This window comes from Salminus brasiliensis, chromosome 1, assembly GCF_030463535.1.
Source record: "Salminus brasiliensis chromosome 1, fSalBra1.hap2, whole genome shotgun sequence".
In the NCBI taxonomy this organism is placed as follows: Eukaryota; Metazoa; Chordata; class Actinopteri; order Characiformes; family Bryconidae; genus Salminus; species Salminus brasiliensis.
The window spans coordinates 77265054-77553411 of record NC_132878.1 but is presented as its reverse complement, the minus strand read 5'-3'; the positions used below and the strand labels follow the sequence as shown (position 1 = coordinate 77553411).

Genomic DNA, 288358 nt, shown 5'->3' with positions numbered 1-288358 from the left:
GATTCTAGCTAAGGGTATTTTCTGAGTCATTAGTGAAGCACTTCACTGCTCTGGATAAGAGCATCTGCTAAATGCCTTAAATGTACATGTTTGTAAATTTCCTTGCTACCTACATTGGCCTTGTAGCTCCGGTACAAAGCTAAAGAAGCTACTTTTAGTTACCAAACACGTCTTGGCCGACTGACACGTCTCTTTAGGTTGACAATAGGTAGGTTTTACAACCATTTTGGTCCACAGAAGTATAAAGATAAACCATAACATAACATAACATAACAACCTCCTTACTGCGCTCCTGCTAGCCTGCCTCTTCAGAGGAAAAGGGTTGGAAAAACGGTTGGCTTAGGACAAGATCCATATTTCTGTTGCTGATGTCACACAAAATGAGAACGAAGCAGTGTTAGTTTTTTTTTTCTTTTTCTGTAGCCCAAGGCTAAAACAGGGCTGAAAAAAGAAAATCTGCTCCACCCATCCCTTTGAACACGGCTAATGCTAGCATGCAGGGGACAGGCACAATGCTAACTGTGTTTTGTAAATGTCAAGGATTTCAAAGCTTGCCATAATGAAAGAAAATGAGCGTCATGATCTCTGCTGAATATTAAAATCAATTATCCTTTCTTTATAACACACATGCCTCTTGTTAGGCAATTAGCCATAGCTAGCTAATTAGCCTGAAAACTTTTGTGGGAGATGTAAGGGGATAAAAACGAACCGGGCGGGGGAGAACGAATGAGGGTGAGGATAGGAAAGGAAAGAAGAGGAAGGGAGACTAGAGCTGGTCTTGCTGGCTGTTGGGCTTCAGCGGTGCCCCGAGGCGGTGGAGACAATAACTGACACATTTTCTAACCTGGCGTAGTGATGCCCCGTCCCGCTCTGCAGCCCAGGCCAGGCTTCCTCCCCCAGCGCCCAACACACTCCTTTTATCCCCTATCCATCAGAGAAAGCTGACAGCCCGGCCCAGAGGGGCCCACGCCACACACACACACCCACCAACCAACCCACACATACACATACACACACACACACACACACATACAGAGATGCACATATCCCTGGGAACACAAGCCAAACACCTCTGTGACTCACACTGGGTGCCCCTGACATCTTTATGATAAACACAATATGCAGAAAAAAAACTGCATATTAAAGCATACAAATGATTATTATGTCCACAGGGCACTGGTACAACACTAACCAATATGATAGATGATTTGCGCTGCAAGGTTTTATGGGTGCCTGCCTGGGAAAAGGCGAAGAAACAAAAGGAGATGAAATTGCGAAGCCGAGGAAAGAAGGGGGGAAATCACTTTTGGGTTATGAAAATCATTTGGCGCTCGGCAGAGAGAGGAGAGGAGAAGGAAATAAGAATGGTAATAGCATTGCCTGCAATTATTTAATTGAAAAACGTGGGACGCGCACACATCACCCATATATCAAATAACAGTAATATGCTGAAAAGCTGCAGACGTTCCTGACTAAAAACGCAACACATGGTGACTTTTAGAGGTTTAGAGTGGCACATACATGCCCGGTTTTATCATGGTGTATGGCACTTTAGCAAGTTCATGCTGTCAGAATGAAAACCAGTCAAGTCTAGTTAGCGCTGGGTGACATAGTGTTTATAGCAGTATACCCGTAGTCGTCAACACTGATTTTAAGGTGTTGCAATACTGATGGATAACGAGCAGTATCTCTTTAGTAAGTCGTTGCATTCCTGGTGGCAAATGTTTAGTTTTAGTTTCATTTAGTTTTTGAATGATATATTTTACACATGGTGTTCAGGACCTGAAAGTCAACTACAGTGTATACCATTCCCTGACTCTGGCCTACAAAGCCAAGAATAGACCATTCCCTCCGTATTTGATGGCAATGGTCAAAAGCAGATCTGTACCAAGAGCCCTTGAGCTTCAAGTATGATTTGGCTTGACCCACCATCCTTTAAGATCCACAGAAGACAAGCGTCCAGGCAGACTGAAGACCCAGCTCTTCTAAGAGTACTTGGGTGAAGTGTAGTGTCTCCATACTAACTTTTGTATTTAGTAGTGTTTAGTACTGTTTGTATTTAGAGTGCTTAGAGTTTGGTGTCTTTTTAGAGGAATAACCTAAATCAGTTTTTAGATGTTGGTGTAAAATTCTCCATTCTAGAGAAACTTACAGAGACTGAGTTGAGATGGTGAATGAAACCAGATGTCTGAAGAGTTGAATGCCTCTAAAACCTCCCACACCGGTAGCTATTGCATGCAATGGTTATGAATATGTTGCCTGATGCTTGAGATATTGCTTTGTTTGTTTGAACCAATATTTTAGCCTAAAACCTTTTTCCCCCAATATCCAATCATGGTGGAGAGGTACATGCAGTGTGTGCTGAGAAACAATTCTCCAAGGAAAGCTAACTAACCACTATTTTATCATTATTAACATTACATATAGAACTCAAACCACACATGTAGGTTTACTGGTCATTCATTTGCAAATAGTACATAAAAATAGATATATGTATGCTGTAGCCATTGTGATTTCTAGTTCCTCTTACCACCACTGTAAATAAATCAGAGTCAGTAAGTGTATATTTTCACATTTAGAAGAATTTCCAGCACTCAGGAAGAATGGGTTTACTGTCAACTTTATTAATGCAGAATTTTTTATTATCATTATTATTGAATTATTATGAAAATGTGTAGTACTGTCATCAATGCAGAAAATATTATGATATTGTGGAAGACCTTCTGCCATTCCTCTAATTATAGGCCGGACAAATTATAGTCCCTACAGAACCAGTCCTAGAACGGGAATAGTTCAGTCAGACATGCTAATGCTGCTAACAGTGAATGAAAGCAAACAGCCACCAATAAGCACTGACACCTAATGACATCATTTTAATTGGTTGTTAGTAGCTTGTAATGATTTGAATTGGGGTCGACAGGCAGTAAATGAACTCAGACACTGATTACAGGTGCCCTCCACTATTTATTTTTTACTCTTCACTGTTCTGGGGTTGAGTTGTTGTTGTTTATTAGACTGTGTTCCTGCTAGTCTTGCTTTTGAGTCTTTTAAGTGTTTTTGGGACAGTTGCCTTTTTTGAAGCTAAACTGTGCCAAATTGAAACCGCTTTGATCTGAACTGATAACACTCAAGAACTCATTCTTCGGGACATGGAGTCTGGGTTCTGAGCTAATCTATGCTGCAAATCTTGAACATAAGTCTTGTGGCTCAGTTATAAAATCACTACTTTACTAACATTTAAATGCACCAAATTAATGTCTGATTACAAATGAATCATAGCACGCTTCCATTCATTGTTAGCCATGTAACTATGTTTGAGGGGCCTACTCCTTTCATACGGAACAGACAGAGATATAGGATAGGAGCAGCAGAGAATAAGGCACCGACAGTGACCATGAATAAACACAACACCACTGACACTGTATGCAAACATTAAGTACAGAACAATAGATGGACCATAGATGGAGCAATAGACCACAAACTGAGGCAGAGGCTGTCATCGGATCAAATGTCAGTCTCTGCAGGCCAGCGGTGTCACCTTTAACTGCATTAATATCTCTCCCCTGACAGGTACCTTTTCTTTAAAACCCCTTTATGGCCATCACCACTGTAGCCGGCAGGACGGCGAGAAAAAAGAGCCGGGGAGCATTAAGGGGGACAATTTACTAACAAAGCCATAAATTCTGTACATTCAGCTCTTGCTTATTGCCAGGCTTAACAATGTCAGCGGGGTCAGAGCCGGAGCACACAGAAGCATCCGAAACCCTTATTTACCGCCCTGTGTTCCGCTGCAGCATCGTTAGCTTGAATATTTAGACAGAAGCGCAGCTCCCGCTCTCTCCAACAGACCTCCCCCCCATTAATGATCTTAATGATCAGGAAGGTGAACCTCCTCACAAAGTCGGGCCTTCGAGGCCCGGGCCGCCACACTTTATGATGATGTTCCGTGCAATTAATCAAAGTGGCATTTATTGCTTATGCCAGACATATTAAATTGTTCCCTTGTCCTTTGGACTCGGGGGCTGCCGAGTGTCATTACGGCCCCACAATCGCTAAAACTCATTTCCTGTTTGTGCTACAGGTCACAAATAATCTAAAAAGGTGCTTGGGCCCCTCTCTCTGATTATAACATAAACATATATTGGGAAGCAGGAGGGAGTTATTGAAATCCGAGGACCAGCATGTGGGGTTTTTTTTGCACTTATAGTATATAAGATTCCCCCCTTCAAAACACACACACACACACACATGCTGATAGTAGATAGGCTCAGCTAGGATAATATAGACATGTGGGGAATATGAAAACGATAGCAGTGTATTATGTTTGTTTCACGCTGCCGGAGAAGTTGGCTTTTCTGCTTCTACATAAAAACAAGTTGTTGTTTTTTTCTGAAGCTCGTAAGCTGGCGACATGCCTGCCATGCCCGCAACGCGCAGCTCATTACAGGGAGGAAGTCTGCTCCAGTGTGGTGTGTGGTAAAACAAGCTGTTAGTGTATAAACACTAATGTGATCTAGTGCTTCTGCGAACGTGTGAACAAATGCAACGAGCAGTGTTAAAGCAGTGTTTTTTTGTGAAAAATCTAAATGAACACTTCAGTGTTGGACTGGATCAGCCAGTAGCGTTTGCAAACTGCTTAAACACTTGTCTCAAACCCTACCAAGTTGCTAAGTAACCTTGAATGGACTTGCTTAGTAAATTGTACTCTGGTTACCTCTATGAATGGAGAGATGTGCTATATTCACTATGTAACAGATCTGTTAATGTTACATTACTCTGATACATTCACCTGCCTAATGACTATGTTAAAATTGTACATGGACTTAAAATAGTTATGACCAGAGGAAGATGGATCCCCCTTTGTGAGTCTTGATGCCCCCCAAGGGTTCTTCCTCCAGTTCTCAGAGAGAAACTTAGGTTTTTATGTCTTGTTGATCTCTTGTCCTGTACTGATTACCAATTGTGTAAAGCTGCTTTGTGACAATGCCAGTTGTAAAGTAAAAAATGCCAGTTTTCTTTGTTACATTTAAGCAACAGTATCTCAGATGGAGTGCTATGATGTGAGATATTGGCAGTGTTAGTATCTCACGTCTCACGTTGTAGCACAATGATTATACCACAGTTCTGTTATTACTGTATATTGTTGGATTAAAAGATAAAGAGGAGCGATTTCTTAGTTTTTTAACATCCGTGAGATAAAATAGTCCCATCAGTTCTTACAGCCACCCTGCTGCTAAAACATCATCAGACTATGCCCTTCGGTCTGAGTAGTCGAGGAACAGCTCCTAACTTCCCAAATATCAGGGTTACAAGCAGCATCCAAAACATGTTATAGGCGATGTTATAGGTTGCCTCTGATCTAAATCTGTGTCTCAGTCCACACAGTGTACCCTACTTACCTACCTCCCTACCTAGCACTCTTCTGATGAGTATTGCTTCGTTTTAAACCTACGGTATCTGTGCTCACTGTACTTTTGTGCGGTTTGGGATGCTTTGCGAATAGTAGCGTGAACTCTCCATCATTTAGCTTTCGTTTGGTTTTGGTTTTCATTGGAAATATCAGACCGGTCATTAATAGCTTCATCTTTGAATTTCATTCAAAAAAGATGTTTTCAAAGTCAATAGATGTTTTGTCTTTTACTTGGATAAATATAATGTTGCTGCTTTGTTATGGCCTGAGTTAGAGTGCCATTGTCATGTAATATTGCCACTAATGTAATATTGCCATTGCCAACATCTCTGTAACTGTGGTATAATCGTCTATATTTTCTTTTTAAAAGTGTATTTCTTCCAAATACTTTTCATCCCATGTAGTGCCTTTGTTGCCTACTGTTTGTGAGGCCCAATTAAAAGAGAGGCTGCATTTTAAAGGTTAAAGGTTGATTCTGTTGCATAACAAAACAACCACAATGGCTGAAACCATCAGGAATTCTACAGTGGGAGACCCCTGGTTTCAAATTCAAGATGTTTTCCATACAAGCTCCCAAAACCAACAGTCAGTGTTTGAGTTATGGGAAGCCAAGAAGAGCTGAAATCTACCAAAAAGACTAGAGCTCCTTTAAAACCAATATCTAGAGTTTGAGGGCTCACAGACACTGAAAAACAACTGTTACAATATTATAACACTATATTCCTCCTCTGGCTCATCTACATACATTTTGCTTATTAGATGTAAAAATAAGGCACACCCTTAGCTCAAGCTCAAGCTCAGGTTCTCCCATGTAAGCTTGTTTGTTTCTGTCCTGTGGTCCATTTGATCTGGAATCCATCAGCTCTTCTCATGATTGTGGTAGTTGGTACTATAATAGTGGATGTTCTTGCTCAATGGTTAGCCATTGTGTTGTCTTTGAATTTCTGACATTTGTGTTTGTCAGTGCTACTTTGGTGTAGTTGGTTGGTCAGAATGGCCATGCCGGGTGACCAGAGGCCTCCATTACAGGTGACCTGCAATTCAGCATTCATAAGATTTTGTTGCGGTCAGAGCAAAACCTTCTCCTTTTTTGGAGAATTCATTATCAAATGCCTAATCTAAAAACACCAGCTTTCCTTACATTGTGTCAAATCTTGACTCAGACTTATAGCCATGCAGCTAAGGCTATACATGCGCAACAGCCATCTTGCAGCCAAAATGTTGTCTGCATTTTTGTCCATATGTACATATAACAGTGTGTCATTCAGTGACAGAAAGCATATTAGCAAGTCCAGTTGGCACTACTTAACTATGGTGATAAATGTAGGCCTGCTGTCAAGGCTAACTGGTGCTAATTGGTGCTAATTGGTGCTAATTGGTGCTAACTGGTGCTTCCATCCCTTGTTAGTTACATTGACCTTGGTGCGCCAGTGCAAAACTAAATAAGCCAACTTCAGAAAATGAACTGTCTGACTGGCTGCATTTGGAATATGAATAAAATTGTGTATATCTGGGGTTTTATTTTTAGATAAAAAAAAAAAAAAACATGAAGCACGGTGGCCTTTGCAACGCGTCAGTCGTGCCTCCCCTTCATTTCAGTCATTCCTTGTGCGACGGCTTAAACACACTGCGGTGTGTATGTGTTACAGCAGGAGCACACATCCTAGAATGTTCCTCTCCCGTGTACCAGAGATTGGGGTGACTCTGTGGGTGCAGCAGCGTGACACCCAGCTTCACTCTGAGCGGTCACTATGAGATAACTTGCAGCTGCAGGCTTTTAGGGGGTGGTAATGGTGGTGTGGGTGTGGGGCAAGACAATTATTTCAGTGGGACAGGCAGTTAGTTAGCCCAGCCATCAGGGTGGCATCTGCCGTCCTGCCGTGCTGCCGATTGTGTCTTATGATGGATGTCACAATCTGGACCATCAAAATGGGGACCCCCGCTGCTTTTAATTGCCAAAGCCGAGCACTGGCCCATTTGTTATTACGCCGGGGTTATTACCGCACACCAAGTGTATTAACAGGTGAAGATAATTGATGAGACGCAGGGCCCCCGGCCCCGCAGAGCCTTCAAAGGGGCCGGCGTAATTATGACATAATAAATGTTCTGTAAGGCAGCAGTGGGGGGCAGCATTAGACAAGCAAAAAAGCCCCAGCGTCAGTCCTCCATGATAAATGCACCACTGCCAGGAATAATACGCACTCATCAACGTCTGATCAGGGCCGTATAATTACAACTACAATGCGTGTAATTAAAAAACACATTCTTTTTTCATATATCAATATATATATATATATTTATTGATTGGGTGTTTTTTTGTCTTTCTTCTGGTGCTTTAATTAAGATAACTGTAACCTGTGTAGGCAGAGGGTGCAGAAAGCTGCAGGAGGTGCTGGAGGTTAGGGACATTCTATGGGGAGATCCCTCTGATATGCTTAAGCATCTACGAGGAGTGGAGAAACCGGGTGGTCTGGTAGCGTGTTAGTGCTAGGCTCAAACAAATGGGGCTTAAATCAATACCAAGCAATGTTACCGCAACATTTCTGCGCAGCCCAACAACGCCCAGGCCTCAAAAGAGACAGAAATACATTAACCCACAAAATTCCTCAAGTCAAGGCCGTCCAGCACTAACGACAAACGACGGGCAGATATAAAAAAGCTAAATATGTCTAAGGCAAACAGAAACGATTCCAAATTATTTAGTAAGCCTAGATAATAATTACTAGTGGTAAGAAGCGAGGGCCACGCGTGGGGGGCTGGATGGGGCCCAAGTACTACACAACTCCAGGAGGATGTGGCTGCAAGCCCGCCGCCGCCGCCGCCTCCACACAAAAGCCTATAATTACTAGCGCACATCTCTCTCTCTCGCTCTCCTTTGCTTTTCACCTTTCATTTTGCAGTCATTTGGGAGAGCCAAGGTAAACCAGAGAGCTAATTGGCTGTAGTACCGCTTCGCTCTGTGCCGTACCGAAGCGTAATAATGCATTAAAGATGTGCGGCCGCCGCTTGGAGCCAAGCGTGGCATGAGCAGTCACTCAGCGCAGTCAAATAAATACAGTCATTAGCCCTTAGCCGTGCGGCTAACCCGGAGTAGCCTCTCTGTGCGTCCTCCTTTCTTTCTCTCGTATCTGACAGGGCAGAAGTGAGTGACTTGCTGTGTGCGGCAGCATCTCCGGGATGAAGTCTGAGGCCTCATGTACCACAACCAGACGCCTAGCTGTCAAAACACTGAGGGGTATGTGTGTGTATCTGTGTGCTACACGCTAATGAAAGGACACCTTTTGAGAAAAAGCAGCAGAAGGCGGGAAAACCATGCTGGCCTGTATAGTTGTGCGCAATGGCCTTGAAATCATGCCGGTGATTTCTAGCCTACCGTCTGCCGTGTCCATTTTCAACACGCTTCACTAAAAAATGGGGTTCTCTTTCAGGTCCTTTAGTAAAGGCATTATATAATGTTGTATTATTTAAAGAACCATATAAATGCTTCATGGCTCTTTGTAGGATGGAAGTTTTAAGGAACCTTCTTAAAATGCCAGGTAAAAAATCTTGGTGGTCGCCTTAGAACCATGTTTGAAAAAGATTTAAAGAACCTTCATATTCTCTAAACCCTTAAAAAGGTTCTTCATACTTATCTCAATCTCATTTACAAAAAAACATTAAAGTTTTTAAAGAACCAAAGGTGGTTCTTCTTATGCATCTTGCCACTTTCTATTCTTTAGGAATGTAGCACCAAAGCAGGTTCTGCTATTGTTCTTTAACAAACTTCAATGTGTACTTTCTCCAAAAGATGCTAAAAAGCTGGTCCATGCATTTATTACATCCACACTGGACTACTGTTGTAACCACTGAGAGATTCACACATCTCTCTTTCTCATTAATCATAGTTCTTCATTATTTCACTTTTTTCTACCGTTATTCTACTTTTAATCCCATTTCCTTCTTTTAACTAGACCTGCTTTCTTGTATTTCTTGTACTTCTTGTCATGCTCCCTGGTGTCGACCAGAGGAGGATGGGTTCTCCTTGTGAGTCTTGGCTCCTCTCATGGTTTCCTCCGCTCGCTCTGAAAGAGTTTTTCCTTGCCACTGTTGCCTTTGGCTTGCTCAAAAGAGGCTCGGACTTTGCTGTAAAGCTGCTTAGTGACCCCACTGAATCCAACAGCCATTGTGAAAAAAGCTATACAAATAAACTTCAATTGAATTAAAAGGTTGTAAGTCATAGACATCATAAGTTCCACTACTGTTATTCTTATTTTTTTTGCTGTTGTGCATGATCCCCCTTACAGAGATCTTTAAAGAGCCTTTAAAATTGTTCAACATAGCACCAAAAAGGGGTTATGCCATTGGTATAAGTGGTAGAACCTTGATACTACATAGAATCATTTATCTAGAACGTAGAATCCTCTTAAAAATGAAGGATCCTAAATACTTATCGGCATGGCTTGGATGTGTGGTTCTAGGAAACACCTTAAAGAGTTATTGGACCGTATGCTGAGCTTCTTTAAACTATAGAAAGTCTTGTTTTAAAACATGATGCTTTAAGGAACTTTCTGTAAAAAGGTTAATTAGGAAAGCCTAAAGTGGTCACTCTATGATATCTTGCCAAAGAACCCTTTCTGGAGACTTCTTTTCTAAGAGTGTAGATTTCCAGTCTTCTGCAGGGATTATTTCTGTCCCAATACATTTCACTAAGGCAGCCATACTACTGTACATCCACGGGTAGAGTTGTCCAGCCATTTATGAAAAATGGGTTAGCGTGATGAGCTTATTCCAATGCTATTCTCCACCGCTTCACGATAGAGGAACTTTGCATTTAAATTCCACTTCCTGGGCACCTACAATGAACTTCATTGCCCTCAAGTGAGAGTGTGACACAGACAATGTCACAAGCCCCGCGGCACAGATAATCGTGATCTATCTGTCACGTGGATATTTAAATATTTCGGATATTTCTCAACAGGACGGAGCCTGCAGGAAGAACGGCTTTAATAAGAATCCCCGCATCCACAACTCATGATGAGTTCCACCGTTTACAAATTCATGATCCGGCTTTGTTTTGTGACAAGGCACATGTAATTATGAGCCATATGGGCATTTGCATATTCGCACAAATGACAGGTTACATCTTATTTCAAGTGAGCAGATGTGCCTTAGAGTGCTATCCGAGAGGAATCCATGAATATGTCCTGCTAATTATACCAATCTTGCAAATGATCTGCTTAAATATTAATCCACATCACTTTACATAGATTGCTGCGAGTCATTCTGTCATGGAGAACAATACATCTGCATTGGGACACCTTGCGTAAGCTATGGGAGAATTTTAAAGACCAGAATTTCCACAGGAACACGGACAACCTGTGACCTGTGTGGACCAAGTAGTCATGACTGCCTTGTTACTGTATCTTTAAAATAAAGGGTTTTCAAGGGTTCTTTAGAGAAGGCAATCATTCTATGTAAACCTGGATAACTTTGAATACATAAATGGTTCTTCTCCTGGTTTAATGGTCCTTTATAAAAAGGAAAACCTCTTTTATATGGTTATTATATATAGTACTAAACGGGTTACACTACTGTTAAAGTGTACTTTATAGGACCCTTTTTATTTGGAGTGTAGGGCTGGGCATTGTTTAAAAATCTGATCTACAAGTATGCACTTTTTATAAGGTTCTATAAAGAACCATGTACAAAAAGTTTTATATCATAGAGAATCGTTTAAAAGAAAACCTCTAACCAAGCAAATAACCATTTACCGATTAAAGAGTTTTGAAGAAGAAATTGGTTGGTTGTATATAGAACCACTGCCTCCTCTAAATAACCATCTTTTAAGGTTGTAGTATTGAAGCCCTATACTCTAAGGGCTTTCTCACTTGTAACAAATACTGGAACACTTTTTGGTTCTTTATAGAACCATCTACAAAATGTTGTGGTCTTTACAAATCTTCAAAGAACCTTTTAGTACCACTTTTGCTATTCATTAGAAACCCCCTTTTATTCATATAAAGGTTCCCGAACACTTCTATATGGTTCTTTGAGGAACCATCCATTGAAAGATTCTTTATGGAGCCCAGAGTAGTTGTAATATGGCATGTCTCCAAAGAACCCTTTTAGGCCCTCACTTAATAAGGACCCTTCAGGGGTTCTTTAGTAAACGCAGTGTCTCTATATGGAACCAGGACAGCTCAAAGAACCATCTGAATGCATAAATTGTTCTTTGCATTGTAAATAGCTTTATAAAAGAAAGAATATATAATATATGTATGGAAAAAAATATTGTTGGATTTTTAGAACCATTTTTAAAAAGGGTTCAATATACCACCAGAACAGGTTCCACAGTTGTAAGTGTCCAAAAAGCCCTATTTGCTTAGGATGCACATTCACATCAGAGTCCAGTCCACTTCAAGACCCAGCAGTGCTTATTTCTGTTCCAGTATAGTCCACTAAGGCAGCCCAGTGGATGACTGTTTAAAGAATGCTGTTGTAAATGAGGTGTGTGTAGTAATTAAAGAGGCTTCCAAAACTACATTTTGAAGCCAGTTACCATACAGGAAGTTCTATTGTAAGAGTTTCAGTTTTAAAGTCAAACTCAGGTCCATGGCAGTGAAAAAGCTGGTGTTATGGATACTGGGTTTTAAAAGGGGTATTTTTATGTATTCAAACATAGCAAGCGGCTGAAAGGAAATGGTTCTGCTTGTCATCCTGCTCATGACTGGCAAACTCTGCAGTGCGATGAAAAGAGACAATTCCAAAAGCTTTGTTTATGCTTCTGTGAATACAGAGTGGACATGTAATCAGCGTGGCCTTTACTACACTCCCTGAAAAGAGTGTATATGAAGGGTTTAAGGGTGAAACGCATTACAAGCCATTTTCACCAGTTTCAATTTCATCAGTGTTTTCCAGGCTAATCAGGTGTTAGAGTGGACTTTTCACACTCAGTGCAATATAATCAGTCAGTGCTCCATTGCTGGAGAAAGAACAATTTTTACAATTATGTGTAGTAATAACTAATAACCCAAATTGTTCAGATACAGCATTTTGAAGAGAAACGTATTTATGTCTGCATGTTAGTAAATCTATGTCCATTTCTTCTGAAGCCAAGGGTATTAACAGAGAGTTTGCCCCCCCCCTCCCTCCTCCTCTTTGCTGGTGTACTAACACCATGTACTCTTCTGGGGCAGCTGTGCAATAGATGCTGGAAGATTACTATGAAGATTTGATTGCGTTTAGCCACAAGAGCATTAGCGATGTTGGATCATTAGTCCTGGATCACAAACACCACTTCAACTCATCCCAAAGGTACTGGGTGGAGCTCCAGCACTGTACAGATTGCTCCACAGCTCAGTGCAGGCGCTCTTATATTGGCCATGGTGACCCAAAGCTCATGCACGGCTTCAAGTTTGTAAGCTTCTTCATTTCTTAAAACAGGAACTTGTAAATTTGTAAATCAGCCACAAGAACATTAACAAGGTCAGGTCCTGATGTTGGGTCATTAGTTCTGGATCACAAACAACACTCCACTCATCTCAGTGGTCCTGGATAAAGCTCCATCACTCATAAGAACACAGTTCGCCGCTCAATGCAGGGGGCTTTATAGTGGGCATGGTGATCTAAGGCTCCATAGCATCCCGTTCTATTGGCAGTGCTTTTTTTTATGGAGATTATATAAGCAATGAGTGCTCAGCTTATTGTTTTTATCAGCATTGGGTGCGCCTCAAAGTAGAAGAAAGCTAATTACAAGAGATGTCTGGATACTTTTGGACATTAGACATGGTGTCCTCCTCATCATATACCTATGCGCAAAACCACTGTGGTTCTTTGAGTTGTCATGGTTTTATATATAAATGTTGTCTTTGCTAAAGAACCCTGGAAAAGCCAAGTTTTAAGGGTGTAATATTGCACGTACTAACCAAAGCTTATTCGATTCCAGTGTACTGCTCAACAGCATTTTCTCTTGCATCTCAACAGAAAAACATAGACTGAATAATAGCTTCATTAAAATTAGCCCGAGTTCTGCATGCAAACAAGTCATTTCCAACACGGTGATGTGCACAAGTTGTAAGGAATCAGACCGTAAGTGTGTGTGCGGCGTGTGTGGTGTGTGGGTGGAGAGTATTGAGTGTTCATGGCAGATCATATTCGTGGTTAGTCCCTTTCACGCTTACAGGACAATGCGTCAGAAAAAGTAAAATATTCCACATCAAAAAAAAAAAAAAAAAAAAAAAAAAGAAATGCAACAAGTTCACGGCGTATGACTTTTCTCCATCTTAAGTGTCCAATATTTTCGATGTCAGGTAATTATAGCACCTTCAAAGTGATCTGGATTGATTTGTTTCATCAGCGGTGAAGTGCGCGCGCGTGACGAGCCAGAGAAAGACGGCGCACTGGTGTGCTTATTGAAACGAGGCCGTCTTAGTTGCCTTAGCTGCTTTTCAAAACTGAAGAGAAATGCAAATGCGGTCATACATGAGTGGCTGAGACATCAGCGGGTTAATGGAGGTCTGAATATGGCTGTCCAGAGCGATGTTATCCCTGAAAGACGAAATCAATCATAAACAACGAGCGACGGCAAAGCGCTGCCTTTAGAGCCAATTAAAAAGCAGGGTGACATAACACACAAAAAAGTACTTCTTTCCATAAATTAAGTGGCCCGCCATTATTGTTTTCTTGTTTACTACGTCGGCGAAGGCGGTGTTTGATGTATGCGCAGGGCACTGTGGGCGATGTTTTACGATCATTATTATTCAAATGAGCTATGGTGTTTTTGAAGGTCTCAAATCACTGCACATGAACGGCCAAGTCCAGAATTACAAATGGCTTTCCATGCAAATGAAGCACGCGGCTCACTTGACTGACTTCATTTGGCAATAGCAGCGTGAACACGGATTCAGCGTTCGAACTGTTTGGAATAACATTAACGAGACAAAGTTTTATGTTTACGCCCAAACTGCTTCGGAAAAGCAGAGTTTGCTCTGGTCCTGCGGTCTGTAGCGGGAGGGAAAGCCATGATGACTTGTTGCTAAACGCATTGCCGTAATGAGGCCTGGATCTGAACCCCTGCGATGCAACGGCGCAACACACCACAAACAAACAAGAGGTGGATGGAGCAGCCTAAACTCTTATACAAGTACATTTCAGCTTAATTGAAATAACGACTCACTTAGAAGTAAACATAGCCTAGATATAAAACAAGAACTCCCAAACACCCCTACACTACTACTGAGTTCTCTACAGAACTGGTACTGGTATGCTTAAGCACAGGTGTGTAAAATGACACTGGTGAATTTCTAACTTTTATAGACCTTAGTTTAGAAAATGGTTTAAAATGGGTTATTTGTAGAGCACATGGTACAGTGTATGTAGCCTTCTGTGTCATGTTAGTGTCCTACTGACAATCAGAACATTTGAAGTTGTTGTCATTTGGCAAACATAGCATTTTGTTTAGATGGCAATAGTAGGTCTAACATTCATTGTCACATCTGTCTGCCCAGAACTTTTCCTTATGGGCTGCCACTGATAGTGTAAATGCTGCAAGTTAATTCTACAGTGGGGTGGCTTGTTCAAGTCAAGTCAAGTCAAGTCAAATTTATTTGTATAGCGCTTTTTACAACTGTTGTCGTCACAAAGCAGCTTTACATAATTATTACTTAATAAAGAACAGAGACAGAGAAGAAAGAAGAAATAACATGAAGCGTCAAAGACCCCCGTGAGCAAGCCAACGGCGACAGTGGCAAGGAAAAACTCCCTCAGAGCTGGAGGAAGAAACCTTGGGAGGAACCAAGACTCACAAGGGGGACCCATCCTCCTCTGGCCAGACTGTTTTAAACATTAATGATAAAAATTACCAAACCAGGTACAACAGAAAGTTAATAGTTGTGATATTAATAGTGTCAGACAGGCACGAGTCCATCTAGGTTTCAGCACGGCCACCAAACAGGCAGCAGCGGCTGGCGGGTGAGCCATGGGTGGTGGCGGGTTGGGGGGGACCCGCTGGCTGGACTGGTAGGTGGCAGCTGGTTAGATGCAGGTAGAGGGGACCTCAGCGGGCAATCTTCCTGCAGATCGGGCTGGGTGGCCATTTACTCGGGGAAGGTAAAGAGAGAGAAGTTAGTTCTAAGAGGAATTTTATGGAGTGCAGAGAATGTTGATCATCAGCATCTGGGTATGTCTGATGACTCCGGCAGGTCTGATTATCACAGCATAATTAAAAGGAGAGAGCCAGAAGGTAACACGGACACGGGCGTACCCTGAGAACACCAGCATCTATCTGCTCCACCGTCAACAAACCTGAGTGATCGCGTGTAAGCAGCGAGACGACAGCTCCAGCATCTCAGAGTACTACAATTCCCTGGGTCCGCGAACCCCTGGACCTGCAGCCCTTATCTAAGAAACATTAATTACCAAAAGCTAAACTAAACATATAAGTTTTCAGTTTAGATTTAAAGATTGAGACTGTGTCTGAGTCCCGAACATTATCTGGAAGGTTATTCCAGAGCTGGGGGGCTTTATAGGAAAAGGCTCTTCCCCCTGCTGAGGTTTTCAGAATTTTGGGAACGCGTAAGAGGCCAGCACCCTGAGATCTAAGTAGTCTTGATGGTTCGTAATATACTATAAGATCCTGCAGGTACTCAGGAGCGAGGCCATGTAGGGCTTTATATGTTAATAAAAGAATTTTGTATTCAATACGGAATTTAACTGGGAGCCAATGAAGTGCTGATAGAACTGGACTGATATGGTCAAATTTTCTAGTTTTAGTAAGGACCCTGGCTGCAGCATTTTGCACCAGCTGAAGTTTATTGAGGTTCCTGCTGGAACAACCTGACAGTAACGCATTACAGTAATCTAGCCTTGAGGTAATAAAAGCATGTACTAGCTTTTCTGCGTCTTGTAGTGATAAGGAGTTTCTTAGTTTGGAGATGTTCCTAAGCTGCATAAAGGCTGTTCTACTAATATTAGCTATATGTTGCTCAAATGATAAATCTGAGTCGAATGTGACGCCAAGATTTTTAGCTGCTAAACCAGGAATGATGGGAGAATCTGCCAAGTCTAACATTAAGTCTGATAGTTTATTTCTAGAGTCTTTTGGACCTAAAAGGAGAACTTCGGTTTTGTCACTGTTAAGGAGAAGGAAGTTATGTGACATCCAGAGTTTTATATCCTTTACACAGTCCTCCATTTTCTGTAGTCTAAATTTATCGTCAGGTTTGGCTGATATATAGAGCTGTGTGTCATCTGCATAGAAGTGGAAATTAACGCCATGTCTGCTTATAACTGAGCCCAGTGGTAACATGTATAATGTAAATAATAGTGGTCCTAAAATTGAGCCTTGCGGAACTCCATATCTTACTTCTGTGTAGTTTGAAGATAAATCATTTATCTTTACAAATTGGAAGCGTCCCGTTAGATATGACTGGAACCATGATAGGGCTGTCCCTGTGATTCCAACCATTTTCTCTAATCTTTCTAGTAATATAGAATGATCTATTGTATCAAAGGCTGCACTAAGGTCTAGTAGGACTAATAAAGATACGTAGCCTTGATCAGAGGCAAGAAGGAGATCATTCGTAATCTTCACTAGGGCTGTCTCTGTGCTGTGATTGAGTCTAAATCCAGACTGGAATTTCTCATACATGTCATTTTTACTCAGGTATAAGCAGAGTTGTTGGGCCACAGCTTTTTCTAATATCTTAGATACGAATGTTAAGTTTGAGATGGGTCTATAATTAGATAATACGCTAGGATCAAGATTTGGTTTTTTGATTAAAGGTTTTATAACTGCTATTTTAAGGGTTTGGGGTACATGCCCAAGGCTAAGGGATGAATTTACAATTGTTAAAAGAGGTCCGATTATAATTGGGAGAATTTCTTTTAGCAATTTAGAGGGAATCGGGTCGAGTGTACATGTTGTACAATTAGCTTGTTCAACAATATGCACACAATGTCTGTTTTTTGACTGCCTGTGTTTTGTTTTATGTCATAGTGATCCAGTGTTATCGACCATTCCTCCTGATTTAGCTACCAGTTACAAAATGTGGAACACTGGCCCTTAGGAATTAGGAACTAAAAGTTGGCCCTGTAGGAAAAAGTACAAACAAGGGTGTTCGTGTTTTGCCATGTTTGTGCTATTGACCAACAAAAAACACAAAAAAAGTCTTAAAGCTCTTTAGTAAAGACAACTGTTTTATATTTGACCATGTCAACTCAAAGAACCCATGATGGCTCTTTGGCTAAACCTTTAAAAATGGTTCTATATAGCACCTAAAAGAGGAACCCTTTTCCTGGACCTTTTAGAAGCTTTTTTGCTTACAGTGTAGTTGAGGCTTGTTCTTAGTCTTGTTTTCATTTGGACTTGGACCTGTCTTAGACTGGACAAATGTGCTCTTAACTACAAAAGGAAAACGTAGATAAATTCCTCCAGAGATAAACAAATGTTTATGTTGTCTCTGTCATATCATAGCCTTGTAACTTTTTGTTGATGAACAGACCAATAAAATATATTACTAATAAACAGGCCAATAGAAATGGGCCAAAGAGACGTGGTGTAAGATCACTGACGAACAGTAATAATTACAAGTGTTTTTTTTCTGTCTCTCTGTGTTGCTCTTCGACAGTGACAATGTGTAAAACCATTATCATTAGAAAAGTACAAGCGGTTCACTGACTACTGATCTATAAGCGTTAATGCCTTACAAGGCACTGTGACACTACCTGTGCTACTGAGAGCCACTCTGCACATCACACTGGTTCAAAGGCACCGCACACACACTTCAGTATAAATAGCCCGTTGCAGTGGTGTTTCCCTGAGAGAGAGCTGGTCCCATCAACTCCTAAAGGGCTAAGCCCTCTGGAATCACTGCTGAGTGACAAAGACACTTCAGAGTACAGTACATGGTGTGATAAAAGAGCTCCACTTTAATTGAACAATAATCACTTAAAAATCAAGTGATGAAAAAATAGTGGGGGGAAAAACCTCTTGACATTAGCAGCGGTGAGAACGAGTGGATTAAACAGCTCAATTCATCTGGTGCTTCAGCCCAGGGAGAAGCTCCACGGCCTCCTCCAGCAGTGGGCCTGGTTTACTTTTCATTTGGAGTATGTTCCTGGTAGAGCAGCCACTACTGACTGTCTCTGTCATCAGTTCACCTTAGGACTAACACTGAGTTCACTAATCAAACCGATACTCCTTCTGCCATTTTCTCTCACTGCATTTACATTTCCATCTATAGAAGCCATATAGCAACCATTAGACAATGATGAAATATGGATGAAAATAAAATCAACATGTTCATATGCACATATATAAATATATATACGTGTTATTGAGTTTGCTAATTTATGTGTAGGTGAGCATGTTGTAATGTCTCTTCTGTCCAGGGAGGGCTTTCTATTTGATTTTGAAACATATTTGTGAGAATTTTATTGCATTTAGCAACATGAGCACTTCTCGACTCATCCCAAAAGTATTGGATGGAGTACCAACCATCCTTCCACTGCTCCACAGCTCAATGTTGAGTGGCTTCATACCCATCTAACCCACGCCTGGTATTAGGCATAGGGCCAATAGGTTCATGTTTATCTGCTCCGGAGGGTCTTATTCTATAGGCAGTATGTCTCTACAAGGACTAGACAAGCTGTGTGTGCATTTTCACATCTGTGTCAGCAATGTCCGCAGCCTAAAATAGCTGAATGCACTCATTAGAAGGGGTGTCCACAAACGGGTCAAAGAACCCGCTTCCTGGACCTTTTAGAAGCCCTTTTGCTTACAGTGTAGTTGAGGCTTGTTCTCAGTCTCGCTTTCATTTGGACTTGGCCTTGATTTGGTCTTGGCACTCTGTAGGCTCTTGGACCTGTCTTGGACTAGACAAAGGTGCCCTTAACTACAGCCCTAATAAACACCTTCTGCATTTCCCAGTCATTATCCACAACTTCACATCCCTGTTGAATCCACTAGGCTACTTTGTACAAGCTGATTAAGCTGTGTAAAGCTCTGCGGTCTGGCACACCTTTCCGAATTTTACTCCTTGCTTAAGCATCCTTTCCATTCATAGCTCATTTGCTAGATAAAGCTATTGAGATCATAAGAATGGGTGGGGTGGAAGGGGGGTGGGGGGCAATAGACTGGGACGGCCATGTGTTTGCATATGTAAAAACGAGGTAGAGTAGTAATTACTGGGCCACAAGGATTTCCACCGTCCAGGTAAACGGGGGATCACTCACACGCCGGGAGATTTACCCAGTGGACATCTCATTCCATCACACGTGTGCTCTTGTACGCAAAGGCATACACGGCCCAAACTAATTCAGGACATATCTTGATTGCTTTCTGCTTGTGTGTCCTGGAAATCCTTTTTGTACAGCAGCGGTTTAATTGAGTCGGACGGCCCAGGCTTCTGAATCCTATGGCTATGTTAAACGGCCAATTTACATCTTAATTTAAAATTCTACATGGATAAAAAGAAATTAATTACATTATGCGGGGGAATGAAATCCAAGTTGTTGTTTTTTAATTTTTAATTTTTTTTTTTTGCTTCTCTCATCCTTATTTTAATTTTATCTGGAGGGCATACAACAAAGGACGGTGTTTATCAGCGTACCGAGGAAGCGTCCAGCACATTAACCGCGCATTCTCAGCAGACCACACACACAAGCCTGTCTGCTCCTCTATTCATTAAAACTCTGAACTCGCAGATCATGCCGCATTTGCGCTGCTTAATGCTGAAAATCTGAAGGGAATGAGCAGAGGCATCCTTGTACGTCGGAAATCGAGTGAAATTATCCAGCTAGGAGCAGGCCGAGAAGAAAGAAAAAAAAAGGAATCAAAGAAGGAGTTAAAAATACATGCTAAAAAAGTGCACATTTCCATACTCGCCTTGTTGTTGTTTGCTCTTCTACCTCTTGGACTAAGCACTTTGTGAGAGGTGCATCATCGCAGCTTCAAAGCACGTTTTAGCTAGCTAGGAGCCCGCTCTCTGATGGCACACACAACAAAAGAGTATCATTCAACATGCATCCCAGTTTTGACACGTGAACAAACAAGGTGCTGTTTGTCATTGAGATTAAGGCGATCAAAGACAACAGTGACCATAAAAATGCATCACCGTATGAACTTTACAAAGTAAAAGCAGAGGGAGAAAAAAACCCTTCAAAATACAAAAAAAGCAAACGCTATCTTCGGAGATGGTGGAAAAAAAATACAATATCATGTGATAAAAAAGTAAGAGGGAACTACTGCGTCGTAGACTGCTCTTTCAATGAGAAATCTAAAAGGTAATTTCACGGATAAAAGGGACTCTAATGCATTGTAGTAATGTAGCGGGGGGATGGAACAAAGGCAAACTTTCATCTCTTTAAGCTTGGATGGAGAAAACCTTTGATGCTTTGAAAATGATAATAAAAATCTCAGCCTCCGCCGCCGAATACAATGCGGCCCCCCAGCACTTAATACAGCCGCACGGGCCATCTGAGGGGGAGAAAAAAGCCGACAAATTGTGACACTTAGGGTGCCCAAATTATACCCTGAACAAACACCAAAGTGCGGGGCATAAAGAATCTCATTATATCTGAGATTAGCTGAAATCTGAGGACGCTAAGAGACGGAATTTTATGTCCAAATGACATTGGGTGTTTCATATAGCGATATTAAAATATAACCGTAATGCACTGTATAGAAAAATGAGGAGAAAGTAAAGATTTAAAGATTGCTCTAAGTGCAATAAGAGGAAATGGATTGAGGTATGACTGATTTGATTGCAGAAAGAAGTGTGCCATTTCCTGCTCTGCGGCGGGCACAGTTCTCGCAGATTCAGGTGAATGACACTACACTGGCGGGCAGCCTTTTTTAAAAGGGTAAATTAGGCGTTTTTGTAGCAGCAATATATACTTTATATTAAAGGGCCCATAACCTACAGTTTTCTTGTATTGTATTTCTTTCCCTGAGGTCCACTTGTTGTTTTTGTGTGCGTTTATGTGCCCAAAACATCACCTAATGCGTTTTACTGGACCAATATCCAACCTCATTTCATCCCTTAGAAACACTCCTTATAACTTTAATATGTATTCATTGTAAAGCTCTAACTGCAGTAGACAAAATATGTGAAATATGTGATTTTTGTGCACCGTTTTTGCAGCTAGATTTTCACATATGGATTGGGAACTGAGAGTTTGACAATCTGTCTACTATATACACTTTACTACATCAAAAAAAAAAGAAAAATATGGGCCCTTTAAGCTATACTTTGCATGTTGAACATTACAGTTAAATGCAACATATGAATTGTATACTCTAGCAGTAATTGTGATATTGTAATTGTGTGATATATCTGGCAAATACCCTGATATTAAATTTTATTATTATGCCCATGCTCAGTTGCATGCTCAGGATACCCCTACCCCCCCCACACACACACACCATAAAGGACAGTTCAGGGCCTCCCATGCAGAGATGTGCTTGATTCTGACAGGACAGATGGTCTGGAAAGTCTAAGTGCATTCCCTATGAACCCTTGACCCTGGCATGCATCGAAATAACCCATTAGCTGCGTAATGTGTTTAGCCAGTGTGGCGGCCCAGTCCTTTTTTTCCCCCTTCATACTACACCTCCTCCTTCTCAGAAACACAATCTAACTTCCCATTTCCAATTATTCAAACCATTTCCTCCAACTGTCCATGTCCCTCTGGTGCTGAATCTTCATCATCGCATAGCAAAGCTATGGGGCTGAAGTTGTTAGTGCTCGTAGCTAACAAAAGAGACGCTAAAAAGACGACAACTTCCCAGGCAAAGACCAATCAGCACAAGTCTGATTTATTGTTCCTAGAATATTGCTAAGGGTTTGCCGAAAGGAATGAATTTGCACACTGGTATCAAACAGAACAAAAGTGCTGTGAAAATGTAAAAGACACTGGTAGCGTTATACCAGCTAGCACTGGCATTGAGGCTGAGACTAATTGTTAATGGTTGACTTTGGAATTTGAGTAAGACAGCATGTCCTTATCAAGAAGTCAAGAAGATAAATGAATTAATATTAAACATTTCAGCTGAAATTGCTGGAGGAGATTTCCAGTTACAGCAAAAGTCGAATAAAAAAAGAGCTTTTAAATGTTATCCAAACGTAGTGACCCATCTGCAAAGAAAAAGAAAGCAAGAATGAATTTCCTCCTGTTCCATTCAAGAACATTATCATGTCCTGCATTTATATATTCAATGCAATTTTGAGGTTGAGTGATACTTTGCATGGGTATTGTGGGCACACTTAGGAAAGACATTACAGTAAGTGCTACTGGAGTCAGATAGAGAGAGAATTGTCCAAGTGAGGCAGTGCAAAGGGTTTTCACTGGCACAGATATTTCAGAATGCCCTTTGCTCTGTTCCTGAAAAGCTGCAGAAGAGATATGATTTTGGTTGCAAAAACCCAAAACCTAAAGAATACAAGGATGATGTATTGTTGTGATAATGTTGAGAATGATATGATCTCATTGTGAAATGTATTTATTAGACCTGTACACCTACTCATGCACACAATTATGTAATCAGCCAATCATGTGGCAGCAGTGAAATGCATGGAATTATGCAGGTATGGGCCAGAAGTTCACATCAACCGTTAGAATGGGGAAAATTTTGATTTCACTCTTTTGGGTGTGGTATGATTGTTGGTGCCAGTTTGGCTGGTTTAAATATTTCTAAAAGTGCTGGTTTTCTAGGATTCTCAACACAGAACAGTCTCTACAGTTTACTAATCATGGTGCAATAAAACAAACATCCTAACAAACACAGGCTAAAACAAGAAAGAAAAAAAATAATGTCAGGTTTAAATTCTCTCAGCCAAGAACAGAAAGCTATGGCTGCAGTGAGCACAGGATCACTGGACGGATTGAGACTGGAGAAATGTAGCCTGATCTGATGAATCCTGATTTCTGCTGAGGCACACAGATGGTGGGGTCAGAATTTGGCACCAGCAGCTTGCATACATGGACTCAACCTGCCGCATGTCAACAGTCCAGGCTGGTGGAGGTGGTGTAATGGTGTGAGCAATGTTTTCTAAGCACACTTTGCCTTTTTGCGTATCATTTCTTACCATTCATGCTTCCTTTCATGCCACAATGTATCCATCTTTTAATGGCTACTTTCAAAAGGTAGATTTAAAGTATGAAGATTTAATTGAAAAATCTGACTCAAAAATACTATGGCATTCCTAATAAATTGATTGGTGAGTGAATTTACCAATAGTATTCACAATAAGCTGTGGTTAATCATGATATTAAACCGACACCTAAAGATCATATGATCATATGATTTAATCACAAACGTTAAAACACATACAGAAAAAAGAACTTCAACCTGTACAATAAAAATATGTAAAGCTTGTTTTGAAGCTTGTAACAGACATTAACATGCATTCTACTTGTCTGTAGCAGTGTAACTTCAGTGTCTTGTTGAGCAAAACTGAGTCCTGGCACAGAGTTGTCACTGCCATTACCCATTCCCAACAACAGAGACCTGGTTAGACCACTGCTTCTTTTCACTATTAGTGACGTGTATGACTTAAACTGTCTTAGATTGTATTCAATAAATAGTGCATCTTTTAGGGGTTCTGCCATTTTTAATGATGGAATACACAGTGCACTAAATAATCCCATAATGCATCACAAAAAAAGTAGTGTTCAAATGTTGTACTCTAATGCAGGATTTATTGAAATATATTTAATTTCCAAAGCCTTTTCTATAACTGCGCATGTGCAAGCTGTTATCCTATGTGTACCAGGCATGTTGTCAGACTGGGCGCTTAGAGCAGACTGACTGTGTGGCATGTAGTGCGTTTGTGCAACCCTCCTGAAGTCAGTTCCCTATAATAGACTACAGTGATTATACTGCCTGTTAACCTGACAAAATAGGACTATACCACTGTTTGTGAAGTCCCAACCAATGTGAGAGCTTATAAATGATCAAATTTGACAATTGTCTTTGTGCAAGAAGTGTTTGGGTTTTTTTTCAGTTGGATTTATTTTTATAAACTAACTTACCCCTACACAATGTCTTAAAAAAAAAACACCTACTCCAATCTCAAAGCATTCAAACTGTTGGTTTTTGTAGTTCGGATCACTTGTGCAGAGGGTTGTTTGAACATGTGTAAACATGTGAACATGTGGCTTTCAGCTAACCTTAGCAGGTAAACTTAGCTTGCAAGCTGGCCAGTCACTAGGTTGCTAGCTATGTTTACAATAGCCTAATAGTGCAGAGGTTTGAGACCATTGCATCACAATCAAAAAAGCTTTGACTGTTGTTGAGCAATTGTGTTTACATTTATGACATTTTGTCTGATGCTTTTATCCAGAGCAACTAACATTTCAACCACGGGTACATAGTATATATAGTGTTCTCCCATATAGTGTTCAGAGTCTTGCTCAAGAATGTACAGATGCTTCCCAAGGAAATTAAACCCTAGTCTGCCGTGGGAAAAGTAGTGATGTTGTCCACTATACTACATTAAACACATAATTCAGTCTTCATGGCATAACACCAATCTGAAACGTATGGGCTCAGATATTTAATGGGTCTAACACAAATGTACTGGATAAAATATATATTAATGAATATAGCATTTTATCACAGGAAAATACTGTACAGTTGTTGCTGATGTCCTAATGGGCCAGAGAATAGTCAATACTCCGACATGACTGAGAATTAAAATAGGGCATGTTCTCCCCATGAATACTGGAGTTTTTTAAAAGAAAGAAAAAGTAAGTAACTCAGCAGACTTTACCACGCTCAGAAAGGAAGGGAAATGTTATTGCTCATCTTTTGGTTTGGGTTGAGAATATGAAACTCTCCAGACATGTGAGCATCCCCCTTGATAACCAGGTATGAGGCCTCTACTTCACAGAGTAATTGCAGCTTTGAGGAGGGAAGTGTGTGAAAATGTGCTGCTAACACCACGGCAACTTCTTGTTTCTTTCCTCAGACTTTTTCCCGACGCTACAAGCTCTGTTGCTGTCTCTTTTGGGGGAAGAGCACTAAGCTTTAATTATTGAGGAGCTAAGCTTCAGGTTCTTACTCGTCTTTAGTCAACAGTGTTTTTACTGATACATGACTATGTGAGGACCAGACACATTTTATTTAGTTAAAAAGAAGCAGATTTTTCTTTTTGTCCTTTTGAAACTATGATCTGAGGCGCTGAGTGGGTTTGAAGCAGACAAAACACAAAGTTAAAGTGCATCATTAACTAAAATTGAATGGTGTTAAAACATGAGAAACAGATCTCTCTTCATTAGAATCTGTCATGTTATTAAAAGACAGCTTGTACAACTGCAGGACTTACCATGAATGGAACAAACATTCTTTATCTAAAACATTTAATAAAGTAGTGTGTAATTGCGTGTTTGCAGTGGTGAAGCTCTGTCTGAGAAAATGGGCATACTGTAATAAGCTGGTAGCAAGACTAGCCAAGCTTAAGCACAGTTATGAAAATTAATGAAATTTTATAGAATTTTTATAACATGTCAAAACAGCAATTCGGGTCCAAGCTAATTTGAGAAACCTGAAGGCAACAGTTGAATGGAAGAAACCTTGAGTGAAACCAAGACTTAAAAGGGGAACCCATCCTCCTCTGATCGACACAAATAACAGAACAATAAGCATAAGTGGACAGAAAGAGTGAGATGATGAAGAGCTAAGTCTAATGTGACGGCAAGCCATAAATTGACTGGGAGTGAGTGAAGACCACTCCCAGGACATAATCGCAGTGAGCAGCAGGCTAGTGAAGAGCCAGGCCAGGCAACACCAGGACAGAACAGTTGGAACAGGACATCTCAATACATGGGAAAGAGAAAGAAAACAGAAAGGAAGGACAAAGGGGGTAGGAGGATTCTGGCCTATATAGACAAGTTTATACAACATGAGAGTCTGGACCAGCGGGTAGGCAGGCAGCAGCACCTAACCACGAGTGGACTCGCCACAACATCGAGCTCTCTTTCTCTGTCTGCTCATTCCTTCTTTCTCTCTATCTCTCTCTTGGTCTTTCTCTAGTTCTCTCTGTCCTTCTTGTTTCTCTTTCCAACCATGAGCAGACTTGCAACAGCATCGAGCAGGAAGCAGGGGACAAAGGAGAGAGAAAAAAAAGGAGATATGACCTTTTATCGGGCCAGGTCATAAACCTCTCCAGAATTTTTGTCCTGAATATCAGACCATCCCATCCTAAGCTACACTGTCCTTCTAGAGTGGGAATGCTGGCTACTCAGTGCAGTATCTAAATGTACTGTGTGTTTGGAGTGTTCTGTGTAATTAGGTTGAAGGATCAGTCCACAGTACAGTGGCATAAAGAGCCTCTGTGTCATGGAGAAACGTTGGTGCAGATAATTTAATCAACAGTAACAGCAAGTTTACTCCAGAGTTGGGGAGCCTTGTGAGAGAAAGTTCTTCCCCTGCATTGTTTATTCTAAAACCAGGAAATGACGAGTGGCATGGGATTTCAACATGGGATTTAACTGGTAACCAGTGCAGGGACGAGAGAATATGATTAATGTGGTCAAATTATTTAGCTCTGGTGGTCACTCTAGCAGCTGCATTCTGAACTAATTGGAGCTGATTTAACGATTTGCATGAGCTTCCATCCAGAAAGGCATTAAAATAGTCCAGCCTTGAGGTTATAAATGCATGTTTCAGCTTATAAGCATAATTTAAAGAGGGTACATTTTGCTGTTTGGTAATGTTATGTAGATGAAAGAAGGCAGTTTTTACTATGTTGCATATGTCCACATCCAATGAGACAACAGATTAAAAAACAACTGGTTTTAGTAGTGCTGGGTAAAAACTCTTAGTTATCTAGATTTATGGCAATATTATTTTTTTCTAATCTATTTTGGGACCAAGCAGTAAGACCTGTAACTAAAATACAAAATGAAATGTCTTGTTTATTTTATATTTACATTACCTCCATGGCACTTGACTTTGGCCTTGCTGTATCTGAGCGAGTAAGATGGCCCTTTATTTCTCACCACCATTTAGCATAATACTAGCCAATGCTGGTTACTGTCAATTAGTGTTCTCCTCCAAGTGTGCTAAATCCAATGACAGTTTGAAAACACACGGTGGAACTTTACATGTCTTAGAGGAAGTATTTGCTAGAGACCTAGATAGCAAAGGGGTTGGAATGGGTTACAAGTAAAAGTTTATTGTTTTACTCCCAGCTAACTAAGCTGAATTTTTCCAGGACAAAAATGAATGAGATTTTTATTTAAAACTGCTGCTACCATGGTAAACAAAATTTTCAAAATGTTTTGTCCTGTGGAAATTGCCGCTGGATTCTCCTAATTATAAGGTGGTAAGGTTTCTTTTCCAGTACTACATACAGTAGTGCATTTAAGTAATTTGTGTTGTTCTATAACAGTGTTAAAGCTTAGCAGTCAACTACTTCCATGCATTGTAAATCAATGGATCTACAATGGATCTTTCTTCAGGAGAAAAATATAAACAGGACAATGTATCATGTTTGTTTACCACAGGGCGCAATAGCAGAGAAATGATAAATTCAGCTTTATTGCATTATTTCAATGGTTTGGAATTACATTTCAGTATAAAATTGCACATACAGTGGCTTAACATATGACATGCAAATTCTAGTGGCTTCCTACTGGTTGTACATAAACTTTACATTTGGATGTATGCCAGCTACAAGCATAACTAACAATAAGCCGCCAGAGGGTACTGAAAAAATAATGAATTAAAATGTACCTTAATCTGCGTTGATTAGTTGGCAATTACCTCAGTGTGTTTTTAAAATTTTCTCTTACAGTAAGAAACAGAGCCTGATGGACAAACCTCATTAATATGCATATTTGATTTGCCACATGATGTTTTTAAATGCATTTTAATGAGGTATTCTCTGAAAGGCTATGCATGGTTGGTTACTGTTTGGTCATTTTTTTAAGGTTTGGCCTTTTTTCATAAAATAAAAACTTTACTTAATAAATCGTCAAAATACTCAGTAGATTCCTCATTCACTTACATAATCAATAGTGACAACCCTAAATCAGCCACAAGCACTCTTTCCACCTCTCTCTTCTGCTTGTGCTTTACTCAGGGCACAAAGGCAGGCATTCCACATTACCATGCAGCTCCTCTCCGTGGCACTGGGGGCCTTCCGAGTGAGCTCCCACCAGGATAAACAAGTCTTTAGGCCAAGTCCGAGGCAGTCGGCATACGCCTCTGCTCCTGTTATTAATAAGGTCTTAGTGGAGTTAAGCATACCCACTATCACTCGCACGCATCCTCCTCGTGCCGTGGCCGCCCACCTGACACCTCCTAACCCCTTTTAATTGCCCCAGAGGTGCTCGAGCTACAGAGGGCCTAGCCCGGTGAAAATAATGCATTATTTATTCACAATCTGCCGGACCCTCTCCAAGTCTGCTGCCCGGCCTAATAGATTAATGAGGTCATATTAACATTCTCCTCACAGCCCGGAACAGGCCGACTGTTGATCAAAATTAGATTAGGCCTTCCTAGATTAAGCACATTTACTCCGATCCTTGCTCAGGTGCTTTTCTCCTAGCGCCAGCGTAAATGGCATGGCACGATGCATAATGCATCTCCCATTACAAGCTGCATTTAAAAAATCAAATAAAACCATGTAATTTTTGTACCAAAAAGTAAGAAACACTCACCAAATGCATCATTATGGCCCCAAACGTCCGCCGTTTAAGGCATTAAGGTAATTTAACAATGTCAAGCGGAAAGTGTAATGGCTTTGATGGATTTTTGTTGCGCTCACATGCCATGGCTGATAATATTTTTATAGTCTTTTCTTGTGTACTTAAGCCATTAAAGAGTTGAAATGTAAGAAAATTGTCTGTCAATTTGTCAGTTATTTGCTCACTAAATGTTGTAGCACTTACTGTCATTTGCGCTGATCAATACTTAATAAATTAGGATTTTCACCTCAGTTTAAAGCATGGATGTTCAGCACCTTCCCCAGTTCCCTAAGGAGCGAGGCCTGATGGAGGCACAGCTCTAATTCAGCTAAAGTGAGCAGCGAAAGCCGCCCTGCAAGCCCACCAGAGCCGGCTTTCCACAAATTGCTTTTTGTAAATTCACTTGGGTTGAAAGAGAACTCAGCGCCAACTTTCATTAAAAACCCAAAGCTTCGAGTCTAAGAGGTCAGGGGAGGCAGAAGGAATGGGGCGGGCCTCAGCCGGGCTGGGCCAGGCCGGACTCTGGGCATTGTTTACCCGCCCCCGCCGAGCATCGTAATGCAGTGATGACTGCGCTGTGTCTAAAACGATCCCATTTGCAATATTGAATTATCAGGCATAACGTCAATGCGCTCGCCATCTCCTCCTCACCGAGAAACACTGTCTCTCTGTGTCCAATCCAATTAAATACATTAGTTAAACAATTTAATGATTGCTTAAGCATACTTTCGCTCAGAATCCATTCATTACGAACACTAAAAATGCCATTGTACAGTACTTGGGGAAAAGGTTATGTAGATTGATGGAATTAATTGTCCTGCTGGAGAAAAATGTCACGAGAACAATTAGATTTTCATGATGACTTTTTCCCTCCCCGCTCTGTTAGTGCTATAGCATTTTAATTTGTAACCAGACATGATAATATGCTGGAAGTGGCCAAAGAGCAGCAAATACATTCCAGCTTGATTAAATGATCTGCACCAACTTTTCTCCATGACACAGAGGCTCTTTATGCCACTGTACTGTAGACTGATCCTTCAGTCTAATTACACAGAGCCCCCTGCCTGAGCTCCTAACACACACAGTACATTTAGATACTGTACTGAGTAGCCAGCATTTCCACTCTTGAAGGCCAGTGTAGCTTAGAATGGTGTGGTCTGATTTTCAGGACAAAGGGTCTGGAGAGATTTATGATCTGGTCTGATAAAAGATCAATATAAAATGCTTCGCAACCACCATCTTAAAAATCACAGCAGTGTTTTGGTATAAGCAGTAACAGCAGTTGCATGGGACACCAGGAGCCCTGCAAACATATCTATCTGATAATGTCTGCATTAGTTATGATACTGACAGAAAAATATAAATATTAAAAAAATATATGATTTATTAATTGATTCAAACATTAAAAAATAAATACCATATTCTGTCACTATCATTACCAGCATGCTGGCTTGAGTTAGCTTGTGGCTTAATTGTTACATTGGGACAGTATAAAGCTCAGCTTTTGTTTCATTGCAATGCTGAATGCGCAAAAAAACTGACCATAATATTACTTTACAATATTAACATAAGCACATTTTCTCATCATTTTTGCTATATCGAAAAATATGCTCATTGCCATATTGTACTGAATTATAAATTCTGTGAATTGTTACACCTCTAAATGTTATACAAATTATAAACTAGTCTTCATTATTACATACAATACATTATGATCAAGGTAGTTGGGGGACCTCCCTAAGCTGTATATTCAGAAAGCCCTGCTTAAAATACAATAGATTGCGATTTTGCTAAATTCGTTTATTTCCTGCTAAAGGTCCTAACAGGTATTAGGGCTCAGGGCTCAGTTAGCCTACTTTCCTGTAGATTCCAAAAAGGGAAAAATAAGAATTAAACAAGATTGCTGACCTCGTTTTTAAATGTCTTGTTAGCATTAATATAGCACCTGACAGCATGGCACGGCAGGTAAAGGTTAATTAACCAGAGGCCTATCTTTTACAGCACTAGATGTACATGTCAATGGCAAATTGACTTTCTCATCATTTTCTGCTGTGTTTTCTTTAACAGTCAACTCTTCTGTAACTCACTGTAGCTAGGTAAGTAGTAGCATACGCTTGGTCTCTCATCAATGTTTTTTTGCCATCAATCTGATTTGAGTCCCGAGCTCAGAGTCAGCCGACCCTTATTCGATCCAATCTTTATGTTTCTAAAGCCACCCAATTTAGCTATTGATAAGATATACTGCTCATTAATACTGAAGTGCAATCACTTTGTTTTTAGTGAACAGTTAATACATTTTGGAACAATGATTAACATGATGAAATGTGCTATGACTATTTAAAAATTAATTTATTTTGAGCGCTCCACTCTCCAATCTCTAAGATCTTGTAAAACTTGTACATATATGACAAAAGTGCACTGGATGAAACTGGACAGAAGCTCCTGCAAAACACTAAGAATTCTACTAAACTCACATTCTAGTACAATTATGTTTAGGGTTAAGGTTAGGGTTCAGGTTAGGTTAAGCTTAAGTTATGTGTTTGAACTATATTCAGTACACATTGTACAAATCCTGAAATAGTCTTTTAGTCACATATGTACGAATTCCTCTTGAGACCATGCTGGCCAGAACAGTCGAAATATGGTTAAAATAGCAATTTCTGATTTGTTAAAATATGCCTGAATTGAACCAGATCCCAATGTACTGGATCAGATTTAAAACTGCAGTTTATAGGGCTGGAAATTGACGGCACTTTGCAATTGCATTTGTTTAAAGTTAATATAACGGCTCAAGGATGCAAAGCCTCAAGACTCGTACATGTCAGAAATCTCCCCAGGCACTGGGTACCTACTCCCATGATCTAGATATGACACTTATTTCTTCCCTATCTGAGCTAACAGAGCTAAGTTAAGCTGAGTAAGCTGTACTCCTCCTCATTCACCACAATATCATGAGTCACAGCTAAAATGCTAAGTCTCTGAAATATTCCTTTTACTGGTATTTTTGAAAGCTTCAACACAGGATTTTGGGCCTGTGAAAAGTGAGCTTTTGGGAAAATGTGTGAATTTAAAAACATATTTACTTAATTTAGCTTTCGTAACACTTACAGATATTGTGTTATTGTGTTATTGTACTTTCTATGCATGAATGCGGCCTAAGATCAGTGGACAGCTGGTCTTCCCTGTGTACAGTGTAATTACACTGGTCTTTGGAATACTTCTGGAGTTCATTTAACACCGGTGACTTTACCCATGTGCAGGCAGATTGTCTTCTGAGGCTCTAGCCTCAACAAGTCCCGGCTATGATGAGTTCTACAATTACATCGGGACTCTGTACAGTATGACTGTGGAGGTGAGGAGAGCCTGTTTGATTGGTTGCCAGCACCATGACACTGTCGCCTGGAAACTGAAGCTACCACTTTACCTGCCTCTGAGCCATCAGCCAGTTCAGGGGGCAGGGGGTTTATATCTGGGGTTTTGAATGACAGAGGGCAGAGCGAGCACTGTCAATACATACACAGAGGACTGAATAACAGTCGGTTCAGGTACTTCCATCTCCTGCATAGTGACAGATGTGCAAAACGACTTCATGTCCGACCAGGCCCAAGCTTGGGCTGCAAAAATAAGAATAAAAGGAGCATGAAAACCTACAACGGCGGCTGTCACCCAACACATGCTACCCAGAGTTTTCATTCTGTAACTGAACTGTTATGAACATACTACAGCGTAGCTCTCCACTAGCAGCTTCTGCTGAACACAATACAAAAGAGACACTGTTAAAAAAGTAATCAACAGTGTAGCACCACAGCTTTTCCAATCATTTTCATTGTTAACACCTTCAGACGGCACAAAAACATAATGACAAGTGTATTCACACAGAAGAAATTGGCTGCCACATCAGAATAATTAGCCTAAAGTGTACGTGTTGTGTGGCCATATGTCAGAAAGTGTGAGTCCCAAGAGGTGTGATCTGTCAGTTGACAATTAAATCCCCATTAGTAAAATGTGTTTTAACACACAGCCAATCATCCGCTTGTTTCTTTCATGGCTGGGACTTTCACAGTGTGACTTCATTTGCATTCGGCTGCTGCATCCTAGCATTTGGACACTTTCTGGGTGCTTTTGTTAAAGAACGGAGAATCGTAAAGGTGTTGAATTGGAAATTAAATCAACTCTCTAATGAAAGCAGAGTGATGAGACGGGCCGAGTGATAAGAAGTGATGAAAAAAAAAAACTTGAACCCCACAGTCAATCATAACTTCTAGCACGAGTCAAGGTTCAAGATTTTCAGCGTAACACCATTTGGAAGTAATCAGAAAGCCGCGGCGCGGCAAGGCTGTGCAAATAACGCGTCTGTGAGCTCCTATCAAAAAGCCGTTGTTCGGCGAGGCTAAAAAAGCGCTCGGATTACAAAAGGAGGGAGGGAGAAATAACTGCAATTTACACTCATTTTCACCTTTTTGTTGCGAGTGTTGCTCTGTCCTGGGATTGGCACGGTCGGAGACAAGGGGGGGGGCTATTCTCTGAGGATGGGGCACGTGCTGCAGGACAATGGGTCGAAGGCTTGCGCCAGGCCCGGCGCATCACACCTGCTGGGAGAACAAATGACACACTTCATTCTGCTCTGCTGTCTGCCTGGCATTTCACACACGCCTCAAATTCATCACCTTTGTCTCCAAAACAAAGGCGCGAGGGGGGGAGAAATAGAAATTGCTCGCTCTGAGGTGAGCGAGAGGAAATATTTCCAGCACTGGAGAGGGACAATAACCTTTTGTGCACTCTGTGCCCACACACAGACAAAGCCTGCAACTCAAACTCACCTCTTCATTCTGTATGATGTAAAGAGAAAGAGAGAGAGAGAAAGAGAGAGAGAGAGACACACAGAGAGAGAGAGAGAGAGAGAGAGAGAGAGAGAGAGAGAGAGAGAGAGAGGAAAGAGAAGGAAAGGAAACGGGAAAGAGCCACAACAAGAGAAAGCATGAGAAAGAATAAGAGTGTAAGAGAGAGAATGAGAAAAAGAAAGAGCAAGAAGGACAGAGGGAGAGAACAAGATAGATAGATAGAGAGAGAGAAAGCCAGTGAGAGAGAGTGAAAGAAAGAGTGCGCAGACAGAGGAAGAGAGCGTAATGTTGGTGCGAGTAGTTCGTAGTTGGGGGCTGCTCCCTGCCTACCCACTGGTCCAGACTCTCCCCCTGTGTTAACAAATATTTGTCACAATCCTCATAACCTCCTTGATTTTTCATCCTTTCTGTTTTCTATCACTTTTCCATTTGAGAGGCCCTGTTCAGTAGGGCAACTGTTCTGACCTGGTGCTACCTGACCTGGTTCCCCACTACCCGGCTACCTGCTGCGGCACTGACGTGCTCTGGATCCTCACTTTGATTCATTTTCACCACTCTACGTAGATACTACATAGCTGTACATATGATTGTTTTGCCTGCTTGGACTTTCACATGAACACTGAACATATGTTCTACACTCACTCCCAGTCAACTCATGACCTGCTCTCACATTAGCCATTATCTATTTGTTGTGCTAATGGTGTTTATTAGAGGGGGATGGGTTCCCCTTTTGAGCTTTGATTCCTCTCAAGCTTTCTTTTTCTTGATATGAAGGAGTTTTTCCTTGCTACCATCACCCTCTGCTTGCTCAAAAGGGGTTCAGACCAGGATCTCATTGAGAAAAGTGTTTCTAAATACATTTTAAGAGTGAGAGAGAGAGAGCAGGGGAGGATGAGACAAAGACAAAAGAGAGGAGAGAGTATGCAGATGGGGAGAGAGAAATGAGAAACAGAAAGAGCAAGAAGGAGAGAATGAGACAGCCCAGCACTGAGGTCTGACCGATGTCAAATCAGAGTGAACCAACAGGGCAGAAAAGAAATCTAGAACACCTACAACCCAGTCTAAAGTACAGAGCTAGAGCAGAGACAGATCCTGACCCAGTGATCCACATCATCAACAACAATATTTAAACCAGCTGTGGCTGAAAAGTGATGACTGATCAGTATAAACAAGTCCAGTGTTCACCACACCACCAGTGTACACCACCTCCACCAGCCTGGACTGCTGACACAAAGTAGGTTGGGCCCATTTGTTCATGCTTTAGCATAAAAGGCGTTCATCAGACCAGGCTACATTTCTCCCATCTTCAACTCTCCAGTTTTGGTGAGCCTGTGCTGAGCCACTGCAGCCTCAGCTTTCTGTTCTTGGCTGACAGAAATGTAACCCGATGTGTTCCATTTATGCTGTTTAACTTGTTGTGCATTGTGCTCTCCACAATTGTACGCAGTCGTTATCTTGGTCACCGTAGTCTTCCTGCTCAGCTCACACCAGTTTGACCATTCTCTGTTGACCTCTCGCATCAACAAGCCATTTTCATCAGCAGCACTGTCATCCACTGGCAGTTTTTTTATTGTACCAGTCTGAGAAAACCTGAGAGACTGTTGTTCTTTTGAAAATAAAATTTCAGGAGATCAGCAGTTCTGCAAATACTCAAACTAGCCCATCTGACCCCAACTATCATGCCATGCTCAAAATGACTGAGATCACATTTCGCTGTTCTGATGGTTGATGTGAACATTACCTGAAGTTGCTGACCTGTAAATGCTTGATTTTATGCACTGCTGCCACGCGATGGTCTGATTAGATAATGGCATGCATCTGTAAGTGTATTTCTATCAATGTGCTTGGTTATTTTATTATTGGCTTATTACCTCTTATAATCTCCATATGACTCTTATTATTATTGTTATTACTGGCAGTAATTCTTTAATAGCTACTATTTCAAGTATGTTCAGCTTAAAGTTGATGTGCTTTGAAAACATTGTAGTTGAGACAGTCATGCCAATACAAAACTTGAGGACCTTGAAGACTTAAAGAAGAAAGAACCATAGTTACATATTTTGTTTTGTTTTGTTTGTATCTGAATGATGAAGAGAGCTAGAGAGGAATAGAAAGAGACAGAGAAAAAAGAACAATAAGAGCTCCCTCTGTGGTAAATGTGTTATGTAGTTGTATTAGGAGCATTTTTTCCTGAAAGTGTAGCGGCGGTGCCCTTCCTGCTGATATGTCCATAAATGTGCTTTAAAGTTGTGATTGAAAATTAAGTCGGAGCGGCGCTTCCCAGAGGTCTTGTAGGCTGATTGAAAGCGAAGATAGGATCTCATGAATTCATGTACGAATCCATCAGCTGCAATAATCAGAGAGTGGAGGAGTGGGGATTTTATGTGTGGGAGACAGTCAATTAAAACGTGAAGCCGGGCTAAAGAGGAGCGATTATGGCCTGACCTTTCGCAGTGCATAAAAAAAGTCCAGCACCTCAGAGATGCTGGTGATATGTCCTGGCAGTCCAATGAATTCCGAACGAGCGCGGGGCGATCACACGTTAATATCCAAATATGCACAGCCAGCTGGATTTCTGTACAAACAGGCTAAATGAGTGACCCCAGGCAAGAGAGCAGGGCAAATGTCAGCATAAAACATGGCAGTGCATTTACACGATGTAGTGAATCCTATAAGAACAGTCACACAGTCACAATGGTATTTATTACCATTTCCAGTGATTTGCTTTTCTACACTTCCAGAGATTTGGGAAGGGCGGAGACATGAGGGTGGCAAATCATACATTTAATCTTGACAATTAATGATGGAAACAATGTTAGCAAGTTAGAACTGTTCATTGCCTTTGGTGTAGGTCCCGTCTTCAGCCCAGGCCTTGCAACATCAGGACTCTCTCAGATCCTGCAGGGGGCATAGCCGTGGGGACCAAACTGGTGGCGGTGGGGAGGAAGGAGGGAGAGGCGTGGCAAAAAAGCAGCCAAAAAGTGTGTATTTAGAGGCAGAGGCTGGTGATTGGCTGAAGAAAGGTGACGCTGCATTAGTCTCCTGGTAGATCTTTCGCTAGAGCTTTGATTAAGCTCCACCTATCTGAATGCTGGTCATGCAGATTGGCTTGAATTTCCTATGCTAGGCTAAAGCAAGAGTTCCCATAATGCTCCCTGCCATTCTCCTGTCATCATTGGGCAGGTTAAACTTGCGCTAGGGTCACATGTAAAACCATGCTAGCTTATTAGCCCTCTAGCTCTTTAAGATTACCAAAAGGCTTATTTGGGCTTTAATGCAAAGGAACAAAGATAACGCTGGAGACCAACGGTCTTCAGTCCATTACAGTACTTAAGACATCCAAAGACAGCAAAGCTGACCTGTCGGTATCAAGGCCTATTTTGCATTAATCCCCTACAATAGAGTGCACATGAAGGGAGCCTGTATCGCTGTCTAGCTAATAATGCTATGCCAGTTCATTAATCAACCCTCATTACAATGGCTGTGTTTCCATGGATTATTATTCGTATTTGTTTTTGCAAGCTTTAAGTTTGATTAGCTTCAAAGTTTCTAAGCTAAGAGTTTATATGTGAACAGGCAAGCAGTTTCTTCATTGTTCATGGTCATGTGAACATGCTTCTGGACGATCCTTTCTAAAGTGATTGTTGAAAAGTCAAATTTGTGCCAGTGAAGTTAATTAGGTAACACATTTGGTGATTTTCTCAGCGAAGATGTGAAAAGGACAACTTTCTGTGACACCGGCAAGATAACTGGCCTCTACCTTCTGGTCAAAAAGGTAAATGCCATGCCAAAATAACTAAATGTCCTGCACTGGAGCTACAAGGCTAACATAGCTAATAGTTAAAGAAAGCTTTTTAGCATTATGTAGTTTCTGACACTGTTAGGCATACTAGCTATACACTGATCATCCATAACATTAGTACCACTGACAGGTGGCATAAAAAACATTGACTGTTCTCACCTACAGTGCCATTTGACAAGGGGTGCATATATTAGGTAGCAAGTTAGTGCTACTGCAAGTGAGTCAGTTTCTGAAGGTGATGTGTTAAAAGCAGGAAAAATGGGTAAGCATGAGAATCTGAGCCACTTTGACAAGGGTCAAACTGTGATGGCTAGACAACTGGGTCAGAACATCTCTAAAACATCAGGCAGGTTATCTTCTGGGTTATTCACGGTAATGCAGTGGTCAGTACTATCCATTAAATGCTCCAAGAAAGAAACCTATAGTCTATTTTTGGCCAAAAGTCTGACTCCCTTACCATGTCTGGAGCACCCTCACCCACCATCTACTCCGGTGTCCAGCTAAAGCCCAGCCCCTCTCCTATATTCCTCCAAAATGATGTTCTTACTGTATAATCTTCTTCTTAAATGGAAGAGCAATTTAGTCTTGCCCCATCCATGTTTAAGTTCTAAAAGAAATATTACAAAATTAAGATGAGGAATTAAATCTCCATAGGAATGTCTTTTTTTTAGGGAGGGGTGGGTGAAGTTGTAGAAAAAAAGACTATCAACCTCATGGGATATCTACTCTTCTCTCTAAAAGAGCTGATTAGCACAATATTGTTATGCAGATAACGGCTGACTCCCATCTTCACTCTGGTATTAAGATGGAGTGTGAGAACGCATGTCAGTGAGGCTCCCAAGTGTACGCAGCCGCTCAGGATTTCATCTAATCTGGGAGTGTTTCCCGTAACAGGCATAGATGTGGTTATCCAGGTTGTGGGAAGGCTGGTGACAGTAGTCTGTTTAGAGATGGGCATCATTACTTGAATGCATGGATATATGAACTCAACTTAGTATTTGTCTCCTACATATTTAAAAAAGTATAAATGGCAGGAAGTGACACTGGCAGGAAGTGATGAGCATTCGCATTTAAAGGTGCCCATAAATGGAAAAGTGTGTTTTTCTTGGCATAGTTGAATAATGAGAATTCTGAACTTGGAAGGGACAGACCTTCAACCTCAAACACTGTTGTCTAAGCCTTTAAAAGAAAATCCAGCATAACCAAAACAGAGCTGGAAAATGGGTCAATTCTGAAATCCCAGAAACTGTTACATAATAGTCTTGACTTGTCTCATTGATGTCCCCAAAATATTTCAAGTTTGTAATCTTGGGGAGATTATAGGACACCAAACTGCAGAACAACATACCACAAGAGAACGTTCTCTCTGCCTATTGGTCAGTCCTGTCTGGAACGGGAGCAAGAAAGTAAATACAGGAACAAGGTCCTGACTTATTTCTGTGGTCCTTCACATATTTCTGTGCAATTTAACATGGAACAACGGCAGAGCTGGCATTTGTTCATAGCTATAGTGAGTATCTGGGAAATATACCAGGTTAACTCCTGGCTATGGGAGCTGTTTAGCTCAAAGCTGTGGTGTACACCTGACAGCTGGGTTGGATCATGGTCAGATCATGTTCTCACCACAAACTAAACGCTCCAGAGTTCGTTTGGGACCAGACTGAGAGCACCTCTCCTCAAGGGTCTTGGTGCGGTTCCTTTAGTCTGCATCCAAGTGAGATTACTGTATTCCCATCTACCCACCAAAAAGTGCTCGAAGGGTGATAACGAACTAGAGTCAGATTTAGCCAGAGTGAAAAGTGCATGGATGAAAACACCAGTAGGGTAGATAGGAGTGTGTCCAATAACAAACACTTACAACAAACAAAAACACAACGTGGAAAATCTGACGTGGATTATGCTAGCTAGCTTCTGCGAGGTGTTGTTAAACCCATGTTTTTGCTTTTTTATGCATAACAATATTCTTTTTGTTGGGTATTCCAATGCTATTCATAGAGAAATGTAGATATTCAACGAGCAAAAATGGTGCTCTTTCTGCCCAAGAGCTAGAAATAGCAGCGCTAAAACAGAGCACTGGGTCAAACTCTGGATGCTCATTTTCACTGTCGGCTGGGCAATCAAGAACATGAAGACAAGATGGCACTGATGAGGAGGCAAGATGGAGGCGCTAGATGTTAGTATGAGGCCTTTGCTCATTGTGTGCTAGCCGGGGGAAGAAGGGGAAAAAAATAGAAGCCCTGACCATTTTGACAAATTCCTCCCCACTTCACTGTCATTTTCAATGACAGGTAATTCATTACACAGCTCTTCACGGCCGGCATGGGCGGGCCCCTGTCCTCTAGGCCTCCTTGTCTTGGGTGGAGCTGCCTGGCTAACGTGTTTTGGAGCCGTCCGTCTCTGTGTAGAGGTATAGAGGATGTAATCAGCAGCGTAGTCGGTGGGCTTATTACCGGCTGAGCACATAATGGGCCTAAACGTCTATATTAACACATCATATCGCTCCCCCCATCACGCCAGTAAATGATATATAAAAACCATGCATAATTATCCTCCCTGCAATGAACTGTCATCAGTACGTTTCAGACGGAGAAGAAATCTCATTTTCCCCCTCAAATCACATTCATAGGCTGGGACCGGCGGGTACCTGAAGAGCGGCCTTTGCAGCCAGGGGAGAGGGCTGAGGTCCAGGAGACCCGGCTACAGGAAGATAGCGAAAAAAATATTATGCTAATGCTACCGTCCTTCCACTGTGGGCTAATCAGCACGACCCTGAATTAAAGCGAGCAGATAATTAATTCCAGAGTACTAGGTTATCGACTTTGGCTATTGTCTCCACCAGAGAAAAGAGAGAAAAGGATTCGTCCCTTTGTCGGTGTTTAACAAGACAGATAAGGCAGGCCTCAGCTTGCCTGCCAAGGGCAGCTGGAAATTAGAGCACTGATGTGCAAAAAAGAACTCGCAAAGGTGAAAAAAGGCTAGCGTGCTAGAAAGTGTGTCCTTACAACGTCCTTCCATTTCCTGAGAAGGAGCTGTGGCTGACTTGTTTGGGCAAGCGAAGCTGGAGAAGATGCTTTTGGCGAACTTGAGAAATTGCATCATGTTTCTTTATGCTGTGGAGGAAATGAAACTGGACAGAAACATCACAGACTATAACGGCAGGAGATTTTTTTCTGTGAAATTGCCAGTGTCCTGGATTTTGCTGGACATTTGTCCAATGAGAAATTGACAAAGTTTACTATCAAGCTGTCTTTTACTGTGTTTCATGATCAAACCCTTAACTGACCTATCCATGTCCACCTACAAATAGCTTCCGCCTTAGCAACAGTTGATAAAGCTTTATAGAACACTGATGAAAAATCCACTCAATAGGTTTTGTTCCACTTCATTTAGAGAATTTAGTGACAATCTTCCTCATTTTGCATGTTGGAAAAGACTCAAGTCTTTCATTGGTTATCCTCGGTTTAATCATCTCTTTTGGAGGTTAAATACTAGCTAACTTCGTTATCCCAAAGACTAATTAATACCTTCAAGGTTTTTGTATTTTGTATAATGCTATTATGGTTGCCATTCATTCTATTCTAGGTATAATCACCTCTCCTGCAGGATAATGCTAGAAATATTATTCCATATGTTAATTAAACGGGAATTTCATGTATTTGGCAGAATGTATGTATAAGTTATTCACAGTTAATTGAGTAAATTGCTCTGTTCGTGTGCTGGAAAACTGACCCTGATACATTTACAATGGTGATATATATATATACACACACAGTTTTATATGTAATGTTGATGCTGGTAAAACGGTGGTAAAACGCCAGAGAAAGAGTATTATTTTGTACCTTTTTTTTTTTTTCAAAATCAGTGTAAAACAGTGTTTTTAAGCATCATGCACTGCATTCATAAGCATTTCATGTAATAGGTTTCTGGGAGGGAGCTTTTAGAGGCATTAAACCTTTTAGACCAATCACCTCCACTGTGTACAACTCTGACCTGGTTTCTCTCAGGAGCACTTCATATGATCCTCTATGCCTAGAATTTACATATTCAGAAATTCTGGTTGAATTCCCCTTTAATACATTTCAAGTAATGATCTTCCTCACTTAAAATGCTTTACATTTCCTTTAAAAATGCATAAAATTTCAAGAATATTATCGTATTTATCATTTTGATATTTTGCTTTAACTAAATATTTAAGCTCTCTGGACAAATAAAGGAATCACCTTATGTGTTTAAGGTGATAGTAACTTCAGGTTCCTGCAGGTGGCATTGTGTGAAGATGATCAGGCTATAAATACTTGGAGGTGGCACAGAGCAGTGAATGTTTAATTGTATGGAAATTGGTCACATTGCATATGTTATTGATTGGCATAAAGGGGGGGGGTGCATTTAGGCATGCCAAAGACCATAGTATGAAAGAAGTCGCTGAATTTGCAGATGTATTAAAGAGTACGCTCATATGGGTCTACCAGTAGTGGCAAAAACCCCCAGTCTACAGGAAATTCTCATCAGAAATTGCTTGTGAAGGACTTCTGGGCTAGACTTGTGCATTGATTTCTAAAAGCAACTCATGCCTGCAAGTGAGACCAATTTCATTCACAAGCTGTAAAATACGCTGGCGTCCATCCGTCGGACACAATTCTGATGAGAGTTCCCTGTAGACTGGGACTTTTGTCACTGCTGGTAGACCTGTATGACTGAATGTGAGCCAAAATACTGTGAAAATACTGAAATTCATTTTACATTTTAGAGTCCCCCCCCATTGGGATAGATCTTTTTTTTTGGGGGGGGGGGGGGGGGGGTGTTATTGGGCTGTCTTCTGCATTTCCACTGCATTTGCCATATGAACATTTTGCACAGGACAGAAAATTTGACAACTGTTCCATAATCTCTAATTGGCTTCTGTTAAACTTGTCCAACCTTAGCAACAATAGCTATAGAAACTGACTTTTGTGGGCAGGTCTTGGATACGCCAATTGCAGAGCAACACTATGGACTTACATCAACATCACTCTGCATTTCTGGATCATTCTGAAGATTTCTTTGTACACCCGTCTGGCTGAAATGACCTTAGCCGAACACGTACTTCCGCATGAAAAGAGTCTGATGTTGTAAAATGTGGGCAGGCGCGCTACGTTCGGTGCACTTTCTTTGATTGCACGCCTGTTTGCCAGGCGGATGTGAAGAGACGGTGCAGGCAGAAGCCACAGGACCTGGAGCATTGTGTGTGTCTGCCATGAAGCTTCAAAAGGCCTGTCACAGTTTTGATGCTTTCTCTCTCTCTCTCTCTCTCTCTCTCCTGCTCTCTCTGCACTGAGGTGGGAGGAGAGCACCTCCACGCAATCCCATAATCCACTGTCCACGCTCTGTCAAATGCAAAAAACCTGCCGCTCGCCCTTCCCCAGCTGTGCGGCCGGCGCGCCACGCCTGAATTATTCATCTGTGCCACGGGGTGAGAAGTCAAATAAGCCCGTTTTGTCAGCAGTGGGCAGCAGGGGCTGCTGGGAAATGGGGCAGCCGTTGCTGCCCGAGCTGTCGCTAGTTGGACATGGACCGAGAGAGAAAGAGAGAATGAGGTGAGAAAGAAGGAGGAGAGAGAGTGGAGAGAGAGAGAGAAAGAAAGGTAGATACAGAGAAAGACAGAGCACAGCAAGAGGAGAGAGTGGGGGAGAGTAACAGAAAAAAAGAAAGAAAGAAACAGACAGGAGAGAAAGAAACAGACAGAGAGAGAGACAGAGAGAGAGAGAGAGAGAGAGAGAGAGAGAGAGTTAAGAAAGAAGAAAAGGGAGTACAAGAGTACGATGAAAGAGAGACAGAAAAAAGGAGAAAAAGGTACATAGACAGACAGACAGATGGGGGGGTAAATAGATGGATAGAGAGAAAGAGAATGAAAAAAGAAAGAGAGGAAGAGAGATAAATGACAGACAGGAAAAGAAAGAGAAGGACAGAAGAGAGAGAGAGAGAGAGAGAGAGAGAGAGAGAGAGAGAGAGAGAGAGAGAGAGAGAAAGAGACAGATAGAAAATGATAGAGTAGAGAAAAAAGAAAACGTGAGAGAAAGAATGAGAGGTTAGGGAAAGAAAAAGACAGAGATAGAGTAGGAGAAGGGGAGAGAGAGAGAGAGAGAGAGAGAGAGAGAGAGAGAGAGAGAGAGAGAGAGAGAGAGAGAAATGTAATGAGAGGGCTCTCATGCATTATTCAGGCGGGGGAGGACATCTCACAAAGAAATCTAGAAACACTGGGCAGATTTTTGACAAGCCAGGCCCACAATCATGCACACCGTTCTCCCTGAGGAGTGCTGAAGAATTCCAGTAGAGAGAAAAAAAAAAAAAAATATATATATATATATATATATATATATATATATATATATATATAAAAATGGAGACAGGGATACGTATGCTGGCCCCGAACTAAAGCTGATGGCTTCTCAAGCGAAATGGCATTTACCTAAGCAAGCACGCCCAGCTTAGCCACAGCAAACTCTCTGTTTACACCTGTTAATGTTGCTTAGCGAGGTATTTACTTTGAAGTATCAGGGCAGCTTTCTGGCAGCTGGGAGAATATCTGGAGCTCAGAGTGTTTTTAACAGCTATGGAGACGCATTACGCTGAAGAAGATGTGTATTACCTGAGAAATTTACATATGTTAAGTGCGGCGAACGCAGGCCGTTTACATCTGACCAAACTAAAGAGGATTAGAGGCTGATGCGCTTGGCACCATAAACGCTCGCCTAAACGCACATCCGCACAAAAACATAATGTGCTCATTGTAAAGGTTGATTGACTAAGAGAGGCAAACCAAGAAACCATAAGGGGGATAAAAATGACACATTAAGGAAAAAAAAGAAGGCCGGAAATAACAGAGCGACTAAAAGCAGAGGAGGGATGAAAGGAACAAGTTTCAGGCTTTTGATATTGTATAAATAGAACAGAGTTTTTAGAACATAAAGCAAACTGGGCTCAGGCACATCAAGCAGCCATGTTCACAATCCTATCACCTGTAATTCACAATGTCTGTTCAGTGTAGAATTTAGACTTAAACAATGAAGAATCCGGTAATGCAAACAGGGGAAGTTCATTTCTTCTCTGCTGTGGACAAACAATAGAAACACTGCGCCTCATTTACAAACCTTCTTAAAACCCACTTGCACAGTGTTTCCTTATTTGAAATCATCAATTTATGAGGACAATGGGATTATCATTGTAATAGCAAAAAGAAAAAACACACACCCACCATGAATCTGATGTAGACTTTTTGTGAGGTGAATGAGGCCCATTCCTCTAACGGAAAAATCAGAACCCAACTGGAATGCACCAAAATTCCATTAGGATGTTCAGTTCAGTTTGCCTTGGTTATTTAATGCAGGCTGTGGTGCGTACAGTACTCACCTCTACTACAGGAGAAAATCTACCTATTGTGTGACAGACCGGCAGCTTGTATAATGGGCTTACACACCTGCTCTGCTGAAATCGCTCTCTGGAGCTTCCTCTAGAATAACATACATACAGGTTGAATTTAAGACGTGTCATACATACATACATACATACAAACGTATGTATTTACTGTATATAAGACACATCGCCGCGGTCACGCAAAAGCCATTTTGAATTTTTCAAGTCAAGTCTGCCATTAAAACTCTTATATTGGAGTCATCATCCAATAGAAGCTTTCCCATTGTAACTGACCTGACAGAAGAGTTATTGTGGCAGACATCACAGATCTTTGTCAACGATGGTTACTGGAGGAATGTGTCTTAACACGGTGCATCACCCCCTGCTGTGTGTGGGGCCGTGCAGCTGCAAACTTGTCAGAGTGCCCATGCTAACCCTGTCCACTGTTAAAACAGTTACAGTGGGCATGCGAATGTCGGAACTGGACCATGGGACAATAACCTATTGACGGCACACCTTCACTTCACAATTTACAGGAGTTTAATGATCTACTGTAATGTCTTGATGTCACATAACACAGGGCACCTTCAGAGATCTTGTAGAGTCCACTTCTCTGCAGGTCAGAGCTGTTTTGGTGGCATATGGAGGACTAAAAGCATATTTGGCAGGTGATTTTAAAACATTTGTGGAACAGGGGTGTATATTTCTGTGTATGTTAATACATATATCCTGAATGTTGACCTTAATTAATGTTCAGTAACCAAAAACAAAGGCATTTGTAAAACTGGTACTGAAAGCGAGGTTTCCCCGCCCTCTCTCACACAGAAAATATGAGAGCACACACACATGCACACGCGCATACCTGTAGGCGAGGACTGAGATGAGCGAGGGAAAGTAAACACCAATGCAATTATTGCTAGCAAGTGTCCTATAGATATATAGGCTGCTCTAATCGTCTCGGTATTAAATTCCCTTTTAATGTCAGGAGATTAGAATGCTAATGTAATGAAATGTATGAAACTACACAGGCTCTTCTGGCTCTTCACTTGCATCCTCTTGTCCTTCACCTAAAGGTTGTGAAGACGCATCTTTAAGTCATTAGAAGCAAAATGCACCGTGCACTTGTAAACATTGCAGAGGAAAACTATTTTTGTATATATATTATATTTGCATGACATTTAAAGAACATTTTTGATTCATCTGTTCATAAAGCAATAAACACTAGCTGGTGTGAATGTACGCCAGGGTATATGAACTTCTCCAACTCTTTACGTTGGAGGTATAATTGCAACACAGCATCATAACTAACCCTGTGGTGTGGAGGCTGCACTTTATCTTGGCCAGCTTTCACTGTGAGTTGTTAACATGCTTCAAAACAGTTCATTATTACAAACACCAAAAGAGTGATTACAATAACATACACTATATGTTTAACAAATGTTTATGGACACCCCTTCTAATGAGTGCATTCAGCTACTTGCAGCTGATGTGTAAAGGAGCGCACACGCACACAAACACAGCTTGTCTAGTCCCTGTAGAGAAGGACTGCCAGTAGAATAGGACTCTAGAATAGGACATGAGCCTACTGGCACCATGCCTTATGCCAGGCATGGGTTAGAGGGTTATAAAGTGATCTACATTTACATTTATGGCATTTAGCAGACGCTCTTATCCAGAGCGACTTACAAAGTGCTTTGCTATTTACCCAAGAAAAACCTTAGCTAGTTAGAATAGACTAATAATTCAAAGGATACCTCTAAGCATTGAGATCTAGCATTGAGCTGTGGAGCAGTGGAACGGTGGATCAGTGGATTCTCTGGAATGATGGTGCTCCATCCAATACTTGGGGAGTTAGGGAGTTAGGGGTGAAGTGGGGTGGTGATCATCCAACATCCTGACCTCACTAATGCTCTTGTTGCTGAATGCACTCACATTATAATAACAGTGCACGCTTTCCATGGAGAGTAGAGACAGTTACTCCAACAAAAGCAGGATAAACTCTTTTTATTAAACTTGATTTCAGAAAAAACAACAAATGGGCAAGTGTCCCAATACTTGTCATGTAGATGTTGTAGATGAGAATTCTATGTAGATGAGACTGAGAAACACTCAGTAATTAAAATACTGAATTACTTTTTTGGTATATAAACAGTACTGAGAGTAACATTTACGTGTTTAACTACAATAAAAATATCCACTGTTAGATTGTGCCCTGTTTTTGCTGAAACAGCTACAAATGATCAAGCTTTCTTGTTATTTTGAAGACATTAGGTTCTCACAAAATGCTAAAACCCTTTTCACAGCAAGAGAGGAGAAGGGTTATGTATAGAGAAAGAGATAGTGAGTAAGAGCTTTTGTCATAGATAGCAGAGGCGATACGGCTAACATGAAACAGATTTCTGCTGGATCTCATTTAGCGGATACAAAAATGAGACTGAGGAATGTCTACATTTCACAAATATTATCGATGTGCTGGAAAACTGGGGCAGGACAAAAGCCAAAAGTAGAGGGCCCAGCTCGAAGAACCCTTTCAGTTCATAATTAGCAATCATAACATTGTGCTTTGAGCCCGCAGGGTCAGTGGATCTCAGAATTTCAGTTCCAAGACGCTACTTAGCAGCGAGAGTAAGAAGCTAAGAAGCTAATTAGCTCAGATTGAATAAATGATGAGTTAAAAGTGGGTCAAGTAAACCCTTGACAAACAAAACTTTATTGAAGATTGAAGTTCTGCACAAAAGTGCTTGGCCTCCTATATATCCATCTATCCATCTCTGCACGTTCGCATGAGAACAAGGCCCCCGAGGAGATGAAATCAGAGGCAGGTCAGACCTGCATGTTATGTGTACATGTTTATCCACGAGATGACAGAAGACGCATGCACAACACAAGGCTGCTTTCAAAGAGGCCTAGCTCTGCCTGGTGAGAACGACAACTCTGTGAGTAAGAGAAACAATTAAATATTAAAAAAAAGTTCACCACTTAAAACTTTCTTCTTCCTCTTTTTCGACTTCTCTCTCTCTTCTTCTCGCGCTTTTGAGTGAAGGCAGTGTAGTCTTAATGAAATGACCCTTTAAAGTGAAAGCGTGCCCTCACCTGATAAGTTATTCTTGACTCACTTTAAGGCTGCTGTCAAACAATTTCCCTTGAAACTGCGCTTTGTTTTCTGGGGGGGTTTGAGTTGAGGGGGGTTGAGGGGGATTTTTTGAGTGAACTCCCACCGGGGGAGGAGAGGAGCATGCCTGCGAAAGAACAGGAGGTGCAGGAGACGTCAGAAAAGCTGACAGTGCTCTAATTGAAATGACAGATTATTTTAATGTGCGGGAAAGTCATTAAAACTCAGTGCGCCACCACAGCATCTATTATCCATGCTGAAAATAGCTCGGCATCTCAAAAACGAATATGCTAAAAGACAGCGTTCCCTCACTCGCACGCTCCTTCCCTTAGTCTCAGGTATCTTTGGGAATAGAGAGAGAGGGGGTGGTCAGAGATGTCCAAGCACACCAAAGCCTGCGGAGCAGAAAAGAGCAGGCCAGACCCCGGAGTGATTAATGACTCATGAACGAATCATCCTCTTTAAGTGGATTTTTTTCAATAAATCGATTGAAGCAATTCACAAGTCCAGCTGAATCCAACTTTTCTGTAGTAGCTTTGCAAAGGTCTGTGTTGAAGCATTATATTAAAATTATATTTAAAAATTGTACATTTTCATAATTTAACCTCAGAATGCCATGCTGTGATAGATTTCATGTGATAGACATTTTTATATCAAACCTTAATATTTGTATGTGTTTTTTTTTTTTCTTTTTGAACCAACTGAACAGTCAGTGGACCATTACATTGTCTGAAATGATCATATATCAATAGACCAAACTATCCACAGCTGCATCTACAGTGGAAGGGAGCACAGTTTCTCTAGCTGTATCTACAAGCTGCTATCAATGTTAGCCCACCTTTGTCAATTGTTAGCCGACCTTTTGTTTAATTGTTAACCAACAACTGACAAACCTCTTGAAGCTGAGTTGTCCACTTATGAAAAGATGCAGTAATTCATAATACCACTTGAAATGTAATGTGCCTTTATTGTCATTTATACTTGTGCAGTATCATGGAATTCCTGTCTTCACATATCTCAGCTTAGAAAGCTGGGGTCAGAACACAGGGTCAGCCAGGTTACAGCTACCCCTGAAGCAAAGACAGTTAAAGGCCTTGCTCTTAGGCCCATCAGTGGCATCTTAGAGCACTCAGGTATTGAACTCACAACCTTGTGATCAATAACCCAGCACTATAACCACAAAGCCACCACTGCCCATTTTATCCTCCCAGATTTAAGACTTTTTGTTGTGTTGAATGTCTTTAAATGCAAAAACATATTTTTTGACCCTCACAAAACACTGGACAGACTACTGTCCATTTTGAAAAAATAAAAAAACAGAGCAGATGAGTCACCACATAATTTAGTCTGAACCTTTATGAGTATAGTTTAGTTTAAGCTGATTTGGGAGATGTTTGTACCACAAAATGTCCTCATGTTACAAAGCAGAAAACAAACTATTTCTTTTGAAATTTGTCCAAAGGGTAGTTGATGGAACACAGCTGACCCATCATCTTGGTTGTAGCCATGCAAAGACCAGAGGCTGGTTGAAAATATTGTGTGAAAAGAGGCCGTCAGTTCTACATTCAAATTAATTGCATGAGTACATTGTGCTCATTGTGTGTAAAGGCCTTGACATCATACTCATTCATTGTTAACATATAGAGGACAAGAGGACAAGAGAGGACAAGCTGGACTGTGGTTCAAAAAATGCAAATGCCGCAGTACTAAACTCCACTACGTTGTTGTAGCTAACTGAATCTAGGCAGGCTGTGAACAACAATGACAAATTTGCCAGCAATCTCTATAGCTTCTCCAATGTACCAACAGTTGCTATGAAAGAACACATTTGTGGGTGGAGCAGTGACATGTCTGTTCTGATAAACACACTGGAACTGGGTTGCATATCTGAAAAGTGAGAGTCGCAAGCCCGAACAGAGCAGAGTCAGAGGGCTGTTAAACACCATATGGTCTTGTGCAACTGGGAAGAAACAATGGAAAGCAGACCTCTGCTGGCCATGGAATCATATTTGTCTGTGGGCCATGTGAAAAGCGCTCCTGAAAGATGTCCAAATAATGCATTTAGAGATCTTTCAAATGCGAACTGACTGCTACTGATTGCTTTAATATGGCGCTAATCGTGGCGACCGTGCTCAAATCAAACTTTCGAAGTGCAATTGGGGGCCATTAGACAAGCAGTGGATAACACGGCGCGTGTTTACCACCCAACTCGATGATGAATAAAAGGTACATTAGAATTCACCGGCGGCATCCAAAGCCTTGGTGCATTTGAAATGACCTACTGGGACACATTAAGCGTGATGATTGGGACAACAATAGATCTAACGAGCAAGGAAATGTGTTCGATTCATTTCAGTCATTAGTCTATTATTGGCGCTGGGAGTCTAATTTTTGTTTATTTGTTCCACATGCGCCTCGCGGAGAGCTGTGCTGTTTTTGAAGAGTTGTTGATTTGTCTTTCATTATCTGACCTCTGCAACACGAAATCTCACGGCATGACAATTGACCCACCATGACCAGCTGTGTTTTTGTGATGGACATTCGGGCTTGATTTTTGACGGCAGAATTGCTTTTCTGACCATCTCGGTCTCTTAATTTGAAATCCCTTAAACAATCCCGCCGTGTGGCTCAGAGAATTATAGACACCGCCGCGTCGCATTTTGATCAGCTGATAGGAAATTCCATTTTCAGGCCACGTTGATGCTAAGCTGGCCACGCTCAGCCATTCATAACTGTAAGCACCGGTGAGGGACTCGCCATTTGGACTTATTTTCCACAGCTTCTATTGTCATTCAGCAGAGGTAAATATTTAAAGATGGTATTGAGCGGCACACTGCTGCTCTCCGGGACATGGCAGAAATGTATATTGAGGAGGGCATTTTATTAAGAGCAGCGGCAGCCATATTAAAGCAAAGTAGCCCCCGCGTCTGACATGGCCAGGAAATTGCAAGTATATGACACAATCCCTCAATATATATGGCCGTCAAGCGTACTGTAATTTTCCAGGACGGATGACAGTGGGAGAAAGATCTATCTAAAACACGACTGATTATAGCTTGCTAGCACATTCGGCTTCGTAATTATGCCTGGCTCAGGGGGCTCCGCTGGGGATCGGAATGTACATTTGGATTCCCAAATTGGTGAAGATTTGGAGAAAACGTAAGCGTAAACTGTGGGGGAAAAAGTATATAATTTGAAGCTGCCACTGCAAAAGACATTGCCACAGAGGCGTTGCTCTTCTTAAAGAGGGCCCTAGAATGTCAAACTGCATTTTCCTTGGCATAGTTGAATAATGAGAGTTGGGTACATGTAACTGACATGTGACTGTGAACCTCAAATGCTGTTGTGTTCTCCTTCAAAAGAAACAGTAACAGTATGGTTAAACATGCCAATCCCAAAACCCCCAAACTGTTACGTAACAGTATTGACTTGTTATATATACACACATCCAGCCCACTGGTGAAAGCATCAATCAAATTGTTGATGGTAGAAAATGTCGTTGTTGATACTGAATAAGAGCTCATCACCCTCAGACTCGATATGAGAATACGAGTTGCAAGGTGAACCAAACCTTGTGACTGTGGCTTTTCCAGTGCTAGTGTCCACAGTAGGGAAGGTCAAACTCGACATGCAATGAAGTGAAGGGCAAGTGGAGCAAAAACCGGGATCAGCTAACATTAGCTGAAGCTAGCTTCTATAATGTCTTCTCTCCAACGTCTCTTAAATAAGCCAAACTACCTCAGCTGACTAAGCTACAGTACTGAATAAGCCAAACCTGGGGAAGCGAATGGGTGCAAGGCTAAAAGCTAACCGACTACAGTATCTTCAGCTTGCTAACAGCACACAATGAAGACACAATAAGAGGACAGCAACACTATCCAGTAAGAGTGTTTTTGTAACCATGTTAAAACCATGTTATGATATATACATACAATGGGTAAGCTTTGGTCAGTGCCACAAACCAACCAATGAAAGCAGAGTGTATGATTGTTGGTTTTCATAAGAAAAGTACTTCATTCAAAGTCAAAATAACAGATTTGTAAATATGCCTGTTAAATGACATCTGAGTTTATGTCACATTACTATTTTATATATTTATACATTAAAGATCAACCTAATATACATAATAATGTATTGTTTGGCACCTTTAACTCAGACATGCTGGTGATAAGAAAAATAATGGCGTAATCTGTTTGTCACATGTAGCTCATTACAGTAAGGTGAAATTTGGCTTCACTTGAAAGGCATTGCTTTTAGAAAAATCAAAATGAACAGAAACAAGCAGATTTACACTTAAATCTTAAATACGAATGCAAATAGAAATCTTTACATACTTAATTACTTACTTTTAAGTAACATTTAAATACATTAAATAAACTCACATTTAAATAGAATGGCCAATCAACAAGTCTAGACCATTAAAGCTGAATGATAAATCCATGAGAGTATATGCATAGACTTGTGTCAGCATTAGCTCTACTAGCCATATTTGTGAACTGTATTCAAAGCAGCCGTCCAATCAACACGTCACTTTTTTGTCTTCCGCAGTGGAGGCAGAGCTATCAGTGGTATGAGTCACATCTTCGCGTGATAGATCATTACTGCTAAGCTCTTATTCTCTTCCTCCGCTCCTTCCCTCGTTCTCTTCCTCTCACTCATCCCCTGCTGCTCTTTGACTTCTCTGACAGTGCCCCTGACAGTGCTACCATTAATACCTCGTCCCAAACTACACTGTTATTGCTAATGAACACACTGTAACTTTTCACCCACTGCTTATTATCAACTCTGCACACTCTGAGCACTTACTGTGTTGGGCAACTATGGGAGAGTAAGATTCTGGCAACAATAAGTGTGTAAGTTTGCTTCTTTATTTCACTGCTGTCGCTAACAAACACTACATGTAAATAGTCTCTCAAAATCTAGAAACACGTCCCTCACACTCCTCTAAACCTACTCGAATCTGTTATAATGATATAATACATAACATGGTGTAACCCACAGTATGACTTACCTATAAAACCTTAACTATAAATATGAGCAAAACGTTGCTGTGTAACTGAATACTGCGGTAAGCCATCTTAAAAAATAGGTGTTCTGACTCCCCTTCAGGGAAATGGGTACCATGCAGATGGATGGACCATTGATTATTTGCACAATTTCTATTTCTATGTTTTCTTTTTATATAAATAACTCTTGAAATTCTGAACTGAAGATATGCTGTATGGACAAAGGTTTTGGGACACCTGTGCATTCAAAGTCTATTCTGAAATCAATAGTATTTAAAAAAAAAAAAAAAAAGAGCTTATCCTGCTTTTCTTGGAGTAACTGTCTTTTGGAACATTGCAGTGAGAATTTGACTGCTGTCAGAAACAAGAGCGTTCGTGAGTTCAGGATGTTGGATGATCACCCGCCCCACCTCACCCTCAACTCCCTCAATATTGTGCTGTGAACTACATCAACACTTCTGCACAGCCTTAATAAAGACCAGGACATAAAGATTTGGGTGGCTACTGACTTAAAGTGTTTGTTGGGTAGGCTAGTCTCGTAACCCCATATTAAAACTATAGAAGATTTGGGTGGCTCCACAGCTTCAGCAAGCCTTCCTAGACCGTGTGCGATGCACCACTGAAATGCAACCGGCCAAAGTGAGACCGCACCTGGCTCTTAACAGGAATGGCTAGTGGTTTATTGTATGTTACGCCCAAAACACAACCATGATTAATTAAGAGATATAGTACATGCCTTTTGCACACTTCAAGCCACACTAGGCGTACTTGCCCACGTTGTTATGATCTAAAAGACACACAGACCCCTAAATCTTGGCGGTTCGCCTAAAGATCGCTAAGGTTGGGTGTTGGTGTTGGTGTTTGTTTGGTAAGTTAGTCTCGTAGCCCCAATTTAAAAGTAAAAAAGTACAATTACACTGGCTGGATGACTTGAGAAATGATGTATATTTGATCTTTCACCAAACCATTCCTTTAAGAACATTGAATGTTACCTTTAAGATTACAGCTCAACTCTGTTCATCCAACAATTTCCATGCGCACAGTAGTAGTTTTATTGAGTACTTTTGAGTACATTTAACACATTTTCACACTTGGAACCCAATTCGGTGAAATTAAACCCTGATAAAAATGTGTAATTGGAGAATAAGAGTTATTTTCCCGTCTAAATTAATTAAGTGATGAGGCCCAGCGTGCGCACCAGTAGACTCGCAGTGTGTCGTTCTACGCCATTAATGATAAAAAGTAGCAGAATGCAAAGTCTTTAATTAACGTAAGTGCCTAGATAAACACATGGCTGTGAAGTCTAAATGACCATAACCATAATGTTCTCTGAAACAGAGATACAATTACAAGCACTTATGACGCAGTCGGCTTTACTCAGGACTCAAGGCTTCCGAATGAGGCCTGGAAAGTCGACACCGCGCATATTCCAGCTTCACATGGATGTCGTTATTGCGTATGATTTATGGCGGAACGCTAAATACCGGCACGTATTAGGTTTCATGAATAAACCATGTCAATCTGAAAGAGAACGCCAAACTGAGTGAACACTGGTTAAAAGGTGTGTACTTCTGAAAGAGGGGAAGAGGGGGGGGGGGGGAGCTCAACAGTGACTCTTATTATCCTCCATTATCCACCTCTAATATGATGGCTGTCAAACCTTTCATCAAGATCTGCTGTATAAACGACGTCTCTCAGCACATAATCCATTTACAGTAATGCGCTTTTTATCTGCATGTTTAATGTTTACCATTTCTTCAGCGCCACTCGATCTAGAAGGTAATAAAGAAAACAAAGCATTCAATCTGAGAGACGAGATGTGTTTAATTCAGACGCTAAGATGGCTGCGCCGAAGCTCACGGGTTCACCGGAGCGAAGGCCATCGGGTTTAAGTGAATGGATGCCCTCTTTAGTGACCAATAGAGGGCAGCAGATGAGTGAGAGTGAAGGAAGGAGGGATGGGGGGGGTGAGGGAGAGGGGAAGGAGGAGATGGGTAGGGGGGGAGAAAGAGAGAGAGACAGAGATGATGCACAGTGACAGCTGACAGAGAAATGTGTTCTTCACATTTGGGGCTTGACACGAAACGAGCCATTGTTAGAATGAGATTATACACCCCAACATGCAAATCCTTTATATTAAACAGCAATAAAAAACATCCGATTGGGATATTTTTGCAGCAAATCTGCAGCGCCGCGTCTGCTCTTCAGGTCTTTACCTCGGCAAACCTGTCACCATGTTTATCTTCAGTGGAGCCAGTAGCCCAAGACACATCATCGTTCTGTTGAGTGGAGTGAGTCAGAAGGAAGGGCGGGCTAAATATTCTACACTCTTATAAATAACTGTGCCAAAACGAGTTCCTGGGTGCAATTCTATAGAAGAGCCACTTCAATCCACGGTTCTGTAAAGAGTTGCTGTTGTAAATGTGTGTGGCTATGAAGAACCTTTTGAAAGGTTATTATTCTAGCATTATTATTTGTTTGAGGTCCACTCATGATGTTCGTGTGCTTTTGAGTGCCATTTAATTTTGACATGAATGCTACCTTTGCCCCCCCCCCTTTTTTTTTTAGGTTACTATGCTTTTAAGACATATAAAATGATCTCTGATTGGTTGCCCTGTATTGTGCTGGCTTACAATCTGAAACACTTCTTATAACATAGGTGTGAAATCGAAAGGGTGGATATATGTAATTTTTTAATGATTTTAAAATATATGGGCCCTCTAAAGAACCTCCACAAGTGTAAAAATCACATATAACATCAGACAGATGTTATAACGCCCCTTATGTTTTGAAGGGTTAATAGTATATATTAAATTTTATTTTATATACATCTCATCTGTATTTACATTCATCCTCATGTTTGTGTTTTGTGCTTTAATGTTTAAAGAACCTTCACATGTGTAAAAGGTTTATATGAATAAAGGCTTTACCTAGAATCACACAACTGACCCCACTGAGGAACATTTCACCGGTAAGCTGGTAGGCTTGGTCAACGCTCAAAATGGTCACCTTCCCACATATTTCCATTTACCAACATCCAGCATGTTTCTGCTGCCATTTTTTAAAGGGAAGTGTCATGTCCATGCTAGATTGATGGGAAGCCCACAGGATCCTCCGTGGTCGTCTCTGAAGCATTAGAGATTCAAACCAAATCTCTGATCTGCTGCTTGGAAAGAAATGATAAAACAAACTAACAGGAAATTACATGCTGTGACTGTTTTGGCTGAAGTACAGAATCAGAGATTGATAGTCATCAACACTCGACCACAACACAACTGTCTCTCTTACTAAAAGCACAAACATCTACATTCCTACAAATGAAGGTCTTGGGCATGTGCTCTAAAAATGAACGATATGGTGCAACAGAAGCACCACTCGTGGTTTCCAAAGAACCCTGAGATGTGAGCACGAAAAAAACCTTTAAAGCTTTAAAGAAGCAGCAGACAATGAAACGGCTCCTGGAAGAACCCTTAAATTGGTATCGACCCTTCACGTAGGTCTACCTTTACATAACGTTTACAAGTTTCTCTTTATCAAGCATGCTTGTATATAGGTTCTACAAAAAACCTTTATAGTAACACACTACACATAATATCAAAGAAGAACCACTCTTGGCTCCCACTGTAATTAAGGACCACCAGACTTGCTGATGAAGAAGTAGTTTACAGTTAACAGTAGTTACATTAACATGATGTGAACAAAAAGTGAGGTATTGAGCCTTTTCAAACATAGTTTCGTAGGGACACAAAAGTGGTTTCTCTATGTTATGGCTCAAATGAATCAATTGTGGTACCTTTTATGTTATACATTATACAGACAAAAGTATTTGGACAGCTTTTCATTTACTGTTTTAAATCAAGGGTATTAAAAAGACTTTATCCTGCTTTTGTTGGAGTAACTGTCTCTACTTTCCAGGGAAGGCTTTCTACCAGATTTTGGAGCATTGCTGTGAGACTCTGATTGCATTCAGCAATGTTAGCAAGTGTTAGTGAGGTCAGGATGTTGGATGATCTCCACCCCCAACTACCCAACTCACCCAAAAAGTACTGAATGAAGCACCATCCAACATTCCAGAGAACAAAGTTCCAATGATCCACAGCTCAGTGCTGGAGCGCTTTATACACCTTTAGCCCACGCCTGGCATTGGACATGGTGTCAATGGGCTAATGTTGATCTGCTATAGAGAGTCCTATTCTATTGCAGTACTTTTCTACAGGGACTAGACAAGGTATGTGTGCGTGTATTTACACATCTTTGACACAAATAGGTGCAACTTAAAGTAGCTAAGTGCATTCATAAGAAGGGGTGTCCAAAAACATTTGGACATATGGTGTAAATTAATGTAAAGTTTTTTTTAAACTCGTAAAATGTTCTTAGCTCCCACACTGCTCATTTACAAAAAGAACCATCCATGTAAAGGTTCCACCAAAAGTGGTTCCTCTTTGGCATCGTTTCAAAGAACGCTTAGCACCTTTATTTTTAAGTGCAGATTCTAAACATATGAGCGGCTTCTATTTGAAAACTGGCAATCCTTCAGAAAACCAGCAGACAAGTATGGCTGGAAGTCTTTTTCCACCACATTTGCATAATTTCATGCATATTTTATACTCGTGCATTACATCTTTTAGTAGTGGTCACATTTAATTTGAGGACTTAGTAAAAATGTAGCATTTGTTTTAATAAATTATTCTGTTGCTACACAACTGCAGAGAGGATCCGAGTGCATATTAAGCCAGGGCTACATCCAAGAATTATTAAAAAAAAAAAGTGTGCACATCATGTTCTTGATTAAAAATTCAATATTACATGCATGTGTTGCCATTATCATAATTACTATTTCATAAAGCGCAGTAATTAAAGAGAGTCTATCAGGCAGAGGCCTTGTGGAGATATGGCTGCTACTGCTGCTGCTGCTACACGGTGAGCTCTACCTGCAGCTCCTCAGGCGCAAAGCTCTGTACCTGCACTCAGGATCTATAAAACACACACCGCGTCGAAGCAGGCACCACGCGAGCACGCGCTGGAGCTCGCACCAGAAAACAGCCCGCACTAATCCCCAACGGAAAATGAAAACGACTCCTGCCGAGCCAATCAAAATTAGCAAAACCCAGGGTGCGTCTCGGAAATTAGCCGCATCTGCAGGCGCACTTTCTGCAAGTTTTGGGGGAAAAAACAAAAAGGAGAGAGAAAGAAAAATACTCGGAAATGATATGAAAGAAAGTAGAAGCAGTGGCCTGGGGCCAGCAAACTTTTTGTTAGCCCCACTACTATCAGCGCTCAAGTGTTCTACTTTGGTTGAAAGAGCACAGCCATCATTTCCAGGCAATTTTAAAGGAATATTCCAGCTGTTTAAAAGCTTTATCTGTATAGCACGCGGTCGAGCAGCACAGATGATCATTTCGATGCTTTTTCCTGTAAAACAGCAGAAAACCCATTAACTCATAACACACTTACAATAGAGGGCAGTGGGCAGATACTGAGGAGTACTCTTAAAGCAATATTGCACAATTTATATCTATATCTGTCACATTCATAGCACATAGTTGACCTCCACAGATGATCATTTCGTTGGATATTTCTGTACTTAGTAGGAGTACAGATACATGTTGAGTAGGTAGATGCTAGTAGATGCTGAAGAACTGTAAAAATCTCATTAAAGCACTGAGGTATTCATTCAAAGGCTGTTATGTATAAGAAATAGTCAACCAGTTTAAACCAGGTCACTTCATCCATCTTGAGCATCAGGATTAGCCTGGATCAGGCTAAGCCACATTAAAAACGCAAGTGTAAACGCATCAAACCATTTAAACCAGATACAAATCCGATCTCTCAAACCACTTCAGGAGGTGGTCTAAGACACCCTTGTGCCACGTGTTATAGCAGTGTAAACATCCGTCTCTTTAAGATGCATTCAACAACCAAAACTCCTATTAGTGCAACCAAAACACCAGAAGTAATTGATGGGTAACAAGCAAATTTGCATTTTCAGTCCCATACAGTGATCAGTGCTCAGTCTGACTAACCCGAGACACGTTTGACTATGGAGTTTTAATGCATGTGGATCAAATCAGAATCAGGATACAATCCACATACCAGTCATATGACGTGACCATGTGTAAATGGGGTCTTCAACTTGTAACACAGCAGTAGAAGCTAATGGGCAGATGCTGGTGATCTTCACTGCACCTCTTTTAAAAGGAGTAGTCCATTTTTTCTGTACTCAGTAAGAGAACAGAATTTACTGGTTTGAAGCCAATGGGTAGATGCAGAGGAGCAGACAGTGGAGTACTCCTTTAAAGTACCTTGTGCCTTATGCTGCTTTGGCTGTAGTCAGTTAAAGAGCAAAAACCTTGGGAAGATTCTGAGGAGCTGAAAAATGGGGGAAAGAACACGTGATCATTTACAATACTTTTGAGGCATTTTCCAGTACCCGAAAAACAACAGAACACATTGGCTTGTGACACCCTTGTAGTAGAAGCCAATGGAAAGAGGCTGAAGACCTTTAAATGGAGCATTTTTAACACACCTCATTTAAAAGTAGCAGTCAACAATCCACAGTTCTTCTGATGCACTGCAGTGTACTTCCTAAAAGAACAGAAAACCCGTAGACTGGAAACACTCTTAGGGGCCAATAGGCAGATGCTGTAAGTACAAAGCAATAGTCATGCTGGAAGGGAAAACAGGACATGGGGTAGGGAAGTGTGTGTGTGTGTATGTCAGCGGGGTAGGGCTGGGGAGGGCGGTTTGCTGGTGGAGAGGGGCAGACAATCGCAGCGTCTGTGGTCAGGGCGTCCTGCCAGCGCTGACCGCGATCCCCCCCCGCTCTCCTGGCGGTGCAAGTGCACCTTATTCATAACCTACATATCCCTAGCTATTAAGGCCTGGGCCCCTGCCAAGCCAAACTCCTCAAGCGTGCCAGAATCTAATGCCCTTTTTGATATGTGGTGGAGAAACCACCGAGGGCTTTGCAGGGTCCACTAAACTCCTATCATTCACCCCGGCTATCTGCAGCCCAGTGCCCCTCCTGCCCTCATTCATATGGAGATGTCTACAGCAGTGTGCTCGGCACTATACCTCCACCGCCTTTAAACATGCAGAGAGATAAAAGGCAGGCCAAAAGAGCGTGCGGGGAGAAGCCAGGCCAGAGTGGCCCGTAGTGAAAATTGGGAATGGATGAGGGCCCTGATTGGGACGCTGATAACTTTCTCTGGGCCGCTGATGGAGTTCTCAGTTAGGGTCTGTCATTTCTCCAGGCCCGAGAGCAAATGGGCAAATGCTCGGGCGCTGTTTTGATGGAGCTGTCCAAATGAACTTGCGATCATTTATTTTTTCTGCTCGACGCCGCCGAGGAGCCTTCAGAGAGGTCATAGTCAATTTCGCCCGCAGACCGCTCTAATAGCCCGTACCGTTGAAGTTAACCATCTTTAAAGGTGGGCCCTTCTGCGCATGTAAGCACACTGGGGGAAAAGTCCATTTGCTATTCGCTTAGGCTCCGACCGAAAAGGGCTCAAAGAGCCGGCTATCATCGCTTGAGAGCGCCAGATACAGAGATGGTCGAGATGAGATGCTTATCGCTGCCCCTAGCCCACCCCCCCCACCCCCTTTTCCTTTTGGAGCCAAACAGTGCTGGTTCACAAGCCAATTCTGGACAAGATTAGCTGAGACAGAATGCAGTAAAACTGCTTCAACAGCATCAGCAGCAAACAGTGAATTCATTTGTTTAACACTAAAGTACATTTGCTAAACGCATGCATAATTAATGAGATTATTTATAAATTATTTTTTTTAACTAACGCACCGGGATCACGAACGCAGCACTTTTTCAAGGGCCCACCAACAAGCATGAATTAATATACATATTTTTTTATAGACGATATAAAAGTGGCAGTGAAATGAAAAGAGGTAGAGTCTCAGTGAAAGGATTTGTGGACATGGTTAGTTTCTTTTCATAATCTGCCTATTAGCACTAAACTATTTGCAATTCACAAACCCATGACAGGGACACTATTAGTGGCAAACTCACAGAGCTGTGGCTTACTTCCCTGGAGACTTCTCTTCTTTCCTCTCCCTCCCTCCTTCTCTCCCTCTCTTTCACTCTCTCACCATAAATCCATTTGAACACCCCCAGGCACATCACAAAGACAGAGAGACTGTAAGCACAGATACTGCGTTAATAGGTGTGAAATTCTCATCGCCAGCGGAGGGAAGGCTTTATTGGTGCAAACTTTTAAAGATACACATTTCATTTTAATTCTGCACACTGTCACCCTGGATTGCTTTGATTGTCACTTAATGAAGTGGAGAAGTGAAGGCCCGTAATTGCATTTGTAAATACAAGACACCTTTTCGGCGGCGGCTTTCGCGACTCTACCGTTCTAATTTGGACGAGGCTTTATTTTTAGACCTTCATCTCGCCTAATCATCTGGAGAGAGGGGGCTAGGTTAAAGACAATCAAACACATGTTGAGATAGCTGAGATGTTGGATTACGGAACAAGACTGGAGCTCTATTCAGTTCCAGTTCTGGAGGGGCCGTGTCTAGCAGAGCATGATTCCCTTGCTCCAACACACCTCGCCTGCTAATTGCTGGGTTTACTGGGTGTGTTTAATTGAAAGAAGTCACCAGGTTGTGCTGGGCACTGGTCCTCCACAACTGCAATCAAATACCCCCGCTCTACACAGAGACTCCACATTCTGCTATCAACTTGATCTGTACACTCAGGGTTCAAAACATGGTTCTTGGCTTGGACATACAGTTCTAAGAAAAACAGATTGTGGACAGTTTTTACATTAAGTGGAGGATGTTTAAACTCCAAATAGGTTCTTCATGCTTGCACATCTCATTTACAAGTTTACTGAAAGGTCTTTCCGAAACGAGATTCCTTCTATGCCCTATTTTTTTAAAAAGAGAACACTTTGAGTCTCTTTAAAGAACCAACCAAGTTCTATAGAACTCTAAGTGGTTTCACTACTGATATATCATAAAGTAATAAAAAAAAATGTAATACTTTATAGAAACCCTTTTTGGCTTAAAGTACGGAACAGTTTATGGAAAAGTCATCTATGGAACTGCACCAAAGGCCCAGATCCCACAGTACTAATTATATTTATTTTCCCTGAGATCCATTTATGATGTTTGCTTAGCTCTATTATTCCACCAATGATTCATAGTCATTCATTCATTTTTAAAAGAGCATTGTGAATTCTTTAGAAATGAACAGGCTGTTTTTGTTACTGTTCTTAAAAGATTGATATACAGTCGCTTCGCCATCAGCAGCCGGAACCTGAGAGAGCACAATTGGTCATGCTCCGCCCCTCATCACTCCCACTGTGCCAATGGAACTGGATCAGTGGTGCTTATTCATAATGTTGCAACTGATAGAGGCAGTAATATGCATTCTAATGTGCATAGAGCTATACCTTCTGCTCATATTTAGTCAAATGCTGCAAAACTGATAGGACAGTGCTTCACAGTACAGATGGATAATGACCCAAAACATACTGCAAAATCAGTAACAGAAAAAATGGGCAGAAAGTGTGAGTGTGTGTTAATGAGTTAACACAGAGGGAGAATCTGGACCAGTGGGTAGGCAGGGAGCAGCCCCCAACTACAAACTGCTTGCATCAGCATCAAGCTCTCTTCCTCAGTCTGTGCACTCTTTCACTCTCTCTCTCACTGTTTTTTTTCTCTAGTTCTTCCTTTCTTTCTTGCTCTCTCTCGCTCTCTCTCTATCTCTCTTGTTCTCTCCCTGTGTCCTTCTTGCTCTTTCTATTTCTCATTCTCTCTCTCACACTCTCATTCTTTCTTGTTACACTAACTGTGGAAATGTTGCTGTTCAACTTAAAAAATGACATTCATTTAGTGAGTGTAACTCAATCACCGAATTTAAACCTTTCAACAAAGCTGACCGAGCCAAATAGCAGGAGAGTTTAATCTATTGAGCATGCAGACAAGAAAGAACAGCTACACTTCCCGGCATTCCTTGGGGTCCTGTTTGTTTAACTTTTCTTATTATATTTCAGTTCCTTACTAATCTTGTGTTTTTGTCATAATGTAGTATTTTCATGACTTCTGAATGCATTTAGTTGGTTTTAAGTTATGATACTGCAGCCATAATGCTGTTTTGTGTTTCAGTAAAGCAGTTTATTATGTACTGCTATAGTAATGTCTTGTACTATAGAGCTGACTCTGCTACAATGCCATATTGTATAAAGCATAAAGCTACAATATGCTAGAACATCATTACGTGCTCTAGAACCTCAATGTAAAGTGAATGTATATATTACAAGTCTACAAATTAGGTAGGTAGGTACTTATTGTTAGCACATACAGCACAAAATGTATACTAGTATGCATTCATATAGATATAGAAAGATATGTGCCTTTATTGTCAGCCACTGTTAGGTCCTTGAGCAAGGCCTGTAAACCTCTCTGCACTCTTAATAACCCAGCGCTCTTACCAATGAGCCAGCATTTGGCAAATTTTTCTTTTTGATTCAACATCACAGAGCTGTCACAAGAACTTAAAATAAACCCTTTCACAGGACTTAAATAAACTGGGCCAACTAAAAAAATAAAGCACAATAGGTCACAAAAAATCTTTAAGTTGGCAAGGCTTGATTTCTTTTGTTTACCTTCCTATTCAGTCACAGTTTGGATCTCATGAGCTGAAAGATCATGAATTATATTGCCGCTAGGCCAAAGAATAGCCAATTCTACAGTAATCAAAATATAATATTATAGCAGACAAACAACCTATACATTTAGGATCTGTGCAGTCTCAAACGAGTTGCGACACCTGCCAAGCTCTTTTTACTTTTGAGCGTGTGGTTGTTATTGTGAAACTGTCAGACGGCGTTTTGGTGTTTTGCTTGGATGTGTCATCCCCGATTACAAATACTCCTATATGCCAAAGCTCCTCTCAGCGTCATCAAATCCTGACATCAGAGGCATCAGCCCGCCATCAGCAGCTTCTGACCTCGCGTGACACCTTTATTTTGTCATTCGCCGCTTGGAGATTACACTGCCGGCGATTTTGCACACTATGTATGCTAATGAAGGCGGTGGTCTCACAGGGAGAATGGCTGAAACAATGGCTCTCAATAGCTACATGTGCAGCGGTGGCTGCCATATCAAAAGTGAGGAATGGAAAAGAGAGAGGTGATGGGAAGCCCATTTTAAAGGGGACCCGCAATATTTTACATTTCAAATCAGGGCCAGATATACTAAGCCTTTTGCACAGGTTTCAGGTGCAAATAGCATGGATTCTCCATGAAAAAGCATGCACATTATGTTCAGGTTTATGCACCATGCACATGGGAAAAACACAAAACCACTTGCACATGGAGGCCGTACAGGACCTGAAGACTCATCAGTGTTTGTGTCGTTTCATTTCAATGGGATTTTCTCAGTGTACACATCCTGGACTCCATCGTGTACGCTTCAAGGGAATTTTCTTTAGGCAGAGAAAATGGACTCAATGCATGACTCATACATTTAATTTCAGTAAAATGACGTGTTAGCAACTGACTTGCTGATGGCACCATGTTCAACTCTGTGGTCATGACAACAGCCAAGACTGGGCACGATAACTGTATGAGCAATGATGAAGAAGCCAAGTGACAAGGCAGCAATAAACAGCCTTTTGGTATTTTAAGTGCCACAACACAATCACTGAGAGAAAATAAACGACAGTAGCAAGAAATATAAGAAATACTGAACAAAAAAAACAAACAAAAAAAAGAACAAAAGAAGGACATTTGAAATGATCATCAATAGAGAAATCTGCTTTTTGGCACAAAACAGTATTGAGCCATTTGGCTATTTAATAAGAATGTACTTAGAAGCTCATAATTGAATCAAGTTTATATTTCCAATGGACAGGACCAATTTCTTTAAATCTAGTCAATTTTTGTACAAAACAATTTTTGTTTTGTACAAAAGAAATAGTGAAAAAAAGAAGAAAAAAAAGGTCTAAGACCTTAATTCCATTATACAAAAGTATTGAGACACCTGCTAATTTGTTGTTTCTTCTGAAGTCAAGGGTATTAAAAAGAGTTTATCGTGCTTTTGTTGGAGTAACTGTCTCTACTGTCCAGGGAAGGCTACATTTTTGAGCATCGCTGTGAAGATTTGATTTGCAACTTGCAACAACAAGAGTGTTATTGAGGTTAGGATGTTGGATCATTACCACCGCACCTCATCTCCAACTCATCTTAAAAGTACTGGATGGAGCACCATCAATCCAAAGAACACAGTTCTACTGCTCCACAGCTGGGGGGCTTTATTCTCCTCTAGCTCATGTCTCTATTCTATTGGCAGTTCTTCTCTACAGGAACTAGATAAACTGTGTGAATAGTGGCACATCTGTACCAGCAATGGTCCAGCAACTTAAAGTAGCTGAATGCTTTCATTAAAAGAAGTGTCCACATGCTTTTGAACATATAGTGCATATTGTTTGCAATCATCCTTAAAAAAGGCAGGATGATGTAAATTTCAAGTCCTCAAACAATCAGCAGCCATGGTCTCTCTAAGCACCAGATGTCCACGAAGCAGAATATGCTATAAGGCTGTTTCCTTAGTTTATAAGGACGTAGGAATTGGCAGTTAACAGGAATTTAGGAGAAAACAGAGACCTGCTTAGAAAGGTGGGCCCTGCTCCAAGGATTGCTAAAGGCAATTCAAAACCCTAATTTTACTGCAAAAGATGATTCTGCAGACTCGTAAAGTGGTGGTGCACTGTTCTACTGTGCAGCAACACCTGCACAAATATGGCCTTCATGGAAGAGTCATCAGAAGTAAATCTTTCCTGCATCCTTACCATAAAAGTCAGCATCAGAAGTGCTAAAAGAACATCTAAAGAAGCCCTGATGCATTTTGAAAACAAGTCATGTGGTCGACTGATAACAATTAAAATACAACTTTTTGGTTACAGTGAGAGAAGGTATGTTTACAGAAATTAGCATTACTATGGGATGTAACATCTGCATGAAGCAGAATGGGCTTCTTGATGTAGTATCAAGGTGTCTAGAATGGTTGTTTACCCAACTTTAGTGTGCCCACATCACACTTTGCACTGCGCTCATCCGACCCCCAGCATCCTCTCACTCGGTAACCACAATTAGGAAAATAGGCCACAGTGAGCAAGCAGACAAGGCCTAGATACATTTCTCCACATCGATAACCAACCAATCCTGTTCTAAGACGTCATTAGCGCAAAAATTGAATTTCATGGTTTTTCTCTAATGCTAAGAACAGACCTCTCTGCCTGGTCCCGTCCGCACTGAATGGGCTCGCGGGAGATTTCCTTATTCAGAGCGAATCTTTCAAGGTTGAATAAAAGAAATGGCGGTGTGGTCCCCAAGCGGAGGGAAGTGATCATCGCGTTCACCTTCAACTCCTCTTTGATGTGGCAGAGTCAATTTTTAATCAGCCGCCATCAGGCCGGGGCTTCATTTCTCCTTACAAAGTCCTATTACTCGGCCACTTTCTGCAAGGAGGTGATAAGGACAATGCGCTCCTTTCCCTGTTCATAGAGCCCCACGTATGATGAGTCCCTTTGGAGTGCCTTGATAAAAAAAAACTAAAAAAAAAGAGGTGGGAGTGAGCAGGGAAGAAGAAAGGTCACCTCTCCTTCAGGATTAACCCTTTCTGTCCAGTCCAGATACTAGCTACTCTTCTGGGAGTCCAAGCGGAAGGCTAGGCCTGGAAAGGGTTAACTTTGACTTAACAGACAGCACCTGCTTGTGTTTCTCCATGTCTTGATCAAACATGCTGATTTCCAGCCGCGCTCTTAAAATGAACTTGATCTTGGCACGTGATCCTGTTAAAGGCTCAAGTTCAACAGCAAGCGGGGAGGTGGAGGAGCCCATCCTCCACTTCAGAAAGGGCAGCATTGACCTGGGCTGGCCTTTGCTGGGGCTTCTCACCCCCCCATCTTCCACTAATCAACCCTAGCCAGTCTCTCCACGCATGAGCCTTAGACTTAACCCTTTAATAGTTATAGAAAAGAAAATAAAGCATTAAGTGATTTACAACAACAATAAGCACTTATGAGCATCTCCCAAATGTATGAATATCGGAATAATACATATTCAACATTTTTTTTGTAGGTTTAAACAGAGATCTTCAAATCCAGACCAGTTTACAGTGCTGGAATTAGCAGGCAAATGCATTTTCTGTTATGCAACTCTTTTCATGCACATATCCAAACCTGATAAAAATTAAAATGTACAAAAAAATATAGCACCAGACAGAACAAATAATAAACAGTTAATACATAATATTAGATGTTTCAGTATTTAGCGAGTCCATTCTTTTCAGGAGACTCACTTTCAGTGTTTCTGTACAAATCTACAGGAAGAATTTGTCAATACCTCCAAAGTTCAGTCTGAGGTCTGAATTTTCTCACCATCCAAGTCAACCAAAACACATGCAATAATGCTGAGGTCTGGGCTTTGGAGAGGTCAATCCATTGTTTTAAGAACAGTATTTTCTTCTTTGTTATATTTTTTCTTTTGTGTCTGTCTGCTTTTCTCACTACTGTTAAAAGTCAACTTCTTGAGGGACTTTTATGGGTTCTTCAATTTAAAACTGTGGGGGAACCTCTTAAGGTGCTTTGATGAACCTTCAATGAACCTTCTTCTTCTGAAAACCTTTTCTTGAGGGTTCCTCCACAGTTTCAAACTGAAGAACTTCTAACTACACTACTTTTGTTGATCAACTCCACATCCTTTCCCATCCACAGTGTTGAGTCATCTTCGCACAGTGGAAGGATGGACAGAAACACACATAGGTTTTTCAGATCTGTTTCGAAAGCGAAGCTTGAAATTCTCTCTCTCAAAGACGAAGGCTTTAATTTATGTATTGGGGCAGTGTCAATGGTCCTCTAGGTCTTGCACAGTTGTTAGGAGCCCAATTTTGTCTTTTGTTTAAGTTCTTTATTAGCTATAGTTTTGGAAACTTAATTCTATTTCAATTTGACATTTTCCTTATTCAAGTGGATTATCCTTTATCTCCTCAGAAATATCACCTCATACTTAATGACATACATTTCACTGGAAATTACATAAATTAAGGGTATCTGCCTTTTGCACAGTACTGTCTATAAATGTTTTAGAAGAACACTGTGTGTGTAGTGTTTTAATGTTAAGACAGTAAAGATTAAATGTAATAAAAATAATAGTATTAAAATATTAATATCAAATTGTAATTGTATTGTATTATCACAATGACTCTCCTCTGTCTAAAAGCAATGACAAAAACTAGACATCTAGTTTTGCATCCTATCAGAATGAAGTGGGTCTGGATGTGGAAGGGTATATGCTACCTCACAGCTGTGCTATGAGTGCTTGGTTTTCTGAAGTTCTTAAAAGTTCATGCTATAGGGTGTGTCAGGTGCTGAAAACCAGCTCTCAGTTGTATTCATCTGAGCCAAACCAACTTATATAATTACAACTCTGCAGAGTCACATAAATTTTAAGACATCAAAAGTAGCCCTAAACTGCGTGCCTTTTCAGTGTCAACTGACACGTCTCGTCTTTGAGCATCTGGAGGTCAAGAGTTTACCGTGAGCTCATGCTTTAGACACAACCTTTTAAGATCCCTAAACAGTTCTTGGTTTGGAATTATTGGAACCGTGGTTAGTTTTTTTTTTAATCGTATGCAGAAAGGCATTATTTAGGTTAGCATATATTGGAGTCCCATATTGGGGTTCTATTTTAAGGTCTATGAAATTATTGTTAATTATGACAGTAATGTATTTACTAAAGTGAAGAACTGAGGTGTGGTTCTACACACAGTGTTTAAATGGTAAACACAAAGATTCTTCACATGAATTTTGAGTTGTCATGGTTATAGATAGAACCACTGTCTGTACTAAAGAACTTTTTAATGTTTCTGGCATCAAGAGTGCACCCAGCATGAGTACAACACAGTTGTCAACAAGATGTCATATCTGAAAATGTGGTTGAGCAGATCATGAAAGAGTTAAAAATGATTTGTGTTCATGACCGTGCCCACAGAGGTGACCTCAAAAAGCGGGCAGTAATCATAGTGGGGGGCAGGCCAGCATGGATACCCCTTCCTCATTTACAGTCCAATCAGGTGCATATGCTTCCCATCTCTCTGCGCCCCTCTGCCCAACCCCCCCTCCCCATCTTAAAAAGCCAATTTAAGAAGTGTACTGATGGATTACCAGAAATGCATTGCAGCGCTGGCTCGCCAGTGGCTAATGCTCATAATGTTCCTTTAAAAAAGGACAGGACTTTTATTAACATTCATTTTCGTTTCCCCGACAATTTAACACAAGATATTATGTATTCAAATAACGAGGAATATCTGCAATGAGGCTTATTGCCTCCAGTTCTTCCACTATAATATTTAAATGCACGCCATGAAGCGAAATTTACATTTCCTTTCTCCAGAAGAGCCTCGGAATTTTTTAAAGCGCTGCGAGGTTTCCCCGCCATGGAAATAATCCCAAAGTACCGTTTTTTATAACAATATCCATTAACAAGGACCAATTACAGTTTTGATTAAAGTTTACAACATTATAGAACTGCATGTCATTACGAGAGAGAAAGAGAGAGAGAGAGGGAAAGGAAGGGAGACAGAGGGAGGGATGTAAAAATGAAAGAGAAGTCAAACTGCACGCTGTCAAACACAGTGAAGGATCCTGGTTTGCTGAATGGAAAATATCTAAATGCAAGATAAACATGGTTTAATAACTGGCCACAATATCAAATGTTTGTGGACGCCCCTTCTAATGAGTTCATTCAGCTACTTTATGTTGCACTCATTGCTGACACAGATGTACAGTGCACACACACACACACAGCCTATCTAGTCCCTGTAGAGAAGAACTGCCAACAGAATAGGACTCTCTGGAGCAGATAATCATAAACCTATTGGCTTACTGGCACCATGCCTAATGCCAGGCGTGAGCAAGAGGGGTCTAAAGCCCCCCAGCATTGAACTGTAGAGCAGTGGAACTGTGTTCTCTGGAATGATGGTTGGTGCTCCATCCAATACCTTTGTGATGAGTTGGGGAGTTGGGGATGTGGTGGGGTGGTGATCATCTAACATCCTGACCTCACTAATGCTTTTGTCACTGAATGCAATCAAATCCTCACAGCAATGCTCCAAAATCTATTTTATAGATTTTATATCTTTATAAGCTTTTCCTGGACTGTAGAGACTCTTTGTAGTTACTTCAACAAAAGCAGATTCAACTCTTTTTTTAATGCTTGATTTCAGAAGAAACAAGAATGAGCAGATGGACTAAAGTATTGGGACATCTGCTCATTCTTGTTTCTTCTGAAATCAAGCATTAAAAAAAGAGTTGAATCTGCTTGAATCTGCTTATAAAACACTCTTATACTTTTAAAAATGAAGGTGCTTCTACGGTTCTTTTACAGTAGGGTTCTTCAGTTCTAGTCCTGGGATGGCAGTGTTCTGCATGGTTAGGAGATTGATAGCAAGATGCTATAGTCGTGGAGCACTTTGTGAACTTGTACATGTGAACTATGTGTAGAGCAGTATATGGTTAGCGTTTGGTTCTTTTGCAGTTACAGCTTGTTTTACAGGTGGCTGTCTTGGAATAATGTGTGGGGGAAATATGCAAATATATTATGGAAATATTCCCCGCCAGTCACCAAGCTCACTAATAAGAAACTATAAAGAAAGATGTAAATTTCAAAAATGCATGAGAGTCTTTATTAGCTCTCAGTGGAGCAGTTTTGACAGCCTTAACTGTCAAGTACATGGCTGTAGCTCTAAACAGTTCAGAGCACCAGGTGGATTGAGCAGTGGCCCATTTAAAGAGGGCTGGCTGCATCCCAATTGTTGAAAAAGCTTCTTTTCCTCCTCTGCTTTCCTTGATTTTGCCTGATCTGTAGCTGACAGCCTCAATATATATACTGGCAGATTTAACTAGCATGTGGATCTACGTGACTACCAGATCAGGCCCCAACTCAGGGCTCCATCATTCACAAAACCCCTAGGAAAGTCATCACAGCTCAAAGCACGGAGTACCAAACCCATGACCATCTTACTTCCCACTTATCACTTATTCTGATTGTTTTGGAAATATATCAAAGTTTTTGATACTGTGCATTTTTTTAAAAAAATCACAAAAAGTGGAAAACCCATAACTGAGACCACGGACAGTGTCACCACTGTCCCTGTCTTAATCTCATTTGAAACAAGCCCACTCAAGGTGAGAAAAACAACCCTGGTAATGCATTCTGTTCCAGAGTAAGTGCCCTGGAGTTATTTTCATTTCTCAACATGGAAATAAAGTAATGCAGCATAATCACTGGGGTAATTGTCAAGCCTGGCTGGTGAAGGGCCACCATGCTTCGTATACAGCCCGAGCTCATTTGGGAAGAAGTGTGTTGGGGGGGTTTGGTTGGGGGTGGGTTCGCAATATTTTCAGGGTACCATCATTTTCTGGGAGAAGACCACACACACGCCCCAAAACCACATGTTCATTAACTCAAATTATGGCAGGAAGTCGGGCAGGAGAAGAGTCGCAGTCTGGGTTTCTTTTGTATGAAAAGTGCTCACCGCGTTGAAAATTAGAATTTGTGCTCGTGAAAGAGCTTGGGTTGGAGGAAGGGGGAGGGTGGGGAGTCTCAAATTAATCCCTGTACCGAGCTAAAACGAGTTAAAAACACATCAAAAGCCAGCTTAACCTCTGAAAACCTCCACCGGGTTTTCAACAACAACAAATGATGATGATTCCTCATCATTGTTTCCAGGGGAGCCTTTCTTCACATTGCTTCTGGCTTTGGGCTCGGAGTCTTAAAAGCCTGTGGTTTTATTTTTAATGACTACGCCATGGATGTGAGGGCTAAGATGTGTGTGCATGTATGTGTGCGTGTGTGTGTGTGTGTGTGTGTGTGTATTAAAAAGGGAGTATTTTTAACTGTGACAGTGCAAATGACTAATACCACTAACAAGCCCTGCCTTCCCTCATTAAAATGTATAATCCTGGGATAAAGAAAAAAACGTCAGTTGCTTCATGTTGCTGGGCGTATTGCGGATGAGAGAGAACGCTGCGCTTTTTGACTCGCCGCATCTACTAACAGTCTCTCATTAACACACCGAAACAGAGCCTCTTTCTCCAGAGAAGAGCCATTTCAAAGAGCAGGCTTAGAGGTCCCCTTGTTTAGCCAACACAGTCTGGTCTCTCTGTTTTCAACTTAAAGAAACTCACGGCCCCCCTCGCCGACACCATCTCTCTCACACACGTCGCCACTATGTAAGAGATCTGGGGATGTGCGTGTGTGTGGGGCGGGGGGGAGACGAAGTTCATTGTGAGATCAAATGGCAAGCAAGAGCAATCACTTGTTTTCATGAGGCAGAAAAAGCTCATTATGTCAGAGGCACGCCATGTCTGATTATTCCTGCCTGCTGTATATCCAGCACTTTCCTAAATAACAACTGCACTGTTTATTTAGCTCCAACCACCCCCCCACCCCACCCCCCTTCCCAAACTAAAGGTGCAGGAGAGGAGACACCTACAAATATGGACACACAAGGACACGCCAAAAAAACTCAAACATGGGTGGGCGGGGTAGACACAGAGAACGAGTGAGAGAGAGAGAGAGAGATAGGGAAAGGAAAGTGAAATGGAATAAGGGAAAGAGTAGAAGGAGAATAACTCAGTGAAGGGAGTTGGAACTGCTATGATGGCTGGTTGTAAAACGTTAATATCATTGTTATAAAGCTTTATTATAGTAGTTATTACAAGACTAAGCAAATGATTTGTTATAAAACTATCATAAAGCTTTGTTATAGTAGTTAACAAGATGCTAAAATGCTATCTTATAATATTTCTGTTACAATGCTGTATTAAGGCATTGTTACAATGGTTATTACAAATATTTGAAATACGGTCATAACTGTTGTAATAACGTGGCAATTATACTGCTACAATGCTTTGTGACAAAACTGTTATCAAGCTGTTATTATAGTCATTACAACACTATTAAAATGTTATAATACTGTTACAACACTTGGTTAGAACACTTATAATAGTCATAATACTGCTATAATGATTTACCAATAAACTTAATAGAATTAAATATAACAATTAAAAATAATTGTTATAATAGCTGTTAGAAGAATATAACCAAGCTTTGTTAAAACACAGTTTTATATGTTCTAAAACTGTTATACAACTGTCATCATGCTGTCTATGCTTTGGCAATATTTTACTAGACAAGTCTTTAAAAAGAATCATTTTTAGAATGTTTTAATATAATGCAGTTATTTTGATGTTAAAGTGCGGTATTTTACTGCTCTGCGTAATGCTTCATTATAGCTGTTATAATGCTTATAATAGTTATTATAATACTTTTAAATGAGCTATTATAATACTGTAATTACAGACTATTAAACTGCACAACAATGAGAGAATGAGAGAAAGAGAGCGAGAAAGAGAGCGCGAGAGAGAGAGAGAGAACCTGGACCAGTCCAATTCTATAAAGAGAGGAAGAGAGGAAGAGAGAGAGAGAGAGAGAGAGAGAGAGAGAGAGAGAGAGAGAGAGAGAGAGAGAGAGAAGCTGAGCTGTCTGAGCTGTATGACAGACTGGGTTCTCTTTATAAACAGGACAGAGGTGACTAAAAATACAGCGTGTGGATTTTAAAGACAGAAGGAAAAATGGTCACATCCGCAAACATCAACAACTCCCATCAGAGGATTCATTAGAGAGCAGAGAGAGCTTTAAGTGAAGGCTGAGGGATGGAGTGCCGTGGCAGCTCCCGTACAAATGGACCCAAAATAACAATGTATTATCAACATGTACAGCACAGACAGCAGGTGATTCATCCCCTCACTTATTTATGAGCACAATCACGGGGCACAGATGAGAGCTCATTTTCTGTGTAAAATATATGGCCTCAGGCCCCTCATTGCGCTCTCTCCCTCTCACACACACAAATAAACACACTAACACAGCTGGAAAACACACTTACTGACCACTAACATCTAATAAATTCAAATGGTCTTCGTGCCTCTGCTGAGGTTTTTAGCGTATGGAATGCTACATGGCACATGTCTGCCCGAACACTAAGACCTGATAAAGCAATGACACAACTGATCACAGTAAGTGTTTAGGAGCATTCTGTCATTTGTACATATTCACCATTAACCTACTGCTACGTTTCCTGCACTGCTTCACGCTGAATTGAAGATCAGCTGCCGATGATGCAAAGATTAAAGAAATGGTTCAGTGAAAAATCTGACCTACCAATATAACACATATCCTTAATGCAGTCAATTAGCAGAGAAATGCTCAGTGTACAAACCTTGCTTCTTTTAAATGCATTTATTTTCAATGGCCAATTATGCAGCTGAAACAGGCAGCCAAGTATATCCCAACATTTACAACATTTTAATAGAACATTATAGTCAGTATTGCTTTTAGACAAATGTTTTTTGGGGAGGTGGGGTAGTGCACAATAGGTCCCTGTGGTGCAGCCTAAGCATTTGGCATTTGTTTTCCTTACATTGCTTTTACTTTTATATTTTAAGTAGTTTTACACTTTTACTTGGGGAAAAAAGGTTAAGTTGATACTACAACTTGTATAGAAGTCAATAGCCTAGTATCTACACTTCTACCTGAGTAACGAATGTAATTAATACTTTTGACACTTTGATCAAAGACAACTTAGGTACCGTAATCACTTACAGGATTTTTTGTTAAGTTATTTGCTTGGAGCCGTGACTGGGATTTAAAGCATTACGGCTATTAAATTAATAATTTTACAATCAACTATAGCTCTTCTCATACAAATGTATTCCCTCCCCCCTTTATTTATGTGTTTTTTATTTTAAAAAGTATAACTTTCTTATGAGGAACAGTGCTTACTTTTATGATATAAAAAAGTGAAACCTGAGTGTGTATGGGGTCAGTTATGTTCTCTAACTAAAGGTACTCTTGATATACACTGATCAGCCATAACATTAGCACCAATGACCGGTGAAGTGAAAAACATTGATGATCTTCATCTACAGTGGCATCTGTCAATGGGTGGGACGTATTAGGCAGCAAGTGAACAGTCAGTTCTTGATGGCGATGTGTCAAAAGCAGAAAAAATAGGCCAGATGAGGGCCAGATGTCTGGGTCAGAGCATCTCCGAAACATCAGGCATGACTTGTGGGGTACTTCCAGGTATGCAGTAAGCAGTATACCAAAAGTGCTCCAAGAAACAACAACTGACGATCTGGCGTCACGGGTACCTAAGGACCAATGATGCTCATGGAGGCCACACCTCACAAGGATTTGCTGCTAACGTCTTAGTGAACGGTCAGCTCTGTTATGGTGGCAAAAGGGGGACCGGACTTTATTTCAGGCAGGTGGTACTCTAAGTTATGGCTGATCGGTGTATAATGTAGTGTGAAAATGTCCATATATGACAATGCTGTATCTCACACCCTTTGTCCGAGAGTCACAGCAGGTGAGGGCAGAGGGGGGTCCTTGGTGGCGCTCGGTCCCAGGAGGAGCTTTAGGCTTTTCCACAATTTCCGCTTATTCTCCTACAGCTTCCCATTCCTTTTACTCTCTTCAGTTGTGCTGCTCAGCTAGAGGAACACACACACATACACAAACACACACAAAAACACCGACCCCTCATTAATAACACCCTGCGCACAATTAAGCCACATTTGGCCTAATTAAGCGGCCCGTGTTTGTGCGTGTTGAGCCAGCCTGAGTCCTCCGAGGGGAAACAAGGCAATATTTACACACGCCTGGGTCCGCTCGGAGTACAGTAACTCCGCCTGTGGACATTTGGGGCATGTGTGGATCATGTTACACTGAATTGCGTGGGGCGCTTAATGAAGATTGCAACAGTGTTGCTGCGCCTCATCGGTTTGTTGATCAACTTCTGACAACATTCGCCAGCCACAAAGACAGGCTTTTGCACTGTGGGGTTTGTGGAAGAGAGGCGGGGGACCTGCTCTACACATGTCTAAGTAAACACACATGACATTTAAGAAGCATGTCCTGTGCTACAGAAGTCAGGGAACCACATGGGGAAATGCAAATTCACTAAAAGATCTCATTCATGCACTGGACATATGGTTCTAGGAAAAAAGTACACTCTATAGAACCTTTACATCATGTGGTGTTTATTTATAACTTTAGAAAGGCTCTTCACACTCAAACATATCATTTAAGCAAATGGTTATTTATTTATTTATTTATTTACCCTGATGGAGCTCAAAGAGGTTCTTCTATGGTATCTCTGTAAATAACCCTTTTGAAACCTTTATTTGAACGAATGTAGGGGCATTTTCTGCAAAGCTGCATGATCTACACAAAAGAAACGATGATGAAACTGCAACTGACACAAGTAAAAAGCCAATTTGATGGATTAGAGCAGTTCATTTAGCATCAATGCCCACAGTAAACCATGAAAGAAAACAAAAGAACAGCTTTAAAATGTGATTAGAAACTGATGACAATCACTTCAGAGGCACTCTGACACACTACTTTATGTATTAATGAGTATTATTACCGTTCCAATAGTACAAAAGTAACAATTTCCAAAAACTAGGCAGTTTGTCAGGGCCTGTAGCTGCTACAGTGAATGCTAATTCACTACCGTGGTGTGTCTAAAAGCTTCGGATCTGGGGTCAGTGATGCAAGTTTGCTACGACCACAGTCTTAATAATAAAGTTGCTACAAAGGTTTCTTTGAAGAATTTTGGTCCCAAAGAAAACTGTTTGTAGTAGAGATGTGTAGGTGTAAAGAACCACTTAAAGGTCTAAAGAACCTCCAACTGATGGAAAAGTTTTTTTTTACCAGTGTAAAGGTTCTTGTCACTCACATATCTCTACTACAAACATGATTCTTTATGGAACCAAAAACAATTCTTGCATGGCATCATTCAAAGAACAATTGTAGCACCTTTTTTTTTTAAGAGTGCAACAGACACAATACGCCTGCAGTAGGCATTTGTACCAACCATACGTCTTTCAGAACACAGCTGCATTTTCTTCAACAGCAGTGGCATGCAAACGTTTGGGCACCCTGGTCAAAATATCTGTTCCTGTGAATAGTAAAGTGTGGAGAAGATGATCTGATTCCTAAGTTTTCATATCATTCAGATTTTCTGAACGAATATTTTTTATTTCCTGTGGATTTAGAGGTATGTTTAGGATCATTATCCTCCTGTAGAAGTCTGATCTTTTCATTTTCAGCACTTTTTTGGTACAAACGACATGCTGTTTGATTGCAGAATTTGCTGTTATTTAATGCAATCCAGCCACTGGCTGCTAATGGGCACTTAACAGTTTAGATGTGTGTATATATCAACATCATCAAACCTCCTTGTTTCCTAATTGATAGTGACCCTTTTAACCTGACATCTCATAAGCTACACATTTTATATAGAAATTAGGTAACAATGATGTTTGATGATGTTGATGATGATGAAGAACTTGAGTCATTTTAAAAGGGGTATATAAAACTGAAAAGGCTGGGAGGGGGGTTGGTTAATGGATGATACACTTGGGGGAATCCCCGACCGCCATGACCGTCTGCTAACAGTGTGTTTCGTGAGAACCGCTCAGACTGGGGCCAGCCAAAAGTCTCTTAAGAAAAACCTCACCCAACACATCTGCCTCTGTGCAGCATAGAGGAAACCTCCTCAAACATGTGCTTAGCATCTTTCTGGAAGCCACACTTCATAAAAAGACACATCAGGGCGAGGAAGATGAGGTTAGAGTAGCATACAGTGCAGAGACATGTGAAACACAAGGTAGGAGGAGTCAGGGGAAGCACAGTGTTCACCCAAACCCAGGTCATAGCAAGTTCACTAAGAGCAAAACAGCTTCAGGCTACTGTTCTACTGTAGCTGAACAACTGCAGTGCTTTGATTTGCATCAACCCATAGAAGTGTAGAGTTACTACTGCTGATGTATCAAATGTATATGTAGCAAAGGAGAGTAGTATTGTCTAGATCCAGAAAATATATAGATCATACTGACCACATTACTTCAATACTATAATAAAAGTCCTCTTCAGTTCTCCACTTGAGTTCTCACATCGCGCAATGTCTTTACTGGCCCTCGAAAATGATCAAATAATCTTTATGAAGACAACAGCTATTAACAACAGTACAGCTATTAACTGTCTAAACAAGGTCATGCATGCCAACTTGCCCTGGCTGTTGCAGACCGACCATTTTGAGCGGCGTTTAACCCACACTACCTGTGTTGTACATTTGTACGACATGAGGAGATTTTGTGTCTCTGTGGGCAGAACTGGATTAGAAACTGACCTGAACTCTGTTAAAAGACAGTGCTGCCAGAGTGTTCCAGACATAAGGGAGATGGAGGGTCTCTTTCTCATACTCCAAAGTGCAAGGATAGAATTTTATTCATTTAAAACTTTACGTTGAGAACAATGTGCACAGCAAACCTAAACTGTCCAGTATCCTAAGCTAAAGTACACCGACACAACAAGCATGAAAACTAATATCTTCTAGTTTTATATCTTGCTTCTGATGAATTCATTCACGGTTTAGCTATAGTTAGCTTCAAACTCAAATTATGTTGGGAGCAGTGTTAATGTACATTTACAAAAGACAAAGAACCCTCACAGAAAACAAGAAGAAAATCTATATTAGCAACTGTGGTTAAATATTTGTACATTTAAATGACAAAAGCTCTGACAGACTTGTGTGTTTGTAGGGTCTTTTCAGTTTCTAGCCCACCCACGCCCCTCCTTGATGCTGTGCCTGACTCAATGTGGTCAGTAAATACACCAACTTTCCGCACCCACTTTTGGATTGTGATTTTAAAGAAAATAGTATTGAAGGTCAAGGTATTGGAAGCTAACTAACACTTTTTTTGAATAGCAAAACCAATGTGGCTGCAAATAAATGTACAAATAAATGAAATGTGTCCAGAGTGATGAGTACAGATGTAGAAATAAACAACATTAAGATAAAATTAATACCTCTAAAAAGGAAATCTTGAAGTGGGTAAACTAATATAAAAGATAATTTCAGTATAAGAACAGATGATTTCAGTATCTTATTAATCAATACATCAATCCTTTTTTTCTGAATTCCTGAAATATTAAAAAAACTAAAATACCTTAGATAATACAGCTAATAAAGGATGTACACTGTAAATGTTATTGTACATAAAATAAACAAGGGAAGGCTTCCAGTCATCTGAACGCTAGTATATGTCTGCTTGGACATGTACACTGAACAATTAACCGTGAGTTCATTTTGATGAGTTTCTTGGGCTAAATGGTTTTTCGTTTTGAAGAAATAAAATAAGCTTCTTTACACTTTTCTCAATCTTACTGACCAAGGCATTACTGCAAATATTTGCAGTTTGCTTTAGCCAAGCCCGTCTGAGATCTGTGCTGTTTTTACAAGAACTCCAGCCTCATGAAATTTCTAATTAACTTTGCATTCTGGAGGACACTTTAATGTTCCTCAGCTTAAGAGGGATCATGGCCATCATTTAATTATGAAGAGGCTAATGACATTCTCAAATATTAACCCAGCTCTTTAAAAAGCCTCTGACTAACTAACCTCTTCCCGAGTCTGCGTGAGGAAAGATGGATGGGCGTAGGGTGGTGTGGCTTAGTCTGAAATAATAAGAAAAATCGTAAAAATTCAGATTAGTATGAGAACAGGATTTCATAGTGCAAACAATCTCTCACCCACAAGACATTCACCTGCCAAACACTAGCAGTATTCAAGACCTCTGAGCACCTGAAACCTTCAGCCTTCAATTAGAATGTCGAGATTTAATGAGGTTTAAATATTTAAATATCTCCTTTAAAACATCCAAAAAAACCGTCGGCACTGTAAGTGTCATACATTCCTGCTATGACTCAACCATGCTTTCAAATTGAATTCCAGCCTTAATCGAGGCAGAATCAACATATAATAACAAAAAATCCCGATCAATGGGTCGAGGCAAAGCAACAGTGGGACATTGTTAGTGCTAAGTGCATTCAATCTAGCTCACTTCATTCATAAAAGGACGTGAATTATAGCCTTTTATGAATAGTGAGTGTAGAAATTAGAAATCAAATCCTGTCTGACTTTATTCTAGCCCAGCAATCTATGCAGATTAGACAGGGGCAATTTAGCCTTGGCTGCCATGCTCATTTTCTCACCATTACGCTGAAATGAAGTAAGACGTTCCATTATTATTTAGACCGGGAATGGTGGTGGGGGGTGGGGGAGTTGCTGGAAATTACCTTCAACTCCCCCCTATCCCCCATCTGCCCGACTCGGTGCAGTCATTATTTCAAACATCTTAGTTCGAATCAATACCAGTAATGATTCATTCGTTTGATTAAGAGGGGACTCCATCTGTAGGTGTCAGGTAATTATCGTCATGACCCATAATGAGAATATTTCACAAGTCTCTCGCTGCTACTTTCTCTCCTCGCGCTGTAATCATCTCTGGCCGCCTCCATCAGTCACGTATGAGGGGCACTGCACTCGTTTGCCACTGCGGGTCGAGTCCACTCCGTCCCACATGACCCCGCACCACCTGATTCACCCCATCAGCTCGCCTGAGGCTAGACCTCATTTGATACATCAAACTGATGGTCAGAGGCTGATTAAAGATGCCTCACACAGGTTTTCAACCTTTCGGACAGTTCTGCAATGGCCTGATGACATACATATTCAGTGGTGTGAAACAGGACTGCATAATGTGGACAAAATAGCATATTGCATATATATTGCTACATACTGCAATTGTGATATGCCTTATGATATGGCGAACCATTAATATGACATAGTTAATCCTATCAAGCCTTATGCTTTTTTCAGAGATAAAGTTAGAGACTATAGCTTTGCAATTCTACTGATTTTCTAAAGGTATTTCTTATTTAATCACTGAAATGTAAACATGTGAAATATTTATAGATAAACTTACCCACGTTTTACAATGGTGGTCCAGTCATTTTATTAACTAGGGGTGGCACAATACCACTTTCATGACTGATATGGACATAGCAACAATGAGTACATGCAGATTTCGATAGCAATTTCGATAGATTTTTTGATAGTCTTACGTAACTTTATTTGCCTCTTATAAGATAATGAAGTCATTTTCAGGAGATTCTGGGTTTAAATATGTCAGAATTTAGATATTTGTACAAATCTGACTATGTTTTGATTATGAATTTACTTCACTTCTGCAACTGGAGTTGGTTAGGTAGGGTATTGCTGCTTGTTATAGTATGTGCATTTGTCTGTAAGTTACACTGATCCTGATTCTTGGTTTCCAGGATAGTTTAAGATAACTGGATTGGATTATACTACTTTTCTTTGTTTTGTTTTTTTTGTTGTTGTTGTTTTTTTTCATCCAGCATCGAATGCCGAGTATCAGTGTTGGCACCCCACAATTATTTACCATCAAAAACCACCAGAGAGCCTACACATCCTCTAAATGTTATATACATGTTGTTGATGGTAGTAATCTAAAATATCCTTCTGTGAATTAGCCTTAGGCATTCAACTAAATGTTAAACTGAATTATGCAAAAACAATGGTGGGATCCTCTTTAACTCTAAACATGAAAAAAAAACAGTGTTTGGTCATTCAAACACTGATCAGCATGTGGAACTGAAACCTTTTATCACGACTGTGTTACTATATAAAAGAAGCTCCATGCTGCCTTTATTGTTAGATGCACTGTGAAAACATCCAAGAAATTCCTACTCTGAAGTGTGAAGTATATTCCTATTCATGTTTGCTTGATTAAAAGTGTTTGTTATCACATCCTATGAATTGTTTCAGCACTGTTTTTGCACCAAAACTCTGGAGAAGCAAAGATTAAAATCAAATGGGTTTTATGTTTGTTGGATCACATGACTGCACACTCACAGAAACTCATTAGGAAAGCTCAAAGTTGGTTAGGATACTCACATTTGTGAGCTGTTCATTGGGAGAGTTCATTTGCAGCCTTTCAGCATTGCAGAAAAATATTAATGATTGACGATTAAGAAACAATATATTTTACAGCTCCTGCCTCAAAGAATTACAATAATAATGGAGTAAATCACAGAGCAAAGTATTTGAGTTAATTAAAATGATATTAAAGGGTCAAATAAATATATTGTCTTAATGCATGTTCAATCATACAAAAAAAATTAGATAGCCTGTTATCCTTTGTAATATAACTAAACACATATAATGGAGGAAACATCTATACAATTATATATATATATATAATATAATGTGTATATATATATATATATACACCACAGCAGCTGCAGAAGATTGGAATATGGTTAGAGGGGATTTTGCAGGAGCCTGTCTTACTTAAACCTCAGACATTTAGTTTGGTTTGCTCTTGATTGGTAAAGTGAGTGTTATTACCACAGATAGCTCTCTGAGGCCTTCAGAAAGAAGGTTGTAGATGTCTGGCCGTAGATGTAAAAAGATCCCAAAACCGTTCTACTGTCTAGAACATAATTTCAAAGTGACCCTGCTGCCAACATGGTCAGGTTAGGCTGTCCCAGCAAGCTCAAGCTCAAGAGCAGACCACAAAATGTGCAAAGTCATCTCCAACAATCCTAAATCACAGGACTTACAGGTAGCTCTTGTAATAGCTGATGTTAAGATACAAGCATGTACTACCATAAAGAGGCTGATTTTCATGGAAAGTGCGCAAGTGTGCAGATCTTTTGTGTTAAGGTGGCAGAGAGGAGGATACTGCACAAACTGCTCTCCATCATGGACGATGATGGTCACACTGCACACCATCATTATGGACCAAAGGAGCAAGTTCAGTGGCAGGTTGCTGTCACAGAGCTGCTCCACAGAGAGACTCAGGAGATCCTTTGTTTCCGAGAACCATCGGGCTCTTCAGCTCTTCCCAGTGGAGCCGGAAGAGAGAGGAGGATGGATGAGGACTGTATCTCTTATGTTCAATAATAGGTTTATTTATCTGCACTATTAACACTTTACTGTACATCCTGGACACTACTGACACTTTAATACCAATATATGCACACGTTAATTCAGTACTGCCTTTCATCTCCGGTTGGTTTCAAATGCATATTTTTCATGTATCTGTCTGTCTGTCTGTCTATCTATCTATCTATCTATCTATCTATCTATCTATCTATCTTTTCATGGGGTGTCTAGAAGTGCTGTACTTCAAATTAATACCACAAAAGACACTACAGTCACAGACTATAGACAGGTCCAGTTATGAGGCAAAGCCCTTTGTTTACAAACATTTGGAGTTATTCTATAGAATTAAAACAGATGGACCACAAATACCAGAACTTAACCTGTGTCACACTTCCAAAATGTTGAATTGTGACAATTGTTGAAATGCTGTTCAATACTGCACACACCATGCAGTCAGATACTGCACAAATAATTGCCTATATACACTAAACATGTGCCCACACAAAAGACTGCTGCATGTGTTCAACTGAGATATCTTCTCTGTACTTGCACAGCATTCATTTCTCCTAGTGTGTGTGACAATACCATCACACTGTACAGCTCTGTGCTGATAAAATAGTTATAACAAAAGTAATATTAAAAAACACCTGTCAATATAGTGTACTAGTGTGGCAATGGGCAACTGTTTACTGCCCTTGTTCAAAGATGATTTGGATTTTCTTTTATTATAGTTTAGATTTTTCATTTCATCATTATTTAGAGTGCCATTTCTCTTTGCTGTCACACGCACACACACTCCACATAGCACTGATATGCTTATCAATTTGGCAAGAGGAAAAAAATGCAATGGAAAAATGTCACTTTTTGCCTCTTTTGATAAGATTTGTTTTCATTTTTGGCTGTTATCTGGGGACGTGAACCCCCCCTTTTTTGTGACCTGTTTGAAGTTTGAAGACTTTAAGCCTTCCGCATGTTTTCAAATCAGACAGCAGCCGGAGCATCAGAGAGCCGTGCTCTTGCAGGCTGGACAGGGAGATGGCCTCATGGAGAGCCAGGTGGGTTTACCTGCTGCTTGAGACAGATGCCTCGTGTGAGCGCTGTCAGAAACACAAGAGGAAGCTTCTTTATAAGAAGGACAGAGTCTTTATGCTTTTGCTTTTGAAGCGGCCCAAGCACTGTCCTCACTGTCACTGCTAGATTAAAGAGGCCATATCAAGGAAAAACAAATTTCCATCACTTTTCTTTTAATGAAAGAGTTTGATGTCGTGCACTGTTCACTCCTCACTCCACACAGTCCATATATGGGAACTAAGCTGGAAAAAAAACAGACCCTTCTGTTGTGATGCCATAGTAATCAACACATTTACATAAACTGCTGTTCTGAAGTTTAGGAACAGTGTTTTCAATGCAATTAGTGCTATTTAATAGCAGATAAACAGAAATTATTCTATTATCAGTCCAGTGCACCTATACAGGTTTCCAATGATTACACATGCTGTATATACATATACCAAGCGTAAGAATCTGAGCCACTTTGACAAGAACCAAACTGTGTTCAAAACATCAGAAGGGTCTTGTGGGTTTTTTGGGGTATGCAGTGATCAGTACCTACTAAAGGTGGTACTGAACAAAAAATGAACAACTAGTGAACTGGCGACAGAATAAATGGCACCTGAGGCTCACTGATGTGATCCTTTTAGGGCTTACCTCACATCTTACAGGACTTAAATGTTCTGCTGCTTGGTGCCAGATACCACAGGATGCCTTCAAAGGTTAAGTGTACTAATGTTGTGGCTGATCTTTTTTTTTTTTCCCCAAAATATTTTTAATAAAACGCAAACATGGTGAACAATTATCAAGACAGACAATGAAACAGAACATGTAAATGTAAATCTAAATGGAAAATATTTAAAAAAGAGTAATATTTTAACATCATTAACATATGAAAATAGAAAAAAATGCCTTGTATTTTGTTTTTCATAACATTTTTATATATCTGGTTTAAGAAGTACTTAGAATTTTGTAAAGCATCTCTGCCTAATTTAGCTGCACCCATTCACACTGAAGTTACAAAAATTATTTCAGCCTAAACTGCCCCCCCCCCACACACACACAAAAAAGGGCAAAATACAGGGCAGCCAATGAGAACAGAGAATTTACATATAATTGAAGTGGTCAGTTTTATTGTACAAGGTTTCTCGACAAACATGATTTATTTGTATGTTAATAAATCAATCTGAACACATGTGTTTCTGATAATATTCTTCAAATCAATCTTTGTAAAGTAAAAATCTAACATTTTATTAGTTTGGATGGAGACATGAACTCACAATAAAAACTTGGCAACAAGCAACATGGTGAATCAACTGTGTGCCAGCAACTAGAATTTTTTAACAAACATTAAAAGGCAGAGTTTTTCTTCATCACATGTGGAGCTGCTTCTCCAAAACCAGCTAAAAAGCAACTCAAACAGAGTTACAGAGAACTGAGTTGACAAAGCTTACTTTCCCCTAATGAGGTGGTACAACTCTCTGTTCTCGGCTGTGTCCAAATACTTACAATGTCCTTTCTTATGTTCTACCTTTGTTTACTCTCTGTAGTTCATGATCTCAGCAGTGGTAGCTCATTGGTTTGGTTCTGTGATCTTGTTTGATCACAAGGTTGTGGATTTGATACCCAGATCTATTAAGCTGCCCCTGTTTCATCCTTGAGCAAGGCCCTTTACCCTTACTGCTCCAGGGCCACTGTAGTACGGCTAACCCTGCGCTCTGACCGTGGCTTTTTGAAGCTGGGATGTACCTTTCAGACATATTGTACTTAATGAGTGTTTAAGTATTGTAACAATAAAGGCTTCTAAGTCTTAAATATTCGCAGAGCTGATAAGCAATTGGGGCTACTACCAGTGGAATGCTACCAATATGTGACTAAATGAATGTGAGCAGATAAGAAAGAAAGGTTTATTTAACTGTTGGGAGGAAGCCCTTCTGTCACTTTTCCAAAATGAAAACAGCCTACCTTTTGTCACTGTTTGCACCTTTTTGTCAGGAGCAGAGGAACAGTGGTTCTGTGCTGTTTAAACAAGGTCATGCCGTAATGCAACATGCCATCCCTTTCAGAAGACACCACAAAAGTGGACCTCATGGAGAAATATCAAATACGAGAAGAATGTGGGATAAAGACCCTTTAAGAAAGGTCTTACTATGAGGACAACAAACTCCAGCAGAACTTACTGTCCTGCCCTCTTTAAATGTTAAAGTGAGGTGGTGCTTTAGATCCATGCACCTTGCCTTGCCTTGCGTTTTACCTGTTGATTTAGCAACTCGATGGACACTCGTCGGATCTTAACCTTGACTGCATCTCTTCCATTCTGCTCTGGTTCTTGGCCAGCGGGTTCTTGCACACATTCCTACACATGAAATACAGAGGATAAGAAAAGAGGAGAGAAACACAAGTCTCTTTGATGACTGCTTTTAAATAGCAGAGCGGAGAATCAGCGTCTTCTGAAAGGGATGGCATGTTGCATTACGGCATGACCTTGTTTATAGTGTGTATATATAAAGTTTTCGCCTGGCATGTTTTTAACAAACGTGGATGAGGCAAAAAATGCCAACAGCCCAAACAGCATGAGCACAGGAGCAGATGAGAATAAGAGCAAATATATTACGAGAAGAAGAGCGAGAATGCACTGTCTATTAAAAACGTTTGGCGAATGATGTCTCGCTCCCCAAAAGATCTCTTAAAAAGAGACGGCCATCTAATTAACGATCTATAGTGCACGCCGCGTAGCGCGGCCTTTTCTTCCGGTTCTCCAAACAGCCTATTTTATGCCCAGATGAACTCGGCCAGTTAAAAAGCTGCATTCCCGTGCAACTTTCTAAGTACTTTGCTGTTTTATGAGCGACATCATCAGCTCCAGACTTTATCGCTTATTAAACTATTTCTGATGCTAATTTGCCTGTAAAGAAAAACTCAAGTCTTTTATGAAATTTATATAAAAAGCAATGGATGGGAAAAGGTCCATCATGCTTGAGTTGCATATTCATCTTTAATGAATTCTAACCACCGCCCTCCCCCCAAACCCACCCTCCATATTCAAACTTTGTACCCTATTAGTGATGACGACTCACAAAAAGAAAAGAAAGGAGGAGAAAACCAAACGGGACCAAGATGCTAGTGGGCAATTATGAAGATTTACATATAAAAGATCCTGTTTGACAAGTCATAACAGTCCCTCTGGAATAATAATGCTTGTCCACTAATTTTGGCCCTGACTGCTTCTTATCAATCAATGTTAAAGAGCACAGTCTAGTGGAGCACGTGGCCTAAAACCAGATGCCGAGAACAAAATAAAAAATAATAAAATATTGAGGCAAGATCAACAAAAGCTTTTCTTAATAGAGAAAGCTAGACGGACCCAGGCCCATATAACCCAGTAATCCACAGCACAAAGTAATGAGGCCTCATTTCCCAGCATACAAATTGTATGTTCAGAGTACAAGAGCTCAGAATTAAAAGAAAAGAAAGGGGGAAGGGGGTGGGGGTCGTCTTTCGGTACTTGAGTTTCAGACGAGATTTAGAAGATCAGAAACAGCGTGCTCTGTTCCAAGTCCTCATCAGCCAAATATTTAATATCTGCAGTGTTTGTGCCAGACATAATTTTAAAATATGAACCTCCGCCGTACACTGTATACTAATTGCACCTTCTCTGCTTTCCGTCTGTCTGGATCTGGAGCTGAATGAAGCCTTTGCTGATTCGAACATGTAGTACAGCTGGATCCTTCATCCATCTATTAGGACAGCAAAACATTCTGCCAGCCAAGTTAGACAAGTGTTTTTCCCCTTTCTTTGCGTGCCAAGCATTAATAAACAAGGCCGAACACAATAGATCCCCTGTCACTGCGAGTAGCCTTTTAATTGAAACCATTTTCCTCATTGATGAGAGACAAGTGTAAAACTCTCTAAAGGGAACAAGAAACAGAAGTAAACATGGCATGTGAGTGTTAATGTCAATACCACATTCCTCTTAATCTATCACCATAGCATGGCTGCTAAGATGCACGTCTTAATGGAGGGGGCAATTTAGTTATTGTTCTGATACTGAAAATGCTCATCAAAGACAGATTTGAAATAAAATGTAAGCAGAAGATTGCTATCTTTCATAAAGTAAGCACTAGATACATGTTTTCTTCTTAACGTTTTCACCACGACTCCCTAAACACATTTCTTGAGGTTTCTTGAGATCTGTCTCAGGAAGGTGGTAGAAGTTTTAAAAAACTGTTTGCAAAACAAGTAACTACATGATGAAGAATAAGCAGAAGGAGGGACTCTGAGTAGTGTAGCCTAAGACTAAGGATTAAGTCACTGCCACTATTACCAGAGGATCACTGGTTTGAATTATCAGCACCCAGAGCCTGAGAGAGCACAATAGGCCTTGCTCTCTTCGGGTTGGTAGATGGCTCGCTACAATAAAATGATAAAAACCTTAACAAATTCTAATGTTGAAGTAGCAGTATTTATTTGTAACACCAAAACACAGCACGAGGGATATTTAAATAGTAAATATCTAAGTTCTATAGTTTTTTAATAATAAAAATGAGATCATTGCACACTTCATGGTATTTCGTTGACTCAGCAAACTGCACTGGATGTTGTTTGACATAGTGAAATACAGTCGTCATGCTCTTTTCCTTTATTGCGATGTTTCTACAGCATAACCTGCACATAACTGTACTCTATTGAGTGTCATCACACCAGACCTTTTCCACAAAAACCACCCATGCATGTTCGATTGTGGAATTACAAGCACACAGCTACTACTTACGAAGTTACACATTTGCGATATTATGAATATGGTAATTTTTTTGTGATTATGGTCAAGTCTTGTATAAAATAGTTCAGAATATATAGATATTTATGAAATGTTGTCAAGCCCTAATGTGACTGTGGCTTAAGCCTGATTAGTCCCAGAAACACTGTTTTATATAGCAGATTCATGAAGGATTCTAAAGCTACCAGTTCGTAAGTGAAGTAATTTTGCAGCCCCTTTAAGCGCACACAGAAACTCTCCATACACACAGTACTAAATGGAGAAGCTTCCGATGCTAGAAAATGCTCAAAACCTTAAACAACTCTCTAGAGTTAGAGAAGCAATGAGCTGAGGCAGCTAATGTTTATTCAGGATGTGATTGAGTGAAAATATACAGCGCAGCAGAGATCACTTACAAGGCCACTGGAATGCGGCTGCAAGCCTCTCGGTCTCAGAATTCCAATCAGCAGCCCTGTAATTTCACTAATTAGCCAGGGATTTGATGACAACTTGACTGGATTATGGGGCGGCTGATGCCTTCTGGTGTCTGAGCGTCTCTTGCCTCGTGTTTACAGTAATCCGCAGTTGTAATCGCTTGCCGTTTGCTAATTAAGAGCAGATAATTGTGGCTTGATTTAACGACCTTATGGTGAGTGCTGACAAATTGTTGCAGGCGAAGCAGCTGTTGAGACGAGCGAGAGAGAGAGAGTGGGAGAGAGTAGCAGGGGAGTATTGCTCTGAAGTATGGGGATGAGCAGAAGACGGTTAGCTTGCACATGCTTTTTTCTTGATTTGCTCCAGCCCCATGCTATTGATGCTTGCTAATACAAGAAAAGTCATCTGGACAAGTACTGGTATCACACTAATATATTGTTGCTGTCAGGCCAAAAACTTCTATTTCCATAATATATATATATTTTTTTTATTTGGTCCGTTCACTATGAAATTTGAACTCAATGTAAAGAACATCTGCCAGCAACTAATATAAGGTTTTTGCATGACAGAGATGACACAAGGCAGACACTGGTGTTAAAAGCATGCAAGAGTACAAGAGATAGACAGCATAAGAACTTATATAAGTTTATTAGGCACTAATCGTCTCTATATGAGATCTTTTTGGTAGTGCTGTAGAACTCAAGTCTGGCCTCAAGATGTTTTCACCGCTTTCTCAGACTTGCCTTGGACCTCATACTATTAAACTATTATTGTTATTATTAGTCTGGTTTTGTATGTTTATTTGTTTTTACATGTCCTGTGTATGACTCAAGCAACCTAAAATCAGATCATTGTGTCTGTAAGGTCCGTAAGTAGAAGAGGACATACAGTGAACATATGGACAAAAGTATTGGGACACCTGCTCATTCACTGTTTCTTCCAAAATCAAAGATTTTAAAATAGTTTATCCTGTTTTTTTATCCTTTCTCTAGGGCTCCGCACTAGATTTTGCATTCAGCGAGGTCATAGCGAGGTCAGGATTTTGGATGATCACCACTCCACCTCATCCCCAATGCATCCCGACAGTATTGCCTGGAGCACCATCATACCAGAGAACACAGTTCCACTGCTCCACAGCTCAATGCTGGGGGGGGGGCTTTATACCCTTCTAGCCCACACCTGCCATTAGACATGGTGCCAATATGTTTGTCTTTACCTGCTCCAGAGAGTCCTATTCTACTGGCAGTGCTTCACTACAGGGACTAGACAAGCTGTGTATGTGTGTGTATCTGTGTCAGCAATGGGTGCAGCTTAACGTAGCTGAATGCATTCATTAGAAGGGGTGTCCACAAACATTTGGACATGTAGTGTATTTGATTATAATTACATGTCTGTAGTTCACTCTTAAACGCCTCCGCTAAATAATTGGAAAATTGGCAGTGAAATCTAGACAGTTAAAGAGGGTGTCAGTCTTGACTCAGTCTTACTCTTGTTTGGACTCGAGCTTTGACCTTGATCTTCATTTATTCTCCATAAAGAACCATGCTTGAAAGAGAGAGAGAGAGTGTGAAGAACTCACATTACACAATTCAAAGGTTCTACACCAATTTAAGAGTTATTCATTCAAGCTTACCTTACATGAAGGTAAAATGGTTCTCTAAAGAACCAACCATTAAAAGTGCTTTTTCTAAAAGGGCCCCTGATATAGTGGCAGTGAAAGCACTCTTTTTTATGTGCCTTTACTTTTGAGAGTGTGGTCTTTTATTTGTATTTGCTTGATGAAGATGGTCTTTGCTACATCCCTACTGTGTAGTTTAAAATAAAAAACGCTAAAGCTTCAAAGTCAGAGGTGTGAACAGGTGCTGAACCAATGGAGTAAAATAAAACTAAACCCAAAAGGAGATTCAGCCACTCCGTGTCTTTCTTTACAACATATTACTTCCCTGTTATCACTATTAAAATCTATCTGCTAACCACCTCTGCTTTCATTCTGAGCTGGCAAAAAAAAAAAAAAAGTAGGCCGGAGATTTGGTTGACCACATAAAGAGCTGGATGCCCCTAAGTCTTTCATTCATTATTCATTCATTTCCAATAGCGTGCCGATTAGAGGCTAATTTTAGCTGCTAATTCAGGTTATACTCAAATATAGCAACTCTCATTTGCATAGATATATAAAATATGAATGAATATCTGGATGTATAGTCTGACAACAGACCCCTTATAGAAGTAGCTCATGAGGACACCTAATAACACTTTCTCATCGTGCTGATTGCCATCACATCACTCTCCTGGAAGGGGCTGAATTGAGATTTTAAAATTGCATAATGATATTATGCTGATATATGAGCCACAAACTGTCAGCCATGCAAATAATATAACTTATCTGCCTATATACAAACCACAGGGCAAAAAAAAGCTCAAGCTACGAAAATGAGACATAATTATAATAAGCAAGAGGATCATAAATTTCAAAATGGAAGGTGCAGTGCGGAAATAATCGCAGGCGCTTTCCTCTACCTTCCTTATCATCTCAATTTAGATGATTATATTCACTTCTATCAAAATCTAATCGACAGATCTATATGAATAGCATTTTCTCAATTATTAAAATAGACAAAGAGAGCAATTCATCTTGCTGTCAGGCCTCTAATGCTATCATTAAAATGATTGACAGGCCGGGAACAGCATTTGAAACCAACAGAAGTCAAAACAAATGAGCAGGGTATGAACACAAACCCTGGTACGTCATTAAGAATGCACAGAGGCCAGCACGTAGTGCTTAATGAGGGCTAGGCAAGAGGAGGGTCAGCGATAAAGGAAGGTACTCTAGCCAGTCCCATCCGCTATTTAGTCTTTTTATTCTTCTAATGAAACCGGCAGAGAGCTCGCTGGTGATGATTATCATTTAGTACTAGCTGGGAAGTATTAGTTTGGAGGTTTATCGTTTTCTCAGAAATGGGGCACTCATTATTTATAGGACTTGACGTCACCTAAGACAGACACAGGGATGAATGGGTGGTCTGGCCTTTTTTTGATTGTTTTCATTAAAGCACATGATATCATTCAGCGCTCTGGAAGAGGAGGAGGAGAGAAATCATCATTAAAGTACACACACACACACATACACACACACACACACACACATACACACACACACACACACACACACACACACACACACACACACAGCCTACAGTCACTTTATGTGCTCGAATTCAGACTAACTGAATGAATACACTGTGCAGTGGAAAGAACAGTTTCTATATATCCCTAATTAACAGCTTGGTTTTCAATCATTTTTATCATTAGTTGTATGAACCGTTACTTTGTTATTTTGATATTATTACTGTTACACGCAGCTTTATGTCTTGCGATTAGGCATGTCCCAATACAGTTTTGGCACACCCTATTTGATCCAAGTAGCTTAATGCTGAGTACAGAATATCAATATCAGGAGTTGGACCCAACAGTGGCAGCTTGCCGAGCCCGGGTATCGAACCCACAACCCTGTCATCAATAGCCTGGAGCTCTAACAGCTGAGCCCCCACTGCCCATGTGCTACCCTGCTTATTAATACTGGAGTAAAAATACTGCATAATGTTACATTCTTGTAATATAGTTGTTTTTTTATAGTGTGTTTAATATTGAGTATGACTGAGTTTGAATTAAAGCACTTTATTTGAAATATGTTATATAGTTACACACCCTCTGAACTGATGGTACTTCCTGGTACTGATGGTTTGTTTAGTGGAATATCTATGTGAAATAGCATTTTTTAATGTTGTGTAAACACTATGGCTGAATTTCAAATGGTTCCCTACTCCCTATGTAGTGCATACCATAAATCATTGAACTATGACTTCAACCCCCAAATAGTGCACTAAACGTTCAACCTATGGCTGGACTGAAATTAATGGTTTTCTATTAGACAACCTATAATATAATGCACTATATGGGTGTAGTGTTGAAGCTCATATTATTCCTATTATGTTCCTATTATATTATTCCTATATAGGTTCATATTATGACCTAGTGCGCTACATAAGGATCAGCGACCTATTTGAGTTTCGGCATCTGATAGTGTGGTCTGGGAAATAATGTAATCAAATCTGATATTACTAAGCACAGAAACGGTCTGACAACTATGTGCGACTATAGAGCAGATCTACAGCTTTGCAAATACAGAAAAACGTTTTTTTTTTTATTATTATTATTATTCTCCATTCTGAAAAGCATCTTTTAAAGTCACACCTAAAATTTAGTTCCCATGTGAACAAGCTCTTACGGTGGTTTATTGCACGTATTGTCTTCATTCTTCAGTCATCTCATGGTTGCGAGAATAAACTTATAATGAATCATCAGTAGGGTCTCACGCTGTTAATCAAGTGGGGGATGCTACACTAGCTGTGCATGTTAAAGTGAAATGTGTCCATATTTTAGACTTTTTGGGCAGAACTCAGTCTGTGCTAGTCTGTATTTTTTCCTCTCTAAGTCATGTGATGTAAAAGAGACATGTAAACATCATCAACTCATCAAATAATCCATATTCTGCTTCATTGACAGCGATTTCTTTTAATTACAGCTATCAATTAATGTTGATTAGTTGATGCAGCTCTACAATATACTCTCTAGCAATTTGACAACAACTGAAACTTACATGACCAATTTCACCTATTTCTATTACTATTACCACACACACACACACACACACACACACACACTTTCTCTATTTTTGCTTGGCATACTTACTCCTCCACCTCTGAACGACCTCGCAGCTGATTAACAAGTGCTCGCTGATTAGCAGAGTAACTGTGGACAGCCTGAAAGACAGAGACAGAGACAGACCGAGAAAGAGAGAGAGAGAGTGAGAGAGAGAGAGAGAGAGAGAGAGAGGGGTTCATTAACTCTCAGTACATAAACAGTGATGAAGTGTAGTACAAGGCTCATGAATCCTCGCAGCCAATCAGAGCAGGAGATGAGCAGTCATGGTGGCATGAACGATGGCCTAGTAGAGGTGACGAGGTGCTCTTTAACATTAACACGCACACATGTGCACACACACACACTCACACAGTGAACCTTGAACCCTACAGCACTGCAGAACATAATCATACATTGTAGATTCTGCACTCTTGATCAAGTCCTGTGATTTGTCGTGATAACCTTTCCAGTTCATTCACTAGTTATTATGTTATATCACAACGCACTGACTGAGCACAATGAAGCCATAACAGGTTATATTAAAGAGCTTGCAGTACCAAATACAACTCTTTTCATCAGTTTCTCTGGTAAACTTTTATTTGGATAATCAATGCTTTGTAGATACTTAACTTACCTTATTAAATTCACATTCATTACCCCAAACCCTAAACCCGCCACTAACCTTAACCCTAAGGCTGGTCAGAGTTTACCCAGACAGTCTGTTAGCAATTTGAATATCAGTAGATCATCTATAGGTGGTTAAAGTGTACTGTCCACTGTGTTTTTTTCTAATGAAAATATATATATAAAATATATATATGTAAAAGCTGGTTGGTTGAGAAGTGTTCTAACCATGCTGTTATTTCGGCATTTCCACTGAACGGCAGAAAAAGAATTTAGACAAGAATTCACAATAGCAACAAAAAGCAACAATAGCAACTTGACAAGAAAAAAAAAAAAAGTAAATGGGAAACAGAGATTAATTTGCTGGTCGATGTAAGGTGGCAGAGAAGGAACTGCAGGCTGTGCAGTGGGTGAGAGACTTTGTTACCCTGCTGGTTTCCATATAATGAATTAATGTACATAGAATCAAGCACCAGTTAAAGCATATAGAACTGTAACGAGGTTCAAATTCTCCTATATAAAAGTTATTAATGGGAATAAATACAGTACTAGACAGGATCTTGTCTGACCGATTCACTGCTTTACCTTCAGCTGCTGGATCTCTTGCTCTCTCTCTTCCACCTGGATCCTCAACCTCCTGAGCTCCTCCTCTGAAAAATCTCTGCTCTCCTGCAGATGTCTGTTCACACACACACACACACACACACACACACACACACACACACACACACACATTGCTTTACTGAACTGCAGAATTCTAACGATGTCATTTAAATGGCAAGACACTCCATAATGGCTAATGAGAACCTAAAGAATGACCGCACTGCACCTCATTCCTAGCAAACATTATATGTTATAGAATATATGTACAAATGTTTGTCTGTGTAAATTAGGTCATTCTGGTTCCTCTAATTTACAATCAGCATGTACATGAATACTAATCGTCTAAACGAGCTAAAAGAATTCATTAGATTCACTGCTGTGTAAGAAAGAGGTTTTTTGCTGGATCGCCTAGCATGCCGGCGTAGAACAGGCAATTTCGCAGGCTGACAACCCTTGTTGATAAGCGCATGCGCAAGGACCGCCTCTTATTTGCCTAGAGGACCTTTTCTAGTACCAACGGTCTGAGGACGAAATTTTGCTACAAAGCTAACAAGTATATTTGCTGCCAAGAGGAGATGTAGTCCTAGATAAGCTGAGGTTGTTTTTCCTTGACTGAACTATTATATTGTAAAGGGAATTGATGACCCAAACTTTTGACGGCTTGTTTCAGTTCATTCGCGCCATCACTGGATTGAACTATTAATAATTGTTATGTCTACACTACACTATTACAAATGTAATAATGCATTAGTTACATTATTGTTTTTGAGGGTAGTTTATTGGGTTGCTTGTTTGGAAACACAACATTTGAAGCCTTTAAAAAGCTGTTGCCTTGATGTAATGCGCTACCACTATTGCTGGCATTGCGTGCATCAGAGGAAACGTCATAAGTCCTTACCCTTGTAGTCTTGGGAGCATTGCTAGTGCTAGGAGGAGTTACGAGTGGGTGGGTTAATTGGCACTACCAAATTGGATGAAAAGGGTGAAGAAGAAATCACAGTCGTTAAGTTTGAGAATGTGCCATTTAAATGAAATATCCTATTATTATTATTCTGCAGTTACATAGACCTGTATTATGTGGATTGGTATAAATGCTATATATATATATATATATAGAGCATTTATACCAATCCACATAATACAGGTCTATACAGCTTGTGTAAATTTTTTAATACATTAATACTCTTAATTTGGACGCTACTATACAACTGTCTTTCACAGAAAACAAGCGCCCTTAGTGTAGCGTTCAGTGAGCAAGGTTTTGTTCCAGTTGTTTTGGCTGATGATCTAAAGTGACAGCCTCATGTTTGCTAGAGTCGTTAATGGAAGGCGAGTCCTCTCCGCGGTCGAGCCGATTCCACCGCCCCCCAATCCCGTCTCCCACCAACATGGCTGCCTTGAAGCCCCCGACTGCCACACTCAATAAAACATCAATAGCAGGAAGCGTATTGCGTGACGGCCCGGTCGGAGGCCTCAGATGGAGTGTGCTGTAACAGGCTCCGAGGCCCTGCAGAGAGCACGGGACACCACGGACTGACACCAGCACTTTGATCACGGGGCGAGACGAGAGAGACGTGGCACAGCTGTGCAACGAGACGCCGCCGCTGAGAGTTACTGAAGTACAGATGCACCAGAGATATTTTAGCAAACTATTACACAAACTGCAAATGAAAAAGAGATGTGTGGCCTCTACACATGCATTAAACATACTTAATATTATTCCAAGTCACTACTGCACACAAGTGCGTCAATGGACATCATGGTGTTCAAGTGCTACAGAGCATAAAGGGCTTTTCACAAGCCTGAAATCCTTGTGTCATGACCACAACTTTGCCACACAGAAATGGGTGGGTATGTGCTTGTCTCATGGTCGGACCGGATGGTTTCCTGCAACACAGACCATTTTGCTTTACTTGTCCCTCCAGTATCTTATTAAAAAAGGAACAAGAGATGTGTCATCTGAAAAAGCCCAACTGGGTCTACGGGTACCTTCCCACTTATCTTCTCTGGTCCATGCCTTTGGACTTTTTTTATTTGGTCCTAACTAAAATAGCAGGTGTGGCTTATCCAAAAGACGGGGTCTCTATCTGGATCAAATTGAACCATGGTTTCATTTGTTTGCGACGTTTGTTTGGGTGCTTCAGACTTTCAGACCAATTACTGGAAAGCAAACTTCCATCACTTACTAAACAACCTGAAAAGAAATGAAAATGAGATGCAGTAGCTCATTCATAGTTTCTTCTGAAATCAAGGGTATTGATCTGAGGATCAAAAGAGGATATGATTGCATTCAATGACAAGAGCTTTACTGAGGTCGGGATGCTGGATGATCACCACCGCACCACACCTCATCCCCATCTCATCCCAAAAGTATTGGATAGATCGCTTTCATTCCAGAGAACACAGTTCCACTGCTCCATAGCTCCTGGCATTAGGCATGGTGCCAACAGCTTTGATGTTTATCTGCTCTGGAGTCTCTATTGGGAATTCTTCTATACAGGGACTAGACAAGCTAAATGTGTGTGTGTGTGTGTGTGTGTATTTGCAAATATAAAGTAAATAAATGCATGCATTAAAAAGAGTGTCCACAAACATTTGGACATATTATGAATCTTTTGGGATCATTAAACTTTTTTTTTAAACTAGTCTCGAGTACTGTGTTACTACAGTATTATTTACAGCATAGTATTTAATTGAATCTGTTCACTCCTTTGTTCCAGGAAAGGTTACCTCTCGAACTGACAACACGCCGACATCAGACGCATGTCCTTCTACAAACCAATCAATGTCAAGTAGAGGGAGACACAGCCCATGTAGGTGATGATGACAGGAAACAAAGTTCTTCAGTGCTTTCTAAACTGCAATGTGAAACCAAATCTAACCAGAACCCATTGTTACAATGTTACAACCTTTATGAAATTTTTGACAATTCCTTCAAAATTAAATGATTAAGGTGTAAACAAAGTCATTAAGAGCATTTCAAAAGTTTTTAGACACCTAGTTATGAATATGCTTGGAGCAATGCCATGAAAAATGGAACCTTTCAATAGATGCTTCTTCAAAGAACATGCCTTTGTAAATGAAACGTGCAAGTGTGAACCTCCAAATAATGTAAATGTGAAGAGCCACGAACCATTCAGGAACCGTAAGTAAACCTATTAGACAGATATACGCGACATAAAAACCAGGGCTCAGTGAGGAGCTTTGTTCACATGGCAGGAGACACGAGATATAGCACAGCTGTTGCCATGAGGTGCTACTGCCATTGCATGGTGCCATCAGTATCCACCCTATACACACCTGCCACAAGGAGGTGGGCTACTAATCTCCTTCAGTGGCGAGACGGAGATGAACGCATGCTTGCTGTGCTGAGAGAGGAAGGTGACCTAGATTGCAGGCGGTGGTATTAGCGTAGCTGCGTTTTAGCACAGAGCAGGAACAAAGTGCCACTTTTAATAAATAAGTAGGCCATTCAGGGCAGTGTCAGCACTCTAGTAGTGTTTGCATTTGAAGGCTCACATTTGCACCCTGAATCTTTCACTCTGCATCAGCAGTCACCAGCCCTGCTGCGGAAGATCTACTTTTCTCACAGGTAGCTCAAGCCCTTATCCACCACACCTCACCCAAAAGAGGACTGTCCTCAGATGTCCTCAATTAGCTTGAGACACGTGTGTGAGATTTGGGCTAAAGGGATCTTTGGAGCGATGCAATAAAAGAACCACCCAAGGTTCCCTAAAGCAATGGCTTTCACTTTAGGTGGTCCAGATTTTTTGCTTCAACCCAACACACAGGGACAGAGAGAGCATGTGGGCGGGGGACCTTGAGGCCTGGTTTGAGAACCACTGCCCTAAAGAACAGTTCATAGTTCTCCACCCTTATCTCGATTTGCTTTCCAACCTAATCTCTATTTGTAGAAAAGAGAACACTCACAACAAAATAAAGTGCAAAAAATCTGGATCATTTGAGGTGAAGTTTTTTTTTAATGGAAATGATTCAGAAAACTGATGATTCGATCCGTATTGCAATACAGTGGTGTGTTGATTCTCCTCCTGGTTCTAAAAGCTCTCTTCAGTTCTGGTTTAAAAAGAAAACGCTTCTCCCACCGATAAAACAGAATGTTTAAGCAATGTTATGGTCTGTTTTCATATTCCACTGTAAAATAGCTCCACACGGCAAACTCTTTTATTTACCTTCTGAGAATGATCTTAGTGCTGCCAGCTGGGCAATAATATCCATTACTGGCGCTTTGAGGACACCAGATGGTGCTATGAGTGCCATGGTTATAACCAGACTTAAAACTGGATTTGGAATAAAACAGCCAGTACCCGATACATTAAAACATGCTGGATCAGCCCTGATCCCAAACCACTGGATCAGATTGGGACAACCTTATTTGCGTTTGTATGTACTTTAATATACCTATTATTATTTCTATAGCTGTTATTTTTTTCAAACACAAATCAAGTAAAAAAAGTGGTCAGTATAGAAAGGTTCCTTAGGGAATCAAAGGCACTTCTTCTAAAGCAACCCTCCAATGACACATCTTAAATGTTCATGTTTTTCCAAGCTTTTTCGTTTTAGAACATTTATTAGGACAAAAAGATGAACAAATTCAACAAATTCTAAATGCTGATCCCAAACCCTTACAGCAAAACATGTTTATCATTAACCAGATGAACCACCCCTTTATGAAGGAAAATTATCTTCCAAGGTCTCCCAAGACAAAAATCCTTTCTAACCTTTCAGGATAACTAATAGCTCTTAGACAGAGTAGCCTTGGTAGCTGACTCCAGACATTAGGGGGTTCCACCCAGAAACCAGAAACGACTAAATTACTCTGAGTGCTACATCTGCCTGTAAGCAGTGTTTGAGACCCATCTGCGAGCAATTAATGGCATTTGATGATGAAGGGAGACAAAAAAAGTGCATCAAACACATCAGAGAGAAGATTGTCATTACTGCAGGCCAGAGAGCGTACTCCCTGAACCCTTTGAACTTCAATACGAACATTGTCTACCATGACAGCACACAAACTGCCATTTCTTCCAATGCTCTTAATGGAAAACAAGAGCTATTCATTTCCTTACAAACACATCCATTAGGGATGAGAGGGGTGGTTCGGCAGGCTGCGTGTGTTGGTGTGGTGCGCTTTTGAAAGCGGTAGGAAGGAGCGCAGAGCCACACACCGATTGACAGGCCGTGTACACTTGCACACACACACACATGCACACACACAGACACTACCTCCCTACCATCTCTGGGGTATAATTATCTTTTGGTGCTCTGCCAGAGATAGTTCTCTTTGCTGGAGTCGAGGAGAAAAGTGGACAAGTTCTTGTCTCAAATCAGCTCCAGATAAAGTGATTATGTTCTACATTGTGCTGCGCTGGGATTTCATCATCATGCAAAGTATGAGGGGATGACAGTGCGATAGAGGGAGGCAAGAAAGGGCTGATAAAATAGCTCTGAAAGAGAGTGACAGAGTGAATGTGAGTGAGAGAGAGAAAGACACCCAATACAGGTGGCCATTCCATATGCTTATGTCCAAATGTTTTGAACACCCCTTCTAATGAAAGCGTTCAGTCCCTGTCTCATCAGCCTATTGCCACCATGTCTAATGGGGTATAATATATATATAATATATATAAAATAGAATTGATTGTAATCCCAAAAGCCCAAAAGTGTTTGTAGTTTGTCCCACTAGGTCTTTCCACCTTCAACACACCTCCAAAGCTAGAAAGTCTTGCTCTAGTGCTGTGGTCTCCATCTCTGGTCCACTTCCAGCTCATTTTAGTGCTTTCTCTGCTCCCAGCACACTTGACCCAACTAAATTAACTCATTAACAAGTCCTTACTGAGTTCGAGTGAGGTGTATCAAAGCAGGGGAAACACAGAAATGTGCAGGGCAGCGGACCTCCAGTAGCAGGGTTGGAGACCACTGCTCTAATGACTACTGATGCAGCACTTTAGGGGGTTAGCAGGCATGTTTACTCCAGTTATAAGACTAATACTGTTTTATGTTAATTTAAGACATCCATGAATGCAGAACCCAATGAGATGATCAGAACATCCGGCCACTCACCAGTCGGCCGTCAGAACACTTTCTGTCCTAAACCTGCTTGATGTAGGAAAATATTGGTATCGTTTTTAATGATTCAACTGCACAACTTTCCTACATTAACCTTTTTTTAGTTATTTTTTCTTACAATGGGAGAAATAGGAACAGCCCAGGCTCCTTATAAACTAGAATTTCACTTAGGATGAAGTGATCATGTCTGTAAATGTCTGAAACTCCATTTAAATTCCATTGATTACATCAGCCTTACTGACACAGTGCTTCACTTGGAAATGGAGCTAATAAAACTTTTTCTAAGTAGCATTTCAGTGATGATGTAAGCTGAGGCCTGTTAATAGGTATGGCTCTCAGGCTGTGTTGGTATATAACAGATGGATGATTTCTAAAAGCTTTATTTCCTTTCAGGTCAGATACTTGTGTATCAAAGAAATATCCGCCCACTCAGATTTCCGATCTCTGCCAAAGAGTATGTATAAGAACTAGAGTCATCATGATGTGCCCCAATTTGCACCAAAACAGCAAGTCAGGTCACAGTCACAATATACACATCAATGCACAAGGACCATCCGTAGCAGAAAGAGCTGTGAGATGGTGTTCTCACGTTTTGCATTGCAGATAAGGACAGATCAAAAGCTAATTATGGTTCCACTTCAGGAACCAAACCCTTTCCAGCTGTCTGGGTCTGGGCAGTAAATGCTAACAGATCATGGTGGATTGGCTAACCACACTTGCTAGGGCCAACATGGGTCTGCTAGAATCACAGTCGCTCCATTTCGCTTTGAGAGTTCAGCAACAACAACATATACAGCCACACAAGAAGCAGAAGCACACTGCCAAAAGCAGACAAAATGCAGAACGTGTAAAGACATCAAGTACACACCCTGATAAGCTACACAAAGACGGAACCAAATGTGATCTCATAGCCAGACGAAGAACACAAAGTGCAGAAGAATAGGTTTAGGTCCAGCCTTAATGATTTTGGCATTGACACAGTCAAAGAGCCAGCAGAAGCCAAACACTTCAAGAGAGCTTTTGTAGCAAGCCATGCAAAGGCTAGAGCCTCAGCCTCCACCAGTACACCATTTGTTATATATTATATTGTATACATTGTATATTTAAGTGATCTGTAAGGGGTCACTGACATCTGAGTTCTGTCTTTTCAAATTAACGGTATATATATATATATATATATATATATATATATATATATATATATATATATATATATATATATATATATATGTATATATAATTTTTTTTTGTGGGTGACATTCGTATGTAGCCGTGGGACAGATAGCCGAGGCCCCCGATGTCAGAAATGATGGACATGAGAACAGAGCCAGAGAGCATGGACAGTGTGGACATGACCTCCAGTGGCTAAACCTCTTACAGTGCAGTTTAGGAGTTGTAATGTGAGCTCTGTGAAGGATTTTAACTGAAGTGTTGAAGTGTTATAGGTGTCATTAAATATAGTTTGGGATCACATGGTTGTTATATGTGCGGTTCAATTTTTCTAATCAGAAGAGGAAAGTTTTTAATCCTGTTAGCTTCCTTCATAACTTCATTGAGCTGTAAATACTGAAAGTGACTGCAATCTGGTGTCTTGTATTTTTCCTTAATTCTGTTCAAGGTCAAGAACTAGCCATTAGTGCATGACTGCACCAGGCTGGCAACAATTTAGCGAGTCAAGGATTATCAAGCGTCAATCCGAATACTGACATCTTGTCATAGGCTCAAAATGAGAAAACAGGTTAAAGGTAATGCTTAATGCTGTGAAGCAAAACTGATGAAGGTCTGTAGGCAGTCATATTTGAAAAAACACCAAATGAAACGTGTGTATGTTTTTGAATGGAACTTGAAAAAAGGGACTGGCCACTTTTTTTTAGAATAGTGAGAGTGAGATGTCTATCTGTAGTGCATACACAGGAAGCAACAAGCATTCATTTTTAATATCCTAATAAATTTACTGTTTAATTAAAATCACTGTACTTAAAGCTGCTTGCAAAGGTTTTGACACTCCTGTTCAAGTGACATGTTTTGTTAAAGTAAGCAAACAAAACCTAGGGACAGAGGTGCCTACCTGATGATCCCTGTGAAGAGCTTGAGCATGTTGAATGTTCAGTTACTTTCTTAGCAGTTACTTATTTAGCAAATCACATGTCTTACATTGGCCTACTGCTGTATGTCCAATAAGCTATTTTTAGAAGCTTTCCTGCATGCTTGGTGTGGCCAACCATCACTGGTGTGGGCATTTTTTTGGACATTGCTGCAACTAATGGAAAATATGAAGAGGAAGTTTTGATTTCTAGTACAAATATGAGATAAACACAGCACTGTAAAGTACAAATCTGATGTGACATGCTGTGTTTCCATGGACTGAATATCGGAACTGGGAATTCCATGAAAAAGTGGAGCTTTATTCGTGCCAACTTCACTGAGAAAGAGTCTTTCTCTCTCTCGGTCTCTCTCTCTCACTCTCTCATTCCCTTGCTCTTTACTGTTATAATGGGCATTCTGCATCTCTCCATTTCCCAGCCAACAGCTCAGATCACAGGAGGGCCCTCCATTCATTTAGGAGGAGAGCTGTGGGCGCTGGGCGCCTGACCGCTAAGCGTAAGCGCTAACACAGGCCCTGCGCAAAGCTTTGTGTCAAATTCCTTGACCATCTAAATGAGGAGCGCAGAGCAGTGCTATCGCTCCAAGATACGGCTAACAAACCACTCGCCTTTGCAGGGCTTTTGATTCCTTCTGAAAGCGGGAGACAATCCGGCGCTAAATTGACAAGGGGATGCGAAGCCCGGAGAGAGAGGCGTGTGAACAGCCTGCTGTACACGCCATTAGCCCGCAGAGAGAAACTCAGTAAGCTGTGCTGAAATCTTTACTCGCGGCTGTGCGGCTTGATTAGCGGGATGCTTTAGACTGAGCCGAGGAACACAATGGAGTTCGGCTTCAGAGCTGCTTCAGACAGAAGGTGATGAAGCATGTGAGATGAGAAGAGCCAAAACGTTGTAAAGAGGATGTAAAGCAGGAGACAGGTGATTAAACCTACTCTTTCTCTCTGCTGATGGTGGCCAAAAGCTTGTTCTGTTCTTTGATCCGTCCGGCCAGGCTCTCGCTAGCAGCCCTGATAAAAGAGAAGACACAGATGAATTCATCTGAGAGGTCAAGTCTGCAGTTAAATGCTGCATAATATGACTGATGTGTAAACAATTGCCAAGGACATGTGCAGGTTAAAGAGAGTGAAGAAATGGCAAACAAACTCCTGGAAGCAGTGTTTATCATTAGCATCATTTCATAAGAATTATTTAGCTTTCGAGACTTAGTGAAACAAGCTGGGATAATTTTTGCTGAACATGCAGATTTACACACAGAAAACCACATCCTTTGTTATAATTGAATAAAGTTTTTGTTTCATGTTTGTCTTGTTTCACAGAAGTACACACTGCACATGTTCTACCATTTCCTGACTTTGAAACAAACGGTCAATGGAAAAGAATCCAACATTAAATAGCAAATTAAATACCTAAAATAAGTAGATTTAAAGATGTAAAAAAGAAAGCATGAAATGAATGAAAGGAAGGAAGAAGGTAGGTAGTTTAGTAAGTAGGGAAGTAGGAAGGAAAGGAAGGAAAGAAGAAAGTAGGGGATCAGAAAGGAGGGCATTTGGTAGGAAGGAAGAAAGGAGGGAGAGAGAATGGAAGGAGGGGGTGTGGGAAGGTAGGAAGGAAGAAGGGGTGGAAAGAGGACGGGAATGAAAGGATAAAAACAGGGAGGGAAGAAAAATAGGAAGAAAGAAAAAGAAAATAAGAAAGAATGGAGGGGATCAGGAAAGAAGGAAGAAGGGAGTGAAGGAAGGAAGGAAGTAACATGGAAGGAAGGAAGGAAGGAAGGAGGAAAGGAAAGAAGAAAGACAGACAGGAAGGAGGCAGGGAGTGAGGGAAGGAGGGAGTGAAGGAGGGAGGTTAGTAAGGCATGGGCAGGAAGCGAAAAAAAGAAAGGAGAAAAAAGAAAGAAGAAATGAAGGGCGAAGAGAAGGAAGGAAGGATTAGGGGGTGTGGGAAGGAAGGAAGAAGGGAAGGAAAAACGGAGGGAGGGAAGAAAAATAGAAAGAAAGAAAAAGGAGGGGAGAGGAAATAAGAAAGAATGGAGGGGATCAGGAAAGAAGACAGGATGGAGTGAAGGAAGGAAGGTAGAAACAGGAAGGAAGGAAGGAAGAAAGAAACAGGAGGGAGGTAAGGTGGTTAATAAGACATGGACAGGGAGGGAAGAAAGGAAGAAGGAAAAAAAGCAGGGATGGAAGGAAGTAAGAAAGGAAGGAAGACAGGAAGCGCATACAGTGAAACTCCTGTATAGTTGATACAGAACGCAAAGTGAATGTAGATACATTTAATTCAGTAGGTAAATCTATATTTATCTGTGTTATATTATATTTAAATACAATAAAAACAACACTAATAGTGTCCTATATTGAAGTTAAAGTTCAAAACAATTACACTTGATAAAAAACAAAGAAAGAAAAAAAGAAAGCAGGAAGGAAGGAAAGGAAAGAGTGGACTGAGATGAACCTTGGTCTGAAACATTACACAGCCACATCACACGCTGGACTGTAAGCACACCCTAAAGCCTGCTCTGCTCTCAGAGGAAACAGTAAAAAGCTTCTTGGAGCTGAACTGACTAAATGTTTGCTCTGCAGGTCGGGCTGCTGACGTGCCAGAGTGTCCTGAGCGAGGTGTGGGGAGATTTGTGACCAGAGCTATGAGAGTAAACTCTGACAGCGCTGAAACACAAGCTTGGGGCTTTGTCTTTAAATGAGAGACAGGTGTGAATGCTTGGCTCCTCCTCACTGTGGTGTCAGAAAGAGACTTGTAGAGCCTCCATGAGAGTCTCACCGTGCCTGAGCGCCATGCTTTCAATCACAACACTCTCAAGATAAATAGCTTGTCAATGGACAAGGCTTTATACTGGATGCTGGAACATTGATGTAAAGAATTGATTGCATCCAGCCATGCTCACAAATACCACTCCAACTCCTCCCAAAAGTGCTAAATAGAGCTTAATCACTCCAGAAAACTGAACAGCTGAAAACTGTGGAGGCTTTATACCCCTCTAGCTGACACTTAGCATTGGGCATGGTGATCTTAAACTTTAGCTCATGGGCACAGGCCTGCCCTAGACTGGACGTTGCTAAGAGGCTGCCGTCCAAGACGGACGCTTCAGTTTCAGGCATTCAAGTCCCCAACAGTACCAACTGTTGAGCAATGGTGGTGGTAGCAACCCCAGAGCCCCAGAGCAGGTGGAGGTATACCCCATAATTTTTAAGCATAACCTCAAACCATCAGCTAGACTGTTAAAACTCTGACACAACTGACAATGAACCCAAAATGGGTTGGAATGGCCTTCCCTTGAGAGGACTTGTAGGACGAGAACTGCTTTGACACCACAAGGAGGACCAACAGCATGTTCTGCAGGTTTTGGCTCGTGTAGATCATACAGGCCCTATTGAGGATCCCTGCCTTCTCAGGTAATGCAGAATGAATATATGTAGAGCAGCAGAGATTTTTCTCGCAGACTGAGGCTGTATTATTAGTCTCTGAACAACTCGGCACAAATAGGGCTTGATAAGTGCACGTAAATGTTGTCCAGGTCGGACTGGAGTCCCCGGGACAATAATCGGAGGCGATAAAGCATTACTAAAGAGCATGTAACAACAGTGATCAAAGGCTCAATGACTTTCATTAGAACTGATTGTGTCATGATTGGGCTTAAATTGCAAATCAAACGCTGCAGCTGTAATCAGGCCGAGAGAGAGAGAGAAGAGGAAAGCAAAGCAAATATGCAGCTCAGAGAGAAGACTTGAAGAATGAAAAGGGGGTGGAAAAAAAAGGCCAACCTCTAAAGATAGCTTGGCCTTTTAAGCAGCAGGGTGTACCAAGAGATTCATGGTGGCTTGGAATCATTCTTTTGACATTTCTTAATTAACCAAAATTAATGTAATCTTTTTATTATTCAACCGAACTGGAAGACGTGGGTGGCCTTGATCATTTATGGAGTTGGGTTGCAAATCGCTGGCCAATGTGCCTTCGTTAAATATTACCTCAGAGCTCGCCATGAAAAAAGGTTTTTCTGTTTTCAGAAGGAAATACAGGCAGTTTCCATGAAGCCCATTTGCTGTGGGGTTTTGATGATGTGCATGGTGGGCAGAAGTGTTTAATATTGATGGTAATAATATACAGAGGGGGGGAGAGAGAGAGAGAGAGAGAGAGAGAGAGAGAGAGAGAGAGAGACATGATAAAAACACAAGCCAGAGAAAGATACAGTAGCCTGTGTGTTAGCTATGGATCAGGAGAATGAAGGGAACTGAATAGTTAGTTGGGGCACCATTAAGACTGTCAGCTTTTTGTAACACTCAGTGGGAGTTTGTGTGACGTAAGGTGGTCTTGTCTGTATATTGGACTAAACTTTCCACCAAAACCCAAGATAAACTTGATACTTAGCCATATTAATATTACTACACTCTACGCAAAAAGGGTTCAATACAGTATTGATCAACTTCACTAAAAAGTTCTTCAACTTTTAACAATAGTGGAACCCTGTTTACTGTTATATAGAATCATCTACAAAAGTATTGGATGGGTCGCCATCATTCCAGAGAATACAGGTCCACTGCTCCACAGGTCAGTGCTGGGGGACTTTATGCCCATCAAGCTCATGTCTGGCATTAAGCATGGAGCCAATAGGATCATGTTTATCTGCTCAAGAAGTCCTATTCTATTGCCAATACATCTCTGTAGGGTCTAGACAAGCTGTGTGTGTGTGTGCATTTGCGGGGTCAGCAATGGGTGCAACTTAAAGTAGCTGAATGCATTCATTTGATGGGGCATCCACAAACATTTGGACAAACAGTGTGTGTTATTTATATATAAAATCACTGCTGATAGGAGACATACTGTGCATGTTATTACATATAGAAATTATATGTATGACTAATGTGTGTGTACATACTTGTGGTCTGTGATCCAGCGGCTGATGTTGGTCACTAGCTGAGATCTCTCTTCCTGGAGATGTGTGTTATCAGTGAGGGCTTCCTCCAGGGCCTGACTCACCTTCTGCAGCTGTGTGCAGAAGCAAGAAATCAAAACCAGACACACAGACATACACACACATGCTTAAATCCTTATGGGGGTTTATTATGAACTAACCACGTATCACCAGTCATGACCAGAACCTTAACCTTTATTTACAAATAAAAGCAGCAATTTGTCAAACTTAATATACAGCACTGTCTAACAGTCTGACCCATCAAACCAAATGATATGAGCAGCTGTTTTTAACTGGGTGCTGAGCCCTTCTTCGTTACATCAAACTAACATTTAGCTAACTAACGTGTTAGCTTAACCATTTTTAATGCTTTTCTTTAAGTAGACCAGTCTTTTCATGATCCAGCACCTACTTTTATCTAACAAATACATTCAGTGTGTGATGTTCACATAGAATCAGCAACTAAACCTGTGTTCTTCCAAATGTGTCCCTCTAAACCAACAGACAGACAGCACATTCTGATCACTGATTGTTTATCTACATTTATTCTAATGTTAGATGGTGAACACATTATTTATAAGGAAGAAGAGCAGTGTCTTTAAACACTATTAGTGGCTTGTGCACTGTACTGCAAATGCACATCTGTATAAATAAAAGCTGCATGCTATAATTATAGCTTTTCACTTTTGACAATAGAAATAGAAAAATTATATATATATATATATATATATATATATATATATATATATATATATATATATATATATACACACACAATGATGCAGGCATATTTTGATGGATCAGATATTGGCTATTTTAACCCCAACCCAGGTCCGGGTCTTTGTTTTTACCGCGGCGTTCAGAGCATCATTTAGTGTCCTTAAGGTGTCATTAATGGACATTCCTGCAAACCGTTTTTTACATCAGAAGTCAACAAACAACAACACCATTTGTGTACCATTACACACACACACAAAAACAGACTTGACTGCAGTGTTTTAAAGAAGCGATCAGGAATGAGGTGAGTCAGACTGGATTATAAGCTATTAAACACACTTTAAAACAGTCATTTAAGAAACGTCTGTACTAAACTAAATAAATCAGCCCAGAACCTCTCGTTATAGAAATGTTACTAAGAATAAATAATGTGATTTTACTTCAGTATTAATCAGCAGCACATTTTAGCTAAACTGTGTGGTTGTATTACTCATTCTGTGGACTTCTGACTTTATCCGTATAGAATGATGTTCATTTTTCCCGTATCCACAAAATCAGCAAATACATGCACGTATATCCACACACACACAAACACCCAACCCCCGCCCCCTCCGAACCCCACCACTAATAACAACCACCTCAGCCCTCAGCCAGGACTCCAGACTCGTCATTCTCTCCCCCTGCTCCCCCTCACATAATCAGGCTTTCCTTCTACATGCTATTAATTGATTCAGTATGCTGCAAGGAATGCCCGCAGCTTTCCCATGTCTTCCATTTAGAAGTTTATTATGCTAACCATACACTCCTGTGGGGGTGCACTCCTAATCAGGTGAATTCAATTAGAGCATTCTTCATTTTTTTTTTCTTGTTTGTCTGGATCCAAGAAATCAACACAGGAAGAATACACACCGATGTCAGTCTGAAACTTTCTCTCTCTCACTCACTCACTCACTCACTCTCCCTCTCGCTCACACCATAAAAGAAAGCATGTCCGGATTTGCTTTTTTTTTGACAAAATTTTGCTGCAAGTTGAGGACTGGACTGAATCAAAGGGAGGGAGACCCCACCTAAAACAAAAGCAGACCGGCTAGCCAGGCTAATGTGTAACAAATGCGTGTGCGCCGGCTCCAACTCCGTGGCTAGTGTTTATTAGTGGTCGAATAGCCGAAATAAATACAGGCATAAAAAGCAACATGAGAGCTGGATTTAGCATGCAGAGCAGGTGACGGATGGATGCAAACACCTCGGCCAGGGGGTAAATGGTTACGGCTCTGAAAGAGAGAGAAAGAGGGGGGGGGGGGGTGTGAAAGGAGGCAGAAAAAAAGCTAGGGTATGTGCTAAAGTCAGAGACCACCCTTCGCTTATTAAATTTCCAGTCAAAACAACCTTTTAGTACAATTTGTTCAGTTGTCAGGTGATCGTTCTGAGGAGATCAGATATGAGATAATCCACCTGCATAAGAAAGGAGAACGACAAAGGAGAAAAAGTGAGCTTTCAGAACCGAGATCAAAAAATCCCCTAACAACTGTGCAAAACCTGGTAGACCACCACAACTGACAGATAAACAGTGTTTAAAGCTTTCATCTTTGAGAGCGAGAATAAAAAATTTCACTCTCGCTTCAGATCTGAAAAAATCCACAGGTGTTTCTGTCCAACCTTCCACTGTGACAAGGCATATCAGTGCTGTGGGTCTAAAAGGATGTGGAGCAGATCAAGAAGCTCTTGGTGAGGAAAGCAAACAGATAAAACAGAGCACTTGCACATCAAACTGCAGAAGGTGCTGGTGTTCTTAGAACAATGGACTGACCACCCCAGTGTCCAGACCTCTACATCATTAAATGTGTCTGGGATTACTTGTATGGTGAGAATTTGTAAGACTGCACTTTGGAGGTGTAGAAACGTTTTCAGTATGTCAAATTTAATTCAATAGTTGTGTTAGAAAATTTGGAACAATGAAAAACATCATTACCTCAACTGGGGTGTTCAAACTTCTGCATATGACTGTAACTACATTTACATGCATGCCAGTTGTGCAAAATGAGTGTGATTAAGATGGATAGTCTGACTGAATTCTGAATTATAATCCTGTAAACACAGAAGTTCTGGCTAAGGCATCAAGCTTTTTCTCTCAGTTTGGTACTACTGCCGATTAAGTAGCACTAGTGATGCCTCCAACACTCCGATACATGCAAAGTCAGCCACCAAACTACCACCAATACGGCATCACCAGCCAGCCGACATGCCTAGAGGAAAGTGTCAGGTCCCCAGCTCTCCACAGTTTTAAGAGTGATGATGGAAGAGAGTGCCATCTACCCATCCAGAGAGAGCACGGCCAATTGTGCTCTTTCAGACTTTTGCAGCTGATGGCAAAGCAGCATAGCTCCGGACTTAAACTTGCGACTCCCAGGCCGTAGTGTCAGCACATTAAACCACTGAGCTTACCTGAGACATACAGTCGCTTACATCTCGGCCCAGAGCCTCATAGGCAAGCCTATTTACATAGTGGCCATCCTTGCAAAGCCGCCAGCTAATCACACAAGATAAGACTCTGACAAAATACTCGGAACTAAAGGTCTAATGACCTTTTCAAAATCCTATGTTAAAATCTGCCAAAAAAAAAAAAAACATGTTAAAAAGCGTGAAACGCACAAAACATTCCTCCCAGCACATCAACTCTCCTCTGCTGGAGACGTAACACACTAATTGGTTCTTTCTGTTATTTGTAAACAAAGGACTTACAAGAACTCCACTTAATATTACAACCAGTGGCCAGTCGTCTTATCTCTGGTATAGTATCATATCACACATGTAACAGTTTTGACAGACACCAAAACAAGTCTGTCACAAAGAGCAAAAGAGTTCACACTGGCAGAGATGTTGCTCTTTTTTTCAAGATTTTGGCACGTAAATGACATAAATGGACTATTTTACACTGCTCTTGTAAATATTTCGGTTTGGGAGATCTCTGGAAGGGTTTCTTAGAGGAATTAAGAACTAGTTTGGGCTATTGTATGCAGATAAACATAATTAACGCTGCATTCTGCTTGAATGTACCACATCAATGTGTCTGCGCCAAACAAATGAAGATCTGGATGTTTTTAGTGAGCTAAGAGACGTTTTTGGACATTTTTTTAAGCAGCACTACACCATCGTTAGCTGTTCTAAACTAAGGAAGCACACAACACATAACAAACATGTCTTGACTAATTAAGTGCATCTAGTGATTATGTATTTGCTGGGGTGAGATTGGTGACAGTGTTGTTTGTTAGGAACAACAGCCTAGCATTACCCGTTCTAACCTAAGAAAGAACAGAACAGTTATTGCTCCTGGGCTCCACCTACAGTTGGGAAGTGTAATTCACACCTTGAGGCATCACTAAAGAACGCACACAGATTTCACCTGCATTTTACAAGCTGAGAGTTACAGATCCAGCATCTGATCTTACATGAAAATGTAACACCATAGTACTGTCCTACCCACCTCACTAGAGTTACAGAGTGCAGTTTCCTGGCCTGCGGAGCACAGAGAAGCAACAACACAGGTGCTACTCTTCCTATTACAGGTCAGTGGAGTATCGGCATTACTCTGAAGCTGCTATTCTTAAGGTTAACATGCTAGATAATGTTGCTTTAAGGCTAGGCAAGGCAAGGGGAGGCTTAACCAAACCGTTAGAAAAGAAGTGATGCATGCAGCAAAGTTTCCGGCTGTGAGCTTATGTAGAAAAAGAAACAGACAGGGAGAAGATGAGTAAGGATACCAGGGTGAGCAAGGCATTAGTCTGTTGGGCAGCCTCTGTAGAAAGTGAGACCTCTGACACAGAGGGCAGCCAATGTGTCACTCATTAAACAACAGTCCAGTACAGGCCTGGACTAATTAAAATCCAGAGGCGAGCGAGACAGAGAGGGATAGAGCGACGGAAAAAGAGAGGAAAAGACAATCCGTGGTCTGCGAGCTGGCTTCACGGCAGACCATCTGCTCTGCATATTAGCCCTGCTGTGTGCCGAGGTGATTCATTACTCCAATAGGCCATCCTAATATTTCTCCAGCAGCCGCCAGAACAAAGGCCCGGCCCTCTACAGCTTGACTCACAGGCACTGAACACTCCGTCTAGACACCACTTGTCAGAATTACCCTGTTCCAACACTAAGAGAGAGAGAGAGAGAGAGAGAGAGAGAGAGAGAGAGAGAGAGAGAGAGTTCAGATGATGGCTCAATTCCACTGCCAATTCGTTCCTTTCCCTTGCTTTTTTTTTTTTTCCGGTCCTTCTTCCCCCGCCGTCATAATGCGGTCGTTCTTGAGCTCTGTCTCCAATGTTTTCACATGATCTTCAGTCTAACGGCCACAGGCTGTCTGAACATTCTGGCCCTTTCGCAAATGAAGCTAATGGGGATGGCTCTATGCATGGCTGCACTGGGGGAAGGTAGACTATTGCTGTAGCACTTGGTGGAGGGGGCGAGAGAGACTGAAAGAGTGTGGGGAGAGAAAGAGAGAGAGTGAGAGAGATGCTGGCTGGGACTGATCAAAATGGAGATTGAGTAATTTCAGCTATCGGTGTGTGCATACAGCGCAGTCAGTTATCTCCACTCCTGAAGACACATCTGCTCGGTCTCCACAGAAACCTGCTCCTGCTCTGACAGCACACACACACACACACACTTACAGTGCACACACTATTTCAGTGTCTGATCGCGTAATGAGCAGTGCAACCTGTTTGTTAACTCTTGGCCACTTTTCTTGAAGCTCATTTGAATGTAATATCAAAGTCTCATTTTAAAGAATATTAAAGGGCCCATATCAATAAAAGCTGAATTTCCCTCCCATTAGTTTCAAATACAATCGTTCAGTGAAGTTTGTAAACAGTTGTTATGGTTTCACGCTGACGAAGCTGCAACAACAGCCTGGTTTGAATTTAGTGCTTTTGTGATGTCATAAAAAACCCAACACATTTACATAAATACACAAAAAGACAGTTTAGCCCCACCCATTCGCTCCAAAGTTCTACGAAGTGTTTTTGCTTGGACTATGTTTTTGAATGTTGTGCATGAATACAGAACAGCCAGTCAGAACAGAGCTTATTTACATACTTCACTCTTAAAGGCATGCAAACAGCCTGTTTAGTTCTCAGTGGTAAAGGGAGGCGTGCACCTAGAGTGAGTGATTCTGCTAATGTTGTCTCGACACTAGAGCTGGGCGACATGGGAAAAATTTGGAATTTTTTACAATATACAATATTTTTTCGCAATATTTTGTCCTGTAGACAAAATGCACCAACAGTGTAGACATTTTAGAAAAACTGCTATCCAAATATTCTTCCATAGAGTACCATGATTTTTACTTAAAATATGCTGCACTCCATTGAATTAAATACGACTTAATTAAATACGATTACACTCTTTGTAATGAAACGTGCAGTTAATCAGTGCTCTTTAAGCGCTGACAAGATCCACAATACACTCATAAAAGCATATTGTGCTGTTATAGTCAGACCTGCCGGAGTCGTCAGACACATTCTGATACTGCTCAACATTCTCTGCCCTCCATAAAATCCTCTCAGTACTAACTCTCTCTCTCTTTTTACCTTCTCCGAGTAAAATGGCCACCCAGCCCGACTAGCTGGAAGATTGGCCGCTGAGGTCCACTCTACCTGCGTCAGACCAGCTGCCACCTACCAATCCGACCATCAGACCCCCCCACCCACCACCACCCATAACAGACCAGCGGCTCACCCGCCTACCACTGTTACCTGTTTAATGACCATGTTAAAACCTAAATGGAACTAAACGTAACTATCTGTCACTATTAATATCACCACTATTAATATCTGTTATACCTGGTTTGGTAATTTTTATCATTAATGTTTAAATAGTTCTGAGCAGAGGAGGATGGGTCCCCCTTGTGAGTCTTGGTTCCTCCCAAGGTTTCTTCCTCCAGCTCTGAGGGAGTTTTTCCTTGCCACTGTCGCCGTTGGCTTGCTCACTGGGGGTCTTTGATCCTTCATGTCTTATGTTATTATTTGTGTCTGTCTTATATTAATTACTAATTACTAATTATGTAAAGCTGCTTTGTCACGACAACAGTTGTAAAAAGCGCTATACAAATAAATATGATTTGACTTGACTTGACAATAACATCAAATATTGCACAAAGTGTCGAACAACAAAGAATGTGACTTACAATCTATTTGTTTGTATATCGATGGTAAAGACACGTCCACATGCCACACATGCCACATGCCTAGACATCATTGTGTTTGTGGGTATTAGTATGTGATCGTCTTACTAGCATTTTGACTTGCGTTCACACCTAAATGCTTCCCCAAAAGGGGAATCAACAACCAGGAAAATTGCTTCCATCACTTAGAATCAGAATCAACTCCAGAATCCCTGAAACCAAACAGCTCTAGTGATTCCTCTGCCCTAGAAAGCCTCAATTAGTAATTAATTGATGATATGGGCTACGTGTGTTATCAAACTGTGCTGAACACAGACCCTACAAGACCGGAACTGATCAGGAGAATGACTAAGGGACCAACAGAGTCTTTTTTTTGGTTGCTAAAGATAGGCTTATGGTTAGCATTCAGCTACAATATTACACAGGTACAGCTGGTTAATTTTCTATAAAGATTTGTGAATGTTTGAAGATCTTTCACTTAATGTAAAGTTCTTCACTCACAAATCTCTTTTACCAACATGGTTGTTCTATGGTATCGCTCAAAGAACCCTTTGTAGCACCTTTATTTTTTTAAAGTGTAAGGTCTGACCTCTTGTACACTGCGGGCATATTTGTCCTGCAGGGCAGTCTGCTCCCTCTTCAGCAGAAGAAGGTGCTCATCTGGGCTCTCCTGCCACTTCCTCTGGTCTTCAGGCATCTGCTGGCTTAGCTGTAAAACCCTCTCCTCATAAATCCTCACCTACAACAGAGAAGGACATCCCAGAATCCACTATATGGACAAAAGTATAGGGACACTTCCTCATTCACTGTTTCTTCTTCTGAAATCAAGCGTATAAAAAAAAAAAAAAAAAGTTTATCCTGCTTTTGTTGGAGTAAATGTCTCTACTTCCAGTGAATGGCTTTCTACTAGATTTTGGAGCACTGCTGTGATGATTTGACTGCATGCAACAAGAGCGTTAGTGGGGTCAGGATGTTGGATGATCACCAAACTCTCCAACGCATGCCACACATACTGGATGGAGCACCACCAATTATTCCAGAGAACACAGTTCCACTGCTCCAAAGCTCAATGCTGGGGGGCTTTATACTCTTCTACCCCGTCGTCACTACAGCTGTGTGTGGGCATTAGCACATCAGTGTCAACAATGGTTGCCCCTAAAAGCAGCAGATATGTTCATTAGCAGAGGTGTCCACAAACATTTGGGTATATGGTGGATCTCCAAGTAAAATAGCTCAAATGCAAAACGCTTGTTTTATCATAAACCTTCAGAGATGCTCAGAAAGGTCTGAATTCAGTCGAGCCGAGCAGCTGCACTCAGAACAGTGGAGGAAAAACAACTAGCACCTCTCACTGAGACACTATAACACACCACGGCACTTACAGCAGGACCTGCTGTTTGTCTTTGTGAGAAGACTGTGTGTATGCGTGTGTGTGTGTGTGTCTCAGGTGTAATGCAACAACCATGGAACCAGGCCACCTCTCAGAACTGTTAAGGACCTTTCTTTCTTCTACCAGTGCTGAAAGTAAGGCATTAATTCAGCATTAATTATAGAACACGTCAAACTGCATTTCAGTCAGCGCTCCCCTGGACTCTCTGGGGCGTTCTTAATGACAGTAATTACCAGTCATAAAAAGACTCATCTAAAATTAACATTTCTCCTTGGCCTTGATAGGGAAAATGTAAATAGGGGAGAAGTACAGATGTTATGATTAGGCCCAAATTGCACATCATTCCTTTGTTTCCATGTATGTCAGGCAGAACAATGGGAGCTTGACAAAAGCACCGCGGGCCTAATTTCTCCAAGCAGTGGCACGCGGCCCTCTTCAGGAGGCGGGAGACTGCTTAACATTTAGATTGTTTCTCTTAATGGGGGGTGGAGTAACCTCGGTGTGAGTGTGAGTCTGTGGTAGGACTGATATTAAGGTCAACAAAGTGGTTTCAGAATGGCCATGTCCGATAAACAGAATGCTAAAAAGCAAAATAAAAATGTGCTTCTACGCACAAGCAAAGACAGGCCGTTTGAGCTAAGTGAAGTTTCTGAAACTTCCTATGATGAGAAACTCCACTGAGATAGCAAGTGTATGTGTAGCGTGTCCATTGTCTGTTTGTGAAAGTAAGGTCAGAAGAGAACTCTCAGTTAAAGGAGGTTGAAGTTATCGTTGCCTATTGGTTTCTATTGTGAGTGCTCTAATGTGAGTCAATAGGATTTCTGCACAGCTCTAAAATTACTGTGAAATCTAAATGATGGTGCAGGACAGATACAGTAGATAGAGATTAGGCTGAATAACGCTGGAAATGGTTGGAAATCTGTAAATATTGGGCTTTCTTAAAAAAAGCTTTGGTTAAGCAAACACACTTACACACATACAGACATAATAAATTGTCCAATTGTTCACTTTCCACATAAACAGTTTGACAGATTACTTTGCCAGATTCCTAAGTAAATGTATGTCGACGATTTGGCCATCACAGCTATGAGAGCTTGTTGGGCATCTCATTACAAAATCATGGGTGGTAATACACTTGCCCTGACATGGTTTTACCTTGACTTGCATTGAGAGGTACAATGTTTGTTTGTTTTTTTCCCCTCCTCCTGTAAAGCTGACATTTTGTCACCAACTTTTTGCATGACGGCGACTGTGTACACCAATCAGCCATAACATGAATTCACCTGCATAATATTGTGTAGTTCCTAAGTATGCCACCAAAACAGCTCTGACAGGCCATGGTCTGGACTCCACAAGATCTCTGAAGGAGGAGATGTTAACAACAGATGCTTCAAGTCCTGCAAGAGCATCCAAGGCCTCCATGAGCATCAATGAGATTTGGGTGCTCATGACCCTGTTGCCAGTTTATCCATGGCAGGTACAGACTACTGCATACTGGGAATACTCCACAAGACCTGCCTGATGTTTTGAAGATGCTTTGACCCAGTTGACTTGGTCCTTGGCAAAGTGTGTCTCAGATCCTTATGCTTGTCCATTTGTCCTGCTTTGAACACCTCACCTTCAGGAGCTGACTGTTCACTTAATATGCCTACCATGTAGACCCACCCCCTAACAGTGTTATTCACTTCACACTATACTGTGTATAACTCACTCACAAGACTGCCAGCCAGAAAGTTTCAACAGCATCATCGATAAAGGACAGATTTAACAATTCCATCACTGCACCTCTTCATATACAGCTAATCCCAACAGTGGAACAGCTAGACAAGACTCACAGCCTGCATGTCTCTCCATGGTGAATTACATTAGCTGCTGGGTAAAGAGTCTCATGCATGGGGGTCTGTTTGTGTTCATTATCCATGTGCATCCCTTTATTTCTTTCTCTCTCTCTCTCTCTCTCTCTCTGCAGTCTTTCCTCCATACAGAGATATTTAATAAAGGCAGGGTTAGTAATCCGGCCCGACTGCCTGCGTCCCGCATCACACACTCACTTGCTCCGCTGTCTGGAAGCTTATTCTGCAAGCTCAAGCTGCTGCAACAAAATGGTCCCCCACTACAGCCCCCCTCTACCTCCCCAAAATCCATTCCTGGTTAATAACCAAACGCAATAACTGGATTCTCTATGTGCACAACTACAGACACTGAGACAGCGGGGAGGGGGGCACACCGAAACAAGTGCAAGATTAAAGAGAGTCGATTATGACGAGATATGTGTCAAGAAACACATGCACACAGTTGGCTCCAATGTTTCAATTATAAGCGCATGAAGAGTGTAACACACAGCGCTTTAGAGAAGGCTGTCTTAAGAGTGCCTGGAACGCAGGGGGAGGACGCTGAGCCGTTTTGTTTATACATGCCGTTTATTACAGCACTGTTCCATATCACACACTCACACAGAATCAGACTCAAGACTCACACACACCATGTGACACGAACACCCCCCGTGTGTTTCTGTGCCCCCCTGCAGAGATCTAGAAAGAAACACACGCTTCTGTGACCATATTCTAATGAGATTTCCCCTCATTTTTGTCACACACAGTAATCAATCGATCTGTACACCAGTGTTTCTCCTTTCTGTAGTCAGAGTGTATGAAGTCTCTGAGGCCCAATCAATCACACGTCTTCACATCAGCATTACTTCAAACTGCAATGCAGCTAATGCCTCTGAAACCATACCATCACATTCACACAGGCTTGGTTTTCCATAACTGTTACATATAGATTCACTGAGCAACGCTACCTTACTATTGGAGCGGCATGGATTCCTTAAGATGTTGGGCACACTTCTTTGACATTCGGGTTCGTTTTTACATGACTGCATCACACAGTTCCTGCAGGTTTATTTATGCTGTGAATCTCCTGTTCTTCCACATCCGAAGCTGTTCTACTAGATTCAGATCTGATGACTGGGAAGGCTAAGTTTAAGAGAGCTTCTCTTTGTTCACCAACATTTTAGAGAGTGGTTAACCCCTGTGACCGAAGGCCTTCCGTCAGCTCATAGAAGTCTGGTCATTTTCTGTCCTGACCTCACTGATCTGCAGATCTGCTGCTTGCTGGAAGAGTTTTCCTTATTGCCTCATTCTGAATAAACTCAATAGACTTTTGTGTTAAAATCTCAGAGGATCAGCAAGAAATACTCAAACTGTACTCAGAATTTTATGCATTGCACTGCTGCCACATGACCAAATAGCTGAAACATATGTAGGTGCTCACATTTAATAACATGTGTATACCTATTAGGGCTGCATGATATTGGGGAAAAAATTACATTGCAATATTTTGCTGTTCTGCAAAATATATATTGTAATATTAAAATATATAGAAAACATTGTGAAAAAAATAGATCAGTTTCACCAGAAGTTATTGATCCAACATGGTGTGACATTAATGACAAAAATTATATATATTTTTTTTATTTCAACTGTGACATAAGTGCTTGCGTGTTAGATTTATTAACAATTTCATGTCATTCAACAAAAATAAATCTTTCTCCATATTTACATTATTCCACGCCCGCTTATTGCTTTAACAACATGTAGCAATACAGCAAATGAATCACAATACTGATATTCTGCCCATATTGTGCAGCTGTAACACATGAAAACCTGTGCAGGGCTTGGAAAGATACGCTCTGTAGAAAGAAGGTAAAGTGGAGAGATGTCACTCCGTTAGCATATATCTTAGCCCTGGTGTGGCCTGTTTAAGAATCACTCAAGGGGGGGTTTATGCCAGCCCCACAAAGCAGGAGGCTCTTGAGGATGACACACTCCTTAACATGGCCTCTGCTAAGCACGCTGGTGGCAGTGGCTTTGAGCTGAATGCTGCTGGAAGGCTTTGTAAACTTAAGCACCTTCAGATGACTCTATACTCTCATCCTGCTCACTTTAATACACACACACACACACACACACACACACACACACACACACACACACACACCATCTGTGCCTATCAGTGACTTTCTGTATCTGTATGCTTCCAGTGCATTATGGGAACTTGGTATACAATAGAGTGCTAGCTTTAGTGTAATCTGAAGACCCCCTCTGCTGCAACAAGCAACACACACACACACGCACATACACACATTTCCCCAAGCGATTTGTGTCTACTCCCAAATCAGATTACAATAAGGGCTGATGCAAATGGTAGGAGGATGTATCGTAGACAAGCATGGAAATGCTAAAATAAAGCATGCCTCGTGTACGATGTGTCAGATTTCGGCACCCGGTGATCAAGGATTAGCCGGCAGGGATGGCAGGGTTATGTGGGAAAGAATAGGAGCTAACACACACACACTAGGTGCTGGCTGCTGCAGTTTTATAATCCGAGTACAGTAGACAGACAGAGACACTGTGGAGATCAGAGGAAAGAGACAGCACATGGGTAAGAGGTAGGGCTGCACAATGTATTGTTTGTAAAGGGACCATATCTTGCAAAACTCATTTTCCTTGCTTTTTTTTATACTGCAGTAAGTAAACACATGTTTTAAAAGGTGCCTTCTACCCCCCAGTCTATTTATGGATGTGAAATAAAAACAATAGCCAGTTTTTAATTCACTATTTTTGTGATGTCACAAAATCCAGATAATTTACATATATCGGTCTATTCTACCCATTCACATTAAGCTAGAAGGACTGTTTCAGCCCAAACTCACTGGTCATTTACTGTACATACATCAGTCTTAAAGGTTCAATAATAAGATAGTAATGCTAAGTAAAAAAACATTTGAATGCAGTTTTCTCTATGAATTTTGAATATTTAAGGAAGTTTTGTAATGTTTCTATGTAGCACTAAAAGGATTCTATCATTGTCACTGGACTAAGAATCCATTTTCAGTACTACACAGATCTTTTTATTATGAGTGTAGCATAGCATGAGATTGCACTGCATCTGTTGAGCTGCCCTGGCACTCACATTTCAGCTCTCGTACACTGAGCGAAACATGGTGAAAAACAAGGTACCAAACAATCTTGAATAGAAAAATATGTGGAATACCTTTTGCAGATGGTTAAAGCACCATTCCTTAGACTGTGGGGCTCCAGCGTCGTTTCAAGTCTAGTGTATACAATTCAGCTTATGCCTCATTCAGTTCACACTCAATGTGTTTGCTTTTAGAACCACTTGAGTGTGATCTGTCACAAAATCTTGTTAATATTATCAAGCAGCAGCAGTAAACAATTTACTACTACTGGTTACCTGAATAAGGGTATTCTGTTACTGGTACTGGCATTCTGGTTTAGAAGAATGAGCTACTAAATGTAAATATGACACTGTAGTTTGTCTAAACCTGCAGTTCTTCTACAGATTTTTCTAATCAAGGAAATAGATGACCTTTAGGTCAAATGTAAATGCATGCATCATCCACCAAGCTGCTTAAACTGCTGCAATTACAGAAATGCAAACATATATTGTTAAAGAAGCCATTAAACTTTCATTATTTGTGTTAATTAAAATGCCTGCTGGATGATGTATCTGATAAACATGTATATTCGTGTCTGAAAGGCTGAATTAAATACTGGAGGTTGACAAGCAGAAACTGATGGAAACATGGCCCATCCCAGTGTGTGGCTCATCAGTACAGAGGCCCATATTAAACTGCTGTCCAGGGCCCACACGTGATTCCTTATTAATAATACTAATGGATTCTTTAATTGCATCGGTAGCGGCAACAATTTGCAGAGCAGCCAAAATGAGCCTTCTAATGCTTTAATAACGGCACTCTTCTGATGAATGATGGCTCATGTGGAGACAGAGGACAGTGCTGCCTCGGACCCTTGCTGGGGGAAAGTAATTAAGTGGCCCCTACACAAAGTCCAGCTTGCCCTTCAGAACAGGCCGCTGCGGTGTGCTCTCCATGGCAGAGGCAATCAGTCCGGTGAGCAGGCCGCCCTGCCTCTTTGATATGTGTGGCCTTTTTCAATCAGAGGAGATGAGTGTTTTCAATCAAGGCTGCGCGGTAAACAGACTATAGTAAAAGCTGATTTGTGATTGCTGAAGGATGCATAGAGCACATAGGCGCTCCATCCTGGGTCCCGTCCTGCCTGTCCTGCAGGGTTGTACAATCATACACAAAATGCAGGTGCGTGAGGGGGAAAAGGCGAGAGCGTAGGCCTCCACGCATTAATATAGAAAAGGCCTGAAACTGTCTCTGGTCGATGACTATTGCCGTCCTCTTACTGTCAATAAATGCCTTAAAACAAGTGTGGGTGGAAGGGCAGATGGGAATAAACGGAGTTTGAAATTTGTAAACAAATGTAGTGCTTAATGACGGCAGAGCTTTCTTAACTGCAGATCAGTGGATTCTAAGACCTACATTCTGCTCAACACTGTATTAAATCTGCAAGCGCACACAAAGTGCAAATGAGAGCAGTCTTCTTCTTGACTTGCTTAGATGGTTGGTTCCACCAAAATCTGGATCCTGATTAGCGAATATGGTCTTAGGCTTTTCACCAACTGTAATTAGGAAGCTGAATCAAATTTCCATGCTTAATAAATTCTCTGAATCTGCATACCTTACTCATTAAACAGTGGCTGCTCTAAGCTATAGTCTAAAGGTCTGGAAACAAAAGTTGCAGAATGCTTTTAAGAATAAGAACTGTGGAGATCAAATCTGCAAGATCAAGAACTCTTAGGTTACTTACTAATCATATGCTAGTATAGACAGGCAAATAAAACCTAAGACTCTGCGTGATCGTTTCAAGAGTCAAGAGGGTGGTGCACCATTCCACTGTGCAGCGTTGCAGGCATAACTTTCATGGTCCTAAAAACAAAACCTTAACTATGAGCTCTTCTGAAGTTTGAAGTTTGCTTTAGAACATCTGTACAAGCCAGCTGCCAACTGTGAAGCATGGGGTGAATCTGTTGTGTTTGGGGTTGTGATACTGGCAGTGGCATTAACAGTGTTGCATAAGTGGAGAGAACAATGGATTCCACGAAATACCAGCAGATCCTGGATACAAATGGCAAACCATCTGTTTAAAGGTCGAAGTTTAAGGTGGCTTCTACAGCAGAATAATGATCCAAATTAAATCTGAAAACCTCCATGGATCACCTGAGGAGATACAAACTGAGGGTTTTGGAATGGCCCTCACAGTCCCCCACAGACACCCAAACACCACAGAAATTTTGTGGCTAGACCAAGAACAAGCTGTGCATGCCAGATGACCCAAGAATAATGCTGTGAGGTGCCCAAACATTTGCACAGGCCACTCCGATGATTTTTTTTTCGCAAGTGAGTTCTGGCTGTCTGTTGCAGTCTACACAGAGTGAGCGGAGTGGACGAATGTGACTGTATCTGTAGAGCGGTGTGTAGAATCAACAGGCAGCAACTGTGCAGACAAGATCAGGTCAGAAATCCTATGTTTTCTTTTTTATTATTATAATTATAGCCGTTTTTCGTCCGTGGGGACGCTTCATGACTTTGATTCATGTATTATACTGGATCTGACAGACATAAAAAGTTTGATATGATCATTTAAAAGATATAAACTAAGAGATGCTAGCCACATGCTTTTCTCGTAGCATGAAGCTGATATTCTATTTTAAAACAGCGCCACAGCTACATTCAGGCGTCGGTAGCTTCTGCACCACATGCATCACAGGAGTGTATTGTGAGCACAGAGCTTAAACGAGCAGCATGTGGCTGGTATGACTGGCATATTTACACTGATAAACTCTAGGTGTTGCTGTGTTTTAGCTGTTGTAGAGACTGTGAGGCTGTGTGCTGGGGGAAGCAGGTTAGATGAACTAGTGGAATTAAAGCTGATGGATGATTTACATTTATAGCTGACTGTTCTACCCAAACATTTCAATGCCGCAGGTGGGGCTGTACCAACTAGGGACCAGCCACGGCAAATCCCACAGGATGTGACCTCAGGGTAAAGAGACCTGCGTTAGGATTTGCTGAAAATAATGCCCTTTATGCTTGACATTCACCACTTTTTAATTACAAAAAAAAGACAAATGTGTTATTTGACCAAGCATGCATAAGTACCATATATTGTCTAGCTGTCCTCCCTGATGATTTGACAAACCGGTTCCTTTATTGTACAATTTTGTTTAAATCAGCAAACGATTTAGTGCTAGTGCAGGTCAAGAGAGCCTATGATACAGTTCGGACAGTGTCCAAAACATTTCTTTCCACCCATATTTCGCAAATTGACCGCTGCTACAGCCAAACTGGAACAGCTTGGACTAACATGAAACTCTGGCAGGAAATAACAAATGGAGGGCAGGATGGAAAAACTCAAACAAAGTGTGTGGGATGCAACAGAATCAGAATCAGAATCAGATTTAAAGGCCAAATATGTTCACACAAACGCAAGGGATTTGTTTCCAGCTGTTAGTGTCTCTCTAGTATTAACAATACACAGCTACTCTACATATATTTTACAGACAATAAACAAAGACGAGGCCATTTCGGGGAAATGTGGCAGCAAAGAAAATGCCTCCTTGATGTCTCTTTTTTAAGTTCAGTGCATGTGTTAGGTATCAAATGTTGTCTTATCGACTTGCATCTGTAGTTTGAATGACGACGCAAAAATATTATATGTTTCACATTTAAAAAACTGATAACAATGCAAGCAGAATACTGTGATTTTATCTTCAGAAAAAAAATACTGTGTAGTCTGACCAACAGCACACTTGAGATCGAACTGCCCTACAGTTAAATCACCTTGGCATGGACTGAATTGGCACAGACTAATTTCTATACATGTTTTACAGAACTCCTTTGTGGTGCAGGATCCTTAAGCAAAAAAACTGGTGAATAAGCTGGAGAATATTCTACTAAGGACTTCGGCCACAGTGCTGGGCAAAGAAAGCGTGAGATTCTGCTTCACTCACTTGAGACGTGACCTTCGCATTCAGACAAAGTGTGAGTCTTTAAATGAAGCTGAGGAAGTAAGACTGAATGCAATCGATTGTGTTTTTGAGTGTGTGGAGGTCAGGGATGAAGAGGAGGAGGCTGAGGTGGAGATAAAAGGTGCTTGTCTTACTGGACCTCTTTAACGGAATGACCAGCTCTCTCAGCTCAGCCTTTTGTCTCTTTTCAACATCCTCACACACGGTCTGGGCAATGAAACAATATTGCTAATAGGATGTGTCGTCGTTTCGTAGTCCGTGGCATGAACTATGAGGTGGTCAAGGAGTCAAAACATGAATGTTACAACCAAGTTAACCCACCTGCACAGTGCACTGACATAAAGCTGTAGCTATACTGCACGCTAATGAAATCTACCTGGTGAAAAAGCTGGCACTCTTTATTGGAAAACAAAGAAGGAGCATTAAAAAAAATTCTCCCAGAGTGATTAATGTCACTTTGTAGTAAATTCTTGATCCTTAACCTTAACTTGGAAGTACGATGAATCCATGACAAGCCTTATATATATATATTCTGGTCAAAATGCTACTGTGAATAGCTAAGTGACCTGATCTTATTCCCCTCATTGAATAAAGTGTGTAATATCAATTACATCCACTGGGTGGCAATGACAGGAAAGGTAACGATTGTTTGAAAGCTGAGAAAAAAAACAAAACATGACCCGGCTCTTTTGATAATTACCTCAAGCAAAAAAAAAAAAAAAAAAAAAAAAAAAACACTGAAAGTTCTACACTCTCTAATGACTAATAAAGACAATACAATCTTCATGTTACCCTGAAAGTGCATGTGACTGCTCGGTTAAGTTGACCTGTTAGGGTAAGCAAAATTGGGTGTGAACGCTAGCTCACCATAAACACTACTCAAGGTCATATCTCCAATTTTCTTTCTGAATGGGTCATCCGAAAAAGTAAAACTAAAAACAATTGCTAAATCAGGATCCAGGAACCTAATTGTACTACTAATACTGTATTTCTTAGTGTGACTAAGGGTTAAGCACGAGTACTTTTACAGTTCTTCTACAGTTTCAAAATAAAACAGCCCTATTCCCCATTCCTTGCAAAAGGTTTGTAGTTTTGTGCATTCTTGGGCAGTCTTTCTGCTCTGCACTTTTGAGGTCTATCCACAGACTTTCAATAATGTTGAGGTTGAGTGACTGTGAGGACCATGGCAAAGCCTTCAGCCTCCTGCCTCTTGAGGTAGTCCATTGTGGATTTTGAAGTGTGTTCAGGATCATTATCCTGCTGTAGAAGCCTTTCCTTTTAAGAAATATATTCCTTTATTTATGAAATGTTTGGACATAAAAATGAAATGATCAAAACATTAATTAGGCTAAATCTGCTTTTTTTCCCCTTCTGTGTTCTCTATGATTAGTAATCACTTGTAGATCGCTTGTAGAAGTGATTATTGTAGCAGCACAGCTCTCTGTGGATGACTGGCTAAAGTGTAAAAGTGATAGTTTGGTAAACCATCAAATTTATGAAAATATAACTTGCAAATAGTTTGGACATAAAAATGATCAAAACATTAATTAGGCTAAATCTTCTTTTTAGACAAGTTTTAGACAGAACAAAGCATTTACAAAAAAGCAGGTAATAGTAAATATTTATTTACTAAAATAAATAGAGAGAGGTCTATTCATTTCACTCACAGCATCACACAGCATTAAGAATAGTTAGCAAGCTACGTTTAGAGCTAAAATAATGGAAAGTAAAAAAAAGAATGCAAGACGCCGCAAAACATAAGAAGACAACCCCTGGTACTGATTCACAAACTGCCATAATAGTATAAAACATAACAACAACTCAATGATAAGGTGTTTAGTATAGTATAAAACATAGCACTGCTGCTCTCTGCATGACACATTAAGGTTGAGTCTCCACCTGAGAAAATACACTACGAAAATACACCAAAGTGACTTAAGAAAAGAGTGTCGGCCAAATGCTATAAATTGAAAGAAATGAAATCATAAAATCAATTACATTACCATACTTTCATATTTATATATACTTACCTGGAACAATGGAGAAAGGAGGGAAAGAGGCAGAAATGAGGTCATGTGTCACTACCAATTTAAGATATATATTTAAGGGTTATCCTAAATTCTTTAGATTTCAGGTCTAAATCGGAATATCACATGTCAGTGAGGGGAAGGAGACCATTTCACATGCTACATACCCTGGGAAACAACTGCACTCTTTGGCAAGTGCCGTGTAGCCGTGATAGGAAGAAAAGCACTACACAAGGTAGTAATAAAGGAAATCTCACTGACATCTGAATCCAATCATAGCAGTTACTCATTTCAGTGTTGTCATGTTGAAATACAGTCGAGGGAGCCAGAATGGCTGTAGCAGACACCGTCTGACTTTTAAGGCATTTTTGAAGAGGAAGGTCATCCTGCAAAGGAGTCTAGTCGCTGTCAGATGACTGTTTAAACCTGATGATTCAAATCATCTCAATTAGGCTGCTGCCACGAGTGGAAAGACGTCTCCACTTGTTGGCGATCAGAGGATGATTAGTAATCATGGAGAACACAGATAAATCGGGGTTTGTAGAAGTGATTATTGTAGAAGCACAGCTCTCTGTAGATGCTTGGCTGAAGTGTTAAAGTAATAGTTTGGTAAACAATCAAATTTACGGAAATCTAACTTGTTAGGTAATATCTGCCAGGATTCTTTTGTGTGGTGTCTGACACTGTATGACTTGTGCAATCTACAAACATGGACAAATAGATGCTGCATAGCTAAAACTGCCATAGCAATACCGAAACGTCAAAAAATTTGTAGTTCAGTAGATTTCCATGTTTATAGATAAGCAGTTTGAGCCAATGGGATTGCCTATAACGCTCAACATGGTGGCTGAATCACTGAATCACTGAATCACGGTGAGGAAAAGCTAGTTTTGACCGCTTTATCACCATACAGCCTCACAGCTGACCATTGTTACCTAAACACAAAATCACACAGCTGGATGCAAACAGTACATTATATCTGATGTCAACATAGGGAAATAAGACATGTGCAATAGTGCATTAGTGCTCTTAAAAGGGACAGGTCTTTATTTGGTGTTTAAAGACAGCAAGTGACTCATCTATTTGGACACCCAGGGTGAGTCTGTGCCACTACTTTGAGGCCAGGACAGAGAAGAGTCTGGATGCTTGTCTTCCATGTGCTTTGAGGAATAACATTAAGATAGAAAGCCTTCACATATGGATTGAGTTTTGACCACTGCAGGAGAGGATAGTCCATTTTTGGCTTTTTAAGGTCTGGTGGACCAGGCATTATCTGATTATATGATCAATTACAAGAATGTTAAGGGGAAAATGTGTATATTTAATATTTAATTTTCTTTTTTTAAAGCAGCAACTTTAAGGTGGGGCACTTTCAGCTGAGACATGGACCACCTCCTCCTCTGGCCTTCCTTTTCCTGCACCTCTATCTCAAGTGTTCACACCCCACTCTCTCCACACACACACACAGATAAGTCTCAGAACCCTTTTCCCTCAGTTTCTCCTGCCTGGCTACCTCATTCAGAGCCCCGGAGGGGGGATAATGAGCTCCGTGTGTGCGTGCATGAATGTGTGGCAGGTCTTCTCAGTGTTGCAGGGACAGCAGGAGGCCAGTACAGGACAAAAACAAGACAAAGATGAGGGAACTAGGACATATTCTGTCCTGCTTTAAAGCAGGTACACACAAAGCAATCTCGCATGCGACTGCGCCTCTTTTTCAGCTGCTATGTAATAGCAAGATCGAGAGCGAGACGTGAAAGCCAAGGTTCACTTCCTCGAATGGGCCGGAACATCGCTCTTATCTCAAACAGGATATTGCTATCGATTAGATGTCTACACTAACACCTTGACGTAATTAGCCGAATCGCTCTGTAGCAACTGAATATTAAGGGCCTCAATAACAAGGACAACAGCATGGATTAAAATCTGAGCTTTACTAAAGTATTAATCCTTTACCAAAAGCATTATCCATGTGTTATGCCTGTAACATGAGTATGTGACAAAGTCTTTTTTTGTTTGGTTGTGAATTTGCATTTGTTCCATAATTCATCAATTTCAAGGCTGAAAAGTTCTTGCTGTCAAACAGAACTCCTGTTTGCCTACAGATCGGTGTGTAGGGCAGTAGGACAATGTTTTATTATCTACATTTTAATATATAATAATAATAATAATAAAATATTTTACTATATAAAATGATATTATTTTATTTTTATTGTGATCTATTTTGCATGACACACAGTATGCCTTTCTAAGCATATTGAGGATAATTTCAATATACAAAGAGTTTAAATAGTCTGGTTTACCTGGATCAGGAGCAACAGATTTTAAATACAAATCACTATATGAAGTATGGGGCAGTACTTGAATAGTAATTTTTTTAAGAATCAGTCGCTACTGATGTTTTTGTCTGCGATTATGCCTATCAAGCAAAATATTGTGTACCGTGAAAATATTTTTTTTTTACCATATGACCCACCCCTAACGTAAAGAAAAAAAATAATGTTAAATGTTTTGAAACATCCAGTTATAACATATACATGGAAAGAAAACTACTACATTTGCTACAAAATCCAAAACACTACATACATTCTGCTTATCCAGCCTTTAAATGGTTTAGCCCCACCCCTTTACGCTGAAGTAGTGTTTCAGACTTTTACTGCTTTGTGAATGAGGCACGATACAAGGCAGCAGAACAGAGCTCAGTCTTTATGTGGTCAGTGTCACACTAGCTACCCACTCTCCTGACGCTGCTACTTGCGTAATATCTGTTACTATCTGCCACTATTATTATTATTATTATTACCACCAAATAACCATCATTGCTGATTACTTTTACCATCACTACTATGATTATGTTAGTTATACTATATTATGATATTGTGATTATTTTGCACACCTGATCAGTAGAACAGTCTTTTGTGGTGGTTCTGTGAGTTTTAACAATAATTTATAAATAGTTCAGACCAGAGGAGGATGGGTACCCCATTGTGAGTATTAGTTTCTCCAAAAGTTTCTTCATCCAGCTCTGAGGGAGTTTTTCCTTGATACTGTCGCCTTTGGCTTGATCACTGGGGGTCATGGGTTTTTAGGTCTTGGTGATCTCTTGTCCTCTTACTGATTACTGATTCTGTAGAGCTGCTGTGTGACTCCAGCAGTTTCAGTTGTAAAACGTGCTGTGCTGTACAAGGGTAATATCAAAGGTTTCATTTGATTTGACATTTAAATTCTTTACTCTGTATTCTTTAACTCTGTAACTTCCATATCATATTCATAATATAGTAGTTGCTGAATAATATGCCTTAACGTGATCTATTCAGTCCATCCTAAGGGATAAACCGAGGCCAGAAATCACATAAAAATACATGAATATATATATATATATATATATATATATATATATTTTTTTTTTTTTTCTTTTTTTTTTTTTTTTTACAGGCTTCAGAGTATAAAAATAGAATGGGCTATGGCCCCTTTAATCAAAGCAGACATACACATACACACTGTCCCAAACCACCACCAAATACTATACATGTTAAAGTATCCTCATAATTAAAATATCACTCCTACAATTACTGAAAAATGGGTTTCATTTCGATTCTGCCTCACAAAAGACAGGCCGCCGAATGTCTATCCAGCAGAGGTAATTCTAAAATAATTTAGCCACACTCAAAATCCACTTATAAGATATATCAAGTAATAGCTTTGACCTGAGCAGATGAGGCCATTTCAAAGCCAATTTCCTTTGGATTCATCAAGCTTGACCATTTCTGCAGCCATAATAATCCATCGGCAGGTCAGTACCATCTTCACAGACTGAGGTGGAGAGAGTGGTAGAGAAGCTAATGTCCCATATAAAAACAGACTGCTAAGAACAAAGAGCGCCGCCATTACTGTAGCAGCCGAGCTTCACACTCACTGCTTTTCACACCACAGGAGCAAAATGATACATACATATACAGATGGATGCATAATGTTCATTTTGTTAAGTTTGTAAATCAATGTGGCTAATGCTGGCCTTTGCAATACTGATCTCACACAAGCAAACAAACCATCTAACCAAACACAGTGTTTTGGACTGTATGGCATGACTGTACTGACCTGTGTTTCTGTGGGTGCTTTCAAGAATGGAATGATGGCTGCAGGCCACATTAAGAATCCCAGTGTGAGTTCATATAACAAGCACTGGTCCAATGGTGAACAAATTTTGGATATTAAAGGAGTAGTTCAGCATAAAAATCAAATGAAAGTCTTATTTGTTATTTGTGTGTGATAAATTTTGAGTGAGCTGAGAATGAATTTTTTGAGCATATATTTTCTCAGAAGAGATCCCCCGTTGTAAAATAAAGAAGCAAACTTCAGACCCCAAACAAGATGCCACTGACTGCAAATCATGTTAATCTGTTTAAAATTAATGGTAGTTTATAGTAAAAAATAACTGTGAATACATCATCAAAATGAATATAACTAGCGGAATCCTTTATTTAGGACAGTTAATTTTTGTGTGGGATTGGAGAAGCTTTAAGGTGATGAAAACTGGTTCAAAGCTGGGCTAAAGCTAACTTTAGAGCTATCCCAGTTGCTGTTATTTCATCCTAAACTTCGGGAATGAAAAAAGAAACTCCATCACTTCCCTGCATATGATCAGGACTGCATGCATCTGAACTGTAGGTTTGTCCTGAGCAGTTCTGCCTTTTCCTTCTTTAATGAAGAACTGTTTAGAGCAGTGACGGGCTGAAAGTTGTGCCAATTTACAAATGGTCAAATGTCTTAGCAGTCTTAAAAAAGGGAGGGTCTAAGGTATTCACTGTCCAGTCAAAGTTTTCAACTCCGAGTTCTAAAAGAAAAACGATACAAATAAGCATAGAGCTGGAGTGCTTAATGCAGTTGTGCTAATAAACAGGAGGGTCTACAGTTTAACCCATGTTACTATTTAAGCCTGTCAAATAAATACAATAAACATCATTTTATATTATTACATATTAATATATTGTTTTCATGTTATGTGTGATATTGCATACTTGCATACTGAGACATTGAAGTGGACAAGCTGTCTTTGCTTGCAAGACATGCTGCAAACAAATTATGTAACAATTTGCTGTAATTTACTCTATTGTAGACAATTTAACTGCAGTGTACTGTATGAGCGTTGTGGCTAGACTGTTAGCTTGTGGCTAAAGCGTTAGATTGGTACGGTATAAAGTACAGCCTTTGTTTTAAATAGTTTCCGCTTTAAATGTTAAAAGCTTTAATAAACTAATAATGGAAACATTACAATATTTATACAAGAACAATTTTCAGCCATTCTTTATTCTTTCTGTATTGAAAAACAAATCAAGGTGCTAGTTTGATGCATTTTATAAATCATTACACCCCTAGCAACAAAACAATCGGCCTCCAGTTATTATCTTTGCATTATGCAACAATACTGGAACAGACAAATAAAATAAAGATATATCAACTATGTCATGCTTTAGTACCTTAGTATTCAGTTGTGGTACTATAGTAGACAGAATTGTTCCATAACTTGGATTCCTGATTTCTGTGGGCTTACTCGCTTCTGTCTGGCAATGCTTAAAAAATCTCATCAATACAACACAAACATGTCCAGTAACAGGCAAAGCCCATCATTAAAACTGGCACCGGCCAGAAATCATGAAACCGTAATGTCGATCGGCCAAAAGCAAACAAACAAACGTTCATTGCTAGCCATGCGCCTGCTCTCAGCAGCGTGTGTAATCATTCTGTTTCTCATCTGCTGGAGGAGAGCGGCCCGGCCCAGCGTTTAGCAGAAGCCTGGAGTTTTGATTTGAGCGGCCCTCATGCGGCGCGCCGGGGGAGTCCGAGGGATCTCCCCACGCTTCTGCTCCAGCGCACATAAACAAACAAACCTCAAATCCTCCACAGCCAGGCAAAGCGCACAGATACCCTCACACATGCGCTGCAGAGTATGGACTGAATAAGTGATGAAGGCAAAGCCTTTTTTCCTTTTTGATTGGCTTGACCTTTGGTGACCTGGGTGGACTTCTGTGGGGGATCTGAGCAGTGTGACACATCACTGGCAGCGTTTTCGATGAATATTTGAGATGGATGCGGAAAAACAGGCTGTGAGGTGATGAGAAAACAGTGGTTTGCAGGTCACGGGGAGCCACGACTAATTATTATTTCTATGCTTGTTCTATATATTAATTACTGTTTAAATCAACTAATTGACCCATTATGTATTTGATGTTCCCATAATTTTAATTATTTTTTCAAAGTGCAGAGAAACAATAGAAGCAATGTCATTTGCTATACTTTCTGTGTTTCCTACCTCCAACGTGCTCTGCCAGCTAAGCATGTTCAGTGCCAAATTTAGTTTCTGTAGTTCTGCACTGGAACTGCGAGGCTAATGTAGCTAAGAGATAATGGCTTTCTTAGCTCGTTTGCACATGTAATGTAAACTTTACATATTTTTCTTTAAATCAGTTTTAATAAAAGCATGTTATTTAATATGAATTATTTGTACCTTACTGAAACAAGCAGTTTGTCTTGAAAAGGAATGGTGTTTTTTATCCAAACAAACAAAAGAAAGTAATTCATTAATGATATAATTATGTAATGACATTTAAATAGTACAGCAAAAGCACAGTAGTAACTCCTGTGATGTGTTTGTGTTCGCAACCTAAAGCAGCAGGTAGTCCCATGGTGATATGGCGTATAACTGGAATACCTGCCTGTATGCAGGAATATCACTGATACTCCTGCATGTATCCTAAAAGTGTTCTGAATGCACACCAATAACACTGATGTGTTTTGAGGGTTTTCTTGTACCTGAATCTGCATGTCTGGACTTCATACAAGAGTTCAGTGCCAGATATCAATATCCGGCATCGTTTCATCTGGTTGCAGACGATTGCAAAATTTGGAGAATTAAACACTTAATAAAATATTCCACTAACCTCCACCTCAAACTCTTTCAGTTTAGATGGTAAATAAGACCAATGAAAATTATGCATCTGCATTTTTGCCTGTTTTCTCCATGATTTGAACCCTGTAGCTGCTCTGTACACTGTATAAATAATTCTAGATGAATAGACCAATAGAAATGCTCTTAAATACTTGGATAAAACTCTTTCATAATAACTTCCTTTCTTAAAAAAGTTTAAAACATGTTTCCAACATTTCAGAGATGCATGTTTGTCATTGGACAGAAACTACGAGTGGTAACACTTCTACACAGTGCTTGCTTTATCATTTAGAGAAATAATAAGCCCAACATTGCAAAGGTTCCCTAAGTGAACAATACTACCTATAAAAACTCTTTCATAAAGCAACAACTTTACAATACTCACCAATACTGCGTCATTTCTGTTTTTGATTCTCAGGCCATCGAGCTCCACCTCCATGTCAGCCATGTGGACCTTCAGTTTGCTTAGCTGATGCTGCTGTTCTTCATAGTGGCCATGTTCCTTCTCCAGCTCCTCTGTCAGCTTACACACCAAGGCACCCTGCTGCCTCATCTGAAGATATATGGACACACAAACATGAGAGCCACAGGACCGCAGGAGGTCAGCCCAGCAAGAAGCAACAAATAAAGGTCTTTCATATCCTCACAGTTCTCTTCGGGGCCACCACAGCTTAACATAAGACCACAGGGGGAAAAGAGTCGCATGTATGTGATGTATCCGTGCCATCTAGAAGGATATGATGCTGAAGGGCAGTCGGCTTCGCCCTCAAAATAAAAGCTGAGCCACAAAGACCCTATAGATTACATCAATTGGGTAACATCTGTGAAATGGGAACACTTTAATTTCTGTGGATTTTTCTTTTCTCCAAATCACAGAAAGTACACTGTGTACCAGGAGTTAACATTCAGTCTCAGGGCCTGAGCGCAAATCCTACCTCAGAACAGTCCCAATACCAAAAGTTACATGCTGCTAGTTTAATTTAAGAGACTAAATAAAGTTTCTACACTTTATTTGTCATCTAATTGAAATGTGGAGTTAAGTAAAGGGTGGAAGGATGGAAAACTGGTACGATATAATGCAAAAAAGGGCCAAAGAACCCCTTTTCAGTTGTATGTAGAACCTTTTTCAGTGTAGTTGCTCTTTGATGCATGAATAGTAAGTGTGTAGTTTTCAGGACATTTTCCATAACTTCCATTCAGGACATCAGACATACATCAAACATATTAAAAGCCCATTGTTCTCGGTTGTTCTCAGACTAAAATGACTACACTATAATTGAGAGGTATTTAAACTGTGGGGCATGACGGAATTGCAGGTGGGCGCAGGTGAAAAGTAAAATTGAAAAGTGCAAAAAAATAAATATTTAAATATTTACTGATTAATATTTAAACTGTTTTTTTTTTCATATTATTTACAATCAAATTCAATATTGTTCTGTCTATTTTATTTTTAAAACAATAAATAGTCACAATTAGCATCACATCAATAATTTAGCATCATGTGTTGTCAACTGGTTTAAAATGGGCCGCTTAATTTCAGCAAAATCAACAGCAAAAGCAAATATGATAAGGATTATTTCAAATATGAAATATTTATTTATTAATTTAAATATTTATTAAAATATCGAAGTGTGTGGGGAAGTAAGGCTGCAGTGTGTTATCTGTCCATGAACAACTCTTAGCTTGAATACAAGTGTTCAAGTTCACAATCTAGTGAACTACCATGAGAGAGAAACTAAATTTTTTACCTAAAGGACTGGAGCGGGTTTTAGGGTACTGGGGCAGGATTGCGAATATGTGCTGAATAGAGGAGAGGCTCCCACATGCTGATTTGTATTTCATTTTGTTAGCCAGTGAAAGTAATTGTTCTGGACAAATGGGATGGTATACTTTTATACGCTGAAGTAGTTTACCTATTGGCACATTTGTTTTAGTTGTGGCCCAGATTCTCAACAAATTGCACACAGTACTAAAATAAGGTAATTTCACTGGTAATGATGCTGAAACTGTTTTGGTGTGACCAGGAAGTTTTCCAATGCAAGTAACTATTTAACAAAGAATCACTTAAGCTTGCAGATGTTTTGTTTTTGAGCTGTCATGGTTTTGTAATGAAACTTTGCCTTTTCCAAAGAGCCCACAAAGAAGGCTTAGTAAAATAAAATAGAATGCTTTTAATATCACTCAAGATGACTGCACCTTCTAAGGGTTAAGCAGAGCACACTGACAGTGAGGAAGATAACCAGCTTTCATAGTGATTTTCTTTTTCCATTATTGCTTTCTTTATTTCAACCCTATATCCAAAGCTAGCGCTTAAAAAGTACATTATATTTACCGGCTACATCTCCTGAATTTCACCAAAGGTGACATGCTAACAGCGCATTATAATTGCTAGCTGAGTAGTAAAGGCAGTGTAAGAGCCAGTGAGTGAGCGAGCGAGCGAGCAGCTAAGTGTCCTCCCCAGCAGCCAGAATAAGGCCTGTGGTGCTAATGAAAGCAATTAGATAAAGCTGTGGTTGGGGGAGAGGTAGTGTAATATTAACACCTAATAAAAGAGTGATATAAAATTTTATTACAGTGAAGTCAAGCTAAATTAAAACATCAGTCCCAGGGGTGAAGAAGGAGGAGGAGGGGGTGGTGGTTGGCCCTCCCCTCGTTCGGGGAGATTTGTGAAATTAATATAAATGAAGATGGAAACACACAGAACGGGAGGGAAAGAGATGTGTAAAAAAGCTAGAACGTGGGGGGAGAACACAGTGTAAGCATTGCTCCTCCCTGCTTGAGATTATGAACTAACCTCTTTTTTTTGGCCTAAAACTCATTTCCAATGGTGAGAAAAACGCAATCACCGAGCACAGCAGACAAGTCTTACCTTTAATATAAGTGGCTAATTAAAAGAGCCCAAAGAGAGAAAGGATAGAAAACACGCCTGGTTCACATTGCTGTTAGCTGATTATTAAGGAGCACATGTGGCTAATGTGCATTAAAAACATGTGGTGAATGTGTTACACTGGGTTGCAGCTAAGCATGCTTTAAAACCACAGGCATTTTTAATGATTATCTCAACTACAGCTTTACTGAATGCATATCAATACAAAGTAATGCAAATGCCGCGGCTTGAGGGGTACGCATGAGAAATGAAAAAGCATCCTAATAAAGGAGATGATAGGTGCCAAAAGGACCGTTATGTGTGGTGATCTATACATGCTCCGCCCACAAACACACATTCTTTCAGAGCAAGTGTTCCAATTCAAAAATCCCACTGCACCTAACTGCAAGTTTACACTGTGCATTTGTTCAGACTTGTTATTTAAAGATGAGTTTAACTGCACTAGTTCCTGTTGCTGTAGTTAATCCAAACTGAACATATTGACTAGGGGTCTAGCGATATATTTATTTAGGCTAATATTGGTTATTGCTTCGCAAGGAGGCCGATAACTGATATAAGGGGTCAAGATTTACAGATAGATTTACTGTGTGAAAATGATTTGGAACACAACTGTTGCAAACAATAAACTAATAGACTATAACGCTTAATTCTTTTTAGACTTTTTGTAATAGCTAAAAAAATAAAGGAGTTAATGAATAAGTAAATCTCAAGTAATAGCTCTGACAGAATAAACTCTCATATATACTGATCTCTGACATTTACTATATTAGTGCATTTTGTAGTCTGACGTTGTTATGATATTAATATTACTACGCAAAAAAGAGTTCTAAATGAAAAAAAGCAGCAGAAGTCATTCTGAGGGTTTACTGTAAATACGACCCCCATTTCAGCATGTCAGTTGTTAACTTTTCTAGTAATACGAAATCAATGCCTCTCTGGTGTTAAAGAAATACTAAAACTGAACAAATTTAAGTATTATAGGCTTTAATTCACACTAAACACTATGGACAAAAGTATTGGGACACCAGCTCATTTGATTGGTTCTTCTGAATCAATTAAAAAAATAGTTTACCTTGCTTTTGCTGGAGTAATTATCTCTACTGCCCAAGGAAGACTTGGAGCAATGCTGTGAGCATTAATTACATTTAGCAAGAGTGCTAGTTCAGAAAGCGTTAGTGAGGTCAGGACGTTGGATGATCACCACCCCACTTCATCTCCAATCCATCCCAAAAGTACAGGATGGAGTAGTGTCATTCCAGAGAACACAGGTCCACAGCTCAATGCTGGCGGGCTTTATATCTCTCTAGCCAATGCCTAGCATTAGGCATGTTGCCAATAGGTTCATGTTCATCTGCTAGAGAATCTTCTATTCTATTGGCAATACTTCTCTAAAGGAACCTGACAAGCTGTGTTAGTAGTGGGTGCCACTTAAAGTAGCTGAATGCACTCATTAGAAGGGGCGTCCACAAACATTTGGATCTAGTGTAAAACATAGTGGAATAAGAAAACATTTCATATGTAAAGCATGAGCAGTAGAATTACTTATGTCCTTACTTTAGTTAGATATGGCCATAACTGTGACCCAGCTACGGATCAGATCACATTTTATGAGCAGTCAGTGCATAAATGCAAGTCATTCCAATGGCTTCACTTACTTTTTCTAGCCTGCACTGTGGATGGTTACTCAATGTGATCAATCAGTCATAGACAGTACAACATAACTTAGTACAATGTAACTTAGACAATGATGATGATAATAATGATAGACATTTCAAAGGATTCTTCTACTTTTACTTGGAACCACACATTACAATTTAGTAAGGGGCTGTTATACTTCTTAAGAAAAATTGGACAGACAGCAAAGTGTTTCTTTTGGGTGATGATGTCATGCTGTAGCTAACGTTGGAAAGACTGAATTACATATTTAGGGACAGTTAGGGATCCCTTTACTGTAACTTGTAGACAGACCAAGACAGAAATGTATTTCAATCAGATAACATTTTGGAAAAGTTAGCAGTTGTGTAACCATTCAATCATACAGTGTGACTGACCACAAAACTGTAAGACTCTAACAACCTTATTCATGAGGGGAAAAGAACTCCTCACACATACAAATGATAAAATATAATTTAATATAATATTTAATATAATATAGTAAATAAAAGTTTACTCAACTTTACTGCCCAAGTCATTTTTATAGAAGCAACACTGCACTGCATATTCCTGTGCTTATATATGTATATGTGCATGTGTGGCTGGTAGTGGCCTTATCAATGGCCACTGCGCTGGTGGACAAAGGCTTTACGATGCCCCTCAGCCACTCAGTAATAGTGGACTGAAGGACAAGGCTCAGTTCAACGACCAGGAGCAGTCTAATAATGTATACATTTCGCCCATAGGCCCATCTCTCTCTCCCTCTCTCACAGTCTAGGTCTCACGCCCGCTGTGCGTTTCCAAAGGATTTTCCAAATGCTGCCATTCTGGTGAGTGGGACCAATCAGGGTAAATGAAGATCAATAATGAGCCAATGGGCACGGTTTATTTGGCAGATGAGGTGGATCATTAAAAACACAGCATGCTAATTTGATGGCTGATGTGCCGGTGTGCGCTACCCGGAGTAATGATGCCATCACAGAGCGGGAGAGCGAGAGATACAGAAGATGAATTCACACATTCTGCCCCCACTTCCTCACTTGCAGACGACTAACAGAGGCAGGACATAGGGGAAAAAATATATCTGTGAATGTTCCACACTAATCATTTAATGTACATCCAATCCAGCCATTAGGTGTAATGAGGCGAATGTACAGAACAGCTCATGTTGACGATTCTATATGAGACTGTACATAATGAGTCAATCTATACTATCACTTCAATCAGAAATGAGCAGCCAACAACAAAGGAATGGCCAGAGAGGCTAAACAGCTCCACCTGCCCCCTGCCCCTTATAGTGTATTCAAGGTCTTGCTGTGAATGTTCTCCTTACAGTGTATTCAAGGTCTTCCCATGAATATGTGTGTGTGTGTGTGTGTGTGTGTGTGTGTGTGTGTGTGTGTGTGTGTGTGTGTGTTTTGCCTTCATAGAGCTGTAGAGTGGCAGACAGAGAGAGGGAGCTCCACAGAGCCCAAGCCTGTATTGATCCTGTAGAGGATCAGTATCCTTTCCCCACTGTGGCCACTGAATGGGACGAAGGTTCAATACTAAAAAATCGGCTGCTCATCCAGATCTCACAGAAGCAATTTGTAATATGGATTTATCCTCACCGCCTACAAAGCCTGTCGCTGTTTTTACTATTTAAAAGCTTTGATCGGCTAGCCGGAGACGCTCCATCTTTTTTAAGGCCCCGGTAGCGCGATTCATTTGCAATGTAGGTGGCAATTTTGCTTAAAATAAGCCCAGTTATGGATAGTGCTCGGAAGAAATGAGGAGCAAATGGACGGAATATGTTTGATTGAGCCATATACTGTAGTCGTGTCTAGTGCTGTGCTGCAGAGAAATGCTTAAGTAATCCGTCTAGCAAAGGTTGGACGATACGTATGCCTTTGATTCTGTGCAAGCGAACAGCACAAGCCCTGGCTGGACGGAAGAAGAGTTCTTCCAGGTAGGCACAGAAAGGCAAGCCAGTAAATATATAACTATGTGATTTATCCAAACTAGAATAAGTGGCAGTGTGAGGTGAAGGTGTGAGGGAGTTGATTAGCCCGCTCACTCTCTCTTTAGGTGTCTCTCTCTCCCTCTTTTCCAAGGTGACGAGAGGTTGAGGTTGATCAGAGCGATGGGTGGTCGATATGACACCGGCTCTGCCTGCCGTAATTAGCCAGCGTTGGCGGGGTCCATCACAGAGCAAACGGCACATGAAAATGATCCCAATCTCTCCCATCAGTCGCGCTTAAGCTCCCCCCCAGCTTTACGTCTCTGAGGTGTGCGGTATATTTAACCACCTCACAGAGCAAAGAGAGAGAAAGACAAGTCTGAATTATTCAGGTTCCTAACCCGTGGAAGAAGAAGAAGAAGCGAGAGAGTGAAAGAGAGAGAGAGAGAAAAAAGAAGAAGAAGTTGAGAGGAATTTAAATGATTTCAAAGGAACTTGCAGAGACCTGGATTAATTAAGTCTCCAGGCTTTGTGAGGGCCCTACCTGACAACACTTATCCAATCTGATTCCCACATGTAAGACATTATGAAATATTACAAGTTGGAATTAGGACTCCAAAGTACCTTTCCACAGTTAGTCCTCCCATATTAGAACAAGATAATCCCCGCGCTGCCACATGACGTTCTCCGCTAATCAGACGCCTGGAACACTCCAAATCCGCCGCTGCGCTCAGAGCCTGCGAGATGACGGCTGTCGACAGCGGCTGGAGGTGCATGCATAAATAAACAAACACAGCCACAGCAGCCACGGGCCCACGCGTCACTGTTCCACGGATGTTGGGCCTCGGACACCGCTGACCTTTACAGCTGTGAGTGAAAAGCGTGAGGACGGACCCTCCTGGCCTTTTTACGAGTGTTCGGAGTGTGACGCGCCGTGTGAGAGGCCAGAGGGCTGTAGGAGTGTGAGTGTGTGTGTGTGTGCGTTGGGTACCTGCTCTCTGGCTTCTTCTCTTTCTGCGGTGCTCTTGCAGCTTTGCCTCTGCTGCTCCGTAGCATCGTCTAGAGCTTTCCGTAGAGACACCTGAGAAATGCTGGCCTTTGTCTGAATCTTCTGTAGAATATCTCTGGAAATACACACAAGGATTTCACACCAAGGTTTGATTATGTATGATCTAAAGTACAATAATTAGCTGTAGAATTGATTAATCAATTGATAATCATAAGACTAAGTGACTAAAAACACATTCTTCAACTCACACTCCCTTTCCTGCGTCCTAGACCTCAGAGAAGTTGGTGGTCCAAATAAGGATACAATACACTGTATGTCCAAATGTGTGTGGACACCACTTCTAATGAATACATTGAGCAACTTTAGGTTTCACTCCAGGTTTCACTTTAGGTTTCTAATTCCTGTTGGAATCCTTGTACTTCCAATAGAATCGGACTCTCTGGAGAAGATAATCATGAGGTCAAGTGTGGGCTAGAGAGGTATAAAGCCCCCCAGCATTGAGCTACGGAGCAGAGGAATGGTGTTCTCTGGAATGTGGGTGCTCCTTTTAATACTCTTGTGAGTTGAGGAGTTGGGGATGAGCTGATGCTCTTGCTGAATGCAACCAAATCCTCACAGCAATGCTCCAAAATCTAGCGGGGACTACAGACAGTTACTTCAGCAAAAGCAGATTAAACTCTAGATTTAATACTCTTAATTTCGGAAGAAACAATGAGCAGCTGTCCCAACAGTTTTGTCCATTTAGTATAGATACAACCTAATGAAAAGTAGTTCTCTTATTAACACTATTATATACCATCTCCAGCTACTCAAACTACCAGTTGGGGTGTAATTGACAAACAGAATTTGAAACAGTTTATGAAAAATGCAAATTTGTATCCCAGAAACTCTCCTCTATGTCTTCATAGGGCCTCACATGCATTATCTTGAATGGAAACCACAGCCAATGAAGCATCTGGGTGCATCTTATCAGAGTAGAGAGAGCAAGAAGGGGCTTCTGTCATGCATGCACTCATGCTCACACGACTGTGTCTTCTATAAATCAACCATCACATCTATAGATTGCGTCCTTTGGTTATTATTTTGTTATTGGGTGCCAAACCAAATGTGTAGTACATAATTAGAGCTCTGTAGCTTTATTTACATACAACATTAGCATCAACCATATATGATTATATAAGATTAACCTGCACTGCACTGATATGCTCCTAAGATACATGCATGTAAGCTATGCTCATGGTACAAACTCATATCATATTAACATTAAAACAAGGCACACTTTCATTTATTATGATTATTGCAGGAAAATTTATTGTATTAACAATACTGTACTGTAATAAATTAGTTAACTAATGACCTGACCAGTCTTGCTGGTTTGTTTGTGGTATTCCTGTGAGTGTGTCAGTTATAGGGTTCAAAGTGCTGCATTGTTGTCTGCATCCATCCATCCATTAAGCTATTCGTCTTCTTATCCACTTCATAATCAGGAATCTGAAGCCTACCCAGAATCACTGGGCACCAGTCCCTCACAAACTGTCTGCATGTAGTATTACTTTGACTCTTTCAAACCTAGTAATTCACTGGAAGGATGAATGCACATACAGCACAATGTAGTGGGTTTGGCATTCTTATTTCCCATAGAGAAAAACATCTCAGACCTTAAGATCCTAATGTGGGCATGATGTCGACTATAGAATGCACAATAACTTTCAGAGGCCTTGGTCAATATTTTTTCATAAAACATCAACACTGTGGACGGACGTATTAATGGCGTCCTAGTTTCATTCAAAGAAACGCAGCTCTACATTTCATCTAGTGTTCACACCAATATGTGACTCGCACCGGAAAAATAGGTCACGGACGTATTTTTTTCTTCACTTGGCATTTTTGTCAGTCATTGAGGTTCTGATCAATCAAAAATTATATCCAGTGTGGTGGCTGATTGTTAAACTCAATAATTCACATTTGGTGCGGAATTCAAGTGAAAAGTCCTACAGCAGCTCCAATCACTGGCATTCACCCGCCATCCGCTGCACTCGCACTGTAACTCAAGCACACTAAATCAAGCATAATGACCCTCCATACACCAGCCCGTCAGGAAACGGGCTCTAATCCGAAACCAGAAGGCGCTGTGACCAGGCCTGGTGTGGCTGCCTTTCGCGATTAAAGTCCCGCTTGGTTTCCCTTCTTTTTCTAAAAGAGTCTGCCGGTTTTTAGGGGGCTTTTTTTTTTATCTATCAGAGGTCATTGAAGTCTCCAGGCGTGGGAGACAATGGGCCCCGCAGCAGCAGGAAGCCCCATTCCCAGGCCTGGAAGTACGGCAGTAAAGAGGCAATCGATGAAGTGTCTATTTCTGCTCCGCCACAATGGGAACCGGCTGCCGTGGCGAAAGGATCAATACGACAAATTATTACAATTTCCACAACCTCCACTGGACATTCCGTGGGGTGCAAACACGCGCGCCTCTGCCTCTCGCCTGCATTAGTGCAGTCAAATGGAGCAAGGGGTGGAGTGGAGGGTGGGAGGAGAGGGAGGGGTGGGTGAGAGGAAAAAGAGAGTTAAATACACACGTCACAAATGCCTATTCAGACACAATCAGTCAGCTTATATGATGGGGCTCGAAAGGTTGAGGCCGCTTAAATGGTGGCGTATGAATAATTGCAGCCCATAGTGGGTGAGGAGCAGAAATGGCTCTAATAGAGGGTTTGGGCACTACGTCCGGTTAGAACACGCAAAGAGCACAGAGGGGTTGATAATATCAAGCTGTATGCCAGGATATTTCCGGTTAGAAAAATCTAGAGTTCAAGCACAAAGCTGCACACAAAAGCAGGGCAATGTGGCAAAAATATAACATGGCAGTACTCAAAGACTCTGCGTTACACAATATATATCAGGATATAGCATTTTTCTTAGATTTCTCAAAAGGAACAGTGGATTTCTACTACATTCAGAAGCATTGCTTTGAGGATTTGATTGCATTCAGCAAGAGAAAGAGCATTAGTGACGTCAGGATGTTGGATAATCAACAGCCCATCTCATCCCCAACTCCCAGATCCTAAAGGTATTGGATGAAGAACCATCATTCCAGTGAACATTCCACTGCACCACAGCTCAATGCTGCTTACTCCTTGCATTAGGCACGGTGCCAATAGGTTCATGTTTATCTGCCCTACTGAGTGCTATTATATTGGCAATACTACAGGGACTAGTAGTATTTTTTTATTTCCATCTTTTATAGTTTCAAAATAACAAAAACAAAGACAAGAAACAAAAATGTAAGCACCATGCATGGCCAGTACTTAGTAACACTCCCTTTGGCAAGAATCACAGATTGTAAACATGTATTGATTTGCATTTCTAGCATTTTCTACAAGCAGATCTCTTGAAAAATGTTTGTAGTCTTCCAGACCTCAACTTCACCTCCACCATTCCTGTTAACTGCTATTTCTAAATTACATTACAGTTTTACATTTTTTAGAGTGCTAGGCTAGGGGAGCCCATGACTGCTGTCGGCTAAGACAAAGTTTGAGGAGTCTTTGTAAAGATTTGAAATGTTCATCTCCCTGCCTTTCCTAACGATGAACAAACCATAGCCCTAACAAGCTAATTAAGGCTTGAGACCTTGGTAAAAGTTATCTGACAACTCAAATCTTTTGAAATGTTATAATCTTTCAATGGTGTTTCACTCTAAAACTGTACAAAACAACAACACACTTCACCATGGTATTTTATGCACAGTGTAAGCTTTCCTAATAGGTACTCCATATAGTGTACAAATGTCTACTAACAATTAGCTGGGTTATTTTATTTTTTATGCCATCAGACAAGTTCTAGCATGTTTCACACTGCACATGGTACAACAGGTTAGCATGTACATTCTGAGCTTTTTGTGCTTTTTTTCATTTTTGTTGGATGCACTGTGTTTTCCACAGTTTGAATTGGTAAACACTAGTGCTGGGCAAAGAACAAGGACAAGAACAAGAAGCAAACTAACCATTGTTAACCAATTGCTGAGTAACAATAAAATGTGATGTTTGACTGTTCACATGACTGTTTCTGACACAAAAAACACTATTAGATAATTTTACTTCTAATGCTTATTGCGTATGAAGTAAATGCAACAATATTAGTGAGGTTTTATATTATTAAGAAAAAAGTGTAGATTTAATGTAAATAGAAATGTGGAGAAATGGCTGCCACTTGTGGGTCTGCAGAAAGAGTTTAATAAAGAGGTTAGTTTGATTTCTGTTCATACTAGGGAACAATCAAAGACGCCCCTATTTTAAAGGCCATATATCATCCAAAACGAAAAGCTTGATGTAGTATGTAAACTTGAATGCAGGCTATCTACAGAAAAACATATGTCCATCTACTCATTCTAAGAAGCTGAACTCGGACCATTCATGTCACAGCACAGTTCACAATAAATTATCATAAGTAGTGGTTGGTGTGGTGCAACAGATAATACCACTTCCTGCTAGTGAGCTACCTCACCATGTGGGAGACTGGGGTTTGATTTCCAGTCTGGGTGACTATGCTGCGCTACACCAATAAGAGTCCTTGGGCCAGACTCCTAACACTGCATTGGTCCACCTCTGTAATACGAGTAACCTTGTAAGTCGCTCTGGATAAGAGCGTCAGCTAAATGCCATAAATGTAAATGTAAATGAGTGTCCCTGTCCCAGGCAATCATATCAGAGGTCATTTACATATATCAATCAATATAGGGCCCTTTACAGTCACAGTTAACGATTACAGTTTTTCCTGTAATTTAGAAAAATGCATTGTGACATAATTAATCACAATATCGGTAACACATCGTCATATTTCCCACCCCAGCATTCGCATAGGCCAGCGGGTCTGGTTTGCATTTCAGCGCAGTCTTTCATTAATGCTAACAGATTGGGCTACATAAGACTGCCTTTGCAGCCTTACACCGTGCCAAAAAAGCAAGGCCTTGTAATTGCAGTGTGGGGGAAATGGAAAGGCAGTTTGCATGAGATGAGAGAGAGGGAGAGAGAGAGGGAGAGAGAGAGGCAGAGAGAGAAAGGTGGGGGAAACAGGGGGTTCCCAGGCACAGCTGAAAGACATTTTGCACCATGCTTAGCCTAATAATCGACATTTGTACGCTGGGGAAAGAACGTGGGATCCAGTCGAGCCACCTGTGGGTGCGCATGTTAACAACTTCCAAAAAAGAAAAAGAAAAAAAAAAAAAGCAATGAAATCCCAAATAAGACTGATTAAGTCAGCCGGCGAGCAAAGATCAAACTAAATACTCCAAAGGGCAAAACACTAGTTACGTGAGCGCATGCTGGTTTGGAACTGACGCACACTGTACACAGATTACACACAGATGCTGTTTAAACACGCTGCCTCGACATACACGAGGCAACCAACAGCGAGGCATGAGTCGCACTTCTCCTGCCAGAATACAGCAAGCAATATAGGGGCAGAGCGAGAGAGTAAGGGGAGCTTACTGTAACTGAGAATTTGATCCTCTATCCTTAAGCATTGTTGGGACTCTGACAATAGGTTGGTGTGTTACAGTACATTACTGGAGCTGGGTGAGTTGGTGGTCAATGGTGTTACAGTATATAACTGGAGCTGGGTGAGTTAGTGGTCAATGGTGTTACAGTATATTACTGGAGCTGGGTGAGTTGGTGGTCAATGGTGTTATGAGTATATAACTGAAGCTGGGTGAGTTAGTGGTCAATGGTGTTACAGTATATTACTGGAGCTGGGTGAGTTAGTGGTCAATGGTGTTACAGTACATTACTGGAGCTGAGTGAGTTAGTGGTCAATGGTGTTACAGTATATAACTGGAGCTGGGTGAGTTAGCGGTCAATGGTGTTACAGTATACTTACCACTGTTACGCCGATGATACTCAACTCATCCTTTCTTTCCCACAGTCTGACACACAGGTTTCTGCCCGCATCTCAGCGTGTCTCACTGATGTCTCTTCTTGGATGGCGGCTCCCCACCTCAAACTTAACCCCAGCAAGACAGACATCTGCTGGACTTAAAAAAAGGATCTTCCCATCTCCTTTGAGAACTCACTGGTCACTCCTTCTACAGAAGCTCAAAGCCTTGGTGTATTCATGGATGATCAGTTATCATTCTCTAGTCATGTCGCAAACGTAACTCGGTCATGCAGATTTCTCCTGTACAACATCCGAAGAATTCGACCCTTCCTCTCTAGAGAGGCCACCCAGGTGCTTGTTCAGTCTCTCGTCACTTCAAGACTTGACTACTGCAACTCTCTTCTGGCTGGTCTCCCTCTGCGCACCATCAGGCCCCTGCAACTCATCCAGAATGCAGCGGCACGGGTCGTCTTCAACATTCCTAAATTCAGCCATGTCACTCCACTGCTGCGTTCTCTTTACTGGCTTCCTGTAGCTGCTGCCCGCATCAGATTCAAAACCCTGACTCTGGCCTACAAAGCCCAGAAAAGGACCAGCCCCTCCATACTTGATGGCAATGGTCAAAAGCCAATCCGCACCAAGAGCCCTTCGAGCTTCAAGTACGGCTCGGCTCAACCCGCCATGCCTCAAAATCCACGGAAGACAAGTGAGTAAGTGGTCAATGGTGTTACAGTATATAACTGGAGCTGGGTGAGTTACTGGTCAATGGTGTTACAGTATATAACTGGAGCTGGGTGAGTTACTGGTCAATGGTGTTACAGTATATAACTGAAGCTGGGTGAGTTAGTGGTCAATGGTGTTACAGTACATTACTGGAGCTGGGTGAGTTAGTGGTCAATGGTGTTACAGTATATAACTGGAGCTGGGTGAGTTAGTGGTCAATGGTGTCACAGTATATTGCTGGAGCTGGGTGAGTTTGTGGCCAATGGTGTTACAGTATATAACTGGAGTTGGGTGAGTTAGTGGTCAATGGTGTTACAGTATATTACTGGAGCTGGGTGAGTTTGTGATCAATGGTGTTACAGTACATTACTGGGTGAGTTAGTGGTCAATGGTGTCACTTACAATAGTGTATATCACTATAGTTCAAAGGTCAAATGAATGCATTCATTGGTGTGTTGTTTGACACTGTCTATATATATATATATATATATATATATATGAACTTGCACATTTCTCCACCAGCTTTTGTGTACATCTGCTGTCTGATACACCTCATACAGAAAAAAGAGCCTTGTTCTGGTCTTACTATAGTTAATGTATTGAGTGTGTATGCACTCAAAACACTTAAAGCCACTGTGTTGAGCCGGCATTGAGATATTAGGTCTCGTCTGCAGAGATGAACCCCTCTGAGAGAATACTGCCATCGAATGTGCAGATGAGTGCATTATTTTAGTGAATGGTGCTCCTGTAGTTCTTGTCTTGCTGAAAGTAGTGGATACATGTACTCCATGAACATGTAAATAACTCCCCCAGCGACATGTATGGAAATATGGCAAAATATGAGTGAATGGTTATTATTGTTACTGTGTTTTTTCTGTAGTCACACTAATAGTTATAACTTGTGTGCACAGTAAAAAAAATCGCAATACTATGATAAACATGTAATATTGTAGAATATAGTTTTACAGTGTTGTACGGTAGGTGTGTCTTACTGTAGATGGCTCAGCTGGTAACTGCCCAGTTTCTCTGCCTGCTCACTCAGCTGCTCTTCTGTGGTCCCCTGACTGGATGGTAACAACACTGCCCCCTCCTTCTGTCCTGCTGCAGAGTCAAAGAAAGAGAGGAGGGGGGGTTGGACAAAAAAATAATTGCGAGAGTGAGGGAAAAAAAAAGAAGCTGGTTGTCCTGCTCAATGTATGTATTTTTAAGATATCTGTTCTTTGAAATCTAACCAGAATATATTTACATATATGTATACATTTATATACCCCGTCACATTTCTGTATACACATAAATCATAGAAGTAAACAAATGCATTTTAGAAAAAATTGTTTCATATGAATATAAACTGCTAAATAGAAAACAACTATAAACTTGAAAATATGTTTCTTTAAGTAAATATATGCAATAAATGACTGTCTGTATCCTTCTCTGACACACACACACACACATACAAACACTATAGACAGATAACATTTGAAAAACACTCCATTGTGTCTCAAATGCAAGTGAAGTTCCAACAGAAATCCTAATAAATGATGTCAGTTTTAGGCTTCTGTTGTACAATCCAGCTCAGCACCATCGGTGACAAAGACATGCACTGTGTCACTGTAGAAAATAAATAAAGTATTTTCCTTGAGCAATGCTGCTGTTCCGCAATAAAACCTACATTTAAATGTTGGATTTGTCCATGCGTGTGCACTTCAGAGAATGAATCTTTTGTTGTGTTTACTATAAAGGGAAGGAATTATTCCAGTCTCCAACAATAGATGGCACTCTTTACTTTGAGCCCAAACACAAACATTGCAGAAATACAGCCAGTCTTGAGCTCTCTCTGGTAAACCTGACAGAGAGGGGGGGAGAAAGCCTTGTTCTGGTCTTACTACAGTTAATGTATTGAGTGTGCATGCAAAACACCTACTTAAAGCCACAGTGTGAGCTGGCATTGTGACTTTAGATCTGGACTGAAGTGAGGAGAGGAACACATTTTGTCAAACAGGAGAACTAAAATACGGACCCCTCTGAGAGAATACTGCCATTGAATGTGCAGATGAGTGTGTTATTTTAGTGAACGCTGCTCCTGTAGTTGGAGCCTCGCTGAAAGTAATGGATACACAGAGCGAGAAAGCTTGAAGGGCTTTCATGCTGGACCAGCCTGTTTTAAATGGCGTGTGATATGTGTCTGGTGGGAGGCTTGAAGGGGGCTAAAAGAGTGAATGCTAAAATCCACGGCCAAACATGATTAATTTATGGCGTTGCAGGGCCCAAACTGTTTGAGCCGCAGGAAATTGAAGAGCCAACTGAAATCACTAAATATTTAACAATGTACACACACACAAAGCTCGAATACAGCCCACCTCAGCTAGATTACAGAACCTCAAGGTAAAATGTTTTATAAATCTAAATAATCAATAAGGGAAGGTAGAGAGGAAAGTGCTTAAAAATTCAGCTCTAGATAAAAATAAATGAATACACATAAAAAAGTGTAAAAAAAATAAATAAATAAAAGGAAGCCCAAATAAATATATAAAAAATAAAGACAACATCCAAGGTACCGATTTAATATCGCCCCTTAACACTGCCCATCCTAAGAGGGTGAGCGGTGGAGAGCAATTAATTGTTGATAGGGCCCGTGCTACTGCTCCACGCAACAGAGCACGCAGGTAGAGGTTAGAGTGCTGGAAGTAATAGAATAATGTCTTTTCACTGCAGTCCAAGCCTGAAATCTAAAAGCCAGGGGCTTTCACAGCGAGGGGAGGGAGCATGTTTAATTCTGACGGGCTTTAGTGGAGAATAAAGCCAGCGTATGAGTATGTATGCTGCCGTCCGTTCCCATGTTTTAATACTCAACATCTGTGGGCTTTTTCGGGTGGGTGCTGGGCTTTCTAGAGGAGCAGCTCCTATAGGTGTCATCTTTGGGTCTTCCCAGGCTGTTCTGGCCATCTTTGTGGGGTTTAAATTCAAGCATGCCGCACGTCCAGACCTACGCAAGCAAATGGGGGTTAAAAAACTGCATCAAATGAAGTTTACCTTTGCCTTGGGTTCGAGTTGGAGTTGATTCGGAGCCAGAGGCGCTCACAGCTGCTGCCTTATTTACAATCCCTTTGGCAGACTTACAACTGCCCCAGGCTATAACACAGTGTACCTAATGTTCAAACTGGCAGGTAATCTTATGTCAAACATACGCCTTTGATATAAAGTGATCAATAGATTCTTGTAAAGAAGTAATTTCTCTGATGTTTCAACCCAAGATTTTCTTTTATTGCGATACATATATAATTCATATTTTTTGTTCATCGCTTTTTTAACAAAAAAAAAAAAAGAAGAAGAAGAGGTGTGTGAGGGTGGGGGTTGAAGAAGGCCATTGTAGGATAGGGGAGCAATAAAGAGAGCACAGAAATTGTGTGTTTAGATGTTTCCGGAGTACAACAATTTTTCGATCAATACTCCATGTAACACAATTATCTGCAGTAATCTAGTTGTATTGGAAAAGAGTTTGCTCCGGCCCACTCCCTGGGTTTCAGGCTCGAGAAAGCTCGCTGATAATTCCATCATCTTTAAAATTTATACCTCTGAGTGAAGCGGATAGAATATCACTACTTGCGCACAAACGGCATCATTTAGGAGCAACAGAAAATGGAAATTTATGGCCTACGGTAAAAGATGGCGTCATGACGAGAAACCATTTCTTAATCGGGAAAACTATTTTTAAATTTAGGATGCATGACGATTTAGAATCATTCCAGTAACAGATGATTATTTCTTTAAATATTACAGACATTCGATTTTACTAATATTAAAAAAAACATATTTACTTAGCTCCAGAACAGTAGAATGTTTAGCTGACGCTGGAATACTGCACGGAAATCTAAAATATACCTCTACTGGCTTTGTTATATTTCTTTACAATGTTAGAATGTATCAGCATCGGCAAATATGTACAAAGTAACCTAAAAGATACTACAAAATAATTCTATAAAAGTTTTTCATAAAAATATGTTTTAAAAAAAAAAAAAAGTTAGTTATTTGTAACAATTTAGTTATTAGTTAGTTATTTGTAACAATTATTTGTAAAGTTATTTGTTTGTAACTTTCTAGTAAAGTTATACTATTATTATTTAACCATTTATTCATTGTTTAAATTTCAGATATTGGCAGAAAATTCTAGTGGTGCAGCCCATTTTAAATTATAACTTTTTACGCTCTGAGGACAGAATCCTTACATTTTAAGTTGACTGTCAGTGTCCACAGTGCAGAGATTGGGCTCTGCATTTGTGTCCTGATTCTATTCTATAGCATGCATCACCCTCTCTGCTCCGAGGAGCTAGCCTTCATCGCTCACACGCAGTAAAGCTACAATTTTTCACCTTTCCCTGCATTAGCAGCATTTGCATTTAAACGTTTTTTACTGTAGGAAGGATGCAGCTAAGGATTCTTCAATTAGAAAGAGATGTATCATTTCCAGAAGGCTCTCGCCATGGCAACCCCCGCACCGCTGATGCGCACAACAGCCTCGTAAATCATGTCACTGCCAGCCAATCAGCGGCCGGCTTTTCTGCAGGGATAGGCACGGGCTACTGCATTAAGTTATATTCCAGCACATAATGCATTATTCCTCGTCTTATTCTAGCGGAGAGCCAGGCTTAATGGTACAAAATAAACACCTCCAGGAGCTGCAGCACGGGCCGCCGAGGCCAAGCTACATATGTAGACTAACAATGAGGAGCTAGAGAAAAACGGGGGGTCAGAAATACTGTAAATCATAATATTAGAGTCAGTTCGATGCTGAATTTGCAAGAAAACTTGCAATGCTAGATGTGTTTACCAAAACACAAGTCTTACCAAAAAAAATGAATCACAAAAAAGCAAACATAGCAAGATGAGCTTTATTTATAAAACCATCTGCAGAACCGAACAGGAATGTCCTTCATTGATTAGCTGTAGAACAATGGTGTCATGGAAGGGGAAGTAGGGGGGAACAACACCAAACATGGCAAGGGGCTCCATTCGCTTAAGCACTCCATTCATCCATGCCAAGGGCTCGTGGCATTCTTCTAGAGTGGCTGAAGGGCAAGTCAGTCTCTTAACCCCCTGTTGTTGAAGTCTGTGAGGGTTCCTTGTCAGTCCGCTCTCTTTTTTTTTTTTGCTTGATTCAGTCCGGCTGCCTTCATATAGTTCAATCACCCACTTGAACCTTTATGGTTCTTGGCACATCTTCCCTTTTTCTTCCTCGTTTTTTCCCCTCGTTTCAGAGAAGGGGAAAAAGATTTTTCAAATGCAATCCATCACTTATGGCTGGTCAACACCAATTCCAATCAAACCGCACCAATATCTTTACATTTTACATTTTAAATGCCCCTGGAAATCAATATGCCGCGCGCTGTCGAGCAGCCTTTAAAGTTCCGGGCGGAGGCGGAAAAAGAGGGGGGGGGGGTGGATCTGTGGGAATCTCATCAACTGAAACTGTTGCCTTGACACCCAGGAATGAAGACGCGGGTGAGCAGATAAAACAGTGGATAGATGTTGGGCACGGGTGAGACGGCACCGTCCCTAGCAACCTGAGGAGGCGAATCGAATATAGATTTAAGGGTTAGTCAGTGACGCTGACACTGTTTATGGCATGAAAGTTGCCCATGTTGCTCTGTAGTAAAGCCTGACTGATATACTGGGTGGCCAATAACATTGGGTGATAATGCCGACCAGTGATTTTATCTGTGTAACAAAAAATACTTTTGAAAACTACCAACACATTTTAGACACGTGTGCTAATATGAGCCCCACTGCTGAATACGTGTCAACAACACAGACTGAACTGGTGAATCTGAACAATTAACATCATAGTAAGTAAAAATAAGAGCAATATGGCTTGACTGATCTCTCAGCTGGCTGATAATACTGGCTGATACTGATGATCCCAGTGAGGCTCATAGCTCATATCTGCAAAAATATCATGCAAAAATATCTAGGACTAAAATCTGAAGAATGAAGTTAAGCGACTGGTGTTGGAAAGACAGAGCTGAAATGAAACGTTTTTCATGTGCTGGACCTAAGCTAGCCCACACAGCGCAGCTGCAATTATTATACGGAAATACTGCAGTAAACAGCACATGACTACCATTACACCATCCAAACCTAATTTTAAGAACTTTTCAAGTAAAGTAAAAAATAGATCCTGCATTAAAACATGATTTTCATGATTTTATTACATATTTTTTTTAAAGACATGAGCAGGTTAAGTAATTAGTTATCTCAGCTACCTAAGAGTCTCACAACACATGCACTATCCATGAGCTAGTGAATTAGCAACAAGCATACAAATATGCTTTTTCCTCCTGTATTCGATTTTAAGGTAAAGAGAAAGCTGCATTTTTTGAGAAGTGTGGTCTGGGCATGCTTTTATTACCTCAAATTATAAGCAATACTAATGGGATGCTTAATTTCTGTACTTCATTTGCTCACATTAAGAATCTTGTCTCAAGTTATACAATGAAATATGCTGCCTTTTGAGAAATCACATGTTACATGGGTTAAAGCAAGTGTCGGGATGTTTAGCAAAGTTTCTAAGTCACAAAGTTTTGATTATTTAATGAATCGAACTGAACAGCTGATGGTTTAATCAATCATAGAAATATTTTAGGAGCAGCCCTACAAGCTAACGGTGTCAGCTGATGCTAGCACCAACAAGTGGTTTAACAAACTGCAGAATGTAAAATGGTTTGATTAGTTGAATAATCAGATTATATTTGATACATGTCCAGAAGAAATAGTGCCTTTCAGCTCTAAAATCTTACAGTGCCTTACTGTAACCTCAGTAAATCTCAGCAGCAGTGTGAGCTGAGGCAAGCATCGAGATGTTTAGCAAACTGCAGGATGCATAATGGTTTGATTCATCAGATTAGTCGGATTATATCTGATTGATTCATTATTTATCTTTCACAAAAATAACAGTTCATATCAGCTCTGAAATCTAACAGTAACTGACAAATCTCAGCAGCTGTGTAAGCAGAGGCAAGTTAATGCTGAAGCTATAATGGGTTATTTAGTTGATTAATCAGATAACACTTGATAGATGAACTGTTGAGAGAAATAAAAGTTTCTTTACTAATTTAGAAAAGTCTCAGCACCAGTGTGAGGTGAAGTAAGCAAGGGTGTCGGACGAACTGCAAACAGCATAATGGTTTGATTAGTCAATTAGCTGAATAACAGTCAACAGATTAATCGATAATAGAAACAATCTGTGCAGCTCGAAAATCTAACATCTCTAAAAAATCAATGGTGTGAGTTGAAGCAAGCATCGGGGTGTTTAGCAGGAACGGAAAGCTGGAGGGTAATGAGGAGGTTAGGGTGCCAGGTGAGGCGGAGGAGCCGCCAGACAGCCGAGGCCTGCATGCTTCAGAATCAGATCATAACCAGCACGCTGCGGACAAAGGGGGGATAGATAGCTCCTGGTAATTAAAGCGCTCGGGCTGGAGGGCCGTTTGCCGGGGAGGTGGGGAGCGTGTGTATATGTGTGTGCAAGTGAGTGTGAGCCTGTATGTCGGAGGGTGATCTCTCCCTGTCGCCACTAAGGATGCCCACGTTAATTCTTAATGAGACATTCCAGGGTGCGTAACAACACGGCCTGCGCCAAACAACAAAGGCCTCCCAGACTGCAAATGAGGAGTTCTCAACAGACAGCCCAGCCAGCCAGCGCCGCACCGCATCATTACCCCTCATACACACACACACACACACACACACAAACCGCCATCACACAGCCATCATTAAGGTGGGATGCAGTTCCTGTGCGTGTGTATTGAACATGTACAGCCAAGCGGGGGCATGTCAGCTTCAGCTAAGCCACACACACAAGCAATAGCTCTGATACAGGCCGGAAACTGAGCGGTAGGCCAAAAGATGGGGGGGGGGGGGGGGTGCACATCCTAAAGCTGACATGTTCTTAAATAACCAGCACTGTCACTGCAACCATGCTAACCATAGACATATCCTCACTAAAGACTATGCATACATGAACCAGAAAGTTCTACTCAGTTCTACCCAGCTCTGTGCAGAAGGCTGCATCCGTAGGCCCTTACACAGCCAAGCTTGAATTAAGCAGTGTGAGCATCATAAGGATGCAGCTGTGTCAAGTGTTCACCTCTCAACAGGGCTCAACAGGAGTGTTCCACACTTAGATGCATCCACAGGACTGGCACAATAAACCCTTATACTGTGGTATATACACTACATGTCCAAATGTTTGTGGGCATTCTAACGAATGCATTCAGCTACTTTAGGTTGCACTCATTGCTGACACAGATGTGCAAATGCCTACACACAGCTTGTCTAGTCCCTATGGAGAAGTGTTGCCAATGGACTAGGACTAAGCATGAACGTATTGGCACCATGCCTAATGCCAGGCCTGGGTTAAAGGGCTATGAACCCCTCAGCATTGTGCTGTGGAGCCATGGAACTGTGTTTTCTGGAATGATGGTGCTTCGCCCAACACTTTTGGGATGAGTTGAGGAGTTGGGGAAGAGGGGGGTGGCTATCAACTAATATCCTGACCTCACTAACACTCTTCTCGCTGATCGCAATCACATCCTCACAGCAATACTCCAAAATCCAATGGAATTCTTCCATACCTCTAAAGTTCAGTCTTACAAGCCAGAGCATGTATTGCTTCTCACCATCCAAGTCAACCCAAATGCATTCAATAATGTTGAAGTCTGGAAGCTGGAGTGGTCAGTCAAATGTCTTGTTTGTGTTTGTTTGTGTTTCTCAGCAAGATCAACTCCACTTTTTTCCAGACCCATAGTGTTGAATTGTTTTCTCACAGTAAAAGGAAGGTCAGAAAAAGGACGGTCCAGTGGAGCTTTACGTTTTCCTGTCTCTCAAAGATAAAAGGAAGTGCTTGTGACAGTTCTGGTGGTCTATCAGGTATTGCACAGTGGTTAGCAGTCTCAATAGAAACACACTGCTAATCTCACACCACAAAGAATGAACATGCTTATGAGACTTTGTTTATTATTTTAAAAAAAAGAAAGAAACAAAGAAAACTATAGCATGAAATATTTATCCAGAAGCTCATTTATGCAGGTCTGATCTTAAGGCAGTAAGAACTGCACACTATTACCAACAGGGAGCAAGCCAGCCTGCGCCTGAATGAGCATATGTGTGTGTGTTTATGTGTTTTGCATGTGGTGTGCCATGGCCGGCAGCTCTCTTGTGGCTTGACTTCACACCAGGAGGCCATGGCGGCAGACGCAACAGCGTTACTTTATTAGCGGGCTGCTAATGAGGCATGGCTATCAGCCACATAAAGAGCCTGGGGTAGTGATCACACACCCCAGTGTCTTAATGCCAAGATAACTCACTCACTCACCCACCCATAAGCTGGCCAAAAAACACCCCCTAACACACACACACACACACACACACACTCTCTCTCTCTCTCTTAAACAACTACAGTACTGAGATTTTCAACATTTTCTACATGGTTAACATGTTATGAATTTAAAAGAAAAAGCTTTACAATCCAATCTCTGCTGATTGATTCAGCTTCATTTGTAGTATAAGATTGATTACCATAGAGAACGACGCTTCTGTACGAGCTTTGTTCAATTTGTAGATGTGCCTGGCCCCTAGCCTCCATTAGAAGTGTGTTATATTATGTGTGTTCTATTTTAAGTGTGTTTGTAAAAGAACAGAAAAGCCATTGACTCCAAACGCACTTACAAAAGAAGTCAGTGGGCAGGTGCTGAAACTCAATCCAATTGACTTCTATTATAAGTGTGTTTTGAGCCAATGGGCCTCCTGTTCCTTTGTAAGTGCAGGGAAAAGTGTTGAAATTATTGTCCATGATGATCGACCGTACGCTACAGATGAAGCAGACAGAGGTTAGGTTGAACATGTTCGAGTGTTCAGTGAAATATCATTCATCCTCTATATAAAATATGTTTGTGGAGTGCAGCCACATGTATGCTCTGTGGAACAGCATTAAACAAGGGAATACACATAAATATAGACATATCAAAGTAGCAGTATTCCACAACCTTTATAATTGTGGTGAGTGGGAGAATGGGGGTCTACTTAATCAAATGAGCAATATTTTACTACATAAGCACAAATACACAGCACACCCAATGCTCTGCAATGCTACAGTTTCTGTGGAGAGCTGTGAGTGCCAAACATCACGGACATTTTGGTGTACTTGTAATGTGAACCCTCCTACTGTAAAGCTAATGGCTGCAAATCATCCCCAGTCCTACACAAACACATCTAAAAGCTCCATTTGAGGTCCTGTAGAGCATTTAGAGGGAACCATTGTGAAATGGATATCTGAAATTAATACATATGGCACCTTCTTCATTGTGGGTCCAAAGATTGTGAGTGCAATGGCATACACTTTATGTCCAAATGTTTGTGGACACCCCTTCTAACGAATGCATTCAGCTACATTTAAGTTGCACTCACAGCTGACACAGATGTGCAAATGCACACACACACATACACCTACAGAATCTAGTAGAAAGCCTTCCATGGACAGTAGAGACTCCAACAAAAGCAGGATAAACTCATTTGGTTTTGGGGAAAAAAAAAACAATCAATGAGCCAGTGTCCCAATACTTATTCTTACCTGCGTCTGTGTATAGGGAAAGAAGTTGCTGAAGTTGTTCTTTGAACAGCTTTATGTGGTTTCTCGTAGCTTGGTTCTCCTCCTCCTTCTGTTTCTCGTCTTTCAGCATCTTCTGCACCTCCTCACGCAACTCCTGCACTTCTTCACTTGTGCTGCGCAGTGCCAGCTGCATGTTCTGCAGCTCAGTCTTCACTAGTGCCATCTCATCCTCGCTCTGCTGCAGGGCCTGATGGACACAAGGACATAACTGAGAAATTGTCAAATTTATGCAAAATAGTATAAACGATAGGTTTAGATGGTTCGTCGCCAGCCTTGCTCTTGGAGAGAATCATCATTGAGTCTGTTTGGTGTTTGGTTTTATTGTTTTATTATTATACAGTTTAGATTTCCAACACAAACAAACAAACAAACAAGCCAGTTTTGTGTCCTGACACCTTACCTGACCTATGAAGGTGGCTTGTGGTATCTAGGACATTAGCATCTGCTGCGAATCTCACACGACCCAGTGCATCCCACAGGTACATGCCACAAACATACCCAGCCATTCAAGTGATGTGAAAAAAGACAGGACTGATCAGACCAGGCGACCTTCTGGCACTGCACCAAGGTCCAGTTCAGATGCTTGTGTGCCCATTGTAGGCACTTTTGACAGTGGACAGGGGTTAGCATGGGCACTTTGACTGGTTCCCAGCTACACAGCAGGGGTGCTATTCCTCCCTAAACCATCATTCAAAATTGCGACTTGTGCCACAAAAGCCTTTCTGGCAGTTCTTTTCAGATGGGATAGCCTTCACTGCCCTTATGGTGTTTTGGAGATGCTCAGGCACAATTGTCAGGTCATAACAATTTGCCTCCTTGCCTTCACACCTGACCATTTCAACTGTATCTGATACATAACCTATGAGAAACAACTGCTTAGTTAATGTCTACCATTCAACCCACACCTTTACATGCACCATCTCTACAAGATAATCAATGTTATTTGTTTTATCTATAAGTGGTCTTAATGTTTTGGCTCAGAAGTGTATATATATCATATGTTGAGGCACATAGTTTCAAGGAACTCAGCAGGGTTGCATTTCAATTTTTTCTTTCTTGGAGCTGGTGACTAGCCGTTTGGACTGTCTAACGTTGTCAAGCATGCTGCAGTGATTGGCTATAGTGTTTACAACTAGTGCCATTTAATGAGAACTACAAGTGCTGCTACTATGTTTAGCAAGGGCATACTAAACAGGCCCTACAGTCTGTGCCCACCACTATCAATCTGGGATTTGCATTTGTGTCCATTATTATTTAATTACCCTAATTACGCTCATGTATGTAACCATCCGGCCCATTACAGAAACATGCCGACACCTGAACGCACTTAGCATGTATAATGCATGTTAATTTAAGCGTCTTAATGTGACCCCGTTATTCAAAACGCTGGGTGCGTGCCAACGGCCACTGGCGTGACCTGACAACAAAAAAAATACATGCCACTAGGGGCATGTTCTCATGCTGGAACACATGTCTGGCGCTTACAGCTACGCTGTCTGAATGAGAGGCTATTATTTCACGTCAGGTGCCCATGAATGGCTGGCGCTCGACACTGGGCACAGCTCCACACCTCCATTCTGTGTCAGTCTGCCAATCACCCGTGCTGCTCATTTGAATATTTTGTGTCCTTTTATTCTGTAATTGGAGTCAATTGCATTGACTCGGCACGTTTTTGCTGGAAATTAATCCCGGCCCTAATTTGTTTCTGTCAGGCAATCAAAGCCTGAGTGAATAATGGCAAATGTTATCACGGATCCTGCCGTCTTCAAATGCCCCGTCTATATATTTAACTAAAGCCTTTAATTATTTGTGCAGTGCAGCACAAGTCAAGCAAGCTTTAAACAGTGGCCATGAGTGCTAGTTAACAGTGCTAACAGAGTAAAATGCTCGAGTGCAGCGGCATCTCTGAGCGTCTGATATGAATGTTGAGCAAAACAGGGTGAGCATGACTGACTGATAGCAGACGAGCACTGAAAACTCTTCCCCATTCATTTCTTGTATCTTCAGGACTGAAACTAAACATGCACACTCTTCTTGTCTTATTAATTAATGCTTCACACCATAATGTGATCCGCTAAGACGTCTGATGCGTTAATCAGACTTTAGAGACCACTCTTTTATCCAGACAATTGCTTCTGCGGATATCTTGACACTAACTCTGCAGTGTAAAGGCTGTGGTTTAGCCTTAGCTAGCTTCCTCTGCGAGTTAAGTTCATACATAAAGATGGATTTGTTATTTAACACAGTTAAAAATAACTATGCTATGTCAACATTTGCTATAAAAAGCTGATCAAAATTAATTTCTTTATTTATTTTTAATCACATAACAAAGCTATGTCAACATTTAACCTGCATTAGGTTTGTACCACTCTCTTCCTGATGTTCCTTCCGAGAACTAAATTAAAAATGAACATATAGTTCTGCACAGGGAAATCGACAATTGGCAAAGGCAAGTGTAAACGTGACTGGAAGTGTAAACAGGGCAATAAAGGCAACATTCATGAAACTAGTCTAGTATTAGAAGTCTAAGATTACTAACCAATAGCTAAACATCTTCCATACACTTGCACTGACTTGCACTTAGATCCACTTGGAGCAGCATTCCACATTTACATGAGGGCTACGCAATTCCTTTATTGAAAATGTAAAAGCTTTAAAATGTTGTTACAATGAATCTGCTACCGAGAAACTGAGGAGAGCTAAAATTGGACAGTGAAAGACAAAAAGCATGACATACCTGCTGACAGAGACCAAACTGTTTATGCAGGACTTCAAATTCTTCATTGGAATGACTGTGAGCACCCTGATATGATGTGAAGTCTGTCTGCAGCCGAAGACATTTCCCATCATAATCAGATATCTGTTACAATAACGTGAACAATACATGATGAAAATGATTAATAATTAATATACACTACTGTTCAAAGGTTTGCAATCTATGTTTTCAATAATACAGAACCAGTTTAATTGCAAACAAGCACATAAAATGAGTGAGGAATGGAATATTCTAAAATCAGAGAACTGTAAATCAAGACTTCATTTTTATTAAATATAAAGTCTTTTAAATATTAAAAAAAATAAAATAAGCTAATTCCTAATATTTTAAACCACATTTCCATTTGGTCTTTTTATTCCAATCACTGTAAAAAAAAAAATTAATAACAAAAACAGGTAATATGTCATATGATTCCAAACATTTGACAAGTCGTGTCCAGATGTGTTCAGATGTTTATATATACTCATCTTAGGCATGAATCTCAATGATTTCAGCTTTCAATGATTTCTTTGAACTGTTCAGGTCACAAATATAAAAAACACTACGTAGACTATTAATTCAGAGGTGGGAGTTAATCTAAATCTAAAAGTCCACAACGCTACAGAATCCAAGATCATCTGTTTTAACAACTGCACATAGGTGCAAGTTACGGGAAGGTGTAGCCACTTTAGCAAGGTCTGTAAGAAGACCAAAACTGTTACCCTCAGCAAAAAGGAAATTGGGTCAGACATTCGGTCAGGAAGAACCCAATGCCTACCATGAACTAGAATCTGCTGGAACATCAGTGTCACTGTCTAAAGATCAAACAAGTTTAACATCATCATGAACTGAGAGGCTGGCATCCAAGAAATAAGCACTCGCTCCTAAAGTTTGGAGCTGACCACAGGGACAAAGAATAGGCCTTCTGGAGGAAAACTGAATGGTTGAAGATACGAATATTCAGCTGTGTACCCACAATAACCTAAGATACTTTTGTTTGGAGGAGCAAAGGTGAGGCATTCAACCTCAAGAACGCTGTTCTGGTACATTGTACAATGTGGATAGAATAATGAAGAAGAAAAACTACCTCAGAGTTCCTCAGAATAACCTCAAACCATTAGCTAGTATAACAACGTATGCACAACTGCATGTTCCGACTGGACAAAGACCATAAAAATACATCAAAGGTGGCTGTGAAATGAGTAAAGCAGGCTAACATTAAACTTTTGGAATGGCCTGATCTCAAATATAAGGAAAATATAAGAGTTGTACCCAAAACTAAGAAATGTTAAACTAACAATTTTGCTTCACCCAATGTACCACATGTGATGCGAATGACAAAGTCTCCTTTATCCTTTATCCTTTTATCCTTTACCAATTCTGCCAAGAAGACATTAGCATCTGCTAATATCCAACCAGACTTCTGTCAAATATCCAACCAGACTTCTGAAGGCTACCAAAAGCGCCTGGTCAAGGTATGACTTGCTAAGAGACATTTTACCAAATTTTAGTTGTGCTGTATGTATATTTTGGTCCTGTATAAAAAAAAATCTAACTAATTAAAACTAGCATTTTTTTTTTCTGTTAATGATGCCTGCTGTACCCTCATTCCGCCCCAGACATTCATGTCCATGATGAGTATTTGTTAAACATGTTTCCATATACATTTGATTATAATGTTGATAATACAACACCAGGCAAACATTCATTTACAATTAGACGCTAAAGTAATTGTAATAATAAAATTGTAAAGTAATAAGTGTGAATAATAAGGGAGTCAGGAATGTGAAACAATGTTTTAGTCTTTATATATTTATTAAGTGAAGCAACCAGAGAGAAAAAAAACAGACTCCCTGGAAAGGCAAACGAAAGGAGACATCTGTGGGCTGAGACCCACTCAGGCATTGAGTCACTCTGATGCATATCCCTCAACAGCAGCAAGAGAATCAAACTCATTACTGAATGTAATAAAGAATAAAATACTGTCATTCTTCAAATCGGTAACTCTTTTATAACACACAGCTAAAATTTTATTTGATTAAAATTACATTCCGCCAGTCTGACCTTGTAGGCGGCAGTTAAGTTCATACAAATTAAATTTATCTGCAATAAAAAATGATTCATTTATTGCCAGACATGGTAAATATCTTCAAAAGAACGCAAAACAAAAGTGACATCGGTGGTGCTTTATTCATTCCTTTTCCCTTTTTTCTGCCTTTTGTAACCTCAGGATGCCTTGTGCACTGGCTAACTGGTATTAATGAATCCTGATACAGACACTGAATTGCATAGCCATCAAATGAGTAATGCTTGGGGATATTTCGGTTATGTACTAAATAGCCTATAAACGATTAGACTAGGCTTTTTTTCTCTCCTTAAAGATTTGAAAATCATCTGCCATACCAAACTAAACAAAAAGGAATGTTTTTTAAGAAAAATTCCTCATTGCTTGAAACAACTCAAAAGAAGACAACAAATAAAAAGCAGCAATCAGTGCATCAACTGGAGTAGACTTGGAGCACACAGAGTAAAGCACTGAGCTCATGGGAATGCTTTCAGGTGTTTGAGAGACTGACCTGCTTTTGCTGACCATCCACTTTCACTCTTAATCTCTCCATCTCCTTCTCACACCAGAGGCCTCTCTCTTCTCGGGTCCTCAGGCTGTCCAGGGCGGCCTGAAGCTCCTCCGTTAGCTGCTCTACTGCCTTCTCCCAGTGCTCCATTTGGCTCACTTTCATCTTATAGCGACACTGTAGACTGGACATTTCATCTCTCAAACTGCTGACCTCTGCTCGGGCCTCCTCTACCTGACCACCAATCACAAGCACAAGACAGTGATATATCATTACTGTTGTAACAAAGCCTCATGCCTCTGAAATGGTGACCTTTAGATTTGATTCCAAATCGGGATAATTCCAATTTTACATTTCCATTTATGAAACACTCACATAATATAATATGTAATAAGTAGTTTGCATTTTTTTCAAATGGCAGAAATGATGTAAATAAAGACATGAATAATAAAACAGGGAAAATGGAGTTGAGAGCTTTTGTTAGATCAATATAACCTTGAACCTTGAAAAAGCATACACTGTAGCCTACAAATCAACACGCAAGAGTGCATCCTTTCAAAGCACTCCTTTGCACAGTATACAACAGCATCAAGAATGATGTTCAGTGATGTAATATGGGACACCAAGAGTGGTCCACTATAAGTCTATTACTACCACAAGGAATGACCTGCTTCACAGAGAGCTGTGCATCCTCCTCCATTCTCTGGCTCTGGGCTTGCAGTTGTTGTACTTTCGCCATGGCTGCAGTGTACTTCTGTTTGAAGATGTCAGCTGCTGACTGGTGGCTCTGGACTGAAGTTCTGATCTCGCTCAGCTCTGTCTGAACTTCCTCCAGCTGCTGCTTCACCAGTGTCATCTCACCATCACGCTTCTTCAGTATCTCCTCATACTCCTTTATCTAAACAAACCGGCAGAGACAATAATTATTCAAACTGACTAGTGTCATGGAAATTGTGCTGTACTTCAAGGTTCACTTATAACGTGTGCAGTTTTATGATCCAAATATTATTTTTTTTATGATAATTTTTACATGACCATCTTCTTAACTGAAATGCAAATGACAACAAACGAAACATTTTTGCAGCATGAACGGGCAAAGCTTAACTGTGGTAGGCTAAATTGGCGGAGATATATAAATTAGATGGTTCTTGTGTCATTAGAGAAAACAAATATTCACATTTACCCTAAAAACTGTGTTTTTACACATTTGTTTTCCTTTTTTCGTATGTGTTTGTTGATGACAGAGTTTTGTTTACGTTTTCAAAGTTAGATTTGATATAATTCTGTCTTGGTGGCTGAAATACAGCTCAATTTTGAAGCATGCAAATCATTCACAGTGAGAGCTACCCAGGCCAAAGTACAGTCTGCACAGGACTGGGTTAGTTTAACACAGTGAATTACAATGAGAGTTGTTACTAACCATATTTATTTTCATAAATACACAGACTAGCCATGACATATTAATACTGCCTAATACTAAGTAGGTCCCGCTTGTCCCGCCACAACAGATCTGACCATTCGAGACCAGCCTCTATGGATCGTAACAGTGAGCCTTAGCTGCCAATGACTCTGCCGGCGGTTAATTGGCTGTCCTTTCTTGGAGCACTTTTGGTAGGTACTGACCACTGCATACCAGAAAAAAAACACAGGACCTGTCTGATGTTTTGGAGATGCTCTGACCCAGTCGTCTACACATAACAACTTGGCTCAAATTCTTGTCAATTTTCCCTGCTTTTAACACATCACCGTCAAGAACGGACTCACATGTTGTCTAATATTTCCACCCCCTGAGAGATATCACTGCAGATGAAGATAATAATTGTTTTTCACTTCACCAGTGGTGCTAATGTTATGGCTGATTGGAGGTTATGTTAATTTTGTTTGGAAAACTCATAGTATATGAGTATTTAATTTTATTGTGTTTTGTATCATTTAATAAAAATCTAGCGAGCAATGTGTGAATAAAGTATTTAGCATTAGATTAAAAAAATATTTAGATGATTTAATTGTATTTAATTTAATATAATAATTGAAGAAACCCTTTTGAACTCAGCAGTTCATGAACTCAGCAGTTCATTGCCAGCTTTATTCCAGACTCAAGACCTGGATACCGGAGTACAAAGCCAAAGACAGACCAGCCTCTCCTTAACTGATGACAATGGTCAAATCCCATTGCACACCCACAGCCCTTCACACCTTAAATACAGCACAGCTTGACCTACGACCCTTCAAGAGGTATGGAAGACTGGTCTAGATGTTTGTCTTCAATACCTCTTAAAAGAACTTGCTGACTGAAGACCTATATCTTCGGAGAGCTGTTAAATGAACACAAATTTGGCAGTATATGTTATGTTATATCTCAGCATTGTATATTGTTTGTATCTAACTGTCAGCTACTGTGCATATGTGTATCTAGGACAACAGCACTGACTGTGTCTCAGCTCAAGAGTCTTATTTACTCTAGCTGGAGATATTTTCTGAGTGGACAACAAACTACTTTTGTAAGTCGCTCTGGATAAGAGCGTTTGCTGAACGCCTTACATGTAAACATAAATAACTCTGCAGAGAATGGGCTCCTCGGCTACACAGCATCTTTGCGGAATAGAATAGAACTGAAGAGAAGAATGGTTTCTCAGCCTCTGAAACGTCATTTCTTTTCACAGTGCGCTACAGAAGATGTCAAAAGTTTACAACTGCAGAAACTGACATATGGGTGACTTCATGCATCTGCAACAAAATTGGGTTTTTGTATTAATTAAACCGTTCATTCAAGACCTTTCAGCAGTGGGAGATTTTGACATGTAGCATCTCGAGCTGCTCATCTGAAAGCAAATGAACACTGAAAAGCCAGAGTACACAAATGAACACAATTAAAGCATATTTGAGTCAAACACAATCATCGTGATCAAACATTAAACGATCTTATTTGGCTTCTAATTTCATTTCGACAATTTTACATTCCAGCCAGCTTCAGTGAAAGCCCTGTTTTCATGACCCTCACGAGCTGATGTCATTAAAGCATTATCAGTGAAATGTTTTCATGGCTTTAAAGAGTTTTTTTTTTCTTTCCCTTTCCCTCTGATAAATGACTTCGAAAGTGCATAATGACTTTGATATGCTCCTCTTGTGACTGTAATAAAGAACCTGTGATTAAAATGGCATTTGCCATTGGCTTATTAACAGAGAGGGGCAACTGGATGACCTTGGGGCTGCTATGTCAAATTTGCAGGCCTTTTTTATCTTCTTGCTGTTTGTGCCCATCACATGGTGCTGCTCTGCACAGCATAATGAGGGTCTCTCTGCGTGCCAGGGTGCGTCCCACCCTGACCAGCAGTGATCTGCGGGCAGGAAGAGTCTGCCATCTCTGGAAATGAATTAAGCACCTCCCCTCCGCCAGAATCATCTATTAAACCCAAGGCGTTTACCCAAAGTGCCCTAAATACAGCTTCAAGGTTGTGTCCTGAGCAAACAGCAGCACTCTCGTTCTCAAAACAAAGTAGGTTAAAAGGCTCCAGCTGTGTGCAGCCTGGGTGAAACTATTAAGCATAAAGTTATAGTGAACCTGAAAAGTGTCAGAAAGTCGCCCTGCAATTCTAACACCTGCAGTGTGCTTACAGGTAAGCAGTGAGAGGGAAACAAATGATTCTCATAATGCTCAACAAACTGATAATGTAATAATTAGTACATAAATATAATAATTATAATTAGTACAATAATTAGTAATAATTAGTACTTTATTTGGACGCCTACCTACACAAGCCATGCATTGACATTGAGTAGTGTACATAAAAAGCAATAATTCAGTATTCATGAACTGTTTATGTCAGCATTTGCCTGATACATTGCATGGTATTGACATAAGAACCCCTAAACCAGATGTTGGAAACATACAGCCTACAGGCCAGAAGCAGTCCAATAAAGGTTTTGATTTAGCCCACCTAATAAATGCAAGTTCTCAACTCTTAACTGGGTTCAGCCACTAACTAAAAGAAATCCACTTTCCTTTAACACTCACCTATACACACAAACAGGAAGAGAGTCAAAGTTCACTGCAGAACCAATCAGAATCTCTATTTAAGCTAGGGGACAGGACAAAAGGCAGCCAAGTCAAAGACAGAACCAATCAGAATATCCATTTCTGGGAAGGGCGGGACTTCTCCCGGGATGTTGTTCAGAGATGTTAGCTAGCACAGTTAGAGCACTGTCAAGTCAAGTCAAGTCAAATTTATTTGTATATCGCTTTTTACAACTGTTGTCGTCACAAAGCAGCTTTACATAATTAGTACTTAATAAAGGACAGAGACAGAGAAGAAAGAAGAAATAACATGAAGGGTTCACTGTGTGAACAAGGAACACAGATGCTGTTCATGATAAGGTTTATTGGGATCGGTATAGTGTAGTGTATTTATAGACTGAGCTGGTATGCAGCGCTGAATGTCAGTGTTAGTCAGTCAGTCAGGGGTCCAGTTGTCTTTCATCGGTCAGAGAAAGTTGCCAGTCAGTCAGAAGCTGACACACTGTCTACTTTTCCAATGACTTATGGTCTAAGCTCCTTCAGCACTGGACTGTATATAACATGACCCATCAACTTGAACGCGTTACTCAAGCCACCTCTGCCTTAAACTCAGTTCCATTATTAACACTGTTATGACGTATCATTTCCAAGTAAGAGGTATTAAGAGTAATGGCCTAGAACATATTTTAGATCTTTTTTTTTTTTTTTTTTAGAGGTAAACTGAAAAAGTACTATCCACAACTTGTATTGGCATGCATATGAAATTTATCACTTTAATTCGAGAACATTCAAATCTTGAAATTGAAACTGAAAATATGGTGTTCTGAGCTGTGCCTCTGCATTTTAAGCTCCACTGCTTGAGAATGATGCTTCAACGAGTGTTACAAATGGATCACTCACTTTACTACAGGACCATAGTGTCGAAACAATGTCATTTACACATGGAAAGGTGAGAAAACATTAACTTATGTTAAAAAGTTTAGCATAAGCTTTTTATAAACCGTCATGTGTTATTAAATTCATATGCATGTATGTCATGTAGATAGTCCTCAAATTGATACTTCTGTACTGAACCACTTACACTTGATTTCCATTCAGTAGGGACAGGTTCGGGACTGATTTCAAGTCTGTTTCACTAACAATAAGGGTTTTCTTTGTGCTATACAAGCCTGCATTCACAACATCCGAATGTGTACAGTAACTGTGTACAGCATACCTTCTCTTGGCTGAGCTGCAGTGCACGTTGGGACTGGTTGAGGTTGTCTCTGAGCTTGGGGAGAATTTGTGTGTGCTGGACATTTTGCTCCTGGACCTGCTGGAGCTGCTTCTGAAGCAGTAGGTTCCTCTGATTCCAGCGCTCTGTATCCGCAGCGAAACATTGCCCAGAGGTGGCCAATTCTCCCTTCATCCGCTCCATCTGCTTAGCCTGATGCTTCAGCTGCAAGTCAAAAATGAAGGTCGTTATGGATTCACCGCTACCTTCCTGGTCTTTTTGAACATTTGACTGCAATGGTACACACAATTTCCACTATTCATCAGTGATGTCCAGTGGGTACAGCAACAGTGGCTTCATGTTCCAACCAATTATGATATGCATCATATACTGTATAGAATATATACAGTCAATAGTTTAGTTTTTTAATAGGTATTGTGGGTTGTTGCAGTAGAGGCTTAAGGGGGGGGGAGTAGATATCTAGTTTGCTGCTGGTTGATTTCTCTCCAGGTCTCTAGTGAGCTCTGTTTAGAGTAGTCTGAAGGTCATGAAGGTATCACTTCAGAAGCTGTTTAAAAGTTGTATCTGAATGAGAGGGTGCAGTATGGGATTCTATTAGAGCAAAATACAGCGTGAGAGTTGCTGGACTTCAGCTTGCAAGTCTATAAATGCTTCAAAGAGTCAATCTAACAAATGTTATTACTTCATGCTAACATGTTATTAACACATTAACTTTGACAGCCCGAAAAAGAAGCACTGAAACATTTGATTTGTAAAAGACTCTCAAACACAAGTCACTGCCAAAATACTACATCATTTATGACATAATTTGAGTTTAAAATACTCTATGTAAATCTACAATTTCTACACTATTATTGAGCAAAATAAAGTTATTATATGAACACTAGTATTAATAACTTTAAAATCCTTAAATGTTGAAAGCCTAACTGTAAAGTTGTAGTGTATAGCTGAGTTGCACTTGCACTTTGTATAACGTGTTAAGTGTGTGTTCATCAGATGCCTGCATGTGCGTGTTTGGAAGTTGCTGTCAACCTGTTGCTGGGCGAGTTGCAGTTGACTCTGTAGCAGCTGCCTGTCCCGCTCTTTCTGGTCCAGCTGGGTGTCTCCTTGGCGACACGTCTCGCTCAGCTCCTGTAAGCGGTCCTGCTGCCTCCTTACCCTCTCATTAAGCCTGCTGACCTCAGCCTCCTGCAGAACCAGCTACTCTCACACACACATTGCCGCAATACACCAAAGTTCAACATCATCTGTATTCATAGCCTGGCTAAATATTGAAAATTATTCCGCTGCTTCCAAACACACACTCATACATTTTTCATGAGTCGGTAAACAGATGGGTGGCAATGGCTGCAGGAGGGTCAGGGAGGACACACACACCATCTTCTCTAAACAGCCCCTAAGACCCACTCAGCACTTCATATGAACACCTAAAAGCAGTCCAAACAGTCCAGACGTGCACATGCACTCTGATAACGAACACAGATACAGTGTACAATGGAGAAACTCAGTCTCTAACTCTGTAACTCCACTTGGGTGCGTGCTACATTTCAAATCCTACTCATATATGAACCCAATTAAGCATCTTTCTCTCTCTCACCTCCTTCTGTGCTCCCTGGTGCTTCTCCTCAGAGACTGTGAGCTCCATCCTCAGCTGGAGAATCACCTGATCCCGGTCAGCCACCTGGACATCCAAAGCAGCTAATGTCAAAACACTGTTACTGCATCATACACCACACTATTCCCCTAAAAATAGAGGTGCCGGAAGAGCTCTTAGCACTTGTGCCCCCCCTTCAATAACAAACTCCCTGACTCAATAATTCATGTTTTTCCTCACTCACTTACTCACTGAGAAAAAGTTTGATTTGATTAACTCCAAAACCAACTAACCCACTCATCTATTAACTAACTCAATAACTTATTTACTGCCCCAGTAACAACATATCTTTACTAATTGACTACCTCATTTATTAAGTAGTATAATAGCTTACTTACTGCTCCATAAACTACCTACATGTTTTATAACTTTCAAACTATCCACGTAACTACATGTATTAACTAATAAACTAGATTAGCTTTTAAATAACTTACAAACTATCGTAGTAACAAACAAAACATTTATTAACTAATTAACAAACATAGTACTTAAATAACTTAATCTAACATAGTAAAAAAATAATTGAACTAATAACTATGTAGTATTTAAATAACTTACAAACTATCCCAGTAACAACCAAAACATTTATTAACTAATTAACCAATGTAGTATTTAATAACTTACTGTCATAGTAACAAACAAAATAATTTTTAGCTAATTAACTAACTTAGTATTTAAATAACTTATATCCCAGTAACAAACTAACTTATTTATTAACTAAATAACATACAGACTGTGCCAGTAAGGTACTGATTTACAAACCAACTAACTAACTCTACCAGTAATTAATAACTAATTCAGTAACTAACTAACAGTTACTTATTAACTAATTGACTCATTCACTCATAATTACCTCTTAAACTCTTCAGAACTACCACTGGTTTCTCCCCACCCCCCATTCTTTTAACTTTTTATATAAGTGCTCCATTAACTAATTAACTTACTAACTAGCTAACTAATCCATTTAACTAATGAATTCAACTAAAACTAATCTTAGTAACTTAATCACTAATTAAAATTACAAACAAAAACTAACCCATTAACTTTTCTAACTGTACCAGTAACTAAATAACTCTTATTATTATTCACCTCAATACCTAACTAAATCATTCACTAAATTACATATCTCACTCACTAACTCTCCCAGTAACTAACTATCTAACTCCCTGAGCTGAGGTCCCGGAGCTCCCTGACCTGCAGACCATCTACAGCAAGCAATGCTGGACCAAGGCCAAGAAGATAGTGAGGGACCTCTGCCATTTCAGCAATGGACTCTTTTCTCTCCGTTACAGTCAGGGGAGCGCTTTCACTCCCTGAAGGCCAACACAGAGAGGGTGAGGAAGTGCTTCTTGCCGCAGGCTATTCAGGCCCTCAACCAGGACAATAATTAAGTCTGCCTAAACATACACACATATAGCATAGGACAATACACTGGGCATTCTACACTTATAAATATTTATATTACATTATTATTTATTAGTCATCCATTACCTCCTGTCCACGGCATTGTGTTGCCTTTCTTGAACATTTAACACTCTACGCTTTATAATTCATAATACTCCATATCCTCATTCTCACCTTCTACATTGAACACTAATATTATATTTATATATATATTGCATATATACTTTTATTCCTTAATAAAATTACTTACTCCCTAAGTAATGAAACACCTTAAGTTTAGGGTTAACTAACAAATCCACTAACTCACTCATTCAGTAAGCCATTATCTAAGTAACAAAAAGACCTATTATATATCGTATACCAGTAAGTTGCAAATCTCACAAGCTACTTAACGCATTTACAAAACCATTAACAACCTAATTTACTCCCTCACATTTATCAAGCTGAAGATTCACCACAGGGAGGGACTACAAGCAGTCAAGTGGTGTTTTGGGCACTTTGCAGTGTCTTTGTTAATAAACTGCAAACGCATGTAACAATATACTGGCATTGAGGTATTGTGTCAGTATTGCGTAGATATATCACACAACTCTCTCTTTGTCAATATTTCAGCAAATGTGAGAAATTCATGTTAGGTATGTACCTCTTGCTGAGTGGCTCTGTGTTTTTCAGTGATTACAGCAAGCTCCAACTCTAGTTTCCTCTTCTCACTGCCCAGTCTTAGGAGCTCCTGAGAATGCTCCTTCACCTGGCCTGTCAGCCCCTCACTCTGCTCCTGCAGCTTCTCCAGCTCCTTCTGCCTCTCCAGACACTATACACACAAACATGCACCTTAAAACTCTGATTGTGGATAACTGACCAGTTCTGGACTAGTCATATTTTGGCTTTTGTGCTTTTATTCAGTATAGCAAAGCAGATATCAAATATTATGAACTAGATACCAAGAGGCATTTTGTGATTTTTCTATTTATTTAAAATTGTAAATATATGTACATTTTTACAATTTTCTACAAATGATTGGAAATCTATTTGCACAGTCCTAGCATCATTATACAATTGTTTCATACATGCCTCTGCAACAAACCTGATGTCATACTATTGCAAAACCGTGATTCCAAACTCTAAGGGGAAATGTAAGCAAACAGCAATGTGCTGAACTGAAGAAGCCCATATTGTGTTTTAGGACAGTATCTTTTGCTTTAGCCAAGATAATGATAACTGTTCATATAGATAATATCTCATGCACTAAATGCTAGAGAAAGAGAGAGAAAGAGAGAGAGAGAGAGAGAGAGAGAGAGAGAGAGAGAGCAGGGTGATTTTATTCAGGTATGTATGAATGCACAGACAATATCACTGAAGCACTTGCCTCCTTTTTACAGTCGGTGAGCTGTTTTTTGGCCTCCTGTAATTGCTTCTGGGCCACGGACAGCTTGTTTTCTCTCTTGTGTATCTGTAAACAACAAGAAACCAAGGACAAGAGCAATGTTTATTATTTCATGAAACCAGTCAATTCTCAAAGTATAACGTTCCTTTAAAATGAATATTACTTTTGGAATTTCAGCCTGCTCCATTGTTCTTTTAGTGTTTCTTTTTACGAATTAGACGATTCATGATAATTTAATGAACACAATAAATGCAATTACAGCCTGGCCGTCTGGTGTCCTTGAGAGGAAACAGTGTAGCGTGGGAGGCTGCCTAGGTTATGTATTGCTACTGAACGGATCAGCTATTGTTTGAGTTTCTTGCTCGCAGCCGCATACCATAATCAGCCTCTTTATATGCCGGGAGTTCATCTCTTCTCTCGGTAACATCTCCAATCTCTGAGCTTTGCCAAATCGAGTCGGTTAAATGAGATATTAGTTTCGAGCAGCACACTGAGGGAACGGAGCATTTCCGTGGATTTCGCCCCTGGTTCCGACGGCTCCCTGACTGTGACAGCTAGAAATCGCCTAAACACAGAAAAATGTGTCCTCCTCCCGTCCGGCATATAGAGCGCCTTATGGAAAGTGAAAGGTCATTTGTAACTGTCCGCAGGATTGATGGAGTTAAGATAGCTCCTTGCCCTTCACCCCGCACTCATGAAGAACAGTCTCAAATGACAGAGCATGGGGCAACGTCATGCTGGACCATTTTTTCACCCCTCTTCAGCCCCCTCCCTACACCTCCTGACCGGGACCGGCTAGCCAACCACGGGGCCATGCAAAAGCATGTTCAGATTTAATTACTTCAGTTTCAGTTTCCTTCGTTAAAGGCTAACCTGCCATCCAGTTGCCTACAGTGTGCCAAGCGTCTGGGATTTTCACCATTTCTGTCTGCTTTTGGCCGCTTGTTTGAAGCTATATTCGGCGAATAATTGCTTTTGTGGCCCATGCAAACATGGTCAGGATCAATCGAAACCAGGCTTAAATGTTTTTGTATCGGCCATATGTCTGAAGCTGATGCCTTCAATACTGAACCTAAGCAGCAGAGGCATGCGGTTATGCATGCAAGGGCAAATGTGACCAGTCAGATTTTAGAGACAAGGTTTATACATATATATATATATATATATATATATATATACATATACATATATATATATATATATATATATATATATATATATGTATATATATGTATATATATATATATATATATATACACATACAATGAATAAATGTAACTTGTGTATAGCCTCTCACAGTAGTAAAAACACAAAATGTATACAAAATAGAAATACAGAATATAGAAGACTTACACTATGCTTACACTATACACACATACACTATCCATTCATCATAAAGTTTTGACATAATGTACAGAACAACTGAAAACATGAAAAATGAAAATATGGTGTGTGTATATATATATATATATATATATATATATATATATATATATATATATATATATATATATACACACACACACACACACACACATTCATACATACACTCAATTTAGCCCAAAAGAGCATTAGTAGCCAGCCATCAGTAGCCAACCCTACATGGCAGTAGCCAGCCCTAAATGTCTCAGAAATAAATATAAGGTAACCTAAAAACTCACAGGACTCCAGTAGGGTATAAACGGCAATGCGTGAGTGTGGGCCTGCGCCCATATGGGGTAAATGCTGTGTCTGTGTAAACGCGCCATTAGTCATAAAAAAAAAAAAAAAAGAGATGGGAAAAAAGAAACTGGCAGTTAAAATATTTCAGTGTGCTTCAAAAAAAAAAGCTCTTGAGAGAAGTGTATCATATCTGTAGTGCATAATTCCATTGTGTTTGTACATTTCATGCATGCATAATATATTATGTTACACACCTTCCTAAGTATATTTAACAGGCTCATTGTAGCATAAGCTGGCAAAGCTGACATCTGCTGTGCGCCACTGCACTGAGACTGACATTAACCGTATCTGAAAGCCAAAATAAATAAATAAATAAACAAATGCATAAAGTACAAGGGCCAAAAAGGAGCGAGGCGCGAGTGCATCTCAACCGAGGGCCGACGAGGCCTCCTTATGAAACATTAAAAGGAAAGCAGCTTTTATAGCTCATTAGATATGCGAGCACGGTGGCAGAGGAACTGCACTGGTTTGTGTTTGGCTGTTATTATACACCTCATTTCCATTGTACCTTTGTGATCGCACGCAAGCTCAAATTAAATGTCAAACCGGAGGAGATTATTTAGACCCGCAGATAAATAACACAAGTTCCATGATCTGCTCGTTTTACAGAGGGAGGGAAATCGAGGAGTGAAGTACAGCAGGAGTTTTCCATTAACCCTTTAAAAGCAGCTACTTTGGTCTTAAATCTACTGCACCTTTAAAACATGATTCCTCAGTACTCTTGCCATTTACATACCTCAGCTGAAGCACTTACGAGTCCTGCGCTGGTGGCATCATATGCCCACCTGGTCAGTGGGTGGGGATTGGAAACTTAAATAGCTGCATTTTCAAATGGAAGCTATCAAAACATTACTGGAGAGCTTGGAGGAGAAGACTAACTGCCAGCTTTGGTACGCCAGCTAACTGCCGTTCACTCTGGATAGCATCACGCTATTAAACCTGCTTATGCTTCCACTGTTTAGAGGGCCAATGCTTAGACTATACTTTGCTTGTCCCGTGACGAATCAAATTCTTAGCAATTTTTTTTTTCAATTGCATACTGAACATGTGCACTTGCTAATTTCGAAGTTATTACAGTAAATCCAACAGCAAAGGCAGCATGAGCTCTGTTAATGCATTATCATCAGTTTACCTCTGGAAGGTACAAAGTCAAATTAATTGTCTAAAATTAATTGTCTATTTTATTAATAGCAGATAGGAAAAAAAGGAGAATTTCAGTTTGGTGTGAAGTAGCTCATCAGAGCAAGCTTAACACTTACTGACTAGAAAACAACATGTCCCCTGCACAAATATAGCTATTTTATTTACTATACAAAACCACGAGTTAAAACCACACGGCTTATAGTTTTATATGATATGTCAATGGTGGTAAAACAGCGGTTAACATATATTACACAAATCAAACATTTTCGACATCTGATTATTTTTACCATCACCCCCCCACCCCCACCCCCCAACAATTAAACAAGCTGTAGCACTGTAAGGCATCTTTAATAGCAAGGACATCACCAGTAGTTACAATGTTATTACATGGACCGATGTGTAACTACACAGTTATTAGAAGCACTTAATGTGTTTTTAATAACTAAATATAGAATTCAGCTGATGTGTGCTGTCATATGTAGATACTGTATACTAAGAATTTTACAATTGCAATTGTAGAACCAAAAATATCTGTTTTTTTAAAAGCTAATACAAAAAAGGTATGCTTTAGTACAGCCAGTTTGGACATGCACCTGTTCTGGCTACAGATCTGAATGAGTTAAAGCAGGAGGAAAATAAGAATCATGTTACACGATGCTACTTGGGCTGCTATTGTGCGTCTGGACCGATGCTGCAAAGCGTTCACCCCCAATATAAAGGTCAATGATATCTGGAATTGCATTACTGTGCTTTAGTGCAGATGCATTAGGAGTATAATAGAAGCAATGTGAAATAGGTCTATAAACTGCACTCTTCATAAGTTGCGCTCCTGCCGTTCCTTTTTTTCTGTGACAGACTCCAGACTTTGTTGATTATTTACCTAAGGAATAAGGAATGAACGTCACATAAGGAATGAATGTCACAAGCAGCATAGACACATCTCAACCACCCACCAACTGGGTCCATCACTCCCAACTTTTAGACAGGAACTCATGGGGTAAAAAAAAAAGAAAAAAAAGAAAGAAAAGTATATATAAAAAAAATAAATAAAAAAAAATGAAAACTACTGCGCATTACGGACAGAAAGCCACTCAAATCAAGGAGGAGGTATTTTTAAATCAATCACTTGCGTATCCGTCTCCCCTCCCCTCTCCTCCGTGTGTTCCCCCACTTCAAATGCTGACAGAGAGAGAATCCCAACTGACGTGCAGCCGCTCCATAAAGAGAACAGAGAGAAAAAGATGGGGAATAAGTGTGATATGAAACCAACCAACAAACAAATCGAGCGACTGTCAAACACATTGAATATTTATGGCTAAAAAAAAAAAAAAAAAAAAAAAAACTATGTGCGCCTTTATCAAGACCTCATGGTGAGATATCAGGTATGGCGACATTTAGACTGCAGAGAATCTTCACACAGGGTGAGGCTAAAACGAATCTGTTGAGAAGTGCAAAGTCATACTGCAAACAACAAACCCCCCCATCCGCCCCATCAGCATTTTCCTCTGGCCAGTAAGAAACTGGGTTTTGTGGCCAGCGTGAAGAACACAATCCATCACAGGTTTTGCTGAGGCCAGTGCTGGATGGTACTTGTACATTTCAAAATTGTTGAATTTGATATTTTACAAATACATGTTGGTATCAAATAAGGTTGCCAAGATGCTAGGATTTTGATTCCAAGAATAGTTCCACAGTTCTTGATGCTAAAAGCAAAGGTTTTTGTATTTTTTATGCACTGTGTGTAAAAATGCTGCATAAAAAAACTATACAACCTTTCTATACAAATATCTACTGATAGGGAAGTTTGCATTCATAAAGTTTGACAAGCTATACGAGTAACTATACGTTAGGGCGGGCTGGTATGTGTACAATGTGTATCACAGTATTTATTTTTTTTAAGATTTTGGTTTCAGAGTATATCACAATATTTGAATTCATTTATAAAAAATTGACTTTGAAAATTGAGTCTTTTTTTAAAACTAGACTCTGTTGCTTACAGTGGCGTTTTGTACTACTAATGATAAATAAATAATAATAAAAACAAAAAATGTTGACAAATGATGTTTTATTATATATAAATGCATTATATATAATGCTATGTTTGTTCATGATTCTATTCCTGGTAGCACTTATTTCTAGATGTTATAAACATTAATGAGTCTGGCTCATTAGATTAGAAAAATATCAAATATTGGCATCAGTTCACAACTTCCACATCGATGCAGCCCTAGTTGTATGATACAAATACCAGTAAAAAACAACCACCTCCAGCTGAGGTCTTATTTTAGCCCTTGCTCACTTCAAAGGAACAAAATACTTAAACTTTTTTCCCTCCTGTAACAGAAACGGGGGTCATGAAAACAAAACACTTTTAGTCCACTCTGCCAACCTTACTAATGCCGGAACAACCTTCAAACTAGTTTCCTTCAAATTCACATTCCTTCAAAACGATTGTGCGGACAGGTTATTTCTTTCAAAATGAACATATATATATATATATATATATATATATATATATATATATATATAAACATTTTCAAATTTTTTGGTTTAGAAATGGAAAAACTACAGCTTTGGTCCAGTGCTGCTGAAGCAATAAATATCTGAGCGCTTGCTAAACACCAGAGAAGGGGGGAGGTATTTTCAAAGCGAAGTGTTAAAGCTATTTGTTCAGCTGCAATAACGCAGGGACTTCTCTGGAACAAAAGCTATTATTGTTCACCCCTCCTCACCCCCTTTTCTTTTCCCACCCCCCAACAGGAAACGGACAGTGGCAAAGTTACAGTAGTTCAACATATGAGATCAGAGGGAAGGTTTTTGCTGCAAAGCAGAAGCAGATGTGGAGCAGTAACAGGACCCTGCGCAGAAATTTAATGGCTGTGTTGTTTGCTTGGCAAATCTAAAGATAAGTTGGGGGGGATTAATTACGCTTTGCACTTATGATGGATTTGTATATATGTTTATATATTACATATATGTTTAATGTAAGAGTCAGGGGTTAAAGAGATGATTATGCACGTGGCAGCAGAATTAAGCAAGTTTCGCCGGCCGTTTGCACCGTCTGCAAGAAAATTAGGTTAACCCATCTTAGGCTTCGCACTTGGAAACAAGCACCCCCCTCAACCCCCCCATCTGAAATTCATTTCAAGTAAAAATAAGAGGACAGCTTTGCTCTGCAGAGAAAACACTTAAAATACCTTCTCCTTTGCCAGTTTGGGTTTGACAGAGCCGCGGCTGTTTTCTCTCTACACAGAGTTAGTCCTCTGTGATTACCAACCTATACTGTAACGCTCTCGTCTCGGGGAATGCCAACACAAATACGTGCCGTCTCTGAATGGTGATATTTAGATAAGACACTGTGAAATTAGTGTAATAGACTCCACATTCCTCTAAACAACACGTCCTGGGAATTCGCCATCACAGGGGAGGAGAAAAGTTCAGAGGCGCGCACACACGCACTTTCTTTTTCCTTCCCTCGCATAAAAAAAGGCGGAAAAGAAAAGAGAGACGCAGGAACAAAAAAAAAAAAAAAAGGCACTCTGCTCCCTTTACCTTATTGCCAGCTGCTCTCCTGGTGTCTTTGAGAGTTGCGCTTGCCCTACTTAAAGCCTCCTGCTGCTTGAGAATTTGATCTTGCAGCTGTTGAGATTGTTCCGTCTTTTCCTGTAATTTGGACTTGAGCAGGCCGACTTCTAAACCCAGGCTATTAACTTTCTCCTTGCTGGTCTGCAACTGAGGGAGAGAGAGAGGGAGAAGAAGTGAAGAGGAGCTAAACGCCCTTCAAATCAACATGACAATCCTTTTAAGTTGCCTGAAACATTCGTACTTTGTTTTAAAATGAAAAAAAGAAGGCTGGGTTTAAGTGGGGCTAATAAAAAGGGAAGAAAAAGATCTATTAGCAGTCACTCTTCAACAGCAGACACAGATTTACACAGAACAGGCTCTGCGCAGATCAGAGAGGTGGGAAGCGGGGGTGCTGAGGGGACTGCAGCGCTCCCAGATTTCAAGAATGTTTAACTGCTAAAAAGTAATTAAAAATAATCCTCTGAGCAGAGTAAAGACCTACAGTTTTCATATCTTTTGAGCTTGTTGGAAGAACAAAGTTCGATTCCAGATTTCTCCCGGACACCCTCAACCTTCACACAGATTGGTTTAACGTCAACACTAGCACACATGATTTAACCATATGAAGTGTTCAGCCAAACAAGGGACTGAGTGATGAATCTAAATAATACTGGACTACTATCAGAGGAGCGACTGAAAATGGACAAATAAACACTATTTAATAAACACTTCTCTATTAAAAAAGTGAACGAGATTCCATATTAAGGTTTTTGTCCTATAATATGGGCCCATTAATTCATCACAACAAAGATAAATACACTAAAAAGACTAAAGTATTGGGACACAAAGTATAGTTTTTTCTTCTGAAATCAAGGCTATTAAAGAGTTTATCCTGCTTTTGTCGGAGTAACTGTCTCTACTGTCATTGCTATGAGGATTTGATTGCAAGAGCATTAGTGAGGTCAGAATGTTGGATGCCACCCCAGTTCATCCCAAAAGTACAGGATGGAGCACCGTCATTACAGAGAACGCAGTTCCACCGCTCCACAGCTTAATGTTAGCTCTACACCCCTCAAGCCCACGCCTGCCAGGTTCATATTTATCTGTTCCACAGAGACCTATTTTATTGGCAGTACAATCTCTACAGGTACTAGACAAGCTGTGTGTGTAGATTTGCACATCTGTGTCAGCAGTGGATGCATGGGTGCAACGTAAAGGGGTTGCATGCATTCATTAGAAAGAGTATCCACGAACATTTGGGGATATAGTGAATCATCACATCTTTGCCCAGCCTCATGCTATATTTTCATCACAGTGACCCAAATCACTTTCCTCAGCTACTGCTGGTCGCTTAGGAGGGTCTCTCACTGAAACACAAGCAGGTAAAAGTGAAAGTGGGTTCATTTTTACTCATTTAAACGTAAAGGTGTGCAATCGAGTAATGGGTATGACATGACTCCTCAGTCCGACTAGCTGCTGCTGAGCTCATTTGCCTTAAGTGGATTAATGTGTTACTTATCATGTCTTATCAAATTACAGCATATTATGGCACATTCTATTTGATGAAAATGATCCAAACAAAATGAATAAAGAAGTAATATCCTTTTGTCTGCATTTGCAAACCTCCCTCATATTAGTTCACCATTATTTCACTTTACTGATGTTTTACTGCTATCTGATGTCAACTAGAGAAGGACGGGTTGTAAGTCTTGGTTCCTTTCAAAGTTTCTTCCTCTTGATCTGAGGGTGTTTTTCCTGCCACTGTCACCATTAGCTTGCTCAAAGTAGGCTCAGATTGATTCAACTGCCTTGAAATTTCATATGACCACTGTGGACGTCACGTGCCGCTGTGTGCAAAACACTTCTGATCAAATCTCTACAGAAAACAAGCCTGAATATAGCATTTTTCTGCCCACTTTAGAGAAATACTGGACAACAAGAAAACACAATAAAATGTGCCTTTGTCATAATATATATATGTGCCAATAAAATATGTCATATCCTTACCATGGGCCATATTTATAGTTTTTATTTTCACTTTAAAAATCATTAAAAGCCGGTCACATTTGCATGTGACGGGGTGCCCAAACTTTTGCTAACATTACTTAATGCTGCCCAAAATTTCTGGACCCCAGTTCCTGTGACTACCGTAAGATGCAGATTTCTCCCCGGCCCTGCGTGTGAAATCCTCCACTCTGCCAGAAAAAAAAACTGCCTGTGGGACGTATAGATTTCTGCTCCAGTGCGAGCAGCGCTTCTGTATCAATAAACAGCATGTCCACCGAGCCCGTGTAAATAAAGATGCACCTGTACAACTTGTGGTTTTACATGGGGATGGAGCTGCAGAACGGAATAACAGAATTCAATACGGATAGTGGGGGGTTGTGTGTGTGGGGGGGGGGGCACAATAGCGCAGTAACACGCACATATTGATCCGTTCACAGTTCATCGCGAATTACTCGGCGGCTGTTTCGCTATTCATCTATTCCTACAGCTATCAATTATTCAAACACGTTATTATTCAATCCCATCTACTGATGGTGGTTACTTTTCAATCTTGCATTAGCCAGGCGATTAAAGCAACGAGCTGACCGCAATGGTAGGCCGCTCTGGAGGGAAGATAAATAAATAAATAAATATTCAGAAGACAGCGACTCGAGCTTTAGAGGTTATCGTTATGATATGAAATCAGCAGCAGTTAGAGTCAAGTGACTTTGTTTTGTCAAGGACAAAGTGTTTGGCCACTCTAAACGAGCTAGGCCCTGATCATCCCGGGAAAGAAACGGCCAAAAAAAAATAGTGCTTAAAGGAAGAATCCAAAGCCAATTATATTCATCATTAGCATGCTTCCTTAATGTTCTCATTTATTATTCAATGGAAGCCATAAAAAGTTAAATTCACTATTTCACATCTCGCTGCTAAATGATATTCAAATGAAGCAAAAGTCCTTCATTTGCTCTGCACAAAGCCAATCCTCGGCGGATCTGAGTATGGCCATGATCCGCTATTGAATGTCGACCATGATAAACAGGAAAATTAAAATGAGCAGTATTCCCAGCTCTACCAGGTCCGTGTGTGTGTGTGGCGGTGACGGGGGCTATACCTGGCTCTGCAGGCTCTGAAGGGTGTGGCTGCGCTCCTGGCTTGTGTGCTGCTTCTTCACAGCTGCCGGCTTCCTCAAACATTTCTGAACGGCATGCGGAGAGGCCGGGTCCAGCTGCAGCCGCCGCATCCTCTCCTCTCCCTCCTCCAGCTGCATACAGAACAATGACAAACAGGATCAAAACTTCCGCATAATTAAACATTTGAGATAGAAAGGACATCATTCAGAGGGGTTTGAGTGAAACATACAGAGAATCGCTCACAGTGGTGGGGAATTCAAGCCAGACGTCTGAAGAGTTTGATGTCTACATCACAACATTGTATGACTTTGTTGTGAATTCGCCGCCTGATTCCTGAGACATTATTTTACGATAGTTTTTGGTGCAAGTCATTTTTAGAGCAATCATAACATTATCATAACATAAGCTCGTCCTACCTACATTTACATTTATGGCATTTAGCTGACACTCTTATCCAGAGCGACTTACAGAGGCCAGTGTAGTGTAGTGTAGTGTTAGGAGTCTTGCCCAATGACTCTTACTGGTGTAGCACAGCATAGCCACCCAGACCGAGAATCGAACCCCAGTCTCCCATGTGGTGTGGTAGTTAAAGGTAAAGGTGCACGTATTTGTCACTGTACAGTGTACACTGTACAGCGAAATGGGTCCTCCGCATTTAACCCATCTGGTAGTGAACACACACACTAGTGAGCTAGGGGCAGTGAGTACACACACACACCCAGTGCGGTGGGCAGCCAACTCCAGCACCCGGGGAGCAGAGAGGGTAAAGGGCCCAACAGTTGAGCCCGGGAATCGAACCCACAACCCTGTTATCGATATCCCGGCGCTCTAACCGCTGAGCCACCACTGCCCCACACTGGCAAGTAGTGGTGTTATATGTTGCGCCACACTAACCACCTACCTATTATTGAGTAGGTCTTCCTTGTGCTACCACAAATCCCCTGACCAATGGTGGGAGAAAAAGGAAAACATTGGTCAGTGTTCCTTAAACTCTGACAATATGCTTAGAAATATATACTGTGCGTCACAATAGCACAATTTATTACAATTCCATCAAATATCGTCATATTGCGCACCTTTAATTGATGAATTTTTACTTCAGCAGTCATGCATTGCACATCCCTCATGCTCATCATAGTGAGAAACCCTGGTGAATACTGCCACTGAAAACGAAAAAAGGAGATGTTCCCCCGAGTCGACATGTCTTACAGGAACAGTTTGGTCACTAATTCGCATTACACAAATGACACCTTACTAAGGGAGGACTGCTAGCAAGCACTTATTGTTAGCACCATTAGCATGTATGGTAAAACTAGCCTCTTAAGTTGTTGAAGTGAGGATTGCAAGTCTGGAACTGGAATTTAAGAATGTCAAAACTGAATAATAATTCTTAGCGTGTAATAAAATCCATTGGGTTTTACAAGGTTAATGTTAAGATAACTACGACCTGAATGTAACAAACCCAGCTCGACAGAATCGCTTAAACATCACTAACCACTTAATCGCGCGAAAGCCAAACTTTCTGTCTGAGCGAGATTAAGAAAGGCTAACGTCAGTTTCTAAGACACATCAGGAAGCAGAGCTGTTCTGTATGGGGAGAGCTTGTTGACAAATAGCACGCAAGTAAATTCCACATCACTGTCAGGTCTGCAGCCCTCGACGAAGAAACACGAAGAAACAGCAGAACCTCTTTCAAAAGCTCGCAGGTAAACTGGGAATTCTGGAGGGGCGGGTGGGTTGGTGAGGCGAGTGAAGAGTTTATGTGGGGGAAGAAGAAGAAGAAAAAAAAATACATATATCAGCTTTCAACCCCCCCTTACTCCAAAAGCTGCTTCTTCTGATAGCTAAAGCACCAAAACATTTCTGACAACAATGGCTGATTTTGAACACCTGGCTCTTTTAAGTTGCGGAGCGCAGGCTGGCGCTGACTTAAGAGTCTGCTCCAATGACAACTGCATCTGTACCGAAGGAGAGATTAAAGTGTTCCAGCACATTCTGTCCATTAAAGCAATACTTATGGGAATGTGTTTAAAAAAGAGAGAGAGAGAGAGAGAGAGAGAGAGAGAGAGAGAAAGAAAAAGTCTATTACTAAAACATGGCGCAGGATTTGTCTTTGCAACACAAGCCGGCTTTAAAACGCTCACTGTCAGATGCCATGCAGCCATCATTCAGTCAAGACCAAGAGCGAGGGCAAAATCTCTGCTGTTTCATCAAAACCAAGAGGAGCAATTGGGCCTGATGGCCATCAAAGACGAGTGGGCCCACCAAACACCCTTTAGTGAGTGGAGGGAAGGGGAGGGTACAAATCAAACAGAATACACGCTAACCAATACAGCATGTCCTCGGCTCAAACGCGCTGAGCGTTTGGACAAATCTCAGATTTCATCATAAAGAGAACAATAAGCTTGTGTTGCGAGCAGTGACTTATTGCAGCAGACAGTTTTAGAGTAAGCACTCTCGCCCAAGAGAGAGAGAGAAAGGCTGTGGTGGAGAGAGCAGGGCCCGAACAGTTCGAGCCCCTAGAGGCCACCCAGCAGACAGAGCGGTGACGCAGTGGCTACAGACAGAGAGAGAGAGAGAGAGAGAGAGAGAGAGAGAGAGAGAGAGAGAGAGCCAGAGTTTGTGAGCCAGTTCTTTTAATGTCTGCCTCTGAACGAACACACACACACACACACACACACACACACACACACACAGAATGGTTGTGGTCGGAGCAGATGGCAATCGGTGTGAGGGTTCACTGCATCTTAAACAGAGAGAGGGAGAGGAAAAGAGAGGAAGAATAAGACAGAGACAGCGAGAGAGAGAGAGAGAGAGGGAGAGGAAGAAAGAGAGGCAGAGAAAGAGGGAAAGGGAAGATAGGAAGCAGAGAGATGGATAGAGGCAGAGAAAGATCGAAAGAGAGCGTGAGAGTGCAAGAGAGAGAGCAAGAGAAAGTAGAGAGGACCAATTAGAGAGAGAGAGAGAGAGAGAGAGAGAGAGAGAGAGAGAGAGAGAGAGAGAGAGAGAGAGAGAGAGAGTAAACAGTAGAGAGAGGGGAAGAAATAGAGGCAGAGAAAGAAAGAAAAGTGAAGCACAAAGATGGAGAGAGGCAGAGAAAGATGTGCAAGAAGTGCAAGAGTGCAAGAGAGAGAGAGAGTGAGAGGCAAAGAGGAGTGGAAAGAGCGTGTGAGAAAGAGAAGTGTGTGAGAGAACGAAAAAAGAGAGAGAGAGAGAGAGAGAACACTCACTCAAAACATAAGCAGTTCACTATAGCCGGCCACACGACCTGAAAAGCTGCCTTTGCAGCCAGACCCTGATAAGAAGAAAGCTATACACACACACATACACACACAAGCTGAACTGCTGAACTCGCTGGCTCACCCCGTCCGCCCCATCATCTGTCTGGCTCTGACGCTGCTTCTAATCTAATGCGAGCCAATTAGAGCTGTTCTGGAGCGGGCTTCAAACAGAGGCTTTCCTCCGCTCTCCACTCCAAATCTCACAGTGTGTTTCACATTCAGACCTTTAGAAAAAACACACACATACACCCTGTTAAAGAGTGCTGACATTACCTCCTGAACAGCATCCTTCTCTGCCAGAGCGGCCCTCTCCTTCAGCACCTCCAGTCCAATTCATTCCAATCCCCTCTGAAAGCTACATCACTGCAATGTGCTCTGCTTACCCCACTGCTGTACAGGTCCCATCATGACCTACAAACTCAGGGCTTCATAAGCAGTCTCCATAAGCAGTCAGTATACATATATATATATATATATATATATATATATGATGCTTTTTTAAGTTGTATTTGGGGCTGGGGTTAACGGGTGTTTTCAATACAGCAATGACACATTTAACCAGTTTAAATGGAGACTTGTGTATTTGTACCACACTGACTATGGCAAAGAATTGTCTAAGGATGTGAGAACCTGTGAAGAAATATGGACAACCTCAAGGCTACAAGTCCATCTCCAGAGATCCTATGACAGATGTTCCACTGTTCACAACTCCATAAAGACATTTGCAGCCCATGGCACTGTAGCTAACCTCTATAGACGCAGACAAATATAAAAAATGTAAAGACTTAAAAATGGAAGACTGTAATGAAGGATTGCTTGAATAGTGGTGGAGTTTTTCTTCTCAGCTCTGTGTTACTACAATACACACAAAAGAAAAATCAAGTGAAGGGGTGCCAATATTTTTGTCCATGACTACATATTTTCCTCTGAGAACTTTGGGAATTAGATGTTTAAAGCATTCTTGTTTTCAGGCTGTGTTATGTGGTTGGCTGAGCTTAGCTAAACAGCGCAGTTACTTGCTCTGCATGCTTGAAGCTAGCAAGAACAAGTTGGGCTCCTAACATTACAGTCTAGCTGATCATGTTCGTTACCAATGAAAAAAAAAGTGGCTCAGCAGACTAGGATCGCAAGTTTCAATAACAGGTCATGCTGCTTCGCCATCAGCATCATCATCAGAGTCTGAGAGAGCACAACTGGCCATGCTCTCTCTGGGTGGGTAGATGAGTCGCTCTTGCCCCTCATCGCTCCCTTTATAATGTATTAGAGCTGGGGATGCGTCAATTTCCTCAGAATGCGTTGTCAGCCGTTTGAAAAGAAGCAGTGGCAGACATGTATCAGAGGATTGATGTGCTGGTCTGCACCCTCTTAGAGTCAGGGAGCATTGCAAGTGATAGCGGAAGTCCTAGTGAGTAGGTGGGTTAATTAGCTTAGCTAAATTAGAGAGAAGATGAGGATAAAAAAAAAAAAAAAAACATACCATAACAATTTTTTGTCTGACTGGGATTAAGGGGAAAAACTTTACTGACACATCCCAACTAAATGCATAAGCAACAGAAACTTCCACTCAGGTCAAATTCTAGATCAGTAAGCTATATACAATCAGAAAGCTCGTAATAACTGTGAGCGCTCTCAGCCAAGCCTCTTTAACAGCAAGAAATGTGTAATTTCACACCTTTAAAAATCTGTTACATCATTAGGAAGGAAGTGATAATGCTGTTCAGGATCCTACTTGCATGTGAAGCGCAACCGCTGAAGCTCTAATCTCAAAAGCGAAAAATCAGATGAGGAAAACTCCACGTTCTAATTTCGTGAGGTCTCAATCGACCCTCCTGAAAAGGAGGCCTCAAAATAGAATATCAAGATTGCTACATTTGAAACGGGGACTTAATCCCAAATATTATATTAGACGGCTTTGGCTGGGGAAAGAACCTAGGACGGACATAATAGACTAATTATTTTGCCAATCAAAGTCTCCCTGGGGGTTTCTGCCCGGGATGTGTGCCCCACTCAGTCCTGGATTGAGTCCCCTGCCCGCCTGGGAAACAGAGAGGAAGAGAGAGAGTGAGCTGCATAAATCCATGATTGGGCAAAGCTCTCGCTCTATTCATGTCTTCAATGCCAGGGAGCAGGACAATGTGCAGGTAAGACTAGCCTTTAAAGTGGCCGGCAGAAGCCGGAGACGTCTGCACGTAATAAATGAAACAGATTTATCAAGGACATTTCTATAAGTATGAGGTAGTTTAAAGAGAGGAAAAATAGGTGGGCGATTCTGAATTCTCATAAAGGAGAGATTAAAGAGAAGAAAAAAAAAAAAAAAACTTAGAAGAGACTTCTGAACAACCTTTACAGAACACATTCAGACCAGTGGCCTTTCATACAAAGTTCAAAGATGTATTCTTGCTACTTATAATCATTCAGCTAGTCAAGTATCTATCTATCTATCTATCTATCTATCTCTCTCTCTCTCTCTCTCTATATATATATATATATATATATATATATATATATATATATATATATATATATATATATATATATATATTCACACACACATATTTGGACAGATACAGGCAAATCCATTTCAGCTTTGATAACATTGGTCACTAATAACATGTCAAACCTGAGGCCAGACAAGACAGGGCTTCAGCCTTCAAAATAATTGAGCCATTAAACTGTTTTCTATTCTAGACTGGATTGAAGCAGAGTGTCCAAAAATTTCCTGTATAAAGTGCAAAAAAATAGCGCAGTGGGTCTGACAAAGTCATCAAGGCCCAAAAAACATTTCATTTTGTTTTCACACTCAACAGTGCTGGCCAATAAATCGTCTACCATTATACTACTGTGGGTGAATTTTCACTTTTTTTATTCAATATTTTTTACAGATTTTAACATGACAAGTCTTGTGCATATTGGTGCAATTCTGTAAGAATTATTATTTAGTTCAGGGAGTCTCACAATTCTGCACATTATGTCCAAATATTACCTTTTGAGGCCTCAAATCTGTTACATATAAGAACAGTCTAAAAACAATACAATTAAATCATTTATGCTCTCCTGGCTGAATAACGGCACACAGTGCTTGGACCCCGATGATTGCCACTTGCAATGCCACTCTCTCTCTGCTGTGACTGAGCTACCCATCACAGTGCACAGTAAAGAAAATTCTCTGCACAGTTGGTTGACTAGTCTAATTCAATCAACACAGGCTAACATTGTTTGAATTAGCTGTTGGAATGAACAGTGTTAGCATGATTGAACCAATTCTGTTGGCCAGCACCACTGCGGTCCTCATATTCAATGTTGGTGGAATGTAACTTCACTTCTGTAGTCCGATTTCTCACACAGATTAAAAGTTTCGATTTCTACCAGAAAATAAAAGCTTCAAAAACCCAGAAACAAAGGCTGCTGCGGTGAACACCCAAGTCCATACAAGCAAGTCTGTTTGCTCAGCAGACATCTTGCATCACCGTCGGGCAGCTATTTCCAGTCCCACAAGACCATTCTACTGTCTCTACGAATGGGGGAAGACCAAAATACTCTAAACTCAAGTCAAGTGGGTTTTATTGTCATTTCAACTACATACAGAGTACACAGTGAAACGAAACAACGTTCCTCCAGGACCATGGTGCAACATAGACACAGTGCATACAGAACACAAGTGCAACACAGTACAAGTGCAGACAGACAACACAACACAGTACAGACAAAGAATAATAAATAATTTATGGGTAGTGTGCAAATTTTGCAGTGAGGTAGTAAAGTTGTTAGTGCAAATGACCATTTCTGAAATTTATGTTAAAGCACTGATGAAATCTCATGAATAGATTGTAGCGTTTGGCTCAATAACGCACAAAAAAGTGATTTCCCCCCTAATCTGACTACTGTGCTTGTACAGATCTCATTCAACAAGGTTGAGTTCCTCCGCTTGAGGCGTGACTCTTTTTGTTGAAATGTGGGACTTTATTCATAATCGCCACCATGTTGAGCGTTACAAGAACTCCCATTCATTTTAACCAGTGGCAGGTCTCCTCATTAATGACACCTCTGTTAACACTGCCACAACTCCACCACCGTCAGTCTATATACCCTTTTCTATTTATATTTCTTTTCTTTAAACCTTTACAGATCTCAGATCTTTAAGATCACTGAGATCGTTTTAAAATTTGCTATCAAACTCACATTCCTTAAATATCATCTATGCTGTGATACCAAGGCACACTTGGGAAATAGCGTGAGTTTGAATATTAGAGCAGATCATGCTGGCTGAGAGTCCAGCAGCCACTGACAAAGGCAGCGCCTCAGCGGGAGGATTTTTCTAGAAAGTTTCATTGTAGTGAGTAGAGTGTATTTATTACATGTTTGTGTCAAGGATGAGTAATCAGTCTCCCACTGATACGCCGTTCCAGGCGGCCGATGTGTACGTCGAGAGTGCATGATTTGTCATGCTTTCTAAAGCGAACTCCGCCGCTGCGCTAAGATTTATTGTGAGTGATGGGTAGCGAGGCAGATATGAGGGAGAAGAAAACAGGATGGAAATTGCTCCATTGGAAACCTGCATCTGTTTTTTTTTTCTTCTTTTTATTGGGCGTATACATGTCGTTGTGTGTTCTAGGGAGGAGGAAGCGGCCTGTCCCGCCTCGGATCCGGCATTCTGCATCCATGTTCTCAATAGGCAGGCTTCAATCCCTAGGCCAAAGAAGCGATCACATTAGGTCTGATGATCCATTAGCTTCCTGTGTGGACGAGGATAAAACAGGGGGATTATTTAAACCTGGGCGAGTCTATAAATGACAAACGTAATGCTTTTTCCCGGAAGCCACAGCCAATGGCGTTAAGACGTGGGTTTAAAAAAAAAAAGAAAAAAAAAAAGCTTTTTAGCTTTCAGCAGCACAAACGCAAGGTATCACTTGAATATATAACACAATCTTAGCTGACACTGGAACCGCAGCCTTGCGTATTAGGCCCTATTTCTAGGTTTCCTGAACCAGGCCTAGCTCCGGACACACACAAGCTCAATCAATTTCTATTCAATTGCTGGTCCCACCGCAACACCATCCTGCACCCTCCCTCTGCCCCCTTTTCTTCTCACTTTGTTTTTAGCAGCAGTACACAATACAATACAAGGCTTGTGAAAGTACAGTTAGCCAAATGTCCCCAGGACAACAATACATCCAACTCAATAGCGCATGCTAATAAACTAAATGAGCATGTAGCTGTGTATTCTCCACTGAGCCACAATGAAAAATAGTCCTTAAGCTAGAGAACAATGCAAACCCATTAAGCATGTTTAAGCATGCTCAGGCCCTGCTTAATGCTGCCATGAATAAAAGAATATGGTTTAAAACCATATATTTACATCATGAAATGTTATGTCTGTGTATAGGTAAGTTCAGGTCAAGAGATATCAAAAGAATTCAATTCCCTAAGGACCTTAAAGGAACGGCTCGGCAAAAAGACTTAACTTGTATGGTTTTACACTTACCCTCAGATGTAGACAACCAGCCAACATGCTTCTTTAGGTTTTGCACTGGAGCTATGAGATTAACAATTACTACTTCACCACACTCAACCTTTTCAAACTGCTTCCTCGATTTCATTAAGGTCTAGCACAGACTAGTTGATGTGGTTTAGGGTCTAACTTTCTAGGAACTTTAAAAATGAACAAAACTTAAGTGGGTTCAACCTGGATGTGGTTGGAGCAGGTTGACAGATGTTTCGAGATTTCTAGTGTTTGTTTGCTCCAGCGTAAAACCTAAAGTAGGAGCATTTGGACACCAGACATGTCTTGGCTGATTGTCTATACCTCTTGAGAAAGTGGACAGCTTTATACGAGACTTCTCTCCACTCCATTCCTTTATCTACAACCTTACAAACCCATTATCAAAATAAATTCATCATCCCAAGGTTTCTTCCCCCAGCCCAGAGGGAGTTTTTCACCTGGCCATTGTCCCTTTTGCTTGCTCACAGTTTTTTTTTTTCTATGTGTATATTTTAGAATGTGTTGCTGACTTGTCCTATTACTGGATTCCTGCAAAGCTGCTTTGTGATAAATTCAGTTTTTGTAAAAACAAAAAAATGTTCAAGAATTTGTGAAACTTTCAACAAAATCAAATCGAAGGTTTTCCCTAATCCTAGACATGTTTTTGGTGTCTAAAGTTTGCTTCTTTAGTATTGTCCTTTACTTACAAGGCAAACATATTTATCAAGTAATGGAACTCTATACCCACAAGTTATCACTGTGTACAATGATCTCGAATACTGAACTTGCGTATGTGGTTGCTGACACTGTTATCTTTTAACAAGAACTAAATCATGTCTTAAAAAAACTGGTTACTACTGTTTAAGAACAACTCAACAACTCAACTTTGTCTGAGTGAAGTACGTAAAGATTGCCATGTAGCTGTACAAGGTGCTAACTGGTGGTTGGTGGCTAGCATTTCTTGTTAGCTACATTAGGAAACAATTAAGAGGCATTTTGGGCAGATACATGCAAATAACAATGTTATCCACAGTCTTGTATTTGCTGTGCCTCGCTCAAAATGCTGTCCAGACTGAAACAATCCTTACAACCTCAACATAAGTGAGTAGGGCTTGATTTGCTGATAGTTGAATAGGTGAATTTAGACCATATGGACAGAAGTATTAGGACACCAGCTCATTCATTGCTTCCTCTGAAATCAAGGGTATTAAAAAAAAAGAGTTTGTTGTGTTTTTCTTGCAATAATTGTCTCTACTGTCCAAGAAAGGTTTTCTACTAGATTTTGGAGCATTGCTGTGAGGATCTGATTGGATCCAGTGGCAAAAGCATTAGCAATGCCATGATATTGAATGATCACCACCCCACCTTATCAGAAAAGTATTGGACATAGCACCATTCCTCCAGAGAACACAGTTCCACTGCCACACAGCTCAATGTCCCCTCTAACCCACACATGACATTAGGCAAGTGTGTGGGCATTTGCACATCTGTGTCAGCAATGTTAAAGCAGTTGAATGTATTCATTAGAAGGGGTGTCTACAAACATTTGGACATGTAGTGTATGCAAGTTGTTTTTCTATGACATCACAAATGGGCTATTTTGAAGCTTAGTATCTATAGTTAGTAGTATCGACTGACCACAGACTGCATGCATTGTATTGTGAAAACACTAGGACACTTTTCTATACTACATTACTATTGCTTCAGATCTGATGACATTTAATCCACAGTAATACTGTCCAGTGGTCACAGCACTGGAATGCACTGTGTATGGTGATACTGAAAGCATCCAGACAATCTGGCTATGACTTTAGCTACAGAGAAGTAAGCTGCCCTTTAACAGACACATAAAATCTTGCACTCCACAGTGCTGCATTGTGCAGAACACACAGCCTGTTCTGCAACAAAGACACATCTTTAATTATGTGGAAAATAAAGAGCTCTTTATGCTGGATGAAGAAATGCAGATTCCTCAGAAATGTGGCAAATGTGTTCTCACACTGACAGTGACATACAAAGTCACACACACACACACACAGAAACGCACACACGCCACACACACTAGCAGCAGCAGGTGACATTCTCAACAGGTACCGGAGTGCAAACAAGACCATATGGCTCCTCTATGTCGCTCATTACCCGAGCATGACTGGGAGGAATTATCACCAGCCGGAGACTTCATCAAACACGCTAAACTGGTGCCAAAAGCCTGACATCAGATAATGAAGACACAGCTAAAATGGGATGCCGCCACAGACAATTAATAAAGTAATTAGGCTAATGACTTCTTTACTCAAGTCCTTTTTCTTTTGGCTGCAGATATGAATTAATTAACGCGGGTAATTAAATTATGCAGGTTGTAATTCCCAGCTGCTCCGATGCTCCTCCCGCCCCCTCCCTGCTTGGGGCTAATCAACGCGAGTGGCAGGTCGGGGGGGGGTCTTGGATGCTTCCTTCCCTGCTTCTTTGGCATGCCACCAAAAAAAAAAACATGCAGTGAGTGTAAGTCTCTCTGGCTTAAAATATTAAAATTCAGTTAAGATTCACTGAAATTCAGGAGTTATTATTATTTCATTATCAGAGATATTAATGACCAGCAACATTTATCCCTAACTTAAGTGAAGTTACAGTTTTTATTTCTGGCTCCTCCCTCTCATGTATCCTTCCATGGCTCCTCTCTAGTACTGTCTTATCATGCCTGTTTTCACCTTTCAGCTGTCATGTTTCAGTGTGCCTTTGTCTGGCTTTGTTTCCCTGTTTCGCTGATTTTTTGCAGTCTGATTCTGTTGAACTGTGAACTGTCTTTGTTTCCTGTTTCTTCCAAAAAAAAAAAAAAAAAAAAAACTAAACAGAAATCAGAATTGAAATAAACCTCCATGATGCACCCTTCTCTACAACCTCCCTACCATCTTTGAGAGAGCACGAGAGAGAGAGAAAGAAAGAGTGAGTGTCAGTCAGTTCTTCAAGTGGAGACCATGTGCACTTTAGTGGGCCTGTAGTACCATCAGCACTTAAGCAAACATGGCTGATTGAGTAGATTAAATATATCATAAATCCTGATCATTTCGGCTAGTGTTTCATACATGCATATGCGGTATCAGTGAGGCCATTATCATGGGCCAAGTTCACTCTCATCCTCGGCCTGTAATAAATATGTCTGACACTGCCATGAATCATTATGTGAAACAAGAGGCTGTGATCAAAGGCCTCTGCTTCTGGGAGGAGATGCATTTGCTCTTTTTCAGAGGAAGCGAAGGACAGCTCTTCCTCAGTCTGCCCGCTGCTCCTTTCACGCAGCCCGGCTTTCCTTCCGCTGTTTTCATCTTCCTCTACTTCTCCTCCACTCTCTGTCTGCTCTCTTTTCCGACTGTACTCAGCTCCTTCCTTCCCTTCAGCTGCACACTTAATGGCAGCGCCTGAGAGGCGATATGAATGCAGTACAGTCCCCACAGCTCAGCTGAAACTGAGTTACGCTGGTATTGGGTTAGCATGTTAGGAATATTTCATAGAGCAGTGATGTCATGTAATACTGTTTATAATCAACATGTCATACATGCGTTTTATCCCATAGTGCAATATACATCCATAGGACTGTCCTCCCACCCCCAATCCCAGTCTCTTAATTTTAGTCGATACAAGTCAAATCTTTGTGTTTGTATAAATAATACAGCCACACAGTTTAGATCAAATGTGCTGCTCAATACTGTAGTAAAATCACTTCATTTTTAGCAACAGTTACTATAATGAGACAGCTGGTAATGACTTTTTCTTAAAATGACTCACCTCTCTGATCATTCAGCTCCCAGTTCCTAAAAAGCACTGCACTCAATCACTCTGGACTGATATCTGTTGTTGTTTGTCAACTGATGTTAAATAACTTTTATAGTAAAGTGAATGTGCTATGATCGGGTTTCTATAGCGGTGTATTAGCATTAGAGTTAGCCTAACTTCTAACTCTAATGCTACTCGTTTCTGAATGTGCTCTTCAGTGCTGGTTCAAAAACAAAGAAAGGCGTGTGGTTCTCCCGCTGGTAAAACAGAGCTTTTCAGTGATAGTTTTATAAAGTTTCAGATACTATGGTACGGTTTCATGTCCCAGTAAAATAGCTTCACACTGCAGACTCTAAACACTTTTAATTACCTTCTGAGAACATCCTTACTGCTGCCAGCTGGGCAATGATGTCAGTTAATGGTGCTTAAGGACACCAGATGGCGCCTTGAAAACTGTGGTTAAAACAAAGTCTCAGTTTGATTAAAATAGCTGATACCTGATCCATTAAAGTAAAATTTTAGCAAAATGCAATGATTCAGATGTAGTAAACAAAGTCATTAAGAGTGCTTATGTTCTGTTCTAGAAAAACAAAGTCAGAATTGTTCACCGTGGTGCTGACAGAAACCAGAAGTCTGAAGCATTTAAGAACGTAAAAAGATACATTACAGGGAGTTATTGTATAAAATGTCCAGATACGCTGTTTTAGGGGCTAGGAATCTGATGTTAATTATAACAGTAATTTAGTTATGAGTGTGAAAACCTGAAGTGTGAGCCTACATGCAGGGTCTAAGAGGTTAAATCTGTACCACTTTCTGCACTTTGGACAATGTTTCAAGCAGCAAAGGACTGTTACTTACTATCAGTGTGTGCTGACAAAATATATGTACAGTACTAATGCTTGTATAGTCTATTGTAAAGTGTTTCTTATAGTTTACGGGTTAGAGTTTTTGATTTTGCTGTACTTGCTGACTGTATTTACTCTATTTATTGTTTGTTTGTTTTTTGCTGTTGTTAATGTTAAACTTAGTACCATGTCCAGAAAGAGCTTTTACATTTTCTTTTACTTTTGGATAGTGGATTTGGTTCCTATTACTACCACTGTAAAGAAATGACACAGTAAGTTCCTCTACAATGACCCATTTCACACAACACCCAGCCTGAATCTGACTTGGTTTGTATCCATTTGTTTATGCAAAAATGTTTTTGGGAAGTCTTTGGAATTGTTCCTTAAAAAAAGTTACACTTCTTAGCCACAAGGCTTTCTCATGACAATGATAATATAATGTACCTGAAATTTTATATGAATGTATGTTGATACATAAGTACTACAACGCGAGTAATACAATGCGATCACATTCTGTAACTGGAGTGAAAAGAAGAGCAGGAAAGTAAAGAAAAGGAAAATACGACCTCCTGAAACCTTTGGAGAAAGTTAAAAAAATGAAAAAAAATGTAAAAGGTGGGAGGCCCTGGGAGCACATTAGACATGCGCTGTGTCGTGATCTGAACGACATCTGCTATTTATTTATCCAGGAAGGGCAGAGTCGGTATCATATACAATGTTCCCAGACACATGAATGGTGATGCATGAAATTTAGGGTCTGAAGATTCTCCAGATTCTCCTTCCTGCTGCTTCCCCTCGAGAGCAAAGCCACATCTGGACTTAAGCAGCCTCGCACAGCGGCAGCTTCCAAAACTCAAACGCACAGAAAGCAGAGCCGACTGTTACCTGGCTGTGAAAGTGAGGAGCTGGCGAAAAATCACATTCACACAGTGTTCTCTGCCAACCAAACGTAGTAGATCCACAAAAGGACGTGTTTTAAAGTTTTAAAGTATTAAGGTGTGCTTCTTTAGTTTAACACTGGAGTTTGCTAATTGTAAGGAGATTATGGGAGTTTATTCCCCATTAATTGGCATCAGGTAAATTGTGATGACTGGGATACAACACACTTGCCTCAAACCATGAAAATGGACATCAGATAGTGTTGTTACAATGACACTATGACTTTAAGGTGCACCAAGAGTTACAGAGCAGACTAGGGCAACAACCGAGTGCAGAATGCATTGAGACAGTGATCAGCACCCCCCAGCGCCCCCCTATCAGTTTTTTTCCCAGCATGCACCGGTGCCTCAGCGGGGGTCTGAGTGGGGGGACCGGTTGGGCCAAATTTGGTGAAAATGAGAGAGATGAATGGAGCAGGGTGGAGGTTGGGGGGATAGTCTCTTGGCAGTGATGCAGATAGTAAATCAAGGCTAAAAAGAACCTGTATTTTTCATCAGTTTACCAGATGGAGACTGGCCTCATCTTTCATCTGATCGCATGAGAAGAGGAGCACTAGGGAGTCTGCTTTTTTCTTTCTTTTTTTTTTTTTAAAGCCATCAAACCGTTAAATCTGTCGGGGGTGTAAGAAAGATTCAAAATGTATGTTCACTATACAAGTCTGTCATTACAGGTTCACTTTCAAATAATAAGACAATACACAAGGTCAATCCTAAAAATACTACATATTCATTTAAGACATAAATCAAATAATAAATAAGATTAATCTGTTAAATCTGTTGAGGGTGTATAAAAACATCAACAGGTACATCAATACACAGATGTGCTTAATATGCTGTTGGACCTCCATGTGGCAAAAACAGCTCAGACCTACATGCTGTACTCCACAACACCTCTGAAGGTGTCCTGTAGGATCTGGCACCACAATATTTGCAGACGGTGCTTAACATCCAGTAAATTGCGTAAAGGGACCAATGCAGATTGGACTTGTTGCTTCAGCAAATCGTACATATGCTTGATCAGACTGAGATCTGGGGAATTTGGAGGCCAGGGCAAAACCGTGAACTCTCTGTGATGTTCCTCAAATCCTTCCTGAATAGTGTGTGACAGGGCGCATTATCCTGCTGAAAGTAGAATACTCAGAATGACATCAAGCACACCAAGCCGTTCACAAAGAAACAACAGGGGTGGATAGGGGTTAGCTTGGACACTCTGACCGTTCTGCAACCACACAGGCCTGTACACTGTAGGGGGTGATGCACAGTCCTTCAGTAAACATTTCTTCAGTAAATATCCTTAAAGATTTCACACATTTCACAGTAGTCCTTCTGTCAGCTCAGACAGGATAGCCTTCTTTGCCTATCGATAAGCCTTGGGTGTCTAACTTGAACCCTGTCAACTGCTCACAGTTGTCTCTAAACTGGCTGGAATTACTTGGTCTTGGATTTTGAATACAATACAACCACCAACCAGACCAGGTACACAAAAGCAGAAGAAGAGACAACCTATTGAAACCTCTTGGGTGTGGTAAAATAAGGTGAATGCCAAGATACAGTTTTGGAAATATGATCCTTCCTATGGCAGTGATCCTCTATCTAATATAGCTCATAATTAACACTTCATGTCTACTACAAAACTGTACAAAGGCTATCACTGCAGTGAAATTATGACGGTCACAAGTTACTATAGTCTTATGCTTCCCAAGTTGTACCTTGAAACATATATGGTGACACACACAAACTCATACACACACATAACCCCATCTGCACCAGCTGTATGAGTCTGACCAATAGCCAAGCATACCAGTACTTTGGAAAAGTAGTTCAGATACACCAGCAGCTACATTTTAATGTTTGTGAAAGATTTATGGTTATGTTTTAACAATTTATAATGATCGTCTACATCCCCCCCCCCCCCCCCCAAACAAAAAAAAAGAAAAATCTCCTACACATCTCTCCCTTTAATGTCATACAGATGTGTACGAAACAAGGAAAGGCATCCCTCACAAACATGCGAGTTAAATAAATATGGAACAGTTCAGGCCAAAAAGATTTCAGATGAATCCCTGACACAATGCATGTAATATTAATGCTGTTTTTTTTCTCCTCCTCTCTACACTCCCCCACCAGTCACACTCCCGTCTCTCTCTCCCTCTCTCTCTCGGTCTGTCTCTCTCTACCTCACCTAAAATGTTGTTAATCAAGGTTCCGTTTCAAATGACAAAATGTGCAGAGTGGGGGGAGTAAGTTGCTGTGATATGGTAATTCGCCGCAGATATATCATTTTCAGACTAAAATGCTGAAGCCTGTGATTAACTGGGGGCTCGCTGTAGATGGCACGCTGATTAATTTTACCCTCTTCAGCCAATGCCAAGGTCTTCACTCTTCCCACCCGCTTCTTGCTTAGGGTGAAAATTAAATCAGTTCCTCTTTTTAATTTCTGAATAACCTTGCGCCATTTCTTCCCCCCTCCCTTGTCACAAGCACGCTCCAGAGGAGGCAAACGGAGCTCTTAGGCTTCAATAGATTTGCGAGAGTTTCTACAGCGTGAGCTGAAAGCGTTGGAACGGGAAGAAAAAAAAATACATCTTTGTAGCCTGTGGTGGTTTGTAAACTCGTTTTTTTGAGACAATTCAGATGGTAAACTGTGAGCTCGGAGCTCATTCAAAAGAGCGGAGGGAAGAATCGCTCCATTGTTTAAATATTTCTCAACGTTTGCCTTTTCCTTCTGTTTATTCCTCAGCCATGCAATCTTGACAGACACGTAATCCTCCTAAACAAAGAATCAAAGGGAGTTTTCCAGTGTCTGCAACCCGCGCACTGTAATGATCAACAGCCAGGTAATTGGACGCTTTCGATTTGATATCTCCCATATCTCCCAGGTATACCTTTGTCAATAAACCTGCCAGTTACACCACAGCTGAGCCTGAAACAAATCAAACAGACTGCCAACATTAAACAGCACTGCTCCACTTTGCTCCAAATGCTGCATTTGTTTGCTGCCCTATCAACGGCACTGCTTTATTTCAGACTGTGTGTAAATGTATGTCGGCGGTGCCATTACACTGCTATAGCTAACCAATCCCCAGTGTAAATGAGAAAGAGAGAGATGGGGGGGTGAGAGAGAGAGAGAGAGAGAGAGAGAGAGAGAGAGAGAGAGAGAGAGAGAGAGAGAGAGAAAGGGAGAGAACGCAAGAATCAGAGAAAGTGGTAGAGAGATCAAGAATGAGGAGGTAGAGAGCAAGAATGAGGAGGTAGAGAGCAAGAATGAGGAGGTAGAGAGCAAGAATGAGAGGTATAGAGAGCAAGAATAAGGAGGTAGAGAACAAGAATGAGGAGGTAGAAAGCAAGAATGAGAGGTATAGAGAGAAAGAATGAGGAGGTAGAGAGCAAGAATGAGAGGTAGATAGAGCGAGAATGAGAGGCAGAGAGAGCGAGAATGAGAGGCAGAGTTAGCGAGAATAAGAGGTAGATAAAGTGGGAATAAGAGGTAGAGAGAGTGAGAATGAGAGGCAGAGAGACAGAGAATGAGAGGTAGAGAGAGTGAGAATGAGAGGCAGAGAGAGAGCGAGAATGAGAGGCAGAGAGAGAGTGAGAATGAGAGGCAGAGAGAGAGTGAGAATGAGAGGCAGAGAGAGAGAGAATGAGAGGCAGAGAGAGAGCGAGAATGAGAGGCAGAGAGAGAGTGAGAATGAGAGGCAGAGAGAGAGAGAATGAGAGGCAGAGAGAGAGTGAGAATGAGAGGCAGAGAGAGCGAGAATGAGAGGCAGAGAGAGAGTGAGAATGAGAGGCAGAGAGAGAGAGAATGAGAGGCAGAGAGAGAGTGAGAATGAGAGGCAGAGAGAGCGAGAATGAGAGGTAGAGAGAGAGTGAGAATGAGAGAGTCTTGTTCACTCTTCCCTGTGTTAAATTGTATATATGCAGAAATAAAGAGTTTAAAAACATGTACAAAATGTCATTATTGAATGTCCTAATGGAAATGGAAGCCCTTCTGTATCCCTAAATATCCCTACATACATACCAAACATACACATACAATGGGAAAAAAAAGTATTTAGTCAGTCACCAATTGTGCTTCTCCCACTTAAAAAGATGAGAGAGGCCTGTAATTGACATCATAGGTAGACCTCAACTATGAGGGACAAAATGAGAAAAGAAATTTCAGAAAATCACATTGTCTGATTTTTAAATAATTTATTTGCAAATAATGGAGGAAAATAAGTATTTGGTCACCTACAAACAAGCAAGATTTCTGTCTGTCACAGACCTGTAACTTCTTCTTTAAGAGGCTTCTCTGTCCTCCACTCATCACCTGTATTACTGGCACCTGTTTGAACTCGTTAACAGTGTAAAAGACACCTGCCCACAACCTCAAACAATCACACTCCAAACTCCACTATGGTGAAGACCAAAGAGCTGTCGAAGGACACCAGAAACAAAATTGTAGACCTGCACCAGGCTGGGAAGACTGAATCTGCAATAGGCAAGCAGCTTGGTGTGAAGAAATCTACTGTGGGAGCAATAATCAGAAAATGGGAGACCACTGCTAATCTCCCTCGATCAGGGGCTCCACGCAAGATCTTGTGGGGTCAAAATGATCACAAGAACAGTGAGCAAAAATCCCAGAACCACACAGGGGGACCTAGTGAATGACCGGCAGAAAGCTGGGACCAACGTTACAAAGGCTACCGTCAGTAACACACTACGCTGCCATGATCTTGCAGTGCAAGACGTGTTCCCCTGCTTAAGCCAGTACATATCTGGGCGTGTCTCAAGTTTGCTAGAGAGCATTTGGATGTTCCGGAAGAGTATTGGGAGAATGTCTTATGGTCAGATGAAACCAAAGTAGAACTGTTTGGTACAAACACAACTCGTGGTGTTTGGAGGAGAGTGAATGCTGAGTTGCATCCAAAGAACACCATACCAACTGTGAAGCATGGGGGTGGCAACATCATGCTTTGGGGCTGTTTCTCTGCAAAGGGAGTAGGACGACTGGTCCGTGTACATGAAAGAATGAATGGGGCCATGTATTTTGAGTGCAAACCTCCTTCCATCAGCAAGGGCACTGAAGATGAAACGTGGCTGGGTCTTTCAGCATGACAATGATCCCAAGCACACTGCCAGGGCAACAAAGGAGTGGCTTCGTAAGAAGCATTTCAAGGTCCTGGAGTGGCCTAGCCAGTCTCCAGATCTCAACCCCATAGAAAACCTTTGGAGGGAGTTGAAAGTCCGTGTTGCCCGCCGACAGCCCCAAAACATCACTGCTCTAGAGGAGATCTGCATGGAGCAACGGTGTGTGCCAACCTTGGGAAGACTTACAGAAAACGTTTGACCTCTGTCATTGCCAACAAAGGATATATAACAAAGTATTGAGATGAACTTTTGTTATTGACCAAATACTTATTTTCCACCATTATTTGCAAATAAATTCTTTCAAAATCAGACAATTTGATTTTCTGAATTTTTTTTCAGAATAGTTGAGGTCTACCTATGATGTCAATTACAGGCCTCTCTCATCTTTTTAAGTGGGAGAACTTGCACACTTGGTGACTGACTAAATACTTTTTTTCCCCACTGTATACATAAATACACACACACTGATTTATCTCCTACGCCTGACAAAGAATTGCGTTCCCCAGTGACACTGTGCTTATAACCTTTACATGCACTGTAATCAGGGACTGCACGACCGCGGCTGGATTCCACACTGCCAAAATTGGATTTCTGAGCGCCGCTTCTGTTTAGAGAAATAACAGCAATAATAAGGAATGTGAAATAATAAGGATAAAATAGAATAACAGAAATGTAGATCATTAAGGTGGCATTTGTTTGCATGCAGGGAATAATCAACATCCCAGCTTAATGACATTAGAGCGACAGCAGAATCACACACTGATCAAATTAGTGGCTGTGGTTAATGAAAAACGGGCAGGGGGACTACAAGCCTCTTCACTGAGCACTGAAGAACTGCTTGGATCCCCCGCAAACACACACGGGCACACACGGGTAGACCCCACTCTCCCACCCACACACACAGCAAGTCAAAAGGACAATAAGGGTGTGCAAATTACACATCCTCATGCTAAAAACCTTGATGGCCCTTATTGATGGACAATGTCGTAAAGCCCCCTCGTCCTGTTTATAGACGTTTAATTGAAGACAGCATAAAACGATAAACTAAGAAACATGCATGGTTGACTCCGCCGATTCAGGCCATAAATCATACTGATGTTCAGACAAGTCGGCCAGACACAAATTCTGATGATAGATGACCCATTTAACTTTGATTTTTGAAAGCAATGAGCTCGCCGGCAATACCTCACGCTGACTAATACCGCGCGCGGTCGCGCAAGAGGAGCGGTGAGAAATCCCTTTCTCCTCACCGCAGACGCTTAAAATAATCTGGTAAATGAGCATTATTAAAAGCGGGCCGGCGAGATGGAGGGGAGAGCGGATTTGCATTAGCGGCTTCGTAATGTGTGCATGATTTGTGATATACAGCAGTCATCAACAAACTAATTCATCAGCCCCCTGTACGTCTAACGATACACACACACTACACGCACCACTATAAATATTAGCCTAGGAAGACAGACAGGACTACAATGAGATAAATCAGAGGAGAGAGAGAGAGAGAGAGAGAGAGAGAGAGAGAGAGAGAGAGAGAGAGAGAAATGAATAGATGATGATCTAAAACTAGGGTCTCACTGATATCTCAGATGACCGATCCCTGGTTTTACTAGTAGCAGCGAAAATCATCATTTTGATTTTTGCTACAAAATTTGATTTTAGCCAGAATAATTAGTTTTTACGTGCATCTAGAGGTGGGCAATATGATCATATTTTATTAAATTGATGAGATTTCACCAGTACTCAATACTATAATAATAAGTTTCAATACAAAAAGTATAATTAGTCCTGTTTAATTGGATGCAGTAAAAAACAAAAAGGAGAACAAATCAGTTTATTTAATATGCGAGAGTATTTGGACAACATTTTTTAAAATCCGTTGCTACCTGGTGAATTTTGTATATATAACAAAATATTGCAATAAATACTGCGTTTCACGAAAATGTCTTTAGACTTCGTGATATGACATTTTTACCATATAGGCCAGCCATGCCATTTCTGTACTCCCTGTTTTCATTGGAGAGCTTAGTTGTAACACTGTGTTAAATTTATCCCTGCTGTGTGGAGGCTGAACTTTAGCCTGGCTAGCTCTTCTGGGGAGTTCGTTAAAATTATCCTATGTTATTAGCACCGAGAGAGACATTAAATTAAAGCAGGTGTGAATTGTGACAATCAGCCAGAATATTAAAACCACCTGCCAAATATTTTGGAGGTCCCCCTCACCAAAAAGCTTCACAAGACCTCTGAAGGTGTCCTATGAGGAGCTGCGAGGTGGAGCCTGCAAGAGCCTTGGGCATCCATGGCCCTGTTGCTGGGTCACCGGCTGTCCTTTTTGGAGTACTTTTGGTAGAGACAGACGACTGCACACTAGGAACACACTAAGAACCTTGGTGTTTTGGAGATGTTCTGACTTGGGCATAAAGACACCATGTCGAAATGACTCAGATTCTTATGATTACCCACATCCCTTTCTCATTGTACAAATGTTGGAAGTCAACACAGGCCCCGCAGGGTAATGCATACCATGAACATATAGAGCAGAGCGCCACGCAAGAGGCCTTTGCTCACTTCTGCAGAAAAATGACAAGAATTTCCTGTAGGATGGGCTTTTTGCCACTGCTGGTAGACCCATATCACCGCCCGCTTCAATACATTGACTTTCTTCACACCATAGTGGCATGTCTAAATGCAACTGCCCCTTTTTGCCAACCATTACTGCACATGATGACCCATTTTCCACACATCAAACGAGAAATTCATTGCACTGTACCACTTCTTTTTAATCCAGGAATCCCCTTGCAAACCCAGGGGTATGTCATCTGCAAGATGATGAAGTTAGTACCACCTTAAACACAGCAGGTGACCAATTCTTTGTCCAGGAAGCTTATGCAATTAATCCAATTGAAGCTCACAGAAAAGAGAAGCAATAGCTAAATCAATAGAAACCAAACCACTACAAATTCAGATTAAACACTCCTGAGACCAGCAATGCGAGTGGGGCGGGGCTAAACTGTGGTAGTATGAATAGGTGGGGATATGTAAATAACAGTGATTTCTACACAGGCTTAACTTCCATATAAGAACTGCATGGACAGGGAAACGGAAAGATTCACTCTGAAATATTTACACTGTTTACATTTTACTTCAACCTTCATTCAGTTTTTAGGCTTTGTGAGTTTCTGCATTTAGGATTTAAGAAATGCGGTAACCAGGAACTGACAAGCATTAAACAATTCACGGTTTACAACAGATAATTAGTCAGGAAAATACTGCTTAACTAAAAGTACGCCGTAATTTTTAATATGATGGGTTATCAGAATTTGTAGCTCCTTAAAATCCGTGCTGGACACAAAATGTTGTCTGGACCCTCTGCGAAACTTTACGGCTTAAAACACTCGAGTGAATGTTCTTAAGACAAACGCAAAAAGCCTGAGGAAGAGCTTTTATCGCAATTAAAGATATTACAGGGTCCTAGTTAGTTTGAGAGTCATTACTTTTTCATGTCTCCTTTTCTGTCCTTTAAATGAGCAAGTGCCCTGTGTTTATTGGAGGTGGTGAATTATTCATTCTGGACATGCAAAAGCAGTTAAGGGGAAAACAGAGGAAACTGACAGTGTGCCAGTGTGCATGTGGGGAAAACTCCAGCTGGTGGCTCTCTCTGCCTGTGTGTGCAGCCATATGTGTGTGTGTGTGTCTGTGTGGTGACTGGGGGATTCACAGCTTAAGCATTCTAATGCAAGGCCAGAAGAGAGAGAGAGGGAGAGAATGAGAGAGAGAGGTTGCACTCCCCGGGGGACCTGTTTAGCCACACGGTAATGCCAGACTTTCAGTCTTGTTAGTAAGCAGTCTGTCTGGATATGAAGGGGAGGGGGGTGGGGTGGGGGGATTGTCACACTGGACGTTAAATTGGATTCATTAGCAAAGGCCACCATTTTCTGGTGGATGAATGGACCATACCTCCACTATCAACACCTACACCTCGTTTTTCTTTTTTCCATCATATTTGTGCACTGCTCAGAGTTGAATGGACACAGACTAATTTGGCTCCTGTTGACTGCAGATCAAGGTATTGTGGCACTACTTAAGTGTCAACCATGTGCTCGACATTTAATTGTCTGAGACCTCTCTTGCTCTCCTGGAGACCTAGCTAAAGTGAGCCGGAGTAGAGAATGGAGAGAGAGAGAGAGAGAGAGAGAGAGAGAGAGAGAGAGAGAGAGAGAGAGAGAGAGAGAGAGATTGATTAGATGAGAGAAGAGAAGAGAAGAGAAGAGAAAAAGACAAACAATCCAGGGAAAATGTAAGGAAAAGTGACATGAAAAAAAGAGTGAGAGGGGATGGAGGGGACAAATGAGAAAGCAAAAAGAGGGAATGGATATGGAGAAAGGGAGTATAAAAAAAGAATGGGCAGGTTAAGAGCAAGTATGGGAAGGAGGCAAGAGAAAACCAGAGAGAAAGAATAGAGACAGTGAGATAATGGAGAAACAAGTGACAAAGAAAGAGCGAGAGGCTAGAGGGACAAGTAAAACAAAGAAAGAGAAAGAGGATAGAGGGACAAGTGACAGAAAGAAAGAGCGAGAGGCTAGAGGGACAAGTAAAACAAATAAAGAGCAAGAGGATAGAGGGACAAGTGACAAAAAGAAAGAGCGAGAGGCTAGAGGGACAAGTAAAACAAAGAAAGAGCGAGAGGACGGAGGGACAGGTGACAGAAAGAAAGAGTGAGAGGATGGAGGGATAAGTAAAACAAAGAAAGAGCAAGAGGATAGAGGGACAAGTGACAGAAAGAAAGAGCGAGAGGCTAGAGGGACAAGTAAAACAAAGAAAGAGCGAGAGGCTAGAGGGACAAGTGACAGAAAGAAAGAGCGAGAGGCTAGAGGGACAAGTAAAACAAAGAAAGAGCAAGAGGATAGAGGGACAAGAGCGAGAGGCTAGAGGGACAAGCAAAACAAAGAAAGAGCGAGAGGACGGAGGGACAGGTGACAGAAAGAAAGAGTGAGAGGATGGAGGGACAAGCAAAACAAAGAAAGAGCAAGAGGATAGAGGGACAAGTGACAGAAAGAAAGAGCGAGAGGCTAGAGGGACAAGTAAAACAAAAAGAGCAAAAGGATAGAGGGACAAGTGACAGAAAGAAAGAGCGAGAGGCTAGAGGGACAAGTAAAACAAAGAAAGAGTAAGAGGATAGAGGGACAAGTGACAAAAAAAACAAAAAGATGGGGACAAGTGAAAAAAGAAAAAGAAAGGATAGAGGGACAAGTAAAAAAAAGAGAGCGAGAGGATGGAGGGACAAGTAAAACAAAGAGAGCGAGAGGATGGAGGGACAAGTAAAACAAAGAGAGCGAGAGGATGGAGGGAAAAGTAAAACAGAAAGCAAGAGGACAGAGAGACAAGTGAAAAAAAGAAAGAGCAGGAGGACAGAAGGACATGTGATAGAAAAAAAAAGCAAGAAACGACAGAGAGAGTGAGACTGAAGGAGTAGAGATGTACCGTGTGTAAACACTGTGTTTGTGTGTAAGCGTAAAAAGTCCAACACTATTTTCTACAAGTCTCCTAAATAGCTGACATTCCAAGTGGTACTGCAGATACAAATTAGGCATAAGAGACTACACAGAACTTTCTATCTCTCCCTGTCATGTTTCTGAGCTCTCCTGCCCCAGCTGTTACCCAACTCTGCTAGCCACTTCCATGCTGCCCTGCTCCTGCTGCCCGCTTTCATGTTGGGGCATTCTACCAGTTGAGACTTCTTCCAGTTTCATCCTTCCTCGCTGTACAACGTACTGAGCAAGTGTCCTGCGCTAGTGTCCTCTCATTCTCATTCTCTCTACATAACCCATGTGTCTTGCTCTACATCAGTCATAGTTCTCCAATATTTTACTCTACTGTACCATTATTGTACTTCTTGCTTTTACATGCTTTACATGCTTTCCAGTAGTGCTCTCTGTTGTTGACCAAAGGAGGATGGGCTCCCCTTTTAAATCTTGGTTCCCCTCAAGGTCTAATCCAATCAGTTATTGTGCGTTTAGAGCTGTAGGTACATAAAGTACCAGAACCACTTTTGAGAGAACCTTTTAAATGTTTAAAGGTCCATCACTTGGTGTAGGGGTTCTTTATCAACTTAATGATTCTTCAAACTCTCATGTCTCAGTTAAAAATGGCAATACTCAAAGACCTTTACTTTTAAGAGTGTTCGCTTGGTTCTCCATCAAAAAGCTCTACCAATTTGTTTGAATGCTCTGGAGAAGTTGCAGATGAGTCTAAGGCCATAAGACCCAATGAGAAGCATCAGCTAGAGGTGTAACGAATTAGGCTGTGGATCAGTAGAACAATGTTCTAGTGAGTGATGGAGTTCCATCCAATACCTATGGGATTGGTGTGATTGGTGATCAAGAACTAATCATCCAACCTAAGCACCTGACATTACTAATGTTTCTATGGCAGAATGCAATCAAATCCTCACAGCAACGTCACAACATGATTAGAGGCTGTAGCTGTAGCTTACTGCCATTGATTTCAGAGGAAATGTTGTATGAGCAGGAGTCTACATAGTGTAGATGGTGCAAGAACAATTTATGTAGTGTGCAGGATTAAACAAAAGCTCAAAAGGGAGGAGACAGCAGTGTGGGGAGGAGCTGAACATCCCACCGCAGACTGATTTAAGGCTGGGCAGCCGTGCTGTGTACCTGGCCTCAGCTCACGCTCAGCTCCAGCCAGCTGGAAGGAAGGAAAGAGCAGTGATATTTGGATGGATGAGTCCGGTGGCAGGAAGAGAAAAGCACCAAACAGCGAGCTAAAGCGTTCCCCTGTCCTCACATGCTTGATTTCACCCCTTAATTAGAGTCATTCATCAGCGCGTGAGAGAGATGAGGCGGCGCGCCGGCCTCTGCCACACCACACCTTGCCACCTGTCAAAATTACAGCTTTCAGTTCATGCGCCATCCCTCAAATAGTTATTTTTTACAAGCCTGGCTGCGTCTCACAATTCACTATTTACTATGGTCTTGCCCCTGCTGCCGTGCAAGCCTCCAGACAGGCACACTCACAAACACATACACACAGACGCACAGACACAGACGCTAAGGAGGAGGAGGAGGGGGGGGGGGGTTGGTTGTGGGTAAAGGATGTCGTAATGTCAGTGTCAGACAGTGCTAATGGTCATTAGGCTGCAGATCAATTCCAATTAAAAGCCATTAGCAGTGTTATTAGAGAAATGATTATTGTTTTCATAATTCAGCCAAACAATCAGCTGCTTGTCCTTGGCCTGTATGTGTGTGTGTGGAAAATGCAAGCAAAGCTTAAAAGCTTTAGACTGTCAGTTAGAACGTGTCTTTTTGCAACGGGCTTTTTTTTAAAGCAAAGCTTGATTCAAAAAACTAAAGCAACAACCGCCCACAAAACAGAGACACAAGCTGTATTCATATATGAAGTCCAGAAAATCAGGTCCAGACATTTTCTACTGTTGCTTTCCAGTAGCTTTTCATTGTTGTCCAGAGGGTGATAGGTTCCATTTTTGAGTCTTGGTTCCTCTCAAGGTTTCTCAAATCAAATCAAATCGACGTGAGTTTACTGTTGTACGTACTACTGTTAGTAGAACAATGTTCTCTGTGAGTGATGGAGCTCCATCCAATTCCTATGGGATAGGTTAGATTGGTGACCAAGAACTAATCATTTAACCTAAACACCTGATATTACTAATGTTTCTGTGGCAGAATGCAATCAAATCCTCACAGCAATGTCGCAACATGATTAGAGACTGTTGCTGCAGCAAAAGTAGACTATACTCTTATAAAGTATATTATACTCTTAAAAATAAAGGTGCTTCAAAGGGTTCTTTGAGCGATACCATAGAAGAATCACTTTTGGTTTCATGAGGAACCATGTTTTTAACAGAGCTGTGGGAGTGTGAGAACCTTTAAAAGGTTTAAAGGTCCATTACTTGGTGTAGGGGTGTATATACCAATTAAAAAAATCTTCACACTCTCACATCATTGTTACAAACATGGTTCTTTACGGAACGGATTCTAAAATCACAGAAACCCCTTTGTTTCCAAATGTATCATCACACCCCTCCTTATTAGTGAATTGGGCTACTTTCATGTGCTACCATTGCTGATACATGTGTTCATTTGTGTACGCATACATTGGTTCTTGGTTGTGGACGCTCTGGAGAAGCTGAAGATGAGCCTAAGGCCAACAGACCCAATGATGAGCAAAGTGCAATTTTTAGGCAAAGCTTGCTTCAGAAACAAAAGCAACAGCTGCACAACTTGGCCCGAAACAGAGACATAAGCCGTATTCACATATTAACTCTGGAAAATGTCCGGGGAATCAGGTCTGGACATTTTCTGCAGTAGCCCTTTCACACATCTAGCATACAGCCAGTGATTTTTCGTGTCAGACATGTTCTCACTAAAGGAAATGTTGCATGTGGTTTAGGCAAGGGGCGGCGCCTGTGTAGCGTATGCATGTACCCACTGTCAATTCTTTGGAAAATGAACTGCTCTATTCGCACATGGGCTCACTCGGACATTAAACAGACTTTGTACTAGGGGGCTGACAAGATAAAGTCTGAAAAGCCTAGTAGAAATGATGCGGACAATGGTGTTCACGCATAGTTCCTCTGGGTAATGTCCGGAAAAGTTCTTGGTTACTATATATGAATGAAAGCGCTAAAAAACAAGAAAAAAAATATGATCAAAAACTTGTGTGTGAAAAAGAGGCTTCAATGTTTTACGCTGGGATCGTGGTACCATAGTTCAGACGTCATGATGTCATCATTTTAGCTTAGTGTATACTGCACTATGACCACTATGCAAGCTGTGCCATCGCCTAAAGCTTCCAAACCGTTCTCCATCATAAGCAAGAGGTGAATTAAGTGTGGTCTCACCTTGGGGTGGGCTGCTCTGGCCTTTTCTTCTTTTCTGTTCACCTGTTCTCGCTTCAAGCTGAGCCGTTTGTGGCTCTGGAAAAGGCGCTCTTGCTGCCGGTTCAAATTCCACAGAAGGCCCGCTGAAGGATCCCGCAGAACGGTTCGGTCTTCTTCATGCGCCCCGTTATTGTCCGGACCACGGGGCTTCTGTTCGCGGGGGTCCTGCATAGAAAGGGGCAGTATAACTGAGTTAACCTTTTACTCCATCCATCTAGCCAACAGCATTGTCTCATCCTTCCGCTGCCTGCGCTGGTATTTAACCTACGGAGCGGCACCTCGATGCCTACAGCTTTCAAAAGAAAGGTGACCACAGGAAATAGAAAAAAAAAAAACACAGCTTGCCTTATAATACACCTCTGTGTCTGGCTTTAGGCTGAGGCACTATGGTATTTTGGTGGTGTGACAGGGCATTCATGTTTAGGCCAATCCGATGCATTTCAGAAATGAGCTTATTTACTGAAATAAACAGATGGCTCGCTCGGGGACAGGTCATTTCTGTGTAAGGGAAAAGATCAGAAGTAATCAGGTCACACCTTGGAGGCCCCATTTGGCGTCCACTATCTTATTAACTTCTATTTGATCTTTCTAAAACTGTCCGGTACGCTTGAAAGCGACAGCATCCTTCACTAAGCATTTCTAACATGCCTAAGGTAAGTTCTACACTTCAGCAAGTATTCCTGGAATTCGGGCAGTGTTTCCCTCGACACTGTGTCACGGAATTCACTAGCAGCTTTGCCTGTTTTAGTGCTGGTCATCTTAAGTGCGGGTCACCACCTTATTGATCACCAAGGCCAACTCTTTCACACCCTCAGCTTCATCACACCTTTCCACATATACTCCATCTCTACCTCGAAGACACCGGAGAGATTGGGGCACTGCATAAAACCTGACAGGGATATTTTATGCAGTTTAATGTATTTTTTGTAGTTATGTAGCAATAGTCATCTGGGACTTTTGACAGCAATCAAACAAATATTTCTCAAGATTCTCTCTAAAGACATTTTTGTACTATAAAATAATCATAAATGTGTGGATGCAAAGTCGCAGAATTCACACATTCCACTTCTGTCTAAATGTATGTGGACTAGAGCTGGACAATATGATGATATTTTATCGAATCGTGATAAATTTTGTTATGGTTATAACAATATGCTTTTCTAAGCATATTGAGGATATTTATAGTGCTTAATAAAAACACTGATCAGCTGCAGGTCTCATTACAAACTGTGTAATTAATGGCTGGTTTAATTAGATGAAGTGCAGCAGGCGTAAAAATCACTGTACTCAGGTTGAGGGACATTATCTGAATTTTTTAACTTTTAAGAATCAGTCGCTACTGAAGTTTTTATTCTGTGATTACATGTCTTACAATGTCTTTTAATATCGTAATATAATATTTTTACCATATCGCCCGACCCTAACCAATAGAATAGGACTCTCTAGAGCAGATAAACATGAACATATGGGCACCATGGCTAAAAGGGTATAAAGCTCCCCAGTATTAAGCTGTGAAGCAGTGGAACTGTGTCCTCTGGAACGGTGGTGCTCCATCCAGTACTTTTGGGAGGAGTTGGGGAGTTAGGGGTGAGGTGGGATGGTAATCATTCAGTCTTGACCTCACTAATGCTCTTGTCGCTGAATGCAATTACAGCAATGCTCCGAAATCTAAGAGTAACCATTCCTTCAACAAAAACAGGGTAAACTCTTTAATACCCATTCCAATACCATGCTTACAGCTCATAGTGAAAGCAAGTATAGCCTCCATACAACGGTGTTTGTTGCAATGCAATAGCATCCATCCATTAAGTTGAGTACATTATATACAGTATGATTGTAAAGGGAGCCCACGCAAATGACCACTAACTCATGTCTGGTTGGAGATGGTGTGTAAAAACACCTGCATGAAACAGGGGGTGCTCCATGTGTAAGATAAGATAAGATAATCATTTATTAGTCCTACAGTGGGGAAATTCTCAGTGTCACAGCAGAAATGGGATAGCAGGACACTCAGATGCATCACATCACATCCCAGTGTGATGTATTAATTGGGGCGTGTCATTCGGAAACGATATGTTAATAAGGAACTGGTTTGTGGTGCTTTTTTCTATACACACAGAATTAGATTCATCACTTGTGCTGAAACCTCTGCTAATACCTGAGGAATAAGGGTCACTATTAAAATGAAGCCTCCCATAGTTAATAGACTGGCGTCCATACTCTGTGATCTACATATAAAACGAGACAAATTAGGAAGGCTATTGTGTGTAAACTCAACAAAAGCTGTACCACAAATAATACACATGAATATAATAAATACTGTCAAACAATAACTGACTACAAAAAAAAAGTTACATTTAATACAGCCCCTTTTATATAAAACATACAAGCAACATAAATCTGGAAAATAAAATAAACTTTGTTTGCAGCACCACATCAGTGTATGAACATATATATTTATTTAGATTGATGTGGTGCTGTGAACAAAGTTTTATTTTTCAGATTTGTGCTGCTTTTATTTATTTTTTTATATAAAATATTATATAATAGATAATTATACTGACTCTTACAATTATATAGCAAACTGTGGAAGGTTGTGCACCGCTCTCTAATGTACACAATAGTCTGGAAGGAATCCCAGAAAAAAGCTCAATATCTGTCATAATTATATGTGGATATTAATAACAGTGCAAATATTAATCTTAGAAGTAAACATTAGGCGGCTTAAAAGAAAATTGCGAATAAATCAGATTATCCTATAGAAAAATCCTCACAAAGGATCTGGGATGTAATAAGTAACACAGACAGATTTTTCCCTTCATATAACAGTCGTATAGGTAGAAAGTAGCAGGCAATTCATAAAGCGTTCAGCTCTGGCACATACATATTTCACCTTCAATTTTACTTTTTTCATAACTCTCCCAGCCACAAAGGAGATTCAATTAGGTTTTCTGATTGGGGCGCTGGCATTCTGTCGGGTCATTCAAAGGTTAAAGAATTCAGTGCTACAAACACGATTATGCTACTGTAGCATTTGATCAGGCCCTCTGTTTATCATGCAAGCCTGACCCCCATGTTGAGGTCTCAAAATAATGCCACTCGAAGAGATTCCCCGCAGGTAATTGCCGGGGCATTTTTACATCCTCGATTGCACGGCTACCACCATTTCACATTTAAACACTTTCAGAAGAAGCAGAATGCAGGAGCGCGGTGGGAGCGACATTACCGCTACTCAATGATGCTGAAAGCCGAGTGCACATTAAATCATTTTTATATAGTGAAGGTACAGGCAACATAATGTCATTTCCTTCCCTCTTTCTACTATGCTCACTGAAAAAGGGAGGGGGAGAGAGAAAGAGAAAGAGAGAGAGAATGAGAGAGAGAGAGAGAAATGAAGATGGAAATAATCAGATACTTAATTTAATATGTCTGAGTTCAGGGTCCATCTGCTCTCTCTCCTTATACAAGTGACTTCATACATTATGCTGTAAAGTCAAGTGTTATTGAGCCACAGAGCTCAGGTAATTACTGGACATGCACATAACAAAATCACAAGATGAGGGAAAATGCAATATAGTGTATTATATATATATATATATATATATATACACACATATACACACACACACATTGTAATGTAAATTTGTGGTGCCCTTGATGAAATGACACAGCAGGGGCACATATTTTCTAAGTGTAAAAAAGTGAGTGTTCTAATTTGACCACAAGTGCCCACATTTACATTAAGACTGTATGAGGCTCAAGGGTTATAAGAACCAATTAATTAACAGGTGTCACAATACTTTTGTCCATATAGCAATTGTGTGTGTATATATATATACCTATATACCTATATACACACACTATATATATAGTTAGATGAATTTACAATGAATATTTTTATGCAATTTCATTTGAGTCAGTGAGCATGAAGGGACTATGTAAAAATGCCAATAATTCCTCTACATTTCACGCAAATGTCTGGTGAAACCTTGAATTAAAGCTTAAGTTCAATCACTTCTTGATTCCTTCATTTCAAATTCACTGAGGTAGTGTACAGAAGTAAAACTACGTAAGTTATGTCACTGCCCAAATACTTATTCCAAGTAATTTTCTATTGGTCTGTTCGTCAAGAACCGTTCACACAACTGGCATTTCCAAATGGTGCAATCTGTGAGAGGAGATGTGTATGTGAGCTGGCAGATGCCCATGAGTGGCAGGACTGACAGATTGACAGGAGAGAGGAACTAAGCCATTCTTTCCATCCAGAGCGAGCAGCAGGGCCAATTTTACTCTCTTGGACTTCTGGCCACAGATGACTGCTGCGTCTTCAGGGTTTAAGTTTGGGTCCCAGTGACAGGACACAGTCCTCTTGGTCACATGCACAACTCTGAGGTTCTTTACTGTTATTTTTCCTGTTTCATTTTCTTTTTTTTCTATGCTAATGTACCTCCATAAGCAATCCAGCTACATGTCTCCTTCTGTCTCTAATCACTGCTGGTCCCAAATGCTAGTCTGCACTGTGTATGTCACACACCCACACACACACACTGACACGCACCTTTATATATATATATGAAAAAAAAACATTCCAACAACAGGGGACAGGTGAGTGTGTGAATAATGCATGAAGAGTTTTATATTGGGAGTGATGCTTGTCAATCATGTCTGCCTAAATCAAGACAGCACAGATCATTTCCATTTCAACTATCGGATATTCAGGTTGGAGGCACAGCTCCAGCATCTCGCGCAACCGCCACATCTCGCAATCGGACGGAAAGGGATATCCCTAGCCGTGCTTTAATTAACGCTGGGAAAGCCTTTGTCTCACCCGCACCCTGATAATTCAGACAGACGCATTCAATATCTGTATTTACATGCCAGGATGTGAACTGAGCAAACAAGCTCATTTAAAAGTTCACATGCTAATGTATGACATTTAAAGCAAACTTTACACGAGGAAAGGACATACAACAAAAGGCTCGCTTTCTGTTCCTCCTCTCTGAACTCGTAGAGCTTCCATATTCATGACCTTAAAACTGTGGCACCTTTACGAAAGGCTTTAGGACACAGACTATCCCCTTTTTCCATTTTTTTCCTGCCTAAAACGATTCAACCAAAATCCATACAAACAGAGATGTTTATGTATGGTGTCTGGTGTGCATGTGTGTGTGGGTGTCTGTGTAGGTGTGTTGATTACCTGGCTTATGGAGTGTGTGCTGGAGTTCCTGGCCTTGGCCTGCAGAAGCTGGAGCTGTTTTACCCGAGAGGTCAAGTTGGACACCTCCACCTCGTTCTGTATCCGAGAGTTCACAACTCTATCCACAATCCTCTCCTGCCCCTGCAACCGGACCCACAGACACATATACACACACAATGTTGTATAAACTAGTTTGAAATCAAAAGGTTGTAATCACTTGCTACAGTATTAACTGCTGTTATTTTATATAACCTACACAAGTAATAGTAGATTTAAATAGTTTTAACCATTAAGCATTTTAAGTGTGTTGGTGTACATGACGGATATATCTGAATTATTTTAACATGTAACTGCAATCAGAATGTTTTAGTACTGGTAAAGCTGTTTTCAAAAGTTTGAACAGTTGTGTATCCTATATATATAATATGCAAAATAGGCAAAACCAGCAAGAAATCCTAAATCAGATATCAGAGTAAAAACCTTTCTGATTCCAGCACAAATCTCATCTAGATTTAGCACTCACTTATTAGTTATGAGTGTGTTTCTTCTTGTGGGGTTAAAAAAAAAGTAGTTTAAGTAGTTTTAACAAAACAAAGTAAAAGTTTTGAAGTAAAAATAAAGTACAAATATTGGAGAAGTATTATCAAATATTAGCATCATCTAATACTCAATATTCTACATGTCTACAAGTAGTCTCATGCCATTTCCAGTCAATATAATCAATATATTTGATAAGATAATTACAAAGATCAATATTATCCAATATTCACTAATAATTTCTATATTAGTGTCAGAAAAAGATTTTGCGAAACAGTATTATCAAATATCAGTATCATCTGTTACTCAAAATTTCAATATCAGTAACATCCATCACTCAAGATTTCAATATCCGCATCATCTGATACTCAATATTTCAATATCAGCATCTTCCGTTACTCAAGATTTCAATATCAGTAATATCCAATACACCAGATTTTAATATCAGTAATATCCAATACACAACATTTTAATGAGTATCATCTGTTACTCAATATTTCAATATCTGTATCATCTAATACTCATGATTTCAAGATCAACATCATCCAATACTCAAGATTTCAATATCAGTATCATCCAATATTGGATGATGCTGATATTGAGATCTCAAATTTTGGATGATGCTGATACTGAAATCATCCAAAATTTGACATTTCAATATCAGCATCATCCAATACTCGAGATTTCAATATCAACATCATCTGATCCTCAAGATTTCAATATCTGTATCATCTGATACTCACGATTTCAATATCCGTATCATCCGATACTCAAGATTTTAATATCCGGATCTCCCGTTCCTCAAGATTTCAATATCAGCATCTTCTGCTACTCAAGATTTCAATATCAACATCATCCGATACTCAAGCTTTCAATATCAGTATCATCTGATACTCACCATTTCAATATCCGTATCATCCGATATTCTGTATTTCAATTAATAACCATTTTAGTTACTATCCAAAACCACCACTGAGTCTTATATATTGATGATCGTAGTAGTAGTAGATGATCAAGATGATATGTAATTGTTTAAAAAAATTATAAAGAGGTGTTAGGGTACTACTTTGCCATCATTTTTTATGTAGCTTTAAGAAGCATTACACTTTTCAGATGTCTGGTTCCTATTACCACCCCTGTGAACAATTCAGATTCAGTAAGTTTCTCTAGAACAACACAAGCAACATTTCACTCCAGCCACTCTGTATGGTTTACTGTACATCTGTACATCTTAGTAGTAATTAAGGGCACAATCCACAGTCAGGGGACATCCAGACAGTCTGTGTTTCGGCACTTTATTTGCATGCTGAGAGCCAGTCATTAACAAAGAAAGCCTTGCTTATGGGGGGGGGCATACAATAGGCATCTTTAATTAAGCGGTTTCAGCTCTGTTAGTTTTCATGTCTTAGCAAGTAGTCTGCTGTTTATCGGTCAGAGGGTCTGGATTTGCTCCTACTCCTCTTCGACTCATCCTCGTTTTTCTGAGGCTGTGAGTTTGGACACAAAAGAAAACCACAATGTCAACCAATTGGACCTCACTTAAGCAACCTTGATGATCGATTGGCCAAGCAGTGGATGAACAGGAGGCCGTATCTGCAGCGTGGTGTTCAAACTGCTCATTCATTAAAAGATGCTCTTCCTTATTGATTTTGGCTTAAGTAATGAGAAAGCTTATCCAAAAATCTTTAGCATTTGGGCTCAAGTTAAGGAAATCGATGCCACCATTTCCCATTCGAACAGCATATGTGAATTTTATGTACAAAAGACAAGATAAATCCCGAATCGGATAAATCAATAGGCTTTGTCGATGCAATATAAAGCGGGCAAATTACATTTTTACCCAATTAAATTCAGCTGTAAACAGCTTAAGGCCAATCAGTTCATATTTACTATAATCAGTGTTTCACAACTCATTTAAAGCGCCCTGCCTCCAATACCTAACTCTAAATGGCTGGAAGAGTCCATTATCTAGAAAAAATATTTTCATTACCAGACAGAAAACAGAGTCAGCTATTTAGCTTCTGCGCCATTGTAAAGCCACTGTTTACAGCAGTGGTGTCAGCTAGCTTTCATAACATTTCCACAAGTATAATCCAAACTAAAACAACGTATTGGACGATTTCTGGAGCCTTTCGCCAGAGTTGAAACTTTTTAAAACAAGTCAGATGTTGAAGGTGAACTCGGACGCAGAGCTTCATGCTCTTCATTCCTGCATTAGTGTTAAGGAGAGCATGGTTATAGCGGAGGGGTCAAGAGGAATAAGGGAAGACTTGCATGACCTCAGCAAGAAGAGCTATGAATTAAACTCCAGTCACCTTTTCAGAATGTTTCCTCTTCAGAGAGCTCTCCTAAAGTTCACTCAGTGAACCCGAGCTAATCTCTAGTGCTGAGTAATGGAGAGTCCTAAGCAGTAAGTCGGCAGACTGCGTCAATGCATTCAAAAGTCAAGAATACCAAGTATAAGCCATGCACAGAATCAATGGGATGAATCTACAGCTTGGGTGATAAACATAATTACTGTAAAGCCATTGTTCAGTGCAGTGGCATTAATGATCTTCTCCAAGTGAATGATCTAAAAATCCCCTTGTATGGGCTAATATCTAGCTAGAATATACAATATAATAGTGTGTGTAACTGTAAATAAACAGGGATATTCTCAAATAGTCTGCACCAATTAAACAATGACTGATCGGTATTAGAGATTGGTATTAATTTATTACTGATCGGTATTAATGGGCCCAAAGTGTTCCATGAATTCCTCATACCATTACACCACCTCCACAAGTCTGGACTGTTGATACAAGGAAGAATAGACTCTTGCTGTTTTGGTGAGCCTGTGCCCACTGCAGCCTTTCTGTTCTTGGCTGGCACAACAAGTTGAACCCTTCTACTATTGTAGGTCATTCACCTCCACATGTGGTGCATGCTGGGATGCTTTTTGGCTCGCCACGATTGTAGAGCAGGTATATGAATTACTGGAGCCTTTCTGTCAGCTTGAACCAGTCTGACTATTTTTCGTTGACCTCCCGCATCAACAAGACGTCCCCGTCTGCAGAACTGCCGCTCAATGTTTTTTTTCTTTATTCCATCATTCAAAGCATTCAGTAAACTCTAGAAAACTATGGAAATGTTTTCTACCAACAATCATGCCACGTTTAAATACACTAACATGGCATTTTTCCCTCATTCTGATGGTTGATGTGAACATTACCTGAAGCTGCTGACCTGCACCTGCATGATTTTATGTATCGCACTGCTGCCACATGATTGGCTGGTAATTGCATAAACGAGTTGATACACAGGTGTTCCTAATAAAGTGCTTGAGAGAGTAAGAGAGAAAGAGAAAGAGAGAGAGAGAGAGAGAGAGAGAGAGAGAAAGAGAGAGAGAAAGAGAGAGAGAGAGAGAGAGAGAGGGAGAGAGAGAGAGAGAGAGTGAGAGAGACTTGATAAGGCCATTGTGGCTGGAAGCAGGCGGGCATAAGTGACATCGAGCGAGCTGTGAAAGCTGCCCGCTGGGGATTCCTCCTGCAGTGGCACCGTGGCAAAGGTGAGCTACTACACTCACTTACAGACAACATTTCCCAGGGGTCATTTCCTTGCTCATTAATATTCATTTCAACCTGATTTCTAGTACATCTGCGACATGCTGAGGCTTTGATGTGCCATATCATGTGCCTTAACGCCACGTTCCCGGCGCACGCATATGCAAAAGAGCCGCTCTCACACATCTTCAAAAGCGAAGCGCGAGCTACAGATTCTTACAAGGGCCCTGTTCGTCTGAGCTCATCTTCTCTGCACCACTTTTTTTGCGCCCTAGACGGCCATGGCGGCCCAATTTACAGGCACGGTTTAATCACACATAAGAAATAACCGGCTCCTCTGTTGGCCAACCATGACATTTCAATTGTGCAGCCAATAAAAGTATTACATGAAGAGAGCTGGGGGATGATGTACTAGCTGGAAAAACCTGGAGACCCAGGTTACCATGGTGAGCTCCTTTTTCAATGCATACAAGGTCAAGAGTAAGTGACCTGGTGATGAAGAAAGGTCTTTTCACATAATAATATGGACTTCTGAGCTGGGCTGTGGTTTTCACTGCAAAGCTGATAGAACTGCATTCACCTGTATTTTATACATTCTCTTTTTAGACTCTTACCTTTGCACTATTTGTGTGTATTTACTCTCTCAATCCTAGCCAAAAATCACATACTGACATGCCTTTATATTTAAATATATATATATATATATATACACACACACACACACACACACATACATATATAATTAACCATCTGAGGTGTCAATACTAACTGTGTATCAAATACCTGCAATTTGAACAGAACCAAGAAGGTGTCTTTTATTCTAGTAGAAAAATATTTTGAATAATTAAGGATGAGCATCATTAAGGATGGAGGTGCAATAACAGATGTCCGCTGCACCATGTCAGCAAGAGGATGTCACGACAGTAGGTTAAAAACTGCATATGCACAGTATAGCTTTGAAAACGAACAGAAAATGGTAAAGCATTGTCAAAATGTGGGGTAATAAATAAGTTGCAGGTATATATGGACTTACTTTCCATGTTAATAAATTACAATACATTATAATACACAACACACTACTTTTTTACAAATTTAATCTGATACCTAAAACCTTTGCCCAGTACAGTACGTGTACATATCTACACATATGTATTCTATATATATTTAAGTAGGTATAAGAAGTTATTTATGGAAGCAAAAAACCTTCTTAACTTTCTAAATGGATATTAACTACTAATTACTTATATAGCTGCACTGTTGTTCTGTGGACATATGCATCTGTATTAATTTGCAACTGGCATCACCTGTGTTTTATCTACAACACCAATTTGATAGACTAACAAGTTCCAGTAAAGAGGTATTTTACTTTTGTTACTTTTGTACTTCTACTCAAGCTGTGATTTTGTTTTTATTTTATGTATTTATTTTTTTTTTGGAGTTATGGTTTCACTAAAATACCAATACTGACCATATGTATTATAGATAGATATTTAGAATTTCTGAAGCCTAAACCCAACCCTAACCCCAACTTCAGTAATACAAAAAATAATTATTTTGCTCCTTAAAAAACCATAAAACCCAAATACACAGAATCTCTTCACTGCATTCAATTTGTGGATTTTATCTACACCTGTAGAAACAAAACAAAGACTTGAGAAGTCACGGTCAATTATGAGCCCAAATTGGCATTAACGATTGATTCCGCATGGTCAAAAGGTCCTCTCCCAGTTGACTGACATATTAGCCATACCCCAGACACAAGGAGTCAAGCAATAATCAGTAATGATTGGAGCAGCAAGGCCAGGGCACTTAATGTGCTGACAAACACACTGCAGCTCCTTAAAATGCATTTTCAAATAAAGCTACTTATAAAAGTCATCAAACACTGGATAACACTGCATTACATGCTTCTTTAGATACTGCATTCACACAGCAAACTCCCCAAGGTGTTACATAAAACCCTTATGGTGGTTATTTGTTTCAAGCTGAAGCTATAGATACATCTTTTCACATAAGACAGTTTGCATATATTGGATTGCTGGGCACTGTCACTGTGTTTAAAAAATAAATAAACACTATGGCTTGCACTAAGACTCTGAATAATCATCCAGTTTAAACATGCACATTAATTGTGTGTTAGGAAAGACAACTGACCTTCATTCTATTGATATCTCTCACTCCAAACTGGCTATGTCTCCTGAATATGAGTGCCTTATCCAAAGCATTCAAAAGAAGGAACGCACCAATGCTGGCATGTGACCCTTTTTTCTTTAGTGTTGTCCATCAACACTGATATAAATTCCCTTTTTCATTATATTAAATGTTTGATGTTAGTCGATATATGGAACTGTGGTTCTGAACACAAACAATAAATAAATAAATAAATAAATAATTCTTATAAAATATCTTACTTTGCTTGTCTGTATGTCCTTGGGTTTTTGTCCGATCCTCACAAAACTGACAAGAAAGTATTCACAGGACCCTGAAATATTATGTAAACAATATGGCTTCCATATGCAAATGAATGAATGAACTTTTGGATCGGAGCCAAACAAGTAAAATGCCATTTTTACTATGACAGGGAATTTTTTCTAAGGGGGTTTATCCATGTTGGTGCATATATGTCAAACAGATGTTGCAGTAAAGGTCACAGGTGTTTCTCACTGAGCATACATCCAATCAAGCTGGAACTTTGCATGCTGCTTCTGTGAACAACAAGTGACAATACAATAATGACTTAATGATAATTCATTAATTTTGGCCGCTATTGGTCAATCAAACTGACATGTGGACAAGACACTTTGCTATCATGCAGTATTGTGTCTCCAGCTATTTTTGATTACTTTTTTTTGTTTTTTAAAAGGTCTAACTTTGCATGAGGGTAAAAGTTCAAACAGGGATTTCTAACAGCAGCCTTACCTGTAAAACATTGCTGACATTAGTCAATCAGCTGTCAGGAGACAAGGTTAAAACTGGAGAAGAGGTATGAAACTTTACTCCTGTTTCTATGCTGTATTAAATGTTTTGTGTACACTACACATAAGGCCTACACATCAGATGGTTGCTCTCCGACAGCTAATCAACTTCATAATTACAATGTTTGCAGCAGTTACCTTAAATTTTAACTGCTTTGTTTTAAATCTGCTTCACAGTATCCAGCGGTCAAAAGGTCAACATGTTTGAACGTTCACATATGTCACCTCTGAAGGCCCCTGCTGAGCAATCTAGACAGAGTGAGGCACTCTAAAGCACGATGACTCCCTATCCATTCACTTTAGTCTGTAAAAACAAAAACAAAGGTCTGAACTGGTGCTGTAGGTCTAACAGAGCTGAATGTAGGCAGAGTGTATTTAGCTCAGATGACTTAAACCCAATCATGCATTGTTAAATTGGGGCCAAGCTTTACATACTATTGAGAATAACGCTTTGACAAAGCATGCAAAATTTGATGTCTGTTTGCTTCCATGCAATGTCAGAATGCTATAAATGTGAGCTGGGAAGAACTGTATTTGTGTAAATGAATATATTTCTATATTACACTAGTTTAGTTATTGTATAACTGTATGAATGTCTAATTGTGTATATCAATGCATACTAAGCTCAATATATTAACCTCAAAAGATCAATCTGTGAAAAGCTTGAAATTAGGAGTGCACAATATATTGTCTAAGCAGTTAATTACAATGTACCCATGCGCAATAGTCAATAGTTTTGTGCAATTTCATCATTTGTGTTACTGCTTATACAAAAGGAAAATGTACACCATTCTCATTTTCAATGAGAATGTTGTTTTTTTTATTATTATTTTGGTACTGTTTTTTCGTTACATCCTTAATTCTATTCAGAGAGTGACAGGGAACCACTACTAAGAATGGCACATTAGCCGGGGGAAGAAGCTTCTCCGCCATTTATTTTAGTAAAACTGTATAACAACACACATGCAAAACAGTCTTAATGCTACTTATTGCTCTTTTACAGTCAAAGCCACATGCCCTGACCAAAGCAAGTTTGCTCAAACACATTAGTATCTCTTAAACAGTAAATCATTTAGACTAATGCTAGCCCTGTAAATGTGATTTCATCTTTTACATGGACAACATTTAAAATTTAATCTGTTTTTCTGTCGTTTAGCCCCACACCTCAATTTGCAATTCTGATGGGATGGATTCTAATTAGAGGCCAAATCATTTTACACAATCAGACAAGGGCACAGGACTGGTGAATCAGCAAATCGGATGAATTATCGTTCCATGCCGATGTGGTCCCATTAGGGCATGTTGGTGTGCTTTTTAGAGTCTGACGCGAGGACCTGCAGCTCAATTCAAAGCACATGCTCCCATTAGCCAGGGTAATGGACACTTCTTATGCAAAGTGGCTAGGAGCGAAGACGGTGTCGCAGAAATAGGATTAAATATTGCTACCTCCTCAAGATTTGACTCAGAAGGCACAGCAGGACAAGTGGCACTGCTCTCTTTCTCTTGCTCTCTCTCCCTTGCCGAGAACAACCAGTGTTTAAAAGCAGTCACTTAATCATACTGTGTTTTAAACTCAACCTGGAAGCATGCTCACCTCGCCTAATACTGCCTAATGACTTTCAGCTAACTTTGGTTTTTGCAACGTGGCATTTTCCCCTTTCTTGAATCCTAAAAAAATAAAAAATTAAATTAAATAAAAAACTTAATGCCAGCAGGTTGGTAAACGCAGATTTTGAAAAGCAAGCTTATTTTTTAGGTCGCAACTGCTGGCATTGTTTTTTGCACAGGTTTTTAATTTTATTTTACAGTATCATCTATATTTCATTAAAATGCAAAGTATGCAGTTGTCTTTTCCACCTAGAAATAACTGTCAAAATGGGGTTCTCAGGAGTAATGTCATTGAGAAACCTTTCTATCGATGACTCTTGAAAGCCATGGTCATCAAAGCCCCTAGACCCCCAGGGGCCCATGAATTATCATTTAAAAAATAAATCAGTGATTCTTATTCTTCTTTTTTTGCCACTATAAACTGTGACATGGGACAAAAGTTAGTGAGAGCAGTATGATAGCTCTGAAATGCTTGGGTTGTTGTTCAAAGCCACTGCTTGATGAAAACGTCTTTCACCAGCTACATCATTAGAAATATCAGGTTATATTCAGACAGTATTCTGTAGATGCTGGCACAGCATTAGGGACTTTATGTAATTCAGGTCAGGTCCAGACAGTTTTTTCTATCTCAGGTCAAGGTTTTGGCTCAGAAGTTATTTGTATTCTGGTTCAGGTGAAAGTTCTAACAGCTCCTGATTAAAGCTCTAAATCCTCACTAACAAGTTTGCTCTAAATACTGTGGCAACAATGAGCCTCTTAGAACAAGAAACAGGCACTGAACTATAAACTGTTTGTGAAGTTTGCGGCATCACGTCTTTAAGTTAATCAAAAGGTTTGTTTGAAGCAGTAAGTGGCAAAAAAAATGAGAGATCTTCACATGTTTGCCAATAGCCACAGCGCTTCGATTCACGTGGCCCGGTCATCCACCCTGACAAGGCACACAAACAAGAGCTGTAATTGGTGTTTAAAGTAGGCAATTTTTAGCCATGCTTAGCAACGAATCTACTAAACTCTGTTAATAACCAGAAGGCTTGTGAAACTATGCTTCAGAACAGTTTTAATCAATTTGCAGTTTATGTGAAATGTGTTTAATCTCATTTGTCTCATTTGTTTTTACTCAGTTATTTCATTTATTATTACAGTACTTTGTGAGTACAAAAACTGCTTTCTGCTCTCCTCTCGACTGTTGGACCTTGGTAGATCATCTATCGTAATTTGATTCCTATTTACTGCCCCAGGCTAGTTGACAGGTGACCACAGTGCTGACTAGTGGATATATTAGTGGATTAGTCTATGCAACCCTTAATCTAAATGTACACATCTAACATTATCTACAGAAGGTCAAAAGTATATCTACAATATGTTAAATGTCAGTGCAATTCCAAATGCAAAACCATGCACTCAATTAAAACCCAACACAATTACTCAAAAGCCGCAGAGTGAGAAAGCACTGTAGTGTAACGACAGCAAACAGCGCGTGTTTATCCTTTTGACCTTCAGTGGCGTCGGGATCGAAACTCTAGGCCCTAGGCAGAATGAGTTACTGTAAAACATAAATCTGAGGCGAGGTTCTCCCCACAGCCAAGCTCACTTTAAGCAAATGCCTGTGGTTCGGACACCGCACTTCATGTGTCATAGCCACGGCGTATGGAAACCGAGATGAGTCAGCCACATCGGAGAGAGCTCGTCCATCCTATCCTAACACGGGACGGGGGTTTTCTGTCCCTCCGAGCAACAAAGGCAACTTGTCTGGCCCTTCTTCTCGCTCCTCCATTCATAATAAATGTCAAATGCTGTGGTTAAGTTCAAAAAGGCTCCACATTCTGCTTGTGGAGCGTTTCACCACCGCTCTGCAACGAACACTGTCTCTTTCACAGGCTCAGGAGAAGGGCGACCGCTCAGCAAAACTGCAGGAAACGAATTGCACAATTAAGGCCCATTGCCCCGAATGTTTAAATAAACGTGGCACACTTCAGCCATATCAAATAACTTAATCTTTACACCACACTATTCATCCTTACTACATACACTCTACTGATGAACTCTACCGCCTTAGATTTGCTACTTTATAAGATACCTATAAATCCTAACTTTATTATGTTGTACAAATGACAATGACCAACCATAACATTATAACCACCGACAGATGAAGTAAAATAACATTCATTATCTGGTTACAATGACACCTGTCCAGAAGTGAGATATACATATTAGCCAGCAAATGAACAGGCAGTTCTTTAAGATGATGTGCTAGACTACTGGGTCAGGTAATCTTTAAAAAAATCAGGAAGGTCTTTTGGATGTTCACCAGTATGCAGTGGTCAGTACCGACCAAAAGTGCTCCAAGGACAAACAACCGGTGAACCAGCAACAGGGTCACAGGCACCCAAGATTTATTGGTGCGATCCATGGAGATGTCACATTTGTCTGTTTCTGGTGCCACCCTCACTTTTGACTAATACCACTTCTGTAACATGTCAGGCCCTTGTTATTGCGCCCTCCCCCGGGGCGATTCAGAGCCGCCGCCCACAGGCCCAAATATGAACTCCCGCCTTAGTTTCGCCATGTTCGTGTTCATGTGTGTTTGGTTCTTTTCACGGGTGTCGACTCATGATTCGGTTCTGATTGTTCTTTGTCCTTTTGTTTGGTTCATGTGTTTCACCTGGGACTGGGGGTACTTAAGGAGCGTCAACACCGTGATTCAATGCCGAGAATTGAATCATTTGAAATCCTTGAGGTCGCCCGAGAGGTTCCCCTTACGACTAGAGCTGTGTTAAGGTCAGCTTCGGCTCGGTATCTGCGTTCAGGAGCAGGTCACCCTGCTATCCATGTTATCAGCAAGGCTTGCTCACTCACGGTCAAGATTCACTGGCTACCCACGTCCCAGGTAGTCGAACCACGCTCATGGCAGCACGCTGCGGTTCCAGTTTTGGTCGGCCTTGTCGTTTTCGCTTAGTAACTAGTCCCCCAGCTCTTCCCCCTTTTGTCGTTGCACGTCATTATATGTTTGGAGTTTGGAATTTATGGTCTTGTTTTTAGTTATTAGTCCCCCTTTATGACTTTTTACGCTTAGGTTTAATTAATTCATTGTTCCAAGTCTGTAGATTACTTAATAGATATTTGCTCAAACTGATTTTCTGTAAAATGTTGCAAATAATTTACAATACAATTGTATATCACTTCAATCATTGTTTGGTAAATTCATTAACATTCTTTTACTTAAAACATTTTTAAAACAAGATTTGTTCAAAATTGGGGGTATGTGTCTTAATATGTTAGCAAATGCAGGTTATTAATATATTATAATAATTACATTTCTACTTCATTTGTTAATGACGTATGAGCTTATGAAGCAGTTTATATATCCTGTTTGAACTGATGTTACTTTGTTATATATTGATAATTAACACTTAATACCCGATTTCTTCATGATTAGTTAATTGAGAAATGCCAGCTAGTAGATGTCTACCTAACCTAGCAGTGCAGACTCGTGCCTGACAATACATCATAGAAGTTCAACATAAAAGAGTAATTTTATTTTGTAATTATGCAATTACATAACTAAGCAGTATAGCTAAGTACAAGCAATAACTCTCATATTTGAAAGACTTGGAAAACGAGGACTATATTAAACGTTTGTCGCCATCGCTAACGCCAGCTGGCGCACTTGCTTGCTCCAAATGTAACACTGGCATTCTGGCACTGGTTAATGAGATAAATATATTGCTCAAATCTTTGCCACAGAGGTTTGCCCCTATAGAGACACAATGCTTCTTCAATCCAGTCTGTGCTTGATGAGAATTAAGGCCTCTATTTAGATGCAAATACAAATTAGCTCTCCCTGTTGCGCACATTAGAGCTCTTAGCAAACACAAGAGAGGCTCTTCTCACAGCTCTTAAGAGGGCATCTGCATCCCTCTTTCAGCATCTAGGCGGGAGAGTGTGAGGAGAGAGGAGTGTGGAGCGCAGCTGAGCGGAGTGCACAGGGTGGCAATGCCAGCTGAGGTTGGCACTGTGACAGGAATTGTGGGTAAAGCCCTCTGAGCACTTGGAAGATTATCACAATATCCCACATTATGGAGTAATTAGAAGCCAAGTGGTACCTCACTGCTGCCACCCTGAGAGAAGCACAGAATACAAATGCAGGTTTGTTTTCAAACAGTGTCAGGACCTGGCCCCACGTATACTAGATACTCATATTAAAGCCTGTCATTTTAAATGAACTGAATGAAAACACCACCCGTCCTTTACATTGGTGCAATGACCATACTGAACTGGTCCAAAGTTTTATACTTGGTATAAAATTTCAAGACATGTGTAGTGCCCAAAATGTTGCTCTTTGGTTTAGTGCATTAGCTATGAGGCTGATTGACACTAGAAGTCAATAGTCACTCAAACTTTCCAATAACATACAAGGGCTAAACTTATTTTTGCCCATTTAAATTACATCCAGCTGTTCATTAAGGCTGAGGTGGTGGTGGTGCTGTTGTTTACTGGCATGTCAGCAGCTGAGGCTATATATGCATTGTCAAATCCAGATACTTACATTTACATTTACATTTATGGCATTTAGCAGACGCTCTTATCCAGAGCGACTTACAAAGTGCTTTGCTATTTACCCAAGAAAAGCCTTAGCTAGTTAGAATAGACTAATAATACAAAAGATACCTCCAAGCTTAGACATTACTAAACACAATACAATAAGGCGACCATAGAACTATTCGTCCAAGTACTCTCGGAAGAGGTGGGTCTTCAGTCTGCGTTTGAAGACAGCGAGCGACTCGGCCGTTCGGACACCCAGGGGAAGCTCGTTCCACCACTTTGGTGCCAGGACAGAAAAGAGCCTGGACGCTTGTCTTCCGCGGATTTTGAGGGATGGCGGGTCGAGCCGAGCCGTACTTGAAGCTCAAAGTGCTCTTGGTGCGGATCGGCTTTTGACCATTGCCATCAGGTACGGAGGGGCTGGTCCGTTCTTGGCTTTGTAGGCCAGCGTCAGGGTTTTAAATCTGATGTGGGCAGCTACAGGAAGCCAGTGGAGAGAACGCAGCAGTGGAGTGACATGGCTAAATTTAGGGACAACTTACAACAAATTTAGGGACAACAAAGATACTTAGTAGAGACATTTATAAAAACACAATCTGCAGTCTTTTGTGTCATCAATGTCCATATGTATAGTCTCAGGATTTGTCCTGAATGAGTCATAGAGTACAGGCAATTCAGTATGACATGTTTGATCATCAGTGACATTCCACACAACCATTTTTTTTAGCAGTCATACTGTGCCCTAAAACCACTACAAGTCAATAGTCATCCAAATCCTTTCCATATATACATGCCCATACACTTCCCTCAACCTTCTTAAACCACTTCCAGAGATGGTGCTGGTGGGTCCACCCACTGTGAACTATATAAATGAACAAAACTTCTTTATGTAGCTGGAAACAATTGTGTACAATTACAGCTACACTGCAACATGTACATGGCCAGTCTGTATGACCCCAGTAGAAAAAACATGAATGCAGTTTAAAACGTTTGTGGCCATGTACTTACGAAAATTATTTTGGGTGGCTATTGGTTATTTGGGTGGCTATTGACCGTTAACTAACAATGTTAGTTTTGTAGCTACAGCACTAAATTAAAGGAGCAAAATTTGAACTTCAAGCTGGCTGATCAACTATATCTAGGGTAAGTTGAAGAAGCCATGCCAGGCTGAGAATGCCCGATCTTGTTGGATCTCAGAAGCCAAGCAGCTGTCTGAAATATTAAAAAATATCAATCTTGTTACTGAGGTACACTGGAGTGTAACATTAGAGAGAAATAAGACAAAAACACACACACTTATCAAAAATTCAATGGATACCGTTCTGATTAGAAACACAAAAAAAATCAAGTTCTTGTGTCTTTATCTGCCTTGATACTCAAGTATAATGTGGATATTCACACCTCATTAAAAGGCGCCCGGACCGCTCGTATAATGGAGAGTCATTTACATGCAGAAATAAAGGCAGAGACAGACGTGTGACATCTTGTTGGCAAATCTCCAACGAACGTAGACAGCACAAGCTCCTTTGATCCCGACACTTGTAGGCTCAGCTCAGATATGAACATACTCAAGAGTCCCTGACGTACCGCCGAGGTTAATGATATTATTGCAGTTATTTGCATATTTAATTACGCTCCTTGTTAAGGATAAGTGCTGTTTATTCAATTTGCTCCATTTTGGAGCTGGCACGTTTTCAATAAGGCTCAATGAGCCAGACTGGCAGCAAGTGTGTGTAGGGGGGTGAAGGGGTGAATTAACACGCATTCATCAATTCCATACAACAGATGCTAACAATCAGGTGCTTTCTCTCAACAAGATCTCTTCAATCTTTCATTATCATTATTCCATTTTAGCATAATTATCTCGGTGCCAGCATGTGCCTGCTCGAGTCTTACTCCGCCGGGCCACTGGAGTGGATACATTTAATGTATCAACAGCAATGGCGACTGCGATTCCCATAACACACAGCCTCATTCGCTAAAATTAAGCATTTTCTTATTAGCCAAAGGCTATTGGACTTATAAATTATTCATCTCCTCTTCACAAAGGAACATTAATCAATTATGAAGATATAAAGAAATTAAACATGGAGGACAAGACAAGGCTTTCATATTAATATGCAGACGGATAGCGCTTCTACCGCTTTCGAATCAATACTTTTGTGATTAATTTGAACAATTTGGCCAAGACGTAGAGGCACAATCAGACATGATCTCAGCTCTGGATTCAGACAACGAAACCCAGAGCAGAAGTTTGTTTGTTTTGGCTCTGCTTAATTTTTCATAGGCTGCACACAATAAGTGGGAAAATATCACCTTTTTCATATGAGAAAAGCACTCAGAGTGGAAGCCAGGCCATCATAAAATGCAGAAGTACCACAAGGGACTGTTGCAGAGCACGGCATGCAATTGGTTTGAACCCTGTGGCGCTCAAATTTGTTTTTAATGCATTTTTAAAGTTTTATTGGCATTCAAGGACACATGGGGAATAAAACTCATCCATTCAAAGTGTTGACCCTATTAGTATTAACAGATGAGGCAAATCTGCTGCACCATTCAGTTAAGAGTCAGGGCTCAGTCTCTCGCTAAATAACATGGAGCTAGGATGTCTAGGATGAAATGCTAGGTCTGACACAGTAACGGTGAAAATATCATGCTTTATAGTGACTTCAGAGCAGCAGCGGAAGAACTTGTGGATTTCGCCTGTCGGAAACATGACTGGCCAGGTGCTATTTAAAAGGTAGGCCACACCTTGTCACAGGCTCAGCTTTTAAATAACAGGAAACATTCATGGCTGACTTAACCCCTGTTTTCTTTCAGTCTAAAGCAGGGGTGGGGAAGTGAGGGCCAGACTTCAGGATAGTCTGCTGACTTCCCAGCTGTAACACAACTAAACCTGGTATTTAACAAGAAAAAGTTAAGCAGGAAAAGCACAAAACCCAAGGACAGAAATTCTCCTCCGGTCTAAGCACTCGCATACAGAATCACATCAGTTCACAGTGTGTATTGTCCATATTTAGGACTTTGTATAACACAACCGAAACAATATACTGTCTGTTTAGCTATGACGAATAAACCTAAACACAGTCAGAGAATCATGGTTCAGCAGCTGATTTTTAAAGAAAATCTTTAAACTTAAATATTCATGTTGGGTAGGAAGCCCCTGTGGTGAATTTAGCATTACATTTGTCATCAAGCTTACAAATTATGTTGGAAATACTGTCTAGTCTTTTCATTTTTCAAAACCTTTTATTTTTAAGTTCAACAAAAATATTCTATTTACATATATCAATTTATCTTACATAAATTAGCTATATATTATATTATATTACGATTATTTACAATGATGTAGTCTAAAGGTGGTAATAGTTTAAATTACATGCTTTGCATTTTGTTTTGTTTATAGAAATGATTTATTGTTATTACTGCTTGGTGTTGCCATATTGCAAAAATGACTTTTTCATAACCTTTAAGGATGAAGGCTTTATGTAAAAAAAAATGGCATAATGTTTTTTAATTATTATTATTAAATGACCTCCTGCTTCCCTTTTTTTCAAACACATATCTGAAGTGGTCTCACACTGTGTGTATAATTCAATAACACAATACAAACAAAAAACAAACAAATAAATAAAATATATAATAATAAGCAATCTGGGGGAAATTACGATTCATTTTTCAATGTATAAATTTTTTTTTTAATTCTTGCCAGTTTCCACTGGCTTGCTCAAAAGAGGCTTGGACCTGAATTTCTGTGAAGCTGCTTTGTGAAAACATTTATATGTATGAATATTATATAAAAATATCTGAATTTGGAATTTGGATAATAAAAAACAAAAGCATATGTTTTTTTTTAATATGCAATATGGCAAGAGAATGTACAATTTTAACTACAATCCACACAACACCAGTAAATTACCCCAGTGCTAGGGGACGCAACAGGTAGTGCCAGCTCCAAGTCAATGACTGCATCAGTATAGCTATTTTCATATGTTTTTACATACCACTGAACTGCATAAATGTTTTACAAGCCTGCATAACAAAAGTGGACAATGTCCTATGGAGCTGTACTGGTTTATCACTATTGTATGCATTGAGACCTGCAGATCTATTGTTGAACGCAAACTTTGTGTTTTTTTCTTTCTCTTATTGACAATTATGTGTTAATTCATGTTTGGGGACAGGTCTATAATTAATGAACATTGGGTTTAAAGTGCAAACTAAGTATCTTATTGAATTTATAACAATGACAACTTTTTATGTTGTCTTTTGTGTAGAGTGCACCATTTTTGGGCTCATCACAGTACTGACATTATGGTAAAATAGGGTAAAAGCACTGGGCAATAACACACAGTGCTCACTTTTCTACCAGTATACCTACAGTCACAGGCAAAGATCTGAAACACCCTGTACTAATCATGTTTTATTGATTTTCTAAGTGACACATAATAATCAAGAAACAACAAAATGACACATTTCTATTAGATAAAAATAAACAATGCCCACCCCCAAGTACATAAAATTCAAGAAATGAAGATGTGTCACTTATCAACAGAACGTATAATTTGAGCAAGGGTGTCCAAACTTCTGCACACAACTGCACCAGTAGTAGTCTGATTTCTCAGGACATTTCAGTATAGGAGGTGAGAGAGAGGGAGAGAAAGAAACTGAGTAAGACCCTGACATCTTTCTGTCCTAATGAGAACGTGGTCAGCTGCCTTCTCGAGTACTCCTGGTCCCTGTTGGCAAATGACACAACTGCTATTCAGATATGAAGCTCAGCAGTTAGGTTCACCCCTGCACTATTCAGCGATGTACTTTATGAAAGCTTCTAATGTGCCCTCCCGTAAGGATTTAATATGAGAAAAGAACTGAGGCTGAATTCACTGAACGAAGAGCATGGATATCTAATACACTCATTTCTGTGTCCATTCTCCACAAATCAACCCATTTTGTAAAGGGAAATTATTACACAGTTACTAAAGAAGACACTCTGCATAGAATGGATCTATTTAGCTTAAAGAAACTGTTGAAATTAGATGCTGACATCAATGCACTGATGTTTTAGACTGTTGGAACAGGATCTGGACTGTTCTCTATAGCAAATGCAACCTGATTCTTATTGTAAAGAATTCAATGATTCATCATAGCCCATGTTTTTAGCTCCAAAGGGTCTGTAACAATCTCTTTAACACGTTCAGAAAGCTGAACCTGTAGCCATTTATCAGGGCCCTTCTTCCTGCATGGAGAACTGCTATGCTAACACACTAAGGGCTACTGGCTACATAAAAGCTGCAGGTAAGACAGACTGGACATTTTTGACAATTTCAACATGTTTATTAAGAAAAGTGAATTTTCTTTTTGGGTATGATGGACTGCACACTAACAAGAAGGTTGTCCATTTTCTGACGTACTGTTCTTTTTGAGGGATCCACCCCCATCAGCACCAACAGCCAGGGAATCTGCTGTACCAGCTGATGTTGAGGTCCTAAGCCATAAAACATTCCGCCTATTTGAGGACGCCCTGGCAAAGCTGTAGACACTGGATGAAAGGCATGATGATCAACTTCATCAGCTGCCAGAGACACCAAACCCAAGGACAATCTACACTGTCCTCCATCCCCACACCTCCACCTAACCATCCCAGCAACCATGATGTAGGTGGTATAAGCTGGGACAAGACTGTCTACTCCTGTCAAAAATCACCCTTATCAGCTGCTCCTCCCTCATCTCCACTTCCATCACCCAGAACCTCATCTACATATAGTTGAGTTCCACTACCACCTGCAGAACCTAAGAGAAAGAGGCAAGCTCTCCAACCACCAGAACAGCAACAGCTGAAAGGGAAGAGGCCGCTTTGAAGTGATATTTTTTGGGTCCATGCTACTACAATGACGATGTCAGCAGAACACCTTTCAAAAGAAGCTTGAACCCTGTGTGCCAGCACGCTCTCCTATTCCAATACTTATCAGAAACACAAAGAACAGGGAGTACATCAGATAATGTGAATGTATTCAGTCTGCAGTAGATCAAACCTTAATCACAGCGTTTGGAGCAAAGGTTACTAAATTAGCTCCTCCCAATATTAGATCCCTTTCAAAACAAATTTTATAGAATTCATGATTCATGGGCTTGATTTTACACTCTTAACTGAGACATGGTTAAACAAACACAGTACTGCAACTGTATCAACTGACTAGACTCCATCAAACATTAGCAAAAAGGTATAATTAGGTATAACTGCTCCTTGCCAATACAAAGTTATCATTTAGTGACATCACATTCTTTGAGTATAGTATCGTTGAGAAGTTCTGAAAGGATCATCAAGAACATTATCTACAATTATCTACAGGCCCCCAAAGTACAGCGTTAATATGACTATTTTTTATTGCTAGTGATTTTAAGAGACATGTTGATAGACCCAGTGACAATTATGCCAAGGAACTCATGTTGGACTCTTTTGGTCTCTCACAGCGTGTAACTGGGAGCACACACCATCATGGCCACACTCTGGATGTGGTTCTTTCAAAGGGGTCTCAACTTATCAGCCTCTGTTAAGGATGTCGCTTCATCAGATCATTACTGTGTGTTCTTTGATATGTGGGCCTCACTAGACATCAAGAGCAGGCGTATTTGTTTTAAGAAAAGGTTTACAAATGACAGCACAGCTCCAAGTTTTCCTGAGCAAAATGTGCACTGCACCATGTAAACCATCTGATTGCGTTGATGCTCTGCTGGACAGCTTCAGCTCAAAAGACATTAGTGTTATGGATGAGAATGCACCGGTTCAAGTTAAAACCATGTCATGCCGACAGAAAGCACCAAGGAGAAATGCAACTGTAGTTTAATTCCAAAAGACAGAATGCAGGAAGGCTGAAAGCAGATGGTTAAGACCAAGCTTCAGATTCACAAAGATCTCTTTAGAGATAGGTTGCTTGATAACAATGCAATAATATGCTAAGCTAGACATTCACTTCTCCAGCATCAATAACAACAGTAAATTATTCTACTCCACAGTTGGTAAACTTACAAACATATATGGCACTTAAATGAGAATCAGCTCAGAAATGTAATGAGTTTATATCCTTTTTAAACACTAAAATCAATCATATCAGACAAGCCATCAGTACATCCAGATCCACCAGATTTTCTTCATAGCCATGTGAAGAAATATTGGATAAAATATCACAGTTTAGTTACATTACTTAAAAAATCTCAAATCAATATCTTGCAGTCACAACACATTACCAACCAACTTTTTAAAGAATGTGTTTTAATTACACTCTTTAAATGCTTCAAATGTTTTTTAATAATAATAAAAGAGTTTTGGGAGTGTATAGAACACTCAAACTTCAATATTACAAACATGGTTCTTTATGGAACCAAAATGGTTCTTCTACGGCACTGCTCAAATCTGAAGCACCTATATTATTAGAAATGCAATATCATTAGATTGTAAATACCCCACTTATGTCGGGTGCTTCTCTTGAAACCGCTCTTAAAACAGAAACACCTAGACACAACTCTGTTAAATAATGACAGACCTTTTTCAAATCTATCTTTCATTAGAAAAATATACAAGAAGATTTTCCTTAAGCACTTACCTGGGGTTCTATCCTTCAATACCTTTACATGTAAAATTCAATCATGATTCTGGCTTTATCATAGTACTGAGACGGCTTTAAATAAGGTTAAACTCTGGAATAATATTACTACTACTGCCTTTGACACCACTGACCATAAAAGTCTTGAAAGAGACTTGAAAACTAGTTGCCATACAGAAATGACTTTGTTAAAATGGAAAGCAATGTTTCTAAAAGTGTGCCAATGACCTGTGGTGTCCCCCAGGGTTCGATTGCGCAGCCGACCATGCTTAGACTCTTCCCAAACCACTATGGTTCTCTTGAAATCCGTACTCTGTCCAATATGTTACAGAATAGACTTAAAGGTGCTAGAGAGCATTTCAGACCAAAAACTATTTTATTATTTTAATAGGCCATCAGCTCTTTAAGATCTCCTACCTAGTAAAGAACCTTCTCAATCTGCTACATTTCTTGTTTAATCAAGTTTTAACCATCGTTTTCTATATATTTGGAATTTCTATTTTTTTTCTTTTGTACTTGTTCATATTTATTTCATTTAAAACATTTCTACAAAATGTGCGATACAAAAAATTGACTTGTCTTGCCCTCAAAAGTCACAACTATTGCCAGGGATGATAAAGAGCATAATCAATATTCAATATATTCAACAATTTCCCACTCACTAAGAGCTCACTGTAACCTTAAAACCCTGAAACAGAACTACAGATGTTACAGACGTATTTTTTTATTTGTCATTTAGTTTGTTAGTAGATAAGGGGGGTATTTTATTATGATTTCAATTTGATAAAACAACAATTAGACCATCAGATTTACCATGGCATTAAGACTACCAGCAGCAGTCTTAATGTCAATGTTAACATTAAATACCAGCAATAACATTAGCATGTTGCATGTTTTACCATCTATGAGACAAATTACACTATTTTGCTCAATGGCATGTGCCATTAGTGAGTCATTAATGGTCTTAGTAAGATGATGTATATTTAATGATCTTTTCTATAATGTTTTTAAACATGTTTGGCCACACAGGTAAGTGTCTGAATCACATACACATTTAGCTGATTTATTTAAAAAAAAGCTAATGTTGATCAGTTTGTATTGGGCATCACGACAAACACAAATTTGACAATTTAACACAAAATGGCTCTAAGTGGGGCTCAGCTCAGCCATGCAGTTAGTGTTAAGCTATGAAAATGTCTGTATATCCGGATACCTTTACTTTCTTTTTTTTTTTGTCTTGCTGCTGCTTTTAATGGTCGAAGATAATGTCACATTAGATACCATGTTAATATTGTTTACCCATATTCTTTCTGTTGTTTTTGTTCCTGCATTTTAGAGTTGTTTATTAGAATCTGGGGCCCAGAGATCTCCAGTCAGAGATTTTAGGCAACTGTAGCATTCAAACAGGCAAAGCATTGGTAGTTACATGAACTCTTTTATATATTTTAATTGGCTGCTGAAATTGGAGCTAAGAACCACCACCAAAGCTTTATGAATAGGTCTAAAATACTGTGTCACACAGTTTTACTGAATCTTTGTGTATAGTGTTGCTTTGCGGAAAAAAACAGATGCATGCTTAGATTTTTTGCCGTCCCCCCACGGTAATATGTAATAACCCCAAATGTGTTAATAGAATAGAAAACTACGCACTATGTCAGTATTATTCAAGTAATTGTGTAATTACATTTAAACAAAGCAGACAAATTACATTAATAAAAAAGGAAGTAAATAATTCTGCTGTAATAAAAATGTGAGTACTTGTGCACTTGTGTAAAGTAAATATCTCAGTCAAAGCTACAACACTGAGAAGCATCAGACCTAACGAGCACTTATATCTGTTTTGTCCATGTGTAGCCTCTAAGTGCATATTATCTAAACCCTGGGAGTAGTCCTACTGATGAGGTCAGAGGAAGTTGCATAAAGGGATGCGGGCCCATTATTCACTTCCATTATTCCATTTTTTCTGCCCTCGTTATCGGCCAGAGGCAACATTAAAATGTTTATCTGTTGGCCTTTGAAAATACAGAGATAAATCCAGCCTCAATTAAAGGCGATGCGTCAGAGGTACAGCGCTGAAATAGAATTAGAGCGAAAGGAGGCTCCTTAATATCCCGTTGATGCTCTGCAGGTGATGCTTGTATCATAAACCTGATCTCCCTGCTTAGGCGACCTACTGCTGAGCTGTATCTGTAAAAGCTACTTAGGGCACAGCTTCACACTGGACTGACAATAACATTGCCTTGACACCCCCATTAATGTCTCATCATACTGTTTTAATGAACATAACACCATTTCGGTGCTGAGTGCTGTGTCTGTGAACAAAGAAGACATTGCGTATGTGAAAGGTATACAGCGTAAGGACCACCACAGCTGGTTTCTTCTCTGTTAACGTGGTCGGCTAATCAGTGACTCTATAATGTTTTCACATAACTGTGTTTTCTACTTCCACGCAGTATATTCTTAAAAACAAGAATACACTGAATGTAATTCTAGAGAATTGACTCATTGATTCTTTACCTGTGTGTCTTTTATAGTAATGATGTTTTTAATATATGCTAATCTAAATCTAGATCACAAATTGGCTGGCATGTATTGTGCTTTATTACAATAAAAAAATAACATTTTTTGACACCATAAAAGCAGGGAGTTTCCAAATAGTTGCTGTATGGACCAGGGAGTGAATAGCATGAGTTGTTTACACACTGTAAGGGAAATGTGTTTTTTTTTTCTGTGCTGATGTAACATGTTTTATTACTGTGAAAGTGATGTGCACATTTAAGTCAAGTAAATCCAATGCATTTCAGTGTACCAATGGAGTAGGTGTTAGGGTGTTAGTGAGAACTTGATATCTCCCCTTTACTAACCTGCTCTTGGAGTTTGTGTGCTCGCTCTGCTTTTGAATTTCCCCCCTTGTCCAGCACCTCCACAGCCCTCCTGCCCTGTTACAACACACACACACAAACACACACACACACACGCAAAATTAAATAGAAATATTCACATCCGTCATGTAGGGGGCATCCATCAGCGCGTCTGTGAGCTCAGGGCAGGGTGAGATCATAATGCCTGGCCATTTGCCTGATTACAAAAGGCCTTAAGAGAAGCGGACGGGCCATGTAAACGCACAGAGAGATTGGAGTTGACTGATAATGATAGAAAGCTGCCAGATTCGTAGCTGCTGATCCTGAGGAACCGACATATCAATGCGGAAAATCTTCGTTCAGCGCTCACCTCTCCATCAGAGGCTGCTGCTTCTCGGTGCTCTACCCAAAGCCTAGCATGTGCTCCACCGGTGACGTCTGTGCTGGTGATCTGAGCCGTCTCCAGCTCCAGCTTCCGCAGAAGCAGCATGGCTTCCCTCCTCTCCAACAACTGAAAGAACACACGCGGCACAGTGCGTTTGAGCGATGAGCAATTGCGTTAACTGACGGGTTAAGAATGTGTTTGCCTGTCAGTTTTCAATTGAGCGAAAAAATACACACAAAATCCATAGTATCTTATTTTCTAGAGGCCTAAACTAGTTGATGGTTATAAAGTAAACTTTTTGTAAGAAAAAGTTTTTGTTACATCAAGGTTTTCAAGTGAATCACCACAGAAGGAAAAAATCTAATCCACAATGTCCAAAAAAAAAAAGAAAAGTACGTCAAATAAAAAGACAAATTAAACATAACATAATGCAAAATAATTAGCCTTGATTTTCGCATTGATTTGTTAAAAATGCCACACTGAAAAGCACCATTTATACAAGCATTTACCACAACCATCAATTTGTAAAAGCGTGAACCACAAACAATAAAACAGCAGTGGGTTTTAATTTGGGGACACTTCATAAGGAGGTGTGGGAAGCTGTTAAAAAAAAGGGGAGTGAGAAAAGGAGCAGGAGAGAAAGAGAGAGAGAAACCCACTGTTTTAGCTCCAAATGCCATTTCAAACCTCCAGGGCACACAATGTTTGCAATTCGTCACATGCAGGGAGCATTGTTTAATACACAACACATGCAAAGCTTAGGGCACACGCAGCAAGCAATATCGTGTCTGCTGCACCTAAAACCTTGCTTCCATTTAATCGAGAGGGGGGGAGGAGAAGGGGGAAAGAAGGCAGTCTGTAGATGCTGTACCTCATTCTTCTTCTGGGCACTGTGGAACAAAAGCGTCTTAATTTCCTCTCGCAGACTTTGAATAATCCCGTTCTTGGCCTTCAGCTGATTCCGCAGATCCTCCACCTGAGCCTTCATAAGGTCCCCTGGCTTCTGCCTGCAAGGGGGAGGCCACAGAGAATATTAAGCACAACCTGCAGACCCTGAGGTATTTCAAACACACGATAAGACAAAAACACGGCACCCAGAATCCAAAACCAAACATTGTTCACTATAGATATACACTCTGGAACTTATACAGATGTACACAATCTAGGACATATGTAAATCAAAATGGACAAATGGACAAATGTCCATAGATAAAAAAAATATATAAAATAAAATATTTTTTAAATCATAGGTAATACACACAATCTAGAATATCAAAATACATAAAAGCACTCATTTCGCAACATGGTCATATTCTAGAAAAATAAAAAAATCGAGTTCAAAATTTAAATGTATATATATACCATTTTTAACAACAGATACTGTCCCAACAATCGTATATAGAATACATGTGTAGATGTACAAAATTACACTGATTTCAAAATCCTACATGTTCAGTATTAATACACACACCGGAACATTTCAATATCCTGCCTATTCAATGTAGATACAGACAAGAGAACGCACCCTCAGATCAAAAAGTGAAAAAAGCAAAAAACAAAACACATATATCTAAAAAAAAAAACAAACAAACAAACAAAAAAACCCCACAAATATGGTTAAATATGGATAAAAAAGAAAATCAAGGTTCTAAACAGAGATGCACAATTTTACATTATTTTATTGCACTGTGATAACATTATATACATATACATAATATGCATTTTCTCAGCATATGTTGAATGTTGTCAGTGCTTACAAAAGACTATTATTCCTGTTTAATTGGATAAAGATCAGCAGATTTTAAATAAAAATCAATGAGCTAAGTATTCAGTATAAGAGGTTTTAAGTTTTTAAAAAGTCAGCTGCTATCAAAAAATCATGATAAATATTGTGTAAAAATATCTTTAAATATGGTGATATTTTTTAAATCATATTAGTGCAGATATTTGCTCATGAGATATAAAATGTATTGAGATCTTGAACTTTAAACTAAAAACTTAAACTGAACATATATATAAAAAAAAAACAACTTGAAATGAATATTAAGTGGAAGAAAAATACACACCCCCGAGACCCCTTGTAAGAAACCATTAGCTGTGCTTGTTGGAGTCTGAGTGAAATTGCTCCAGACATTATTCTATTCCTAATGGCACCTACATGGCTTTATTGAAGCTTCAGGAGTGATGGGCCTCTAATGAGAAAGTCTTAATGAACCTCCCTATCTGCATTGTATAGTTTGTATAGTTTCCTTCTTTCTTTCTCTCTCTCTCTCTTTTCTCCTCAGAACAACCCCTGGTGAGTGCAGCAATTACTATGCAGCGAGTGGAGCATTCTTTACTAGCCTAATTCTGTGTGGCCTCTGTGTCTCCAAGCTGCATCATTATTGTCACACTGTCACTCTCCAGGGAAGGCTCTGTTCAACCACACACCTGGAGCAGCTCTGACAGGTTCTACACACACATATGGTGCATAGATAAATAAAGCCATATGGCAGCTGATGCACTGGTATGATAAAGTGCACTCGCTCAAAGGCAAGCCTGGGTAATTTACATCTATATTTAATAAGGGTGTAAATCTCTGACCTCGGGATTCGATTTGATAGTGATTCTTCAGGAAACGAGTCAGTTTCACTAGGATTCGCCTCAGTTTAATTATTTCAATATGACTCTGAATTATCCGATATAGATGGAAAACACAAACATCGGTAAAAAAAACTACGACAGAAGTACACAGAAGTGGAGCATAGACAAAACAATACAAGCTTCTTCATTTATGATTCATTTTATCGCAGTCATATCTAAACTATAGTCATTAAAATTGCTATCAATTTAAAAACACCAGCTGTTCTTTACATTAGGTAAACATTTATTCATGAATGGACCAACAAAAATGTCCCATAATTACATGTAATGAAACTTAAATGTGCATTAAAATTAAGTTTCTATTTTGGAGATGCAATGTCTTGCTATTTCAATTAAATAAGTTTTGGGAGTAAGGAAAAAGGGAAGGAAAAAGGGGAGTGCATTTCATTGAAAAATACATAATAGAGCTAAAAAGTTCTTTTTAGACATAATTAAAGTATACACATTTATTATTTAAGGAAATGTGTTAGATACTTTGTTCAATATCTCAGAAATTCAATGAACAATTAGTTATTCAAACATAAATTCACTTCACTGCAAAATATGACAAATTCAGGATATTTGGTTTATTATAATGTCATTCTTGATCATATGCAGTTTTCACAGTCCTTTTAAAGCCTCCCATTCATCTTTCTGGACACACTTTTACATGTGAACAATAAATTCACTTTTTATTTATTTATTTTATTTATCTTCTTGGTGTTTCACTAATTAGATGGGTCCTGCGATGTTGTACAGGAACAGCAGATTAAAATCAGTCAGATTTAAACCAGTTTTATTAGTAAATGGTAGCACATCAGTAATAAAAAATGTAAAAATCTGTTGTTTGATAACCACATTTATTTTGCATTTTTACAGCCCTCATATTTAACACAGGGCAAAACATAGGAAGGAAGTGCAGATATTTATGCTTTAAGTCCAACGTTATTTTTTAAGTGTATAGTTCATAGCTCATTTTGTAAACACATGACACACAACAAATCAATTCACATTTTCTTCTACATATACACAGGCCAGTTATCAGTAAAATATGCGTAGCATTGTGTTTTGTTAGGGATTCTTGAGATCCTTACTGACTAATTTCTTTACAGTGGTGGTGATGGGAACGAGGAGTCACCAGGTCTACAACATATAGCCATTTTATTCACTATTCAAAATGTACACGTCCTGGATGTAAACACAATCGTCTGTACAACACCCTGTATGTACAGTATCTCTGCTCACAGTCAAGATAAACGCCTAATCTTATAATGTAGTTAGGCCATTAGGGTTAGGCACAGCTGTAAACTAGTTGCGGTGTAGGCTGTAACAATAATCATAAAGCAACGTCTCCATCAGGCAGAAATCCATTTCATCTACCATCTCCCTGAGGCTTCAGACTGTTTTGACATCTGGTTCCTTCCAGCACCACTGTGAACAATTCTCTAGAACAGTGTCTCTAAAACTTTCTTAACTAGTTAATAATGCAGAACCTATTCATTTAACAGCCCTGTATTGTCTTGGTAAATGTTACAGATCTAACCTGCTGGAGGATTTGGATCACCTAAAGCACTCAGCGCTCGCATGCGACCCTTCTCTTTTGGCAAAGGGCAGGTTTTCTCTGCATCACATGTGTGTGTCCTCTAGTCTGGAGCATGTGGTCAGAAACAATAAAACAGGACAGATTCTCTCACCCACACAGAAAACACACACACACACATGCAGTGCTCGGCGCTCATCAGCAGTGATAAGCAGGCGAGTGGCGGAAGCTGGAGCTGGAGTTTTCTGGCAGGTTTTGGACAGCCGATCCGGTGGGGTAGGCCAACAGAGAGCAGGGCCTTGAAGTGACAGAGTGTTTGTTGAAGGGTGAGGAAGCCCTGCACTCCTCACACACATACACACACACTGCGTCCCAGCTCGGCTCCCTGAGCCGCTCCAACACAGCACCACAAAACACTAAACTTCTCTGACAGTGCAGGCAGGCATTGGCGGCTTCCTGACGAGCGCTGCCGAGCTGCTAGCGACAGCTGTCAAGCGCCATGCTATCAACCACTCCGCAAACTGATATCCCAGCCACAACCCATAAATACTGCCTGCTTAATGTTCTGCTGCAGAGAGGGGGGAAATGAATGAAATAAATATATAACACTCCCTCCCCCCCTCCCCCCCGAGCCTCCTAATCTACCGTCCCTTATATTTAGATATGTAAATGTTAGCTTTATAGAAAACGCCAGCACGTGCGCCTCAACACCTCTTTTTCCCCCGCCTGTCGTCCTGAGCCATCAGAAGTGAAAAGAGATAAACTGACGTGTGAGGGAGGCAGAGAGATCAGATACGAAACACCGGGGGACGCAGGAGCGACGCTCCGAACATTGCAAAGCAAAAGAGCGAAAGACGAAGAGCGTGTGCGCGCGAGAGAGAAGGAACACCTGAGGATTCACGAAAGTACAAGTGCAATCTGAGGAGCCGCTCAAAGCATGTCTGATGCAGAGCTTAAACAAAAGCATGGACAGTTCTCAAGTCTGCAAATTCTCCACTCGGCTTTGCAGGGGGAAAAAGTTTGTGGCTGGAAAATTACGAGCATTACCGAAACACTTCGAATCCCTTTTTCTGCAACACCACTTTTTTGGGGAGGCCCAATTTTGAGGAAAAGCGCCGATTTGTTTCAATTATGAGCAATTATGTGATATACTTGAGCACTTTGGCGCCGTAGCTGAGTATCCGTCATCCAAGGGGATGGACTTCTGAAGCTATGGGCTTGAAATTGAAAGCGCAGCAGTGAATAGAGGAGAGGTTCTTGAATGGTAACTAACTGCAGTCAATTTAAGACCCATTTCCTCTCTGGGACATTTTCAAAAAAAAAAAAAAAAACAGGCTGCTCTCCTGCCGGATTGTTCCAGGCCTCTCCCATGCTGGGTAAAAGGCTCCTGTCTCTTTACTCTGGGGCCTGGATCCTTCTCAGCACAGAGCCCTGACAGCCAGTCAATGCGATGCAGGGGCCAAGGGAGGCGTGCAAATTGACTCCCACACCCAGAGGGCATCCATTTAGCCCATCAGTACAGTGAGTGTGTGCTTGCGTGCGTGTGCGCACCCCCCCACCCCCCAATACAATACACCACACACACCCCAGCATGTCAGCACATCGGCGGTCACGCCGCCCGTGATGCCAACATGATACGCAATTAATCATTCATCATGACACGCATATGCTTACATCTATCACATCGTGCAAGCATCCCGAAAACATTATACAATCGCTCACAGCGGTTTTGGACGGCTTCAATTTTCAAAGAAGACCGCAAGCCTATAAGAGCTACAATTATCTTCTAATACTCCAGTCATCGAACCTCACAAGTCTCTGCTTTTTTAATAAGGTCCCTGTTACCAAAGTGCAGTGGTTTCCACTGGTCTGAAACAAACCTGGGCGGGAGCACCATGAGAGGAGGACCATTTTTGGCTTATATGTGAAGAACAATTTAAGCAGACAAAAAACATTTGAGCTTTCCCATGGTCTCTTGAGCTGTCATGGTTTAATATACAACCAGTGCTTTCATTAAATACTCCTTGAAGAGCATATTACCTAACAGTGTACTGCTACAATAAAGGTATCAAATAAGTGTTAAGAGTAAACTAGTGTTTCAGTTTTACACATAAAGGAGTTCATGGGTTGCGCTAAAGTGAAGGTTTAGGTTGCAGGAATATCCATGGCCAAAAAGAGTAATACTTTGCATCAATGACAAATAAAATGGGATGAAATGTCCTACTTTTTCTTGTAGAGGTCTCAGGGGTCCACTGATGACATGAGGTTAAGTTAAAAAAGACCACTCCTTTAGAACAAAGGTTCCCAATCCTGATCCTGAAGTATTTCTTTCACTGCACATTAAGTGTTTTCCTGTATCAAGCTGAAGTGGGTGTGTTAGAAGAGAACTGCACAAAAAAATACAGGACAAGGGTTACTTCAGGAGCATGGCTGAAAGCCCTTGTCTTAGAATCAAACAGATTATTAAACTCTGTTCTGATTGGCTGCCTTGTATAGTGTGTAATTCAAAAGGCAGTCCGGGCTGAAACACTCCTTATAACTTAACATGGCTACAGTGCTAAAGTAGATAAGGCAGGTAGGTACATTAACTGGTTATTGCGATATCACAAACACAGTTCAATCAAAATTGGCTATTTTTGCATTTTTTTTCTTTCCATATTAGTTTTATATTATTTATTAATATTAGATAGTTCAACGTAATATACTAAACTAAAAACAGGGAGGAAATGGGCCTTTAAAATAGAGGGTAATGAGGGATGCTATATATGGCAACAACTATATGGCAATGATTTCAGCATTGGCAGGTATATGCTCAATATATTTGTGATATAGGACAGAGATTTAGATTTGGCCTACATTTGCAACTGATATTTGATGATGTATTTACGGAACCCCAGAGGAGCAGAGCATTTAGACTACTGCACTGAAATATTCACATTTTATTCATGGTCCTAATTATTTTTAGCCCGACTGAAATACAGTGCATGTCTTTATTTAATGCCAGTTAGGTAGGTTTAGGCTATCAGCAAATATTTGGATATATATATATATTATTAATATATATATATATATTAATAATTGTTTTCTAATTATTGCGCCAAATTTTCACATATGCTAGCAGTTAATGTGTTGTTGGAACAATATTTCAGTTATAACATGTCATGGTGAGCAGTGGAAAAAATGGCTCCCATAGACTAAGATAAAATTAGAGCACTTAATAAATTACATCATGTCGGGCTGACAGATGATACAACCTGTTATATTTAGCAAATAAGTGTCTTAATGATCACTCAGCGCCTGGTGTTGGAGATTTAGGGAAAAAAGAGGCAGTGGTGTGCTTTGTTGGCTATAAAAACGGCTTCTCAATTTTTCATACTGTCATACTGCTCTATTAGCAAAGCCTAACACAATTAGTTATGAATATGCAGTAATAACATGCAAATTGTTCCCTCCCAATTGCCCCTAGGCAGTGGTCTTTGCCTCTCCAAACCCAATTCTTTCTACATCATTACAGCAGCTTGGCATAATTCATCAGTGAAGGGGGTGGAAAAAGGAAGGGGGGGGGGGGACACCTCAGCCTTATTGCTGCCTAGGTTAACCAATCGGCAACTGTTAACCGCCATGTGACGACAGCGGTGGCAGGCGGCATTAACCGTGCCGTCCCGGCACCTCAGCACTCTGCCACTTGTGCGCGTTCTCTCCTGGGTGATGTTAGACACTACATTTGAGCCTGCCAGAACAATTAACCCTTCTGTTAATTAGAAGGAAATGTCAGGCGCGCAGATGGTACAAGCTGGCACCCAGCCATCCCGCCAACTGCTCCTGAATGAGGCTTCCCCGCTGCTGACAGCTGCTCTGCCGTGGCCCAAACCAGCAGATGTCAAAACTTTCCAGCTGGGGAGGACTTGAGAGGCAGAGTAGGGGGGTTAATGGGGGGGGCTGCTTGAGGGAGGTGGGGGTATGTTCGCTCACTGCAGCAGCAGCACTTCCTTGCAATAGGATCTGTTGCTTTTGATCAAAACATAAGGACAGCTCGGGCCTGGCATGCAATGAAAACGACCCTAGAGACACCCGGGGCAGGAAAACATGAACCAGATGTGACCGAATGCACAGTTTTAAGCAAATGAAAACTTGTTAATGCATTACGCATCTTTCAGAGAGAGCAGAAAATGGGAAAATGATTTCGAGTACTTTTATAGACATTACATGAATCCATATATATGAATCAATTCTGAAATCAAATGCGTCTCAAATAATATCTTGCTTTGCACTTAGCGATACCAGGCGGGTACACTTGCGGTGCCGCTCCCGTTTGATGTATGTGACTAATGAGCGAAAAACAACTGTTGTGCAACTCGCGCCACAGATCTGCAATGCAAATACAGGGCGGGCGGCGAGGATGAGCTGCAGGAGAGATGATTGGTGGAACTGGTAGCGACAGTGGGCTGGAGCGCTTCTGTCTGCACTTTGGCCACAGTGTAGTATATTGATTTGTTTGCTTCCCTAATAACAGACGACCAGAACCTGGAAAAGTCAATAAAGAAGAGGGGGGGGGGGGGGGGTTGCATCCGCCCACAAAGCAGAAGCTCTTGAAAGTGAAATTTCTCACTTTCACAAGCACTGATATACTAACTTCTGGCAAATAAAAGAGATTTATTTCTATCGTTGCGGCTCATGCCGCACTTCCGTCGGTCCAGCTTGAGCCGCCCGCGTCTTATAAAGTGTCTCCGTGCTGGGAATTAATTTATAGGAATAATCTTGCAGGATTATTACAGCGAAAGGTCAAATAATGCCATACAGGGAAGTTCGGCTCTCTTGTAAAGTCACTGTAATTCTACAGCTCGAAGATTAAAAGGGGGAAAAAAAACCTAGTGCTAGTTTACATAACTGTATAAGCTCAGCAGGAGATTATGAAAAGTGTAAAAACGATGAGGAGTCATCAGAGAGTAAAATAACGGAACTTGACATCAATAAATCACCGCTCCTTATTTTGACTTATTCCAGCTAGCGTAAATATATAAATAAATGTGCGGATAAACAAAGCAAATAGAAAAAAAAAATGAGAAAATAGATGAAGGAGTGAAATTCCATCACCTACCACGGTGATACTACCCCTGAGGATCATTTCAATCTGTTCCTTTTAATGTTGACGCTGGTGGCAGGATGCTGCCTACATTTCATATTTACATGATTTGATGCCAGTGTTATTATTATTATTTTAATATATTTATTTATTTATTTACTACTTTTTTTTCTTCTTCTTTTTTTTATTATTATTTTTTTTATTATTTTTTAGAACTGTATCTGTTCCCGAAGCCGACTGCGAGAGTATAACCACAGGACACACAGGCTCGGCAGCGTGGCGCTCAGTCTGGCACAGCCACCCCCCTGGCACAACACCTTCCTCTTTGAACGTGCTTTGCTTCCCCAGGAGCTTGCCTGTCCCTCGGGTGAACTGGGAGACATTTTATCCTCGCGCCGCTTAAGCGCTGCTGCTGCTCCTGAAGAAGATGCCTAGTTTGTGAGTTTGTAAGTTCTAAAAAGTTTACCTAAAAATGCTAATGAGAACTAAAGGTGAAATGTTACACAAGGAGAACTGCAACTGAAGTACAAATGAGGGGGATTTAACTTTCTGCAGGCGGGTGAGGGGAAGACAGTGTGGTAAGAAGCTGAAGAAGGCTGAGCAAATAAAAGATGATTGTGATGCATCACTGCCCCCTCAGCAGTCAAATGCTAACAACACGCAAGAATATTCTCATAGTTAAGACATGCTGTGTGTAAAACTGATCAGAATACGCTTGTACATGTGTGTTGCAGCAGATATGGTATCTGAAAAGCTTCTATGACTCGTGTGTGTGTGTGTGTATATATATATATATATATATATATATATATATATATATATATATATATATATATATATATATATATATATATATATTCATTCATGCGGCCTGTGCAAAGTCAGGATTGACAGCAATCACTATTTTAAATGCTTCAGTTTGTCTCTTCAGGTAGTCCATGGTAGTTCTGTGGTATGTTTGGACTTCATTCGTTATAGAAATCAGCTTATTTTCAGTTTCAGCTTCCACCAGCGGTGACAACCCCTACAATATGACAGACCAACTCCATCTTTCACAGTTCTCATGTTGTTCTTTTCATTAAATGCACTGTTCCTTTTTCCTGATTATGCTAATTGTGGCCAAAGAGTCGTACTTTGGCTTCAACAGTCTGCAACACTTGTTCCCAAAACGTATCTGGCTTATCTAGATGTTCTGTAGCATACATTAAACATTGAGTTTTGTGATGAGGTCACATCCAAGGTTTCTTTCTTGACCCTGTATGTGTGTGTACAAGCAATGCTACACACTGGAATGGGGCCCCACTCTCCTGACTGTTGATAGGTCGGTAGGTAGGATCTTGGTAGGTTCTTGATAGTCATATGAGGGTTTTGGTTTGCCCGTCTTACCAGCTTATGCACAGTTATCTCTAGGAATGTTCGTAGTCTTCTTAACCTCCACAGTTCCCCTGAACTGCCATTTCTGACAACATTCTGCATCACAAGCTAAAAACACTGGGCTTCTTGCCTTGTGAGCATTGATTACTCTTGCTTTCTTATCTTTAGACAGTTGCTTAAGAGTGCCCATGATTCTCGAGGTTTGCAGAGTTAGAGAATGTAGAAAACTTGGAAATGTGATTTAGCAGTTCCTAATTACAATTAATGACATTCCTTAAGCCTGATTTGCTTATCAAGGTTTGAGATCTTGCCGAAAATAATCAAACCATCTGCAATGCTTGGCATGCCCAAGCTTTTCTACAGGCCAATATACAAATATTACATAATACAGAATCCTGGAAGAAATTCAAGCTAAACCTATACTGATATGGTGGTAAGGAAACAGCAGTATAGAACATTACTCACAGTGACTGGGCGCTGTAAGCTGAGTGGTCAGCAATCCTCTCCAGTCTCACTGTCCGTAAGTTAACCCCCGTGACCTGGGACAACCACCACAGACAAGCACATAACTGCTTTATTGTTCATTCACAATAACATATTGCTATCAAAAGGCCACTGGGTGGCTATGATCAGCAGACTTACATTACTGTTTCAGAGCAAAAACACAGCAGACAAATAAAACACACACATACATAGAAACATTTTAGATGAATAATAGATTTCATGAAATATAATTAGGATAATTGCATTTGCTTATGCATCATTTTCATCTCTGGGATTTAATCAAAACTTTGACGCAACCACTGCCACGCTCCCCAGTGATGAATGGTGCCTTTTGAGATGGCCACATGAACTTGTCTCCCTTTATCTAAATCTGGAGTGTGCCACTGCTTTTGATTTGTGGTTTACCCAAAGTTCACTAACTGATTTGATTTGGAACGTGCCCTCAGTCTGAGGTCTTCTTCAAAGGGTGACAGACAGAATAGAAACATCCTCACATGGTTTTAAAATAGTGTCAATACAGGTCTCAACATGTTTTTATATTAATCCTATGTTTAATGTCTGTCTTTTGTAATATAAGACCAACATGCAATGTGCATTTCTGATTATAACAGGGCTTTAGGGAGCAATATCATTGATAAGGGCAGTTGAATAGTGTAGTGATTTATAAATATCATCATGAAAAATAAAACTATTTTTGCTTCACTGAAGACGATTATAAACACAATTAAGGTTTCAAGATTATTCACAGACGTATTAAAGTACTTTTGGACTGTTGAACAAAGTTGAACAAAACATTAAATAAAGAGAAAAATTGTCTTCAAAAGTAATAAATCACAATACAGCATTTTTGTTTTTAGTTTTTTGACATCATTTCAATCTAAATTTCGTGATGAATGGACCAACAGAAATGCTCAAAAATACTTTTAATAAAATAAACACAAAATAAAAAAAGAGTAATTTCCACTGAAAGTAGTTTTTTTTCCTTCTCCTGTAAGAAAACGGTCATGTCTGGGCTCAAGCATTAGGCTAATATTATACTGTCTGGGATTTAGTATGTATTGGCACACAATAGTGTGCAAAGGACTCCAGGCAACAGATAAGTAATATGATGTTAAAAGCTATTTATCTAAAATGTAAGTATTTAATTGTTCATAAAACACGATTATTCCAGTAAATACAAATACACAAAACTTCTAACCAACATACCAACAGCTTTACTGACCAACAACAAATATAATGTTCTATAGGATACAAAGACTTGAGTACAGTAATTGATTTAAAGTAGGAGGAGATTTGGGGTCTTTGGGGTCCCTTTTTGAAATTACTTTGAAATTCTTGTGACTGAAAAACCATGTAATAATGCAGACAGTCTTCTGTTGGAATAATATGGTCACTGAAAAAACACACAAAGAAGGTTTGAGAGATAAGCGAGCAAAGACAGACTTCTCTGTCTAAATAAATTCACTGTATAAAACATACCCCCAGCTAACATGGTCAGCCTGTGCTACATCTAATTAGTCTTCTCTTGCCTTGCCTGGTGTTGTCTTTGGAGAGTTGGGGATTTGAAGCTGGCCGCGTCAGTGAAATATAGAGGGTGGGGGGGGGCGTGTGTTGGAGTGAATTATGGAGCTGTGTGTGTGGACTGAAATATGGGTGTGTGCGTGTGTGTGTTTGGAGGGGTTCGGTGACAGAGGTCACTCTGGGGGAAAAAGGAAATCAATGTGGATGTTAATTACTCACAGGTCAAGTCCCCGTGCCGTCAGGTCTATTTTTTTCTCCTGACCTGTTTCAGCAGCGGCCCAATAGCATGTTCTCCTCGCTCTGGTTAAAGAAGGCCCGGCCAAAACTACAGCTAGGAGAGGGGGCTCCTTTTAACGGCTGCCAGATCCGTAAACTACCTCAGCCATCACATGCATTAGGCAGCAAATATGGACATGGACTGGGGGCACAATTGGAAAGGGATAGGAACCAGGATGCATCCATTAAAGCCTGTGTAATATTTTATGCATGATCCAGAGATAAGGGGTCTCTTTGCTATTATTTTTCTCTAGCGCTTGACTGCTTTTTAGGTCAGCAAACACAAGTCAGCGGAGACAGAAAAATACTGATGGATGCCTACTCCTCCTTTAACAACAGTGAAAGAAAGAAAGAAAGTGATCGTGTGCTGAAATCTCTCCCAACCATTTTCATACATATTTCACATTTCATAAACAGAACAGAGAAAGATAAAAGTGAACACTTCTCACAATTTCACACAAGTGGATCGATACAAACTGGGCCAGGCTGCAGTAGGTACTGCTCTATGAACATGCTTTTATATTTCAGTAACTCTGTGTATGTGTGTATGAGAGAGGGAGAGAGAGAGAGAGAGAGAGAGAGAGAGAGAGAGAGAGAGAGAGAGAGAGAGAAAAAGAGAGGCTAATTAAGCAAAGCGGCTAAGCTGCAGGAAAAGCTTGCTCACTGAAGGTGCACAATTGATATTAGCGTTGAGAGGAGTGAGCTGAGGTAGCCGGAGCAGCATGCACTGAGGGGAATTAAACTGCGAGAGAGAAACAATAAAAGCAGGCTGGGGGCCCGAGCTGTGAAACGCTTGCTTAAAAGACTAAACGGAAGGGTGATCAGCAGGTTCGTGAGCTGCCCATTACGTGCTCCGATTGAAACAGAAAATCTAGCTGGCCACCGCGGAGAGACAATAACCCGAATTAAATTCCATACAACCTCTGTGTTTCAACCTGGGGAGAAACCCCTGCATATTGCTGCCAAACAGGCGTTCGCTCTCTATTGTTCTTTTTGTATTACGTTTAACAGTGTAATTTCGCATAAAAAAAAGAAAAACAAAATACGCTATATGGCCAAATGTTTGTGGACACCCCTTCTAATGAATGCTTTCAGCTACTGTCGCCGTTGGCTTGCTCACGGGGGTCTTTGACCCTTCATGTTATTTCTTCTTTCTTCTCTGTCTCTGTCCTTTATTAAGTACTAATTATGTAAAGCTGCTTTGTGACGACAACAGTTGTAAAAAGCGCTATACAAATAAATTTGACTTGACTTGACTTGACTTTAAGTTGCACCCATTGCTGACACAGATGTGCAAATGAGTTGAGACGGTGATCAGCCAAAATCCTGACCTCACAAAGGCTCATCACTGACTGCAATCAAATCCTCACAGCAAAGCTCCAAAATAACAAATTTTGAATTCCTTTGATTTGAAAAGAAACAATCTACCTCCTTTGACTTAATCTACTGCCTCATCAGCACATGAACCTAGGGCCACCATGCAGCGTGTTGGCTAGAGGGGTATATAGTGGAACTGCGTTGTCTGGAGTGATGGAGCTGCGTTCAGTACTTTTGGGACGAGCTTTGTGATCCAGAACTAATAATCAAACATCTGTATTTGACCTCACTAATGTTCTAGTGGCTGGGTGCAATAAAATGATCACAGCAGTGTTCTGATATCTTGTGTTGCTGCAGTAAAGGTGGAACAAGGGAAATGGCTAAACATGCTGAAGTTTTTGAGATTGAGATTCTCCCAAATCCATCCTAATCGTGAGTAATATTCGTCTCCGACCTCATGGTCATAAATGTTTTCTACAGTAGCTATTTCTAATGGATAATGTATACAGTACTCTAGGTCATACTGTATGTAACATATACAGTACACTAAAAAACCTCAGGAATTGTGCCATAAGCTGTTCATAAACACTCTGTTGCTTTATAAAACTTCATTCAATGTTTATGCACAAGCTATTAAGTCCCTATAAACCTGCAACATTAAAACGAAGTGGACACATTTATTTAAATGGGCTACTTGTGAAGAATGACCACAGTACAGACCACAATGTAAGCTACAGAAATGACGAACCAGAAGCAAAAATGATCTTACATTCATTTTATATTCACACAGACTTGGCAGATCCACATAAATTCTCACTCCTAATACTCACAGGCCTCCAGTAATGTTTAAAAAGCATGGACAGAAAAAAAGAAAGGTGCTCCTATATTGTCCGTAGTGTGATTAAAGACACTGCAGATGCAATTTCATGAGCACATATTCCTGTTACTTTAAAGGTCATGACAAGCCCAATGCCTATAAGACCTCCATACAAAATAGTAATTCAGAGAAGTCCGTAAACGAGGGAAATTAATAATGTGAATAAAAAAACATTAGCTGATTAAGAAATGTGTAGGAAATGGAGGTTCTAATTTACTAGCAGGTCTGAGTGTCCAGAGAAAGGTCTCGTTTGTGATCAGTCAATGCAGCTCTCAGCCTTTATGAAAAGCCGCGCAATTTATGGTAATGAGCTTTTTGAAGGTTATGACCACAGTAAACTAATTTGTTAGAGGAATGGCAAAAGCTGGCACAAACAGTGCTCAATCATTAAAGCCAGTGGAGGAAAAAAAAAATACTATTAAAGTAATGGTCATCTGCCCTACAGAGAGGAAAACCCCAACACAGCCAAGTGAGGTTGTACTGATATATAACAGGGCAAAACACGGATGTTGCATCACACAAATTACTTTTCGGGAACATTTTGAACATTAATATAACAGAAATAGGGGAGAAATATAACAAAGAGCGGGAAAAGGCATCAGCAACCAGGTCGCCGCCCAAAGCAGCAGCCGGCAGAAAAACATGTCAACTGTCTGCGGCTGGAAACAGCCCATCAAGGCTGACTGACACCCCCAGATTAATGCAAAATCTGAGCTCAAAGGTGGCCTTCTAATAATGGGTTCCACTATCTTAAAAAAAAAACATTCAACAATGCGCATTCTTTCTGAGAACTCGAGTGATCATAATCACAAAAGGAAGCACAAAGGGATACTGTCCTAAAAATGGTAACTAGCATAATGAAGAACCCATGACAATCAAAGAGAAAAATATCTTACGAAAGAGCAATTATTCATCTCTTTATCTGAGTCGCTCTAAACATGTTGTTTGTGACCTTATTTCAGTAAAGCCTTTTAATAATCTGAAACATGCTTTTTCCAATAACATCAAAAAGATCTGTGCAATTTGCTGTTATTTGAAGCACCTGAAAATGTAGGGCACGGAGCGTCAAATGGGTTTCCAGCGCCGCTAACCTCCAGCTATTGCATTGCTTTACATGGAGCGCTTAACTTCTTAAGAGGCAAAAGGCCTGGCTGCTGCGAGTGTGCATTCAGAGATACTGTACAACATCCCCCACCATTCTGACCTGATATATTAACAGGGGTTTACAAGGGCATTCAACTACATATGTAAGTTTGCCCTTATTGCTGACCTTACAATGCACTTAGTATCTTGCACTTGAATAATGCTGTCTTGGCTCCTACGAGCAATTTATTCCAACTAACGACCGTCAAGCGGCCATAAATCAGCATTAGGTTCCTTTACCACTGAGCTGGTGATTCCAGCCGAGCACAGATAGAGACGGTGGAGCCGATGCCTAACCTCGTATTGGCACCACTATTGATTTTAATTAGTCTAATTAGTTCATTATTTCAAAAATCAAACCCGGCATTAATTACAGCAGAGCCCTTACTCTAGTGACATGGGATTACAGAGTTAATATGGTAATGAAGCTGATCAATTATCACTCAAAGGAAAGTCATTAACAATGGTACAGGCGGAGTGTCCGCTGGTGACCCCGCATGACCCCTCCCACGCTGCCAGCCATCAGTCCTGCCAGTCATTAGTGCCTACTGGTAGCTCGGCCTGCTGGAGCTTTAGGAGGCACAGCTTGAGCAGGCTCATTTAGAGCACGCGCCGGGCTGCATTTCTGTGCTCCGCTGCGATCCCACCGTGTTTACTGTCAAGCTTGGCAGATTACTGAAAAGATCCAGCCTTTCTCGAGCCGCTAACGGAGCGGCAGTATGTGGGGCTCGGTTGGGGTGCAGGCGCAGACGCTCATTTCAAACAGTGCCACCCCACAGAGCCCTGGCAGTGTTCTGGCAGCGATGCAATGTAAGGGTCCTTCTGGCTGGTGTGGTGGCAGCACGGCACTGGGTAGAGGTGCCAAATCAGGCCAGAAGAATAACACAGGGCACCTCACCCCACCTATCAGAACAGCTCAAAACCTGGAATAATCACTTGTTCTGTGGTATGAGGGAGCTTATGCCAACATGCTAACATACTCCATCTATGTCCAATGTTGATTGCAAAGAGGAGGAGCGTCACAGAGATCAAAGGAATGAGCCTTCATTGGAAAGTGGCTCTGGAGGTGTTCACCAGGAGGATTCAGGGAATGGGGTTTTTTAAAGGGGTGGGGGGGGGGGGGGGTTGTCAGCTGGGGCTGGAGGGCCCCTGTGGAGCGGGGAGGTCAAGTGGAGCCCACTGAGTCGCATCAGTGTGGCAAGGCTAGAAATGAGCCCCACGCCAGCTCACTGGATCAAAGCCCAGCACGGCTGATCCCTTATGCCCAAAGGCCACCAGTCAAGGTGAACCTGGAATTAAAAATCCGGAGCTCAAGGGCGGAAAATGAGTTTTGAAAAATGAATGAAGGACCGTCCCGTGACTTTGGAGGGGGGGGGGGGCAGTAGAGAAAGAGGGAGTGAGAGTGAGGGAGGGGGCATAAACATATAACTCATATCCAAGCCATGTGAGTGTTGAGCCCGCTGGATCACCTGTGCAAGAGTGGAAGTGTCAGCCTTCAGCTCTTGGAGATCAGCTCTTAGACGCATGTTGTCCTCCTCAAGGCAGCTCCTCTGATGGTCCAAATCCTAAAATAAATAAATAAAAATAAATTCACACTGCAACACCCCTGCCCTTCCACACCACTGCAAATCCAATCTGGCCAACCAGGCAGGTTTGCCTGAGCTTTTGATGCTGATGTCCACCAATTCCAAGGCTGGGTCCAGAAGCACTCTGCAGCCACAAGCTAACCTTTATAGTTGTTGTGGATGATTACACAGAACCTGATGTCTAACTTTACATGCAATTTCCAAGTTCATCCCACTAAATGGCGAATTTAAACTCAATCACTTGGTTTTTACATTACTGGGACTTTGAATAATTCCCCTTGGTACCTTTTAAGTGTAAAATGATGGCAATAACTGCTATATTACTGAGAAGCCCACTGCTTTAAAACAATTATAACCTCAGTAAATGGGTTAATAAATCTGAGATGTATTGCAGCCATTCAATCAGTGCATTTTGCTCCTCGTATTACCAAGTCCAATGCATTCTTTACATTTTGAGAGGCATATAAGTAGCATTTAATGCTCTGAATCTATTCAATTTCCAATTATGTACATTACAACAATGGTTACTGCAGTCATGGGACAACAACATAATTTGCTTCTGGGACAGCACAGAAGCAGTCCTTCCTCCAATCTAATTCAACTGATTACGAAAGCCATAGAGGAATATGAACAGAGATCACAATGCATGCACTAATACTGAGTGATCTGGGTAATGCACTTCTACATAAATAGAATAACACAGTGCTGTTTTCTACAGGCGAGTTTAGATGTTTTTTTCTGTGAATAAGCCTGCAAATATTACAAAGGCTTCAAGCATTAGGCCAGTTATTAGGATGTTGTAAAATTTATCAAATCTGATCCTTGTCATTTAAATACAGTGAATTTGCCAGTGGCAAAACCACATCTTGCTTGTATGCAAAATGACTTTGAACTAGGTTAAGCACAACAGCATCAATAGCCACACAAAGATAAAAAATATTTATGAAATATGTTAATAAATTATTAAAATATCTATCAGTGAGGTACATGCTAAAAAACACATATAGGAATAAAAGAATTAAAAACAAATTTTATAGAATATGTTGTCTACTACTTTTTCAACTATAGATCATATCAAGAATAGCTTGATATGATCTGTGTGGAGTTTCCAAACAAACATCCTGAACACAAAATATGTCATGACAGACTGGTACATTTTGTCTATCTCAGATAAGATGGAACGGTAGTTAGCATCACGGTCAAAACACTTCAACACCAGTGAGAACTTTGTGGAAATGTGTAGGGGAGAATGCCCTTAGGAGGTTCACTAAAAAAACACTACAGCACTGTAAAAATGGGAGGCAATTCTTTTTTTAAATGTAGTGATCAAGAGGAGGATCTACTGACATACAGGACATATGTACTGTATCACTAAGTAAAATAAGTAAAAAGAAAAATAGGTCCTCTTAACTGAAAAACACAAGTGTAAGCCATTTCATGTATATATTTTGTTCATCATCAAAAGTATAAAAATTTATTATATTTCTGAACCATATCTGCCAACCCTTCTACCATCCTGTCTAACAACAAAAATAAATAATTAAAAATATACTTATTAAGTCATCTACAGTAGAAAACACTCAAATCTTCAAGCTACCTTATATGTATATCCTTTCAGAGTGAGTTTCTATATTACATTCAATTAAAGCACTGAAGCTGAATAATTTATTTAGCGCAAAACCACTAGCTTTTTTTTTCATCAGCCATCTAAACTAAACAGGAAAAGGTCATGGAAGAAGGCACATATTGAGCTTTGGACACAATAGGCACTAGTCTCGTGTAGAAAATGATAAACACCTTAAATAATCAGCTACTGAAAGCAATTAATGTGCTAAGCGCACTTTGCATGACGAAGTGTTACCAGAAGGCCATTCACGTAAGTTCCTTTATCTACCCCCTACACTATGATGGTCCACTATGAATGGACCATCTTACTTAACTCAGGGATGCAATACATAGCCTTCCACTCTTGGACCTTTTGCATGTTAAAGACGCATGTAGCCTCATACAAAGAGACGCTATATCACTTTAACACTCAATATACAAATTCCTCACATAAATGGTTTCTCCTGAAGCCCGTAACTTCAATTCCAAGCCGGCAATTTTCTCAAATGCTTCTTTCTCGAGATCCTCCACTGTTTGGACCAAGATTTGGTTCTGGTCACACAGGTCATTCACATAAGAGCGCAGGATCTGAGCCTTTATCTAGAAGATAAACAACAATGTTTACTTACTTAAAATCTCAAGCACCCCATTTAACTACTTAAACCACATATTTTGACAGTATGTGTGTTTCAAACAAACATTAAGGCAGTGAATATGTGACATGAATTTCTTGTTTTATTTTATGCTAGTTTGACAAAAAATTGATTCCTGATTTTTCCATTATGCTACAAGTCATTGAATGAATTTGTTCAAATCCACCACCAGCAGCACCTGTTTTAACTTAAAGCACTGATTAAACGAACCAGGCGTTGGATCCTAAATAAAAAAGTAATACTGACTATGGGTCCCAACTGCATACTAATTACTTACATCATCTAGTTACGAGTAGTATTCTCAAATATCCACAAAGTGTCCTCAAAACTGGTCAGTTTGTAGCTGTGTCAAAAACTGTGCCCTATTTACTATATAGTGCACTACTTTCAGGTTCCTGCATTTTGTAGTGATGTCTGAAAACGTAGTGCCGAATTTTTAGAGCACTATAACAATCCCACAAAGCATCGTAATATATAAAGTGCACAAGCGATGTACACTAAATGAGCATGGAATACCCATAATTCACTGTACTGTTATTGGCTTGAAGATTCACACACATATACTTTGAGGACGACTGTTTATGCGATCAGTGTTGCCAGATTAAGCATGATCAGTTCATTGCTTATAAAGGTCAGCAACATTTATATGTATGCATATCTATACTTCATTGATTGCTTGCAAGATTAATTTTATTCATTCATTTTTCTGACTGCATATGGTCATGTGTCTTACAATAACAGTTCATTTAAAACATAACATTTTTGATGTGCTACAAAAAAACTATAAATTATAAAATACCTTTCTTATTTTAATAATTGTTTTGTCCATTTTTAAGGTATCAACAGTTGATTATTATGTTGGTGTGATTTGCTGTTTTTGAAATGCTGAACATCTGGGTGGTTTTTCATGCATTTTGGTGGATCCTGATCCGTTTTTGTCTGGGAAATACTGCAACAATCTGGCAACCCTCTATGCAACACACTCTGCTGTCGCACAGCAATAAGCTCACACATAAAGCGACGTGTCCGAAATCGCTCATTACCATGTCAAACTCTGTTCGGGGACAGTGAATAGAGCACAGTTTCGATCACAGGGTTTGAGTGTGATTACGATGGGCACTATTATTCCACAATACAATGCAAAACAGGAAGGGTGGAGCTACATAATTGTGCATGTTACACAATTGGGACGCAGCCTGAGTTTCTTTAAGGAAGAGGTTCGGAAATGGTCAAACGAACACATGTACATACTTAACACCACTACTGTATTCATTTTAGAATAAACTAAAATGAATTTTTTCTTTACAAAAAACACTTTAATAAAGCTTCTTGTCTGATCCACAAAAAACTACTTTTGAGAACAATTTCTGTGAATGAATGTGTGCATATGGTGTGAAGAACCTTCACATAATGAAAAGGCTCTGGGAAGAACCCTTAAATCAGTGTAGAACCTTTAAATGATGTAAGGTTTCTTTAAAACTTCGGGTTCTTTACACAGCTAAATCGATGTGACCAGAAGTCAGTGATCCAACATGTCACAATATGAATAATGCACTCATAACGCACAGATATCATCAGATGTCATCCATCTCTAGTAGATATGTCCTGAACAAAAAAACACATTGAATTTTCCTTTTGCACCAAACAGCAAAAATGTTGTAACATTTAATGAAACAAGCCTTCCATGGCCTCGCACATCCTGTGATGGGACTATTCCACATGCCCACATAGGGATGCTGAAACAACATATATAACCACTCATCGTTCCCTCCCATCACAGTGGCCTATGGCTTGCTTAGAGGTTGGACAGGGGCCTTTTAGGCCAGTAAGGCTTTAGCTTTGTGGGCCATTGTTTCTGGGCTGTTTTCAGGGCCACAATGTCAAGAGTGTGTCCCGGTTGATGGTTGCTGCTTACATGAGCATTATAGAATGCATCTCTGACCCCACCTTATACTGATCTAGTATATTTTATTTAGTCATTTAATCAAGCTTGTGTTTAGGGGAAACTATCATAGAGGTACTGGTCCTAGGTTCCCTAGAAGTATCTTATCACATACCAATGTATTAAGTACTGTGATCATCTTTCCTGGTTGAGCGAGTATTTAGTATAATGCTTGCTCTACCATTTAAGAATCACACTGCTGAGAAACTTTAGATTGGATTGACTCACTTATATATAGTATATGATATGTGGTACATGGTTAAGTATAAGCATAATCATTTTGGGAGTGGATATAGGTAAGAGACTACACAGTTGAAATGATTTCAATGTTGTCAATAATTCCAGCATTTTGTTGCCGTCATTAGTTAAATAATAATAATTATTATTAGTAGTAGTAGTATAATAATAATAATAATAATAATAATACAAATTAAATATAAAAAATAATTTTGCTCCAGTATAATAATAATAATAATAATAATACAAATTAAATGTAACAAATAATTTTGCTCCAGTAGTATAATAATAATAATAATAATACAAATTAAATATAAAAAATAATTTTGCTCCAGTATAATAATAATAATAATAATACAAATTAAATATAAACAATAATTTTGCTCCAGTATAATAATAATAATAATAATAATACAAATTAAATGTAAAAAATTATTTTGCTCCAGTATAATAATAATAATAATAATGATAATAATAATAATACAAATTAAATGTAAAAAATAATTTTGCTCCAGAGAGAGTAAACATGTCTAATGGTAAAAAGCATGTTGTCACAGATTCAGTGTTTTGGCTAAAGTGCGCCCCAAATCGAACCTTTTTTTAGGGTTATGTCACGAAACATTATGAATGGATGCTTTTGATACACTTTTCTAAATATTTACTTTAGTTCTTGTACCCATAAAGTGTCACACAGGCCTGAATGACCGACCAAGGGTGTAAAAAGCATGAGCTGCATTTTCTGAAAGCAGCCAAAGAAACCTAGCTAACGTAGCTAGCATTAATGACACGAGTTCATCCCCGAGGCCAGTGTATTCTTGCTCAGTTGACTGCGAGGAGGAGCGCAGTGTGCGCCACACTTTACAAGAGCAATACTTATTCAAGACGGAATTGGAAAAGCAATGGAGGTCACTGTATAATGCATAGGACGTATACTGTCGTGTAACTCCACTGATACACTTTATACAGGCTGTGAATGAATAGTCTGATTCGTGACGGTCACCTACCCGCAGACTCTCCTCTGGTGAGCCACGTTTGATTTCACACTCAAGTCGCCTCAGCTTCTCCTCGTAGAGACTGTTGAATTCATTCAGCAGATGTTGTACTGATTTACTCACATGGCCAGCGAGGCTGCAGGAGTGGTTTTCGTCCATTATTGAGGGACTGGCTTTCAGTCGTACGTTAGCTACAATTTTATAAGACCTTTAGCTAGATTACTGAAAAAACTCAAATGTACGAAATTCCTAAATATGACCACGGACAGCATTAGACAAGAGAAAACCTCCACAGCGAACCGAACCGCCATAAATAGCTAGCTAGATGAATGACTTGTGAGCTTCGCCATTAACGTTTAACGTATTTGATAGTTACAGGCTTAAAGTTAGTCAGCAGAAAGCAAGGTCCGCTTTTTTGTAACCTGGCAAAACGCGAGACTTTTCTATTTTACGTTATTTGAGGATCAGCTCCGCATGTTAGGCAAGTCCTAAGTGAGCTAAAAGCTTTTTTAAAAGTCTGTGTTTGATTTTTGTCGTGTTTCTGTTTACGTTGGTCGTTGTGGTCGCTGGGCTTGTAAATCTGTAAACGCGCCCCCCCCCGCAATGCCTGCTGGCTGTAAAAGCCCGCCCCTGGTGCAAGGCGATTGGTAGACGCCGCGCTCCGTCATAAAATCCTCGTTGCGGATTGGATGGCGTGATACTATGTTGAGCGTTAGTAAACAGTAGAACATGAAGACCGCGGGTTTATTTCAGAAAGCGGCAATTATCTCTTTGTTGAGCAGATAACTGAATCGAAAAAGGACAGCAGAAGAAATGCTGATATAGGACAGTCCTGGCTTTTGGCTTAGGTTACGCAGCTTTTACTCGGAAGCTGTGCTACTGTACGAAATGCCCACTTTGGTTTTGCCTCGCTAAATCAGATGGCTGTCTGTGCGAAACGAGATTGGATGAACGTAAACTCTCGCCTAAACCGAACACGCTCTGCGATTGGTGTATTTGTCTAAAAGGCGTGGCTTAGCTGCTCACACATTGGTGCGCTGGCTCAAAGGCGTGGTTTATGGCGGTACAACCCGGAAAAGCAGAAGGGGAAGTGCATGCTGCAGTGTCGCCTTTAGACTGGGACTGGGGTCTTAAAATGGGTAAATATCAATCCATTATTTGTTGTTGCATTACAGCAATAACGCAAACCTCAGGATCGAGTCTTTTAAAAATCACAGAGGGTCAGTTTTGCCCGGGAGTCGTCTTTGATGACCACCGGAGAGTTACGATTTAGCCTCATAAGAAAATAACGTGAATGTCGTTTTGTGCTCCGAGTTAAAATCGCATTGCAGGGTTAAAACACACGAGGGTGGTTAGTATCCCAGTTAAACCCGCATAACCGAGCTTAAACGGTTATAACAGTACAGTTATCCAGAGCAAATGACAGCATGTGTAGTTACGGCTAAAGTAGTGCCTTAACCCGGGTTAAAGATCTGTAGCCTGGTTGATTGAATTGATTTTCTGCTCTTTGCAGCATGTTCTCTATCTTTTCTACCCCCCCCCCCCCCCCCACCTTTTCCCCCTCATCCTGCGAGCAACTTGTTTCGTCCATGCTTAATCCTCATTCTGATTATCACTTAATGCCCCTGCTCCATTATAAAATTGAGGGAGATTTGTCAATGTATGGAGTTTTAGGCTGAAAAGAAGCAGGACTGTTATCGGGCGAAATTAGAATAGCCCAACGTTTTGGGCTTGATTGAGCTCTAAGTGGTGTGTAAGTGGGCCACAGCGCACTCAAAATAATGAGAGGATTTAGAAGAATATGTGAAGTCAAAGTGGAGTATGATCTCTGTGTAGGTCTTGAATTGCAGAGCTGTCACAGGTCACGATCTGGGTGACCTTGGGTAAATTCAATATTATGATATTTTACAGATGTCTGGGATGATATTTAAGTTTGCATCATTAAGGGTAACTAAGCCAGTGCAGCCATTATATGCTTAAAATAATGTCTTCAATACCTGTCATTGGGGATATACAGATATGGCAGTTGTGGAGCAATGCTGATCTCCATCCGTCCATGCATCCTTTTTCATTTCCACTTCTTCCTGGTCAGGATCGCGGTAGGTCTAGAGTTCAGGAATGAACATTACTGAGACACGTAACATGCATTACTGTAGGGTACAAAGAAGATGTTCGACAGCACAAAAAATTAAAGCAAACTAAGCTCTTGCTTTTAAAAACAAAAACACAAAACAGGAAGTATGCTGTTTAAGAGCAGTAGGGCTGAGGGGCAATCCCATAAGAAGTCAATCCCCCAATTCCAGGCATTTGAGGATTAAAAGTCGACGCCAAAGCTTTGGAGTTCCACACAGAGATGTTCAACTTAAAGTTGTCGCCCTCCCCTTCCCAATGAGACTAAATGTGTCCTTCTGAGATTTTACAGTTACAGAAACTAATGTCCCAATCTAAAACTTTTTACTGCAAGATAATGTTAGCTCCGAGCAAACACACTAATCACAAACTAAACACGATACAGCAATACAGTACCGTAGGGTACACTGTATTTTTACATTCCTACTACCTTTGTGAAGGAGCTCAGGTATAGTTTAGCTAATCCTGATTATTTATAACAATATAGCAAGCATTAGCTCTCCAGGATGCCTTGGAGTCATTAAACTGACATCATGTGTCCCTAAAGAACGATTGAAGACAGTGGAGAAATTGTGACATTGGTCAGCCCCGTTGGACATTATGTCTACACCAGTAATAGTGCTACATTAGCCTACCTGAGGAACTTGATGAAACCGTGAATCTCTCTGGATACATTTAATTGCCAGATTCAATAAATGCAAAGTGTTAATATAATGCTCATTATGGTACATCAGTATTACAGTATACCTGACAATATATTACACAGACCTGCACCTTTAGTTACATAGTCAGTGCTTTAGGAAATTAGCTCCTGCATTTAGCCCTCTTGTTACAAATGTCTGTGCTCACTTTTATTTTCTCTATACAAAAACAGGAATTTCTTTTCTTACATTGTGATTCGGATAAGCCATCAGAAGTAGTGAATTGGACTCGTTCAACCTTATAAACCTCAGATCCACATCTAGACGGAGCACACTTTACAGCATAAAACGCCGCCTCGCAGTTTTCTCATTTATTAACTGTTCTTTCCAGTCATTCTTGCTGCCTCAGCCTTTAAATGTTTCATGAGTTTTTAAGTTGTTTTCCTGCGAACTTCTGTACTTATTACTTATACAGGCTTTGCATCTTCCACCTTTATACTCACGAAATCAATTAATTCTGTTAAATAATTTACGCTCTGCGCAAACTAGATTAAGCAAAGCCCATATCTTTGTGTCAGAGTTACTTTAAAGGCTGTTTCTCAGACGTTAACTTTGCTTGCGCTCTAGCTCTTACAATTCTTTAGTGATTAGGGAAATAGGGCCGCCTTGATAAAGCATTAAGCTAAAGTGCGACAGCAAAGGCCTCGCTTGGACCCCCAATACATTTGCGGGCATTCATATTTTATGATGCAGTGGTCTCACAATTAGAACATGGTTGCATGGTGAGTAATTTTTAGCAAGTCCATTTTAGGGTGATGTCACCTGGGACATTTCAAGCTGACTTCATCAGTGCATTATGAAATTGGTATTAATATGAGAAAGTAAACACTTAAAAAAACATGAATTTTAATTGCAAGTCCATGCAGAAAAAGGATTCAATCATTGATTCAAAGATTTTCACATATATATATCACACATATTACACCAATATAGGGCTGGGCGATATGGTAAAAAATACTATATCACAATATTTAACACAAGACTTTTTTTTAATTTCACGATAAGTGTAATTACAGACTAAAAACATTAGTAGCAACAGATTCTTATAAACTCAGATACTCTCCCGTACTGAATACAGTGATTGTATATTATATTTATGTTCAACAGCTGCTTTTCTTCATCTAATTAAAGCAGTCTAATTGCATTGTTAGTAATGAAACCTGCAATAACCTATAATAATTATGACTGTTTATATATCACAGTTTATGTAGTACTGTGCAAATGTCTTATGCTATGTATTGTGAAATTGTCTTCAAACATTGTGATATAATATTTTTGCCATATTGCCCAGTCCTATTGTAAACTGTATCTTAGTCTGTAAAATTAGAATATATACAAATGAGCATTAAAGCAGGAGTTAGAATGGGTTAGTTAGCAAATGTCTGTGCTCTTTAACCACCATATGAATTTGTTCAGTTCATGTAGTGTAGTGACATTCAATCATGGACCATTTGGATTGGTCCTTTTGCCATGAAAAATAGAAAAATAAAAACACTGATTCTGTAGCTAGTGTATAATATAGAATGTATTCTTCTTCACTGTAGATGAAGGTAATCAATGGCTTGCTTCATCGGTCAGTGGTGCAAATGTTATGGCTGATCAGTGCAGAGTATGACATTACTTCAGTAATTTTTCACAATACACTATACCTGGGGTGAGGGCCAAAGTCCAGCACAGTTTGCTGACCTCCCTTCTCTAACAGACTTACTAAACCTGGCAATAAACAGGTGAGTTGAATCCGATGAGCTGGACTATTTAGACTATTTAGAAGTGCAAATGAGTTATAAATGTAGTTATAAACGAATTGTTTATTATTCTAATTAACATGACTCTCTTTATAATAAAATGTATTTTTAGTCTATAAATTTATTACCTAGCCCTACTGTACATAGCATTTTCTCCAGTACTGTTAAAAGGAACTTGAGGTCAATGTGTTTCACAGTATGGGGGTGCACTGATATTGAAACTGTGGGACTTTGACAATACCTGATATTTTTATGCCCATGTCTGCCAATGCCAATGTTGATGACAGACCTTTATAGAATGTAAAAATTGTGACTAGAACAACACATACTGGATCAGTATTTTAGAGAAATATATGATTTACATGCAGAGGTAAAATGAATATACAGCAGATGTTTCAGTGCAGTAGTTAAATACATCATCCAATAAGTTTGAAATATGAGTTAAATATAGACATCTCTCTAATGGCGATAATTAAAAGCAAATATCTGCAGAATCCAATATCAAAGTGCATCTCTACACCCATAAAATGGGATTCTTTAAGAGATATATTCAGTAGTTTTATATAAAACCACGACAACAAAAAACATTGAATGCTGAAATTATTTTTCTTTAGGATTTTACTCTCTTGTAAGCTCTCTCTAAAGAACCTTTTTAATATGGTTCTTTATGGCACCAAAAATAGTTAACTTTTGCTGTGAATCAAAGAACCTTTTTATAAAAGTGTAATTGACAGTAAAATGCTAAAATTAAAAATAAAAGATAAGGGTGAAATGAAAAACAGAGAAAAAAAAGAGTGTTTTTCAGATTAAAAGTCATTACTTTGCTGATTGGCAACACATCCTCAACTTCAAATGCTAAAGTGATGCATAGCCGCTCATATTTCATGTCACGCTACGCAAATTCCTGCGTTATCAGTCACACTGACAACGTGTGCTCCAGTTTGTATGAAAGTATTTGAATACATTTTCTTCCTGACCTTAGAAAACAGCAAACAAGCGCTGTCATGAAGTAGCAGACAGTGTTTCAGATAACCGGGCCACGGCCTCTGCTAAGATCCTCTCACCTACCCTGGGGGTACAAAGACCGGAGGTGCTGTTAAAGCCAAGGTCGAGGAAACATAGGCTCCCTAAACTCGGCGGATTCCAAACAGTCCTCTTGCTGCAGGAACTGTGCAACCGTTGCATTGTGAAGCTAAGGCCCAAGGTCACACTGTTACCCGCCTTATCAGTTTCAGAATTGCAGGCCTTAGCCTGGAGTCGGCTGCCCGGGGAGGAGATGCTTTATGGGCTGTGCCGTTGTCAGTCATTTGTCATTTAATACCAGTTGTCAGGGCCTTGACTCGGCTAGTATAACCTAATATATGTGTTCCTCATACATTCCGTAGCCCCGGAGAGGGGCTCCATTTGCTCAAAATTCAGCATTTTTGTAGGCAATTTATTTGTCGTGGCGGAGTTGATTCTGCATCATAAATGCTAAAGTGTGTACTCCATTCAAATCTACAATAAATATGGACGCATGAAAAATAGCTTATAAACAGCTTTACAATTTGTCTGTCAGAAAAGTGCAAAAAATGCAGCTTTTGCAAATGTGTCTAAAAATAAGGCTGATTGTGGTTTTGGGGAATTATTTTAAACTAGCTCATGTCCTCTCTGGCTATATTTAAGCTGTCAGGCGGCTCTTCTCTAGGGCCATTTTTCTCTCTCTCTTTTTTTTTTCCATGAGAGCACCGCAGAGTCAATGCCTCATGGTCAATGATTGTGTATGAATCACGGCTCCCTGCATGTAGGGCAGGTCGGCTGATTACAATAGAGGTAAACACATCCATCGATTGCAAATTTTGACGATTACATAAGAATACATAGACTTTCAGCACTCCGGTTAAAGCCCTGTAAATTCACGTGCTTAATTTTTATAGGCAGCAGCCATTGACAAAAGTGTCTAGTTGTTATATATTTGGCAACTACTTTGAGTCTGAGGGAACATGTCAATAGTAATCCTGGTATTGATAGCTGGCCTGTAGGAGATGTTACTTGCCCCAGCTAACATCTATGTGATCCTCTAAATCATAATTACATTAATATTGACAGGCCCTTGACAATAGTCACATTACTATTGATGGGTCGCTGTCAATATTATGTTCTCAAATATAACATATTCATTCATAACTTGTAAACTGTTCAATAAGAGCCTTTGAAAAGAATACGGAGATGCTGGATCCCCAGAGTGCGTGGCCTGCTGCAGTTTACCTCATGGCTGAGCGGTGCCGTGCTGTGGAACTCGCCGCTGAGGAGCTACTGTAAAAAGCAGTCGACCGGCACATGTATAAAACATACCAACAGCTTAAATTGTATGTTAAGGCTTGAGAAAAGGCCACTTCAAGAAAATATAAGCCTCTGCAATGCTTAAGCTTGAACTTTTAACACAACTGTTCACCTATTCACCTGCCTTATTGATATGCCGTGCTCCTTTTTCCCCATTTCGCTTTCATACTGGCCTTCATCTCCTCTGCCCCGCTGTCATGAATACATCATAGACGTGCCAAACGAACCTAAATGATTCACATAAGAGAAACTCCCTTCTTTCCCCCCCGAGATTTGAAGGCGTTTCCAAGATTTTTCATAAGCCAGTTTATTTCTGAGATTGCCCAAATCCCGTCCAGCCGTACACAAAAGGGCTAAGAGGTGGCCACCGCTGGCACCGGCCCTCATTTTTTAACCGTTGCATTTAAAGAGATAAACTCGGGCCTGATACAAACGCATTCCCGTGAAAAATTGCCAAACGTAACAGTTCTCAGATCCCCTATAAAAAGCCGTCAAAGTAAAGTAGTTCCACATGGTGGATGTTTACCGCCTCGCCAAGCCTGTGCTGTCGGGATAATCTCCTGTGATGTGATTTGTCCCCGGCCCGAATCTCCAGAGGGGACAGTATAAGACCTCCTGTGCCTGTGCCCCGCGCAGCCTAAAAGGGAATTTAGGACGGGTTTTACATGTGAAAAGTGATTTGGAGCGAAATGCAAAAACGCATAACCGTTTGCTTCTTCTGATTATAGCTGCAGCTGGAGGTGACAAGCCCCTTGCCGAGGCCGGCCCGAGCCCTTTATCTCGTGTGCTGAGAATCAGTCAGCTGGACGCTTTTGAACTGGATGGCGCCCTGGAACAGCTCGTTTGGTCACAGTTCGCCCGATGTTTCCAGCACTTCAAGCCAGGCCTATTGACCCCTGCGGAGCCGGAGCTCAAAGCCCTCCTTCAGCTCCTCCTATGGAGGTTCACGGTCTACTCTGACAGCGCCACCGTGGGGCAGGCCCTGCTGAACGTGCGCTACCGGAACGCGCTGATCCCTGGCCAGAGGTACAGGCCCATGAGCCGGCAACAGAAGCTGTGGTTTGCTTTGCTAACGGTTGGGGGGAAGTGGCTAAGGGAGCGCTCCCACAGCCTGTTCCTCTTGGGCCGTCCTGTGGATGTCGGCATCCAGAAAGTCCGCGGGACTCTGGCTTTGGTCAGCGGCCTAGCCAAAGCAGCCAGCCTCTTCAACTTCCTACTCTTCCTCCAGAGTGGCACCTTCCCCATACTGACTGAGAGGCTGCTGGGGGTGCAGCCGGTCTTCAGCCGGCCTCAGGGGCCCCGGGACATCAACTTTCAGTATGTGAACCGCGAGCTGCTCTGGCATGGGTTTGCAGAGTTCCTCATCTTCGTGCTACCGCTGGTCAACACGTGGAAGCTGAAATCTGGCCTTTCGGCACTCTTCTCTCCATCAGATGAGACAAAAGGCGGTGTGAACGCAGAGACGGCCGGACAAACCGAGTGCGCCATTTGCGGAGAGTGGCCCACCATGCCTCACTCCATCGGCTGCTCCCACGTCTTCTGCTACTACTGCGTCAAAAGCCACACCATGGCCGACATCTTCTTCACGTGTCCCAAATGCAGCGTGGAATCGACAAGCATAGAGCCAATCAAGCTACAGATAGAACTGACTGCAATGCATCCAAGCCGACTTTCATAACATGCTCATTCCACAAACAGGACTGATTGATTGGGCTTTCTGTCAGCAGTACAAATGCGAGTTTCTGTTTGAACACTGGGGGTTTATCACAGAGATTGGCTGATGAAAGAGGGTGTCTCATGCCTCCGCCGAAACGAGAGTATTTGTCGCCATGAAATATGCAAGAATCCATACAAAGACCGACTGGAGACAAACTTAATGATGTTTAATTCTAAATCAACATTATTCGCATTGCTAATTAATTCCTCCTCATGAAAGTTTGATGCCGAGCAGGATATCAGAGGTCCACTTTTCTGCATTCTTAGATAGAGCATGGTGCAAATGAATAAACATCAAAACAACCCACTGCTCAAACCGCCTGCATGTTCCAATTCCCTCCATCCCTTATGAAGTGCGAAATTTGCACAAGATCAAGGAGAGGCCATGATGGAAGTAAGGGGTGAGGGTGGGGTGCCAGTGAGTGCGTGCAGATTGACAGACACCCTATCCTAATCTCCTTGGCCCTTCTTAAGACGGCAGTAAACTGTAACAAACCCGAGTAGGACTATGCAAGTTTTAGGCATATTATGCGCTAATCCTAATAATAACTGCAAAGATGGTTATTTATTCTGGCGTTAACCTTCTCCAATGAGCCATGCCTCAGGCAAAATGCACCCGAGTGGGCTCAGGCCTACTGGAAAGTCCCACCTTTTTTTGATCGCGTGCCCTTAATTGCTGATTGCGGAGGCAATCAATCACGACTCCGGGCTGTGATGGGCCCCCTCGGTTTGCTGGGTTTTTTTTTTCCCTTGCATCTTTTGGTAATCGCTTTTTTTTTTTCAGTTTTTCAATGTAGAAAATCTGGGAGCTGGAAGCGTTCAGGCCAGAGCTGTCCTCATGTGGCTCCAGCTCAGGTTTTTTTCAGTGGCCAAAATTTCTAGGCCACCTAGCAACATCCCAGTCCCAGTATTTGCATAGGTCTACTGTTATATTTGCTCCCAGATGCTAATCACTCAGATTCAGAATGAAAAGATATTACCACTACTACTGAAAATATGGTCTGCTAATATTCACTAATATGTAGCATGCTGGATATGTAAATACCCCCCTCCCCAATATCTGATTCTTATAGGAGGTTTGTCCTAGTAATGAACATTGCCTCTAGGATGCTCTTTGAATGCATACAAAGATTAGGCTGTAATGCACTCAGTGCCGCAGACATTACACTAATGTACGTTTACGTAGCCGCAATGCGTTCAGATTACTGTAATTCAGCGCTCATAAGATGAATCGCAAATATCTTTGACATTTCATTTTCTTTTGGGCGCATGACGCACACACGCAGGTTAACTTTCATTTTCTCTCATATAGTTATATAACGCCTGATTACACAATACTGGATCTTTTAAGTTAGATAAGTGTGTGTGTGTGTGTGTGTGTGTGTGTGTGTGTGTGTGTGTGGGCTGCTGAGGATGACTGTAGATGCCTGTAGAAACAGTGAGTAAGGCATGAGAGCCTTTTTCCTCACCAGTGTCATTCCATCAGTCTATTCAGAGAGGAGGCACAAACTAACACAAGGGCGAAATGTACATCCTTTGAATGTGCTTTTGGTCACCTTCTCGCTCTCACGTAGAAGCATCGTTTGTGAATTTTGACATCAGTTGGACAGATATTTCTCCATATTCCCCTTGAATTCACACCTGCATTATTTTTATAACACTAGGTGACTGCAAGTGTCATTGTAAAGCATCTAAGTAACTCACAGTGAGAGCATGGCAGAGTTAGCATTAACACAGTGTTGCAACGAAGCCTCCCAAAGTAAACAATGATAGAAGGCTCTGTCCATCTCAGTTTGATTCTTCTGATATGGGCTCTTCCAGTTTGTGGTCAAAAATAAATGCGCCAGTGTTTTTACACAGCTGAAAGATCAACAGCTATTTTACTGTATTAATTAACTGTGTTTTGCATCATTTTACCAGACTACAGGCCTTTCCCCTCTGCCTGTACAGTTAAGCCCACCAATGGTGTATGATTAGCTGAACTGTGGTGTGCTTGGCTACAAAGTTCATGTTTTTTTATTTGTCATAGAAATGTGCACATTGCTTGTACCTCCTGCTAATTACGGAAATCTAATTCCTGTGCTTTCTTCTCTAAAATCTGAAAACTGTGCCATCGTTTACTGTACAAAGTACCCCTGTGCTTGTACATGCGGGCGGTATTAAAGTATGAAAGTATGTACTCTCCTGACAAGATTTCCACTTTGATTTTGCTCATTACTGCCTACGTGCCTGGTGCTTTGATGTTGGGCATTGATTTCTCTTATTAATGAGGCTAAAAGTAAAGAGCTCAATCTGAGTCTGTGTAATGCCGCCACTTAGCTTTTGTAGGCATTGATGCTTTAATTGAATCGTGTCTTTTATCGAACTTGAAAAAGACTGTAAATATTTCTACTGTATGAAGGTCTTGCTTATTTCTGTGGTTTTTCACAAATTCTGCAAAACAGGCCTGAATTGCGGTCCATGTTTTCTGCACATGGCATAAAGCATCTGCATGGCCTTTCTATTATATAAAAAAAAAAACAATTTAAAAAAAAAAAAAAAAGGAAGGAAGTAAGTGGAAAGTTGGCTTTATTGTTCACAGAAAGTTGCAAAAATGCTGAATATTTCACGAATAAGACTTTCTTGTTATTTGTTGAATCCTCATTAAAAAGGCTAAGCCTGGTTTATTATTGCTCTTTTAAGCTCACTTTTGTATTTCTGATTATTTTGATTACTCTGTTAATTAGCATCAAGCAACTGGTTGATTTACTGGTAGATTAATCAGTAGTGGCGCCGCAGTCCTTCTTCTCTAGTTGGGTTCCCTTTCTCCATCACTTAGCATGTGGCTAGCCAGTGCATATCTAATGAAGCAGAGTTGGTAGTTTGTGATCTTTTCCAAGTGTGTTGAGCTATCCAGTGTTGTTCTATTCATGGCAGTTTGAAAAGACATGACTGCACAGAGGAAGCACAGGCTGCCCTTTACTCTGCTTGTAGCGTTGTGTGATTATGGTGTGTCCTGGCTAGTGGATGGAAATTGACACTTTTTTAAAAATTATTATTTGTTTGTTTGTTTTTATGATTCTTTATGGCAAGCAGTCAAATTTGTAACACTTAGGCAAATGTGTGACACTGACAACAGTAACGCCTTTGTACAGAAAGCTCAGATTTGCATCTCTTCCACTAAAGCTTATGTTCAGACGACTGTCAGGTGGATCTGATCTGGTTATCAGAGGCTTTTGCACAGACTTGTGGAGTCCATGCATCTGAAAAACACCCATTAAAGCAAAAGTGGAACACAACACCAAATGCTAAAATCATAAAATGTGCAACATTTTAAACAATTGTGCTTTACACTCTTCTTGTTGTGTACTGATGATAATAATAATAATAATGTATGAAGAATTAGAAGCATTTTCTCTAGTGGTCTCAGAACCTCACTCTTTATCCATCTATTCAGCTTATAGTAGTTTATTTCTATCCATTTTCAGCATTCATCATGGGCCTCTTTTTGAATTAATGACAGCACAGTGCAGCCAATCAAAACAGAGATAATTTGCATCTGTCCTAATTTCAGGTACAGTAACAAACCCAGTCTGTTCATTCCAAATTGATAAAAAGAGGTTTGGAAATGGTGTGAAAATGAATGTGTGTAGTTTTGTGGTTCACAAACCCACACAAATGACAAAATGACCCCAGGGTCAAAATACAATCTAACACAATGGGATCTTAACACCCAACGTGTTTTTATTTTGCAAAACAGCACAACAAAAGCACTAAAATACACACTGTTTTAAGAGTGAAATACAGCACTGACAAAGTGAGCTAGCTTTCAAAAGCAATGAAAGACGCTCCAAATGCTAATTGCTTTTTTTTTTTTTTTTTTTGGTTCCAGTGCGTTATATAGCCTAAATATAGATCTGGTGTATTAGTATATCATTGATCAAAAAAAGAAAGAAAGACTGTGACCTAGTAAGCTATAAAAGACAATAGTAAAATAGCATCAACTGTTCTCTACATCAGTTGCACTGTTTTTAATTTCTCTTCCCGTCAGCAAAAGTAGCAAGAAAAATCTATCCTTTGGAGTCAGCTTTTGAGTTAAAAGGATATATTTAGCTCACAGGTTAATACATATCGAGTGCAAGTGTATGTCAACTGCAGATAAACATTTACATAATATTCCCTTGACAAATGTTTGTTATTTACAGTATGCACTGAAAACAATTTGGAAGTAAGCTGTGTTTGACCTCTGACCTGAAACTGTCATTAAAAGGTGCAATAAATTGTCTTCAAACAGCGCTCGCCAAACACTAACTAACACCGAGCATTTTATTACCCCTAATATCTCTACATGTTTAGCAAAAACAGTTATTCCACACAATACAAAGGTTCTAGGTCTCAAAATGTGAATCCATCTATTTTCTAAAGAACCATATACAGCACACGGTCCAAAGGTTCATTGTAGGGAAACCTACAGACTGAGTTTTCTTTGCAGTGGTGCTGATGGAAACCGGGGGTCATGATGTCTACACTATAATATAGCCATTTTACATTTACATTTAAGGCATTTAGCAGACGCTCTCATCCAGAGCGACTTACAGAAGTGCTTCACTGTTTATTCAAGAATAACCTTAGCTAGTTTGAACAGACTGAAAATTCAAAGATACTTCTAAGCTTAGACACTACTAAACACAAGTCAATATGGAGACCATAATACTGTACTCTTTGCCCAAGAGGTGGGTCTTCAGTCTGCATTTGACACCCAAGTTCGTTCAACCACTTTGGTGCAGGACAGAAAAAAGCCTGGACGCTTGTCTTGCTTTTCGTTTATATGAAATCATTTGGTGTTAATAAGAAATTATATTTATTGGGGACTGTTTTGCCGTGCAACACCTTGCATGTACCTCTTCACCATTGTGGAGTGTATTTAAATAGTTGTCTGTACATATTTGCATAATATGCATATTTACACTTAGGATCACTTACATAGGATCGCTCCAAAAGCAATAATAACACAGTGTTTCAGGCATCAGGTAGAGCATTTTAAACCATTTGATTGTAATGACTGTGAGAGAGCGTTTAGGGGCATTCAATGTTTCAGATGGCTGGTTTCATTCACTTCCAAATTGTAGGCTCAATTCATTTCTCTAAAACAAGGAATTCTACAGCAAACTGCTCTGAATGACAGTTAATATCATAATTTAGTAATGTAGAAATTTTGAAGTATTTTTGAAATTCCTCTTTAAGATATCAGCTGGTGGCTGTGATTTTATACATCTTTGTTCCTATTCTAAGAAACCCCTTTTTGAAGGGTGTAGTTTAAACTTAAAGCACATCACTTTTGGTCTAGAGGTGCTTGCTAGTTAAAGCCCTGTGAGGGAACTGTTGTACGGGTTGCTAAAAGTCTTTTCCAGATGACTGTATGTTTGCTAATTTAAAAACACAAATGATTCATCTGTTCTGAAATGTCGAGGAAAATCTTTTTTTTTTTTTCCTGTGACTTTCAGCCTGCCTTGGGCTAAAAAGCAAGTTCATGGCTAAATAGCAAATTTTCCACAACCCTTGGACGGACTTGTCAACAGTGGCCAATTATCTCTGTTTCTTTACTGTTTGAAGGGCATTTGCGATCTGAGCAGGCCGTGCACTCAATCAATGAGCTGAAAATGGTCTGTTTCTCGATGCTGGCTGTGCCCTCAGACTATATGTTTTATATTCTGCTTCTCCAAATTCACTTTTCATATCCATATATTGCTACAGCACAGCATGATGCCTTTAAATCATTGTACATACCTGATATTTTTGTTTGTGTTTTTTTTTTTTCAGCACAAACTGAAATAGAAAAGAAATATAAGAGGATGTGTCTTTTTGTGCTGGTAAGATGATGGGCCTTGTATGGATTAAACAGATGGCCCTGAGTCTCAGTGTTCTGCAATATATAATGATTTTTGATATTCTTGATATGTTTTAATAATATGGTAAAAAAAAAAAAAACAACAACAAATCATTATGCGAAAGAGCATAAACTTCAAATCAGCACACTTTTAAATGGATAAAAATGTGTGGTGTAAATGACAGTTGTCACCAATATACACACATGATATGTCAAACGATTTATCTGGACAGTAAAGTTTATAAATTTATAAAGAAAAAACACTAAACTACTTACAAACAAACATAAACACTATACTAAAAATACAATACATGAGTGTTAGCTCAACCACATCCAGAGCCCTCTGCCAGGGTTTCCAATTCCCATCCAACGCCTACCTTATCTGATCAGACGTTCATTAAAGTAGATCAGGTGAGCCGCTGGGGGAACTGAACAAATTCATACAGTGTCTAGAGTTCACAAAGAAGATCAGCACCCAAACCTGTGTTCTGTTGTGTTCCTCTAACTTAATCTTCCAATAATTATATCACTAACTTTACTAACCAAAAACTAGGGGTGTGACAATGCATCAAAAAATCACTATATTTCAATGCTACAACTTGTCAATGCAGCTGCGTTGTTTAAATGTAAAGTTTGCAAACAACCAGCATAATTAACACCTTATTCCAGCACATTTATGTCACAACGCCGCAGTCCATCCAGCTCCTATCTGTAGTCTCATTAGTTGATTATTGACAATATGGATACAGTAATTATTTTTCTGCATTCAAATTCTGTTCAAAGTATTGTGAGATGAAATCGGGGGACGAGTGTGTCGTTACATCCCCACCAACAATACATTCTCACTATTGTATTCATTTGTATTTAGTATTTAGACTAATGTTTCATAGTGAGTTAGAGGCAAAACACACTGCTGACATTTTTCTTCACTGCCAAAATCTTTTGCACAGCTCTGTAAATTATTTACCTTTGTGTAAATTATGTCTACATGAATGTATAAGATGTAACACCAGAGCTTTTAAAAGTGTTCTTCATTGCTTTGGCTCAGGATGCACAATGAAATCAGTCATGTGGGTTTTGGCAGATATTTGCTTAACCCTTGTGTTGTCTAAAGGGTCACTATGTTTAACATCCTTTTTTATTTTTTTTTTATTGCTTGAAATGTAATGATTTTTTCTAGAGTGACCCCCAACTTTAGAGAAAGTAAAACATCACCTCTGTTCATACTTCTATAAAAATTGTACACCAGAGTACATAGATTGTCTTTGGGCAGTATAAAGAATGTAAAGAAAATAAAGAACAAGGCTTCAGATAGGTTTGATTGTTTGTTTGTTTTTTATTTGACTGAATTTCTAACCCCACAAAAATACATGTGGTGTCTGTGTGATGCAATTCAAGCAATTTAGCATTTTATAGACTTCTGTGTCAACATATCGGCCAAGAATTCCCATGCATTGCATCCCTGGCTCTGGCATTGCTTTGCTGATGTTGAGGCACTTCCTAAGCTTAAAGAATTCTGTGAAGGCATGTAAATATCAGACTACTACACTTAGACTACACATGAAGCCTAAATGTCTTTTTACACAGTGTTGATGTCTGGTACGGGTGTTATCTGCCAGGGTCTGGGCAGCGCTGGCCACTGTGAGCGATAGCCCCACACGCTTCTGCTGAAAACTACAAAGACAGGCTGCATGCCTGGGAGGAGCGGGCAACACCTGCATGAACACAGACTCCTGCAGCCATTGGCTGAACCAAGCCCCGAGTGCCTTAGAGTGCGGGAGAACGAGGAGTGGGAATTATGGGGGATTAGGGGCCAGTCTGCGCTGTAATGAGCCTGAGGTGAGGCGGGTTCCAGCCAGGGCCCAGGCAGCCCTCTCATTGATGTCTAATACACACAAAATTGCAAATAATCTGCAGACATCCTTCCAGATGTCCCCTTGAATTTCCTGCGGCTTAAGACGACTCGGAGCACTTTGAAAGTTTTGATAACTTTGGCAAATTTGATTGAAACCGTGCGCGTGGAAGAATGCGGCATGTACAACTCAAAAGATGTTTAACTCAGGCCCTGCTGTCCTGCCAGCTCGGAGGAGTTTTACAGCAGCTCAGGAGTTACCTGAAGTTCAGTCTTACTGTAAAATAATGTGGTGTTTAACTTCAGAAAGTAAGTAAACTGACTGACTGAGACCATTTTAGATTTTTTTTTTTTTTTCCCAAATAAGTAAATAACAAAACGTAGAACAGACTGTTGTCTGTTAACTTCTGGCTGCTATTTTTAGTTAGAACTGGGGGTTTAGTTAGAACAACAGATCATTTGCAGTATATGCAGTGTATCAGTATATATGAGATGATATTTGACAAAGCAGGATTTTTCATCCAAACAATTTAGGCCCAAAGGTGAGGACTGTCTAATAGTAATGCCACTTCCAATAGGACAGACTAGTCCCGGAGCGAAGTTATCTGGTTAAACTGAGAAAGTCTTCTTTGTGAATTAAAAGGTAGAATCTAGTCTAGTCTAGAGTTCAGACAGAGACTTTGTAGTAGTTGAGTCAGAGAGTTTTAGAAGATAAAAATAGAAAGCAAAAACGCATGTCAATTCATTGTACATTTGTTATACATGATGATGATAATAAAATATTAGTTTATAATATTGATAGATATGATGTATTTTATATATTTGACATACATTTATTATATGTATGATGCTTCTTTTAATTTCCAATAGTCTTCAGGTTAAAATTTATATAATATAAAGTAAATGATGATAAGGTTAAGACATTTCTTCGTCCCTTACTGATGCAGAAATCACTGCCTAAATTCAGTTCAATACACAGTAAAGTGTATTGAATGTATTGATAATATTTAATAATAATAGAAAAGTTCAGTTTACAATTTCCACAGTTCACCTTACCCCAAGACTGAGACTGTTGATTTAACTTCTCTTAACAAATAAATACATACATACATACATGCATAGTTTTATTTAGCACTACAAAAGGTTTAATGACTTCCAAGCTATAGAACTATTCTAAAAGCTTATAAAAGGTTATCCGTCATGGAGTAGAACCACATTTAGTCATGCAAAGATCCAAAAGGATACTTTGAGCTGCCATGGTTCTAAATATTCTCACTTACAAAATTTCAAAAAACTAGAAGAGCAGAAGTGGGAAACACATTGTGTTTTGTTACCTTACTTAAGAATTACTTTGGAAGGTTTGTACTTGTCTTGTATTTTACTTGCAATATTGTATACAGTATAAAGTACAAAATGATATAATACAAAATGTACAATAAAGTATAGAATTTTTTTAAATTTGGAATTTATTGAACATTTGTTTTGTACATTTCTCAAGAAAATCTTTACAGTAAACTCTGTTTATTCTACTCAAACATGAATTTTGAATAGAACAGTGGTTTGTTCTAAGTATTTAATTTTCTTATTTGCTACATATATTTTCATGCAGACCATCATGTACCCACGGCATTAAATGAATTTATTGTTTTTCTTTAAAAATCTAACAAAATTTATATCTGCATAAACTGCCACAACTACAGTATTGGGCTTTGTCTAAAAGCCCTGTACCACCAATTCGTCTCTGCATCACCCACCAGCAAACATTTACCTTTTATTTGCTTGAGTGTGTTAAAGCGTAGATACTTATTTGTCATTCACTCAAGTATTTTTTCAGTTGAGTAAGATTTTGGCATAGTGCCCATGATTCCACCCCTGCATATACAAGTAAGGACAAAACAATATTCCATCAGGGCCTCGGTACACACATGCACACATGACCTGTGTCCACAGTACAAGTCAGAAAGGTATAGACTACATGTACAGTAGGTAAACAAGAGTACAATACAATACCAGCTACAATACAATCAATACACACCAGTGCACACCTCAGCCTGAGGCCTGACAATAAATACAGGACAATACAGTGCATACGCAGGACAAATCTAAATGCCATTGAGGTGTATAGGAATGGGAATGGTGCTGAGTAGATTAACTGTGCAAATGATATGTAAACTGTATCAGCATAGCATTGTTACAAGTGATAGACTAGTAAAATGCTGATGGACAATCCTCCTATCCCTGAAATGGTATTTATTATTGAGAAAAAAAAATATGGAAGTTAACAATTTTAATCCAAATTAATCACATTTTATTACATATAATAATGTAAGAGTATGCCTTTTTTGGTTTGTTTTTCTTTTTTAACTTTAACTTAACTAACTATTTCCATTGGCCCATTCATCTTGACATGTTCACATATAAAGGGCATAAGCTGTTAAAATAGTAAAGAAACAAAGACCTAAAAAATATGGACTATGAAGATTTTACTCTGACAGTGGCGATATTTCATTACAGAATAGTGACCCACTGATTGGAGTAACTGTGTTTGGTCTGCTTTAGATGCAGTAGACACTGGCTATGCACAGCTGCATTCCAAAATCAAAACCATAATCGCTAGTAAAGGAAATTAGATTTGTTCCTATGTCGGCCTATTATTGCAATCCAGAGTGTTTGTGTTTATGTGTGCGAGTTTTATTGTTTATTGTCGTCTGTGTCTTTGTAAATGATATCAAGGAAGATTAATGATTGATTGTGGTGAAAAATTCATGAGCAGTGCAACGCATGCATATCCAGAGTAGCAAATCAGCAGAGACAATAGCAGGTGATGATATTACAGGCCTGGAAGGACGGCGCCTCAGCACAGGCTGGAAAAGTCTAACGTATGGTTCACCTGAAACATAATGACAACATACAGCTAGATGTTTTAGCACAGAATCTTTGGGCTCACTGAAAAGGGAACAAAAAAAATAATAATTTCTTGTTACCATGGCAACCATACTGCAAAAGGTGCCCGCTTGTGAACTCCTGCTGGAAATCAGTGAACCAGACGTGTCTGCAAAGATTAACCTGAGCAGCCGAATTTGTTCTGTTTGCAAATTCCACCCCCACCTCCCCCCAAAACCCCCCATCCCCCCCCCCCCCCCCCCCAAAAAAAAAAAAACATGGACGTCCTGCACGCTTTGAGGGGAAGGGAAATTGAATGTCATACACTTCTCCTTCTTCACTCTAGATAGGATGTGATTTTTCCTTACAGTGAAGAAAGAAGGAACCGACCGGCACTCTTCGGCTGATGGTTCACACATCATGCGTTTCATCATCGCTTACTCTTGACTGAACTCAGCAAGAAACCAACACGGAGCATGAAAGCAGAGGAGACGTCCCCGAAATGCCGGCCTCATGCGCTAAAATTGTGTTTCGTATGAAACAGAGCCGAGCATGTGTGATCTGACAACAGGAAATGATGCTTATTTTCATTTCCAATAGTCTTCAGGTTATTTTTGATAACAGAGGGGATAAGAGCACCTTTCCATGCATTCCTGCCTGAAGCCGACGTTATAAGAAGGCATTATGAACACTCTGACATGAAAGTCAAATCTAAGAATCTTTTAATCTTCCAAGCAGAGACTTGTCCTTTAGCGAGTGGTGACATTGCACTTGTGTGAGGACTGCCTGCCCTTGATATTCTCTGGCTGATTGCTTTACATGCACCACAGCTGCGCCTCTGCTCTCAGCTCAGGCCCATCATCCCACACTACTAACCCACAGCTTCAGCTGCACAACAGCATGAACATTAGCATTTATTATGGATTTCCATTTCCTAGCAAAACTGCATGCATTAATGTAGTTTATATAAAGGTAATATATATATATATATATATATATATATATATATACTGTTTTTTTTTTATAGAGTTTTCATGCATATGTGTATGGGTTAGGTACTAGTATTTGATTTGGCTTAAATTTTTTGTTAAATTAGTAGTGAAATTTGAAACTCAACTAAATGACTGTAATGACTGAATCATCTGTAAAAAAATAAATTAATTAAAAAAGTGTAAATAATTATCCTAAGCACTTCAAAATACACAATGAACTACCTCAAGTGGCGCAAGCTGAAATATTTTTCATGGCCCTCACAGCCTACTAACCTAAACATCACTGAAGGTTTGTGGATAGCCCTCAAAAGATCAATGCATGGAAGACAGACCAAGAATCTCACAGAACTAAAAACATTTTGCTAGGAAGAATGGGCATAAATCCCTCTTATAAGAACTGTAAGACTCTTAGCTGCTATAAAAAGCAGATGCCCATACTTTTGCTTAGGGCCTTCTTGCTTCTTTGGTATTTTTATCTCATCTTCAAAGTCAATGTCAAACAATATTCTATAGTCAATAGCCATTTTGGAGCATTTCTATATCTAAGGTATAGTACATACATGTGTGTGTTAAACTTGTGTATGTATTTGTGCTCAAATTACACTGTCTAATATATCAGTTATTTATATTATTGATAAATAACATGCATTTAAGGATTCCTAGACATACTAATGATGCACAAAAAACCATACATTTAAAACATTATTCTGCATTAGACAACAGAAAAGAGACACCTTACATATTTACATGTGCTGGCCTTTTCTATAAAACCATATATATTACTTTGTATGTACTGTATAGTATGTTTACTAAGTTATAAGGCATGAATAAAGACATACATCAGATATCAGAGCTGCATAGCTTTTTAATTATTAATTGACCACCTCGGCAGTGTATGCTTCTCGGAGAGGTTTGTGCCGCATCCCTGCATGTATTTATGTATTTATCTATTGAGAAGCACACCGCATGACCCGGAGCTTTAAGCGGAGCAGCTTGGGGGCTGGTATTCCCCCGGGGGCTCTCATCTTTTACTGTGCCGTGACAGAAAATGGAGGTTGCGAGCACAGAGTGCTGCATTAAAAACCCTTTACCCATCAGTGATTTATAGTCGCTCGCCCAGCCAAGCCAACCCCACCATCGCATCTTTTCTGCAAGGAGCCATTTGTGACGTTCAGCTCCGCGGGGCCGGGTGCTTCATCAAAAAGGGGCCGACTTTGCCATGAGATGGCCGCACATCTGGTAATTTTGCATTTTAATGGTTATTTTCACCCATTCGGTCGTAATGCAGCGCAGGGCAAGTGCTACACCTCTCTCCACCAAGCCAAAGAGGCTGGAAGAAGACGGAGTGCCACAATTACAGGATTTCCTCTCGCTGGCACCTGCTAGTCCCGCCAATGAATATTTGAATATGACAGTGGACCGAGCAGGATAGGAGGACGCACACAGTCATCATTATGCACCCGCGTCTGGGGGGCGTCTTGGAGGTAAAATAGTCTCCAGAGAAGGCCCAGCCTTTTGTCCTTGAGGCGGGCCGGGCCTTAATAGCAATATTCATTCATTCATCCAGCAGAATTAATCTGCTCTCGCTCGCTCACGTTGCTGCTCGAATGGTAATCGGACCTTTAAAGGGTGTCCAGCAATGTGGGGCTTCTTCTTGAGTCGCTTGTAATAGGAGAAAAATCAGTCATGTTTTATGAAAGTACTTTTGGTATTCATGAAGTACTGTATTTAAATTGACAAGGTAACCTTCAGAACGACATCAAGAACATTCCTTGCTGTTTTTGAAGATCCAAGGCACATTGTCTCAGAATCTAACTCCATACCTCTAGCTCAGCAATACAGCAAGAGTGGCCATTGCAGGAACGCTGGGGATGGTTTAGGAAAAGCATTGACAAACAATCATCTGCAGGGCCTGCGCTGTTTTCCAACCCGCTGTCTCAATATATCAGCATCAGAACTGGTGGAACAAACCCTGCAGGAGCACTGAGAGCAATGACAAAGTGTCAATATTCGCCGCGGGAACGGCCTCTATAGCATGCCGCCACAGACAAGCTCAGATTTCCATCCTCTCTGACTACAGAAACACTTACTAAATACCACTGATTCCCAACCCTGATCCTGGAGTCCCCACGCCCAGCCCATTTTAGTGCTTTTCTGCTGTACCACACCCACTTCAAGCCAGAGAGGTCTTGCTAATTAGTCGATTAGTTGGATCAGCAGGACTTCTCAAGTTACCCAGATTCAGACTTAAAAATAAGGTCCCTAAATTGTGTTTGTGCATGTCTCCATGCTTACACAAATGGTATTTGTGAGTGTGAAGAACCTTCTAAAGGTATTAAACACTCACATGTAGTATAAAGATAGTATAACAGTCCATCCTAGATTTCAAGGTTCTTTAGAGAATCAAAGGTTGGTGGTTCTTCTGTGGCACCACTCCAAAGAACTCCTTTTCAAGAGAGTACAGAAAACCAAAAATCAAAAATCTAATTGGTCTAGATCTACTATTTATGTACAGATTCTTCAAACTGCAAAATGTTCCTCATAACTTCAGTCTGATGTACCCCAATTGCTCTTGAAGGGTCTTTAGGGAACCAAAATTGGTTATTATATGGCATTGCTTCCAGAACCGTTTATTTGACACACTTGTGTAACTTTTGTATTATGTGGAAGGCCCTTTAACCTAAAAAGGTTCTTCTCACTCATAGATATGTTTACAATATGGGTTTTGCAATGTTATTTAGGGAACCAAATGTGGCTGTTTTATGGCATCACCTCAAATAAGCACGTCCAACACCTTTATTGTAAATGTAGCTTAAGCCAAAAGGTAAGGGACATTCCTATGGGATAACCCTCACTTTGGGCTTATGTTGAGCTTGTTGAGAGATCCTGTTTGGGGAAATCTCCCTCAGGTGTGTTTGAGCAGGGAAAACACCTAAATGTCGAACATAAGACTACTCCAGTTCCAGGATAGGGAACCACTGATGTACTCCAGTACCAGCATGGTGAGCTATTGATGTACACACACCCCAATGGCCAAGCCATGCTTAAACACAAAGAGAGGCATAGTGAACACAACAGAGTCATTCTACACCAGGTGTCTGTTCTGCATTCAGACTTCTTTTTAGAGTAGCGTGGACAGTGTGGAGTGAGGTCATGTGGAAAGCCATCCCTTCCTCCAAGAGCTTCAGAGCAGACGGCCAACCCTTGGCTGACGAAGCGTGAGGTTATGGCCAAGTGAGTGAAGGGCTGCATATGCCCATAAATGTCAACCGCAGCTGTCTTGGACTATAGTCTTAAAAATGCACCCTGTAAGCTAGGCAGCCTCTGCAATCAGATCATAAGAGGCTTGATCGAGTCCTAGC

At 40.4% G+C, this 288358-nt stretch overlaps 2 protein-coding genes across 2 annotated transcripts; one reads left to right on the top strand and one right to left on the bottom strand.

The window, feature by feature from the left end:
* Positions 1 to 86072: 86072 nt before the first annotated feature.
* LOC140564368 (uncharacterized) lies at positions 86073 to 265169 on the bottom strand. The gene is made up of 31 exons (XM_072689769.1): positions 264802 to 265169; positions 261416 to 261565; positions 259244 to 259339; positions 252602 to 252675; positions 242389 to 242524; positions 241503 to 241643; positions 241132 to 241210; positions 234203 to 234213; positions 217464 to 217595; positions 212228 to 212431; positions 183890 to 184039; positions 180775 to 180954; positions 174340 to 174423; positions 173617 to 173784; positions 171513 to 171596; positions 170948 to 171115; positions 169898 to 170119; positions 165334 to 165564; positions 164670 to 164900; positions 162076 to 162198; positions 159300 to 159525; positions 159176 to 159184; positions 149674 to 149782; positions 142079 to 142211; positions 134994 to 135161; positions 115916 to 116065; positions 108402 to 108511; positions 104449 to 104523; positions 95307 to 95400; positions 94146 to 94216; positions 86073 to 86561 (listed from the first exon to the last, which is right to left on the bottom strand). Exons 1-31 carry the CDS (start codon positions 264946 to 264948, stop codon positions 86468 to 86470), a joined length of 4050 nt encoding a protein of 1349 aa, XP_072545870.1. The 5' UTR covers positions 264949 to 265169; the 3' UTR covers positions 86073 to 86467.
* A 704-nt stretch (positions 265170 to 265873) lies between these two features.
* pex2 (peroxisomal biogenesis factor 2) lies at positions 265874 to 276078 on the top strand. The gene is made up of 2 exons (XM_072689795.1): positions 265874 to 265928; positions 272416 to 276078. The coding sequence occupies exons 1-2, from the start codon at positions 265925 to 265927 to the stop codon at positions 273363 to 273365; spliced, it is 954 nt and encodes a 317-aa protein (XP_072545896.1). The 5' UTR covers positions 265874 to 265924; the 3' UTR covers positions 273366 to 276078.
* The last annotated feature ends 12280 nt before the right edge of the window (positions 276079 to 288358 follow it).

Bases quoted from the DNA above. Each gene is read 5' to 3' on its own strand.
- LOC140564368 (XM_072689769.1), bottom strand. From the start codon at position 264,948: ATGGACGAAAACCACTCCTGCAGCCTCGCTGGCCATGTGAGTAAATCA. The intron at 174,424-180,774 runs GTAAAGGGAGCA...TGTTGTTTACAG, and splicing joins GGAGAGCAGCTGGCAATAAG to ATACACAAGAGAGAAAACAA. The intron at 95,401-104,448 runs GTAGGTTTAATC...GTGTGTGAACAG, and splicing joins ACCATCAGCAGAGAGAAAGA to ACATCTGCAGGAGAGCAGAG.